This window comes from Balaenoptera musculus, chromosome 15, assembly GCF_009873245.2.
Source record: "Balaenoptera musculus isolate JJ_BM4_2016_0621 chromosome 15, mBalMus1.pri.v3, whole genome shotgun sequence".
NCBI lineage: Eukaryota > Metazoa > Chordata > Mammalia > Artiodactyla > Balaenopteridae > Balaenoptera > Balaenoptera musculus.
In genome coordinates this window covers 21,549,297-21,836,933 of record NC_045799.1, presented here as the reverse complement: position 1 = coordinate 21,836,933, position 287,637 = coordinate 21,549,297, and the positions used below count along the sequence as shown (strand labels likewise).

General features: G+C 46.4%; 4 protein-coding genes across 11 annotated transcripts; 2 read left to right on the top strand and 2 right to left on the bottom strand.

Moving 5' to 3' along the window:
- The first annotated feature begins 14,112 nt into the window (after positions 1-14,112).
- Positions 14,113-51,156, top strand: VSTM2L (V-set and transmembrane domain containing 2 like). The gene is made up of 4 exons (XM_036826806.1): positions 14,113-14,475; positions 39,108-39,277; positions 40,857-40,907; positions 49,795-51,156. The coding sequence occupies exons 1-4, from the start codon at positions 14,355-14,357 to the stop codon at positions 50,065-50,067; spliced, it is 615 nt and encodes a 204-aa protein (XP_036682701.1). The 5' UTR covers positions 14,113-14,354; the 3' UTR covers positions 50,068-51,156.
- Positions 51,157-83,999: 32,843 nt separating this feature from the next.
- TTI1 (TELO2 interacting protein 1) lies at positions 84,000-126,654 on the bottom strand. Of its 2 annotated transcripts, XM_036827148.1 has the most exons (9): positions 126,597-126,654; positions 114,864-114,977; positions 110,086-112,428; positions 105,639-105,848; positions 102,545-102,693; positions 99,422-99,562; positions 96,914-97,118; positions 96,534-96,621; positions 84,000-84,791 (listed from the first exon to the last, which is right to left on the bottom strand). In XM_036827148.1, the coding sequence occupies exons 3-9, from the start codon at positions 112,385-112,387 to the stop codon at positions 84,608-84,610; spliced, it is 3,279 nt and encodes a 1,092-aa protein (XP_036683043.1). In that variant the 5' UTR covers positions 112,388-112,428; positions 114,864-114,977; positions 126,597-126,654; the 3' UTR covers positions 84,000-84,607. The 2 variants fall into 2 exon arrangements, with proteins under 2 accessions (XP_036683043.1, XP_036683044.1); XM_036827149.1 differs by lacking the exon at positions 114,864-114,977 and having other exon boundaries at positions 84,058-84,791; positions 126,597-126,643.
- Positions 126,655-126,743: 89 nt separating this feature from the next.
- Positions 126,744-206,945, top strand: RPRD1B (regulation of nuclear pre-mRNA domain containing 1B). 7 transcript variants are annotated; one of them, XR_005016414.1, is made up of 12 exons: positions 126,745-127,286; positions 132,866-132,995; positions 140,407-140,540; positions 149,354-149,466; positions 151,027-151,153; positions 157,347-157,522; positions 176,614-176,644; positions 177,480-177,569; positions 178,267-178,447; positions 178,540-178,869; positions 179,761-179,851; positions 180,357-180,443. XR_005016414.1 is itself a non-coding variant. In XM_036825082.1 (8 exons), exons 1-7 carry the CDS (start codon positions 127,136-127,138, stop codon positions 176,641-176,643), a joined length of 861 nt encoding a protein of 286 aa, XP_036680977.1. In that variant the 5' UTR covers positions 126,745-127,135; the 3' UTR covers position 176,644; positions 177,480-177,820. The 7 variants fall into 7 exon arrangements, 4 of the variants coding, with proteins under 4 accessions (XP_036680974.1, XP_036680976.1, XP_036680977.1 ...); XR_005016412.1 differs by having other exon boundaries at positions 178,267-178,869; XR_005016413.1 differs by lacking the exon at positions 179,761-179,851 and having other exon boundaries at positions 178,267-178,869; positions 180,357-180,438.
- A 10,216-nt stretch (positions 206,946-217,161) lies between these two features.
- Positions 217,162-249,479, bottom strand: TGM2 (transglutaminase 2). The gene is given in 15 exon segments (XM_036827137.1): positions 217,162-219,054; positions 219,762-219,898; positions 220,890-221,050; positions 225,354-225,470; positions 225,473-225,519; positions 225,521-225,623; positions 227,423-227,665; positions 229,617-229,720; positions 230,372-230,507; positions 232,815-232,992; positions 234,037-234,165; positions 236,871-236,989; positions 240,652-240,894; positions 245,697-245,876; positions 249,372-249,479. Coding segments are annotated over 15 exon segments (2,058 nt in total). The 5' UTR covers positions 249,382-249,479; the 3' UTR covers positions 217,162-218,903.
- Positions 249,480-287,637: the final 38,158 nt, after the last annotated feature.

The window sequence follows — 287,637 nt, the reverse complement described above, 5'->3', positions numbered from 1 at the left end:
ATGTTCCAGGCAGAGAGAACAGCGAGTGTGAACAGAATGAACCCGTGAGTGGGTGTACATGTGAATGAGGAGGAGGGGGTCTCCTGTGAGAAGACAGGCTGGGAGCCAGGGCCAAGCAGGTGTCCCCCCATCGGCCCCCGCATCCTCGACGGCTCACAGGCCCCTCCGAGAGTCCCACGTACTGGCCTGGTGCGCCGTCGGGGCGTCCTCCCTCCGCCCTCCATCTCCCGCAGCCCCCGTGAGAGGCCTCCTCCAAGGTGACTTGCTCGTTGGTTACTGTGAGTATTATTGGTGCAACATTAATAATCATCAACCCTCAACTGCCTCCCTGCTGTTCACTTTCTACCTGTTTTTTTTTTTTGGCTGTGCCATGTGGCTTGTGGGATCTTAGTTCCCGGATCAGGGATTGAACCCGGGCCCCAGCAGGGAAAGTGCTGAGTCCTAACCACTGGACCACCAGGGAATTCCCTACTTTCCACCTTAACGTAGGTCAAAGGGCCTAAGTCACTGGGCTGTCTGAGTCTCGGGTCCCCCATCCCAGGGTTCGGCCTCTTCCCGGCCAGGCTCTTCCAGGGCTCTGACTCTGGCCTTCATGTCGTGTGACCTAGAACAGGTTACCGGTCCCCCTTAGCCTCCCTTTCCGCCTTGAACACGGAGAGGGGGGCAGTACCCACAACCCCTCTACCACATTACTTCCGACCCATCATCCAGCGGCTCGTTGAATCCACACCCACAGCAACCCTGCAAGATAGAGATAAGATTGTTACCTTGACCGCCTGCTTTAGATGTGGAAGCGGGGCCTAGGAGGGGCCCTGTGGCTTGGCCGGAGTCACACAGCCAGCAAGTGGTGCAGTGGGCTTAAAACTCAGGCCCTGGCTGAGATTAGACAGCAGTGATGTTTCCACACAAATGTCCCTATCCCTGTGGTTATATTGTGGTTATGTGAGAATATGTCTTTGTTTTAGAAAATGCACACTGAAATTTGGAGGTAATGGCATATCACATACCATGCTTGCAACTTTTCTGTAAGTTGGACATTAGTTCAAATTTTTTAAAATTTAAAACATCCAAAATACAGAAACAAAACCCAAACAAACAAGGCCTGTGTTCCTTCCACCCTGAGCTCGGTGTCCAGGCACGGCTGGCCAGGCTGCCGCCAGCAAGTTGGGTGATGTGACTTTACCCCTCACTTTGCAAACCTGGAAACAGAAGCTCAGAGTTGTCCAGTCATTTTCTGAGGCCACGCAGCCAGTGAGGGGCAGGAGGCACGCCCATGGGGCGCTCCCCACCTAGTGAGGCAGAAAAACCAGAGAGAGGGGAACGCAAGGGTGGGGAGGGCAGGTGGCGGCTGGCGATTTGCGGCTGGCGATTTGCGGCTGGGGGCCCCAGCAGGAAAGCCCTCTGGGGGATGCGGGGCTGGTGCCGGATGCCAGGCTGCTGGGGGCCAGGGCACTGGGCCAAGTGGTACCCCTGCCCCTGCCCTGTAGACCCCTTACTGGGCTCCCACCCCGGTCAAGGGCTGATTGATCCTCCACCTCCCTGGAGCTGGTGCCACGTCCGCACCTTGAGCTGCTGCTTGTTTTCTTGTCTCTGATTGTAAACAGATTTGACTAAAGAGGTAAATTAGAAGTTAATTAGAGAGAACATGATTGATGAGGCAGTTTGCCGTGATTGGGAGGCGTGGAAAGGTTTGGCTTCCCTGCACGGAGGCGACGGGAGAAGGGGGTGGAGGAAAAAATTCACAGGCCCATGGATCTGGAGGGGGCACCCAGCGTGGTGAGGGGCCCACTCAAGGCTGCCCTTTCTCCTAGGCTCCAGGGTCAAGGCCGGGGCCCCCTGGGCACGAGGGCCCAGGTGAGCACTCCATGAGACCCTGTAAATGGGGCCCAGGCCCTTGCTGGGCTTGGAATGAAGCAGCTAGTTTGTCCTGTGAATGGCCAGAAGTTGCATCCTCGATGTGCAGGCTGGGCTGGGGAAGATGCTGGCACTTACCAAACACTTACATGGCTCCAGGCCCTGTGCAGCTTCTCAAAACCTTGCAAGGTCAAGGCTGTATCTCTGTTTTCTAGATTAGGTGCCCTTGGAGACTCAGAGAGCTAAACCAACTTGCCCAAGGTCACACAGCTAATAAGGATGGAGCTGAGACTGACCTCTAGAGTTGGTGTCTTTCCCAATTCCAAGCTGTGTGCCTGGTCATGTGTCCAACTGCCCAGGCAGTGCGGGGGTCTTTCCCCACAGCCCCCCTGCTTACATACCTCCAGCAATGGTGAGCTCACTTCCTCACGAGGCAGCCGGTCCAGCAGCAGGACAGCTCTGACTGTGGGAACATTTGTCCTTATGTGGAGCTGGTCGAACTCTCTCCAGTCCCACTTCCAGGCCCCAGCTCGGCCACTTGCCCGCTTCCTTCATACCCCTCTGCTACCCTCCACGTTAGAGGTCACCTCACCGAACTCCCTCATTCTTCTGGGGAAACTGAGGCGCAGAGAGGGAGCAAAACCCCAGAATGACACAGTGAGGGGGTGTCAGTGCAGGGCCCGGGCTCCCCTGTGGCTGCAATACCGCCCCGCACACCGTGCCCCACATCTTTTGCTCCCCGGGCTGAAGTCAGGTCTTCATTTCTTGATCCATTATTTCCCTCGCTCATTCAATCAGCGAGATTCACCGAGGCCCCCCTGTGCGCTAAGCTCAGAGAATATGAGTGGGGAGCGTCGGGCTGATCCCTTGGGGTGCTCAAGCCCAGCTGAGGGTGGCAGGGCTACAAAGGAGAGGGGAGAGGGGCTAAGGAGAGGCCGCCCGAGGGACAGCGGGCCCCTCCAGGAAGTCGCTGTAGAGCCGAGCTCTGCGAGAGGTGTGAGAGCGCTCCTGGCAGAGGGAACTGTGGTGGGAGGGGGCAGGGTACATTCTAGAAACCGCCAGAAGGCCAAGTGGCTGGAAGTGAGGGTGAGGGGGAGCCAGTGCGAGGCAAGGCCCCTGAAGGAAGCTGTTTGGATTTCATGCTAAGTGTGAGAAGCATTTAGAGTTTTAAGTAGGGGAGGTTGATCGGAAGATGTTCCCTCCGGGGCGGGGTGGGGCAGGGGGCTTGGGGATGGATCCCATCTCAGGGACAGGATAGGTGGATGGACGGGGGCCACTCCTGAGATGGGAAGCCCAGATGAGGGCCACACTGGAGGGGAAAGATAGAACTTTGGGTGGGGATGGGGTGTGTTGGGTTTGAAGAGCCATTCAAAAGGAGATGGGCTCTAGGCAGGGGGATACCGGCGTCAGGGCTGACCAGAACCAGAGCCAGACTTGCGTCCCCCAGAGGCTGATGAACTCACCCAGGTGAAAATATGTGGTCTGCAGGCCCGCCCGGTCCTGACACCCCCTTCCCTGCCAGTGAGTCAGTGTCCCTCTTAAAAGGGGTGGGAGGGTTGGGGGAGGGCCGGGGGAGACCAGGGCTGGACAGAGCAGGGCAGGCCATCCCTTCCCTTGTTCTAGGCTGTACCCTCCTGTCAACGCTACCGGTGGCCACGTGGCCTGGTCACTGGCCTCACCCTACTGGTGTCAGTGGAGCTGGAAGCCCCCCAAGGGCCTTGAGGCCTGACGGTCAGCTTTCCTCACTCCTCAAGACTCCTCCAGACCCGAGCTGAGCCCACCTGGAGAACGTCCACTGAACCAGACCAGCGACACGGGAAGTCGGGCCTCACAGCTACCTTTCCTGAGCCTGAGCCACCATCCACCAGGTGCTGCAGTGAGTGATGGGTGTTTGGCTAGACAACGATCCTTTGTGCTAAGCTCGGTTTTTATTCCCATTTTACAGATGAGGAAACAGAGGCTCAGAGAGGGAAAGGGCCCAAGGTCACACAGCCCAGAAGAGGCAGAGTCGGGATCCAAACCCAGAGCCAGCTGCCTCTTGAGAAGTCGACGGGGCCTTCCCAGCCTCATTGGGGTGGGGGTGGGGAGTGGGACGGAGCCCCTGCTTAGAGGCAGTGGGGCCTCGCACACCACATCTGGTTGAGGGGGCAGGAGCACGGGAGAAAAGAACAGTGATCCTTAGAAACTACCTTTCCAGGGACCAGGGAAGCAGGAACAGCAATTGATTATTGGACGCTGAGACCAAGGTGGAACGGGGGCCCAAAGGACACACACTTGACCCATGGCCAGAGGTGGCCTCCATGAGGACACAGGCCTTCCAGCCTGGTCAGTGCCGGGGCTTCTGCTTCCTCCGGGCATGAGTGGCCAGTGGGGCACAGGGTGGGGGATTGTGATGGAGGGGGGTGGCGCCCCGGATGCAGGCCTCTTTCTCCCTATTCATGGGATGTGTGGTCTCAGAAGTCTCTGCCCTTCCCTGGGCCTCAGTTTCCCCACCTGTACAATGAACTAGGGCAATAAGATGACATCCAGAGACCCTGACAGCTATAGATTATCCTAGAGAGAGTGAGGACAGACAAATCAAGAGCTAACATTCATTGCGCCTCTACTGTGTGCTGAAGAAGGGTTTTTCATGCTTATCTCACTTAATTTTTATGAAACCCAGTAAGATAGGGATCACTATCTCCACTCTAGAGATGAGGAAACTGAGGCTCAGAGAGGTTGAGTAGTTTTCTCAGGATCACACAGCTGGGATGGGGTGAGACCAACTTCAAGCCTGCCTCTGTCTGGCTTCAGACGAGGCCAGTGTTTGTTCTGCTGCACACAGCCCTGCACGTGGGTTGTGAGCGTGTGTCCCATCGGAACTGCACCCTCAAGGGTGTTGAAACAGGTGGGGTTTGGGGGAAAGGGGTGGACGGGAGTATGGAAAGAAAAGTGTGGTGAACGTGGGTAGAAGTTAGCAAGAATAAGTCAGTGTGTGACTCTGGGCAAGTTTCTTTACCCCCTCCAGTCTCGGTTTCTCCATCGTGAAATGGGGATAATCCTGGCCTCCCTCCCTGGGTGGTTTAAATGCGATGATATATTTAAAGCCATAGGCACAGTGCCTGTTGGTAAAATGGATGCTGAGATTCTGTCTCATCTGCTCTTGCAACATCCCTACGGTTGGGGGAGGGGAGGTACACAGACGAGGAAACTGAGGCTCAGAGAGGTGAAGAGACCCTCCCAAGGTCACACAGGGTAGGATTTGAAGCCAGTGGGTGACCTTTCACCACTGCACACACCGCACTAGCAAAGAGGAGATATTGGATGGATGATCAAAATTGGATGGATGGATTGATGGACAGAAAAATGAAAACATGCACATAGTCCTGGGAACCCTCTTCCCTCTGAACCTCTGAAGCTGCCTTGTGGTTCTTAACCAGGTTTCTCCTGGGGGGTAGGAGGGCTGCACCTCCAGGATCATGGGCTTCTGCTCAGCCTGCTGTGTCCCTCGCCTACTTCTGCTCCTGGAAGGCTGCCTTCCCCTGGGGGTGGGGAGGCTCTGAAAGCCACACACACACCTCCCCCGCCCCCTCCCCAAGGTGCTGTGCTGCATTCAAGATCACAGCTGGAGGTGTTCCTGAATTAGAGGGGAATTTATCCCCTCCCTGAGCTGCTATGGCATGATTTACAGGCCTTGGCAAGTGGCATGAAACTCTGGAGCAGGTTCCAGCCGTTTAAATATAATTACCCGGCACCTCCATCCGGATTCTCCCAATAGATCATTAATATGAGAGACCCAGGATGCCCGATGATGTGTCCACTTCAGCAGGGACCCCTGGGGAAACCCCTCTCCCCCCACCCAGGCCCAGCAGCCTGGGTCAAGTTGGTCAAGACTTGTCCCTACCCCCATCCTTGCCTGAAATTTCACCATTAGAATGTCATTCCTTTGGTTTAACACTACAGCTCTGGCTTTAAAAGGCATTTTCTTCAGTGCGGAGAACAATGGCCCAGGTGTCTAAAGATATATGTTGGAAACCTTGTATATCTTGGTCAAGTCATTATCCCTCATTTCCTTCTACGGTATTGAGCTGGAAGGGCTCTGCAGTGATGATCAAGCTATACCCTCCCATTTTCGAGATGGGAAAAGCTGTAGTGCAGAGAGAGGATGGCTACTAGGGGTGACTTAGAATGCAGGGGAAGAGGGCCTGATTAGGGCCTGGCGTGCCTGACTCCCAGGTCCACCTGACGGGGGACAAAATCCCAACATCATCAGGAGTGGGCCAGGCTGACCCTCTCCCCTCTAGTCAGCAGAGATTTTGGCCCCAAACAACACCCTTCTTGTGATTAAGAGCTCAGGCCCTAGAGACAGGTCACCCGGCGGCCACAAGCTGTGTCATCTTCAGCACACATCTGATCCCTCTAAGTCATAGGCTGCTCATCATTAAACAAGGATGTCAGTGGTGGGACCTCATGGGGTCACTGTGGCTGTGAGGAGGACAGTGGACATCGCACTCAGCTCAGTGCCCAGAGGGGCCAACGCAGGGAGTGTTATTTCCTATTTGGAGTCAGGAAGAGCCAAGCTGGATCCCGGATCTGCACTTGCCAGCTAGAAGACCTTGGATACCTCTCGGGACTCAGTTTCCTCATCTGTAAAATGGGCATGAAATATCTACCTTTCAGTGTTGTGAGGATTTAATGAAAAAACTGGTAAGCACTTGACATATGACCTGGCACATTCTAGACCCTCAGCAAACGACGGCTGCGAGTCATGGTAACACAGAAGTCATAACCCTTCCCGGAGTGTGGTGTGTCCAGTTCCACACGGCCAGTAGCAGCTGAGGGCCCACTGTGTGCTTGGCCCCGCAGGAGCAAAGTGATGAGCAAAACCAGCTCGGCCCCTCCCTCGAGGACATCCCAGTCCCTGGGGGAGACCGGCACAAACAAGTTTCAAAAACCACATTTGTGTGTTCATTCAATAATTAGTTCTTGAGCACCCACTCTGTGCCAGGATCCAAGCTGGAGAACAAGCCAGCCACTGCCCTTGTTCTCATGGGGTTTCCATTGTAGTGAGGGCAACAGAGAGTCAAGAAATAAACATGTAATGTGGCAGATAATGGTCAGAGTTCAGAAAAACAGAAATGTAAGGGGCTTCAGAGGGGCGGGGACCGCGGTTTTATATTAGATGGTCAGGACAACATTTGATCAGAGGCTGGGGGTCTGAAAGGACCGTGTTCCGCGGAACACGAACATCAAGTGCAAAGGTCCTGAGGCAGGAGTGTTCCTGCAATGTTTGAGGAGCAGCAAGGAGGCCAGTGTGACTGGAGCAGGGGAGGCGAGGGCACAGCAAGGAAGATAAGGGCAGAGAGGTGACGAGTGACAGGCCCAGATCACGGTGGGTCCTGTGAGGTGTGGTGAGCACCTGGTCTTGGCCCGAGTGACAAGATGAGCACTGTGAAGAGAGTCACCAGCCTCGGGACCCCTCGGATCTAGCTCTGATGCAGAGCACATGGCAGGCACTCCAGACACGCTTGAAAGGAAAGAAGGAAAGAAAACAAGCAAAGGCACTCAGGCGGTAGAGGGGGCTGGGGACACCTGGGCACAGACAAGAAAACATGGGGGCCCGGTCCCTGTCTTCAAACATCTGAGAGGCACAGAGCCCTCTTCTCTGGCCCAGAGGGTCCACCGAGGGCCCACTGTGGATGTGACGTAAGTCCCATGATATTAATAAAGGCACCAGTGGTAACTGACACAGACACAGCAGAGAACAAAGTGCGTCTCATGTGCCTTTCCCTCTGGTCCTAAAACAACCCCATGAAATGGGCTCTTTTATTCCCATTTTACAGGTGAGGAAATTGAGATTCAGGAGGCTTAAGTGACTTGTCCAAAGCCACATGTAAGTAAATGGCCGAGCAGGAGCTTGAGCTCAGACCGGGGACTGCCTTTTCAAACAGATCATGACCTTCAGAGGTGGAAGGACCCTCCTCTGGAGCTCCTTGTGATGGAGGAGGTTCCAGAAGAAGCGAACTCAGAGCCTACCAGGTGCAGCTGACTGGGGCAGGCTGTTTGGCCTTGAGGCTATAGTGGGGAATAAAGATCACGTTGTTTTTCCTTATAAGAGCTCACAGTCGAGGAGGGGAGACAGACACTAAACAGCTAGTTGTACAACGAATTAGTTAATTAAAATTGTGATACGGGTTCTGTCGTTGCTGCCACCCTGGTGCTGGTGCCCTGCTCCCTCTCCAAAGCTCAGGACGAGGCTGGGCAAACCCCTTCCACAGGCTGCCTTTGCTCGGCAGCCAGAAATCTCAAAAAGATGTTTGAGGGGGAAACGAGAGGGAAATAACTCCTGAGGATTCAGGTTCATGTAAGGCCACCTCGCTGAGTCTGGGGCAGCAGACCTTGGTCCCAGACACTGTGTGACTTCAGCCCAGTCACTTCACCTCTCTGAGCCTCAGTTGTCCCAGCTATAAGATAGGGTGAACACCACCTACCTTCCAGACTCGTCGTGGGGATTTAGTGACATCTGTCCCAGTGCCTGGCGTATAGTATGTGCTCACTAGATTCCTGTCCACTCCCTCTGTGTGGGGTCTGTGGAGATACTGCAGCCTCCCCTTGGTGTGGTTCAGCTCTTCGTTGTCCGCTAGGGTAGTCAAGAACCACATGTGGGGGCTTCCCTGGTGGCACAGTGGTTAAGAATCCACCTGCCAATGCAGGGGACACGGGTTTGAGCCCTGGTCCAGGAAGATCCCACATGCCGCGGAGCAACTAAGCCTGTGCGCCACAACTACTGAGCCTGCGCTCTAGAGCCTGCAAGCCACAACTACTGAAGCCTGCACGCCTAGAGCCCATGCTCTGCAACAAGAGAAGCCACCACAATGAGAAGCCCGTGCACCGCAACGAAGAGTAGCCCCCCACTCACCGCAACTAGAGAAAGCCCGCGCGCAGCAACGAAGACCCGACGCAACCAAGAATAAAAAAAATTTTTTTAATGAAATAAAATAAATAAATTAAAAATAAAAAAAAAGAACCACATGTGGCTACTGAACACCAGAAATGCGGCCAGTCCGAATTGAGATGTGCCATCAGTGTGAGATATACACCAGATTCTGATGACTTACACATAAAAGGAATGTAAAATAGCTCATGAATAATGTTTTATATTGATTTTGTGTTGAAATGACAATATTTGGGGGTTACATCAAATATATTATTAAATTAACTTCACCCGTTTCTTTTTACTTTTCTTTATTGTGGCTACTAGAAGCTATTTTTATTTATTTATTTTTTTGGCTGTGCCACGCGGCTTACAGGATCTTAGTTCCCCAACCAGGGATTGAACCGGGCCCTCGGCAGTGAAAACGAGGAGTCCTAACCACTGGGCCACCAGGGAATTCCCCCCAAATTTAAATTACACATGCAGGCTCGCATTTGATTTCTACTGGACAGCGTTGGTCTAGCTAATTACTCACAGCCATGGAATATTTAGACTGGCATTAACCACACCATTAACGTCATTTCAGGATTTTAAAAACACTCCCACAAGCAGAGCCTCAAAATTGGCAGAGACCCTGCTGACCTGTCGTGTTTAATAAGCACCCAGTTGGCAGGGTGAAGGGCCCTAGGAACCCCGTCTTTCTGATGCAATTAATTGCCCTTGATGGGGATTATCATTAGGCTCCTTGCTGGGACAACACAAATACACAGCTCATGCACGTTTCACTGGCCTTGGTAGAGCGCAATTTATGGGCTTGGGTTCAAACCTGAGAACCAAGGCCTAGAGGGGTTCTCTGGACCTCAGAGAGGTGCCCACTTTGGGAAACCCCAGAGTGAGATGCCTCTGGAGTAGCTGCCTGGCCGCGAAGTTGATGATGGGCTCTGTCTGCTCTCCCCATGACATGTGGAGGAAAGACTCCAGCTGGAGTCAGGAGACCTGGGTCCTTGGCCTGGCTCTGCCATTTCCTCCCTGTGAGACCCTAGGCTTGTCCTCACCCCTCTCTGGGCCTCAGTTCCCCCATCTATACAATGGGGCAACCGTGGTTGATCCTTGATGACCCTTCTCTGTTAAAAAACAGAGTTATTTTAAATTCTAGGTTTTAGATGATGTCTTCACTCTACGTGGTCCACCCAGGGTGCAATCCAGAAAGAAAACCTCAGAGTGGCCCCACAGGTCTTCATGGGGTTACTCAGCCTAGAAGGGACAGGGGCCAGCCTGGACGACCACCCCTTGTCCCTGGCCTCTGGCCCAGGCATGGCCCTCAGCCTAGCTAGGGGCTTCCTCATTGGCCCATGAGTTCTGAGGGAGGCAGAGTGCAGACGATGGTTCAGAATCCACGAAGATGGGAGGATCTGGGTCTGTATCATGGGTGAGCCACCTGGGCAGAAGGAAACCTGGAGGCTCACGTGACAGAGACATGGCCTGACTGTAGAAGCCACTCACGGCTCCTGCCCAGCTTGTGGGAGAACGGATAAAGAAATCAGTCACCAGAGGAGAAGAGCATCCCAGACCTTGGTGGGAGGGGGTCACAGCTCGGCCCCCTGTGCTACCCTGCACATGAGAGCTGGGGCAGGTGGCCTCCTCGCCCCAAGAGGCTGGCTGGGCCCAATTCAAAGACCAGAAGAGGAGGAGCCCCTGTCCTCCCATCCTGTCGGGGTCCTCACTGTGGCCCACCGGATCCCTGCACGAGGTACACCTGAAAGCTTGGTAAGCCGGCAGATTCCCAGATATCTCCCCCAGCCATACTGGAAGAGAACCCCCAGGAGTGGGACGTGGGACTCTGCAGACACAACCAGCCTCCCCAGAGAGTCTGAAGTCCACTAACATCTCATAACTCTGTGTCTAGGCCAGCGGTGCTCAACCCCAGCTGTGCACTGGGATCACCTGGGAAATTTCGAAAAAGCCTGATACCAGGCCTAGCCTCACCCAAAGCAGTTGGGTCAAATCTCTGGGGTGTGGTCTGAACATTATTATTTTTTTAAAGCTCCCTAAGTCATCCCAGTGTGCATTCAAAGGGGAACCCCAGACCCCAATCAATTCTAAAAGCCTCCAGATGAATGTTTGGAGAAAAAGGGAACTCATCGAGCTCAAAGAGGGGAAGTAACTTGCCCAAGGTCACACAGCAAGATGATGGCAAAGCCAGTCCCAGAACCCAGGCCTCTTTTCTGAGCCTGGGCCAATTTTTCTCCTGAGGCTGCATCTCCTTTTACAAACCAGAGCCCAGGCAGGCAATGCCCACAGTATTTCACTTTAATAATATTGGATCCTGGTACAGTCAGGGCCACCACAATGATGGGATGGGAGCCGTGATGGAGATTAGGAGAGCTGTAAGTCTTTTGCTTTATCCAAATTTTGGGCAGTAATTTAGGAAATTTAATTAAAGGGGGAGAAATGGGGACACCTCAAGCTCCTTGCCTCCTGTTATAATGAGTGAAATACACCAGGCTGTAAAAGGAAATGCTGTCTGAGACACAGCTCCGATGTTTTATTGCCAAGTTTTATTCACTGATGTAAACATAATCGCTGGAAACCAGAGCTCTATTAACGCACATATTTTTACCCATCCAGGGCCCCGCCTGCCCCCTCTTCCCCTCTGGGTTTGCTCACCCACCTCCCAGGGTCAGCCCTAGTCCTTTCTGGGCATGTCTCTGCTAAGTCTGGATTTCCCAGCAGGTTTCATACCCTCCCATGGCAGATAAGAGTTTAATAGAATTCCATTGCTCCTCTGAGCTCAGTAATGCATTCTGGAAATTAGGCGGCTACATACTGAAGCCATTGTTCCCCCTTATAAATGGGCTCCCTCCAAGCCAGCGACCGTGGGGTCTCCGATAAGCTCTCATGAAGCCGCGCTCCACATGTTATTGGTGTGTTAAAAGGGGCAACTCGGGGCTCAATTGCTCATTGTTAGGAGATGATACATTCAGGTAGTTTCTCCATGAATCAGGCAGCTTAGGTATTTCCCCCCTCTTGGCATTGATAGATGAGCAGAGGGAAGCCATTTAGATGGCGCTATACAGCGCCCTGGCCCACATGGTGAATGATTTCCAACGCCTGGTTTAATTTATTTTTAAATGAAATTTGTTATTGATTCTGGATTAAAAGGACAAATCTTATGGCTGTTACCACAGAGCCATGGTGCTCAAGTGACACCTCTCAAGGAGGAAAGGGAGGCTGGCCTCCCTGAGTTCAGGGGAGGCTGGGGACTCTCCAGGGAGCTTGGGTCAGAGGCAGGGGACAGTGGGAGATCCCCCGCTTGAGGGGAACTTTTAAAAGATCGTCTTTCCTGACTGAAATCCTTAACATGATGTTCACCTTCTGAGCCTCATTTGGGTCATGGAAATAACAGTGATATTTGCCTCTTGGCATCCACGTGACCACTAGATGCTTGTTTAATTGCCTCCAGGGATGGGAAGCTCACTGTCTCCTAGAGGATTCCCAGAGTGAAATGAGTGACAACAGCCACCCGCCCTGGTGAATTCCTAGAGACTATTTCCTGGAATAGTTTTCGTTTACCTTGTGCCTCCACTAAGCTCTTAGTTTCCACAGTGTCTGCTATTTGCACTTGGATCGCAAAGCAGAAGAGAAGCAGAATTACACAGAGGAGAAATATGGGCTGAGGATTCGTCCTTTCACATCCAGCTTTTGCCCTGCTTCCCTGTGCCATGTTGAACAGGTTAGTTCATCTCTCTGAGCTTCAGTTTCCTTATGTGTAAAAGAAGGAAGGTAATAATAGCAGCCTTGGGCTTCCCTGGTGGCTCAGTGGTTAAGAATCCGCCTGTCAATGCAGGGGACACAGGTTCGAGCCCCGGTCCGGGAAGATTCCACATGCCGTGGAGCAACTAAGCCCGTGCACCACAACTACTGAGCCTGTGCTCTAGAGCCCGTAAGCCACAACTACTGAGCCCGCGGGCCACAACTACTGAAGCCCGCGCGCCTAGAGCCCGTGCTCCACAACGAGAGAAGCCACCGCAATGAGAAACCCGCGCACTGCAACAAAGAGTAGCCCCCGCTCGCCACAACTCGAGAAAGCCTGTGTGCAGCAACGAAGACCCAACACAGCCAAAAACAAATAAATAAATTTATTAAAAAAAAAAAAAATGGGTGCCGGTGTTAACGCTGTCCTCCTCCGTGGTGCTGAAGCAGCGGCGGACAGGGCCGTCGGGAATGATGCCTGGCAAAGCACAAGGGATGAGAGCAGGAGGGACCCTGCCCGGGAATCAGCGACTTAGCCCCAGACTCGCTGTGGGGCCTCAGAGAAGCTACTTCTCTGATTTAATGTGCTTAATCTTCTTTTAAATGGGGCCACAGTAGGTCCGCCTTGTGTCTGTACTGGAGGTCTGTCCCAGCAGCCCCAGTTAAGCAGTCGGAGAAGGAATCGGAGGATCTCGTTGGATTCCTGCTCTTGGGAATGAAAATGGCTTCATTCACCACCACCTCCTTCCCCCTCACCACCCGCCCAACATTCCACTATGCCCATCTGTCCGAGGAAGGGAGCCCTACAGTCCAGAAGGGGGCGATCCAATCCACTGTGCAGGGCCCAGCATCTCTAACCTAGAAGGAGACCCAGCAACTAGTCTGCCTTACGCCCACTATTACAGACACGAAAACTGAGTCCCAGAGAGGGGAACAACAACAGTAATAACTATTGAGCTCCTACCACGAGGGCGGCATTATGCTTAGCGCTTTACACACACGATTTTGTAAATCCTCACCAGGATCCCTGAAGGCAGCTATTATTCCCACTTCTCAGTTGAAGACCTTGAAGCTCAGACAGGGGTAGACACCCGGACACGATCACACTGGGAGCCAAAGGCTGAGGCAGGCAGGTCTAACCAGGTCTAACCAGGTCTCCTGTGCCTCAGCCCAGGTTCCCATCCTACCTCAACCTCACCTCCACCCCACCCCCAGGTGCCTCCCTGACCCCGGCACCGCCCTGCTAGCAAAGTTGAGGAGTCCCTCCTGAGCGCGCTGGGTCTGGCGGCTGGTCGACTGGTTTTTCTCCTTTTCCCGATGGAGAGCATTTCTGTTTCTGAAGCCAGCAGTGTTATGCTTTGCAGGAACCGGGTCCCTGGGGTGGCTTCCTCCACCCCATCTCGCCCCCGCCTTCTCTCTCCAGCGGGGGAAGTTGCGGGTACCGCTTTAAAAATCCCAGCCTGGGCAAAACTTTGATGATAAATCAAGCGACAGATCCCTCCGCCGCCGCCTCCTCTGGGCGGGCGGGAGGGAGTGGGAGGGAGTGGGAGGGAGGGGGTGCGGCGGCAGCGGCACCGAGCGGAGTGGCCTTCCGCGGAAGGGAAGAGTCCCGCAGTCGGAGGCGGCCGGCAGGGCGTGCGCTCGCTACCCGCAGCCGGGGCTGGGCCGGAGCCGGGCGAGGACTGGAGCCGGGGCCAGACCGGGTTCAGCGGGCGAGGGGCAGCAGCCGCAGCGGGGCAACCAGGCCGCACCAGGCAGGGGACGGCGGGCGTGGTGTCTGCGGTCTCCTGAGCCCCGATGTGAGGCGGCGGCGCCCCCGGCCCGAGCGCGCACCATGGGGGCCCCCCTCGGCGTGGCGCTGGGCGCCCTCCACTACCTGGCACTTTTCCTGCAACTCGGCGGCGCCTCGCGGCCCGCCGGCCACGCGCCCTGGGACAACCACATCTCCGGCCACGGTGAGTTGGGTCGCCGCCCCCGCGGACTTCCACGCCAAACCCCACCCTGGGCCGCGCGGCTCCAACTTGGCCGTCCCCGGGCTCGAACCCGTGCTGGCGGTGGCGGGAGTCCCGGGGCGCCCCCTGCCGGGTCTATGGACCGACCCTGGCTCCCTGGCCACCCCTGCGGAGGAGGGGGCACCCCGAGGGCACCCCCTATGCCCCTCTCGCGGAGGGCTCTCTCCTCCCACCCCCCCCCCCGACTCGCTGCGATACACACACCTCCACGACCACACAGATATTCACAGCCACGGACACACAGCCACACTCACTGCTTTCTCACACTCACAACTCCTACCCTCACACATCTCCAGACACCGTCTCAGATCCCCCTTCTCACTCATGTGCTCACTACACACACAGCAGGCACTAGGGCTGGAGGACTCACACCCTGCCAGCTGGCACCCAGGCGCACAACTCTTGCCTGCCCGCCTGCCTGCAGACACACTGGCATATACAAACACTTTGTGAACACACTTTGCTCACCCACCCCTCTCCGCCCATCTGCCTTTCCCCTTTGTGGGTTTAACCCCACAACTGTCCTTGTCCCCTCCCTCTCCACACCTCCCCCACTGGGAAAGGTCCTGGGGGGCAGAAGACCCCACGTCTTGAGAACTGGTAGCCTGGGCTGCAGCCACCCCTGTCAGGTGGGTGGCATCTTGGGGACGAAAGCTTGGTGGGAGCCCCTCGAAGACATTGGAATAGTTGGCATTGTCGCTTCCAGCCAGAGGCATGGAAGGGGAAGAGGGAAGCCAGGAGCTTTTGTCTGCCTCTGGGGAGGCGGGGTGGTGGGGGACAGGAAGCCCCTGCCATCCTTCTATAGGGTACCCACCCATCCTCATCTTTGACCCTGGAGGACTGAAAGGTGGGAAATCTCAACTCAGCCACTGTGAGAGCCGGGGAGCAAGAGAACATTCCCAGCACTGGTTGCCTGAGTGTCAGAAGCTCCTTCTAGCCCCAGAGGAGCCCAAGTTGGCAGTAGAGTTGTATTGTCTGAAGCTGGCAGCTCTGGGGGCTCCCCCTGCCCCCATGAGCCGGGCTCCTTCTGGTATGGGGACCAGGGCATAGATGAAAATGGAGACCCTTTGTCCGTCCACCTCTTCCCTACAAAGGCTTCCAATCTGGTAGGAGAGGCTGCAGCACCAATGCTGGGCACTGTATGCCCAGGGCTGGGGAGAGGTTTGCACAAACGGCAGAGAACTGGGTGATTTATTCTGATGGAAAAGAGTGAGGGCCATGGTGGTAGGTAATCAGAGAAGGCTGCTGGGGCATGACGCATGAGTGGAATTGCTTCGGAAAGTAGGGGGCGCTTCCAAAGCCCTTCTCAGGGTCTCTGCTTTTGGGAACCATGCCTCCCTGCACCCTTCTTCCTTACCATGTTAAATAGAAACCGCTCTGTGTACCATTTACACACCCTTCTTATCCCTCATCTAATTTCTACCGACCTGGCTGCAGTGGTGGTAAATAGGGGAAGGGTTATTTTGATCCTTAGTTTACAGATGGAAAAATCAAGGCTCAGAGAGGTAAAGGGACTCGCCCAAGGTCACACAGTGAGTGAGTGGTTGAGCTGAGACTGGCCCCAGGGTCTGTCGGGCAGACACTGCTCTTTCCAGGACATTCATCTCCCTGTCAGATTCCCTCCCATTCAAGGGAGACTGGGAATTCCTCCTTCCGCTCCCCTCCTGGCTCCGCTCAGTTCGCTCAGTTCCTTGGCACAGTTGGAACTTACACTAGGAGGGTTTTCCAAGGAAGGGCTTTCCTGAGTTTGCGGTCCCGAGACATACAAGGACTGGGGCTCTGAGGTTTACCATCATCCGGTCCCTGGAGCACCAGACCCCTAGGATCTGGGTGCCACTCTGTCATTCCTGAGGCCCCAAGGTGACCCCCCCCCACAGGAAAGCAGGGTTTGCCCTTTGTGTGGCAGTCTCCGCCTGCCCCCTGGTGCCAGGCGTGCTTAGGGCACAGCTCTGCCCCACTAGCTGTAACGTCCCTGCTGAACCCTGGGCGGGGGGCCAGCGAAGGCCCAGAGGAGGGGTTGGATGTCAAGGACACAGCACTGGCTGCGGGGGGACCTGGCTTCTCTTATTGACCCACCATGCAGTTCTGGGCCAGTGAGTCACCCCTCTAGGGCTCATTCTGTCCCTCAAGAAGCGAGGAGGCCAGGCTGCTCTGCAGGGGCCGGACTGCCATCTCCCAACACTGCCAGGTTCAAAGTCACCAAGTAGTGGATGCCGAGGAGCCCCCAGTGCTGCCCCTCTGCCAGGCCAAACGCCCGAAACCACGGGAAGGGTTTGGAGCCACTCACTTAATCACAAAAAGAAACTGTTATTAATGATAGTGAGACACGGCGGATAAGTGGGTCATGTCTAATAGCCGTTTGTGTTCAGGAGGAGAATACCAATTTGATAAAAGCTATGTGTGCTGAAAAAGCCCAGAAATTGCTGTTTAGCAGATCGGAGCCTGATCATTTCATTATTCCTGGGCGCCGCGTGTCCTCAGCTGATTCAGGAAACGTGGCTGGGTTAGGCAGGTGTCTCTGCGTCTTGGGTGGGGGTAGGAGGCTGGAAGCGGGGGCTCCCGGGGAGGATTCCGTTGACCCCAGCCGCCTGATGGCTGCCCACCTCTCCAGCTCGGTCCCAGCCCAGCCCAGCCGCCAGGCTAACGCCTTCCGCCCGCCCGCCCCGGGGCTTGTCACAGGGAAAGCCCGCGGTCAGATGGGTCCGCAAGGACATCTGTCTGCTTCCCCTCTCCCCGCTACCTCCCCTCAGCCCGCTTCGCAGAGGGCTTTTTAAAGGCATGAGGAGTGAATGGGGAGTGAGTGGTGCCTGCCTCTTAGGGAGACGTCAGGGAAGTGGGAGGCAGGGGTGGTGATGGTCAGTGTCTATGCCCAGTAGGTATTCAATTAATGGCAGCTATTTTGAGTTTTCCTCATCAGACAGGGTTAGCTCATTGCCATGAGCACAGCGGGTGGGAGGAACAGGAGCTGACATTTATGAACTGCCTACTGTGTGCCAGGTGCTACCAAACCCCTTGCCAGTGTTAACTCACTAAGGCTGACATTATTCGTGCCAGGCTGGTGCTGGACATATGAGGAAACAGGTTAGAGAGGGCCAGTGACTTGCCCAAGGTCACTGAGTCTGTACAGAGAGCTGGAGAGCTGTGCTTACATTGAAGGTGTGTCTGGGGGTTCTGCTTTGGGCCTGCCTCCTCCGGGACAGCCTTGAGGCAGACTTGGCCAGTCGTGTGATGGGACTCCTTCCTCTGCCCAGCTCTGCCCAAGGGACTGCCTTCCACTTCCCCAGAGAACTGGTAAGGCAGTGGGTTCCACTGGGAGGAACCAGTAGCTCAGAAAGGTGATGGGATCTTGCTGAGGCCACATGCAAGTTAGAAGCAGGAAGCTGGATTAGCCTCCTTCTCCAGGACGCTTTCTAGATCTTGTCCACGGCAGGCAGGATCTTGTCTTTTTTTTTTTGGCCGCATTGCACGGCATGTGAGGTCTTACTTTCCCCAGACCAGGGATCAAACCCGTGCCCCCCTGTGGTGGAGGCTCCGAGTCTTAACCACTGGACTGCCAGGGAAGTCCCCGGAAGGCAGGATCTTTATGAAGATCTTTGTGGACCTCCTGCATTGCAATCACCCAGGGAGTTTGTTAATATGCAGATCCTGGGGTCCTCCCCAGATCCATTGGCCAAAATGATTGTTGACGGGACCCTGGAATTTGCATTTTAATAAGCTCCCCAGATGATTACCAAGCAGCCTGTAGTCTGGGAGCCACTGCCTTAAGTATTCACTCAAACCTGATGAGACACGTAGGGATGGAAAATCGTCTGGTGCCAGGGGCTGCTGGATTGGTCTGGTTTTGCAAGGGAGGAAGAAGTCCAGGCTGGAACAGGTATGTGGACCCTCAGAGGAGCCCCAGGAAGCCTTACACTGCAGCAAACATCCATCCTCCCGCCCCTGCCCTGACACACACACACACACACGCACACGCACACACACACACACACACACACACACACAAACCCTAGGCCAGCACCTTCAAATATTAATACACCCTGCTGCAGACAAAGATCCTGGCTTGGCCTGGCTCTTTGTCCACTGAGTGATTCACTGTCCTGAGGTTTTCTCTGTTGCCAGGAGGGAGCAGCGGGGCGCTGGGGGAGGGGGCGGGGGCCACCGGGCCATTTGGCAAACAGCCTGTGCACTGAAAAATGACTCTGGCTTTCTCGCGTTCCTTACCGAACTGTTGGTATCTCCCCATCAGTAAGCTGGCTAGTTTGGTGGCTGGGAGATGGAGAAAACTGAGTGCTGTCTCCTGAAGGTTATGATGTTAAAAATGTGTTCGCCGTTGTCTCGGGTGTTGGTGATTATTCTATCAATTACGCCCGTAAACACTCCGCCTTGGGCTGAGGGTTTCCCGGCCTCCGGTAGGGAATTTACCCTCGCAAGCGGTTTTCCCCAAGTCCTTCACACCAATTGCTTTTGACACTTTGCCTATCAGCGGCTCCCTCAGCCTTTTCCCCAAGCAAGGGGAGCCACAGGCGGCGGCAGGACGGGGGAATTTGGCTCACTGCCACCCTGACAGCAGGGGTGTTGGGGAAAGTCTCCTGTTGACAAACAAGTGGGCAGGGTTGGGGGTGCCAGGAGAGTGGTCCCTTCCCACCCGCCAGCCACCGAGGCAGGAGATAGAGCGCTTGGAATGAATCACTAAGGCTCAGGCCAAGCCAGCAGGACCTCTGGGACCATCTCCTTCTACCCATCTAACAGAGGGGAAGACCAAGGCCACGGGCAAGGGAGCGTGTGCCCAAATTGCCTGGGAGGTTAGTGCTTGGCTTTTGGGATCACCTGACCCAACTCGATACAAAGAGAGTGAAAATTATACGCAAGCAAATGTTTATTGTCATGCCAGGGCTGTAAATGGCATTGTCTCATTTGATCATCATAAGAACCCTAAGGGGAGGGGACTTTCCCTGGCCCGATGTTTTCATGAGGAAACTGAGGCGTGGTGAGGTTAAAGGCTTGCCCAAGGTCACGCACCTAGCAAGTGTTGGAGCCCAGAGTGGAGCCCAGAAGGTGGCTCCAGGGCCCACGCTCACAGTGCTGTTGTATCCCAGAGAGGACAAGGGAGAGGCCCAAGGTCACGAGACTTCCTGTGGTGGAAGGAGTGAGCATGGTGACCTCCACATTCCATGCCCCAGCTGTGCAGCAGCAGACATGGCAACCCCCAGACCAGCACCCTGCCTCAGTGACCTTCCAGCTTCTGTTGGAGGTTGAGAAAATCATATGCATAAGGAGAGGAAGTACGTGGTGTGAACAGTGATGTTGGCACCCACGTGAGGGGTAGGTGTCAGAAAGAGGGGAAAGGGGGCATGAAGCAACCCCACCTCCTGGTGCTTGGCCATGACCTTGGACTTTAGGGACTGAACCAGCTGTTGAGGGGGTTATGGGAAGAGTCTCTCAGCCCCGAAGGGAATTTGGGGCCAGCTGGCTATACAGTGGCCGGCATCCGGCCACTCTCACCACTCCCATTGTAATGACTGGGGGTACGGGTCAGATTCCCTTGTATCCTGGTACCCTCCACAATGCCCAGCCTAGGGAGGTGGCAGGGAAAGACTGAATGGGTGGCAAGGAGGATAAGGCAGAGGTCTAAGGTCTGAATTCTTCAACTTTTGCTCATTCCAAGTCAATATTGTTTTAAACATTCACATAATTTTAATTTCATGAGAAATCCATGTTATTAGTAGAAAAATCACAAAACTGGAACCCCTCCTCATCCTTACTGACCACAACAAGGATATCTGGGGTGGGTAAGGCTGATTTCACCTTGCAGTGGGTGAACTCAGACCCAGTCCCTTGGGGTGTATATGAGATGCTGCAGCCTTGAGGATAATGGGGTCCCAGGATGTATCTTCTTCTCCCAGACCCCAGTGAGATTCTTCCAACAGAAAAAGGGGCAGTGGTCTCACTGGGGGAATAAATCCACTCCTTTCCCAGCTGGTCACCCTGGGATCCCTCTGGTACCTGCTGCTGTGGAGAAGGGAAGTGGGGATGGGGGGGGGGCGGAGGGGCTGCTGCTCCTCCGGGTCCCCCTGCCCACCGCTGTGTCCCCTCCCCTTTCTCGAAGCCAGCAGAGGACTCAGCTCCACCATACCCAGTTGAAACCCTTCTTTAAGAAGCCCCCGGGCCCTCAGCAAGATTGGGTCCTACCTGAGAGATGGTTTTAGGAAGAACGCAGACAAACCTCTTACATTTTAACAGTTATGCATTTATTTTAATGTGGATTGGAAAAATATAACCAGCACATCAAAACTGTGATTTCACAGATATGATTGCTTAGGATGAGCCTAACGGGGATGTTAAAACATAGTGGGTTAGTTTATAGAAAAACACAAACGACATACTAGTACGGGTGGTACCCAGGCCCATCTGTGTGCGGGGATGACTGGACTTGGGGGCTGCTGGCCTGCAGGCCACCCCTTCCCATCTCATACTCCGTACTCCTCATACTGGGAACTGCTGGCCTAACAGGGGCTGCTGCCATTTATTGGAAGCTTGATCATTCCTTCCTTCCTTCATTCCTTCAACAAATATCAGTTGAGAACCTGCCACGGACCAAGCTCTTTTAGCCACTGGGGACATATCAGTGAAGAAGACAGATAAGGCTCTTGCTCAGACAACTAAACTTATAAGATACATATAAGTATAAATTGTGATGAGTTAAGAAGCAGGGATGATGTTCAGGCTGGAGAAGGGCGCTCACTCCTGGAGCAGTTAAGGTACCCAATGGTGAGCTCCCCATCACAGAAGGTATGTAAGCTGGACCAGTTATTAGCTGGGGATGTCACGGGGGGATTCCTGCCTTCTTTTCCAAAGGAGCAAAGACTGGTGAAGTGGGCAGAGAAGCCAGAACACAGTGGGCGGTTAATTAGGATGTGTCACCCAGCAGTTTAGTGGTGGGCCTGGGACAAGGGCTTAGGTGGGCGGAGCTCTGGACTCCGATGATGCCTGGTCCCACACAGGGGACGTGGTGGGAGTGGGGCCTTCGCTGCTCCCATGTTGAGGGGTGGGGATAGTGACCCCTTTGTCATTTCAGCCCCCAGTTAAAAGTGCCAGAATTGGGGCGGGGAATGGGACCAGGGTTTTTATCCACCCTCCCACTGCCTCCACCTTCTGGGTGGCTTGGCAGGTTCCTGCCCCTCTCAATTTCCCCACCTGAACAGTGCCGAGTTCTCCTAAGCTCTAAGCGTCTAGAATACCTCCGTCTGTATCCTCCCAAGCGCTATTCTTTGTCCTCCAATCAACAGGTGAGGATGGAGTCGATGGCGGCGTGGGATTCCGTCCAGCACATGGTGCTTAGCTCTCAGTGGCCTTTCGGGCTATGAACCAAAACACCAGCCAGCACTCATGGGGGATATTCTCCGTGCCTGCCACTTCCCCCACCTCCTCTCATCTAATCCTCGCCCGCCCTGTGAGGAGGGCACTCCCATTTTACAGATGAGGACACTGAGGCTTGGGGGATGATGCGATTTGCCTGAGGACACACAGATGTTGGATGGCAGAGCCAGGCCTGAGCCCAGCTTGTGGCTCTTAACCCGCTCCTCTGTCCTCTCCCGGCTGCCAAACCGCCTGGGCTTGTGGGCAGGTGCTTTGTTCCGCAGCGGCGCCCTGGATTCGTCAGATTCTCTCAGGGTCCGTGATGCCAAAATGCCGAGAAGGCCTGGGTCTGGCTGAAAGAGCCCGGGGCTGAGAGTCTAGGCTCCTGGATCCAAGTCCAGCATTGTCAGTGGGGAGCAGTGGGAGTGTGGGCGCGCCTGCCTGAGTTTCTACTGGGGGGCTGCTGTTCTTGTCTGAGCCTGAGTCTAGAGTGAGTGTTCGGGTAGGGTATTTGCTCGCGTGCAGTTGGAGGAGCTGTGGCAGTGGGGGCAGGGGCCTGGGAGGTCCTTTAGCGGACTGGCCTAAGGGGCCAGGCGGGTGCCCTCTGCCTTTGCGTCAGTACCAGCCTCCCCAGTCCCCTCCAAGCTGGTGCCCTTAGGATGCGAGGCGTGGAGGCTCTGGGAGCATCTGGAAGGTTAGAGCCGGAGCCAGGAGGGGGGCCTCGCTCAGAGCCATCAATTAGGGGGGCTGGCATTGCCCATCGGTGGCACATGCTCGCCTGCCCCTCTTCCTCCAGACCTCTCTCCGTGGGTTTGTCTCTCTCTCTCTCTTTCGATCTCTATCTCTGTTCAATCTCTCTCCATCTTTCTTTGTCCCTTTCCCTGTGTCTGCTCTATCCCTCTCCCTCCCTCTTCTCATCTCTCCCACCTTGGTCCTCCCTTTCCCTCTGTCTCTCTGTAGACACACACACACACACACACACACACGCACACACACACACACGTACGCTCCTCTCTTCAGGTGACATCTCAGGATTACACGTACACAGATTCTGTGCATGACGATGACACCCACACCGAGCAAGCACCCAAGAAATGTTAGTTGAATGAATGAAGCGAATAAACGAGTGAGTGACCACGTGGGGAAGCTACAAGGGACGCTGGACATTGTCTAGACGAGTGCTTCCTAATTTTTTTGGAGATCGTGATCCTCTTGAGAGCTGGAATGTTGATGAAAACTGGATTGTTTCCTCAGAAAAATGCCACATGGTTTTGTCCAGCGTCAGAGGGTTTGTTGAGGCCCCCAAAGCCCACCTGTGGTCCTCCAGGGAAGCAGCCTTCATTTCACCGGGGAGGTAACTGAGGTCCAGACAGGAGCCAGGGCTGGCCCTAAGACACAGGGCCGGTGTGCAGCAGAGCCAGGCTCTGGAGTCCTTCCCCCCACTCCCCCACACAGTGCTCTCTTGTGACCTGGAAGAAGCTTCATTCACTTTCCTGGCAAGTCCTTAGTGAGTGTCTTCAGGGGGTGAGTATTGGGAGAGATAATGGAGGACAGTCAACCAGAGGTGGGAGCCCAGGAAACAGGGCAGGTGAGCCATTGGAGGAAGGTCTCTGGAGGTTTCCAGCGAGAGTGGTTGCTGTGTCCTGGTGCAGTCAGGGACGACTTCCTGGGGGAGGTGGACTCCTTTTCTGCCTGTATCCGGGGACCATCAGGGCTGAGAGGAGACTCTGCTGGTCAGTAGGGAGCCTTGCCTGACTGCCTGGGTCTGGGAGGGGCTTCATTTGGAGAGTCATGTGTGCATATCCAGAAAAGCAGGCTGTAGCTGGAGGCACTGAGAACAGGCTGGGAAGCTTGGTTTTGATCCCCGGGGCAGAGGCAGCCCTGGAGGGTTTCTGAGTGGGGAAGGCACAGGGTGTGGCTGGCGTTTGGGTGGGGATGGCCCTGTGAGTTGAAATGGGGGCTCAAACAGGACTTGGAGGCTGGCGGGGCTAACGGAGGAGGAGAGGCTGTTTGCCGGGGGCTGGGGGGCTGAGTTTCTGGGCTCATAGGATGATGGGGCTGGTCCAGGTGTCCAGGGAATGATGGGAATGTGGGCTCGAAAGGAGATGGGAGCCCGTGTGTGTGTGTGTGTGTGTGTGTGTGTGTGTGTGTGTGTGTGTGTGTGTGAGAGAGAGAGAGAGAGAAAGTACACTCGCTTCCTTTCTTGAACACCCAAGCTCCTCCCTCCTCAGAATCTTTTCCCCAGCGATTTTCTCCCCTTGGCAGGCTCTCTTCCTGCCTCCTGGTTCTCTGCTTCATGTACGTCCTCAGAGAGGCCCGTGACCTCCTTTCAGAAGCTCATCGTGGTCACCCCAGCAGGCACCCCAGGCAACCATCAACATGCCCATCTTGACCAGGAGGAAACTGGGGCTTAGAGAGGTGTCTGGGGCCCCCCACCTAGTTCAAAGCAAGGGAGCAGAGCCCAAACTTTGTTTTCCCCCAGCCTGGCATGCTAAGGGTGTCTCTGGGGTTGGGGGGGGTCTTAACTGAACCCCCCTGTCTCGGAAACCTCAGGCTTGGTTCCGGGCTGAGGGCGGGGAAGGCGAGAGCAGACGGCAGGGTGTCTGTTTTGCTTTGTGAGGTTTTAAAAAAATCATTCCCGACCTTCAAGGCGGCAGCAGTTACGGCTGGGGAGCTGGGGAGCTGTTGGCTGCCTGTCATCGGCCCCAGGAAAGGGTCTCTGATGGAGGCCCGGCGGCCAGAGCACGTGGTAGTGGAAATAGTGCTCAAAACAAAGCCACACTAATGGCCTCGGGCAGGCAGAGGAGAGGGAGGGGGAGGGGAGGCTGGCTGACAGCTGACGGGGGGCCTCGGGGGGCAGGGGCCCTGAGACTCACCAGCTGGTCTCCTTATGTCCCCCAGAGACCCCCCAGCAGTGGTCACTGAACTCCAGCTAGGTGCTGGGTGCCCCAAGCTCCATCCCAGCTCTGCTGCTTTCTATCAAGTCCCCTTCCAGGCAGAGGGAACAGTAAGTGCAAAGGCCCTGGGGTAGGGCAGAACCCCTTCAGCTAGGGCTTGTTCGGTTCTAGAATAGTCCTTGTGTTTAAAAGGCCAGGTCAGGCTAGTCTTCTAGGTGAGGAAAAGGGAGGTGGGAGCCTTGGGGAGGCAGGAGGTGGACCAAGACCCCCTGAGAGAGGCAGTGTGAATAGCAGCCTGAACGTTGCCGCCATGACAATGCTCCATGGAGCCCACCATGTGCCAGACATTTACAGGTATGTACGGTCCTGTTGAGTGCCCACAATACCCATTTTACAGATGAGGAAACTGGTGCTCAGAGATTTGCCTACCTCGAGGAAGTGTAGTTGGGGTTCAAACCCAGGTCAGCTTGACTCCAGAGCCCACATGTTTACAGCTGCATTCTTGGATTTCTCAAACACAGTTGGGCAGAAGTAGGAGGGGCTGGGACGGGGGCAGGAACTAGGTCCCAAGTGGGGCCAGGTTTAAGCCAGGCCAGGCCCTGGCAGGGAGGGTGTGGAGGAGGGGGCAGCATGGCCACTCTGCTCTCTGCCCCTGCCTGATGGGCACCCCGAGAAGCTCTGCTCTGGAGCGTCCCTGGGGGCTGCCTCAGTTTCACCTCTCCGGTTGGTCTCTGCACCTGGCTTTCAGATGCCCTTGTCTCTGCCTCTCCTCTTCTGCCCTGTTCTGCATGGCCCCGGCCTCCCTGGCTCCACACTTGGTGCCTCCAGACATTGCTCGCTTTTCTCTCCTCTTCTCAGTGGATCTGGGGATGCTCCTTTCTGGGGTTCTGGGGTAACCACTCATACTATGGCTGATGCAATCTCCCTATGCTTCCTCCATTCGCCCCCTCTCTGCCTGTGACAGGCATTAGGGATGGGTACACGCCTGGGCTTTGAGATCAGACACTGTTGGGCTCAAATTCTGGCCCCCACTCAACCTCTCGGAGCCTCACTAGCCATCGGTGCAATGGGCTTACCCCACCGGCTTTGCAGGATGTACAGGTGAGGATGAAAAGAAATGGTACCTGCACAGACATCAGGATGCCTATTTGCCTTCTCCTCCACTGGGGAAACCTGCTCAACTCGCACAATCCTGCAAGTGCCAGAATGTTTTCACTCTCCTTAAATCTCCCTAGATTTGTAATTCCACTGCTGTCTCCTTCAATATGCGCTGGTGGCCTTGGGAGGCACTCTGCCCCCGGCCTTAGGTGCCAGCACTGCCCACCTGGCTGTGTTGGGGCCACCTGGCAGGGGACCTGGGCAAGTCCCCACCTTCTCTGTGCCTCAGTTTCCTCATCTGTAAGAAGACGAGGGTGATAGTGGCTACTTCCCAGGTCGTGTTGGGGATTCAGTGAGATATTTTATTAAAGAAACACCTCTACAAAACAGAGTGAAATTTGATATACGCTACAATGTGGATGAACCTCGAAAACATTATGCTAAGTGAAAAAAGCCAGTCCCCAAAGACCACATATTCTGTTATTCCATTTATGTGAAATATCCAGAATAGGCAAATCTATAGAAACAGAATGCAGATTGGTGGTTGCCAGAGGCTGGGGGAAGGGGGAGTGACTGCTTAGTGGGTAAAGAGTTTCCTTTTGGGGAGATGAAAATGTTTTGGGACTAAGTAGAGGTGGTGGTCGCACAACATTGTGACTGCACTAAATGCCACTGACTTGCACACTTTAAAATGGTTAATTTTATGTTATGTGAATTTCACTTCAATTACAACTAAATGAATAAATAAATAAAAAGGAAACATCTTTATAAGCACATACTTGGTGTCAGGCAGTCACTTTATAAATGTTAACGCATTTAATCCTTACAACAGCCTTATGAGGTGGTGGTTATTATTACCCCCATTTTAGAGATGAGGAAACTGAGGCACAGCATCTCCAGGCACTTACCACATAGTCAGTGCTCAAAAGTGTTAGCTATTTTAATTGTTATTGGGCGGGTCATCAGCCAGGGCTGGGCAGGGGCCCCACCTGGGTGAATGTGCTTGTGTGTCCCTAAAACTCAGCAGTGAGTGGGCGTCGAGGCCCTCTTGTGTCCCGAACACTGAAACAGCCTCTTCACCTGCGTGAGTTCATTTAATCCTCAAAATAAGCCTTTAAGCAGTGACACATGTGGGAACCGAAGCCCAGAGAAGTGCAGCAACTTACGCGAAGCCACACAGCAAGTCGGGGTGGAGCCGCAACTTGCATCTGCATGTGTAAATCCTGGGCTTCACCCTCCCCCAGCCCCTCTCTTTCCTCTCGGTCCCCTGCCCCTTTTGCTGACACATCAACACTCCAGTGTGCAGAGCATGGTCTGAGGAGCCTGAGGCTGCAGAGGTGAAGGCAGCTTCTGATTGGATCGGATGGAGGCCCTTGAGGAGGGGTTCTCCCCATGCAGGAGAGTAAACAGCTCCCAACCAAGGACAATATTTCTTTGATGTCTCCTATTTCATTCAAAATGCATGAATTCTGTATTCTATGCCATAATATATTCATGTTTGTTTTAATGCAAAAACAATGCTCTTTCCCCATTTGGGGGGAGGGAAGCCAATGCCTCAGGAAGTCACTTCCCTGGTTTGAGCAGCACAGCCCAGAAGGGAGCCCTCCATTCATTTCTTTGGTCATTCATTCTACTAGCACGCATTCGGGCCTCCTCATTCTTGAAATGGGCGTTAGTCCTCCCCATGCGCAAGGCACAGGGAAACTTACAGCGAATCAGACAGGATGCTGCCCCGTATAGGTGAGTGGCAGGAAAGGCTTCCAGGTCTGTGGGCCAGAGTGAGCAAGGTCTTGGAGGTGCCAGCTAAAGGTGAATCATGGGACTGGGCCAGCGGCCAAGGAAGCCAGAGCCGGTGACAGTGGTGGCGGTGGTTGCCCACTGATGCCCACTGGCGTCAGCTGGACCTGCATCCCAGGCCCTTCTGACCAAGAAGAAAGTTTCTGCTCGGTGTTGCTCTGAATTTAATGCCTGACTCTCGCCAATCTCTGCTGTTAATGTGAGGAACGGGGACTGAGGCTCGTAGCCTTCAGCAGGCAACGTCCCCTGGCTAGAATTTACGAACGCTGTTTGGTTTTCGTCGTGTTTATTTTCACTGTTACCCTCTCTTTATGGCAAGTGATGCTGATTTTCCATTTATGGCAGTAATAAAAGTCTCCTTTTAAGCTGAATTTATTTAGTAAAAAGGGAAAGATGCTTTCGAAAATAAATATTAAGTAAATGATAGTGCAGATGGTACCGGGATCCTGCAGAAATGGTAAAGGTGGTCCCCCAAAGGTTGGACTTGGGAAACTCTATTTCTGGTATGCCCTTTCCTGTCCTGAGCACCCCCAGCTGTGCAAACCCCATCAGTGTTTAAGTCCAATCATGTCCCCACTTCCCAGAAGCCTGACTCTCCAGGCAGACATGGGCCTGCCCTTTCCTCTCTTAGCACGTGCACCTCCATCCAGAGCTTCTGCATGCGGTTGTGCCCTGCACATCTCTGTGCACTATGATTCTTGGCTCTGTGAATGGTGCACACTCTGAACAACTGTACGTCCCGATCCAGGCTCAGTCCCAGCTGTTGTCCAGACTGTTCTGTGTGTTTGTCACTCCTGCAGAGTGTGGGCCCCTTGGGAGTCAGGGCCTGGCCTAAGCATCTTAGGAAGCCCAGCACAGGGCCTAGCTCAGGGTAGGAGTCCATGAAATTTGATCTCTTTCATTCCTTCTGCGGGGAGCACTTGAGCCCCTACTGCGTGCCCAGCCCCCCATTTTCCCAATAAGGCACACTGCAGTTCCTCAAGCTTTGGTACAAAATGCATTCCCTGTCACTTCTTGAGAAGAGGAAACCTGTCCACTCCAAGATGAAACAGCCTTCATTGACTCACACCTCGATCCCTGTTGCTGCAGGCCGCCTGCCAGAAGCTGGGGGCTGCCCAGGAGGAAACAAAGAGAACCCTCAGGTGTCTCCCCTGGGTCCATCCCAGGGCGGATGCCCTGCCCCAGCCCTGCCAGCTTCTCATTCCTGGAGGCTTTTTCATCCCACTTATTTAGGTTTTCCTCTTATGGACATTTTACATCCCCTGATTTCAGAAGCTCTGTGAGACTCGCCTGTGAGCTGGGGCTTCCTTGTAAACACTCCCTCAGCAGCCCTTTTCCCTATTCTGCCTCCCAGCTGGGAGTTCCGGGGGCTGCAGGCCTTCCTGACCCTGTGTCACACACCCTTTTGGCCCCGGCACCCTGCTGAGCTGGGCACAGAGCAACCTTTCTGGAAATGGCCCTCAGAGAGTCACACTTTTTACTTTTTAATTTAATTTAATTTTTAAAATAAATTTATTTATTTTATTTTTGGCTGCGTTGGGTCTTCGTTGCTGTGTGTGGGCTTTCTCTAGTTGCGGCGAGCAGGGGCTACTCTTCGTTGAAGGCTTCTCATTGCGGTGGCTTCTCTTGTTGTGGAGCACGGGCTCTAGGCGTGTGGGCTCAGCAGTTGTGGCTCACGGGCTCTAGAGCACAGGCTCAGTAGTTGTGGCTCACGGGCTTAGCTGCTCCGTGGCATGTGGGATCTTCCCAGACCAGGGCTCGAACCCATGTCCCTGCATTGGTAGGCGGATTCTTAACCACTGGGCCACTGGGGAAGCCCCAGTCACACTTGTTAGAGCTGAATGGGGAGAGGGAGCTTAGAGAGGACTTGGGTTTGGGTTGGGAAATTCTGCAGTCAGCGTTGGGATTGAAATCTGACTTTGTCTCTGTAGGCACTGAGCCTGGGTACCTCCCTCTGTGAAATGGGGCTGATGATAAATAGCACCACCTCATCAAGTCTCTGGGAGGATGAAGTGGGGTCTTGTGTACAGTGCCTGCCACACAGAGGGGTTCCCTTCAACACCGGGGCAGGGGGCTGGCCCCAATGGCCCCCAGGTTCTCTGAGCCTCGGTTTCCCCACCTATAATAAAGGGACCAAAAAAAAATAAATAAATAAAAAATAAAGGGACCGTGACCCCTGCCCTGCAGGGTCACTGTGAAGATTATTGGGAGCAGGCACATCGACTTTCTGGCTCCTTGTGGGCCTCCAGTCGGAAAGATGACTCCACAGGGTAGATGGCGCTGGTCCTTGGGCCTCAAGGGCGGGGGAGCTGCCAGTGAAGCGGCCACAGCCCTTCCTGGCATTGTCGGCCTTTCTTTATTGCCCTATTCACTCTTGGTCACATTTCACATGACAACTTTATGGGTCATCTCGGGGAGCCTCCAGGTTGCCTGTCAGTTTGCAGGGAAGCCCCTCGGCTGGGCCCAGTGGGCCAGGCAGGGCTTGGGCACCAGCGGTGGTTGTGAGGGCCAAAGGGAGGGAGGATGCGGAGAGGGCCGGCCTGCTGGGGCCCGACTCAGGACCTCCTGGTTGCCTGTGTCCATACAACTGCCCTCATGGGTGCCGTCCCCCCAAAACACTAATCTGGCACATAGTAGGTGCTCAATAAATGTTGCATGAATGAATGAATGATGTCTACATCTTTTGTTTTCTTCTTACAGTTTCTAAAGTTCTTTGAGTTTTTGTCTAACCTTCGTTTCTCACTTCATTCATTCATTCATTCATTCATTCAGCACATGTTCAGCAGCACTGCCTGTCTGCCTGCTCCATCCTGGGCAATGCAGGAGCCCTGCCCTGGGGGAGCTTCCAGGCTGGGGGAGACACAGACACCCTAATTAATACCTGCCATCTAACACACTCCAGTGGGGCAGTGCGGGGAGGACTTGGAGACCATCGGGGGCACCAAGGGGGGGCTTCTACCCTAGCCTGGGGAGGGAGGGCATCTCCAGGCAGAGGGCTACTTATGAGCTGGGATTCCAGGAACCATGCAGAGGCTGTGCCCCCGGGAGACACACGCATATGGCCCAGAGGGGCAGGAGGGGCTGCAGTTGGGGTCCGGGCAGGGCCAGAGCTGGAGGCTTTGGATGCCCAGCCCTGGGAGCCTGACTTTGACCATGAAGGCTGGCAGTTTCCCAATGGGGCATCCCAAGCATGGGGACTTCCTGGAGCTCCCAAGTGGCCCAGGGCAGGGAGGATGGGATCCTTTCTCTGCTTTCCACCAGAGCTGCTGCATATGTCTTGCATAATAACAGCAGAGTGTTCGTTGTACACCTACTATGTGCCTGGCATTGTTCTAGCTGCCAGGATGTGGCAGTAAGCAAAACAGAGCAAAATCTCCTGCCTTTGAGGGGCTTACACTCTGGGTGGAAGATGGACAGTACATGAGAAAAATCAGTGAGAATATAATATGTTAGTAAGAAGTAAGGAGAGGAGGGCAGGGAAGACACGGGAGGTGACATTAGAACAAAGACTTGAAAGAAGCGAGGGGCCCTGTAGAATGTGGGGCTGTGGGGAGCATTCCAGCCACCAGTCCAGGGAAATTTTTGTTGCATGAAAACCACCGCTGCAGGGCTGGGAAGCCATGGGAGCTGTTTTTTAAAAAATTGTGGTAAAATATGCATAATGTATATTTCACTATTTTAACGGTTTTTCAGCGTACAGTTCAGTGGCATCAAATATAATCAGGTTGCTGTGCTGCCATCACCACTATCCACATCTGGGAATGTTTCATCATCCCAAAGTGTAACTCTGTACCCATTGAACAATGACTCCCCCATCCTCCCTCTTCCAGCCCCGACATTCTGCTTTCTGTCTCTGTGAGTCTGACCACTTTAGGAACCTCATGGAATCATACAGTATTTATCCTTTTGTGCCTGGATTATTTCACTTAGCCTAATGTCCTCAGGGTCCATGCATGTTGGAGCGTGTGTCAGAATCTCCTTGCTTTTTTTTAAGACTGAATAATATTCCACTGTATGGAGGGACCACATTTTGCTTATCCATTCATCATTGGAGGTTTTGAGCAAGCAGTGACTCAGTATGTCCTGGCAAGAGATGGGGCCTGAGATAGGGATGACCAAGGGGCCCTTGGGGCCGCACTGGTTCTCTCTGCTCTGCCCCCTTTGTCTCTCTCTAGCTCCAGTTCTGCCTTGGTTCCCCTGACTAGGGGATGCCCCTACCACCAGTCCCCAAGGGGAATCTTGCTGTTGCTCTGGCAAAGACTTATGGGTGGGCTAGGATCCAGTCTCTGCAGGCTTCCTGGACGAGAGGGTCTGGGATGGGGAACCTGAGCTCAGAGATGGAGGGAGGTGGGGGCTGAGCTGGGGTCACCTTGGTTGACAAGCCCCCCAGGACCTGTGTGAATCCCCCTGGCTTGGCGGGGGGGACGGCTGTTGGGAGCAAATGAGGAAGGAGAGGAGGTACAGAACTGATGGATGAGAGGTCTCGTGGTCCAGGTGTGAATGAAATACAGATGTTGCATCCACCGTATAATCTGATGAGGCTACACAGAAGCATCTTTAAAAATCTTTCTGGTGGGCTTCCCTGGTGGCGCAGTGGTTGAGAATCTGCCTGCCAATGCAGGGGACACGGGTTCGAGCCCTGGTCTGGGAAGATCCCGCATGCCGCGGAGCAACCGGGCCCGTGAGCCACAATTGCTGAGCCTGCGCGTCTGGAGCCTGTGCTCCGCAACAAGAGAGGCCGCGATAGTGAGAGGCCCGCGCACCGCGATGAAGAGTGGCCCCCGCTTGCCACAACTAGAGAGAGCCCTCGCACAGAAACGAAGACCCAACACAGCCATAAATAAATAAATAAATAAATAATAAAGTAAAAATTAAAAAAAAAAAATCTTTCTGGTGATGGTAGAATTTTGAGCTAGAAGGTGAGAGAAGGGAGTGCTGTTTGGTGAGCATCTACTATATGCTGGGCATGCGGCATATGTTGCCTTGTATAACCCTCTCCCTGTCCTCTCATTCACCCCTTTTTTCAGCTAAAGAAACTGAGGTTCAGAGAGGTAAAGGGGCTTGTCCAGCTCGCACAGCTAGGGACTAGAGGAAACAGGTTTCGAAGCCAGACCTGAGGCCAAGCCCTGAGCGTGTGTGTGCTGAACCCGGGCCTGAAAGGTTAGGAAGAAGGTTAGGGTCCTGCTCCTGAAGGGCAGGTGAGATCTTCCAGGTCATCCCCTGCCTTTCCCAGAAGCCAAACTCAGTGACTCAGGCCAGGTCCACGAGCTGTTTCCTGCAGATGACGCCCTGATAACCAGGCCTGGGGTTAATTAATACAATTAAAAGCAGAAAGGAAGGAGATGTTGCATTCAATGAAGCCCCTTTCTCATTCTCCTGTAGAATCCTAATTTGTGGACAGTGGTTTTTTTTTTTAAATAGAGGATATCATGGCCAGCTGATTCTTTTTTTTTTTTTTAATTAATTACTTAATTTATTTATGGCTGTGTTGGGTCTTCGTTTCTGTGCGAGGGCTTTCTCTAGGTGCGGCAAGTGGGGGCCACTCTTCATCGCGGCGTGCGGGCCTCTCATTATCGCTGCCTCTCTTGTTGCGGAGCACAGGCTCCAGGCGCGCAGGCTCAGTAATTGTGGCTCACGGGCCTAGTCGCTCCGCGGCATGTGGGATCTTCCCAGACCAGGGCTCGAACCCGTGTCCCCTGCATTGGCAGGCAGATTCTCAACCACTGCGCCACCAGGGAAGCCCCAGAACAAATTCTGATGGGAGCTGATGGACCCCTGGGTCTTGGTCATACCTGCTGGTCAGACCCAGGTTCAAATTCCACCTCTGTGTGTGTCTTGGGCAAATGATGTCACCTTTCTGAGCCTCAGTTTCCTCACCTGTCAAATGGGAGTGAGTGGGTTAGAGACTGTTAGAGACGATGTCTGCACCATGCTAGGCGTGCAGTAGGTGCTCCATAAATGGTGGACGATGTTGATGATGATTTGTGGCTGTGCCGCGCGGCACGTGGGATCTTAGTTCCCCGACCAGGGGTCGAACCCGTGCCCTCTGAGTGGAAGCTGAGTCTTAACCACTGGACCACCAGGGAAGTCCCTATTATTATCATTTTTCAACAAAGCTCCCTGGGTTTCCTTCCTTTCCTCCTTGGTTCACACCATCCCTTTTTTCCTCCTCTGCTTGTCAGTATCCACGCCTCCTTCGGGGCCTGGCTGAAGGGCCAGGCCACCTCCTCCTCCCTCCAGAGTCCCCTTCTCCCCCAAGTAGGAGGGACCCCTCCCCTTCCAATGCCCAAACCATGGCTCTTAGGACATACATCACTTTCTCCCTCAGGCTGTCTGAGCTGGTGGGGGTCTCAGACCATGAGATACAACCCCCATTGTATAGCGGAGCAATCTGAGGCTCAGAGAGGGGGAGAAATTCTCCCAAGGTCACACAGCAAGTCTGTTGGCAGAAACAGGCTCAGTCCCTCCTCCCCAGCTCAGTCCTGTGCTCCTGGCAGTTATCTGCACACAGCTTCTCCCTGGGGGGAAGGGGCTTCCTTGGGGTGGAGCCCAGGCAAACTTTCATGTTGCTGCCTCTGGAACAGGAAGACTCAGATACGCCGTCAAATATCTAGAGCCTCGGTTTCCCCACTTGTCCTGAGGATGCATTGCCCCCATCACCACTGAGGTTGGAGTCAATGGGATCCTGAGGGCGTCTCCCCCAACCCATTCCACCAAGTGCCTCCAGGCAGGGTCTGAGGGGATCAGAGCCCACTGTGGCGAGGAAGAGCTGGTGGCTACACCTGCAGACAACTCTCCTGGCTCCCAGGAGTTCTTGGAACTGGGTTCTCCCTCCATTCTCCCAGCCAGTGCCCCTCCTCACTCCAGCTCAGGACATCTGGCCCACCTGGGGATGGGGGGAGCAACACCCCCTCTGGAAAGCCTCCCTTGATTGCCTCAGCCTGGGTGAAATGCCTCCTCTGTACCCACCCAGGCCTTTACACTCAGAATAAAACAGACTGCCCACCTCGTCCCAGAGGAAGGGTCTTCTCCAGGACCTTCCAAGGCAGGGTTGACCATTTGGGACTGTTCCTTTTTAAGAAAGAGCCCTACCACCAAAAAGACTTTGAATTCTCTGGGAATAGCATGGCCTTGGGAGTCAGACAGTCCTGGATTCAAATCCAAGCTCTGCCGCATGGCCTTGGAAGGGTTACTGCCCTATGCTGGGTCTGGGCCGCCTCCTCTGAGCAATGGGGACATGTGAGGGGGAGGGGAGCTGAGGCTGGCACAGCGTCACCACCTGCCAGGACACCCGCCGTAGGTGGCAACTGAGCAGTGGGAATGTGGCTAGTCTAAATTGAGATGTGTTGTAACCATGTAAAATACATGCTGGATATCCAAGACTTAGCACAAAAAAGAATGTAAAATATCTCATGAATAATTTTATACCTGTTGAAATAATTTTTGATATCTTGGGTTAAATAAAATAAATGATTAAAATTAATTTCACCTGTTTAAAAAACTGTCTTGTTACTTTTTAAAATACGGCTATAGAAAATTTTAAATGCCGTATGTGTCTTGCCTGCGTGGCTTGCATTTGGTGTCTGTTGGACAGCGCCCTCTAGAGGACAGTTACTGGGACCCGGGTTGGGGGATAGGGGCTGTGTGTTGGGGGTGAGCGGACCTGAAGCCTGACCTTGCTGACCCCTGGCTGCTGAGTAGCCCCAGGCCAGATACTGCCCTCTCTGAACCTCATTTTCTGCATCAGTAAGAAGAGCTGGTGGGCCAGGGTCAGGGTTTTCAGTCAGCTGGGGGAGCTTGTGGGCAGGGGGAGGCTGAGTGAGGGTGGATGGAGGCTGGCCCTTCCCCGGGTCACCCTCATGGAAAGCCCACCCAAGGACAGCCCGTCTCTGCCCTTCCTTCCACCCATGAGACCCAGATGTACCATTTCCCATCCTCCTGTCGGACAGATGTGCTTCCCCCACTCAGTCATCTCTGGGAGGAGAAGGGCCATGGCCGAGTCACGCAGGCCCAGGCTCCAGGGCTGGCTCTGCCCTTCCTAGCTCTGTGATCCTGGGATGAGCAAACCCCCCACTCCCCGGTAGCTCTGGACCCCCTTTCTCCATTTGCAGGAGGGAAAAGTGTGGGTACTCTCTGATTCCCGTGGCTCAGGCAGTGGCACCTGGCGAGGGTCACAGCTGTGTCCCTCCCACTGTCTCTTGGTCAGCAGGGTCACACCGCCGGTTACCTCGGATCCAACTAGGGGGCCTCACCACTCTCCTCCTTCCCCTGTTTGCAAAGGGTGCTGGGTGGGCAGGGGCCTGGATCAAAGCCGAATCCGGCTGTCCCAGGACCGGGGGCCAATGGCTCGCTCTGATCACCTCCCAGCCCTCCCGGTGGCTCGGTCCTCGGCGACCCCCTTCAGTCCTGCTCGAGTTGGCAAGTCAGCATCAGAGCAGGCATGGAGGGCTGGGCCTGGCCTGGGACTCTCGGACGGGGGCCCTCCTGCCTGTGGACGCTGCTCCACCACTGACCAGCCGGGTCTGCGCATTCATTTATTCAAAACGTATTTATTGAGCACCTACTATGTGCCAGGCTGGGGATATATCAGTAGACAAGACAGGCACCGCCCCTGCCTCCTGGAAGGGAAAGCAGACCATAAACATAAATAAAATAAGTGTATTAGCTGTGCTGTCCGATACAGTAGCCGTTACGTACAAGTGGCCATTTACACTTAAGTTTAAATGAATTTAAATGGAATAAAACTTAAAATTCAGTTCCTCATTCACACTGGTCATATTTCAGGTGCTCAATAGATACATGTGGCTGGTGGCTACTGTATTAGCTCAGATATAGAACATTTTCCTTGTCACAGAAAGTTCTAGTGGACAGCACTGTTAGTATGTGGGAAGGGAAGAGGGATTTGAAGCACTGGGTTGAGGCAAGGGATGCAGTTTTTTTTGTTTGTTTGTTTTCTTTTAATACAAATTTAATTTTGCAATTTTCTTTTCATTTTTAAAATTTTTATTTATTTGTTTATTTTGGCCGTGCGGCTTGTGGGATCTTATTTCCCCGACCAGGGATCGAACCCCGGCCCTGGCAGTGAACACGCCCGAGTCCTAACCACTGGACTGCCAGGGAATTCCCAGGGACGCAGTTTTAAGTGAGGTGGTCAGGGTAGGCCTTGCTGAGGAGGTGACATTTGAGCAGAGTCCTGAAGCAGGGGAAGGAGGGAGCCATGTGAGAATCTGGGGGAAGAGCCTTCTAGGCAGAGGGAACAGCATGTGCAAAGGCCCTGAGGTAGGATCTCAGCTGGAATGTTGGAGAGGCAGCAAGGAGGCCATCGTGTCAGGAATGGAATGAGCAAGTGGAAAAGTAGCTTGAGGACAGAAGAGACAGGGATTGATTTGTGTTTTGTCAAATTACCTCTGGCTGCTGTGTTGAAAATAAATTGTCAGGGAGGGGGCAGGGAGGTCAGTGAGGAGGCTCCCCCACTGTTACGGGTGAGAGGTGGTGACGGCTGGCCCAGCGTGGGGCAGTTGAAGTGGGCAGAAGGGACCAGATTCAGGAGATGTTCTGGAGGCAGAACCCATGGGATTCCCCAGAGACCGAAAGGGGGTGTAAGAGGAAGAACGAGGGAGGCAAGGGCAACTCTACAGTTTGGGGCCTGGGCACCTGGAAGGCAGAGGCGGGTGGGCGGGTACCTTCCTCCAGGAGCCTGCTGCCCATTGGGAATAAGGACAGGCCCAGCTCTCAGCTGACCGCACACCACGCCTGGCTTGTGTTCAGTAACTCCAACAACACCCATTCTCATCAAACGGGCTTTGTTATGCAACAGCATAACAAGGTCCCTCCCGAACCTCAGAGGATGTGGGCAGCCCGAACCCATGACCGTGGAGGTCAGGGATGTCACAGACTTTCTCTTAGCCCAGAGACTCGTTGCTGGAGTCAGGCTCCACTTGGAAACCCTGTGTGCAGAGCAGAAAAAGCAACTTATCAATCCCGATCCTCCCAAAACCCTCGGGATCATGGGGAGGGGGTGGAGGGAGGTGGCCCCAGAGCAGGACCCCCGCCCCCAGTCAGACTCTGTCCTCCTCCTGCCCTGAGCTGAGCGGTGCCTTGAGGGACCACCGGGGCTGCAAGGTGGGCTTGTCTGCCCGCTGGGTGGGGGGTGTCTGGCGGGCTGCAGCAGCAAGGTGGGCACGGGATGGGGGCACTGATGGATGCAGCATTCCCTGGGTGACCTGCCTGTTGCCAGGCGTCTTTCCAGGGCGAGAAAATCTCTCCTGAGAAGAGGAAAGGATTCTAATTACATCTCAGGACAGTATTTATTTGGAGAGACGAGAGTCAGAACATATGGTGGGGAACGGTGCTGGGCTGCACTGAATGGGGATTTGTTTTCTGTTTACCTGCCAGCGTGGTGGGCATGGCAGTGGGTGGGGCTCCTGCTGGGTCCCAGGAACCGCCTGCTCTGGGATTTGGTGGGCGAGCTGGACCCTGCTGGAGGGATGGGAGGCACATGTGTCTCCCACCGCCTCCTGGGGCTCTTGAGAGGATGGAGGATGTATCACCCGTTTGGGGCACCTGCGAGGTGCCGGGAGATGTGTAGCCACAGGAGAGCTGGCCCCTGTTCTCATGCAGCTTGCACAGGCAGTGCAGACAGTGAACCGATGCAAGACCGTGGCCATTCCCCGGGCAGGTGGGAGGTGGGCAGGTGGGAGGTGGGCGGTTGAGAGGAACCTACCCAGGCGGCCAGGGAGGGCCTCTCTGAGGGGACCAAGTTTCAGCTGAGCTTTGAGTGACTTGCTGGACGAAGAGGGACCAAGGGAAGAACATTCCAGGCGTTGGGAACTGCGAGGGCAAAAGTGAGGTGAGAAAGTGAGGCATGTTTACAGGACAGAATGGAGACCAGGGAGAGGTGGGCAGGGCTTGCCCCCCAACCTGGTGCAGAGGGGACCCGACGAAGGATTCCGAGGGGGCCGGTGGGTAGGTCCGATTTGGTTTTGCAAAGACGGTGCTGAACGCTGTGCCCTGGGGTGGGGAATAACCCAGGATGGGGGCAACTGGAGAAATCGGGGAAGAACTGATGAAAACGGCAGCTTCCTCCCTGGCCTCCTTGCTCACACCTTCCAACCAAGGCCTCCTCAGATCCATCGCTCCCTTCTCGAGAATCTGGTGCCCGCGGGCTCCGCGATCAAGGCCCAGCTGTGTGGGGCCTTCGGGGCCCCGGGCCTACTCCGTCATCCCCAGGTCTGGCCAGCTGCCGCCGCACAGGCCTCTGCGCAGCCTCGCGGAGCTCGTCCAGGTGCCGCACCTGCAGCCAGGCCACCCCCGCCCGCAGGCCCGGCCGCTCCCTCTCTCTCCGCTCCAGCCCCCGCACCGGCCCCGGGCCGCCGGCCCCGCTGTTTCCTGAGCCCCGGCCCCCCCTCCCCCGGTTTCTCCGCACAGCCCTGTTCACAGAGACGCCCCACGACATGACGGCGCGGACGGGCGAGGACGTGGAGATGGCCTGCTCCTTCCGCGGCAGCGGCTCCCCCTCCTACTCGCTGGAGATCCAGTGGTGGTACGTGCGGAGCCACAGAGACTGGACGGACAAGCAGGGATGGGCCTCGAACCAGGTACCGCCCCTGGGGAGACTTCCGAGTGCGGCTGGGCGAGCCCTGGTCTCTGCCCCTCACCTCCTCGGAGGGGCGTGGCCCCAGCTCTGTTCGTCCTCTGAAGCCCCCGCTGTCTCCTTCCCTTTTTCCCCGGAACGGAGGCCTGCTTGCGGGGAGGGGCAGGGGGCGGAGCCAGGCTGAGCACTTGGGATGGGCCCACTAAGAAGGGCTTCCAAGGAGTAGAGCCCCTCCCTTCGTGTACAGGTGGGGAAGCAGGCCAGAGGGACAGAAGCTGTCACACACACGTGTACATGCATGCCTTTCCACATACGTGCAGGCACACGAGGCAGCCCAGTCACGGCACACACATTCACCTCTGCACTCGTACACGCTCCCACGCACACACTGTGCCCGCCTGCGGCGGGGTAGGGGGAGGGGGGGAGGGGATGGCGGGGTGCAGACGCTATTGGTGTCCCCGCCCACGTGCCGGGTAAGCACCATCCCCTGCCACCAGCCCCGCTGCCAAGCCCTGCAACACTTCCTGAGGGTCTTCTCTGGACAACAGAGCCTGCTGGCCAGCAAGGCAGGCTGGAGGAGCGCTCCGTCAATGACTGACGGGAGTTGGAGGGTAAATACCCCAGCTCCCTTGCTCCTCAGTTGGGATAACTGAAAGGCATCCTACTCCCTTTCCCCCAGGTGCCCAGTGGGAGTAAGTTTCAGTTGCCCAGGGTGGTAACTGGCTTGATGACATACCCATTATTGACTTCCTTCCCTCTTTTGTCTCACTCACTCATTCCTCTCCTGATGTTTCCTGGGATCACCTACTAAATAAACCACTTGCACTTGAATCTTTGTCTCAGGGTCTGCTTCTGGGGGAACAAACTAAGACACTCTCATTCTTACGGTTGTGTACATGTAAATATTATGCAAACACATATGTATCTGCCCACCTGTTCACTTATGAACACTTACATGACACACCTTCATATGCACACACGGGCATGCTCACACATTCTTGCATGTTTCATGAAATGGCCTCTAACATATTCACACATATATATTAAACTCATCTAGCTCCTGGAGGTGTCAACCCCCCAGCACACAGGCTCAAAGGACTCCAGTGGTCAGAGAAAGCCCTTAGGCAAAGAGTTGCAGGCTTTGCAGTTGGACGCCTCTGGGGTCAGCTTGCAGGGAGATGGTATGTGGGCAGGGCTCCGACAGCATCTGCTGCAAACACTCCTGAAAACACAACACATTCACAGATAGAGAGATGCAAGTGTACAGACAGACACTCCTACAGACACACCAAGCCCGAATCACATTTTTGCCTGTTCACACGTACCCTCCCTGTATATCTCCAAATACCTTACATATCAGAATGCGTAGCACATGCACAGTTTTATAGGCACCTCCTTTATCTTCCTTTGCTCTGACTCACCTCCATCCCCTGAGTGGACACAGAGCTGAAGGACCCCAACCTCTAGACCCGTAGTCCCCAGAGCATCACTTGCGGTCACGAGCATCTTAGCCATTGCTTGTATCCCCACCCCGTGATCCTAACACATTGTCTCTGTTTTCTCCACCCTCCCGCTCCCAACAGCTAAAAGCATCTCAGCAGGAAGACGCAGGGAAGGACGCAACCAAAATAAGTGTGAGTTTTGGTAATGACTTCTCACAAGGGCTCTAATGGAGGACACAGCTGTAATTTAAAAAAAAAAAAAAAAATCCAGTTCAGCAGGGAGCTAGGGCAAGAAGATGGAGGAGAAGGAAAAAAGAAGGGGGAAAAATTGGCCTGTCTCTGTTTTTTAAAAGCCAGAGATTTTTCAAGTTCATTGAATGACAGGCACAAACAAATGACGAGGAGAGAAGACGCATTCTCTCCTCTCGGGGCCAAGGCTGTGTGCATCCCTGATGCTTCATGTCTGTCTCAGCAGCATTTTTTATTTGGGGAACCAACAGGGTATAATGAGACTGAGCCAGCTTTTTTTGGCCCATCACGAATGACTGCTATGGCATCTCATGGTCACTTGGGTCATCTGGCTCCGGACGTGAGGCGGGACAGGGGAACTACAGCTGAAGGATTTCAAGACTGGCCGGGCCTTCTAATGCATTGACTCATTTTATCGTTGCTCCATCTCTATGGGGAAGGGCAAGCTTTCACCCATTTTACAGGTGGGGCAACTGAGGCTTAGAGGGGTCAAAGCCTTGCTGGAGGTCGTGACTTGGCTGAGCTGCCTCCAGCTTTTTGTCTCCAGGCTATGCTGGAGCCCAGTGAGGTGGGGCACCCAGGGGACTCAGGGATTGACAGTTTTTGTAGAGGAGGGCACCCAAAGCAGGGCCTGGAAGAGGCAGGCAGGATCGAGAAAAGAGACTGTGTAGAGGGGACCGGCCTGGTGACACGTGTGGCCATGGGACCAGATTGGGTTTGTGCACAGGGCATGCGGTCAGCCTGGCAGGAGGTTAGAAGTCCACTGGACACATACTTAGAAGATGCAGGTGCCCACCAGGGTATGAATGTGCATGTGTGGGAGTGACCTCCAAAATCACTCTTTTGTGCTGCTCCTTCTGAAGCCCTTCAAGGACCTGTGGGGGAGCTCGGGACCCCAAGGCCAGTTAGATGCAGAGGAGCTCCCTGAGCAGAAGTCACAGTGTAAAGAGTGGGCATTGGGAGGCATGAGGTGCTGTGCCAGGCACTGGAGGTGGCAGAACGGAGGCAGGGAGGCCAGGAGGGAGGCTCCCACAGAAGCTCAAGCAGGAGGTAGGCAGATGACAGACAAGGGCCTTCAAAGCATCATTTGTGCAGTCTGCCCCGGGGCCTTTCTGAGTTGCGATCTGGAAATTTGAGCCATTTCCAGCTCAGGGCGGCTGCTGGTCCACCCTCTCTAAATCCCTAGCCCCTCACCCTAACCCTCACCCTCTGCCAAGAGCACACCCATACGTAATACCCCATTTCTTGCCCAAACACCCATCAGTTAAGCCCAGGAAGGTAGAAATCTGTGTGTGTATTAATATACCCCGTTCATGGCAACTCTCTCGCCGATGATTTTGTTTGGGGTTTAAGGAGCGTCTCAGGCAAAGGAGAGAATAATCTAATTGACTTAGAGGATTAGAATTCAAGGCTGTTGGGCCCCACGTGAGGGGAATGTGAAGGTGCTAACTGGTTAAATAAAATAAATGTGCTCAGCATGATTGTGCAATCCCCCCCACCCCATCCTAGCCCCGGCGATTCTTGCACCAGCTGGGGCTCTGGGGCTCTGGTTAGGAAACTCACAGACAAGCACAGACCCAGTTCCTTGTGCAGACAGCGTCTTGCACGTGACCGTTCTTAAATACACAGACGCGCAGTTAGTGGAAACCTGTAAGCAGAGGCACACCCCGGTTTCCCGCAGCTTAGGAGAAGGCTCAGACTTTTCTCTGCGGGCTTCGAGGTTCTGTGCAACTTGCTCTGCTCACCCTCTGGGCTATCTCTGTCTTGCTTGACCCGGCTCACACCGCCCCCTTCCACCCGCTGCCTTCCAGCCTCCCATTCCTTCCACCTCTGGGCCTTTGCACAGGCCAGTCCCTCTGCCTAGAAAACTGTTCCTCTCTCTTCCTTCAGAGCTCAGCTCAGCAAGCCTCCCTGGACCCTGGAACTCAGCCGGCACCCCTTCCTTCTCCCTGCTGGCTGCATTTCTGTCTGCACTTATCCATGCCTGTGAGCATTTGTTTCAGGCCTGTCTTCCCCGGAGACAGTGGGGCTGGGACTGTGCTTGCCTGATTGACTGTTACATTTCCAAAGCCTGGCACAGTGCCTGGCAGGTAGTTAGCGCTCAATAAATATTTATCAAGTGACTGTCACACATACCCGCACACCCCCAGGCCAATGGCAGTGTAAAGCCAGACACAGATTTTGATAAACGGACGTGCCAACACGATGTGCATCATGCCTGTGCATGGATGTGTACAGGGGACGTGCAGCTGTGAAGGGGCTTGTGTGAAACTATGGGACCTGGGGACCACAGGCCCTGTATCTGTAGGAGCTAGATGAGCCAGGCAGGAATTCCGGCCCCATAGTCCCATGTCACCTAAAAATCCCGAGTTCCATGGAATAATCTCCCAATTTTTAACTGTTGGGACCTAATTTGATTTTTGAAAAACTGTGAAAGCCAAACGGCTCAGTCTCCCCGCTGGTAGCGTCGGCACCTGGGGGGCCTCAGGTTCGGAGGAGGAAGTACAGTGAGTTTCTGGGAGTTTGGTGGCGGCAGGGCTCCATGATGGGCTCTGTAACCCGTTGGGGCCGCCATGGTGGCCCTGGGAAGGTTGAGATATGGCAGTGCTGAGTGCGGGGGTGGGACAGTGTGGACACAGTGGAGCCAGCCCTGAATGTCACAGGACCTGAGTCCTGGTCCAGCTCTGCCAGCTCCCTGGGCCTCTCTTTCCCCCCTCGCTGCTGTCTAATGAATATATGAAAACACTTCGGCAACTGTAAAGTCCTCTGGATTTGGCCGTGTGAATGACGGTGGGTACTAGAGTGGAAACTTAATATGAGTATTCGAATCACGTGACTCCTGTTCCTAGCATGTGTGGAGCAGGGAAAGGAGGCCCAGCTTCTCTACAGGAAATGGGAGGGAATGAAAAGAGCTCAGAATCGCATTGGGAGATCATTTATATGGGAGGACAGGCATCTGTGATGATGATGATGATAATCATAATAGTAATAATAAAGCAGCTAACATTTATTGAGTGCCCGCCATATGTCGGGAACCATGATGAGTACTTTACATGAATTATCTCATTTAACTTGGGGCCTGGGAAAGGACCCCCTGGCCTTAAAAATATCTCCCTTGGGAGCTTGTATATGCTGAGGATTCTACCATCAGGGCCTTATTCCTGTGGCTCAGGTAAATTCTGCTATGTCCATTTTCAAGTTCTGGAAACTTTTCTTTTGACCTAACTGAAGTTCTGTCTTTTGGAATTTAGGTTAATTTCCCCTTAACCAGTTTTGCAAGTTGAGATGGCCCCCGACTTCCTAATTGTAAAATAAGGTGAAATTCTCCACACACCTTCTTTTCCAGGGGGCTTACCTGCCTTCATTACTGTTAGTTCCTCCTTCGGCCTAACCAAAGTTGTTTGTGCTGTAGATTCAGTTCATGTAACCTGTTTCAGTCCAAAATTGCCGTGGGCAGCCTGGGTCCCCATATACGTGTGGCCTCGTGCTCCAGCCCACTTATCCTAAGCCTCCTCTCCAGCTAAGCCCTAAAAGCTAGGTACATCCAAAGTGGCCTCAGGAAGCATACTGCAGCCCCCTGTCCCCAAATCTCCATAAATGGTTAAAAGGCAGCTTCATTGGTCAGATCAACCAAGTGGCCCTATAGGTCAAACCCCTGTTTACCCCGCTTGGCTGCCCCACAGGTATGATACACATATGGATACCGCATCTTTTCTGGTGTGGGGGATGGGGACTGGGACCACCGGAGCAGCACACGAGGTCTGCATCCTTCACTAAGGATTAACAGGCCAAGCGGCGGGTCATGGTGTATTATGACTTTATTTTCTGCAGTAGACGTTTCTATATTTTCTTGAAATTCCTGCCGTGATCCACAATATACAAAGGGCATGGAACTCTGAAGTCTGAAAGGGAGGCAAGATTCATGTGGAGTCAAAAATCACTCCATCCATCTTGGAAATCCCTTGAGACATCCATAGAGCAGCCGGCCTTTGGCTGGGACTGCAAAGATTACTCTGTGAAGGCCATGGTCACACACTCCCAGTCCCTGCTCTCACGGTACTCCCAGTCAGTGTGGGGGATGGATGTTAATCCAATAATCCCTCATGATAAAAAGTAAAATTACAACTGTGACCATCAAAATGAGAAGGAACGCAGCCAGTAACAGAGGACCTGACCTAGTTTGGTGGGTCTGGAGGGCTTCCTGGAGGAGGTAGAATGAGGTGAAGTGAGCACTGAAGTGTAGAGAGGTTGACTAGGAGTAGGGGGAACTTCTCTGGGTGTGTGTGTTGGAGGAACTGCAGGAGGCTGTTGTGGCTGAGGGGAAGGTGGGGATGAGACCCCAAAGGTCCCCCCAGCAGCCACTGCTGGGAGCCATCAAAGGAAGTGTTCTAAGTTGGGGGCGTTTTGGGAAGATCTGTCTGGCTGTCACGGGAGGACGGATTGGAAGGAGCCAGAGTGGCTTTGGGGAGACGCTGGAGGAGGCTGTGGTGTTGTCCTGGCCAGTGCCTGGGGATCTGGATTCTGGAGAGAAGGGAAGGGGGCCCAGTGATGTTTAGAGGGAAGATCAGTGGGATTCAGAGATGGATTGTGCCAGAGTGTGAAAGGAGCAGTGGGGATGATGACTTGGGAAGGTCTAGCTGGAATGGGTGAAGCCTTCTGGGGCCCAGATTTGGGGAGACTCTGGGTTGGGTTCTGGACATGCCAAGGGGCTGGTGAGGTGGCTGGGTGCTACTGATGGAGGCACGGGAGTGGCGGAGCTCAGAGCGAGCCCTGGCCTGGGGCAGGGACCCTCTGACCCCTCTTCCCCACCCAGCACCTTCCCAGGGCCACCACGTCACTCTTAGGCTGAGGCCACGTGGAGGAAAGGTCTGGCACCATGGACGCAAATTAGCATCACCCAGTCTTCCTGGTTCGGCTCGGGAGAAAGATCCCAGCCTGCCCACCTGATGGTCTGTGGGCTCCTGCCGTGTCCAGAAAGGCCTGGGCCGTGGACAAGCAGGGAGGAGGCTGAGCTTGGTGCTGGTGTGGACTGGCCTTGTCTCTTTCAGCATAATTAGGTACTTAATTGCACTGCTAAGGCCTGTCGATGCCTGTGCTGAGGTGATTATGATTTACAGCCAGCTGCCGCCTGGGGGTCTCTTCCCGTCATAACCTCTCCGGCTGTGTTGGAGGCCGGGGCCATAGGATTTTTCTGCCCAGTCTGTGAATGTTGAAATCCAACAGGCTGCTCCACCACCCACAAGAAGCCTGGGTAGGATGATGGGCCCCCTCCCACAGGAGGTGCTTCTGAGGAAGGCCTGGGCTCCCCCAAGGCATGGAGGGCTGGGGGCCTATGGAATGACGGGGGAGAGGGTAGAAAGACCTGTGGTTTACTGGTTCCGGGAGGCTCCCCAGAGATGTGGTTAAGGCCTGGTCTCTGTCACCAGCTGGGTGGCCTTGGGCAAATCACTTCCCCTCTCCGAGCCTCCGTTTTCTGACCCATACAGTGGGTATCCCAGCAGTGCCTACATCACGGGGTTATTATGAGGTTTAAATAAGGTGTAGACTATTTAGCACATCATTTCACAGGGATCAAGCGCTCCATAAACACTAGCTACCAGCAATACCGTTACTGTTGTGACTGTTTTTCTTATTTGCCTTCTCCGGATGGTTCTTAAAGGCGCAGACCCCTGGGGTTGGGAGGGAGCAGCCTCTGATGTGTGTCCCCTCCCTTCGTCCTGTTGGAAACCAGCTCCCCGGGGTGCTTGGTTACGGGTGTGAGGTCTGGGTTTTCCGTTAGACCTGGAGCCCGCGTGTGGATGTTGCTGGGGCCTGGCTGATTCACAGCTGTATCCCCATCGCCCAGCTCGGAGTGGGCGCTCGCTAATCGTCAGCTGGATGGATGGATGGATGAATCTAGCCCAAGAAAACCAAGGCCAGTGTGCTGTTGACTTGTCAGGGTCAGAATCAGCCTCCCAGCACCGTCTGCCGTGCTCCCTGTCTCCCTCCTCCTCCCTGAGGGGGGCGGCCGCACAGAGGGGCGACAGGGCAGGAGGGAGCTGGTGCCCAGGCCTTGGTCTCTGGGCCGGAGCTGGGCGGAGGGGTGGGCTGGGCTCGGTGCTCCCTCCCTAGCGCTGCTCCCAGCCTTCACATTATTACTCCATTAGCGCCTTGTAGGTTTGACAAATGAAGGATAATTAATATCCGTGAGGGAAACAGATGTTGAGTAATTCGCTCCCCGCTGCGCACTTGCAGCAGCATCTCCTAACTCTCCTGAGAGCTTGGCGGGGCCGCAGGACCTCTCCGTGCCCTTGGCCAGAGGCGATGGAATCAGCAGGGCTGATGGCCTCCAGCTGGGAGAGGAGGGGTCCTCTGCCCAGGGGGGCAGCTGGAAGAGTCTCCCGCTGCTTGCTGTGGTGGGAAGGTGGGAAGTTCTGCCTCCGTCCCACCTCCTGCCTCCTGCTGTGCCATAAGCCCATGCTTTCCTGCTTCGTGCGGGGATGATGACCAGCCAGGAAGGCTCAGAATAAGGGAGGACGGGCCAGGCTCCTTATGGCTGCCCACCGCTCTCTTCCCTTCTGGAGCCTGGGAAACCGCCCTTGGCCCTGCCAGCTCCGCGTGGCCCTCTGTGGGCCTCTTGTCACGCCTTTGGAGGGTTTGAGTGCATGGACTCAGGCCTGGGGTCAGTTCCCCGCTCTGCCGTTCACTGACTCAGTGCCCATGGGAAAGTCGCTTCTTTCAGAGCCGTAGCTTCGCCATCTGTAAAGTGGGTAGGATCATATATACATGACCTGAAATCAAAAAGCGTAGTATCTGGGTACCACTTCATTTGGAGAAAGAAGGAGCTAGAGTGAGGCCATTGATTTAACAAATGTTTTTATCGTTATTATTTGCAGGGTACCAGGCTCTGCGATGGTCACTAAGATGAACAAAATGGGTATCATCCCTGCCCTCATGGAGTTTATAGTTTAGCCAGAGAGAGAAACAAAAATCAAGTAAACAAAATGGTTCTCAAATTGTGATGGCTGTTAGGAAAGAAATAGACAGGGAGATGTGATCGAAGGCTTTTTGGAGGAGGTGATGTTTGAGAATGAATGGGAGTCAAGGGGACAGCACCCAGGCAGAGAGACCAGAAGGCTGTGAGGCCAGAAGGAGCTTGGCATCTGAGAGGAAGGGGCCAGGGAAGCCAGAGCAGATTAGTGGGGTGATTAGAAGTCATGTGTGTGAGTGCCCGCTGCACAGTGAATGCACCCCCTCAGAGACCGTCCTCTTCCTCATCCTGGCCTCCTCACTGCAAGGGTGATCGGCAGGGGTGTCCTCCTCCAGAATGTGGGCTGTGGCAAGAATAGGCAGGCTGGTTGTCTGTCCCCATTGCCCCACCCCCCGCCCAAGGGGAGAGGGACCAGATGGGCTCAGAACTGGAGCCACAGGTCTGAATCCCACTCAGCTCCATCCTGGCCCTGGCGAGCCTGCAATGCCAACTGGTGGTGAGATCATTGGGCAGGGGGTCCGTGGCTGGCGGTTGGGGACTGTTCTCCCCTGTTCTGTGTAGATGGGGCAGGGGCTACAGGAGGTGGGGCAAGGCTCCTTTTGGTTGTAAGAAATAAGGGGACAAGGAAGGATGGAAGCCCCCTCCCGTTACCACCCCCCCACTCTATAGGCCCAACTCCTCTCTTTTTTTCCAGCTTTTTATTTTGAATTGCAGACTCATAGAAAGTTGCAAAAAGAGATCACAGAGTCCCCTGTCCCCTTCACCCAGCTTCCCCAATGATTTATCTTATATGACTGTCCAACTGCCTTTTCTTTCTTAATTGAAAAAAACCCACAGTAGCTTTATGTTTGTGGCAGATTTATTCGTAAGAGCTGTAATCTGAAAACTACCCAAATGTCCATCAACAGGTGGCTGGATAAACAGATTGTGGTATATCCATATGATGGAATACTACACTGCAATAAAAAAGAACAAACTGAGCCGTGCAACATGAAGGGATCTCACTGATATTATGTTGTGTGAAAGAAGCCACACACGGAGGAGTTCAAGAACAGGGAAAACTAATCTATGGTGATAGAGATCAGACTAGTGGGTAACCCCTCGGGGGTGAGTATTGACAAGGAGCGGCCACAAGGGTGCGCTCCAGAGGGTTGTAAGCGTCCCATGCCTTGCTCTGGATGGTGGTCACACCGGTGTACATGCGAGTAAAATTTCATTAAGCTGTGTGTGCCTTACTCTATATAAATTATATTTTAATTTTAAGTAAAAATTTTAAAACCACATCAAATAAATAAACGAGCAAAAAGCCAAAGTACAAAGACAGATGTCACACTCTTGCTCCCCCCCAACTGAACAGTTGTTAGCATTCTGATATATTTGTGATCAGCATTTATTTGTTTGTTTGTTTGTTTGAGAAGCAAAGCTAAGGATTCACTTTGCAGTCTACCCCAGGTCCTCGGCCCTTCCCTGGGCTCCACTCCAGAGACAACCATGGCTGTGAGGCCACTGTGTTCCCTCCCATCTGTTTTCAAACTTGCACACACACAAGTCACCAAAACCAGTGTAGAGTATTTTCCCGTGTTTCTTTCCAGAAATGGCATCACACTGTACGTAGGAGTTTTGCAATGAGATCTTTTCACTTCCTGCATGTCCCTGAGCTCTAAACACGCCTAGTTCTAGCTCATTCTTTTTAACTGCTGTGCAATAGTCCACTGAATGAACTGACTACTGCCTATTTATCTGATCTGTTGATGCCCATTGAAGTTGCTTCTACTCTTTTGCTGTTGAACTCCACGTGCCCTCGTGGGAGTGTCTCTGGGGCCCCCCATGGCCAGGTCACCGTCTCTCTGTCGCCCCCAGGTGGTCAAGGTGGTGGGCAGCAACATCTCCCACAAGCTGCGCCTGTCGCGGGTGAAGCCCACGGACGAAGGCACCTACGAGTGCCGTGTCATCGACTTCAGCGACGGCAAGGCCCGGCACCACAAGGTCAAGGCCTACCTGCGGGTGCAGCCGGGAGAAAACTCCGTCCTGCACCTGCCCGAGGCCCCGCCCGCAGCGCCCGCCCCGCCGCCCCCCAAGCCCGGCAAGGAGCTGCGGAAGCGCTCGGTGGATGAGGAGGCCTGCAGCCTCTAGACTGATGCCCAGCCCGCCGCCGGCCCGCCCTGCGCCCCTACGTCTGTACCGAGTGCATGAGGAGCCGCTGGACCGCTGGGGACGGGACTGTCCGGGTCCAGCTGCCTCCCCATCCCGAGACCGCCCATGACCCCCACGTCGGCCGTCCTCCCACCACCCCTTGGCTCAGCATGTAAGGCCCGCCCAACCCTTCCCCTTCAGACCCTCCCCGTGACCTGGTGGCCCGGGGCACCGAGGGGACAAGCGCCCCGGAACGCTGGGGTGGGGCACCAGGCCGGGGCCGGGCTGCCGCCTTCTGTCACCAGCTTCAGTAGAGTCCAGTGTTTCGCTTTGCTTGCTTGTCCCCCATCCCGTCCCAAGCCGGGGCCTCCCAGCCTCACTCCCCCTCCTTCCGACCATCCCCTGCTTGGACCTGGAGGTGTGGACAGTGACCCCTCCCCAAATTTGGACTTGAATCTTCTGAGCAGAACTGGGGCCTCTCCTCCGGCAAAGAACTGGGAGCAGAGCCCCCAGGAGACCTGTGACCGGTTGGCAGGGTGGCTCACAGGGGCCCTGGGAAGAGAGGGAGACCCCACTGCCTCCAGGTGGGTCCTTCATGTTCAGCCTCCTTATACTAAGAAACAGCTCTCTGCCCGCCCCGGGGCAGGAATCTGCCCCTTCACATGGCAAGTCGGAAGGAGGGCCTTTCCTCTCTGACCCCATGGCCCCATGCAGAGTTCTGCACCAGCAGGACCCCTTCGAGGGGCTTCGAGGCTCTCCAGGAGCCCCCCTCTGCCAGCTCCTAATGTCCCAGCCGCCTCCCAGGACCCATGCCGAACCCACCCAAGGGCCTGGGGCTGTTGGGAGCCGAGGGCCCCCCAATACCAATCCCCTCACAATTCCTGATCAGGGGGGCACCCACCCCCTGGTGATTTGTAAATATTTCTATTGGGCCCAACACCCCTTCAGAACTGGCTCAAACCTCTGGCCGCACCTCAACGATGGAGTCGGGGGATGTGGGAGAGGCTTTGCCTAGGGGTGGGTGGGTTACCCTGTACACATGATCCAGTCCGTGACTACCAGGCAACCTGAATAAAGCGGTTTAAAATAGCCTCTGGGCAGTGTCTTTCTGGGGCATTTGTATCCGGGAGCAGTGCCACCGGAGAAGGGCAGGTGGGAAGGGCTTGGCCAGCCCACACCTCACTCAGCGTCTTCTCGCTCCTGCTTTCTGCCCCCCAAGCACAGAAAAAGCACTGGAGGGGGGGCACAAGAAGTCAAAGGGAAAGCAGCCTTTGTCCAGCGCCAATCCAATTACCAGGCACTTGAATTATTCTCAGATTTTGAGATAACTACACATACAGAAGAGAGCATAAAATATGTTTACACTGCTCTGTGAATAAATAAATTATAAAGCAAGTAGGGGTGAGCTACCAGCTTATCAAGCAGCACCCCATAACTGAACCCTCTGCCCAGCCCATGCCTTCCAGATCACCCCCCTCCTCCCTCTTAGAGGTCACCACCACCCTGATTTTTAAGGTAATCCCATTCTCAATGTTCTTTTTACACTTTTACTACCTATATGTATATCATCTTAATATAGTTGAGTTTTGTCTACATTTTTTGAACTTTATATGCATGGAGTCATACCATATCTATTCCTTAACGCACTGCTGTGTTTGTGAGATTCATCCATGTTGTTTCATCTGTCTGTAATTTGTCCATTTTTATTACTGCATGACTGTCTACAACTTATCAACTTATTTATCCATTATACTGTTGACAAAAATTTGTGGTCGCATCTGGGTGCACGATAATTAACAGCACTGCCCCGAGCATGTGAGCACGAGGGTGGACTGGCTAGGTTGGAGGTTTAGGCACTGCACTTTAGGGGTCTCATTTTCTCCCCAGGTATCACCATCCCCACACTACAGTTGAAGAAATGGGCTCAGAGAGGTTAAGTGGCTCGCCCAAGGTCACACAGCTATCGAACCCTGCTCTGCCAAGCTGAGCCCCTGCTCTCATCATGCCCTGGGCTCTGAACTCCCCCTGGCTCATCCCAGCCTAGAGTCCCACCCGCCGTGGTCCTGCTGAGAATCTGCCTGAGGGCTTGTCAGTCAAGCCTTGGTAGCCACTATGGCTAGCTGGCGCCTCCTTTGTGCATCTACAGAAATCACGAGCATCACCCACACTGAGCCTGGGGCATCTGCCTGTCCCTGAGCTCCCCTGCCAGCCAGACTGAGCGAGCCTCCCTCAAGGGCAGGGACCGGGAACTGTTGACATGATGACTGACATTGGCTGAGCACTAAGTGTGCCCCAGGCACTGTGCCGACTGCCACAGCAGCCCCGAAGGGAGGCATGTATCCTCAGTTTTGAGATGAGGAAACTGAAGTTCAGAGAAGAGTGGGTTGGAGGCTGGCTGGCTGGCTGGATGAGGACATGGATAAACCAGGCTATGAAGCAGGCAGGGCTCTGGACCGGTTGCAGAATCCTTGGGCTGGATGGTCTATGACCTGTGGTCCTTTCAGGCCAGCAGCCAGTCTTTATTCCATGAACACGGTCCCTTCTAGAAATGCCCAAGTGCAAGGCAGACCCTGAAAAGCCCAGGTCCCTCTGGGAAGGTCTGGAGGGTACAGGCTCATGCTAGAGTGATAATAATACTTACAGGTCTTGAGCACTTCCTATGAACTAGTGAAAGACTTTCCACAGGAAATCCTGAGGCTCCACAGGATCTCATCTCACCCTCCCAAGGGCTTGTGTCTCATCTCCGGTCCCCTCCCCCTTTAGAGGGGTCCCCGCCTCCTTGGAGGGATTTTTCTTGCTCTATTGGGAATGCAGCTCAGGGGAAAGAACAGTGCCTGGGTTAGAATCCTGCCTCTGCCCACCCTTGTTTCAGGACCCTGGGCAAAGCTCTTCATCTCTCTGAGCCTCAGTTTCCTTTTCTGTAAAATGGGAATGCTCCCAGGGAAATGCAAATCAAAATCATAAAGAAATACTACTTGCACACACTGAGATGGCAAGAGTCAAAAAGACAGAGAATAACAAGTGTTGGCAAAGATGTGGAGAAATTGGAACCCTCATACACTGCTGGTAGGATTATAAAATGATGCAGCCTCTTGGGAAAACAGTCTGGCAATTCCTCAGAATGTTAAACATAGAGTTACCATATGACCCAGCAATTCCGCTCCTAGGTATATACTCAAGAGAACTGAAAACATATGTCCACACAAAAACTTGTACATGAATACTCACTCATAGCAGTGTTATTCATAAATAACAACCCCAAAGTGGAAACAACCCAAATACCCATCAACTGATGAATGGATGAATAAAATGTGGTGTGTCCAGACAATGGAATATTATTTGGCAATAAAAAAGAATGAAGTACTGATAACATGCTATACTGTGGATTATTCTAAGTGATAATCAAAACATTATTCTAAGTGAAAGAAGCCAGATGCAAAAGGTTATGTATTGTAGGATTCCATTTATATGAAAGGTCTAGAATAGAAAAAAATCTATAGAAACAGAAAGCACAGGATTTCCCTGGTGGCACAGTGGTTAAGAATCTGCCTGCCAATGCAGGGGACATGGGTTCGAGCCCTGGTCCGGGAAGATCCCACATGCCACGGAGCAACTAAGCCCGTGCACCACAACTACTGAGCCTGTGCTCTAGAGCCCATGAACCATAGCTACTGAGCCCGCGTGCCACAACTACTGAAGCCCACATGCCTAGAGCCTGTGCTCCGTGACAAGAGAAGCCACCGCAATGAGAAGACCGCGCACCACAACGAAGAGTAGCAGCCAAAAATAAATAAATTTTTTTAAAAAGACCCCTCCCCCTTTAAAAAAAAAAAAAAGAAAAAATGAAAGCAGACTGGTGGTTGCCAGGGCTGGGGGAAAGGAAAATGGGGAGTGACTACTAGCGGGTGTGGGGTTCTTTTTGGGGTGATGGAAATGTTCTAAAATTGATCGGGCGTGTTCTAAAATTGATTTACACAACCTGTAAGTAAACAAAAAACCAATGAAATGTTAATATAGTACATTTTACATGGGTGAATTGAATGGGATGTGAATTATATCTCAGTAAACTGTTGAGGGAAATGGGACCCTCTTAACGACAGCCCAGTGCCCACGTGCCCACAGCAGGCACATGGGAGGCACTTAGAAAATTCTGGCCGCTATTAATATTGCTGTGATTTTTATGTGGAAGCCAAAGCCAAGGTGTGCTGACCTCAGAGCAGAGCTGGAGGTGGCAGCCTGGGCGCTGGGGCCAGGGGGCAGCAGAGAAACAGGAGACCTGAGAGAGGGAAGTTGTTAAAGGGGGTCCCCAGGCCCTGCCCTGAAGGCTCAGAAAACCCCCTCACACCCCAAGGTTAGTTGTCCCCCAGCATAAGAATAACCCAGGGGAGGTGTTTGTTCTAAATTCAGATGTCCAGGCCTCCTCTTGGCCTTCATACCCACATGCAACCACATCTACATCTAGTGCCCCTGGCTGTTCTCATGCTTCTGAGTGACTCCAGCCCCCCAGCTCCCTTGGTCTCCAAGGCCCTGAATTCTGGCCCAAACCCTATCCACGCTGCCTGCCCAGCTGCCCTCAGGTGTGGACCCTCACAGGGCTCCCCTTTCAACTCTACCCCAGAACCTCCCTTTCCATCCCCTGCTGGGTGAGGATGGGGGAACTGACAGCAAGGGTCAGGCCTCTGCCCCCTCATTCTTTTTTTAATTAATACTTATTTATTTATTTATTTAATTGGCTGCACCGGGTCTCACACGGGATCTTCGTTGTGACATGTGGGATCTTTAGTTGCGGCATGCAGGATCTTTTAGTTGAGACATGTGGGATATTTAGTTGCGGCATGTGGGATCTAGTTCCCTGATCAGGGATTGAACCCAGGCCCCCCACACTGGGAGCACGGAGTCTTAACCACTGGACCACCAGGGAAGTCCCGTCTGCCCCGCCCCCTATTCTTGATCCTTCATCCTAGGATTCAGAGTGTGAGGCAGGGACGCCCCATTTCATAAGGTGAGAGAGGGTCCAGTAAGTTTCAATCCAGGGGCTGGACCCTCCCAGCACAGGGCAGGACTGACTGCGCTCCGAGTCGCTAGTAAGCGCTAGCTGTATGACTAGCTAACCAGAAGGGCAGGGACCGTGCAGAATCACCCCAGCAGTTCAGTAAGAAGCCAGCTTGGGGCAGGGGATAACGGAGGCCTGGTCCAGGGAGAGAGGGGAGGAACTCAGGAGCCCCATCAGGATCCCTGGAAATGGGTGAGGCCCGCTGCCTTCTTGGGGCCCACACATCACCTAATCCCGGGGTCATCCGAGTCATGGCAGCTTGTGAGCAACCCAGGTTTGGGGCTCTATCCCCAAAGATTCTGACCCAGTAATTCTAAAGGGGAGCCCAGGAATCTATATGTCCAACTGGATTCTGATGGAAGTGGCCAGTGCAGTATAGTTGGAGAAATATTGTACTATATGATTCTTTAAAGAAACAGACACAGATAACTTTAAAAAAAATAATACTTTTTATAAAAGTGGGTGTTTGTTTCACTTCACCACTTGCCACATATAGACTTATCTCATTTTTGCTGCTAACTGGAGAGCATTTCAGCAGAGGATGCACCACAATTACCCTCCCCACTTGCCTCCTGATGGACATCTAAGTTATTTCTAATGATTTGCTATTACAGGTAATGATTATCTGAGTATGGCTCTATGAACAGCTTGGCACTCTTGGGGTATTTCAGAGTGTGTGGGAAATCCTTAAACATGGAATTGCTAGCACCAGATATTCTATCAAATTGCTCTCCTCAAGCAACCTTGACTATCTTAAAAAAATTTTTTTTTCGAATAAGTTAATGTTAAAAGTTCAAAAGAGTATTTATAGTGAATTACATTCTGTTCCCACCCATCCACCATTTCCCTGTTCTTCCAGGAGGCAATTACCATTAGGAAGTTCTTAACTCTGCTTCCCGTTATAGGGTGGGTGTGTGTGTGTGTGTGTGTGTGTGTGTGTGTTTGTATGTGTTTAAATACCCAGATGATAGTGTGATATACATAGTTCTGCATCTTGCTTTTTCCACCTAACAATCTACCTTGGCGATGGTTCCACATTTTTATTGGCTGTAGAATAGCCCGTTATATGGATGAACCATGATTTATGCAGCCAGTCCCCTAGTGATGAACACTGAGGTTGTTTTCAATCTTGTGCTATCATAAACAATGTTTATTGTGAATTTCCTAGAGTATAAATCTGTGCGTACATATGCAAATATGTCTGTAGGATAAATATTTAGAAGTTAGAATTGCTGAGTCAAAGAGTTTGTGCATTTTTTTTTTAAAGATTTATTTATTGATTGATTGATTGCTATGTTGGGTCTTCGTTTCTGTGCCAGGGCTTTCTCTAGTTGTGGCACGTGGGGGCCACTCTTCATCGCGGTGCGCGGGCCTCTCACTATCGTGGCCTCTCTTGTTGCGGAGCGCAGGCTCAGTAATTGTGGCTCACGGGCCCAGCTGCTCCGTGGCATGTGGGATCTTCCCAGACCAGGGCTCGAACCCGTGTCCCCTGCATTGGCAGGCAGATTCTCAACCACCGCGCCACCAGGGAAGCCCTGTGCATTTTTAATTTTGGTAAATATTGCGAAATTGATCTCCACAGAAGTTGGACCAACTTACACTCCTGCAAGCTGTGTTTGTGAGAGAGCGACCTGTTTCCTGATTCCCCCACTCTCATGTTTTGATCCTGGTCAATCTGTTGGCTAAAATGGGATCTCATGGTGGTTTCAATTTGCACTTTTCTTATGAGTGAAACTGAGCATCGTTTTGCTTATTTAAGAACTATTTGGGGACTTCCCTGGTGGCGCAGTGGTCGAGCATCTGCCTGCCAATGCAGGGGACACGGGTTCGAACCCTGATCCAGGAAGATCCCACATGCCACGGAGCAACTAAGCCCGTGCGCCACAACTACTGAGCCTGTGCTCTAGAGCCCACGAGCCACAACTACTGAAGCCTGCGTGCCACAACTACTGAAGCCCATGTGCCTAGAGCCCGAGCTCCGCAACAAGAGAAGCCACCACAGTGAGAAGCCCGTGCACCGCAAAATGAAGAGTAGTCCCCGCTCGCTGCCACTAGAGAAAGCCCACGTGCAGCAACAAAGACCCAACGCAGCCTAAATAAATAAACAAACAAAACAAAACAAGAAAAAGAACTATTTGTACTCCCTTTTCTGTGAACTGACAGCTCATAATCTTTGCCCATTTTTCTATTGGTTTGTTGGTTGCCATCTTATTGATTTGTAGGAGCTCTTTGTGAGATGAAATATTTTTCTCAGTCTTTTGTTTGTCATTTGGCTTTGTTTTTGGTGTTTTTTTTTTCTCCCAAGTAAATTAAAAAAAATTGTTAAGTACTTTATATCTATTAATCTTTTATTTTATCATTTCCATACTATGTTTCATTTCTATAAATGTAAATTTTACACTTCAGGGATTTAAATTGCTTCAAAGTATGAGATAAGGTTCCCATTTTATTTTTTTCTAGATGGCTATTGCTTATCTCAACACTGTTTTTCCTCCACTGATTTGAAATGTCATCATTATCATATTGCAAACTCCCACATATATATGGACCACTTCTCAACTTTGTTTTCTACCCCCCCCATTCATGGGTCAGTACTATACTGTTTCAATTGTTATGGCTTTATAACATATTTTAGCATATTCTAAGGCTGTTTTCTACTTCCCTTTCTGTTTAATTTTTGTTTCTAGAACTTGTCTGGATTCTTCTTTGCTTTTCCATGTGAACTTTAGAATCAACTTCTCTAGTTAAAAAGAATTTGATTGTTATTGGGCCTGGGACTCTGCATTGCTAACACAAGAAAGTTTGTAAGCTGGTGGGATATCACATGTGCATAGCAAGTAGTCTGAAAAGACATCCATTAAGCTGAGAGCTGTGGTCACTTCTAAGGAGTGGGATAGAAGGGATATATTCCAGTAGGCTGAATATTTGTAAAGGGCAAGTTTTATATCTGTACCTTGAAATACATACCAATGTTTAAAGAAAACCAACCAAGAAACAAAAGTAAATAAAACGGGGGTGGGGGGCGGTATGTAAGATGCCAAGGTTGGCAGGAATCCTAGTATGTCTGAGTCCCCTTGACGAGGTCTCTTCCTCCAGTGATGAGAAGTGTTCTCCCTCTGAAGGAAGCCCTTGCTGACCCTACACGGAGCAGACCCTGGAGTCAAGTTCACCCCACTCCTCCTCTACCCTACTCTCCCACCCTCTTCACACTCTTCTTTTTTGCTTGAGTTAGTCCTGATTTAGTTTAGATATCCACACTCCTTTGAAGCCACTTGTCTCAGTAAAGACCTGCCCACTCCCAGACTCAGTATGTGAATCTTAATTCATCTAAGCTAGGGGCTTTTAATGTAGTCCACAGACCACCCCTACCAAGGGTCTGTGGATGATGGAATGCATGGGATTCACAATCTTGCATTGGGAAAAAAGAAAAAAAAAAAACTATGTCTTTCTTTTCATTAAACTCCAACTGAAATTTATCATTTCCTTCTATTATGAACGTAAGCAACAAAACACAGTATCATTAGCAGTAACTTGTGACTTTGTCACCAATGGAAATCACAAATATTTTCATATCACAAAACAGTTATTACAGGTATCTCAGAACATTACTTACCTTCATCACTATTTAAAAATTATGGTTGTTATTAGATCTGCCGCTAGATTTTGTTATTTAGTGCACTAATAAAGAAGCAAGTTTATCCCTGTATCGCTTAAAAATATATTTTTTGATATAGTTGGTTTCTTTTGTAATCCGGTCATTTTATTCTATGCAATTAAATAGAGTATTCTGGGAAGGGGTCCCTAGGTTTCACCAGACTGCCAAAGGGGCCCATGGCACAGAAAAGGTGAATAAACCCTGGTCTAAGCCAATGCTAGCAATTCCATTATCCGAGCTGGAGACTACTTAGGAAGTGTCATGTGACCTAGTGTGTCACATTCACAATGAGATGCAACGGGACATCTGTTGGAGGGAGAGTGGAGTCCCTCTTGGGAAAGGTTTCTTAAGAGGACACACAAGGAAGTCATACTTTCTTCCTCTGCTTCTTAGTGTCTGAGCGTGTGAGCTGGGAATTTCTTCCACCATTGGGCAGCCGTGTGAAGAGCAGCCAATCCACTTGAGATGCAGAAAAGACTGATGGGAGAAGCCTGGGTTTTTGAGGATGTGGTTGATCTGGTGAATTAGCCAGATAGGAACCTCCCTACTTCTAGACTCCTGTTATCAATAAATTCCCTAAGATTTAGGCCGTTGGGTCAGTTTTCTTTTACTTGCAGACAAGAGCACTTTCTCTAATCCACCATGCTATTTTTGTTCCCGCATGTTTTCCACACTTGGTCCTAACAATCAGTGGGATGACATGGAAAAGAAGTCAGCTCCTTGTTCCATCTGAGTCTTATGATTGGTCAGATCTTCTTTCCTCGAGGCTGAACATCTTCAGGTCCTTCAACTGGACTCATGTGAGATGGTTTTGAGACCTTTTTCTACCACTAACACATATGTCTATCCAGATCACTGGTTCTCAAACTTTAGCATGCATCAGAATCATGCTAATGTTTGTTAGCATAGGTTGTTTTTTTTTTTATAAATTTATTTATTTTATTTTTTATTTTATTTTTGGCTGCGTTGGGTCTTTGTTGCTACACGCGGTCTTTCTCTAGTTGCGGCGAGCGGGTGCTACTCTTCGTTGCAGTGTGTGGGCTTCTCATTGCGGTGGCTTCTCTTGTTGCGGAGCACGGGCTCTAGGCACACGAGCTTCAGTAGTTGTGGCAGGTGGGCTCAGTAGTTGTGGCTCGCGGGCTTAGTTGCTCCATGGCATGTGGGATCTTCCCGGACCAGGGCTTGAACCCGTGTCCCCTGCATTGGCAGGCAGATTCTTAACCACTGCGCCACCAGGGAAGCCCCAGCATTAGGTTGTTAAAACACAAATTTCTAGGTCCCACTCCCGGAGTTTCAGATTCAGTGGGGCTGGAGTGGATCCCAATAATTTGCATTTTCTAACAAATCCCCAGATGCTGCTGCTGCTGCTGCACTTGGGGACCACAGTTTGAGAACCACTGGTCTCGGTCCGTATAAAACATGGCTGTCAAAGAGGAAACCACTACTCAAGGCGGGGGTCTGGCTAGTGCTAAGCAGAGCAGAACTGTTACCTCCCTCAATACCAATAGCATACTCTTATTATTGCAGCCCAAATTACAAACTGCTTTTTCATACTGTTGAACTCTATGTCACCAAAACTCTGAAACCTGTATCATACATCTGGCTCCCAAACTCTCTCCCTGTTCTTTGTTGAGTGCCTATTGTGTGCCAAGTGCTTTAAGGAATTATCACATTTAATTCTCACGACAACCCTTGAAATGGGCAGCTATTTCTTTGGGGGAGGCTGATGCCCAGAGAAATAAAGAAAAACAATTCCCAGGTAAATAAGTGAGGGCCCCAGGATTTGAGCCTGGGTTATAGAGCTCTGCAATTAAGAACTCTCCTCCGTCCTAACAGCATCAATTAATCAGCTGCCCTTTGGGGCCCAAGACAAATTTACCTAATTGTGCCTCATCTAGCTCATTTCTCTTTCTTGTCTACAAGGTCATCTAATGTGATTTTTGTCAAATGCCCCAGGTTTCTTGAGTATCTCCTTCACCCACAACTCAGCCCTTTCACTGCCCTCACTGCTGCCCAAAAGAGAAGGAGGTTAAGTTTGCTGAGTTGCATTTAGAGCCATATGAGTTTAGTCTCTGAAAGTGTTAATTGTGGGCACTTTTTTTTTTAACATCTTTATTGGACTATAATTGCTTTACAATGGTGTGTTAGTTTCTGCTTTATAACAAAGTGAATCAGTTATACATATACATATGTTCCCATATCTCTTCCCTCTTGCATCTCCTTCCCTCCCACCCTCCCTATCCCACCCCTCTAGGTGGTCACAAAGCACCGAGCTGATCTCCCTGTGCTATGCGGCTGCTTCCCACTAGCTATCTATTTTACGTTTGGTAGTGTATATATGTCCATGCCACTCTCTCACTTTGTCACAGCTTACCCTCCCCCCTCCCCATATCCTCAAGTCCATTCTCTAGTAGGTCTGTGTCTTTATTCCCGTCTTACTGTGGGCACATTTTAATAAAGGCCATTTTCTAGGCTACAGCTACATAGATGTTCCAATTTAATACGCAAATGTACCACAAGTTATTTAGTATGTGCTGGGCCTTTATTGTTCTAGTTGCCATTATGTTGATTTAGCCCAGAGCTTTATAGTTAATAATTTAGTAGACAACCTTATTTTTTAATCTCCCTTTGTCCTCATGCCTCACTCTTTTTTACATTAAGGGACTTAGGCCTGTATGAAGATTCAGTTTAATGAACGATCAATCCTTGAATAAGTGTAGTGGCAAAAGGACTCCCTTGAAATCTGGGAAAAGCTTTAGGTTCATGAGTTTTCACCTTCTTGATGGGATTCTTGGTTTCATCATAAATATCATGACTCAGTTTATCCCTAGTAGTCCTTTTTGTATTATATTCTGCTTTGCCCAATATTAACATCGTTAGATGAGTTTTCTTTGGTTAGTATTTGCCTGGTATATCTTTTTCTATTTTCATCATTTCTGTGTCATTGTCTTAGGTATATCTCTTATACACAGCTTATGCTGAATTTTGATTTTTAAAATATCTTATCTTATAGTCTCTGCCTTTAATAGGTAGGTTTAATCCACTTACATTTCTTGTGATCACTGATTTATTTGGACTTATTTTCTACCATCTTATTTTGAGTGTATGTTTGTGTGTGTTTTCAATTATCATGAGATTCTTTTTTTGGGGGGGGGAGCACATATGGTTACTTTAATTTTTTTCTTCTTTTTTGACTTTTGATGGATAGCATTCTTTAGCACCCCATCCTTTTTCCTCCCCACTGATTTAAAAGCTGTGTATCACATTTCTTATAGTGTTTTCATTTTAATTTTTAACATACTTAAGTATATATTTTCCTAACAGTATAAAGTTTTTCAGTATCTATTTTCCTCTTAACAAGACAATCCCTCTAACACCATGTAACTGCCAACTGAATTGCCCCCCTCCTCATCATTCTTGTTATTGTCTAGAATCTTAGTTCCACTGTTTATCACAGAAATGAATGTTTATATTATCAGAAATTATTTAGATTCACCAATATATTTGACTAATTTCTGTACTTAATGTCTTCCTTCTTTCACTTTCCCTTTTGCTGAAGTACTTGCTTTAGCAATCCTTTCAGTGAGGGTATAGGTGGTAAACTCTCTTAATCTATGAAAGTCTGAAAATACCTGTAATTTGATTTCCTTTTTCAGTGTCCATCTAGCTGTGTATTGAGGTAGGCTAATCATGTTTTACCCTCTACATGATCTAGATATTATTTCTCTGTCTCTGTCATCCATTGCTATTGATGAGAAATCTGCTGTCAGCTCAACTGGATTTCCTTTCCTTTGTAGGCAATTTGTCTTTATTCTCTGTAAATCTTTAGATTTTTTTCTTTATCTTTGATATTCTACTCTATCATTACAATGTTTCTGGTTGGGATTTTATTTATTTATTTATTTATTTTAAATTTTATTTTTTTGGCCACAATGCGTGGCTTGCGGGATCTTAGTTCCCCAACCAGGGATCTATCCCAGGCCTCAGGAGTGAAAGCCCTAACCCACTGGACCACCAGGGAATTCCCGAGATTTATTTTTAACCATTCTATCAATATTTTGCACACGGTATGTGTTTTTCATCTGAGGACTTTCATTTTGATTCTGAAATATTCTGAATATTCTGAAATATATTCAGAATATATATATTCTGAAATATTCTCAGTCACCATCTCTTAAATATTGTAGCTCCATTACATCCTTTAGTCTATCCTTCTGGAATTCCTATTACACATATGTTGGACTCTTTGCATATCTCACTATGTCTTAACTGCTCTTTCATATTTTCCATTTCTTTATCTCTCTGTGCTGGGTGAGTTACTCAGAAATATCTTTCAATTCATTAACTGTCTCTTCAACTGTGTTTTATTTAGAATTTATTCCATTTGAATTCTCTTCAATATGATACTTTTCATTTTTAGGCTTTCTAATTGTTTCTTTTTCACAGCAACAGTCAAATCTGTTTGTCTTTGTTTCATAAATTTTCTTTTTCTTTTTACAAGTTATTCATTCCTTTACCTTTGTTAGGATCCTAAACCTGTAACGGAATTTTCAGATTGCTCTATTATTTGCACTTATCATGAGCAAATTCATCTGTTAAGAGTTGAGTTTGTTGGCCATCTCTCTGTCAGTTTACTTCAAGTGCTTTAGAATTTTGGTTTGCAAGCTTATTTTGAAGAGGAATCTTTCTGTCCATTTTCTTTCTCTGCACTTGTCTAAATCCTCAGGACCCTAGTCCCAAACTGGGCTTCCTATTGGCAGTTCAGGATTCCCAGTTTTGGGTGCTATCAGAGATGTCACAGATGCAGTTAATGAGTCAAGGTGGCATGGCTCAGGTCCCAATTGCCAGCCCTGCATCTGCTCCCCCCTGTTACCTAAGATATGGTTTCAAGCAAGAGGCTGATGCTAGACCTCCACTTCTTGAAGAACCCTTTTGGTCTTGAATTCCTGGTCACTTCTTCCTGTTTCCAGACCCAGAGCTTGGCAGGTCTGAGGCTTCAGCCTCCATTTATGTCTGTGTTTCTATTCCCTTAAGCTAGCATATTTGTGAGTGTGGCTATGTAGTTTTATTTATTTAAAAATATAGGGAGGTGGAGTCAAGATGGCGGTGTGGGAAGACGTGGAGTTAGCATCTCCCCACAACTAGGGCGCCTACCAGCTGCTGGCGGGGAACTCTAACACCCTAGGAGAGGGGAGGAACCCCAAAGTGAACCAGTAGGATGAAGGGGGACTGAGGGGGGTGGAGAAGTGGAGGCCACACAGGATCAGCACCCCTGAGGCCACGGACATCAGGAGAGGCAGGCAGGAGGGGCTCTCCGGGATTGCCCCGCCCACTAGTGCCTGGGGAGCCTGCTGAGCTCCCAGGCCGATCCCCTGCCCTCGAAAGCCTCCTGCAGGTCTCCTGGGTCCTTGGGGGCATAGGAAGGAGGCCGAGGGGAGAACAGGAGGGGCAGGTTGAGGGGCCCTCCCAGACTGGAGGAGTGGGAGAGGAGCGGAGGGTGATTGCCCCGCCCACTCGGGCACGGGGAGCATGCTGAGCTGCCAGGCCAATCCCCTGCCCTCCAAAGCCCCCTCCAGGCTACAAGGGTCCATGGGGGCATAGGAGGGAGCCCGGGGAGGTCATTAGAGGCAGGTGGGAGGAGCCCTCCCAGACCGGAGCAGCAGGAGAGGAGAGGAGGGCGTTTGCCCCGCCCACTCGAGCCCAGGAAGTCTGCTCGGCTCCCAGATGAGGTCCCCTGCCCTCTGAGATCAGGGGTGGGGGGCACGCCTGGGCCCCTTCTGTTCCTTGAGCCTAAGCCCCACCCCCCACAGCCCTCAGGGCCCTTTCCAGCCCTGCAGGTCCTGAGCATTGGCCCTGCCCACTGTCCAAACCTCGCCCTTGCTTAGACACCGCCCTCCACAGCCAAGGCCTTCCCCCCCCCTTTTTTTCCCCCTCCTCCTCTTTTTTACTATTGTGGTACTGTTGTACTTTCCAGTTGTTGATTCATCAATATTTTTATTTTTATTTTTTTATTTTTTATTTTTATTTATTTTTTAAAAAATATTTTTATTTTTATAACCTTCCTAACATATCTGTTAGTTTCCTAGTCTAATTTTATTTTTTCCTTGTTATTTTTATTTTATTTTATTTTTTTGCTGCCCTGGGTGGCTTGCAGGATCTTGGTTCATGAGCCTGGGGTCAGGCTGAAGCTCCTGTGGTGGGAGCTCTGAGTCCAAACCACTGGACTAACAGAGAACCTCAGACCCCAGGGAATATTCATCGGAGTGAGGTCTCACGGAGTTCCTCATCTCAGCACCAAGACCCAGCTCTACCCAATAGCCTACAAACCCCAGAGTTGGAAACCTCAGGCCAAACAACCAGTAAGACAGGAACACAATCCCACCCATTAAAAAAAAAAAAAATGAGACAGCAAAAAAATATGTCACAGATGAAAGAGCAAGGTAAAAACCTGCATGACCAAATAAATGAAGAGGAAATAGGCAATCTACCTGAAAAAGAACTCAGAGTAATGATAGTAAAGATGATCCAGAATCTCAGAAATAGAATGGAGACATGGATTGAGAAAATACAAGAAATGTTTAACAAAGATCTAGAAGAACTAAAGAACAAACAGAGATGAGCAACATAATAACTGAAATGAAAAATACACTAGAAGGAATCAATAACTGAGGCAGAAGAACGAATAAGTGAGCTGGAAGACAAAATGGTGGAAATAACTGCTGAGGAGCAGCATAAAGAGAAAGGAATGAAAAGAATTGAAGACAATCTCAGAGACCTCCAGGACAACAATAAATGCACCAACATTTGAATTATAGGGGTCCCAGAAGAAGAAGAGAAAAAGAAAGGGTCTGAGAAATTATTTGAAGAGATTATAGTTGAAAACTTCCCTAACATGGGAAAGGAAATAGTCACCCAATTCCAGTAAGCACAGAGAGTCCCATAAAGTATAAACCCTAGGAAAAACACACCAAGACACATATTAATCAAACTAACAAAAATTAAATTCAAAGAAAAAATATTAAAAGCAGCAAGGGAAAAACAAAAAATAACATACAAAGGAATCCCCATAAGGTTATCAGCTGATTTTTCAGTGGAAACTCTGCAGGCCAGAAGGGAGTGGCAGGATATAATTAAAGTGATGAAAGAGAAAAACCTACAACCAAGATTACTCTACCCAGCAAGGATCTCATTCAGATTCGATGGAGAAGTCAAAAGCTTTTCAGACAAGCAAAAGCTAAGAGAATTCAGCACCACCAAACCAGCTTTACAACAAATGTTAAAGAAACTTCTCTAAGCGGGAAACACAAGAGAAGAAAAAAGACCCACAAAAACAAACCCAAAACAATTAAGAAAATAGTAATAGGAACATACATATCGATGATAACCTTGAATGTAAATGGATTAAATGCCCCAACCAAAAGACACAGACTGGCTGAATGGATACAAAAACAAGACCCATATATATGCTGGCTACAAGAGACCCACTTCAGACCTAGGGACACATACAGACTGAAAGTGAGGGGATGGAAAAAGATATTCCATGCAAATGGAAATCAAAAGAAAGCTGGAGTAGCAGTACTCGTATCAGATAAAATAGACTTTAAAATAAAGACTGTTACAAGAGAAGGAGGGACACTACATAATGATCAAAGGATCAATCCAAGAAGAAGATATAACAATTATAAATGTTTATGTACCCCACATAGGAGCATCTCAATACATAAGGTAAATGCTAACAACCATGAAAGGAGAAATCAACAGTAACACAATAATAGTAGGGGACTTTAACACCCCACTTACACCAATGGATAGATCATCCAAACAGAAAATAAATAAGGAAACACAAACTTTAAATGACACAACAGACCAGATAGATCTAATTGATATTTATAGAACATTCCACCCAAAAGTGGCAGAATACACTTTCTTCTCAAGTGCGCAAGGAACGTCCTCCAGGACAGATCATACCTTGGGTCACAAATCAAGCCTCGGAAAATTTAAGAAAATTGAAATCGTATCAAGCACCTTTTCTGACCACAACACTATGAGACTGGAAATCAATTACAGGAAAAAAACTGTAAAAAACACAAATATATGGAGGCTAAACAGTGCACTACTAAATAACCAAGAGATCACTGAAGAAATCAAAGAAGAAATAAAAAAATACATAGAAAAAGATGACAATGAAAACATGATGACCCAAAACCTATGGGACACAGCAAAAGCAGTTCTAAGAGGGAAGTTTATAGCAATACAATCTCACCTCAAGAAACAACAAATCTCAAATAAACACTCTAACCCTACACTTAAAACAACTAGGGAAAGAAGAACAAAGAAAACCCAAAGTCAGTAGAAGGAAAGAAATCATAAAGATCAGAGCAGAAATAAATGAAATAGAAATGAAGAAAACAATAGCAAAGACCAATAAAACTAAAAGCTGGTTCTTTGAGAAGATGAACAAAAATGATAAACCCTTAGCCAGACTCATCAAGAAAAAAAGGACACAAATCAATAAAATTAGAAATGAAAAAGGAGAAATCACAACTGACACTGCAGAAATACAAAGGATTATAAGAGACTACTACAAACAACTATATGGCAATAAAATGGACAACCATGAAGAAATGGACAAATTCTTGGAAAGGTACTATTTTCCAAGACTGAACCAGGAAGAATTAGAAAATATAAACAGACCTATCACAAGTAATGAAATTGAAACTGTAATTAAAAATCTCCCAACAAACAAAAGTCCAGGACCAGATGGTTTCACAGGCAAATTCTATCAAACATTTAGAGAAGAGCTAACCCCAATCCTTCTCAAACTCTTCCAAAAAATTGCAGAGGGAGAAACATTCCTAAATTCATTCTACGAAGTCACCATCACCCTGATACCAAAACCAGAAAAAGGTCACAAAAAAGGAAAATTATAGACCAGTATCACCGATGAACATAGATGTAAAAATCCTGAACAAAATACTAGCAAACAGAATCCAACAGCACCTTAAAAGGATCACACACCATGATCAGGTGGGATTTATCCCAAGGATGCAAGGATTCTTCAATATATGCGAATCAATCAATGTGATACACCACATTAACAAATTAAGGAATAAAAACCATATGATCGTCTCAATAGATGCAGAAAAAGCTTTTGACAAAATTCAACACCCATTTATGATAAAAACTCTCCAGAAAATGGGCATAGAGGGAACCTACCTCAACATAATAACGGCCATATATGACAAACCCACAGCAAGCATCATACTCAATGGTGAAAAACTGAAAGCATTTCCACTAAGATCAGGAACAAGACAAGGATGTCCACTCTCGCCACTCTTATTCAACACAGTTTTGGAAGTCCTAGCCACAGCAATCAGAGAAGAAAAAGAAATAAGAGGAATAAAAATTGGAAAAGAAGAAGTAAAACTGTCACTGTTTGCCGATGACATGATACTATACATAGAAAATCCTGAAGATGCTACCAGAAAACTACTAGAATTGATCAATGAATTTGGTAAGGTTGCAGGATACAAAATTAATGCACAGAAATCTCTGGCATTCCTATACACCAACAACGAAAAATCAGAAAAAGAAATTAAGGAAACACTCCCATTTACCATTGCAACAAAAAGAATAAAATACCTAGGAATAAACCTGCCTAAGGAGGCGAAAGACTTGTACTCAGAAAACTATAAAACACTGAAGAAAGAAATCAAAGATGACACAAACAGATGGAGAAATATGCCATGTTCTTGGATTGGAAGAATCAATATTGTGAAAAATGACTATACTACTCAAAGCAATCTATAGATTCAATGCAATCCCTATCAAACTACCAATGGCATTCTTCACAGAATTAGAACAAAAAATTTTATAATTCGTATGGAAACGCAAAAGACCCCAAATAGCCAAAGCAATCTTGAGAAAGAAAAATGGAGTTGGAGGAATCAGGCTCTCCAACTTCAAACTATAACACAAAGCTGCAGTAATCAAGACAGTATGGTACTGGCACAAAAACAGAAATATAGATCAATGGTATGAGAAAGAATGCCCAGAGATAAACCCACGCACATATGGGCACCTAATTTATGACAAAGGGGGCAAGACCATACAATGGAGAAAAGACAGCCTCTTCAATAAGTGGTGCTGGGAAAACTGGACAGCTACATGTAAAAGAATGAAATTAGAACACTATCTAACACCATACACAAAAATAAACTCCAAATGGATTAAAAACTTAAATGTAAGACCAGACACTATAAAACTCTTAGAGGAAAACATAGGAAAAACACTCTTTGACATAAACCACAGCAAGAACTTTTTTGACCCACCTCCTAGAGTAATGGAAATAAAAAGAAAAATAAACAAATGGGACTTAATTAAATTTAAAAGCTTTTGCACAGCAAAAACCATAAACAAGACAAAAAGACAACCCTCAGAATGGGAGAAAATAACTGCAAATGAAACAACAGACAAAGGATTAATCTCTAAAATATACAAGCAGCTCATGCAGATCGATATCAAAAAACCAAACAACCCAATCCAAAAATGGGCAGACGACCTAAATAGAAATTTCACCAAGGAAGACATACAGATAGCCAAGAGGCACATGAAAAGATGGTCAACATCACTAATTATTAGAGAAATGCAAATCAAAACTACAATGAGGTATCACCTCACACCAGTTAGAATGGGCATCATCAGAAAATCCACAAACAACAAATGCTCAAGAGGATGTGGAGAAAAGGGAACCCTCTTGCACTGTTGGTGAGAATGTAAATTGATACAACCACTCTGGAAAACAGTATGGAGGTTCCTTAAAAAACTAAAAATAGAACTACCATATGACCCAGCAATCCCACTACTGGGCATATACCCTGAGAAATCCATAATTCAAAAATGGACATGTACCACAATGTTCATTGCAGCACTATTTACAATAGCCAGGACATGGAACCAACCTAAATGTCCATCAACAGATGAATGGATAAAGAAGATGTGGCACATATATACAATGGAGTATTACTCAGCCATAAAAAGAAACGAAATTGAGTTATTTGTAGTGAGGTGGATGGACTTAGAGTCTGTCATACAGAGTGAAGTAAGTCAGAAAGAAAAACAAATACTGTATGCTAACACATATATATGGAATCTAAAAAAAAAAAAAATGGTACTGATGAACTTAGTTGCAGGGCAGGAATAAAGAGATAGACATAAATTTTAAAAAATACTTGAAAAATTATTGAATAAAAATATTTCAAGCTAAAAAAAAAGAGAGACAGAAAATGGACTTGAGGACCTGGGGTGGGAGGGCGAAGCTGGGGCGAAGGGAGAGTAGCATCGACATACATACACTACCGAATGTAAAATAGTTGGCTGGTGGGAAGCAGCAGCATAGCAGGGAGATCGGCTCGGTGCTTTGCGATGACCTAGAGGGGTGGGATAGGGAGGGTGGGAGGGAGGCTCAAGAGGGAGGGGATATGGGGACATATGTATGCATATGGCTGATTTGCCTTCTTGTCCAACAGAAACTAACACAGTATTGTGAAGCAATTATACTCCAGTAAAGATGTATTAAAAATTTTTTTTGATGGAAAATAATAATTTATCTATTGTTGCAGTGTATAAATGGAGGTTATTTTTCCTCACTAATTCATGGATGGTGTGGTTAAATTTTCTTACATCATTTTTATTGAGGTATATATGATTAATACACAATAAAAGCATCCATTTAAAGTGTATAACTTGATATAGTCATACAATCACCATTATGTGATAAACATATACAGTCATATAATCACAGTACAATCAAGAAAAGAACACTTTCATCAACCCCCAAACTTCCTCTGTACCCCTTTGCTATCAATCCCCTTCCCCAAACCCCAGCCCCAGGTAACCAGTGATCTACTTTTATAGATTAGTTTTGCCTTTCCTAGAATTTCGTATAAATTGAATCAGACAGTATATACTCTTTTGTGGTTGGCTTCTCTCACCAAGTGTAGTGATTTTGATATTTATCCATGTTGTGTATACCAGTACTTCATTCATTTTTACTGTTGAGTAGTATTCTGTTGTATGGATATATCATAATTTGTTTATCCATCCTTCTATTGATGGACATTTGGGTTGTTTCTAGTTGGGGCTATTATGTATAACTCTGCCATGAACATTCATACACAAATCTTTGTGTGGACATGTTTTCATTTCTCTTGGGTAAATATCTAAGAGTGGGATTTCTGGGCAGTATGGTAAATGTATGTTTAACTTTATAAGAAACTTCCAAACTGTTTTTCAAAGTGGCTACACCATTTTGCGTTCCCATCTGCAATGTATGAGAGTTCTGGTTGAGGAGCAGGTTATTTTTAAAGTATGAGCTCAAGGCCATATTCACTGAAGGTGACTGTAAAAACACTTTAGAAGGTACACTGAGCGATAAAATGTCAGGAATGGTAATGAAGGCTCTGTGAGGGCACAAACTTCTAGTGTCCTGTGTACTGCTGAGTCCCCAATGCCTCGCACAGGTCTTGGCTCATGGCATGCACTCAATAAATGAATCAATGAATAAAGATTTGTTCCTGACAGACATTAACAGCTTTTAAAGGTTGGGTCAAAGTTGGGACCTACTGCATCCTATTTGAGAAAAGGAAGTTTTTTGGAGCCCTGTTTTCTCCTTCCCTAAATTTCACAAGACCCTTGTTTTGAACTAGTTGGCATTTCTACCCCATTTCTATGAGATCTACCATCCCTTTAGCCAGACTTCTCTTCAAAGCCCAAGATGATCACTCTACCCCCCAGCACTGCGTCTGCATTGCAGCCAGGAGGAAGGAGGAAAAGGGAGAGAAGGGCACACACCCTCTCTTTAAGGATACTTGCTTGAAGTTGAAGATCATTTCTGCTTATCTGTCATGGGCCAGAACTTAAGCCACATGGCCACATGGCAAGGGAGATGGGAAAGTGTGACCTTTATTCTGACCAGCTGCGTGCCTAGATAAATAGCGGTTCTTTTACTTAGGAGAAGAGGAGGTTACATACTGATGACTTCTAGCAGGGCCTACCCTGAGCCTGCCTTTGTCCTGAACGCTAGGCACTAGTTCCATATACTGTATTAGTCGAAAAATATGTTTATTCCTCAACTCCAGGGAGAACTTTTTTATTCACTACACAAAAGGATGCCACGCTGGTGGGTAAGGAGGTGTCTCAGTCAGCACTTCCAGGCCTCACCCCCTGCCACCAGACCAGCCACCGTGGCTTCTCCCTCAAGGTTTTCTGATCCAGCTACAGGGGGTAGGGAGCAGTTGAAGGATGGTGCATTCAGAGAAGGGGGAGTTAATAATGGAATCTGTAGGGACTTCCCTGGTGGTGCAGTGGTTGAGAATCCGCCTGCCAATGCAGGGGACACGGGTTCTAGCCCTGGTCCAGGAAAATCCCACATGCCGCAGAGCAACTGGGTCTGTGCGCCACAACTACTGAGCCTGCGCTCTAGAGCCCGTGAGCCACAACTACTGAGCCCACGTGCCACAACTACTGAAACCCACGTGCCTAGAGCCTGTGCTCCACAAGAGAGGCCACAACGAGAAGCCCACGCACAGCAGCGAAGACCCAACACAGCCAAAAATAAATAAATAAATAAATAAATAAATAAATAAAATAAAATAATGGAATCTGTAGACAGGCCCACATTGTTGACCACCCTGGGACCCAAGTGTCTGCCTTCTGGTGACCTACCTGAGGAAGTTCTGATGGGCCCAATGGCTGAGCTGGGTACAGAGAGCTGGGTCCACTCAGCTGCCCTTCCCACGGTCCATCAGACTTGGTGTCCAGGAAACTTAGCAGCCTACAGAGGGTAGGGTATATCCCAGAGCTGTGTGTCCAATACAGTAGCCATTAGCCCCATGTATTTATTTCAATCTAAACTAATAAAATAAAATATTCAGTTCCCCAGTTGTACCAGCCACATTTCAAGTGCTTAGTAGACACTTGTGGCTAGGGGCCACCATAATGGATAGCACAGACATAAAACACTTCCATTCCTGAAGAAAGTTCTATTGGACAGTGCTGCCCCAGAGGAGAGACATCTCAGGTTGAATTATAGAGGAAGAGTACTAAGAAAGAGGCAGGTGATGGGTCTGATCTACACTGTGCCATGCGGACCCAAGCTGGGCCACCATGGTCCATGGGCCCCACACTCTGTGAGGGAAGCAAATGAGAGAGAGGAAGGTGTCCAGGCAAGGGTGCAGAGGGGGCTGGAAACGTACCTGTGTCTTGTTTAAAGGATGTTTTAGTATGCGTTCCTCCAGAAGCAGAGGCTGGGACAAAGGTTTAATGGCAAGTAGTTTTCTGGGGAGGTGATTCCAGAAAGTACCAGAAAAGGAGTGGGGAAATGAGACAGGGAAAGTGTGAGTGGTCAGGCAAGCAGCCACTGTGAGCAAGTGGGGCTCCATCCTACCAGGGAGCTCTGGGAGCCAGTGTAGAGCATGTACCTCAAAGTCATCCCAAGGGCTTGGGGAGCTGTGGTTTTTATACATTAACTTCTACTAGTCATTGGCTGAAGGCTGCTCCCAGGGTGTTAATTTGCTAAGACTTCTGGGCTGCTAAGTATGGAGACAGAAGGCCTTCCTTACCTGTGGAAAGTCCTCAGGCAAAGAGATGCAAACATGGGGCAGCTGGAAGTTGGCTGGAGCAGACTGAGGCGGTAAGACCTGAAGGATATGGGCTGGGCACCCGGAGAAGACCAACATCCTTAACCCCCAGCCTCATATCTCTCTCTCTCTCTCTCTCTCTCTCTCTCTCACACATACACACACACACACACACACACTCTTTGCATATCTCTCATCATGCTGGCCTCTTCCTTTTCCTCAGACTCACCCTGCTCCCTCCCACCACAGGACCTTTGCATATGCTGTTCTGGGAATGTCTGAAGCACTCTGCTACTCTTTCCCATCCCTTTTCATCTAGTCAAGGGCTATTTATTCTTCAGATCTTGGCTCAAATGTCCCTTTCTCTAGGTAGCCTTCTCTGAGGGACACCCCACCCCCACCCCAGGACAAGAACAAGTCCTGTTGCACACCATCCCAGCTCCCTGTCCTATAAGTGCATCATTATATATTCGCAAGGTTAGTTGATTACCACTGTCTTCCAATCAGACTGTAACAAAGGGATCTTGCTTGTCTTATTCACAGTGACACATAGTAGGTCCTCAAGAAATATATGTGGGGGGAATGAATGAAAAATGAGTGAATGAATGATTGAATTCCAGTCCGATTGACTAGGACTCCCAGTATCCAGAGAGAGAATTCACCAGTTTAAGACCCCAGGAAGAGGAAGAGGCTAATTAGCAATTCATTAGGATCCGTTCTCACTTCTGTAGTCAATGCTAATCACTTGTTTGTTTAAAACAGGAAGTTCTACACTCATTAAATCCATTAGTAAATGAAAACGTTTCTCAGGGAAGTCTGGCCTCCCACACTGGAGTGTAAATTCTAAGGCCGCACCCCACCCCCGACTTTGTATAGACTTCCCAGAAGTCAGGAAAGCAGGTGCTCGCAAGCTGTAATTACCCTGGGAGAGGACTTGAGTCCTCCTTCACAGTGGGACCTTAGGAACCTGCTTCTTCAGCCCTCTGAGCTCAGTTTCTGCCCCTGTACAATGGGCACATTGTATCTCATGGCTAATTGTGAAGATTAGAGGGAGCTGTGGCGCCAGGAGTGTCTGCTCACACCTTGGTGTCATCCTCCCTGATGGCCGGTAGAGGGTCTATTTTGAGAACATAGCTACCCAACTGTCCTGAACTCTTTCCTTCTAGTTAACAACGAGGCTCCTCTCTCCTCCTAAGCAGCCCAGCTTAGAGGCTCACAGGCCATGATGTGCTCACCCTGGCCTTGCATTAGCTCATTTAGTTCGCACAGCAAATCCATTACTAGCTGCATTTGCAGATGTGAAAACTGAGGCTTGCAGAGCAGAAGCGCTGGCACACGGCCTTTTCTCCTCCCCACGCTGGGCTGTCTCCTCCAGGAAGCCGCCTCTGCCTCGAGGCAGACTGGGCTCTCCCCAGTCTGTTCTTCATCAGGTGTGTCTGCTGGTCCTGGGTCTTACTCATCCTCCTGTTCCCAAGGACCTGATGCTCTGCAGAAATGGAACATCTCCCTGGGTCCGGGCATCAACTACATACTAGCCTCAGTGCTCAGTAGTGCTTTTCCTGCATTAAATCACTGAATCCTCACCAAAATTCTACAGGCTGAGCTACTATTATTACCCCCATCTTACAGATGAGGAAACTGACGTGTCAGAGGTCACAGGGCTGGAAAGTGCATAAATGGCCAAGGCAGGCTGCCTTCAGAGCCCGTGCACTTCACCCCACAGAGGACTGTTCTGCCCTCACAACAGGCCTCAGGAACGGTGGAGAGGAGGGCTTGGGGGTAGCCTGGCAAGGGCGAGCTCAGCCCTCCATCCTGTCAGAGCCCCGCAGAAAAGCCACAGAGAACAACTTCCCTGGTGCAATGTTACCAACCCATTCCTTAGGCGCCTACTGAGTGCCCACTGGCAGTAGAGTTGTGTCTGCCTTTGGGTATCGAACAGATCAGCCTCCCTTCCCGAAGTTTCATCCTTTTGTTCAGCCTTATTGTTTACCGTTCCCACCTCCCATTCACATGAGCCAAACACCATACGTGCTGTTCCCTCTTCCCAGAGGGGATCCTTCCCTTGGCGTCTGAGGGGCAAATACAGCAAAGCCAGTTTGGACAGCCTCTCTTCCATGAAGCCTCCCAGTTTCCTTTCAGTTCTAACTCTGGGCTGCCACTCATACCTCTAAGGTATCATCATCATCATGATGACCAACTCCTACAGAGCACTGCCCAGGGGCTAGGCCCTGAGTCTAGCACTGTATTCTCACCACGCTCTCAGGGAGGTATTATTTTTATTCCCATTTTGTCAACGCTCGGAGCAATGAAGAGACTTGCCCAAGGCAACAGGGTCAGAAGTCAAACCCAGGCTGTCTGTGTCCAGAGGCCATGCTCTTAACTGCTGCTCCCAACCTCCTCCCAATCCAAACTTTATTGCTGCCTTCTCATGATGATTGTTTTCTTTAGCTCTCCTCGGAAGCTGGCTCCTAGGAGACAGAATTTATGTCTTTTTGTCTCTGGGCCTGGCACATAAAAAGCCTCGGAAAATGCTTGTTGAACTGCATTGAAGTTTACAACCTGAAGATTTTGAATTCTGTTGCATAAACCTGATGTAACTGATCATGCAACTCATCATTTGATGTTGGCAGCCTCAGGTTTGAATCCTACCTTTGTCCTTTATTTGGTGCCTTTGGGCCCGTCACTGGGCAGCTGTCATCCTAACAATGAGAGGAAGGCACGAGCCGCAGCCCTGTCCAAGGTGCTGAAGATGCAGTCATGAATGCAACCCCTCCACGAGGGACAAGGCTGCAAGCTGGACAGAGCCTCACTGGGGGCTGGGGCAGAGGGCACTGTGCAATGCCCTGAGAGCACTGAGTGTGAGCCCTAAGTTCTGTCTGGGCAGTCAGGAGAGCCTCTGAGGCTCGACCTGCTTCTCTTGGGGTTCTGAGGGCTCAGATGAGCTGGGGCACGGATGGGAGATGGTGTTTCTGCATGCACACAGGGGCTGTGGGGTGGCTATCTGTACAGCACACAACCCATCCCCTGAAGGGATCCTGTCTAAGATCGCTTTTCTTATTTGGCTTAAGCAATACCTCCTCTCCCCCCAGCCTGTTTCCCCTTGAGAAATGCACAGCACAGGAGAGGGAGCCCAGATGATGTTAGACTCCTATCACCAAAATGTGAGTTTACCATAGAATTATAGACTCACAGATGTCTTATATTTTAATAATAACTTTTTTGTGAGTGAATAAGTTACACATGTATATGATTTAAAGATGTGAAGAGTAGGGGCTTCCCTGGTGGCGCAGTGGTTGAAAGTCTGCCTGCTAATGCAGGGGACGCGGGTTTGCGCCCTGGTCTGGGAAGATCCCACATGCCGCGGAGCAACTAGGCCCGTGAGCCACAACTACTGAGCCTGCACGTCTGGAGCCTGTGCTCCGCAACAAGACAGGCCGCGAGAGTGAGAGGCCCGCGCACCGCGATGAAGAGTGGCCCCCGCTTGCCGCAACTGGAGAAAGCCCTAGCACAGAAACAAAGACCCAACATAGCAATCAATCAATAAAAAATAAATAAATAAATAAACTTTACTTGTTTCACTACTTTCAAAAAAAAAAAAAATGTGAAGAGTAAAGGGAATTCCCTGGTGGTCCAGTGGCTGGGACTCGGCACTTTCACTGCTGAGGGCCCGGGTTTGATCCCTGGTTGGGGAACTAAGATCCCACAAGCCATGTGGCATGGCCAAAAAAAAAAAGTGAAGAGTATAAAGGGTGCAATGTGAAAAGATTTCTCATCACTAATCCTGCTACCCTTCCTAGAGGCTGCCCCTTGAGTGTTCTTTAAGAAAATTCCACACATAAAGTACCCCTGTCCCTCATAAATAGTAGCATTGTTCTGCTTGCCTTCTTCTTTAATAATATATCTTGGAGATATACACAGAGAACCAGCTCTTTCTTTTTAAAGGCTACTTGGCACATTGCACGTTAGTAAGACACTTATTTAGCCAAGACTCTCTGGATGGACTTCTAGGTTGTTTCCAAACTTTGATTAATGCAAACACTGCTTCGATGAACTCTTTGTTCATCATCTTTGCATGTGGACAAGGAAATTCCTAAAAGCGGGACTGCCGAGTCAAAGAGTATGTGCATTTAAAATTCTGCTAGCCATTGTTGTTTTATTCGTTTTATTATATGGATGGACCATAGTTCATTTACCCAGTCCATCCCTCCCTTCCTTCCTCCCTCCCCAACCCGTTCTCCTGCTTTCTTTTTAATTCCATATTAACTTTTAGGAAATAGCTAACATTTCATGACTTTTGATGTACCATTTGTTCAGTATTGTTCACTAGAATTTCTGTTTTGGGGGGGAGCAAGGGGGTGTTTCAGTCTCTTCTGGATGGATGTTTAAGTCCTATGATTAGGTTACTTCCTATCTTTTGCTTCCAATCTCTTGAGATATTCATGTAAAGCATTAGGCATAATGCCTGATACATACTGGACATTTACTATTTGTGAGTTTCTGTAAATCAGGAACAACCTCGCAGTGACTTGCCTGTGCATGTACTCCTTTGTGCACGTGTGAGTATTAAATTCTTAGAGGCAGAATTGCTGGTCAAAAGGTGTGTACATTTAAATTTAGGAGATATGGCCAAACTGACCTCCAGGGAGCTTGTACCAACTTACATACCCGTTTCCCCCAATACTTGCCAACACTTTATTATCCAACCACAGTTTAGGAGGTGGAGCAATTTTGGAGACCAACAGTTTCAAACCCTAGCAGACAGGGAAACTGAGACCCTGGGGAGGAGGAGGGACTGCCCAAGGTCACCTGTGAACTGTGACACAGTTAGATTCCCACTTCTGGCCTCTCCGTCCTCTTCTAGGGGACTGGGCAGTGTCCAGGATGGAATGTGTGAGAGCACCAGGTGGGGTCCATGAGGTAAGAAAGGATGTGAAAATGGGGTGGAGGGGAGGTGGGGTGCACCAAGGTCTGGGTCCACTGCACACCTCTGCCTTGGGGAATGTAACATGTTTTATTTCTTGTTATTTTATTACTACTATTCTTTGGCTGCACCGTGAGGCATGCGGGATCTTAGTTCCCTGACCCCGGATCGAACCCGTGCCCCCTGAGGTGGAAGTGTGGAGTCTTAACCACTGGACCGCCGGGGAAGTCCCATGTTTTATTTCTTGAAGGAACTTCTGACTCTTCTCCGTTACTTCTCCCTATCTCCACCCCCACCCCACCCCCCAGCGTCTTTTCCCTTGGAAACGGCCTCAGAGATTCTGAAAGGAGCTCTCCTTACTTCAGAGCCTGCCTGTGTGGGAGGAAGCTGAGGACGTGAGGGTACTGACTGAGAGAGCAGGTTGAGACCCAGGAGCCACTGTGCGAAAAGAATGGAAAATTATATAAGGAGGGAAAACGGAAGGGGGTGGTGGAGGCAGCCATTCATCAGTGCTTTTTAACCCTTTCCTGCTGCAAAAGCGGGCGGCGCCAGATGCTGGGAGATGACTGCAGTGAGAGACGGTTTCATAAGTGGCTGGTGCCTAAGGCTTTGAAGGGTGGTGGGCACCACTCCCTCCTTGCCCTTTGCAGGCGGGCTTTGTACTCTGGGTAGAAGTGTCAGAAAAGGTAGAGCAGCTCCTAATCTAGGAGATGACTCCTCTGGGAAATCAGGCTGCTTTTCAAGTGTAATTTGAAAAGTCGCTGCCTCCAGACTTCAGTGGGCTGTGGGCGGGGAGGCAGGGGGGCAGAGGGAAGAATGCCATTTATAAAGCAATCAATGCTTCGACAGAGGCAGCCATCGCTCAATTATTTTCTGAAATTTGGCCTCTCTTCCTTACTCTGGAGGAAAGGCAACATGGGCACTTTGCTTCCAATCAAGCCCGACACAGAGGCTGGGGTAAGTCACACAAAGGGAGAGGAACCCTGCCCTGCTCATCACAGCTGGAGCTGCGGAAAATCATTTCTAGGGCTTCTCAACTCTTGCGAATGAGCTGGAGGAAGCCTCATCAGAGGTTCCATTCATCTCACTTCTTACTTTTAAACTTTAAAGCACATATTTATGTGCCTCAAGTTGCCCATGAACCATGGCGTGTCAAACAGTTTGGGGTTGATGGAAGAGGTACATTTTCTCGTCTTGGGACTTTCAGAAACACAATTTCATCACCAGGCTCTCTCCCTTCCAATTTCTCCTGTATGCTGCCACGAGATGCATATTCCTAAAACGCTTTCAGTGCATTACTCACGCGTTCAAGAACCGTCCAAGACCTCCTCTCTTGATCTCCTAAGTCTGGGGACCCCAGGTTGACAGTCAAGGCCCTTCGTACATGTGGCCTCAGCGACCACAACCTTCTCACACCCACCATCCCTAGACCACCAAGCCACCCTTGTCACCCGCCACAAATATGGGGTGGTGAATGCCTGTCATTTTGGTCCCTCTCCACCCTACAACTCTTCTCCTGGTAACCGGATGCAGGGTTTCCTTTTGGGGGAAACCACCCCACCCCAGTTCCCTCTCCATATGGTTTGGGTGAGCTGACCTGACACCTGCCTCCAGGCCTGCTCGTGAGAATGTAGATCCAGCCTTGGCAAACTAAGGTCCCAGGGCAAAAAAAAAAAAATGGCCCCTAGCCTATTTTGAAAGACTCCTGAGCTAGTAATTTTTACATTTGTAAAAGGTTGTAAAAAAAAAATCAAAGAAGATGCCATAGAGAACCTATGCCCACGAAACCTAAAATATTTGCCATCTGGCCCTTTACAGAGAAAGTTTGCCAACACCTGCTTGAATGCACAATGCTTGGTTTGGGGCGGGGCGACGGAGGGGCTGAGCTGAGGAGAGCAAGTCCTAGGACTTGAGCTGGAGCCGTCAGAGGGACGTGCACACTCTCCTAACTTTGTTCAGCAGAAAGAACATAAGCCTGGAACTACTGGTGGCCGTCTTTGACACTTTACAGAAAGAGGCTGCTGGAGAAGGAAGGCAACACTGGGGGAAGCAGAATCAAAAGACAGACTGGCTGTGGGACTTGGAGCCAGCTGGGCCGGTTGGTCGTGCGAGCCCAGACATTTCTTTCAACTCAAGCCAGTTTGACTTGGGTCTGCTGTCAGCTGCAAGGGAAGGAGTTATGATGAGTACAGATACTGGCAGGTATGGCCGATGCATTTGGGCATGTTATTACCTTGTCTGGAATGCCCTTTATCCTCTCTGCCTGCCAAAAAGTCTGCTTGTCTTGCCAGGATCTTTTTTGTTTTTTAGTTTATTTATTTTATTTTATTTTTGGCTGCGTTGAGTCTTTGTTGCTGCGCGCAGGCTTTTCTCTGGTTGCAGTGAGCGCGGGCTACTCTTCGTTGCGGTGCATGGGTTTCTCATTGCGGTGGGTTCTCTTGTTGTGGAGCACGGACTCTAGGCGTGCGGGTTTCAGTAGTTGTGGCACGTGGGCTCAGTAATTGTGGCTCACAGGTTCTAGAGCGCAGGCTCAGTAGCTGTGGCACATGGGCTTAGTTGCTCCGGGGCATGTGGGATCTTCCTGGACCAGGGCTTGAACCCGTGTCCCCTGCATTGGCAGGCGGATTCTTAACCACTGTGCCACCAGGGAAGCCCTCTTGCCAGGATCTTATCCCCCGCCCCGCCCTCCCCTCCCCCCCGCTGTGGTCCTCTGTAGTTCCTGGGTAGTTCGTTCTGAGACATAACCATCTACTTCCTCAGCTATAATTGACTTGGAAGAGTAGGTATTGCATCCCTAACAAAGCCACGAGCAATGGGGTGGGGACAGGGGGAAGGAAAGCATGTTGTCGAGCCCCGGGCACTAGCTAAACACCGTAAACACTGCAGCACTTATTCCCCCTGAAGCAGCCGTCAAAAGAGGGGGAGGCAGCAGCTCCATTTTAGAGATGGGAAAATGAAGTGAAGTGACTCACCGAGGTCATGCAGTTACTAAGAGGCAGAGTCAGAAATCAACCCCAGCTCTGATGAACTCTACATCCATGTTCTCTCCACAGTATGGTGCCCCCTGAGGGCCACATCCAGCTCTTCTCGGGATCCCCTGGATCCAGCTCTACACTTCCCTGAATCCTCCAGGAGCCTCCACTGCCTGCAGATCAGACCTCAAACATCTCAACCCGAAATGCAAGGCCTTTCAGTATCTGCCGGTTAATCCCTCCGCTACCCGTCTCCAGCCACACTGATACTCAGAGTACTCAGGGTGCACCCCGAATGAGAGAAGAAACCCTCACTGCACCACCAAGTTTTAACAGGGGAAACGATCACTTTGCAAAGCCTACGTTAACAAAGACTGGATTGAGTCAGCTGGACAGCTTCAGAATTAAAGTTGCCTGAATATAATAATAACCAGAGAGGCACTCTAATTAGTTTTTTTTTTTTTTTAATCAAGTGCAACAATCTGCCTGCAGGAATCTGAGAGTGACTCGGGATGTCTTAACTCTTTGAGGAAGAGGTGGGTTTTTGGAACATCACAGCAAGTCCTCCCACGCGGATGATCTCCTGGAGGGCTTCCCCAGAGCGTGAGTTTTGTTACAGCACAGGGTGGGTGTGCATGTTCCCCCCCCCCCCCCCCCCCCAATTCTCAGCACACCATCACGGCCTGCCACACCCAGGCACCTGGGGAAGAAAGGCAGGCTGCTTTAATCTCCCTGGAAGCTAGGTCATGCTCGACAAGTCACGCCACCTTTCTGACCTGTTTTTTCATTTGTCAGGACCTAGAGATTGAATTAGTCTATCACTCTGTGTCCCCAGTGGAATTAGGAAAAATGCTCTGTGAATCCTTCTACAAACCCCTCAGTTAGAGGGCATTTCCTCCCTTTTCCAAAGGAAATCATCCCAGGATTTTAAAACTGGAAGAGAGTTAAGTGACTATCTCTCTCAGGACTTCTTAACTTGGAGTTCCTCTGGGGTCATAGGTGAAGTCTCTGAAATTGTACCCAGAATTTTGGGAGGTCAGCTAAGCAGCCCCAGCGGGAGGTGGAGATGGTGCGTGACTGTAGGCTTGGAGGATGCAGCGCCCTCCTGGGAGTGACAGGGGAGGAGGAATGTTTCGGGGGAGTGGGTCCTCAGATCTCATCTGATTCCTGGAAGAGCGCAGGATCCTCAAAGCTTAAGAACTCTCTCTCTGGCCCATTCCCTCCACTTTACAGGTGGGAGAACTGAAGGCCGAAGCAGGGTGGTGATGACTCACTGACAGCCAGACCAGAAGCCAGCTGGACATCCCATTGCCCTTGCAGGGAAGGTCCTAAAAGGAAAGGAGGGGGGCCTCTCTGGAGCTGGCTGGGGACCCTTGCTCCAATAAGTCCCCATGCCAACCATCTTGTTTTGCTGTGTTTTTTTTTGGAGCTTGGGGATTATCTATGTCAGTGGAGGAGTTATGTAGATAGTGCCTCACCATGCATCTGGGGAGGAAGCATTCATCATTCTCGAATGCGCATCTTTCAGCATGGGTGAGTGAGTGTGTGCATGTGGCTGAGTACCTGAATTTACATAATCTGTGGGGTTTAAGTCTCCCAGCTAGAAAAATCAAGTGTTTATCCTGCCTTTTCTACACAAACTCCCTCAAGGTTACCACATGGTTGATGAAGGGACCAAGGCTCTAGCTACAAGCAAGCCGGCATGGCGGGGCTGGAACAGCGCTGCTCTGCAATCCCTAATGAACGAGAGGGTCCAGGTGAGGCTCACCAATGGCTGCCAACTTCACAAGAAGAGTTCAGACATCATGTACCTCCTGATGGAAGAAAATAATACCACCCATGGAGGAGTGCAGCCAAAAAGCAAAAACAAAAAAATCAAACCCGATCAAGCCTCTTGTTCTGCCTCCTCATTTATAGGAAACACAGGTGACAGGAGCAGCCCATGAAATGACCCCCCACGGGGATGCAATCAGTAAACAGACTGTGGGAAATGCTGTAGAATAAATGACCTTGTTTCCTCAACAAAAAACTTCCCGGGAAAAGAAAAGAGAGGAGGAGGGAGAATCTATAAACTAAAAGAGATTTAGTAAGGGACATATCGATAATGGCAATGTACATACCTTATTTGCATCCTGATTCAAACACACAGGACCATTGTTAAATTTTTTAGGTGTGATAATGCTATTCTGGCTGTACATTTATTTAAAAAAAAAGAAGTTTGGATATGACATCTGGAGTTTGCTTAAAAATAATCCAGGGGCTGGCTGTGGTGTGGAGGTAATTGGGAAGGGGCGGGATGAAGCAGGGCTGGCTACGTGCTGGTGACGGGGTGCAGCTGGGTTATGGGCACATGGGCCTTCAGAGTACCGTTATCCCTGATGGAAAGTTAAAAAATACTTAAAAGGTATCCAAAAAAACTGTCATGAGTGTTTGCCTTTGGAGAGGGAAACTAGATGTCTAGGGAATGAGGATGGGGAGACTGACTTTTCATTATTTTGTACTGCTTGGATTTTATACCATGACTTTGTATTACCCATTCATGAACATAAACTCAGTTTTTTCTTTTTTCTTTTTTTTGGCCTTCCCTTGCAGCACGCGGGATCTTAGTTCCCTGACCAGGGATCAAACCCAGGCTCTCAGCAGTGACAACGCAGAGTCTTAACCACTGGACCACCAGGGAATTCCCCATAAATTCATTTTAAAAAAATCACCCAATTTAAATAACAAACTTCAAAGTGAGTTCTTGATCATACTTTTCATCCAAGAAGTGCCTTTATTTCATTTTCTTCCAAAGAACAGGTTAGGTTCTTATCTCCTTACTTGAGGAGGGGGAGGTGTGTGAGTCCATGCTGCAGGCCAGTGATCTGAAAACTCTCCGATGTGTGATACTTCCACGTGGTCCTCAGGCGCCGCGGTCACACACGATGGGTAGTACAGGCCTCCGCCCCATGTGTCCTCAAGCTCTTGGGTGTGGGTGGGTGCGTGGGGTGGCCTGTGAGGCAGCTAGGGCCGCAGAGATGGTAAGCTAAGGAGTTAAGCCCTTAGAGCTGCCAGACAATGTCATTTGAAAATACCAGGTATGAAATATAAGTAACAGTCAGCTGCTTTCCTTCAATCCAATTTCTAAGCAGTTGTGTGATCGATCAATTTATAAATCGATTGGCTGTCTAATCCACCTTGGCAGTCTTCTCTGAGGCCGACACCGGCGCCCTCGGCCAGGGTGGGGTGGGCCCCACGTCCTCGGCAAGGGAGGCAGGGAACCTCCTCTGGCGCCTGCCTGACTAGGGGGGAGGGGCGGGGTCACTGCAGCTCCTGGAGCAGGCGGAGCACGTTGGCTGCGTATGGGTTCTGCTGCCCAGTGGGCCCCCGCAGCTGCACCGGGTGGAGGCTGGGGTGGGGAGGTGTGAACTCCTGCGGGCAGTAAAGTTCGTTCAGGAGCAGCCAGGTGGAGTCCGGGTCTACCTTCATCAGGTGGAGGAAAAGGCTGTGGAGAGACGGAGAAAGAGAGTGAGGGCACGAGGGAGGGCTGCTGGTGCTCCACCCCAGAGGCTGCTTAGCAGGCTCTTGGAGAAAAAAATGATCATTGCATCACTCTGCACAGCAGAACAAAGCCCACTTTCATTCCTAATACAGGGCCATTAGGACGGTCCCAAAGCCTAACAGAAAGAGAGGTAAAGAGCTTCATATCCGTTGACATAGAGGAAAGGAAAGTAGTTAGTCTGAGCAGAACAATATTGACATCAAACAAGCTCTTGGCAAAGAAACCGGTTAAATTCTGGGCTATAAAACAGCTCTCAGAAGGAAGAAAATGGATAGGGCCCACCCCTTATTACAGAGTCCACTTCGCTCACAGGACCAGCCCCGGTGCAGGGACTCCCTCTCCTGCTTGGGGAGCCTGGGCAAACCCTCAACTCCTGAGTCTCAGACCCTTATCTCTGACCCTCCAGCACGCTGCTGAACTCAGCAGTTGGCCCATTTCTGGCCCCTGAGAGCCATGGATTCTCGGTGGTCTGGATCCCATAGAGGGATCAGATGCAGTTATTCTCCCACGGCAGGATCGGCTGAGCCTGGCTCTGGGACCTTTAGCAGAGGCAGAGCACTGGTGCCCTATACACGACATGAACAAAGCTGAAGGGCTGGGGCCACCCAGCACCAGACACCCACCACGGGTGAGGTTCTTTATCTTGGTCTGAACCGTGGGGTCACAACCCTTTGCCTCGTATCTGCTCACATCCCATTTCTGAACGATGCCCAGGCCACTGTGCCAGGTAATCCAAGTGTAGACTTCCTATACCTGGCTGACTCAGCGATTCGGATTGGGCTTTTCAATCTTGGGAAGGATAAGGCCCTCCCCTAGCTGGGCGGCTCTCTCTCAGCCACCCTGCCCATCTCAGCTCACGTATCACCTGTGCGGAGAGGGTGGCCTTCCTGACCATGTCGCCTAAGTGGTTGCCCCTTATTTTTCTCTCTCAGGACACCCTCCCCAGCATTTATCAATTGCCTGTTTATTGACCATCTCCCATCTCCCTTCCTCACAGCACAAGCCCCTGAGGGCAGGGACCATGTCTGTTTGGTTCACTCCTGTATCTCGGGCACTTAGCACGGCACATGGTTAGCACTCAACCAATACTTGATCGAACAGGTTTCATGTTTAATAAGGGACTTATTATGCTGCACACTAATGACTTCAGATGGCATCCCTCTTTGAAATAGTTATATTCTGTAAAATGATCTAAAGGAGAGGTCAACTGCTCACTACCAAGGAAGGACCAAGGATGTTACTAACAGGAGTCACGTTACCGCAGATGTCACTAGCTGTATGGCTTGCCTCCGTCTCAGTTTCCTCATTTCTAAAACTGGGGATATACTTCACCCAGGGTTCTGCTGGGGTTTAAATGAGAAAACACAGATCCAGCCCTACACAGGGGCTCCCACATGTGATCCCCGTCTACCAACTAACAGCGGATAGAATCTATTTGATGGATCACATTTTATTTTTGATGACCATTCCTAGGAGCCTCTCCTGGACTGCTGGGCATCAGATAGGAATGTAAATGCTTGCTAAACAGAGCTAAATTCTGGTTTTTAATTTCGTTAATCTAAAAAGCCTGTGCCGTCAGGGGATTTGGGTTTTACTTCGGTGAAGCCAGTTTTGCTTTCTTCCTTGGGTTTAACAGACATATGCTAAGGAGGCAAGGGAGACAGGTGGAGGGGGCACTTTGACACATTTTCTGGCCTGTTTTGTGCCCGAACAATTTAAGTTTTCTTTACTTAGGATAATCTTGAGTTTATAACCTCAGCGGTGGTTGCTGGAGAAGTGATTAGAATATTCTAATTCATCGTTTCCACTTCACCGCAGAAAGGAGATGGGGCCTGCGTGGGAGACAAGTTTTGTTTAAAAACAAAAATATCTTTGATAATTAGAGTGGCAAGGGAAATTATGAAAAAAATGCACCAAAAATGGGAAGCAGATTTCTATTTACACGTGACACAGTTGACAGTTTTCTCTGGTGCCAAAGACTGTTAGAATGCAAATGGTTTCATTTGATTTTTTTTTTTCCCCTTCAAGAACTGGAACAAGCTACAGCATGGGCGCACTCTCAGCTTCAAGGAGTATCTTGATCTGGGCGACACCAAGCAAAGTGGTGCTGTGGCCCAGTTCAGTCACAGCTCTGCTCTGATTTACACGGCATGGAAACGTTGCAGTGTTCATTTTTGGTCTCCTTTTTAACTTACTAAATGCGGGTGTTGTACTCAGTTGGCAGGAAAGGAAAAGGAAGGAAGCCACTCTCTTTGCCCTTCGAGATCCCTAAATAAAATGCTAACAGGGAGGCAAAGGAAAAATCGTGTGCAAAGTTCATCTTCTTTTAGTAAGCTAGAGCCATACTCTTGGAAGAATTATTTTGGGTCTCACTTCTGAGCTCTTAAAGAGGTAGAATCCCCAGAATGGCAGGTGGCAATGCAAGTTTCTTCCCCACCTCTGAGGCTGGGAGCAAATTATTTTGCCTTTGTGAACCTGTTTCCTCCTTCTCCAAAGGAAAATAATCACACCTGCCCCACCCTCCTCACAGGTTTGTTCTGAGGCTCTAAGGAGATGAGGTGCAGGAAAACACTTTGAAGTGTATAATGAATACACTGTTCCTTCCAGAAAGAGTGTGTGTGTGTCTAAGGAATAATTATCACTACCAACCCTGGCAGCACTGCCATACCATGGAAAATTCTCAGATGCTCTGAAAAGGGCAGAACATTTGTCTTTTGTTTCAGTCATAATTTCCTTCATACTGACTTGGTAGGGGTCCCAATTCTCAGCCACTGGGGTTGTAATTTTGTCCATTACTTTCAGGAAGAAATGAATGTAATATTCTTTGCCCTCTGCATGCCTGAGGTCTGGAGCAAATGCCGTGCCATGCAACCAGGTGGCTGGCAGGCATAGCTGTGCTCTTGCTTGGCAAAAGACATGCAACCCGCTGAACTCTAAACACCGACAAATTCTGAACCTGGACCCCTGTTCACTTTGAGGCCCTGGGAGCTGAGCCTGAGACCCAGGAGGTCTTGTCTGAGTACTCAGCGGCCCAGCTTTTCCCCAAACTCCAGTATTGCTTTGTCCTGGGACCAGTTCCTGCCCTTCCTGAGCTGGGGCGAGGGGCTCCCAGACAATGAAGGGCAGAAGGCTGAAGACCTCGAAAGCATCCTTTTGCATAATCAAAAGACAAAAGACAAAGGGGAGACCTCTGCTTTGAAGCGATAGGAGTAACTGCCTGGAAAATGTCCCTAATACATCTTGAGACGTGGCCGAGATGGCTGCTGAACATGTCAAGTGGCTGACTCCATCTTTTTTCAAACCCAAAGAGAAACACTTTAAAAAAATATATGTACACCATTTAACTCCTGAACAAAAATTTCTTTCTCTTTCCCCCAGGCCCGAATCAGTGGCTCCAGGGAGCACAGTTATCAAGAGATTATCTGGTCCCCAGAGTTTCGGCAGGCACTCAGCTGTGCCTCCTGCCTCCGAGTGTCCTGAGGCGAGTGATTATCTCTCAATAACCGGTAGGGCCGTGTAGCTTAAATGATAACTTGACTTTAAAAAATTTAGAACTCGCCGTTAGGCAGTTTCTAAGCAACCTCTGTTTCCATGGCAAAGAAGCCTGGTGTTTATACTGATTTTTCACTTAAAATGCGGCTTTATTGAATTTCACTTCATGCAGGCAGCCATTTCCCTGCACTTCAGCCCTATCTACAATTGACGGGTATCAGTAAGTACCTAATAAACTCCAGACACCAAACCAATAGAAGCAACTCATTCCTTTATGATCAACATCAGGTGCTCCGAGTGACAAAGCTGGGGGCGAGGTCGCCTGAGGAGCTGGGAAATGTGCTGCTAGAATCTGGCTGGCCGGGTCTGGTTCCCTCTCTGCGTGGTTCACCAAATGTTTACTAGCGCCTGGTCCAGCCCAGGCACTGCGTCAGGTGCGTGGGACACAAAGACGGATGGACAAAGGCTCTGGCCTCAGGGCTCCCTGTCTGGTGGGGAGGACAGACTGACCACAGAAGCCCATGATGCAATGTGAAGAGGGCCAGGCTCAAGTCATGGGTGGGCCGGAGCCGGGGAAGGATTCCTGAGGTGGGGACATGTCAAGTCACTTCTCTGTACATCAATCAGATCGGTTCTAACCCCCTTCCAGCTCCAACACTCCCAGCAGTTCTCAAGCATGGGGGCTGGATCATGGGCCCTTCCACCCCAAATGCAGCAAAAAGACACCCTTCTGTTGAAGATGCAAATATTACAGAGTATGTCCTCACCATCTTGGGTTAGACAACACCTGCTCAAGGGGAGCTCTAGAAAACCACCAGCCAATCGAGACCCAGCAAAGCTAAATAAACTTAACTGAAATTCAGAGCTCCCAGCTCTCCTGGGTGACAGGCTATTCTTTCTCTGTCAATTACTTGCTTGAGGGATCTGCTGCTCCTTGTCTCTTTCTGGATTTATAAAATGCTCTCGTGAGCCGTCTGCGTAAACGCCGGTGGTAAAGAACTTGCGGCTTTGTGATGTTTATTTATTTATTTATTTATTTATTTATTTGGGGCATCTAAAGAAGTTATTCAAGGTGTCTCCTTAGGGACACGATACAGGCTACCTCTACTTGGGCACAACTAAATGCAAGCAGAGGGTAAACTCACTTGTTGGAAAGCAGGCACACCTGCAGAGTTCCTTTGGCTTCCCTGTCATTCCCCTCTGGCAGAACAGCCTCCACGCTCTTCCTTCCTCTGGCCATCTCTTCTCCCATGACTCCGTACATGATGATGCTACAAGTGAGGCTGTGTGTTTCCTTTTAAATAAACGGATGCTCAGGGTGTCGACGTGTCCGAGCCAGCAAGCAATGGGGCGATGCTTCCATACTCAGTAATTTACTCTAATGGGTCTCGGTTCATCGGTTAACCAGTATTTCAAGCCTGTCCTTTCTTGCTATTCAATTTAGCTATCTTCCCCTGCACGCGGGCCGTTTTTTGTTTCTAAATGTTGGAAATGGAGGATTATGACTTGAAGCAACAATTTACTCTCCAAATAAATACTACCAATTACCTCTGCAGCTATACATACTCATTTGACTTAACTCTATTTACCTGTTCACAGTCATTCATCTATCCATCGCCAACCTACACACTCACACAGAGGCCGATATTAAAAATATTTAAATGCAACGGGGACAGGATTTAAAACCATAAACACCAGTGGAAGCTTACGATGATAATCGAGTCCCTAAAGTACCACAAGACAAAGTACCATAGACGCTGTGGAATGACTCCATTGCTTTGCGCATATTTAAAAAGATATGGCACTGAGAGGCCCAATCTGTTACTGACAATTCAAAAATAAGCCAGAACCAAGAAGGGTTTAAATCCCACTGGGGCAGGATCTAAAAGCAGCCCTTTCCATCTGGCCAGCTCTCCCCGCTCCAGGCCTCCCCCCGTCGGCCTAGAGCCCATGGTGACAACGCTGCTGGGCGCAGATTTCAAAGTGGCCCCGGCCGTCTGCACTCTCAGGCCGCAGGCCGTGTTTCTTGGTCCTCCCTGGAAGATGCACACCCTTGCAGATAAAGACATCTTCGTGGCAGCCCACCTGTTTTGCGCCCCCCTGCCCGCCACCCCCGAACTGTTTTCCTGTAACCCACGCTCTGGCACTAAGCCAGCAGCCTCCACTGATGGAGCCATCAGAAACAGCTCTAGGAAATGTACTTCTGCATTTACTGCAAGGACATTAGGAATAATCAGTCACAATGGTACCTAGTGTTCTTCTAAGATGACCCACGGGGAAATTTTCTCAGGGTTCAGCGCCACGGGAATTCCAGAGCTGTGCTTCCTTCTAAAAGCTTTCCTTTCTTATTGCAGTAATGACTGGAATTTGCGCAGCAGATGCGTTTCCCTCTTTGCCTTGTCTGTTAGGAGGCCCAGAGCCACGCTGCAGGCTCATCTCTAGCGGAGGTGAAGAGTTCAAAGCCTGCATTTTATATATTAACCTCAACCCTGGCTTCACCTTGTTTTCCCTCTTACTATTTTTCCCTTAAAAAATGTCTTCACTTCTTATTTACCTTGCTGCATACACTTAAGTTTATAAGATGCTTTAGGTCTTTTTTGGAATAAGGAGGAAGTTTAAATACTGATAACAACGACTATTGATTGACTTTTTAACTCTGGGCTGACATTTTGTGCTAAAGACTAATATACATGACTTTACTGAATCTTTGTGATAATTTTATTAGGTGGAAAAAATAGATATGCTTATTCTAGTCTTGTAGATGAGGATACTGAGACTTCGAGAAGGAAATGAATTTGCCCAAGGGTATACCACTACTGAACAGCGATGTGAAGCCAACTCTACCTTGGTCTTCACCTTAGAACTCTCAACACAGTACGTGGCTAGTAAGAGACTCTAAAGCATCTTTTTTTTTTTTTTTTTTTTTTTTTTTAAAGCATCTTTTAAATAAATACACATATAATAAGACAATTGAGGCCATGTCCTTGGCTACTTTACTTGGTACTGAGATCATCAACATTCACTCCTGCCTCCCCTGCAAAGGGATGAAATGACCACCCTGTGGTCGGCCAAGGCTTCCGATATTTGAAATCTACTTTGTGCACGTGGTCCACCTACCAGGCTCAATCTCCCGTCAAGAGCATCGTGGTTCCTGACCCAGTATGGCATATACAAGTGCGTGTACGCCCCACACGCGGCTTTCCAACTGGGTGGGGAAATGGATGGCCCTGGCAGATTATCAATCACATGACAACACCAAGGAAGCAGGGGAAGGACTGGCTGCATTTGATTTAAGTAGCACAGAGGTCCCTGCCTTCAGATCTGAAACCCAGCAACCCACTTTGTTTGTAATCTGCATGGCAGATGTCTCTTATCTTTGACACCAGGAAATCATGCCTATATATGCACAGTGAACAGCTTCAGATCTAAGTGTATTTTTAGAACAATGAGCCTTGAAAAGAAAAGCAGCAATGCCTGTCAAAAGATGGATAATGGGAAAGCTAACTACTTGGGTCTGGATTTGTCAACTATTAATCGAATGTCAAAAGGGAAAACATTAGGAGTGCCCTCATTTCCATAGGAAACAGCTTTGCAGCCCAAGCTCAGACAAACTACCCACACCATTTAAGGGGATGAGCTACTAATTTCAAGCTCAGCTGAACTACTGGATCACCTCTGCGGCTCCTGATCCATTCAAATATAATAGGCCCATGTGTGGGTAAAGCGAGGAGTTGGGGCTCTGACGGAGATGAAATGAAAGAGCCTCTGCCAGTCTGAGTTCCTCCAGGGTTTGAAGGCAGCGGCTGCATTTTTGATGGGCTGGGATCCTACTGCTAGAAAGAAAGTGGGGAAGTCAGTCAGTAAATGAACCTTCAAACTCTTGGTCCTGGCTTCTCATGCAAAAGGCGGTAGGGGGAGGTAGAACAATTAACATGAAAAAGATCCTTCTGAGATGAAAACCCCAGTTTAGATTTCAGTCAAGATGAAGCAGGCTTCCAACAAGAAATACCATGCCCAAGTGTATATGTGTACATGTAACATATACACATTATATATTTGGCAAATTTATATATCTCCCATAAGGGTGTGTATACACACATAAATAAAACTCCAGAACGTAAGCACTACGAGGGCAGAGGCCTCCTCTCTCCTGCTCCCCTCTATTTTCAGTGCCTAGAACAGTGCCGGGCACACAGCAGCTTCTCAGCCAATCGGCAGAATGGATGAACGCCGAGTGTACTCTCTTACATATTAATGTTATTCATCCGCATGATGGTTCTGGAGGAAGGTGTTATCACCAAACCCAGTTTACAGAGGAAGGAAATGAGGTGCAAGGAAATTAAGTCATTTGCTCAAGGTCACAGAGCCAGTAAGATGTGAACCTAGGTTTGTCCACCTCCAAGACTGGTGCCCTTTGCCCGTACATACAATGGCTAAGAGAGGAAGATGGGAGGGCCCCCTCCCTTCCCCACCACACATATCAAGAACCACAGCATTCAGCACCTGTACAACCAGAAGGTGCAGCAGGCTGGTCACTACCTGCTGGCACCCTGCGTCCCCACCTGGGTTTTGGGGTTAACAGGTGGAGGTAGGACTGGGGGGTGGAAACCACGTGGCCTAAGAGCATTGTTGGGCATGGACTTCAACTTTAAAAAAATAGATATTGCCTAGTTTTGTTCCGTTTAGCCCCAGGGTGGAAGACTGACTGATTTATGCACAAGAGAGGGAGCCTCAGAGGCTGCTCAAGAGAGGCCCAAGGAGTGTGGTTTTAATGGAGTTGAGTTGAACCAGGCTGAGCATGTACAGGTTGGAAGGAAAAACACAGAAATTTGGGGAATGTGCTCTCATCTCAAATTCCTTTCATATGCAGGAAGGAAGAGCTCCGTGGCCAGGAAGGCACAGAACTGTGGAGGCCCACTGCATGCTGGGAGGTATCTCAGAGGCTTCCAGGGCCACTGGAGAATTTATATCAGCTAAGTCTGCCAAGGCTGAGATGCGGGCGTGGCGGATATAACCTGTTATTTTGTAATCCAGTGCTTATTCTCAGGGACTCGGCCTTATTTACAGCTCACGATATGCTGACCCCTCTTCCCATACCCCAAATATGGTTTTCTCATTTGTTATCCACTGAAGTCATTTAACTAGGTGGACTCTGGGGGAGTCGGTATTTTTTCTTGCATGGCCAGTTCACAGTGACACCTGGTGGTAACAAATGGCAAGATTATACCTCGCTCTTACCCGCCGCCCCCCCCCCCCCCGCCCCGCCCCCCGCCCCCAACCAAGTTGCAAGATTCATGTCCCTCCTTACAAGGCACATTTGCTAGATAAAAGCATTAAACTGGAATGGCATCTCCGTTCTTAGCATTTACAGCCTTGGTTATATCAACCACCCCCTGATCAATTTCCATTTCTAGAGTTTACAGCCTGGATGTAAAAGCCTGCCACAAAGGCTCTATTTAATATGACAAATTAAAAAAGCAAACACAGGCTTGGTCATTCTTTGGAGCCAGGAGAAACAAACAGGAGGAAGGAAAAATCTGTAATGCACACAAAGAGGAACTTTCACGGCGCTGCCGAGTTTGCCTCCATTCCAACGTGAGGGAGGCTGCCTGCAGAGGTCCCCACCGCCACCTGCCAGACCTACAGACACAGCTGCTCATCCACCTCTCGGAGACTGCAGGAGGCCTCAGAGCAGCCACCTGCCCTCACAGGTTTCCTCACCAGCCCCGCCCGATCCAAAGCCAGCCGGTCATCCTCCCAGTGTCGGAAAGTCACTACTTCTGAGGGAGCTGGGGCGTCTCTGGGCGGCTCTGGCTTTCACTAGTTCTTTTGAATACGGAGCTGAAGCTTGAGTTTTTGTAACCCTCTGGCTACAGATCTCCCCCTTGGGCCCTGGCAAAGAACACACAGCCTTCTCTTCTCCCCTGAGTGGGTGGAGCTGTCACTGACAGCTGCGTGGGGAACACTGAAGGGCACGTGTGGAAGCGGGGGGCTGGGGTGGAGGCTCCTGCAGGGGATCAGGTAAGAGATGAGGGTGACCTGGCCTGCCCTGGCAGCTTGGAGGTGAAGAGAAGCAGTTTGAAGAGAGATTTCGCAAGTTAGGTAGACAGGCTTCACTTCTGGAATGGATGTGGGGTGTGATGGAAAGAGAAGAATTCAGGACAAACAACCGGATGGATGTGCGGCCATTTGCTGAGCTGGGAACTCTGTCTCACTCAGGGGACCTCATTCATTAGTTCCCGGAGGTCTGACTGTTTTCATACTAATCGGCCCACCCATCTCCCTCTCTTTGCTCTGTAATGAGACTCAGAAAGAGACCAGATTTCCTATTGTCTCAGACGGCTTCTCCCATTTAGAGAGCTTATTAATTTCTGAATCAAGATGCCGAATCAGCTCCTGATCAAGGACAACACAGATATTTTTTTCCCTGACTTCAAAATAAGTTTGCAGATGATGTGTACGTAAAGCAGTCAACCTTGCACTTCCTCCCCGCCCAGCCCGTCAGAGGGAGGTCATCTGACTCAACCTCAAGTGGAACAAAGAGGCGCCGCAGTCAGGCCGTCTGGCTGCAATCTCCTCCCCGCAAGGCACCTGGAATTCCAACTCAAGAGTCAGTAAGGTCCAATTCAGGTTTAACTGCTTTCAGTAGCAAATAAAGAAAATTAGAAATGAAAAGATAATGAATTGTGAATATTAGCTTGTTTGATGGGTCTAAACTTGAAGGATGGGTATGGGGCGGGTGTAGGAAGAGTAGAATGGGACAGGGAATGAGAAAACCAGATCTTTGGGACTCTTGGCTGTAACAGGCACCCAGAAGAATTCGCTTCAAGATGGATTCATCATGTCTGTGAGTTGTCTTTTAAATCATAGCACAATTAGCTTCAGGAACACTGCCTGGAGGAGGACTATTTTCATCCTAAGTTGGTTCTTTAAGGAATAAGAATGTCCGGGGACAAGAAGCTCTTTGGCATGCACCCCTGTGCTTGAGAAACCATGATGGATTCTGGGCCTAGGGGATGTGACAGGAAAGGGACAGAAAGAAAAAACGGAACTGGGGAAATCAAGAGCAGAAAACTGCAAAGGATAATAAATCAATTCAAAGAGATATTTCCATCGCTCCAAGAGAGTGCAAGGTTTATAAGGGAGCAAGTTGGCTTTCCTCATTTCACAGACAGAGCAGCCTTTCAGCCCTTCAGGGAGTAAGATGACGCCTACCCCACCAAGGAAGATCAGGGACACGTTTCCAGAAGCTGATGAAGTGGGAAGGACTGTTTCTTTGCCCGGGGAGGTGGAGCTGCAGTGCCCAGAGCGGCAGGCAGTGCCAGGCCAGACCGGCCGGCTTTCGCCCCAGCTGCAGATGTCCAGGGATGGCAGTTGCAGGGCACAGGCTGATCCTGGCTAGAAGGAGAGCTGGGGAAAGGGGGTCAGGGTACGTTTTGGGTCTCAAGTCTGGGGAATGCTCCTGTGCTCAGAGTTTTAGCTTTTGATAAATAGCCTTTAGGACTCTAGGAACCAGACATAGCTTCTCCTGTTAGAGGTGGTACAGCTACTCTCTAATAAGCAAAACTCTTAGAAATTAGAATCACATAATTTCAGAGTTGAAAAGGCCCTTTAAATCATTAGTCCAGTGGTTTTGAACGTTTCTTGGTTCACAGACTCCTATTATAAGCGGATGAATGATGTGGAATCTGTCTAGAAACAGATACGCACATGTCTGCTTGCACACACACAATTCTGCATACAATTTGTGAGGGTTCACGGCACCTGACACCCATTAAGACGCTCTGTGGAGCCAAGGTTTGCTAGATCAATAACCCAATGCTTTCACCTTGTGGATGAGGAAGCTGAGAGAGAGGTGCCAGGGTCACCTGGTCACCAGAAGAGTAGGGCCTAGAAGCCGATCACCCTCTGAGCAGGAGAGTGCTTTGTCCCCTACAAGACACCACCTTTCTGCTTTTTGCCCCTTTGGAATTGTTGCTGATGCTGCAGCAGCGGAAAAGGTTACTTTCAAAGAGAAATGTGTCCAGTAAAAATACCATCTCTAGATGTTGGCACAGTTAAAGAAATCATCTTAACCTGGCAAGAAGAGAGAGAAGAGAAAAGAACAGAGATGCCTCAACTCTGCTCCCCATTAGCAAATCATCTATAATTTAGGACAAACGTAAAGAGATGCGGGTGATCAAGCAGACGTACCTCCTGGCAGCCTCTTGTAATTTCACGGGCTGTTTGGCACTGAGGTAAATCAAGCAGGCATCAGCCACTTTATTCAGGTCACCCTCACCTGCAGAGAGGAAAAACAAAACAAGCGTTGGCCCTCAGGCTTCAGTGGGGATGAGCAGGAACCAACTGCTGTCTGATGAAACTGGAACAGCTAGGCAAGATGCTGTGGGCTCTGTGCTCCATCCCTAAGTCACAAAACACAGCAAGGTAAATGGATAAATGAGGCCAAAGTGAGATGGAAGGATGTGCACAGGACAGGAGATGACAGGAGCACGGCTAAGTGAGGAGGGCAAGGGTGGGGGTGAGACAGAGTGTACAGTGTGTGTGCCCAGGCGAGACTGGCTGGTACCTACCTAGGTCTAGTCTCTCACAGAGGGGGCCCAGGCCCTGCAAGACGGCCAGCTGCAACTTGAAGGCCAGCGTGTGGAAGTAAACTGGTCCAGCCCTGGCACTGATGGGAGCCTGGCTGACTAAAGAGCCAGCCACCTTTGGCAGGACATCTTTGCAGAACCGGCTCCTTAGAAAATCGCCACACTTGCCTCCCAGGGTACGCAAAACCTGTGGAAACAGACCCCAACCCGGTGACTGAACGTTGCCAAGGCAGCGAGAGCGCTAAAAGAATGTTTGCTAATTCAATTTCATCTAGGTCTCTGCTTGAAAAAGAAAAATAGAATTATCGCTGTTAATTCCTTGCCCACGGTTTGTGGTTCTGACAGTTATGAATTTGGAGGTCTCTGCTCCCGAGGCGTGGCTGCTTCTCTCCATAAATACAGATTACATGGAGAATAAGTCAAAGGAATCTTGGGTTGGATGAATAGTATGGTTAATACCTGGATTTCCCTCCCTTTTTTGTTAAAAAAAAAAAAGAGCTTAAAGCAGTTCACATAGCTCATCTCTTGAATCTTCCTAACCTCCCTTGGGGAAAGACTTGTGCTTTTAACTCCAGCTAGCTGAACAAACATAAACAGGCCCAGTAGCTGAGGCCCAGCTCAGCTGCTGCCACGTGCAGGCATCGACAAGGGCAGTGGCTGGCTGAGGTCCTTGGCTGGGTCAGGGCAGGGTCCCCAGTGGGCAGAGCCGAGTCAGAGTTCCTTCTGTTCCACGGCACAATCTCTTATGTACATCACCCTCATTCCATCTTTCACGACAGGCAGTCTCTTTGCATGTCTTGTTTTAAACCTTCTCAAGCAGAACATATTGAAACGTTTGGCTCCATTGCACAAGACTGAGTATACAGGATAATAAGAATTTCTTTAAAAATTGGTAAGCAAGGGACTTCCCTGGTGGCGCGGTGGTTATGAATCCGCCTGCCAATGCAGGGGACACGGGTTCGATCCCTGGTCCGGGAAGATCCCACATGCCACGGAGTGACTAAGCCCGTGTGCCACAACTACCGAGCCTGCGCTCTAGAGCCTGTGAGCCACAACTACTGAGCCCATGTGCCACAACTACTGAAGCCTGCGTGCCTAGAGCCTGTGCTCAACAAGAGAAGCCACAGCAATGAGTAGCTCCCACTCGCTGCAACTAGAGAAAGCCTGCACACAGCAATGAAGACCCAACACAGCCAAAAATAAATAAGTTAAATAAATTAATTAACAAAAAAAATTGGTAAGCAAGGCATATCCAGGACAGAGAACAGTTACCGACTTTGCAGAGATCAAGGCACTTATTTCAGGGCCCTCAGCAGGACTGCACAAGGCCTTACGGACCTCAAGGGTCACTAATGGGTCTGGGAGTGGAAAAGCAGCCTCAGTTACAGTGCACGTATCTTTATATTTTTTCATTTTTCTATACTTGCTGTCATTTCAGATAACCTATTAATTTTCATAAAGGAAAACGGCACATCTGAGTGATTTAGCAAGACCTCCCTCCTTCCCTCTCCCCCCACCGCCCACATGTGCGTGCACATGTGTGTGTCATTTTGTGTATTTTGCTTTGGAAAAAAATATTAACGATTTTATATGTTTTAGATGTAAGCTTGCATTTTGGTCCAGTATATGCTGAAGAATCTTACAGAAACAAAATACTTTAGCCAAGTATATTAGTTGCATTCCTGGCTTCATTCTATATCCTACGCATCTTTTTTCTTTGTCTCATCTTGCTCACCCACTTCTAATTTATGTTAGCTTGCTATGGTAAATGTATCTCTGTAACTTGCCTTAAGTGCTTTTTAGAACAAGGAAGGATATAAACAAATAAGCCAAAATATGTGTGCTAATATAAGCCAAACTAAATCAGGGAGAATAATACCTTACATACACAGAGGGCTTTTAACTTTTCAAAGCATTTCACCAAATAGTCCCACTTTATCCTTGACAACAACTATGAGAAAGGTGGGATAGGTGGTCATGGGCTTTGCCCAGAGTCGCTCAGCTGCACAGAGGATGCCCATTGCTAGAACCTAGTCAGTCTTCATCTTGACTCTTGTGCCGTGCACAGAACATGGGCATGAACTCAGATTCAGGTACTATCACTTCCTAGCTGTGTGATCTTGAGAAAGTTCCTTAACTTTCTGGGCTTGTTTCCTCCTCTGTCAAAAATGGGGATACTAGTATCTTCCTTATAAGGTTGTTGTACGGAGATGAGCTCATGTGTGAAGTGCCAAGCATGCTGCCTGGCACAGAGGAGGTGCTCAATGAATACTGGTGGCCCTTTTCATCTACTAGTTCTCTCTGCTTCAAATTCAAAAGGAAACTGACTTTATTTTCTTCTTTGTGCTTTTATTTGCCTATATACTTTCTTCAAGGTATAGTAGGGCACAATTGGATAAAAAGAGAACTACCCCCAAAAGACACCACTGAGCTCCGTGCTCACTTCCTTCCATCCCCATGACTGATGGCGGTGGGGCATCAGTGCAGTACCTTGAAGGCTCTGAGCACTGCCAGGGGGTCATCATTTGTGAGTCGGTGCACGAGTGAGGGCCACGCCCGATGAGCCAAGGGAAGGAGCTGGTTCTTGTGGGACTGCAGAACAACCACACATAGATCCAGCACATCCAAAACCTGCAAGAAAAGAGGACAGTATCTCAGCAGATAGTAAAGGCTTGAAACCAAATACCTGGGATCAAGTCACCATTTTAAAAGAGTGAAACTTAGAAACTCATGAGCCAAGGAAATATTTACGAGTCCTGACTACATGCCAAGCACTGGCTAGGTACTGGGTGGGGGGCACACAGGGACAAAATACTTATGTTTCCTTTCCTTGGCTTATGGTCAAGTGGGGAAAGACTTCAGATAACACCGAAATAACGGGATGAATGATTACCAATTGTGACAAGTACAAGGAAGGAAAGTCAAGGGGGAAATGCAAAGGCACTAAAGGGAGGGATCTACACCATACAAACTGTTGGGAGGGCTTCTCTGAGGAAATGACTTCTATAAGGAGGCATAAAGGATGAGGAGGAGCTAGTCACATCAAGAGTGGAAGAGTGTTCCTAGAACTGCAAACAGTAACGAGGAAGACCCAGAGGAGGGAGAGCTTGCAGTGCTTAGAAAACTAAAGCAGGGCAGTGTGAAGCATGACAGAGGAGGGGTAAGATGCGGCTGGACCTCGAAGACGTCACATCAAGACTTTTTAATTTTGTACTAAATGCGGTGGGGAGCCATGGAAATGTTCAGGCACGTGCTATGATACAATTCATGTTTTTAGAAGGTCACTCTGGCTGCTGAGTGGAGAAGGGACTTGAAGTGGGAGTGAGAAGAAGTGAGGAGGCCCTTGAGGGAGCCACGGCACACGTCCACATGGGAGGCGGGGAGTTACGCGGCTACGTGGTCGTGGCCGAGGCAGAGAAGTGAAGGGTTTGAGATCTGTTTTGGAGACGAAATGGCTTAAATTGCTGAAGGACTCGCTCCTGGGGAGATGAAGAGAGGTATCAAAAAGAGCTGCTTGGGTTCAGGCTTAGCAACTGAATAGATGCAGGTGCAGCTTAATGAGACAGGAGCAAAGGAGGAGGAGGAAACCAGGAGGGTGGGTGAGATCAAGTTCTGTACCTCTAAATGGAGAGGTCAAGTAGGCAGCTGGGACACAGGTCAATCTCAGAAGAAAGGTCTGGGGTAGACTAGATGTAAATTGGGGTTTTTACCTTCCCTGAGAATATGTTTCCTGATCTCTCATGTCTCAAAGCTCACTGAAGACAGACAACCTGCTCAGTGTCACAGGCAGTGGTCACCATGATAACCAAGTGCAGGTTTCCCTCCCGCACAGATGGGCCAGCCTTCCCAGAGCAGGGGAAGGTACACGTCTGAGTCAGGAAGACAGAGTGAGGTCTGCAGTAAACCCTTATTTGATGACTACTGTGTGCTGGTCACATGGAGACTGGAACAGAAACAAAGAACAAAACAGGCCCTGCCCTTGAGGGCTGAACAGTGAGGCAGGGGAATAAGAGAAACCTCAGGAGAGCAGAGTAGTACGGTGGAAATGGCTTTGGTATCGCTGACTGGCTTTGGATTTGAGTTCTGTCACTAACTGGGTAAGTTACATCATACTTTAGTGAATCATTCCCCTTCTGCCTGGAATGTTCTTCCCCCTCCGTTTGCCCCTGCAGGGCTGGCTCCTTCTCAGCCTTTAAGTCTCGACTTAAACATTATCACCCGACAACTGGTCTAAATCAGAATGTAGCTCCCTCTTATTCAACAGGGTTTGGTAGAGTAGGTTCCCAAAATGTGTTTACTACATGGGTGAATTTTCTATCATAGAACCTTCTTATTACCTTCATAGCATTTCCTCCACGTATATGTATTTGTGTATCACCCCTTTCCCCTCGAGAGACAGGAAGTTACATGAAGACAGGGATCATGTCTGCTTCGTTTCTTTCTATATACCCTCTGCCTGACCTATAGCAGTCCTCAATAAGCATTTAGTGAATAAGCGAATAAGTGAATGAGTGTATATGCCATGCCTGATGCTAACTGTTTTATATTTATAGTCAATGACCCAGTGAGGTAGGTACCATCATTTTCATTTTACGGAGAAAGAAGCTGATGCTCAAAAAGGTGAACTGACTTACTCCAGGTGGCATGGCTAGCGAGGGGCAGAGCCAGGAATGGAACTCGGGTGTGCAGTGCTGGTGCTCTCAATAGCTACAGTGTACATACGCTGCTACAAAGCCTCCAGAAGAGGGAAGACACTTTACTGATGTATCAGCCAGACACCACCAACAAAAGCCTCCTGAAGAGTGCCTCCTGAGTGGAAAAACCGACAATGCTAAGAAGTATCTCTGGGAAGACTAAACAAATTCTGCAAAACCCAGGTGCTGAGTGAGGTAATCTGTGGGTCAGGGTTTCCCAGCCCAGCACCCATGACCAGGGCAAAGTGCTCTCATCACTATCAGTAATGCACGGAGGCGGCTGTTTCTCACTCCTGTTTGGGGGTAGGGAGGAATGGGTCAGGCTGTGCTTTCCTTTGGGTGTAAGATCTGCCCCCAGGTGATTCTGAAAGCTGTGTCCCCCATGCCCACCCCGTCCCACTGTCCTGTTATCGGAGTCACTACTGTATAGTTTAAGTCTTTGCTGATGGGGAGGCTGCTTGGGAAACTGCTAGCAAACAAGGATGTAAGATTAAGAAAAGTGTTGGTGCCAGGCCTAGGATGAAAATGGAAACAGAAACAGAGACAAGGGCTAGCGTCAGGCTTGGACGAATGACCACCTCAAAATATTAAAACCTGTGTCCCACATTAAGTCAGCTCAGAAAGTGATATCCTTTCCAAATCATATGACTTTTTCCCCCTTGGAGATGCAATAACGCTCCAAAACTTTGTGGTTTTTAATGCTACCAAGGGGACTCAGATCCCTTTTGGCCTCTGGGCTGATACAGAAAGACGTAAGACTGGCATCCCACAGATAAATTCCTCCTGATGCCTTCTCTCGGCCACTGCACATGCACTGGGAGATAAGGGGGGGCTCCTTGCTCATCCACGTAGTCACTGCCAACAGACCAAACCTCAGTCCCGCAGCTCTGTGAATGCAGGGAAAGGGCCGCACACTGACCTTCAAGCGGATTTTCAGACTTTTGTCTGACATCAAGTGGATGCAGCGCTCCATCACGTCCGTGGCTATTTGGATCTGCACTGGCAGTGGTGCCTGCACACCGGGATCACTGCCGTTCTCATCCACTTCGGGAGGGTCTGACTGCTCCTCTGGAAAAAGAGCGTAACTGGGGGCAGTGTTTTACGAGAGATGCCCCACCCCAACTTGATCTCCCACCTTCAGATCAGGAGTAAGACTTACAAGGGAAAATGTCTAGGAACCGATCCCAAGGAAACCGTGTACATTTGGGTCAAGCTATGAGTCAAGATATTCACCAAAGCATTACCTGTAACAGCTAAAAACTGGGGGAAAACCTTCCATGTCCACTCAAGGGGGTACGGTTATATAAACTATGGTATATCCATACAATGAATGGCACATTATGAGGGCCTGAAAATTTGCGTTTACCAAGGGCTTTAATGACAAGGGAAAATGCTTATGAAATAACATTGTGTTAAAAAGAGAAAGGCAGGATACGAAATTGCATACACAGTGTGAGCACTATTATATAAAGTTTTATACAAAGACAGGAGGAAGTTCAAAATATTAACAGAGACGGGGTCATGAGTTAATGGATGATTTTTATTTTTTCCCTATATCTTTAGTCTTTTCTAAGTTGCCATTAATAAATATTTAAAATAAAAACATAAGAGGGCAAAGTTCTAATTTGGAGCCCCAAGGCTGGCAGTTTCCTGGCTGGCCTCTGGCCCTTTACTCTCTTTCCTTTCCTTTTGGTTTATCTTTTGACTAAAGGGGGTACATATCTGTCTTCTCTACCAGCCTGTAAGATCTTCTGAGGGCCAAGATGAAGCCTTACACATCTTGGTATGAGGGACAACACCAGGGCAGCCTGGTGCAATATACAGGGATGGGGTTTGGTCAGAGGACCAAAGTCTTGCCTCCACATCTATTAGCAACTCCTCTCATCCCACGTCACCTCATTTGAAAAAAAGGGATAAAGCATGTATACCTCATCTGCTTGTTGAGAGAGTTAAATGAGATGAATGTCACCAGCTATTATCATTTTTTTCATTGCCTGGAGTGCTGCATTGCATGAGATAGGTGTAAGTTTGTAAATTAACAAAAAAAATGTTACAACTTTTTGTTGTAAAACAACAAAAAGACTTGAGAGTTGCATGAAACCCTGGCCAAAATTCCTCCCCTGAAGGTTTTCCTCTATCTGCTTATAGCCTCCAGTCTCCCCACACCCTCAATACCAGCTGTGCTCATTTACACTGAGCTAAGCATTGCTCCCCTAACTTTCTGCCATTTCAGTTTCCTCTGCTGGTAAAACAGAACCTTACAGTAGAGTCCACACCTGTCTCTAACAGACGCTGAAAAGATAAATGAAAATGCGTTTGTAGAATGCTTGGATTTCTTGGAGGAAGGGACCTCAGATATACAAGGTGCTCTTACTGTGGTTAAAACAAAAACCCATGTCAAACCAACATCAATCCAAACATTCCTTATAATGCCAAGTGTGTGGTGTGTACTTGATGAATGATAATTATAAGAATGATAAGGCTGTGCTTTTCTTTCTAGAGGAGGATTTGTTGTTTGAAATTCACCTACTGCGAAATGTTATCTGAGGGATGTGGATTTTTGCTATTGGAAGAAAGATTTGATTCATTCAGTCTGCTCCTAGCGAACATCAACTAGAACCAGAAGATCCTAATCGTGAAAGAATGGATTCAGTGACAATGCTAGAATTTCAAACAAGAATGGCAAATCTGGATTACGAGGGATCAAGATGCCTCTTCTTCACGGTTTCTAGGCTTGAGCAAGGGCTGCAGTTTACGAGAAGGATTGGGTTGGCTCAAGAAACAAAACTGAGAAGAAAAGGCCTGATAGATTTCTGATTAGAAAATTCTGTTCTTGGGGAGAATAACAACTCAACCCTGCATAAATCATTATTTGGGCCTTGTGATGCTTCCCTGCTATTTAGAAGGAATTTGTTGCAGTTAGTTGCATTGAACTACTATTTCCTGTTATCCTGGAGGTACTGGCTTCAGTTCACCAGAGTCTCAGAGTAGAGTGCCAAAAAAAAAAGAAAAAAAAGAAAGAAATCTGCTCTATTCCAACCTAACAAACTAATTTGGGACTCAGTTTGATTTAGGATAGTTCTGAGACCACCAAGCTCATTATGACTTGGCATTTTATATTTGCAGAGGAGATTCTAATAATTTATTAATCCTTCCGTGACCTGAAGCTCCAGATTGAGCTTGTGAATAAAACAATAGGCCAGAGCTTCAACTAGCCTGAACTCCCTTCTCCTTTATCATATAAATTGGTAAGAAAAACAGTGGAATCTACTCCTACCAATAAATAAAATAAATGGACAAAGCATATGAAAAGATAATGGGCATAAGAAAAAATTGTTAGGAAAGATGCATATAGAAAGATGTTCAACCTTTCTAGCAATCAAAGAAATGCAAAGTAAAATAACGAGAACCATTTTAATTTAGCAAGAAGTAAAACTGGTAATAGTCAATGTTGGCAAGCTTGTGGTGAAACCAGTATTAATCCTGAACTGCAGAAGAGAAGGTGTAAATTGCCACAACCTTTCTGAAAGACAATTTGGCAAGCATAACATGATGTTCATATCCTTGACCTAGAAATCCCACTTCTGAGATTTATACAGAAATATGCAAAAAGAAGGGAAAGGTCACGTGCATAGAATCATGCACTGCAGCACTGTTTATTAGAGTGAAAAGCTAGAAGCAACCTAAACTTCCCAAGGGGAATGTATACTTAGTGGCAGCTATTAAAACATTAATTATGAAAACCCCATAGCAACGTGAAGAGTTCCTTATTATATAACTAAATGCAAAAAGGGTATAATGCATTTAAACTGTGGCTGCAACCAAACAAAAACAGGTTTGCAATAGAAAAGGATGGAAAAAGACTACAAACAAAGTGAGAATGCTTACGTTAGCATGGTGGGGTTATTTGACCTTTCTTATTTCCAAACTTTCTATCATGATGTTTCATTGTTTTTATAATAATCTGCTTCCAAAAGTAAAAAACAGCTGAGGCCAAAATAAATAATAATTACCTTCTTCATTATCAAAATCCGAGACATTTCCATCTGCTACATCCTTTTCCTTGAGGTAGTTCAGCACAAACTGTTCAATGTCTTCGGCTGTTGTGGTATTCTCAAGTCCTTTCTCAAGACTTGCTGGTCTTTGGCTCAAATGACTTCCCTCTTCCCCTACACTTTGCTCTTGGAGTTGCCCGAGATGACCTGTGTCTGGGAACCACTGGGCTATAAATAAAGTGTTATAATGATCACCTTGGTCATTGACAACAGGCATTAGTACTTTCTAAGTAGAATAAGCTCTCTGCCATGGCCTGCATGGTGCCCACAGGATCCAGTCCCTACCTGTCTCTCCAACCTCCTCTGCTAACCACTCCCGGCTGCCTGTTCACCGACCATCTTCTGGTTCCTCCAATGCGCCAGGTATCCTCCTGCCTTAGAACCTTTGCACATGCTGTTCTTACTATCTGGAATACTTTAACCTCCTATGTAACATCTGGTTAATTCCAAATCACTTTTCATGTTTCAATACAAATATACGTTGCCTAGTAAAGCCATCCCTTGACCCCCCCCCGCCCCGCCAATCTAACTTAGGTCTTTTATACAGCACCATGTTCTTTTCTTTCAACTCATCAGTAATTTGTAATTACTGTATTTACTTTGTATGTATTGTTTAGTGTCTGAATCTCCCATTAGACACTGTGTTCCATTGATCACCACTGGAAAGCCAATATGCCCAGCATGGAGTGGGTGCTCAAAATATATGCTGAATGAATAAATATGCTAGACTGGAGAAAAGCTACCAGTGACAAAATTCTGAGTGCAGGATACACTGCTCATTAGCGGAAGAGAGGCTCTGCAGAGCCTTGAGAACGGACACAGTCTCACAAAGGTATTTGATATAAAATGCTTCAGAAGGCTGGCATTTTCTCTCCAAAGCTTTTCCTTTTTTAGTGATGCTCCAATACTTCTGACATGTCACTGCAGAATAAGCCTTACATTACAGAACCAGTGGTTTTCAAACTGTGTCTTGAGGAGCCCTAGGGCTCTGCAGAAATGTCTCAGGGTCACAACAGGGAGGGCACCCAGAGACAGCAGTTTAAAGGGTGGGAACAGGGTTTCTATGCCTTCTTTCACCAGTCCTGCTCTAATTTGAACTCTTTTTGTATACTGGGGTCCCCCAGGGCTTCATTTCAAAAAAGGCTCTTAATACTTAAAGAATGAATCAACAAGAAAACCCTATGGCCTGAATTTTTGCCCTCCTTTTGCAGACAGCAGGGGAGAAGTCTCTGATGACCTTTAGCACCTGCTAATCTCTTTTCTATCAAGGAGCATCTGCACAGAGCCACAGCAACAGCAGATGGGCTACGCCAGGGCCAGGCAACTGGGAGCAGCAGAGAGCAAATGCTGGACATGAGAGCCTTCGGTCCAGTACCTGGAGGTTCCTACATGAAGGGATCGATTATGCCATTTCTTCAGTGCCCAGACATAAAACTGTCCTTAATGTACTCTGAGGGACTGCATTCCCAATGGGTTAAAGCCAGGGCCCAGCATTTACACTGCTAAAAGTAGACATGCTGCAAAGATTATTTTCTAGATTTAAGGCTAGTGCCAGACATTAAGAAGTCTTTGCTCACAAATGGCTTTTAAACATATGAAAAGCAGCTCGACCTCACTCTTAATGCAAATTAAACTATAATAAGGTGCACTTTTTCTCCTACTGGATTAGCAAAGATCAAAAAGCTAGGTAATATACAGCGTGGGTGAGGGGGTGGCAAAATTGGCGCTCTCTTACATTGCTGATGGGAGTTTAAATTGGTGCAACCTCCTTACGGAGCAATTTGAAACTCTTTCTCTATCACAGATTTAAAAGTAATACCCTCTAAGCCAGCAACTGTCTTAGGAATATACTCTACTGGTATACTCAGACATGTCCAAAATGACCTACAGAGAGTACACTGCAGCATTTTGGGGGTGGAGGGGGCAAAAGACTGGAAACAACCAAAATGTCCACCAAGAAAGGACTGCTTAAATTATGGTACAGCCACACAATAGAACATTATGTGGCCAGCAAAACACGGCCTTGTATGTGTGGATGTGGCACGATCTCCGAGTGCTGAGGTATGTGGTATGGATGCTTTCTCATTTTCAAAGCTACCCAATTTTTTTGTTGTTATGAATAATCAGTGAATCAGTAGTTGGTGCTAAGCAGTAATTTAACTGATGGTTCTTGCCTTCACTGCGGAACCTAATGCTTTTTTAAGTCAATGCCTGTGAAACACTGTGTATGTGGTAACTCAATTTCCTAAAAGACATACTGGGTTCTTTTAAAACCTTTTGGAAGTTCTCTGAGACCATACTTCCACTCCCATCTTAAAAGAGTGACCATCAGTTAGACAATTCAAATGACAAGAGGAAACGCCAGCAGACAGTGCTACTTTGATTTGTGTGGGACTGATCCACTCTCCACAGTACTGCTTACCATTCAAAATGCAAGTGTAGTCTGGGTTATTTCAAAACTTTCAGAAAAGCTATCCCCACTTTTGCTGCTTTTCCTAGGATGCTCTCAAGTCAAGCTTCACCATCCTCATTTTCCTCTCTGCAATTTAGAGAAAAGGTGCTACACAGGATTCCTCTTTAGAGATGACCAAAGACACTGGCAATCCAAGGCAATTCAATTTTCATGGCCCAAATGGAGATATCTCCTGAAAGGATATATTTAATAGGCCTTTTGTTAATATATTTTTTAAAACTCAAACTGACATGTAGTAGAGTTCCTCAAAACACTAAGGGTGGAAGCCTGGGGTATATTTGGGCCATGGAAGCCACTCGTAGTCTAAAACCTATAAGCAGTAAGCCAGTCTTAGGAGTGTTTCCATGTTCTCCTTGGTCACCATTGCCATCCCAGTGACTAGTCCAGCACACAGGCTTCCGAGTGGTTGCAAAATACAACCCCCACTCCTTCCCTTGGTCTACAAGGCCCCGTGGGATTCATCCTCACCCATCCTTCCAATTTCATCTTGTGTCACTGTCTCCACAATGATCTCTTCTCCATTCTCCAAAGACCCCAAGCCCTTTCTTCCCTCCAGACCTTTGCATCTGCTGTTCCCTTTGCCTGAATGTTCTTAAAAACCATAAAAAGGATGTGACAGCTCCATATGTACTGATGGGCCCTTCTCAGCCTTCAGGTCTCAGCTCTAATGCCGTTTCCTCAGGGAGGAAGTGCCATGATCAAGTCCCCTGACCACTCTGCTACTGTCCTGTTACTCTCTTGCAGTAGCAGGAAAGCTCCTTGAGTTTATTCATCTTGTTCACTGCTGAATCCTGATTACTTAGCAGTGTCTAACATATGGCAGGTAATCTTTACTGAACGAATGAATAAAAGAACATGTACACTGCATGTGAACGTTCATGAATGAATGAATGAACACTGGAAGTGGTATCAGCTACAGGGCAGAGGACCGTCCCTGTTCAGTCACCTTCCTTGAGAAACTTTCTTACATGGTCTTAGCTTTTTCAGCTGACAAAATGAGGTCAGCGACCTTTCCACCTACTTTGGTGGCTATTAGAAGTACTGAAATAAATACTGGAGGTATGCTCTTTGGATAAAAGGAACTCATGTATATAGCTCATATATATATATATATATATATATATATATATTTTTTTTTTTTTTTTCATTCGAAGATTGACTATCCAGTGGAGGGATTCTCTTTCTTATAGTCCAAAACTTTGCCATTTTAATGGTGGGTAACACCTCCAACAGACACCCAACAGGGTGAAAGGGAAGTAGAGAAATTCAAACCACCTCATACAATTAAAAGGTTACAAGAAAGTTTCTAGACCTGCTCTGTCCAACATGGCAGTCACTAGCTAGCTACATGTGGCTATTTAAATAAAAATAAAAAATTCAGTTCCTCAGCTGCACTAGCCACATGTAGTTATTGTATTGGACAGAACAGATAGAGAACAGTTCCATCATTACAGAAAGTTCTATTGGACAGTACTGTTCTAGATTATCTGTGGACTAAATAATTGATGTTAGTCCTGTTCTCCATTAGCACAGATACTGCTAACTCTAAATACTGTCAGAAGCAGTCTGGTATATTGAAAAGAACAAAATTGTCATAAATCCTGACTTTCCTCCTTATTAATTGTGTAACCTTGGCTAAGTAAGAGCTCACTGAGCCTTAGTTTTCCTTACCTGCAAAATAAAAATAATGTTTACATTTAGTCTGCAGGGTTTATGTCCCTGGGACAGAGCAGGGGTTCAACAGATGGTAGAGATTATTAAAAGTATAAAAACATAAGCAATGGAACTCTACCGTAACATGTGGGACCAGACAGACACCTATTCAAATAACGTCCTTCACAGCATAACCCCAAACAAAGAAAAAAACAGTTAGGCGAACAAGGATACTAGTCCTTCCCTCCAATCAGCATTTAAAAAGGGCTCTCAATGTACCTAATGCTGCCAGCAGGGCATGCAGTACACTGACAAAGGAAGTTGTTCTCTTATCATAAAATTGGTCCAGGGTAGTCAAGACGTCTTGAACCACATCTGCCACCAAAGGGAGCAGGCTAGCATCTGAGTTCTGTAGCATGACTTCCAAGACCTTCGGGGTATGCGGGTGGAGAGACAGATGACGCAGATTTAAAGAGATCCCATTTACCAAATAGTCTGAATTCTGATTGATCAGCTGCTGCAGGGAGTCGTAGCCACAAGCCTGGCAAATGTCCATCATGGCACTGATGGCGGCCTGACTGATAAGCAGGGTTTGGTCTCCAGCTTTCTCCAGGACTGGATAGAGGGCTGACATCAAGAGCAAACGGAAGTCTTTCCCTAGTGCGTGTGCAAAGTGGCCAATCCCTTCCAACTGGATGCATATTTGCCAGATGTTGCTGTTCATGGAGCAGATCGTGGGACTTGGCTTTGAGAAGGTGGGAGGAGAGGTAGCCTGGCAGGCGTGTGCACCAGATGCGAGGGCCTGAAGGCCTGACCGCATCATCGTCAGCTCCTCTCCCACTTCTTCAGCTTCCAGGCAAGTGACCAAATACCAGTTTTCTTGGCTTGTGTATTCTTCAAGTATTGATGTCACGATCTCCCTCAGTTCCTCTGGGTTTGTTTTAATGTGTTTTTCATGAAGATTCTCTACCCCTAACCCAGCAGCCCCTACAACCAGTTCATTAAGGATCATGGCGGCCTGCTTCCGGTAAACCACAGATTCGTGGTACAGTTCCATAAAGTGATCCACGAGCAAGTAGAGGTTCCCATAGAAACCAAGAAGCTGACAAACCTGCCTCAAGAGCAGGAAAACCCTCTCGTCAGTGAAGAAGCGGAAATATCTCCTCTGCATTTGAGCCCATGGCCGCAAGGCTGAAGTCTCTGGAGAAGTGCTCAGATGCTCAGAGTTCCAATGCCGCTCTTCAACGATTTTGATGTCAGTCACGTCTAATTCTAGAACTTGGATAAGCGCTTTGGAAAGGCGCTGGAGATGGGCCACAGAGTTGAGGACAAAGTTCACTTTGGGGCCCAAGAGTTTCAGGTACCCGAGTAACAAGGAGAGGGTAGAGAATCTGCCCTGATCGTCTTGGGAGTTCATCAGGCGGGGAAGGGACGTGGCAAGGGAGTGCAGGTTTTCTGACAAGATGTCAGCAAAGGCTCTGCTGCCCACCACTACTTTCTCATCTGCAAAACGTCTCAGAATTTTATTGCATTGGGCTTGGACGTCAGGACTCTCATCATTTACCAGACTCACCAGAGCCTTCAGAAGGGGACCAGCCGATTCGACCAGTGACTGACTGCACTTCAAGAGAAGGGCCTCGACAAAGTCTATCAGTTCCAGCCTCACCTTCCAGTGTGGGTAAACTGAAACGCTCTCAATTATCTTTTTAATAAGGACAGTCAACCTGTCGCCGGTAGTTTTTACCCAATTGGCTTCCCTGTGAACCAACAGCTCCGCTACTCTGTGCTCCACGGCAGGCTTTGCTCGGACCTCTGAGACTCTTCTGAGCTGTTCATCAGCCATAATGAAGCTCACTGTCTTGTAAAAGACCTTTAGGGAAGACACGACAATGCTGTGCCCTTGTTTGAAGTCTCCTGTGATGACCCTGGTCAGTGTAGTTGAGAGGCCAGGTAAAAAAGAAGCAAACAAATCCCCCAGCTGCTTTTGCTCAAGTTCATCCAAGGACCTTGGATGGTCTTGACACTCACATTGAAAGAGTAAAACCTGTAAACATTTTAAGGCAGCCATTTTAATTTGTTTTGATTTCTCCTGTTCTGCTAGGCCTAACAGTAAAGATACAGCAAATCCTAAACGAGGCAGAATGGAGGGCTCATAAATAGTCAGAATGATGTCCCCATAAGCCGAGTGCATTAATGCACTGAGGCCCTGGATCACAGCCAATTTCAACTCCTCTGACACAGCGGCAGGTTTCTGGGAGTTGGGTGAATACAGGCAAGCAGAGAGTTCCGAAAAGAGTTCCTGGAGAAGTTCTTGTTCCTTCACACACGTTGAAGAGAGGACGAGGGTGATGCATTCCACCACACTCTGGATCAAGTGCTCTCTTTTGGGGCCCGGGGTCTTCAGGGTAAATCGCAAAGGGAAGAGGATGTACTGCTGAAGTTCCTGAAGGGCAGAGTCACTCACGACTTGTAACTGTGCCTGCAGACACTCCACATTCTCCACTGTCTGGGTCTTTGTGAGCTGAACACAGATGGGCCGCAAGACGCCAAAGGCCTCCTCTGGAGTATCAAAAACCGCCATTGTGCAACAGGCTTCCTCTCTCTGAGGAAACACCCTGCAGGCTGGAGGGAGGAGACTTTTCAGTAAAGAAGACCAAGCTCAAAGCAAATACAAAGTGAACTTGCACTCATTCATTCAACAGACATTCAGTGGGGGCTTATGTACCAGTCACTCCACGCGGTGCTAGGGGAGCGATGGAACGGAAAAGAGCCGGTTCCTAGTCTTAGGGAGCTCCCAGTCCAGGGAGGGAAGCAGATGTACAGTTACAACACAGTCTCTTAAGAATTAGGCTAGGCCTGTGCTTATGGTCCTACATGAGTGTAGAAGACGTATGCGTCATAACACTCAGAAAACCAGGGTGGGTTTCACAGGAGGAAGATGCTTGAGCCAAGACTCAAGGGAGGAGTGAATTGGAACCTGTGGGCTATTCTAAGGAGTATGGATTTTAACCTGTGGTAGTGATGGAGAGCCACTGAAGGTTTTGTCTTTTTTAACTTGAGGTATAATATACATAGAGCGAAAGGCACTAGTCTTAACATAACAGCTCAGTGAATTTTAATGTATGCAGAGACCCATAGAACCACTACCCCAAATAAGATATATAATATTTCCAGCACCCTGGAAGGCTCCCTCATGCCCCTTTGCAATCAATTCCTATTTCCCCTGCCCAGAGGTAACCATTACTCTGACTTTTATCAGCCTGAACTAATTTTGCCTGTTCTTGTCATGGAGAGATTTCAAGCAGAGGGTGATAGGAACAACTTTATGCACTGGAAAGACCCCCTGGCAGCCAGCAATACAGGAGAAGACTCAGAGCTGGGTGAGACTGAAAGCAAAACAAAATGAAAGGGAGTGGGCAGAGAAATGGGAAAACCAGGAGCGCACACTACCACAGAGACCACGGGAGAAGAGAGATTTGAGCAGGATGGAGAGGTGGATGGCAGGCAGGCAGTGAAAGGAGACAGGTTTATAGGTAAGTGAAGGAGCTGAGCGACTTTACACATGGGCTATCAGCCCATGACTTTGCATTTCCCCTCACAGAGAAGAGGCTCTTTTCTCTGTGAGGGGAAATGCAAAGTCATGGACTGATAGCGAATAAGAGGTGGGTAAACAGAGGGCTTGAGGAGAGAAATAAAATTCTCAAATATTCCTTTGGGGAAGCAGAGCATGCTGGGAAGACACAAAAGTGTGGCCCAAGGGTACTGAGGACTGAGTTGAAGCTGGAGACCATTAAACGTGCACAACTGTAAAATGCTGGCACTGGATGGAGGCTTAGAGATCACCTAGTCTGGTGGTGTCTCCCTCTCTCTCTCTCTCTTTCTCTCTCTCTGTCTCAGCTCTGTTTGCTGGGGGCTTCTGAACAGATGATGACAAGAAAGTGTCCGCTGCTTCTCGCTGTCCCCAGTAGTGCTGGCAGGCAAGTGGTGCCTGGTGGGTGTGGGCAAGACCTGCTCAGCCCAGAGAGAGAGCTGGTGCTGGATCTCCTCCGTGGGTCAGGAGAGGGCTCCAGGGCAACAATCATGCTCTCAGACCCTGGACAGAGTCTGGTCCACAGAACTCCATGAGAGGAAAGGCAGTGCTGGTTTGTGAGGGTCCTTGGGGGGATATCTCCTGGTCTCTGTGACCCTCAAGAAGCCAGGGAAGGGAAGAAGCTCAAATCTTCCCTATTCCAGACTAGCAAAATGCCAGGTGTGGAGGCCAGAAAGCTGGGCCAGGGACTACTGACACCCTATCAGCACCAGCTCACACACTGATGACCCAGAGGCTACTACTGTGCCACCCCTTGCCCAAGGTACTAGTAGTTACAACAGAAGCAAAGGAAGTAACCACTTAATGGGACCCAACAGTCAGGAGCAGGAAATGCAAATAGAGCACCTTTGAGGGGGTGAACCTTAGTTTAACAGAAATGCTAAAGGAGACAGACAAGAATATGAAAAATAATAAGACCAATAAGGAAATTCAATTACAAGACAAAAGATATTTCTTAGAATTTAAAAACATGTCTTTCCACACTAAAAAAGCTCAACTGATTAAAAAAAAAAAAAAGGCGGTTAATTGCTGAGATCCAATTAGTGGCTGGGAAGATCAAGTAGAGCTATCTTAAAACTCTCAGCAAAAATACAAAGAGATGGAAAATGTGAGACTTGGAGGACAGATCTGGGAGAACCCACATATAAATAGCTGAGAATTCTGGAAGGAAAAAAAGGAACAGATGGAGGAGCTAAAACAAATAGATAACTGAAACATTTCCCTGAGCTGCAAAAGGATTTATCTGGAGACTGAAAAGACTGAAGGATACACACCTAGTCAAATTGTGGTAAAATTCCTGTACACTAAAAGATAAAGGGAAAAAAAATCACATATGCCTTCAGGAAGAAACAACAAATAACTTATAAAGGAAAAAGACCGGCTTTGGACTTCTCATTTGCAATAGAAGACAGTGGAAGAGCATCTACTGACTGCAAATAAAGGATTGTGGCCCCCAAACCCTACTTACAGTGAAGATATTCAGCTGTCAGGGTGAAAGAGCCGTATGCAAGGATTCAGAGACGGTAGTACCACATGCCCTATCAGAGGACTCCATTCAAACAAGAAGTGACTCGAAACAGACCTAAAATGGGAAGATGAATGAAGAAGGAAACATTGCTGAGTAACTTTTTTTTCTTTTAGCATGGAAAACTTTCTTCAAATAAAATGTTTAAGTGGAAGCCCAGCATGTACAACAGATAAAATCAGAGGGTCTGGTTAAAGCTGGGGTGAAGGCGATGGCCGGGGGCTCTGCATCTCTCTTATTTATCTCAGGAGTTTCAAGACAATAACCTGGGGTCCCCTGAACTATGTTCTCAGATAATATGACAAAAACTGTAATACAGCAAGTGAAGTGAGAACATACAACCTGTCCCAACCTGAACTTACCTGCTTTCTTCTGTATTCCCTTTGTGATTTATGGTCCTCACCTGGACTAGACGCCTTAGCCTCTCTGCTTTCTTTCACCTCCCTCTTAATTCCACTGTTCCCTTAAATTTCATCAGTTCTACCCCTTCAACATCTTTCAAAGCTGTTGATGATGATAATCATCTATTTGATATTGGACTGACCGTAATGGTTTCTTCTCCAGCCACCCTTGCCTTGTGTGCTTGCCCTTCTTGAATCCATATTTCACACTGACATGTAAGTAATTTTTTTAAAACAAAAATCTGGATCACTCTTTTCCATGTTTAAAATCCTTCACCTGCTCTTTGTAGCCTGCCTAAAGTACAAACACCTTTTTACCATGGCATACAGGGCCCTGCACCATCAGGCCCCTGTCTGTCTCATCAACCTCATTTCGCACTGCTTCACCCCTTGAACTTGAAACTGCAACCATGTGAAATTATAAAACTTGCAATTTCCTAAACAGGTAGTGCTATTTCATATTCTCCTCCTTTCTCCTACCACTGTACATACTGCTATTACAGTATTTAGCATGCTGAATTATTTTGTATATGCCTGGTTTATCTACTTTAGACTGGGCAATCCTACACCTAGAACCTACAAGGGCATCTGGCATATGATAAGCACTCAGAAACATCTATATAGATTCTCCTTTCAAGTAGGATATAGGAGGGTATGGCAGGCCAATACTCCTGGTGACTACTAGAGAAACCAGATAAATTATAAAAATCGTTTCTTAAAGCATCAAATAGTTGCAGAAGCAACAAAGACCAGATGAACTAATACTCTAGTGAAGGATGAAAGTTCACAGTTGAGTCAACAATCAATAGTTGGGTTTTTTGTTTGTTTGTTTGTTTTCCATTTGCTGATCCTGGACATGGCTCAGGATTACGAAGAGGCCCAGGCCGAGGGCTGTCACTGAGGAAAAAGAAACCACGATGTTTTTAATGTGGTCATATAGGACTGGAGTCCTATATGCAAAACCACAGTCTTCAGGGATCTCAAAATACATGACTTCTGAGAGAAGGCTGCTGCTGGGGGACAAATGGCTGAGAAATGTCCAAACAAATGAAAGAGATCAACCCACAGATTCAAGAAGCTCAGCAAAGCCCAAGTTGACAATACAAAGAGAAACACACACAGACACATCATAGTCAAACTGCTGAAAAACCAAAAGTATGGAGAAAAATCTTAAAAGTTAATGCAGCAACAGAAGTGACAGGCAACTTCTCTAAAGAAATGATGAAATCCAGAAAACAACAGAATGACATCTTTAAAGTGTGAAAAGAAAGTAACTGCCAACCTTGAATTTTACACCCTATAAAAATCTTTCACAGCTGAAGGTAAAATGCAAGACAATAATGCACAAAAGGTGCATGGATAGTGTAAAAGGAGTTAAGTGTATTAAGAGTCTAGCAGCATCAGGAAGTGATAAAAAAATCCATATTAGACTGTCAAGAATGCATGTTGAAATCTATAGGGAAAACTCCAAAAGAGCTATAAAAGTTCAGACAGTAGTAAAAATGGGATAATAAGTACTTTTGATTGATCCAAAAGGTGAAAAATGAGAAAAAGGGAAGCAAAACTGGTGGGTCAAACAGAAAACAAATACTTAATAAGATGGTGGACAGAAGCCCAACTGAAACACTGATTACATGAATCCAGAGTTTCTCAACAGTGGCACTACTGACATTCTGGGCTGGATAAGTTGTTGGTGGAGAGCTGTTCTGTGCATTGTCAGATATTTAGCAGCATCTTTGGCCTCTGTCCCCAACATGCCAGTAGCACTCCCCCAAGAGTACCAACCAAAAATGTCTCCAGATACTAACAAATGTCCTGTGTAGGGCAAAAATCGCCCTGGATAAGAACCGCTGGTACAGAATCAACATAATCCCAATCAAAACCCCAGCAGCACTTTTATAGAAAGTTATAAGACGACTCTAAAATTGATATAGGAATGCAAACAACCTAGAATAGCAAAGACAATCTTGAAGAAGAGGAATTAAATTGGTAAATTTTGGTGGTGTAAGTTTTACACTATCTGATTTCAAGATTTACTGTAAAGATACAATAATTAAAGGGCAAAAAGAAAGACAAACAGATTAGTGGAACTGAACAGAGTCCAGAAATAGCCCCCACATATACAACAGAGACTCCATATATAGACTCACATACCTGACAAAGTTGACACTGAAATCAACTGGGAAAGAATGGTCTTTTCAATTAAAGGTACTGTGCCACCTGGCTATCCATACGAAAAAATATATAGGTCTTGATTACATCTCATACTAGATTTAAACATGAAATGTCAAATAATAAAGCTTTCTGAAGAAAACAAAGAATGTCTTTGTAATCTTGGAGTAGCCAAAGATTTCTTAAACAGGACACAGAAAAGAGCTAACCATAAAAAAATGATAAATTGGACTACACTGAAATATAAAAGATTTTCTATAAATCATAAGAAAAAGACAATCCAACAGAAACATGGAAAAGAACTTGAACAAGCATACCACAATAGAGGATATCCAAATGGCCAATAAACACATGAAAAGACATTAACATCACTGCTCCGGAAAATGCAATATAAAACCACAACAAAATACCATTACACACCCACCAGAAGGGCTAAGCTGAAAAAAAGGGGAAAAAAAGAAAAAGGAAAAGAAAATACTAGGCGTTGGCAAGGATATAAAACAACCAAAACTCTCATTCAATGCTGGTAAGAGTGTAATTGATACAACTACTTTGGAAAATCCTTAGGCAGTATCTATTATGCTAAAGGTAAACATACATACGCTCTATGATCTAGTAATCACATTCTTTGATATATACTTAACAGAAATGCATACATAAATTTACCAATAGATGTGTTCTGGAATACACTATCCACAATTGTCCCCACAAAGAAACTACCCAAATGCACATCTATAGTAGAATGGATAAACTGTGGTATATTCTCCCAATGGGATACTATACAGATGAAGACTTACCACAATTGGAGATCTTCAAAAGAATGGGTTACAGGCTCAGAAATACATAAACCAGCTTTCTGTAAGGAAGACAGTATAACAAACTGCTACTATGGCATGACTATAAAAGGCAATCATATACCTTTATGGGATGGTCATGAAATCACACCCGTGTGACAATATGTCGATTACAGAAGGAACTGCTCACAGATTTAGAAGCTTAGGAGTCCTAGATTCTATTCCGATAAAATGCAACACTGATTAAAGTGGCACTGCAAAGTTTGATGTTTATATAACTGACAGCAACTGGGGTATTCTGGCCCAGAAAGTGATACTGGGATGAGGCATTCAGAACAAGCTGATTCTCGGGGTGAGCAGAGAAAACAACCCAGAGTTCAACTGTGGCAGACAGTGACTATATAAACCAGTTCTTGACTCTAACCCTTTCTGAGTTCAGTGTACCCCTTCCGCGGTCATAGAAAGCAGTCACTGGGGAGGTGGGGGAAGAGATCTGCAATCGGAGTGCTTGAGTGAACCCATTCCCCCGGCAGCTTCTTCCCCTCCTTCCCATCTCTTTCTGCCTTTTCACAGGGATGGGCTGTGTAAGATCCCTGGGCCATGGTGTCCAGGTGGTGCAGACAAACGGGACAATCTGTAGGTGCTATACTTTACAGACACTTAAAAGATAAGACGATAGACCACAAGGTACTTATTGTATCATATAGTTAAAAAGTGAAAAAGGGAGGAAAAAACCCCAGAGAAGTACAAAAGGAACTCAGAAAAAGAATGAACACCAAAAGGGAAGGGTTCATGGAGGGAGGAGGATTTATGTTGGGGTGGGGGGACTACACACTTGGGGCTGCATGGGAAGGCTGTTCAAGGAACAATACCTCACCAGCAAAGGCCAGAAAGCAGAAAAGTTATAGCCCCTAATAAAGGCAGAGACGAGAGGGAGTCACCATCATGGCAAGTGAGCCATGCCTCACACAGGAGTGATGTTCTGATGAGACCACCTGCTCGCGGCCTTTGTAACTTGCTGTTCCACGATATATCCTCACGGCTTGCTCTCTCACCTTTCAGGGCTTTACTCAAACGTGAATTCTGAGGGAGGCCTTCTCTGATCACCCTAATTTAAAACTGCAACCCATCCTCACTCCTCCCCTGCCTTGCACTCCCAATCTCCTTCCCCTGCCTTTGAAATTTTCCTACATAGCATTTAGTACCATTTGTCAAACTAAGTTATCCACCTATTTATTTGTTTATTGTCTCTCTCTTCCCACTAAAATATAAGCTCTATGAGGGCAGTAATAGTTGACAGTTTTGTTTATTGCTTCCGGCAAAGAGCAGGCATTCAATAAATGCTTGTTGAATCAATCGCCATAGACCAAGGTCTGGCTCTCTCTTTGGTGGATCTTTGATATCAGATATGTGTGAACTGGAGTCTGGGTAAAAACCACCATACTCTTCTTCTCCTGGGGTGAGTTATTCCTACAGGTAGTCAATCTCATCCATTACAGGAGGATCTTACTAGAGTCACTCTCAGGCGGCAATCATAGTTCTAGATTTTGACTGCATGCCAGCCCATTTTTAGGGTGTTTCCAGACAGAATGAGTATGAGAACAGGAATCTGACAATCTGGGTGATAGTCCTGGCTCTGACAGTACCTGGTTGTGTGGTTTCCATGAATTTTAGTTTCTTCAACATAAAATAAACTTGGTGGATAAGATGATCTCTAAAACTTCTAACTTTGAATTAACTAGCACATGGTAGAAAGACTGGGTTTAGATCCCAGAAATATGAGTTTAAATAAAAGAACTGCCAACACAAGTTCTTGACTAGAAAGAAGAGAATTAATATTTGTTGAAAAAACCCACCATATGCTAGGCAATGTACATAAATTGCTCGTCTACAAGCTGAGTAACACAAGGTTCAGAGAGATTAAGTGATGCCCAAGGTTACACAGCAAGCAGTGGGATTCACCTCAAGCCTGTGGGACTCCAAAGGCTGTACGCACTCTTTTCACTACACCAGAGGTTTCCAACCCAACTGTTTATCAGAACCAAGGGGAAACAATGTAAGTACAGATGCCTGGGCCTCACACCAGATCTACTGCATCAGAATCTATGTTGGGGGTGGGGTGGAACAGGTATGCTTTGAGAATCTATTTTAAAAGTTTGCAAGGTCAGTCTGATGATCCATGAAATTGCTAAGAGAGTAGAGTAGATCTCAAATGATCTTACCACACACACAAAAGGGTAATTTTGTGAGGTGATGGAGGTGTTAACTAACCTTATTGTGGTAATCATTCTCAATATATATACACTGATATGTGTATCAAATCATTACATTGTACATCTTAAACTTTTACAATGTTGTATGTCAATTCTATCTCAATAAAGATGGGGGGAAAAAAGAAAGAGAAGGCTAAGTAGGAGTGGGGAGACAGGACTCCCACTTCTACCTAACAGTAATTAGGAGCCCTCCCTCATGGGTGTCAAAGGAGGCTGAGTGAGGAATCTGGACTTCTACCTACACTTGGAAGTAACAAGGTTGGTCCCCCCACCCCTGCCTTATCCTGCCAGAGTGGTTTCAGAGGAAGCCAGCTAAAAAGAAGACTTCTGTAAGGTCCAGAGTCTTAGAACATAATACAGAAATGTCCAGTCAAAAATCATTCACCATACCCAAGAACCAGGAAGATCTCCAAATGAATAAAAAAAGAAAAATCAATCAATATACGTTAACACTAAGATGACAGAGACATTAGAATTATCTGACAAAGTTATTAAAGCAGCTGTGATGAAAATGCTTCAATAAGCGATTATGAACTTGTTTAAAACAAAAGAACAGAAAACCTCTGCAAAGAAATAGAAGATACAAAGAAGAAACAAACAGAAATTTTAGAACTGAAAAATTCAATAACAAATAAAAAGCTCAGCAGATGGGCTCAACAGGAGAATGGAGGGGACAAAGGAAAGATCTGTAACATGGAAGACAGAATAAGAGAAATTACCCAATCTGAACAACAAAGAGAAAACAGACTGAAAAGAGGCTCAGGGACCTATGGGACTATAACAAATGATTTAAGCATCCCAGAATGAGAGAAGAAAAAGGGCAGGGTTGAAAAAGTACTCAAAGTACTGAAAGCTTCCCAAATTTGGCAAGAGACATAAATCTATATACTCAAGAAGCTGAGTGAACCCTAAACAGGATTACCCCAAAGAAATCTGCACCAATTATAATTATAATTAAAATTAAAATTTATGAAAACAAATGACAAAAAATCTTGAAAGCAGCCAGAGAAAAATGATACCTTGCCTATATGGGAAAAACTATTTGAATGACACTGGATTTTTCCTCAGAAACCATGTAGGCCAGAAGGAAGCAACACAATAATTTTCAGGTGCTGAAAAAAAAAAAAAGAAGAACTGTCAACACAGAATCCTATACCCAGCAAAAATGTCCATCAGAAAAAAAAAAAAAAAAAGAGGAATGAACTGGAGAGATATCCTCAGATGAAGGAAAACTAAGAGAATTTGTCACCAGCAGGCCTACTCTAAAAGAATGGCTAAAGGAAATTCTCTAAACGGAAAGGAAACGTTAAAAATAAATAAATAAATAAAGAATCTTGGAACATCAAGGAGGAAGAAAGAACATGGTAAATAAAAATACGTATAAATACAATAGGTTTTTCTTATTCTTTTAAATTTTATAAATTGTGTTTGACAGTTAAAGCAAAAATTATAACACTGACTGATGTGGTTCTAAATGTATCTAGAGGATATATTTAAGACAAATATAAACAGGAAAGGGTAAAGAGATATAAAGGAAGTAAGGTACATATACTTCACTAGACCTGTCAAAAATAAGTTATATACACATAATATGATACCTAGAAGAACCACTAAAATGGTTATACAAAGAGATACACTCAGAAACACTACAGATAAATTGAATGGAATTCTAAAAAATGTTCAAGTAAAGGAAGTCTGGAGAAAAAAAGATAACGGAGAAACAAAAAACAGAAAAAACAGAAAACAAAAGAATTAAATTTCAGACTTAACCTCTAACATATCAATAATTATATTAAATGTAAAATGTCTAAATACACCAATAAAAAAAGACTGTCAGAGTTGCTTAAAAAATATGACTTAACTATATGCTGTTTACAAGAAATTCACTTCAAACATAATGATATAGTCAGGTTGAAAGTAAAAAGATGGAAAAAGATATTATCATGTAAACATTAATCAAAGGAAAGCAAGACTAGCTATATTAATATCAGATAAAGTAGACTTCAGAGCAAAAAAATTACCAGAGACAAAGAAGGACATTATATAATGATTAAAGGGTAAATCTGTGAAGAAGACATAGTAATCTTAAGTGTGTATGCACAAAACAGAGATGCAAAATGTGTGAAGCAAAAATGGATAAAACTGAAAGGAAAAGTACAGGTGGTCATCACAAGTATAGGTGGTGACTTCAACATTCCTCTCTCAACAACTGATAGAACAATATCAATTGTAACACAAGAGCTCAACCACACCAACCAACATTTACATAACTGACATTTACAGAATACTACGACAGTAGGATATACATTCTTTTCAAGTGTCCACAGAACACACACCAAGATAGACCATATCCTGGACCACAAAATAAACCTCAACAAACTTAAAAGAACTAAAATCATACAGTGTGTTCCCCAACCACGATGGAATCAAACTAGAAACTACTAACAGAGAACAGGAAAATCTTCACACACCTGGAAATTAAGCAACACATTTCTAAATAATTCACGGATCAAGGAGGAAATGTCAAGGGAAATTTTTAAAAAATACATGGAAATGAGTGAAAATAAAAGTTCAACATATCAAAATTTGTAAGACACAGGTACAGCCATGCTGAAAGGGAAATTTATAGTACTAAATATATATATTAGAAAAGAGGAAAGCTCTTAAATGAATATCAATAATCTAAACTCCCACAGTAAACACCTAGAAAAAGACAAATAAAATAAAGCAAAATAAATCCAAAGCAGGCAGAAGGAAGAAATAATAAAAATCAGAGCAGGAATTGAAGTTTAAAACAAAAAACAATAGAGAAAATCAATGAACCAAAGAAATGGTTCTTTAGAGAGATCAATAAAATTGACTTCTAACTAGACTGATGGGGGTGGGGGGAGGGAGAGGTAGAGGGAGAGAGAGAGGGAGAGAAGGAGAGAGGGAAGGAGGGAAGGAGGGAGGGAGGGAAGGAGGGATGGAGGGAGGGAGGGAAGGAGGGAGACAGAGAGAGGAATTACCAATACCAGTACTACAGACTACAGATATCAAAGGATAATACAGGAATACCACAAATAATTTTATACACATAAATTTGACAGATGAAATGGCAAATTTCTCAAAAAACACAAACTACCACAATTCACACATTCTGAAATAGATTACTGAACAGCCTTATAAGGAAACTGAATTTATTGTTTAAAGACTCCCAAAATCAAAGAAAAAAGAAAGAAGAACTCTTCAGGCCCAGATGGTTTCACTGCAAACTTCTACCAAGCATTTAAAGAAAATTAACACCAATTCTACACAATCTTCTAGAAATGGAAGAAGAAGAAACACTTTCCAATCCATTTTATGAAGCTAGTATTACCCTGATACCAAAACTCAATAAATATAAAAAAATTTTAAAACTGCAGACCAATTTCCCTCATGAATATAGATGCCAAAATCCCAAACAAAATATGAGGAAATATAATTTAGCAGTATGTAAAAAGAATTACACACCATGACAAAGTAGGACTAAATTCCAGGGATGTAAGGCTGGCTCAGTATTTGAAAATCAATCACTGTTATTAATATTAACAGGCTAAAGAAGATAAATCACATGATTATATCCTCCTCATCTTTCTGACCTCCAAATGTTGACGTGTCCTAGGACTTAATCACTGGGCCCCTTTTCTTTCTATACCTATTCCCCCTTATGACTCCCACATTTATATCTCTACCCCAGATCTCTCCCTTGAACTCCAGACCCATAAACCCAGTTGCCTATGAGATACCTCTACTTGCACAGGCATTTCCAATTAGACACATACACATCTAAACTGCTCTTACTACCCAAACCAGCTCTTCCCACAATTCAGTACATACATGCAAACTCCATTCTTATGGTTGCTTAGGCTAAAACCCTTAGGGCCATATAAGCTCTTGCTTCTTTTATACCTCATATCTATGCTGTCAGTAAATCCTGTGATCTCTTCCTCTAAAACATCCCCAGAATCTGACCCTTTCTCACTACCTCCACCCTGGTCTGAGTCTTCCTTTCACCTGGGTTATCACAACAGCAGCTGAACTGGTCCTCCTGCTCCTACCCTTGCACCTTTACTGTCTATTTTCTACTTAATAACCACATGCTCCTCTTTTGCTCAAAATGGTCCAATGGACTCTTGTTTCATTCCGAGTAATGTCCAAAGTCCTTACTATTGCCTATAGTTCCCCACATGATACGGTCCCTGGCAACTTTTCTAAGCTCATTTCTAGCCTTCTGGTTCACATCACTTGAGCTGTCCTCCTTGCTGGTCCTTGAAAATGCCAACAATGGTCTGACCTCAGGACTCTGCACTTGGTTTTCCCTCTGCCTGCAACATTCACCACATAGCATAGGGCTTGTTCTCTCATTTTTTTGAAGGCTCTGATCAAATGTCACCGTATCAGTGAGGCCTTCTCTGACCAGTATATATAATACACACCAATCCGCCCATACGTGCATTCCTCATACCTCTTACCCTCCTTTATTTTTATTCAAGGCATTTATAACTTTCGGGCTCATTTTACACACATGTTTATCTTCCCCTGCAGAAGGTAAGCTTCCAAGGACATAGATTCTGTCTGTTTGCCTAGAATAGTGCTTCAGACATAGGTTCTCAAAAATTATCGGCTGAATGAATAAATCAACCACTGGCTCGGGAGTGAAGAACTTGGGATAAGATAACCTTGATTTGATTCCTGGTTCTGTCATTTCTTGTGTCCAAGTGACACTGATGACTCACCCATGTTTAATGTTTTCTCATCTGTCAAATAGTGATAATAACCCGTACCCCACAGGACTGTTGTAAAGATTAAATAAAAGAATGTACGTAATGCGCTTAATACACAGTGACTCGGTATAAAAGTGCTCAGTATATGACACTGTTACTTAATACAGAAAGATGGCCTAGATTTGGACTCAAAGGCCCTAGGTTGTAATTATGACTAGATATTGACCGTGATTTTAGGCTATTCACCTCAGCTACGAATAAGGTGCTGGGGTAAAAAAGATAGATAGAGTCCCTTCTCTCTAATCTTAGTTACGTGATCTTGGGCAGGTCACCCAAGCTCCCTCAGCCTCAGTTTCCTCATTTGCCAAATGGGAATAACATAATACCTATTGCATAGCTTTGTTGTATTAAATGAGTCACTATGTGAAAACACAGTGTCTAGCCCATAGCAGCAGCTCATTATGTTGGCTATGATTATGATGATTCCATTCTGAAGGAGGAGTAAAAGCACCTAAGCAAAGAACAGCGCAGTATGAGCAAAAACAGGCATCAACTAGCACAGTGCCTCCTAACTGGAACCTGCCCACAACTGGTCTGTTCCACTATGATCAGGACATTTAAAAATTCTACTATGTCTACAATAACCTAACTCCCTACCACCACCCCACAGCAGTTAGAAGAACAAATTTCTCTGCTGATGTGATAACTGGAATTTAAAACTTTTAAAAAATAGTTAAAGGATAGAGTCTCAAATAGTGTTTCTTAAAGGAGGCCAACGAACCCATTGACTTCTTTACCCCACCCCCCCACAAAGTTAACATGTATTACTTAAATTTGAGCAATAGTCAAATGAACCCCCAGAAGGCAGCCTGTAATTCCCTGAATACAACAACCAACCAAGAGCTGGGGGCACAAGGGTGTGTTTGACGGCGGTGCTGTCACAGACTAAACATCGGAACTGGCCACTAAAGGTGGTCCCGGAGGCCTAGTAGGAGCCCACCGCGTGAGAAGGGGGGCGTCACCTTTGGAAAAAGAACAGCAAGAGCCAAGGCGTGGAGGCGTGAAAAGTGCACGTGGGTGGCTTGGCAGAACCAAAAAAAGCTTTTTGTGGGGGGCGGCCAGAGAGCAGGACATGTACGGAGGAAGAGTGCTGCTGGGGCCTGCCAGGTGAGGGAGAAAGGTCCCGTTCCATCCCCAGGTCATGATCTCTCAGCCTCAGCATCCCCTCAGGATCCCCCTCTAAGGGCTCGCGGTTGCTGTCTCCCTCTCGTTCGCGCCACTCTTCCCTTACCTCGTCTTCCAGCCTTTCCCTCACTCTCGCAACTCCTCCGCCGCGCCGGAAGTGACGCGTAACTCGCGCGCCGCACCGCGCCAGAAAGGTTCTGCGGGAGCGGGAGAAAGGGTTCCGGTGACACTGACTGCGCCGGCGTGCGGGCGCGAGCGGTCAAAGCGCCTTCCGGAGGCCTCCGAAGTGCGCCCTTTTCCCTGTCTGTCGCTTTCGGAGTGCTCCGAGCGAGATTCAAAGAGGCCTTCGCCATCGGAGGGGTGTTTTTCTACACTCTGAGTCCCCCCGGTGCCCCGCCACTTCGGCCCTTGCCCTTTGACCCTGCTCTCGCGGCGGGGTGAGAGGTAGGTGGCCATCTTGTGGCGGCGGCGCGGGCGGCTGATACTGCGGAGACCCATCCCCTCCCCCTCCTGGCCCCCCCCGGCCATCTGTCAGTCATAAAGAGTCCCGCAGGCCGCCAGGTGAGGTCCCGGCCTCGTGCCGTCGCTCTCCCCGCCGCACTGGGCGGCCCAGGCCGATCCCTGCCGGGCCTCACCGCCGCCACCATGTCCTCCTTCTCCGAGTCGGCGCTGGAGAAGAAGCTCTCAGAGCTGAGCAACTCTCAGCAGAGCGTGCAGACCCTCTCCCTGTGGCTCATCCACCACCGCAAGCACGCGGGACCCATCGTCTCGGTGTGGCACCGCGAGCTCCGCAAAGGTAAACACTCCCTCTACCCCCATGGGTCCTCCTCCCGGGTAGCCCTCTCCCGCACCCACTCCCGAGGCCCCTCTAGCTTCTTAGCTGAGCCTGGCTTTCCAGGCCTGGGCCTCTGATTGATTGCGCTTCTGAGGTTGGAGACAGTGTTATCCCCATTTCTCGGAGAAGGAAACCGAGGCCTGGGAGGGTTTAAGGTACTTGTCTGAGGTTCCACCGACCGGGGCTCAGGACTCCCAGTTAACCCAGCCGCTTTCCTCTCTGGCTCCTCCTGACACTTGTGACCATTATTCTCTCGGCAGCGTTGAGCGCCTGGTGGAGGGTACAGGCCTTAGCCTGTTGTGTGCCAGGCGGTTGCTGGGCATTCGGAGTAAGATTACCTAGATCGAGCCCTGGCTTAGCCACTTGCTAGCTGAGTGATACCGGGCAAGTTTCTTCTCTCTAAGCCTCTGTTTTCGCATCTGTCAAAAGAGGACAAGGGTAACTGCCACTTACAGAGCCTTTATTCTGTGCCGGTCACTGTGCTAGGACCTTATGTATATCCTCGCACTTAGTCCTCAGCACTGCCCTGGAAGTGGGTACAGTCACTGCCATTGCAGAGAAGTCAAGGGGCCACACCACCTAGACCTTGCCTCTCAGTTTCCTCTTCTCATGCAGCTCTCCTTGGTTCTAGACCCTGCTCAGCATCTGGCAGCCATTGATTGAGCTCAGCCTGTTGTTGTGTGCCAGGCACTGGGTTGGGAGCTTGATAGCATGTTGGCTCCAGAGGCCAAGTGCCTCTGGAGCCTGACTTTGCCATTTACTGAGCCCCCGCAGCTTCACCTCTCTTTCCCTCAGTTTCCTGATCTGTAAAATAGAGATAATGATAACTGATACTTACTGTGCCTTTGTTCTGTGCCAAGTGCAGTACTGATATCATTACATACATTGTCATTTTTTACAGTCTCAGAGTTCTGGGAAGTAGGAACTCAGCAGATGAGAATAAAACGGAGGCTCAAACAACTTGGGGTGAAGAGTAAACAGGATAATCCACATGAACATCTAGCATGGTGTCAGGCAGAGTGTAGGCACTGGATGAATAATGGTGAGGTGGGATACTGATTACTCAGTGTGGGGCATGTTCTTTGCCTCAAATTGCTTACAGTCTGCTGGGGAAAGATGGGCATCTACACAACTATTTGATACCCCAGTGAGCTTCATAGCAGAAAGCTGAGCAAATGAAGCTTAGCGCTGTTTTGGACAGCCTGTATGTGGTAGGCCCTTTATAGCATAGGAAGTAACTCTACATGTGTTCTCTGCTATCTGTGAGGTCAGGATGTCATTCTGTTTTACAGATGAGGAAACTGAAGTGGCTAAGTGGTATTTTCAAGGCCTTAGAACCAGTGAGGCTAGGACTACATCAGACTGGCAGACACCAAAATCCAGGATTCTTTCAGGAGACCCAGTTCTAGTCCTCTGGCAGAGACCCCCTGCCCCCCAAATATCATGTGCTGTACTGAGATGGGGGTCCCCTCAGCCCTCAGGGTAGTTGGGGGATAGAGCCTGGGCCTCCCAGAGCCCCATTCATGTACCCCACTGTGCCATTCAGATATTATTTCTGTTGTCTGAGATATGGCGGAAAAATTCGAATTGCTTTCTACAGGATCCTATCTGGTAGGATCTCAGAGGCGCGTCAAAATCCACCTCAGATGTCACTTTTGTGAAGCCATCTTGATTCCCCACCTCACCCTATTGGAGATACAGAAAATAAAGAGTACTTTTGTTTATGAATCTCCTTTAACCCTAATTTCATATGATGAAACCTTAAGTTGTAAGTAGGTCAGCATTATTATCCCCATTTTATAGATGAGAAGATAAAGATATGAAGAGATGAAGTGCTGTGTTAATGAGTGTACAGCTGGGACATTAGCCCAGTGCTCCGAGACGCCGAAACTTGTTTTCAGGTACCTGGTGCATCAGTGCACTTAATAAGTGAAGGTGATCATCTTACTCCAACCAAACCCGTAGTGCTTTTGTTTATTAGAATTAATCTGCATTTATTTCATTCTTACTAGTTATGTCTCTTTCACTGGATTATGTTTTGAGGGAGAAACTAGCTCTTCTGGTTGTCCGTAATGTACACAACATTTAGCATGGTGCCTGTTAACACAGGTAAAAAATAGTTTAGGAGTTAAATTGTCGTCTCTTGACATCATTTTCATGGCTGAGTAAAGGATCCAAGCGGCACTGCCTGATAGAGCGTTCTGTGATGAGAGAAATGCTTCATATTTGTGCTGTGCAACAAGGTAGCCTCTTGCCATGAGCACTTGAAATGTGTGACTAAGGAAGTAAACTTTCAAATAAATACAATTGAAAATTCAGTCCCTGAGTTTTGTTAGCTACAAATCAAGTGTTCAGTAGCCACATGTGGCTAATGGCTATCATACTGGACAGTGCAGAACTAGAGGATGCTCTTCCAAGCATCAGTGTACAGTTTCCTAATACGCAGCCTTCATGAATTGAAAATGCCCCTGCACTAAAGTGGAAAAAGATTTTGTGCCCTAATGTTGGAATTGACTAACCTTTTAGGTTCTAGCCCACCCTGAATCTTTAAAAACGGACATTTCTATCTGTAGTCAAGTCATTTCCTTAAGACATTCACAAACCATCTCTGTTTTGCCTCCAAATATTTATGAGACTTTAAAAGTTTTCTTTTTCCTGCTTAAGTACTACTTCTATTCATGATGTGTTATTTTCTTTCCATTCCCTAGGAATAATTCTTAATTTATCCCTTTGGGCTCTGTTCTAGGTAGAACTTCTCCCTTTCTTTTTGGAGCAGTTTGGTGTAAAATACCCTAAGATGAACATTTTTTAGTAGTACATTTGTACCTTACGTTTGTACTACTACTACCTTTAGTAGTGCAGGTAAATAGGCCTTTTTTTTAAAAAAAAATTACTTCCTCTAGATGTCAAAACTATCCAGACAAGTGAAAAATTTTGGTCAGCCAGTTATTTAAACTTTGCTCAATAACTATCTCAACCAATTTGGAATGGGCCTCAGTAGGGAGTGAAAGAATCCATACTGACATATTGGAAAGACATCTGCACAAGTGAGTTACCACCCAGGGCTGGAGTAGAGGGTGTGTGTGTCGTGTGTATTATGACCGTGTGTGTTCAAGTGCTCTAGGGCTTTGTGGGTTTTTGTTGTTGTTTGCTTGTTTTGGCCGCACTGCGCGGCTTGTGGGATCTTAGTTCCCTGACCAGGGATCGAACCCCGGCCCCTCGGAAGTGAGAGCGAGGAGTCCTAACCACTGGACCTCCAGGGAATTCCCTCTAGGGCTTTGTTATATTACCTTTACACACATGGTGCTCATGTTGATTATTCAGGATGCTGGATGTGGAGGGATAAAGTTTTATCCTAAATTCTCATTGCTAAGTTTGAGGGTGATGAGAATTAATTGGCATTGTAGATAGTGAAAACCTTGGCTCTCTATCTTAGCTATCATATTTGTAATACTGCAAAATGTATCAGGTCTTGAATGGCCAAATTGACATTTTACAATATGGATTCTGGGTTTTTTAACATAAAGTATATTAGTCCGATTTGCTTTGTAGAAGTTCTGTTTTACTTTTTTTTTTTTAATATTTATTTATTTATCTTTGGCTGCGTTGGGTCTTTGTTGCTGTGTGCGGGCTTTTCTCTAGTTGTGGTGAGCGGGGACTACTCTTCGTTGTGATGCGCGTGCTTCTTACTGTGGTTCCCTTGTTGCGGAGCACAGGCTCTAGGTGCGTGGGCTTCAGTAGTTGTGGCTCGCGGGCTCAGTGGTTGTGGCTCGCATGCTCAGTAGTTGTGGTGCACGGGCTTAGTTGCTCCGCGGCATGTGGAATCTTCCTGGACCAGGCTTCCAACCTGTGTCCCCTGCATTGGCAGGCGGATTCTTAACCACTGCGTCACCAGGGAAGCCCTCTTTTAACTTTTAAATCTTAACTTTCATGGCATTATAGACTTGGTAGTTTAACTTGCTGCAACATCCTAGAACAAGGTTTGCTTTAAAAAAAAAAAAAAAAAAAGCTTTTTGCCGTAATCATACCTTTGTAGCAACAGTGGGATATTGAAACTATTGACACTTTTGTTCTGTTTTTGAATAATAATTAGAACAGTTAAAGATAGCTCCAGGTTTTCAATATTCTCATCAATTGGCCATCTAAACTAGGTTATTATCAGAAGGTTAGTACATTTCAGGATATCCATATTTAATTTTATGAGCACTTTAAGTCATCAGTTTCAACTATAACATGCTTTAAAAATCTTGTTTTTAACTTGAGTGAGTTATTCTCCTGTAGCTACATTTTAAAATGTCAGATCTTGAGCCTGCTGTGTCAGAATTTATACTTGCTGTGTGCATTTCAAAAGAAACAGAAATGGTTTCTGAGAGCAGTGGAGTAAGGACTAGTAATTCAGGTGTAAAGGTTGACATAGGGCTTGCTTGAGTCTTTTGGGCACTTCGGCATTGGAGTAAACTTAATGTTTTGAACTATCTGATTGTGTTATTATTTATTTCTTTTAAAAGAAAACTGGGACCAAAAATGGTAGTGATGTAACTTTACGGTTGAAAAGTTATGTGCATAGAAGCCAGGAAATTCAGTAATGTTCCCCCAAGCAACTGTAACTCAGACATATTGCGTGAGGTTTTTATGGTTTAATGCATGCTACCATATAGAGTAATAGGAAATACTACATTTAGTAGGTATAAGAGAGAATAATTATATTTTTTGTGGGAGCCATAATTTTGCATATCCAGATTTCAGACATGTGTAAATTTTCAGTGATCATGTAACATTAATGTATATTTGTATTTTGAGATAAATATCCATTGGTGCATCTAGAGATTCCTCTGGATTGTAGAGTTGATATCATTGACTGATTATGGTTATTGGAATGTTCAAAGAGAAATTCTTGGTCTAGGAGCATAAATTACAAGTATCTTTTAAAATTGAGACTTAACCCAGTCTTTCATTCTGTGGTATTTGATAATTAACAGTGAGTAAGAAATGCTCATCTTTGCAATATAATAAATGAAAACCTTGGTTTTAACATGTCTTCTGGAGATGTATTGACAGCTTATCCTTTAGGAATTCACGGGAGAATATTGACTGCTTAAAGGTTTAGGAATTTTCTTTGGATTATCTTAATTTTTACTGCCAATTAATTACCCTGACTAAAATAACACAGAAGTTAAGATGGCGTATTCTCTTTTTTTTTAAAAACAATTATATTGAACTATAATTCACATTCCACACAAGTCACTCTTTTAGAATATACAATTCAATGGTTTTTAGTATGTTCGCAGTTATGCAGCTATCACCACAATCAATTAAGATGGCATATTCTTGTTTTTTATTTTTTTCAAAATTGTATTCTCAATCCTGTTTCACTAGACACCTCCAGGAGTCCCTTAAATTGTTTTTTCAAACATAGCAGTCTTGACCTCAAGTAGGTAATGCTTGTCTTTGTGTTCTTTAGGAGTAGCTTAGGGCAAAAGAATTGTGAATTGAGAATTTCCTTGGTGTAAGCTAAATTATCTTCTTTTCTTTTTTTCCAGCCAAATCAAATAGAAAGCTTACTTTTCTGTACTTAGCCAATGATGTCATTCAAAACAGTAAAAGGAAAGGACCTGAATTCACTAGAGAATTTGAATCTGTCCTTGTGGATGCTTTTTCTCACGTTGCCAGGTATGTTTTCTGGTTTTTTGTTCTGTTTTGTTTTTGAATGCATTACCTTTTCCTTTTTGTTCTTTGTTTTTTGTGTGTGATAGCCTTTGTAATTTGACAGCTTCATACTTTAAAGAGAGGTACTTTATAGAGAGTTGCAGAGGCCAAATTGTGGTTTTATATTTTGCCTGACTCCTTGAGAAACTCAGACAAGTAAATATTTTGATGCATTGAAGGGACTCAGTCTAGCACTTGAAGCACATCTTTTCTCCTAGATGTATTCACTATTGAATTCACTTCTTGAATATGGTACTTTCCTTGGTTTGGCTGAGTTGTCTTATTAGCTTATGGTTAAAAAACAAAGCTAAATAGTACAAGGGAACTTTCCAGTAACAAAACCTTAATAGCAAGAAATTAGTTGCTGTGCCTTTGTTTTTACTTACTTCTGGATGTCTACATGTCTAACTTACTAAAAATAGTAGTCATTACTGTACCTGCAAAGATAGTAATTATTAGTGTGGAAAGTAGATATTTGCTCTGGCTCTGTCATATTAAGTGTGTGCCACTATTGTGTTTTGTGACAGAGGACGGGGGTGGGTAGAGCATACTTATAGCTGATATCACGGAAACTATACATTTAATTAAAAGTTTTACAAATCACTTTTATTTATTTAAAAACAAACTGTTTTTTGTAGATATAAGTTAGTTGTCTAGGAGGAACAAAGAAAAACTATTTTTCACTAGAATATTAATAAGTAAGCAAATCAAACAAAACATCTTTGCCAAAGGAAACTGGGAAGGGTGAGAAGGAGACTAGTGGGTTAAACGAAAATTGTTCTAAGGCCTAGAGTGTAAGTGAAAGACCTTAAGTGTGAAAGTAAGTCTGGCATTCCGTGAAAGATTTGGAAAGTTTGAAGGAGTGAAATGAGAACTCCAAAGGATTTTTAAGAAATGACATCTAGCTTTGTAGAGATGGATAAAAGATTTTTGTTAGTCAACTGGCTTTTTTTTTTTTGAACATGGATACTGAAAAAGCAGAATGTTTGGGAACTTGAAAAAATATTGAGTCGTCATAACAGAGAATAAGCTTAGAACGGACTACTCGAGTAGCCCTCTGAAATTGGAGACAGGCATTTTCTTGTTTTGAGGAGATTCAGTTCAGTTTCTTAGACGTTGGCTGTAGCTCTGCCTCCAACACTGAGTGGCCTTGGATGTGTTATGTAGCTTTTTGAGCCCACGTTTGCAGGTTAGTTAAAAGGGAATGTCACCACCTGTCTCATTCGAGTTGTGAGGATAAAGTAAAACAACAGTGCTCAATCCACAGTCTTTGCCCATTCATGGAAGTGTACTATATTATAAACTATGTGAAGAGAAGGACTGTTTCTTTTTTGTTCTTTCCTGTATTCCAGACACCTAATAGAGTATCTGGCACAGAGCTACTGGGTTTTGTACCTTCGAGAACACCATTTAGATAGTCTTGATGTGAATGGTGTCCCAGGAGCTGAGCAACACTGTGGTCTGCCCTGGCACAGAGTAGGGATTCAGTAAGTAGTTGTTGAATAAGTTAATAAATTTAGGGTATAAGAAATTGACTAAAGAAATTTCCTATAGGGATAGTAAACATAACATTTTTCCTTAAAAATTGAACAGTAATCATAAGCTGCTCCCAAATCAGAAAAGTGTAAGTAGAAAAGCGGGTGGGAGAGGGGGGGATGAGCAATACCAGGATTAAAAATTTTTCTACTTGGTATCATCTTAAAACCTATCTAGGAGGCACTGTAAGAATGTCTTGGCAAATTCTGTGGCATTGTGGGGAAAATAGACCTGATCCTTTTAAATAAAAAAAGATAGCTCTGTTACCTTTCTTTTTTGCATTCTTCTAGTTCTTTTAAGGTCCCGTTCAGGTATTATATTCAAGATCCCCATGTCTCTAAGCTCCCTCCCCACCCCCACCCCCATTATTAGAATAGGAAGTCCAGCCACACCACTTCAGTCCTGATGCACCTTATCAACAGTAAGAAGTGCTCTCTGTACAGTTTTTCTGTGGCCAATTGATGAACAAAGATAGTGGACCCATTAATATTGACTAAAATTGATTAGGAATCTCTTTATGATAATTTCCTGCCTCCTCCCTCAAACCCCCTACCCCCTAGGAAAGAAACAACAAACCTCTCAAGTCAGAGAAAGCTGCCAAGCTCATAGGGTAGATTTAATTTGAATAGCAGTTTAAGTAACCAGACTTTAAACTTATTTTCCACACAAATGCCTTCTTGTTTTCTTCTCAGTTTGGAGATAGTTGCGCACTTAATCTTTCCTTCAAGATGTATTTAAGTGCCTTCTTTGTGCAAAGTACTGATCCAGATACTAGGGGGGCAAGCAGTGAACAAGGCAGGCAAGGACAAAATGAATAAGATACTTTCAGAGAGTGATAATATGGACATAATAAAATAGAATGACGTTCTTGAGTGGGATCTCTTCTAGTGTGGTGAAGGAAGGCCTCTCTAAGGAAGTGACATTTGAGGTAATCATGCGAAATAGGAACAGCTATTAAAAAGAACCTAAGGTACAAATAATCTTGGCATGTTAAGAGGATCAGAATGAAGGCCATTGTGGTTAGAACACAAGGAACAGAGGGAAAGTCGCATCCAGGTGAGATCAGAGAGGCAGGCAGGTGATAGTCACATATGCCTTGTAAGTCTTGGGAGAGAGTTAGGATTTTGTTCCGATAGGATGTCAGGAGTTTTAAGCAGGGGAGTGATATATTCCAAATGCCTTATTCAAAGATCCCTCCAGCTTGGGGTGGAGAATAGATTATAAAGGCCAAGGGAGAGGCAGGGACCTGAGGTCGAGGGTGTTGCTCTAGTGTAGGCTAGAGATGACATTGGCTAGGACTCAGGAGCATTGAGGAGATAATAGCTTCCACTTGTTGAATGTTTACTTTATGGGTAGATTTGTGCCCCCCCCCATGTAAAACTGATAGGATTAGTGGGAGCTTGGTAGTGAGGGAAAAGAGAAATCAAAGATTATTTCTAGGTTTTTGACATGAGTATGTGGATGGCTGATGGTGCTGTTTACCGAGGTGGAGATTGAGGTAAAGATATGGTAGAGGAAATCAAGAGTTTTGTTTTGGCCATGTTAAGTTTGAGATGGCTAATAGATATTCCAAAGGGTGATGCCATATAGGCGGATGGATGAAACAGTCTTGAAGCTCAGTAGGAAATTGATTTCTGGAGACATAAATTTGGAATTATCACCATATACATATTTATTTCCTGTTATAACAGTCATGGGTCCCCAAGACCACTTCCAGGTTTGGTGACTTGCTAGGAGGACTCACAGGACTTGGGTATAATTGTGTTCCTGGCTATGATTTATTACAGTGAAAGGATATAAAGCAAAATTAGCAAAGGGAAAAGGTGCAAGGGATGAAGTCCTGAGGAGACAAGGCATAAGCTTCCAAGAGTCCTTTCATAGTGGAGTCACACAAGACATACTTAATTCCTCCCCCTTTGAACTGTGGCAATACATGTGAAGTGTTTTCTACCTGAGAAGCCCGTTAGAGATGTAGTACCTAGGGATTTTGTTAGGGTTGGTCACAGACACTCTGCCAAAATTCTAGGCTCCCAGAAGGAAAGCAGGTGTTCAGCATAAACCATACTGTTTGTATAAACAGTTTAAGCACAGTAAACCACCCTTATCAGTTAGGAAATGATGGGAACACTTCTGAAATCCAGGTTCCGAGATGCCAGTCAAGGGCCAACCTCGTGAGCAGGCCTTTCTAAGGGCAGCAGTCTCAGGCCTGCTGTGTTAACTCTTTTCTATACAATTGCAAAGGACTGTTTCTGCTTTACCTTTACATGAGGCGCTGTTGGAAGTGCTGAGGATACTTAGAAATAATTTATGCCCTGAGTAGGCCTGCTATAGTCCTACTGTGCATGGGATAAGAGAGAAGTACACAAATTATAGTGGGTGTACCAAGGCAGTGCCATTAGAGCTGCAGAGGAAGAAAAGGCCCCCACGCTGGCTTGGCAAGCCCTCTGGTATCCAGCTGACACTTCAAGCAGTAGTCCTACGTGTGTATAACACATACTTTTCACTTTTTAGATCAAATTTTCAGTGGTTGAATTTATAAATATTTAGAATTAAGATACTAAGTTGTGTTCTGCAAAATAAGTTACATATGTACTTATTTATCATCTTTCAGTTTATTCATTGATAAGTGGCAAAGATTTTTTGTGTTTTTTCACTTAAAGATTTCTCAAGTTAGAATGGAGTTAGTACAACTTGAAAAGATAGCTCCTTCTGTCATAAAATGACTTTTTTGCTTTGGTTGTATCCAATTTCAGGTGCTAAAGTGACTTCCACTTCATTGGAGCTACTTAGGGCAAAACCTCATCAGTAAAAAGATTTCTTGACTGTTGTGTCTATATCTTTAGACCTTAGCTGGCAAAACTTTGATTTACTGTAGTGCTCAAAGAATTAGCCTATCATGGTTAATTATGTTCACTAATTAAAGTCGAGCACCCTTTTGGCTGTAGCCTTCAGTGGTGAAAGCCTTTTGAAAATCTTTTGGTTACAACAGGTTTGAGCATCAGTATCCGCTATATAGTAGTGTGACTGCAGCTGTACTCACTATCAGTCTTAATCAAGCCCCAAATAGCCCCGGGAATGGTGGATGGTGGTTGGATGGGTGTTGTGCCCCTCCCAACCCTTTTAACTAAATCCTTGATAAGAATTTGTTTTCATGATTGGTTTCTCTTTTAAGAGAATTTGCAGAGAACAGATTTTATGTTAAAAGTACCAACCAGTTAAGTTCTGATTAGCTGTGATTTTGTTACAGTAGTTATAATGACTTTATTTTTCTAAAGCCTGCATTTGATCACATTAGGGACTTCCCATTGCCTTCAGGATAAAGGCCACATGTTTAGTATGGCATTTAGGGTCCTCTGTAATCTAATTCCACTGTATCCCTCCAGATTCTTCTGCTGTTTCCACACCCCCCCATATAGTACTTCAGCCACCGGAATTACTCAGAACCTTTTGCTCTTCACCTTGTTCTGTTTTGGGGATTCCATTGAAGCGAGAGGAGAAAGCACGAGCATAGGCACACGTACCAGTGGCAGCAAGCGCTGAGTAGAAAATACTTACTGTTGAGTGTTGCTAGAACATGAAGCCTCAGGTAGGGTGTGGAGAGGTGAGGGGCTGCTGGGTCAAGAACCTAGAGGTCAGGACCTACGCCTTGTTCTTTGTATTTCAAGCACAGTATTTCATAAACCTTAATGCGCAGATGAATGCTTAATTGATGTCTGACATGAATGACCTTGATGTGGTAAAATGGTCATTGAAAGTTAACTAATTGTATGGCCTACTGAAACCTTTCTAACATTTTTCAAAAAAAACATTGCAATTAAATATTTATTGTGCTTGTTCTAGGGCATATAGCAGTGGGGGAAAAAGACAAATCCCTGCCCTTGTGGAAATCACATTCAAATGGAAAGAGTATAAACAACAGGGAAACCGTATATATAGCACACCAGAAGATAAATTGTGTGGAGAAAAATTAAGTAGGAGTAGGGAGTGTAATTTTAAGTAGGGAGATTAGGAAAGGATTCACTGAAAAGGTGCTGTGTGAATATACGCACCTGAAGGAGGAGAGCAAAGGATCCTTGCCTGGCCTGAGCCTTGGTTCCAAGCTAAGTGCAGAGGTCCTACACTTTATGGCAGGAGGGCCAGGGAGCTGTTGAGGAGGGAGGGGAGAGTGAGGATAGGTGAGGTCAGAGAAATAATGGGCTGGGCTGAGAAAGGCTTTGTAGGCTTCATTAGGACTTTCACTTTTATTCTGAGGGAGACCAGGAAGAACCATTGGAAGTTTTGAGCAAAGGAGCGACATGCTCTACCTTAACACAACAGTTAGGATTGGATTTTTAAAACTTGAGAATAGATGGTTGGAGGACAGGGTGGAAGCAGGGAGACTAGTAATGAGGCTGTTGCAGTAATCAGACAAGAGATGATAGTGGCTTGGATCAGGGTGAGAGCAGAGAAAGAGGTGAGAAGTAATTTGTTTCTAGATATATTTTGAAGATGGAGTAGAGATGTTTTTATTATAAATATCAAGGTCATATCTTTAAGTTTTATAAATATCAGTGGAAATTTTTTCCCCCTTCTCCCCCTCACCCTGACCTCTGACTTAAAAAAAAAAAACAGCTTTACCAATAGAATAATTAATTTGTATGTATCCTGATTTAGTTAGTACTTTAACCCCCAATTTAGTGAAATTTGCCACTAATAATTCATAAGTAATACAATCTGACCAGATTAGGCCGGAAACTCAGCTCATCTTGAGTGTTAACATAAGTTTTAGAAAAGTGCTGTTAGGGCTGGGGGTGAGTGAAATTCCCATCTGAGTTGAATTTTATATGGTTTCTTCTTGAGGTTCCTACTAAAGATATTGACTTAGATACTAAGATGTCAGGGTAACCCTTCTTGTTTATAGTTCCTCAGTGTAAGGTCATTGACATCCGCACAGCCTCACAGAACAGAACAATTCATAGTAACACAGTACATGGTGAGGGAATTTGTTTTCGTTTCGGAAAGTCTTCCCCCATGCTTCCACTTGCCGTCTGACACTTTATGGTAAACAACTGTTTCACCCTGAGTGCGAGTTATGGTCATCTCATTGAAAAATAAGAGAGTGATATGTTTTAAGAGAGTAGTATGTCAGGAAAATAACTAGCTTCTTTCATTCAGATATAAATTACAAAGGACTGTATTGTGCTCGGTGTGTTCTGAGATTATCTGCTAGACACCTTTGTGTGAATCTGGAATACAGACCTAGACTGGAATTAAAATAATTATGAAGTAGTGAGTTTAAAGTTGAGATCAGTCTTGACATATATGTGTGTACGATTGTATTTATACATATTAGAGGTGTTGGTGTGTTAGCATTGATGAGTTATTATGAATTTCTTCCCCACTTTAAACATTTGGTTTTAATCATTTTTTTCCTGTCCTTAAAAATTTTGGCCTGCTTTAATTTCCAGCAGTATATCTGGCACTAGATTTCAGTTAATGCTTTGTAAAAAGCAAGCTGTCACAATTGATATGATTGATTTTTGATAATTCTCTGTCAGTAAAAATCAGCCTTTGGCTTTTTGCCCTATTTACCCCATCTTTCAAAGAGGATAAAAGAGACAGATTAATTCTGTAACATAATCCCTCTCTCTTCCCTGCACACCACAGGAAGAATGTAGTTTCTGGTCAAGTTTTGAATATCCATTAACTACAGTATGTACCTTACTCTTCCTTCTGTTTTTAAATATGTAAATCATTTAGTCAGTTGTTGGTTTTTTGTTTTTTTTTTTAAAGTAAATCTGTCCTAATTAAAAGCAAAAAATCTTAAGCTTATATATATCTTTTCGTCTTTTCTGGGCAGAGAGGCAGATGAAGGCTGTAAAAAACCTTTAGAAAGATTGCTGAACATCTGGCAAGAAAGAAGTGTGTATGGCGGCGAGTTCATACAGCAGCTGAAGCTGTCTATGGAGGACTCCAAGAGCCCTCCCCCCAAAGGTAGAAACATCACCACATGTTTACAGCTCTTGGTCTTTGCCTACTTTCGAATCACATATGAAAAGCTGCAGTGGGGGTTGCTGTGAACCACCAGCGATTATATGATTCTTCAGAGAGAGATGATCATAAACGATGGTGAGAATTTATATAGTGCTTGCAGTGTGTAAGCCTGGTTTTAGTATTCATGCTATTCATCATCTCATATCCTACCTTTTGATCTGTATTCTCCTTGGCACGCTTATGCCTTTCAGAGACTTTCCTTGCACAAGGGAAAGGAACAACAAAATTGTTCAGAGTTATGGTGAACTAGGAAGTACCCTGGGCTAAGATTTTGTCTGAGCCTTGCTGCTAACTACTATAGGATCTTGGATAAGTCCTTCAGCCCTTTTGGAACTTGCTTTCATTAAATATTGATGTGGTTTGGGGACATACTTTTGATGGTTGTCAGCTGCTGTCTAAAATTGGTTTTGGTCCTTATTGAACCCAGAATATCCTGAGATAGTGTGTTCATGTATGTGTGTGAATTTTACCAAGTCCTTCTTAAAAGCTATGTTATTTTTTCTTTTAAAGAGGAGTAAGATCAAACATTATTTGGTTCTTTGGCTTCCAGTTAGTTGTGGCTTAATTCTAGCTGGCATGACATGTTTCTAAGCTGCAGATCTGATCTAACTGTACACATGCTCATTGCCTGGAGGATTAAGTCCAAATACTAACATTGTATTTAGGACCCTTTATAATGTGAACTAGTCTACTTTTCCAGGTTCTTCTCCCATTTTCTCACATATACCATATTCTTTGGCCATACCTAGCAATTTCCCCTCTGGATGCTCTGTTGGTACCCCTTCCTTTGCATCTGCTGTTACCTCTGCCCAAAATGTCCTTATGCCCCTTTTGTGTGGTGAACTTATTCTTTAAGAAGGCTGCTCACATTCTGACATATTTGCTAGCTTGTCTGGGCACATGTAACCAATTCCCTCCATCTTCCTCTGGGACTCTGTACATGCCTCTGCAATAGAACTTAACCACAATTAGCATATGTGATAATATCATTCATTCAGCAACTCTTTTTATTGTATACCTTTCACAATCTCTTCCAGGTCTGAGTTTATATGCGTTTTAAGGTGGAGTAACTTTCCTGTGAAACTGGAGGTTAGAGGCTTTCTAAGAATGACATAAGTGCTTTCAGTCTGCAGGTCATTGTTGTTTTACTTGGAATTGATAGAAAACAATTTTGGGATTGGATTGGATTCTGGCAGTGTTTGTGTTGTATCCTTTGGAAGTATTCTACACAGTGTTGGGGAATTATCCAGCATTCTTTTCTCTCCTCTGACTTGAAGTCCATTGGTAAACAGTGCTGATTTTTTAAAAACACCTTTGGGCAAGTAGGAGAGCTCTGAAAGATGATGTTTGAAGCTAAGTGTTGAATTTCAGTTAAACAAGCATTTGCCAAACATGTGCTTTGAGTAAACAACTATGCTAGACAGTATAGGAAAGAGCAAGAGAGGAGTGAGAAATAGTTTTGCACTCAGGAAGCAGTCAGACAAATTGGGGAATCTGTGGCAGTGGCAGATTTGAAAATAGCTCCATTGGGTTTCTGATTTTTTTTTTTGAGTGTCTAGACATTAACAGCAATAGAGGCAGTATTCCTTTAATGTAGAGGGTAATGCTGTTCTAAAGATCATTTCTCTTTCTCTAGTTTGTAAAGATGAAAACACATATCAAAAGGTTCCAATGTGTTTGTCTCAGCTAACTCACTCTGTCTTCTCACTGTCTTCTTTGGACCTGAGTTATCAGAATATTTTACACAATCCTTTCAAAATATTGATGAGTTTTCCAGAAGCTTATTTCCAAATTTAAATAGTCCTTTTATATTTCAACCTTAATTCAAGGCTAATTCTTTGTCTTCAGACAACTTTACAGAGTTTACTTTTGGAATAAAAATTTTCCTGTGGAACTGACATTTCTAATGTTGGAGAATGTGTGAGCTTAGGAATTTTGTTTTAGAACTGGAGTTTTCTTGAGTTTGTGTACCTGTAATATAAAATCTGTGGGGTTTTTTTCTTCCTTTTTTCAATCCCAGGTATAAGACCCAGTGATTCTAAAGTTGTCTCTGTATTCTTGGGAATACTCATGCTGTTGCTTGACTGAGTGGAACTTCATTACTTACTTCAGTCCCACGTAAATCACACGGTATCCTATAGTTGTAGGCTTTAGAAAGGAAAGGTAGATACAAAGGAAATAGCATTTATTGAGCACCTATTCAGCACCAGCCCTTCTGCTGGCTGCTTTTCATGTTAACTTATTTTAGATCCTTACAACTACTCTATGTACTAGGTATTATTTTCATATTTCAGTTGAAGATATTAAGACTCGTAAGGGTACAGTAATTTTGTCCAAGTAGATATAATAGATAAGTAGAGAATTCAAACCCAGGTCTGTATAACTTAAAAGCCTATGTTCTTCACACCATAATTTTTCCCTGAAAGCGCAGGGATTCAGTAGACTTGAATGAGGGTATGATTTCATGAGTAGGTCACACAACTTTCCTGGACCTTAGTATATAGTTAGTTTAGCTATTCAGAGCAAGGGTTTGAAATCAGACTTCCATAGTATGAATCCCAGCTCTGTCACTTCCAAGCTGTGTGACCTTGGGCATGGCATTTGACCTCTCTGAGCCTCAGGTTCTCACTGTACAGTATGGCTATTAATAGTAATAATACCTCATAGGGTTGTGTGAGGATTACTTGAGATAGTGAAGGTAAGATGTTATTAATGTGATCATATGACTTCTATTTGGTACCCCCTCCCAGTTCTAATATCTAATATTCTGAATTTCTAAATACAAACCAATAGCAAAAGTAGGAGGAGTCATGTTAGTATGTTCAGCCCCCCAGATTTTGTGCAAGGCTGGAGAGCATGGTGGTTAAGAGCACAAGCTCTAGGCCCAGCTTCCCAGGTTCAGGTCTGGACCTGGCCATTCATTTCAGTGAGATGATATGGGTAGAGTGCTTTCAGAACTGTGCCTCAAGTGTCAGCCCTTTATTGCACATCTTTTTCTCTCTACAAGTAAAGGTAAATGTACTTTTTTAAAAAAACTCCCTTATTTTGCAGGGAGGGGACAAAGAATGAGGGAGCTGTTGGAAACAGTATTTCCTGATTCTTTTTTCATTATAAAAGTAATATAGAAGTGGAAATAAAAACAAAAGTAAACAAATGGGACCTAATGAAACTTAAAAGCTTTTTGCACAGCAAAGGAAAACATAAACGAGACGAAAAGACAACCCTCAGAATGGGAGAAAATATTTGCAAATGAAGCAACTGATAAAGGATTAATCTCCAGAATTTACAAGCAGCTCATGCAGCTCATGCAGCTCAATATCAAAAAAACAAACAACCCAATCCAAAAATGGGCAGAAGACCTAAACAGACATTTCTCCAAAGAAGATATACAGATTGCCAACAAACACATGAAAAGATGCTCAACATCACTAATCATTAGAGAAATGTAAATCAAAACTGTAATGAGGTATCACCTCACACCAGTCAGAATGGCCATCATCAAAAAATCTACAAACAGTAAATGCTGGAGAGGGTGTGGAGAATAGGGAACCCTCTTGCACTGTTGGTGGGAATGTAAATTGATACAGCCACTATGGAGAACAGTATGGAGGTTCCTTAAAAAACTTAAAATAGAACTACCATACGACCCAGCAATCCCACTACTGGGCATATACCCTGAGAAAACCATAATTCAAAAAGAGTCATGTACCACAGTGTTCCTTGCAGCTCTGTTGACAATAGCCAGGACATGGAAGCACCTAAGTGTCCATCGACAGATGAATGGATAAAGAAGATGTGGCACATATATACAATGGAATATTACTCAGCCATAAAAAGAAACGAAACTGAGTTATTTGTAGTGAGGTGGATGGACCTAGAGGCTGTCACACAGAGTGAAGTAAGTCAGAAGGAGAAAAACAAATACTGTATGCTAACACATATGTATGGAATCTTAAAAAAAAAAAGGTTCTGAAGAACCTAGGGGCAGGACAGGAATAAAGACGCAGACATAGAGAATGGACTTGAGGACACAGGGAAAGGGGAGGGTAAGCTAGGACGAAGTGAGAGAGTGGCATGGATATATATACACTACCAAATGTAAAATAGATAGCTCGTGGGAAGCAGCTGCACAGCACAGGGTTATCAGCTCGGTGCTTTGTGACCACCTAGAGGGGTGGGATAGGGAGGATGGGAGGGAGACGCAAGAGGGAGGAGATATGGAGATACATGTATATGTATAGCTGATTCACTTTGTTATAAAGCAGAAACTAACACACCATTGTAAAGCAATTATACTCCAATAAAGATGTTATTTTTAAAAAGTAATATAAAATCTGTGGGGGGGGGTTTCCTTTTTTTCTTTTTTCAATCCTAGAAATTTCAAGTGGATTATTTAGAAGATCCAGCTTTACGGGTAGATGACTGCATTTTGTCATGTGATTTGGGATCCTTCAGGCTAACTTTTTGCCTTAAAATTAGTTTCACAGGAGGGTGGGAGGGAGGGAGATGCAAGAGGGAAGAGAAATGGGAACATATTGTATATGTATAACTGATTCACTTTGTTATAAAGCAGAAACTAACACACCATTGTAAGGCAATTATACTTCAATAAAGATGTTTAAAAAAAAAAAATTTGTTTCACAGTCTGCCATAGTGTCTGAAATTCTATCACAGGTCTCTAAGAGGCATACCATAAACCCTTAGGTAACCAGATTACTTGAAGGTTAGCTGAGTATAAGGCCCCGTGAAGACACAGGGATGTGGTGAAGCATAGAACAGAAGGTGTGCAATAAGGACAGAAGGATTTCGGCCCCTGTAGTGTTTGCCCTGCCTATAAACAGAGTGCTTGAGGAAGTGAAAAAAGGAGTGAGTGTAACACCTGTGGTTAGAGCCGAATTGATAGCGGAAGGTGCCTGATCTGAAGTTCAGACACAGGAACAGGACTGGCAGATTTCCCGGGTCATTTTAATGGTTGTCCGACTCGATTGAGAATTCTGGGCCTTCTCGCTGCTAATTCTGTACACATGAGCAGGGGAGAGTCTGGTTTGTGTAAAGCGAAGCAGGGATAGTCATTTCTGGCACAACACTAGGGCTTTGCAGTCGCTATGCTTCCTCTGCCTTCAAGAAGTTTCAGACTCAGGTGTGTTGACACTTTCCTGGGTATTATAGCGATGTAAAGGAATAAGACACTTGCTGTTGCGATTGGAGAGGTAAGGCCTGTGCCTGCCAGTTGCCATGCAAAGTGGCAAGGGCCCAGCGCTTTCAAAGAGAGGCCCCGGTGCTGTGGGGGCTGGAGGGAGAGGATGACAGTCGGAAGGGAGTGCTCAAGGTGGTTCTGCCGTTACCATCACCAAGGAGACTTTGAACTTAGGTGGCCTTTTCAGGGTTTTGAGTAGAGGCATGATGGGGTGAGAGCTCAGCTCTAGGAAGATGGTGTAGTCTAAGTTGCAAGAGTGACTAGAAGAGGCAGAGAGCCCAGCTGGGACAGCGGTCTGGACAAGGCATGCGAAAGGACAGGTGGCTGATAAGAGGCTTTGGGAAGGAGCAGAAAGAGGATGTAAGGAAGAATTCCTCACAATTGTGGAATCTGCTAGAAGTTGGGACTTTGGGAAAGATTCCACTGTTCTCCAAGGCATTGTACCTGGAAGATGGGGCCAGTGGCAGTGTTCATAATGGTAATAGGTAGCTCAGGAAAGGAGGAGCCCTGTGGAGGAAATGATGAATAATTTATTTCCAGTAGGTCCTCTAGTGGAGATACGAGAGAACTGGAAAAGTAGGATGATAAAGGTTACCTCCTGTTATACCCTCTTCCATCAGGATGGCGAAGGACTGAAATGGCCCTAAAATTGTCATCAGTTTGGTTTCGGTTTTGCATTGCTAGAAGTGAGTGGCAGCATGAAGTGGTAAAAAGAACTCCAGATTAGGAGACACAAGACTTTTGCTGTAGGACCCAGACTTAGACTAATGAGCTCTCTGGCTCTGGACACACCACAGCCGGTGGGCCTTGACATTCTCATGAAAAATGAGGTGGGGGCAGTGGGGAAAGCAAATACATAGGTCTGCCTAAGGCCTTCCAGTGCCAAAATTCAGGGATTCTGAGTGTCCTGAGATGTTCAGTGATGTGTGGTTTTTATACATAATAATTTCTGTATGAGAGTTGGAAAACTGAAGGATTCAAATTTTATATTTTTTTCTACCTTCTTTAGTGTTTAACAATTATTTATTGAGCATTCTTCTAGGTGTTTGGAAGTGAACAGAACAATACTGTAAATTTTTTTTTTTGCTCTTATGCTTACATTCTCTAGTGGCTACTCATCAAACATGGCCACTTTGATGCTGTAATGGCTAAATGTTTACACGGGTCATACCACACACTACACATTAATTAGGCAGCCACTGTGTGCAAAGTACTGTTAGATATTTCATATGCAGATTATATCCTTATAGATTTTCTGTTTGAAAAATACAGACGTCCTTGCTTTGCATAGGAGTGCAGGACTGTAAAAATGACCATTCAAGCTGAAACCGTACAGAGTGATCTTAATAATCAATGGGAAAAATTACAATTATTCTGTGACTTAAAATTTTTTATCAAAGAATTAAAAACTCACTGTTGATTGCAATTGTATAGGAAAACAAAAAATATAGTAAAATTAAGACTTATTTAGCATGCTGTAACATAAATTAGAAACATTGTGAGTTAAAGTGTTTATTTCTCTGTAACAAACTTATCAAGAGCGGTTTGAACAAAGCTTGTTGCATCTTTTCCATCTTTGTCATACTTCTTCCTAAATTTGGATCAGCTTTCAACATTTTATCCTTTGTGCTTTCAGTGTTGTGAAGTATCTCAGAATTCCTTTAAAGTGAAGTTTTTTGTCAGCATCACTTCCTCTGGGACATTGTCATCCTTTTCATCACAACCACATTCTTCATTTATGTTGATGAGTTGGCCTTCAAATTCCTCTGGCTGCGAATCCAGCGCCTCTAGAAGAGCATGGCAGTGCCGGCATCCCCACAGCCAGCTGTTTCTTCTACAGCCCCATTTGTGTTCCATGTGAACTTCATTTCCAGCGTTCATTTTAGTTTTAGTTTCTTTGCTGCTCTTTCATCTTTGTCAGTCAGTTCCCTGTTTTTGATTATTTATTTTTATAAAATGTCACGTGGATTTTGTCACTGGGAGACTAACAACACAACTAAACACTTTGTTGTCTGTGTGTGAACTGAATAACGGAGGTGCAGTAACCAATTACTGACCTTGGGAGAAGTGATGCAGTCAGTAATCATGATGCACTTCTATTATTTATGTAGTGATTTGTGGACTAAAGTTAGCAGCGAGGTTTTGTTGTTTATGCAATTACACAGAGTAAATATGCCGTGGTAACTGAAATTTGAACTCTGTTGTTGGGGGAATAGTGTCATTTAACCAAACTGTAGTAATAAATCTGTGCATAATTGAATAGTGCAAAGACAGGACTGCCGGTAATGCAAATGCTGCTGTTTCTCTTCTTTAGTAGAACAAACAAAAACATTAAGAAAAAATAAAATCCACGATATTGACTTGGCTTTCACATCAAACATAGCCTGGTCAGTTAATATGTAAGGTAGAGAACAGGAACTACATCCTGGGTTCCAGAAGAAAATGTTGAATCAAGCAGGAAGTGTACATGATTCTGTTTATATCTCACAGAGTTCTGAGGCAGGTGCATGGCGACCCTCATTTGACAGATGAGATGGAAATTGTGTGATGCTAAGTAAGTTGAATTCAGTGGAAAGAGCACAGATTTTGAAATCATACCATTACATGAGTTGTTTAGCCTCTCTGGGTCTTCATTTTCTCACCTCTAAAGTGGAGATACTATTGTACATCTTAGAATTGTTGGAAGGATCAAATGTAAAGAAGCTATTGCAGTGCCTGGCACATGTTAGGCATCCAATGGTTTCTTTACTTTCCAAACCTGAATTTCTCATTTAGATTTATGTCCCTCAGTTGTTTGGCATTTATTTTGTATTGTCCAATTTAATGCAAAAGGAATGATTTTGGAATTAACACATCTTTCATAACAATTTAAAAGCATGTGGTATGGATCATAAAAAAATGTAACCTGTTAGCCTCAGAAGTGGTTAATTTTAAAATGGTGACTTATGTAATTTCTCTCAGTAATATGTCATAATGCTCAGTAATGGTTATTTTAAATTTTAAGGTAAAACTAGGTTTGTTTTGTTCTTAAAGGGATAGTTTAAAGGATGTTTGTTTTTAGAGCTTTTGACACAATTTTATTGATGGGTCTCTCTCTACTACTTATTTTCTGAAATGACCCTGGAAAGCGTAAAGTATCTCATTTTGTACACGGTATATTCCCTACAAACCCTTGCACACAACAGCTTGCTTCATTACACATTACATTTTCTGATGAGGTTTCTTACCTTTTTTTTTTTTTTTTTTTTTTTTTAAGATAATGACGTTTTTAACAAAATGTGTTAGTTTGGTAAATTTCACTTTTAGATGCTTTTTTTCAGTAGTATTTTTCCAGTGAGTCAATCTGAGATGACAGACTGAGGCCATTTTGACTCTTCAGTAACGTAGGGAATGACCACCAATTGAAAATAAGTGGCTTAAAGGTTAATATTAAGCCATCTCTGGAAATGTACACCCCTTCTACCCTTTCTTACTTGCGACCCATTGTGCATAGCATTTGACTCTTACCTGTACAGGCTGTGGTGATGCAAATTTGTCACTTTTTTCTTTCCTCTAGCAACAGAGGAGAAGAAATCTCTAAAGCGAACTTTTCAGCAAATACAAGAGGAGGAGGATGACGACTACCCTGGAAGCTACTCTCCCCAAGATCCTTCTGCAGGACCCCTCTTGGTATGTCTTGACCCCCAGAGAGTAGGGCAGAGTGGCTTGGAGTGACCTCTAGTTGAAGGTTCTGGCCACAGGGTGGCGCCAGTGACCAATAGTATGGAATCACCAGCGGGCAGCTCTTGGCACTGGGTGCAAGATCCACCTAGTGAAGCTTGCCGGACAGCAGGCTTGATTTTGCCTTTGCATGCCCTGAATCTGGGATGGATTTGTAAGAGTACTTGGATTTGGGTTTTTTCACTCCTAGAAATTGAAACTATTCTTTAAAAAAGTAGACTTTTGTAAAGGGATAGATAATGTTACAAAGGCATTCAAAAGTCCTCTACCATGGCTTGTCTCCAATAGCATGGTTGTTTCTTATAAGTAGACAACATAGTAGTTTTTAAGGACAGTCTGTGTAGCAGTAGCAAATTTACTACACTATAACCTATTTAAATATTAAAACAGGGAGCTAGCATTTATTGAGTTTTTAGCTATGTATCTGCATTGTTTGACCCTTTGTGTAAGTTAGTTCATGACCTCTGTGTGGTTGGTTTTAGCTGTTTGTTTATGTATTTATTCATTTACAGTCAAAGAAAGTGAGGCTCAAGGAGACAGATTAAGTAACCTGCCCAGTGTTTTAACTGAATCTGAGTCTGACTGACTTCAGAGCCCATGCTCTTTTCACTGAGTTGCACTGCCTCTCATTTTGCCGAAAACAGCTTTATTTTATTACACATGGGTGTGTTTAAGGCTTGTGTAAATAAGAAGCATGTCCGATTTGTGTTATGTTAAAATGTTGAATTAGTCCAGGGGTCAAATGAAAGCAGTGTTAGGCCATATATCTTTGCATTTAAAAACTTTCAAGAGAACAGCCTGAATTACCAACTTTCAGGATAACCTGACTACCGTCTACATGGTAGCCTTAGGGTCATTATGGACTAGCTAACCTGTCAGCGTTGTGTGTCTCCTGACAATTAAAAAAGCCCCTTTCTGGCATACACAAAAGATGCATTCTTGGTTTGCTCTTCTTGGTTTTCTTCCCTCTTTGTTTGTAACTAATGAGCTTGACACATTTAATTTTGGGAGTGACTGCCAAAATCAAAAATGTCATCTTTGTGATATTCATTTTGTAGAGCAAATTCAAGAAAGAATTGAAGTAGGTAGTGTCATTTCATTTAGTCAGTCAACACACAAATTGCTAAGCATTTGACATGTATACTTTTATTCTAAACTGGAGGCCATTCTGTACTAGCGATCATGCATCCTTTGAAACTAAACAGTATGAACCAGACTCCATTTTCTTAAGTTGCCAAAAACATGTTCTTTAAAAAAATTCTCTTTCACAGTTATGTAGAATTTCATTTGTGTTCTACCATGGACTTAGAAAAATTATGTACATTCTCTTAGAATTTGTATCATTGACTTCAGCATATACTCTGGGATAAGAACAATGATTTTTTTAAATGTCAGGGATGATCATTTTTAGAATTTGCCTCCACCTCTTTTAACTCCAGCTAAGTTTCTTTAAACCCCATATCCCCATATGTCTTAATGGATAGTGTTGTTTGTGTTTTCATTGTACAGACTGAGGAACTAATCAAAGCTTTGCAGGACCTGGAAAATGCTGCATCAGGGGATGCTACTGTCCGACAGAAAATTGCTTCTTTACCCCAGGAAGTGCAAGATGTTTCTCTTTTGGAAAAAATAACAGGTGAGAAGGTAGTTTGGGTGAAAGATGAGGGGAGGGAGACATATCTCCAATGCATCAAACCCCAGGACATGCTTATGTCTGCAAATACAGACCTTCCACATGGTGTTGGGTTCTCTGTCATCTTGGGATTTGCAAACATAACTCACATGCTGAACAAAGAAGCTGCTGGAATAGTCCGAGCTTGAATAGTGACTCTAGGAATTACTGCAGAAATGCTAGCATGCCATAACCTGTGGTACTCAATACAAGTAAGGTCTTTTGAAACCACAGTGCAAATTATGTGTGCGGGGGCAGACTGGGTGAAGGCATTAAACTCATGACCCTTTCCAAAAAAAAAAATTGTGATTCAGTGCTGTGACTTCTGCATTGTACACTGACATACCCCATAGATGATAGTGCCTTCAGTGCCAAGAACTCCAGGTTTGTATTGTTAGTCATGTCATTTTGCCCTCTTGATGATCACCCCCAATTAAACAGGGAGGAGCAGTTGTCATTCTTCCCGCTTTATGCGTGGGCAGTTGAGAGGAAGGAGTGAGGTGCCAACTCATGTAGAGTATGCTCTGCGCCAGGTGCTTCTTCCAGCCTAGGCTGCAGAGCCTGTGTTCTTTCCGTTACAAAAGCTCGGACCTGTTGTTCCACTCTCGTCCGAGGGCCACCATTTTCTCCTTCCAGTCCCTTACCTTGGCTGCTTCACTCACTTCCTCCATATCCATTTAAAGGAAATCAAGGTTACTCATGAAATACTTCCTTCACTGAACAGACGTTTGAGGCACCCCGTGTGGCATCTGCTCTAGGGGCCGCACCCACATCCCGTCACAGGTTAAGTGCCCCAAAGGAAAGGAAAGCAGAGGTGTGGGGGTGGAGACGCTGTTCTAAAAGTGCCCAGGGAGGTCTTCCTGATGAGATGGGCTTTGATCAGAGGCCCCCCGATGAAGAAGCAAGCTGTGAGGAGACCTAAGGGAAGGCAGTGCCCCCCAGGTGGAGGGAGCGGTACCCGGGAAGACCTTCAGGCAGGAGTGTGCTTAGTTGGAGAAGACAACACGGAGGCCTCTTGGGCTCGCTCTCTCTACTGCCACCATCCCTCACCCCAGCAATTAAACCCACTGGATTTAACAGCCTGTTGATCCCACAGTCTGTCGATCCTTCCACCTTTTCCCAGCCTTTATTCCCCTTACGGCCTCGTTTTCTTCATTACTCAGCTTGGAGTCATTACACTTACAGTCTTTATAATCACTCTCTCACACACACCCTCAGCCCCTTTTGCTCTTTTTTCCCTTCACTCTAGTCTCGTGGCAAAACCCCAACTTTTCTCCTGGTTAAATCCAACTTTTGTTGTTGTTATAAGGACCACATCATTTATTCTTACTGTCAGAATCGCAATCTGCAAAATTGGAAGCAAATTAATATAAAACTAGCAGTGTATATAATTTCATTTGTTTTCACTGACTTAAAGGATTTATATGGCTTTTAAAAATTATTTATTTATTTTGATTTTTAATTATGGTGAAATACACCTAACAAAATTTACCATCTTAACCATTCTTAAGTGTGCCACTCAGAAGTGTTAAGTACATTCACGTCGTGCAACCAATTTCAAGAACTCTCTTCATCTTGCAGCACTGAAGCTCTATACCATTAAGTAACAACTCATTTTCCCCACCCCCAGCTCCTGGCGGTCACCATTCACAACTGAATGTGTCTGGGCAGAACAAATAAACACTGGCTGACTTTTCTTCCTACTTCTGTGGATGAGCATGCTGTTTTCTAAAGCAGCCCCTCTGCCTGTTAGACCTATTCCTTCTCACCTACTCAAGAACACTGCTCCAACAATTCTCCCCTGTTCTCCTGCATCTCCAGTTTTTTTTTCCCCTTTACTGGATCATTCTCCATAGCATAAAAACAGGTATTCTTTTTCCCATTTGGGAAAAATTTTTTTCTTGACCCATATCTTCCTCCAGCTACCATCTCATTTCTCTGTTCTTTATAGCAAAACATTCTAATATAGATCGCCAATGCTCATCTGTCTCCATCCGTGTCCCACCCCCCCACCCGCCTGCCCCGTTCTCTTTTGGTTCCACTTCACTGACTCTGCTCTTATTAGTGTTGCTGATGACTTCCATATTGCTAAAATTCAGTGGTGAATATTTTGCCCAATCTTAACTTGATCTCAGTAACATTTGGCCCAGTTGATCATTTCTTCTTCCTGAAAATACTTTCTCACTTGGTGTGGTAGACAGAATAATGATCTGCCAAAATGTCCATGTCCTAATTCTCAGAACCTGTGAATATATTATCTTATATAGGAAAAGGGACTTTGTGGATGTGATTGAGTTAAGGATCTTGAGGTGGGGAGATTATCCTGGGTTAGCCAAGTGGGCCCGGTCCTTATAAGAGGGAGGTAGGAGGGCAAGAGTCAGAGGAGATGTGACTGTGGAAGCAGAAGTTTGAGAGATGCATTTTGAAGATGGAGGAAGGGGCCATGATAATGAATATTAAGACAATCCATTTATGTTGTTTTAAGCCACCAGGTTTGTGGTGATCTGTTAGAGCAGCAGAAGGAAGCTGGGACCGCATATTCTCCTAGCATTCCTCCTCTCTCTGATTGTGTCTTTTCAGTCTCCTTTGCTGGTTTCTTCCCTCCTCCTTCACCTCTTAATTTTGAGTAATTAGCCCTCTTTCCTAGTTAGTTTCACGGACAGTTCCTCTCATTCTGTTCGATGACTTTAAATAATAATTTTTATGCTAATGATCCCCTAATTTACATCTCTAGTGTTGACCTCTCCCTTGAACTTGAGACCCACGTATCCAGCCTCGTGCTCAGTGTTACTATTTGGGTAGCTCGAAAGACATTTCAGATTTGACCTGTCCGAAAGCAAAGTTCTCATCTTCCCTCCAAAATTTCTCTCACGGTCTTTTCCATCTCAGTAGATGACCCCCTCATAATTCCTGTTGATCTGGGCTACAACTTGTATCTGACACCTTGTTACCACCTCCGCTGCTGCCACCTGGTGCGAGTCACCACCACCTTCACTTGAATTATCACAGTAGCCTCCCATCTGCTCTCCCTGCTGCCTGCTTGTCCTCCAGTCATCTTTCTGTCGTCAACATAGTAACCAGAGTGATCTGCTAAAATGGAAGTTGGATCATGTCCCCCCTCTGCTCAGAACACTCTAGTCATATGGGTTCCTTGCTAGGCACTTTCCCCTCCAAAGGCCTTTGTACTTGGCTGTTTCCTCTGCCTGGAATGATCTTCCCCGGATAGTCACGTGACTTGTTCTCTCACTACCTCCAGCCCTTGGTTTCTGTATCACCTCAGTGAAGCCTACCCTGGCTACCTTTTTTTTTTTTTTTTTTTCCTTTGACTGCATTGGGTCTTTGTTGCTGTGCACAGGCTTTCTCTAGTTGCAGCGAGCGGGGGCTACTCTTCGTTGTGGTGTGTGGGCTTCCGTTGCGGTGGCTTCTCTTGTTGCGGGGCTCAGGCTCTAGGCACGCGGGCTTCAGTAGTTGCAGCATGCGGGCTCAGTAGTTGTGGCACGTGGGCCCTAGAGCACACGGGCTTCAGTAGTTGCAGTGGGTGGGCTCAGTAGTTGCAGTGCACGGGCTTCGGTAGTTGTGGCGTGCAGGCTCAGTAGTTGTGGCTCGCAGGCTCTAGAGCTCAGGCTCAGTAGTTGCGGTGCCCGGGCTTAGTTGCTCCGTGGCATGTGGGATCGTCCCGGACCAGGGATCGAACCCGTGTCCCCTGCATTGGCAGGCGGATTCTTAACCACTGCACCACCAGGGAAGTCCCTGGCTACCTTACTTAAAATTGCCTCCCTCCCTCTGAATGCCCCATTTTTCCTCCTTTGCCTTATTTTTCTGTAGAGTTCTTATCTTCAGCTGGTAAATAACTAAAATATAGTGTATTACTTATTTCTCTTCCTCCCTGAGATTGTAAACTTGCGGGCAGAGAGTTTTTGTCCTTTGTGTTACCTGTTGGCTCAGAGCCTAGGACAGTGTTGGACACACAATAGGAGCCCACGTATTCGTCAGGCTAATTGGAAGATTTGGAGTATAAAATTTGATTGGAGTGAGTTTAGTGACAGCAGTAGGGGAGGAGGTGGGTACCAGGAGGATAGACAGCTTTCTTGAGAAGTTCTGCTTTAAGAGGAGCAGGGATGTGGAGCAATAGCTAGAGAGTGACACACAGTCAGAAGATAGAGCAACGTGTGTGTGTGCTGGTGCGTGCTTCCGGAGGGAGAGAAGTTGATGAGGCATGGGGAAACGCAGGGGACAGACCCAGAAACTTGAGTCTTGGAGTAAGCAGGAGGGGGTGGGATGCCCATGCGCAAGTGAAGGGCTGGCCAAAAGAGGCACACAGCCGTCGTCTGTGTGGCTGGGAGGGCAGAGCATGTGAGGACAGCCACAGGTAAGTTCTTCGAAGTGAGCATCTCGCTGCTACGTTTTGGCTGCATATTCTTCTATAGCTCATAAAACTATTACAGGTTCTTTTTCTGGTTTGTAATTATTTGTGTGAATGAATTATTTTCTTTGTACACTCCTTGGAGTGTAAAAGAATTGTTTTTATTTATTTATTTATTTTAATCTCAAAAATTAGTGTTTTCCTTGCCTTTTTCTGCCACAGGCACTTAAACATTTTAATGAATTAACCATTACAAAAAATAGCTAAGCAGTGACAAAGCTAAAGCAGCCTAACCACCCCAGCAGCTTACTCCCAGACCGCACCACCAATCTAGAAGAATAAGTGTCACTGTCTGCTTCACCCTCAGCGACTGAGAATGTCTCTTTCCTTTGTGTTCTCTTTGGCTCAGTCCTCCTCCACCAAGAACATCCTGTTGTTTCCCTGTCCCCGAGGAGCATAGAGGTACCTGATCTTTGACATCAGGTCTAATTTGGAATCCCTCAACAGTCCATCTTCCAGTATTCACGTAGAGAAGGCATCTAAAAGTCAGGCGGACTGTTTGCCAGAGAAACTGTGTTGGAATTCTTAAATCCCGGTTAGCGTATGGCAATGCTGAGGTCTCTCACCTTGACGACCTGTATTCATAGGAAGCAACGGATCTGTATCACTGTGTAACTCACTTTGAGTTTGTCCCATGGAACTACTGGAGTCTCTAGTGCTTTGTTTCAAAGCACCGATCTCTATCGATCCTTTAAGGCCCTTTTAAAATGAGGTATACCTACTTAAAAATTTTAATCTCACCATACCCACACGTAATTAATTACATCACTTCTTTGAAATACAAATAGTCCTTTGTCTTTTCTTATTTCGTAATGTTGAGCCTTGTTCACCCCTTCTTTCCAAGGATACCCTTTCTTATACTTTGATTCTTCCGCACAGTTTTTTCCTCAAACAATGAGTTGCAGCCCATTAATTGGACCTGAAATCAGTCTGGTAGATAATGACCAACATTTTTTTTTTTTTTAATGGGTTAGAAGATAGAACACCCTGCACACACTAAGGAAAGTATTGTTTTATGAAACTTTCTTTTATTTTTGTATATTTATATGAAGTGTATTTCTTAGCGTGGGTCACATTCAAAAGCATTTGAAAGCTTCTTATCAGACCCTATATTTTGTTGACTAGAAGAAGAGGTTTAAGGCTTACATAGTTTAAGAAGTAGAATCCTATAGGTCCATTTTATAGATGTGGTTTTGAGTCCCAGCTCCTCAGCAAAGAACCTGCTACTGAACCTGTCACTTTTATTAAGTCTTAGTTTCCACACCCAGGAAATGAGTGCTTGCTTTTGTATTTCAGAGGGATATGCAAAGAATATTTAATGAAATAATATGAATGAAAGCACCTTTGAAATTCTCAGAGGCAGGGAAATATTATTTCACAAATGACCTTAAATATCTCTTTCTGTTTATTTGTAGAGCTTTTGTCGCTATAGATATTTATTTATTTATTTATTTACGTTTATTCGTTTTTTGGTAGAGGCATTTAGAAATCATTTACCAGATTCCCCTCTTTGTACAATTGCCTCACTTCAGGTAATTCAGAAATGTCCCGTCTTGTTGACAGGAGTGAGTACCTTTGGATTTCTCTGTCAGCCAGTCCATTGTTTGTCTACAGGTTCTGACCTGTTCTTGGACTTGAATGTTAGAGGAGAAACTAACCTCCCCCAGAAATGTTTGCAATTATGCCTGTGTCGTTGTATATTGTCTCTCTTTTTTTAATCTCATTTGTACTTAGACAAAGAGGCAGCTGAACGTCTTTCAAAAACAGTAGATGAAGCATGTCTGTTACTAGCCGAATATAACGGGCGCCTGGCGGCAGAACTGGAAGACCGACGCCAGCTGGCTCGGATGTTGGTGGAGTACACCCAGAACCAGAAAGATGTTTTGTCAGAAAAGGAGAAAAAACTAGAAGTGAGTACATTGCAAGGCAGACCCAAACTTCCCAAGTTTCCCTTCCTGCAGCCCACATTAGGAGGTTTTTATTATGCCTTAAATAACACGTTATTTTTTCCTTTTAAAAAAATTCATGAGATGAGAACATCCATCAGATTTTTTTAAAAATAATTAATTAATTTATTTTTAGCTGCTTTGCATCTTCGTTTCTGCACGTGGGCTTTCTCCAGTTGCGGCGAGCGGGGGCTACTCTTCATTGTAGTGCGCAGACTTCTCATTGCGGTGGCTTCTCTTGTTGTGGAGCACGGGCTGTAGGCACGCGGGCCTCAGTAGTTGTGGCTCGCGGGCTCTAGAGCGCAGGCTCAGTAGTTGTGGCGCACGGGCTTAGCTGCTCCGCGGCATGTGGGATCTTCCCGGACCAGGGCTCGATCCCGTGTCCCCTGCATTGGCAGGCGGATTCTTAACCACTGCACCACCAGGGAAGTCCCTATCAGATATTGTAATTATCTGAACCTAGTTAAAAATCAAAGTCATGTTTTTATGCGTCCAGAAAAGAACAAATGGGAATGCAGAAAACAAACAATGAAGCCTTAAATAACAGCATTTAGGGTACTACTGTTGCTTTAGTGTGAACTCATATTAAAAAAACAAAATTGTAGGGCTTCACCGGTGGTGCAGTGGTTAAGAATCTGCCTGCCAGTGCAGGGGACACGGGTTCGAGTCCTGGTCCGGAAAGATCCCACATGCTGCAGAGCAACTAAACCTGTGCTCCAAAACTACTGAGCCTGTGCTCTAGAGCCCGCAAGCCACAACTACTGAAGCCCGCGTGCCTAGAGCCCGTGCTCCGCAACAAGGGAAGCCACCATAGTGAGAAGCCCACGCACCACAATGAAGAGTAGCCCCCGCTTGCCGCAACTAGACAAAGCCCACACTCAGCAACAAAGATCCAACGCAGCCAAAAACAAAAAACAAAAAAAACAAACGTATATTGAGGTACAGGAAGAATAGGCATTCAGCAAAACCAAAGAATGTTTACTTGGTAATATTTGGGAAATGCTTGAAACTTTCTTTCTTTTGGGTTATACTGAGATTTATTTCCAACTTGTATCCTTGCTAAGGCCAATAAGTAGTGTGCCTCTAAGCTCTGTCTGCAGTCTGTTCTAAAATTCCATGTAAACATAATAATGTTTATGGAGCCCAGTTCTCATACTGTTAAGAAGGAACTAATTTCCACCCTGAGCTGACACTGTCTGAGTGCCCTTGGAGAGGGCCTTCAGAACTAGTTTCTCTAGTTTGCATTTGTCTGGCTTCTTAATTAAATACATGGTGGCTTATCCTCAGTCCTTTGAGATAACTGAACCGGCAGTGTGGACATTTGGGAACTTTTGCTTGCTTCCAGCTGCTAGGCTTTCTTTTCAGGAGTGTCTACCCTTCTTTTTCTCAAAGAGACGTGGAGAAGAGTTGCAGCCAGTGGTTTGGGAAGGGAAGACAGTTTTGACTTGGAGAATCAGTCACTTACTACAAGAAACAGAGTAGATTGGGGAGGGAGGGGATAGTCCCCCTCCCCCAGCCCTGTACTCAAGAAAGACATTCTCTGGCACAGAGGGAGGGAAAGGTCAGCTAGCCCTGTGGCTGACATGATTGTGTTTGCCTTTCAACACAGTCACCTGACTTGTGCGGGGAAACGAAGGATGGGCGCTCTTTACCATGTTGTTACCTGCAATGACTACAGGAGCTGTGATGGGTAGTAGTGGTGGAAGTTTCATATTCCTAGCCAGCTTGAAAGTGGAAGATGGGAAACGGCTATAAAAAATAGTATGGCTTAGATTTAGAAATCAACACTGACCAGAAATCCTAAAGGGAGTTTCACAGGCAGTACCAGACGGTCATTTATCTGAAATGCTCATCTTTCACTGAGGAAGCGTTTTCAGCACTGTGCCCTGGGACTAATAAGAGAGTGTAATTAATGATTCTGGTTGTAAGTCACCATGCCATCTGTTGAACTGCCCCTTGGCAACACATTAAGGGCTTTCTCTGATCTGTCAGACATTGATTATCATGAGCAGCTGCTGTCGGGTGGAACGTGGCACGCTACCATAGAGGACAGAGTCTTTGAGAAGGAGATTGGGTTGGTAGCGTGAATTAACTCTTTGTACGTCTCCCTTCCTCGTAGTTGCACTTTCCTCCCTATATTTCTTGGGGGATCATTCTGGTTTCTGTAGAACCAGTGGTTTGCTAGATGCCACAAGAGGTCATTAAGGCAGAGAGATGGATCAGAGATTTGAGTGTGTTTTGTTGCTTTCCAGCCCAAATTTCTTTACTCATCTGGGCATTGGAATTCCATTGCTTTAAGAATCAGAACAGGTATGTCCCACCACTGGAAAGTACAGATTCTGAACTGCCAGTTCTTATTCCAAACCATGTCTCTCAGCCACGTGAACAAAACTATTCATCGTAAAAGTGGAGCTAAATTTGCTACATTTAAAAAAACAAACTACTAGATATAACATAAGATGTTGAAAGATGGTTTTAGTTCTTTCTTTATCCATGTTTGCTAAAAATATGAACGGTTTGCTCCCTAGAATCTGAGGTTTTTCTCTCATATCCCATAGTAGACTGGTCTTAATTCCATTATATCCTTACAGTGATGATAAAACTTGCTAAGTATGTGCCACTTGAAAGGTGCATTATTATTATGAATTCTTATAAATCTTCCAAAAGTCTCTTATTGATGAGGACAGTAAATAAAGTTACCTACCTTTTTAACATTTATTTTTTTTTAATACTGCCAATCCTTGTTTTAAAACTGCCACATCATGAAGTCTGCTTTTATTTTTTAATCTTTTCATTGCTGTCGGTGTAGAATATGGAATTCTTACAACTCTGGAAATGTAATTATTTGCTTGAGAGTCTCTTTTCTTCCCAAAGTTCTAATTTGTTAACACGTAAGGTTTTTTTCTTCAAGTTTATATCTTCCTTACATAATAATCATACCTTTTTATTCTTTCACTTGAGAATTTTATGTTATATTTCTCAGTGGCTTCTAAAGTTTGGGATAGGGAATATAATGATTCAGTACCTAGGATGATTCAGACCCTGGGATGTAGAAGACAGAGTTACGGCTCACAGAGAGATTGTGTTTCTGCCCTCAAGGAAATCATATTCTTGCGTAAACAGCATGGGTGAACATAAAACCAAACTGAGGGATTATACATAATATAGATCAAGGAGACAATTGGCAATTGTGATTGTGGTTTAAGGTTAAGTCCAAACTTCCTGGCAGGCACTAAAGCCTTTTCTTAAAAGGAAATAGCAATTGAAGAAGGGAAATATACTTATAAATGGAGAACAGCCAGACTGGAGCACACAGATTTATGAAAGGAGACAAAGACAGAAGGTATGGGAGCGGGGTGCCAGAGCCCTCCTGTGGGAATTAGGCTCCATACTCTTTCAAGGGCTGCTTATTCAGCCATGAAGTCAACAAAGCCCATGCCAGGCAGGAGATAATCGGAGAGGAGCATGATGTACGCCCCTCAATGAGCTTCCACTCTAGTGTGGGAAAAACAGCGAAAAAGGAGTTAAAGGAGAATGTGAGACATGTTCTAAGTAAGGGGACTATCCTAACTCACTGTGTCTAAGTTAAAATAGACCAAGGAAAAATGAATATGTTAATTGTTTAACATTAATTTGATCTGAAGTTTATTTAAAATATAAGAGAATCATAAAATGCACGGGCAGTTTTTGAGCAACATACTGCCTTCAGCAGGTCTTCCAAAGTTCATTAGAATATGTGCTCTTTGGCTGCTCTTGCAGTGTCAGGAACATAATTGTTCCTCAGTAAATATTTGTTCTGTGAGTTAAATTCATCACCTGATGAAACCTTATTTCATAAAGAAGAGGATTTTCTAGGTTGCATTAAAAAATTAATTCTTGGTTGTAAAGAATATATCAGTAAAGAAAGGTGAGTATTTGATGGAAACTGTGGGTTTCCTCCTTTGTGTTGCTTTTCTTTTTTTTTCCTTGAAGTAGAATCATGATTCATTTTGAGGTGATTATTTTTTTTACCTTTTCTTTTTTTTCTGCTTTTCCTTTTGGGTCTTATGGTAGACATTGGCCTTAAACTCCAGGCAGGGTTAGAAGGAGAGCTGCTTAATATTTGTCATGCTTTTTGTCATGAACATGAGGAAACACAGAAATGGGAAAGAAGGCATGTAGAAGGAAGCACAAACAGCAGCCCCAAAGTGAGGATAAGGAATGTGGAGGATACAGAAGAAGGTGAATTCAAAAAGGAAAAGGCCAAAGGTACCAGAAAAGCCTCTAAACTTCAGTTCTTGGAGCAAAAGGAAGGTTTGTTTCTGGGTGACAGAGGTGACCATTACCCCAAGTGACTGCTAGAAGCTTACAAGCCATAGAGTAGGACAGACAAAGTCCCCGTCTTGTCAGTTTGGAGAAAGTATGATGTGGTATGTTCCGTCTGACTGATCAGGGCATGTGAAAAGCAGAGAGAGAGAAGAAAATTTATTTGTACAAGCATTGAAGAAAAAAAATCAAAAGGAGGAAGGTACCCAAAATTTTACCACCTTAACACATCAGTTGGTTTCTTTTACATCATGGTGTTTGACTAGCAGTGCTCTAGAACTGAAAGGAGACAGTTCTGTGATACACATGCCACTTGGTACACACACAGACTATATGCCACACAGGGAAGAGCTCTGGGGAGATGTGTTCCTATCTGCAGATTTTTTTTTTTTTTAATTCTTTATTTTAATGCAGGCATCTAATGCTACTTTTTTTTAAAATAAATTTATTTATTTTTATTTTTGGCTGCATTGTGTCTTTGGTGCTGTGCGCAGGCTTTCTCTAGTTGCGGCGATTGGGGGCTACTCTTCGTTGCGGTGCGCGGGCTTCTCATTGCGGTGGCTTCTCTTGTTGCGGAGCACGGGCTCTAGGCGCGCGGGCTTCAGTAGTTGTGGCTCACAGGCTCTAGAGCGCAGGCTCAGTAGTTGTGGCTCACGGGCTTAGTTGCTCCGCGGCATGTGGGATCTTCCCAGACCAGGGCTTGAACCCGTGTCCCCTGCATTGGCAGGCGGATTCTTAACCACTGCGCCACCAAGGAAGCCCCCAGATTTTTTTTAATTGAGGTGAAATGTATAGAACATAAAAGTAATAACCATTTTAAAATGTATGCATTTCAGTGGCGTTTAGTACATTCATAGTATTATGCAACCATCACCTATATCAAGTTCCAAAACATTTCACATTCCGTCATACCAAAAGAAAACCCTGTACCCATGAACGAGTCATTCCCTATGCGCCCCCTCCTCCCAGCCCCTGGCAACCGCCAGCCTGCTTTCTATCCCCATGGATTTGCCAATGCTGGATATTTCATATAATTGTGTCTGGCTTCTTTCACTTAGCATGTTTTTTAGGTTCATCCACGTTGTAGCATGTATCAGTACTTCATTTCTTTTTATGGCTGAATTGTCCATTGTATAGGTATGAAAAAATGTCTACCCATTAATTTATTGATGGACAGTTGGATTGTTTCTGCATTTTGGCCATTATGAATAATGGTGCTGTAAACAGTTGTGTACAAGTTTTTGTGGGGACATATGTTTTATTTCTCTTGGGTATATGTATAACTAGGAATAGAATTGCTGGGTCATAAAGTGAATTCTATGTTTAACTTTTTGAGGAACCACCAAAACTGTTTCCCATAGCAGCTGTACCATTTTACATTCCCATTAGCAGTGTATGAGGGTTCCAGTTTCTCCACATCCTCATCAGCACTTGATAACTGTCTGTCCTTTTTAAATTCTAGCCATCCTAGTGGATGTGAAGCGATATCTTGTGGTTTTGATTTGCATTTCCATGACAACTAACGGGGATGAGCGTCTTAGCATGTGCTTGTTGGCCATTTGTGTATCTTTTTTTTGAGCAGTGTTTATTCAAGGCCTGTGCCCATTTTTGAATTGGGTTGTTTGTTCTTGAATTGTAAGAGTTCTTTGTATGTTCTGGATATTAAACTCTTAGCAGATAAATGCTTTGCAGATATTTTCTCCCATTTTATAAGTTGTCTTTTCACTTTCTTCATAATGCCCTTTGAAGTAGTAAGTTTTTAATTTTGGTGAGTTCTACTGTGTTTTTTCTTGTGTTGCCTGTGTTTTGGTGTCACATTTAAGAATCCATTGGCAAATCCCAGATCATGAAGATTTACTCCTGTGTTTTCTTCTAGGAGTTTTGTAGTTTTAGCTTTTACATTTGGGTTGTTGAGTTAATTTTGGTATATGACGTGAGGTGGGGCAGGGGGACGTGAGTGCAACTTCATTATCTGCATATAGATATCTAGTTGCCCCAGCACCATTTGTTGTCCCCCACTGAATACTTGGCACTTTTGTAAAAAAATCGGTTGGCCATAGATGTATGGGTTTATTTCTGGACTGTCTGTTCTATTCCACTGATCTGTGTGTCTGTCCTATGCAGGTATCACAACTCTTTTGATCTCTGTAGCTTCATAGTAAGTTTTAAGATCAGAAAATGTGAGTTCTCAACTTTGTTGTTGTTTTTCATTATTGTTTGGCTATTTGGGGCCTGTTGCAATTCTGTGTGAATTTGAGGATCAGCTTTTCCATTTCTGCAAGAAAGGCTGTTGGAGTTTTAATAGGAATTGTATTGAATCTGGAGATTGCTTTGGGCACTATTGCCATTTTAACAATCTTAAGCATTCTAATCCATGAACATGAGATGTCGTCCCAATTATTTAGGTATGCTTTAATTTCTGCTGCAGGATTTTAAAAGAGATGCTAGAGTATCACTTACTGATGCACTTGATATTATAAAGGCCCTGTTTAGGTGCCCTGGGTATCAGGGACCACAGTAGAAGACAGTATGCGCCTCCTTTCAGTAGGCAGTGTCTTACGCACCTCTAGAAGGCATGCATATGTATGCGTGTGCACTCAACAAAGTCACCAGGGCATGGTCAGTGACAGCCAGCTTCACTCTGCAAAGTAAAGGCCTGGATGTCTAGGTAAGGTCGTTAACAGGATTACTGAGCTGGACAGAACCTTAGAGATTGTATAGTCCAGCTTCTGAATTGGTAAAGAAACTCAGACCCAGAGTTAGCCCAGACCAGGAATACAATTCAAAGCAGACATCTTGTAATTTTTATTGGGTTTGTGTTTTTGTTTGTTTATTGTGGGTTTTTTAAATTAATTAATTTATTTCATAAGGTCAGGTCACAGCAGAAAGACACTACACAGAAGAGTAGCCAGAGTTGATCATTTCAGCAATCCCAAGAATCTTGTTTCAGAGACATGACATCTTATGGAGGGGGATTAAAATGGTTGCATGAAAGCATTCTAAAGTGGCCCTCGAGAAAACCTTTCTGAGTTTGAGAGAGCCCATTTTGCCACCAAGGTTCTGAGTACCCTCCTGCTATAACTGTGCATGCTCTTGCTCTGAGAGGAAGGGAGAAATTGGTTCATGGAACTTGGGCCTGCTGCTCTTTCCCCAGCTTGGCTCCTCCCCCTCAGCTGTAATGAATTCAGGAGCACAGCTTTCTACTTCAGGCAACACAGCTGGGAAGGGGGAAACAGCCCGGAATCCAGCATTGTCTTGTGATTCTTCATGTATCTGTTTGTAATTTGGTTATAACAGACTTCAGAAAGTCTTTGACTGTAGCTGAGGGGCGCTAAACCAAACTGCTGGCTGTCTGTTGTTTTTGGCAGCATCCTCCACCTCCCTGCAGGGAGCACGTGGTTAGAAGTGTTCATTCCTGTAATGGGATAGGCAGTAGGTGGAGATAGAGAGCTCCTTTTTTGTCAGCTTTGGAGTAAATTCTCCCCTTTCCCCATGGTGATGGAAGCCAGTATCTCATCATCCATTATAGTGAGGGCAGATGGGAGCAGGTGATCTAATCCTCATTTTATAATCGGAGGGGGTTTTTGTTTGTTTTTTTGGTTTTTAAAAAATTTTTGGCCACACTGCGTGGCATGCGGAATCTTAGTTCCCTGACCAGGGATTGAACCTGTGTCCCCTGCAGTGGAAGCTCTCAGTCCTAACCACTGGCCCACCAGGGAATTCCCTAATCCTCACTTTAGATAAGAAGACAAAGCTCAGCATTTATATGAGCAATTCAAGGTCACAGAGGAAGTCAGTGAGGACCAGAACCCCAGTCTCCTGAAACCTGACTCCAGTGATCATCTACTGTGTTCCCCTGGGAACTGAGAGGCCCTGCCTGGTCCCCCACTAAGCAGTCTTCTACACTCACTGCCCTTCCTCAGCATGTCATTCTTTCCTCCCTAGACTAGCAGTGCTGTCAGCACCACGGGCTGTAGAATAGTTGTTGAGGCAGGTCAGTCTGCTCACATGGGTCAAGTGATCAGGGGGGTTGTACTCATGTCCTTCCCTACACAGCAGGCCTTGGCTTGCTTACTGCTTTTTCATCCCTTTGATGTGGGACACTTTTTTTTTTTTTTTTTTTTTAAATAGGTTTCCCTCCAATAGTTGGGGACTTTTCTTGAGTTGTGTGGTTCTGTGAGTAATTTGGAGTTTGGAGGCAGTGTTTAGTCCTTGGATTCCTTCCATTCATTTTAGGTGCTGATTATAGCTCAGGCCAGATTTGCAGCTGGAACTTTTATCTATCGGTGTGTGCGCTTAGGTGTGTGTGTGTGTTCTTTCTATATTAATCTCTTGTCACTCCAGGGGGGAAAATGCCCCATATAATGTACTTCACTTACTTGGTGACCTAAGGGCATGGTTCACTGACATTTGAGACTTTACACTGAAAAAAGTGATGTGATTTCAAAGCTCTCCCAGCTGGAATTCCATACTTTTTTTTTTTTTAAGATTTTTTTTGGTGTGGACCAATTTTAAAGTCTTTATTGAATTTGTTACAATATTGCTTCTGTTTTATGTTTTCGGTTTTTTTGCCGCAAGGCATGTGGGAGCTTAGCTCCCTGACCAGGGATCAAACCCACACCCCCTGCATTGGAAGGCAAAGTTTTAACCACTGGACCACCAGGGAAGTCCCTGGAATTCCATACTTTTAGCCGCAGTGTTGTTTTTGTATTTATAGTTCAACTTTTGATGAATCCTCCTCCTTCCTGAAACAGCTCCACTGAGTTTTAGCTGGTGTATGTAGCACTAATTTTTCGTATTTATTTATAAAGTGCATATACATATTGAGTCAAAACAGCATCCGGGCCCCATGTCACTGCTTGTCTTTGAAAACATTCATTCTTATTCAACTAATATTCAGTTCTTTCTCTTTTCTTTTTTTCTGATTATAAAAGAAGCACATCATAGGAAACGTAGAAAAATTAAGTATAAAGAAAAAAATCGTAATCTCACGACCCAGAGATAACTACTTTTAGTTTTGGTATATTTCTTTTATTTTTTTCCTCCTATTTTAAAATTAAAATAATCATAATGTCATGCCTTTTAAAACTTTACGTGATCATTTTCCCTTATTGACAAAAACTTTATAAACATTTTAAATGGCTGCTTGAATATCTGTGGTTGATATTCAATGATTATTTTTATTGTACTGTTTCTTTTTTCTCCCCCCCCCCCCCCGCCCCTCCCCACTTTGGGCTAACTTTTAGTCTGGATTATTTCCTTCCTATAAATTTCTAAAAATTGATTCTGTATGTGTGCAGATGTCTGCTTGTCTCTAAGTACCCTGCAGGTCATATGCATTTTAAGGTCTTTGCCACCAGTAGGCATTTCTGTCTTAAGGGTTCTTGATCTTTTTCAAAGCATCTTAGGCAGTCTAGAACTTTATTGAGCTTTATAGACAGACAGAAGATATATATGTATAATATGTGTATATATATCCACAGGTTAAGGATTAATCTTCGTTTTATGAAGGAATGAACATTGAATAGTTTAATTAGACAAATAGGGCTCTCTTCTAGGTTTTATCTGTTTACATTTGGAACAGCTGTGGGAAAATAGCAATTACTTCTTATTATAGTATTGACGTGAGTGAGCATAACTTTGAGAGCAGAGTTCAGATTACAGAAATTTGAGCTCTTGTGTCTAGGTGTCTATTTGACCCAATGGGTACATGTTATTTCGAGCAAAGATCTATTTTAGTCTTTATGAATGTTCCTACTCCTGTTAAGGTGGGTCTTCTGCTCCCACTTCAAGTTGTGATTTTTGAAGAAAGTAAAATTGGATTGTGGCATACTCTGCAATCTTCTAAGTTATATCTCTGACTTGTTTTTCCTTATAAAATGTAGGACTTGAAATAAGGTCAGAAAGAGTCTTTTTCCATGATTAGGGCAAAAATGTGCATGCTTATAAGAGCCAACCTGAAACCTTTACAAAGTCCCTGAGGTACATACAGCATGCTTCACGTAAAGAAGTTATGGTACCAGCCAAATGTCATTATGACTCTGCCAGCCTCCTTATTTGTTCTCTGCCTTATTCAGGTTCTTCAGCATCTTTAGGAAAAAGTGTGGACCACTCTCTTGCTTCTTCCAGTCATTAGGTACTTTGAGAATTTTAAGCAGAGTAGCTTTGCAAATTTCAACTCAGCAAAAATTTGCCAGCAGCCTTCTAAGCATTCTTGGGGTTTGGATAGTGATTATGTATAGACACATCCCACTTTTTCTTTATGATGTCTGTTATGATGTATTTGGTGCTTTTCCGAGTCCTTTTATTTTGCCCATAGTGTTTCTGCTCCGTGGGACATAAACTCACTAGGAGTTATTCCCAGAAAGATACCGTTTGCCCCAGTTAGGATTTAGTGATGAGGACCTAAAGTGCCCATTCCAGGCTCTTTCTGACTTTCTCTACTGAGGCCAGTGGTCTTTGCAGCCTCTTGTCTTTGGCATGGTTTTTCATTTATAAAATAACAGTTTTACCCTCACCTGGGGCAAACAGGTTCCAGTACTTGTCTAACTTAAGTTGTTAGTGTTTGCCTTTCTTTATCCCACAGGATCTTTAGGGCCAGGTTATTTTCCTTTCTGTGGAAGAAGTCTCCAGTAGGCTGGCTGAAGGGGTCCTTCTCAGCACGTGTAGCATGCTTTGCCTCTCTAATATTTTTTTTAAATCACATTCACACAAGCACACCCCTGCACCACTACCACTATCCCTTTGTAACTTCGTGTCTCTCCTTGCTGCCTCTGCTTACCCCATTGCAGCTTAGCAGGCGTATCTCCATTACTGTCTTTAGAATCTTCCACCAGTAGTCTAATCTCAAAAGCCAAAAGATACTTTTCAGTCTCTGTCTCTCATCTCCTTTTCTCTTTTTGGCCCTCTCTATAGCATTTTATACTATTTAATAATTTTTATGTGTTTTCCTTCTCTGGCTTCTGTATCCCACCTTCTGCTGGTTCTAGGACTTTTGTCCTTTAATCAGCTTTTCTCCATCCTTGCCCTTTATTTTATTTTATTATTATTATTTTTAATAAATTTATTTATTTATTTATTTTTGGCTGTGTTGGGTCTTCGTTTCTGTGCGAGGGCTTTCTCTAGTTGCGGCAAGCGGGGGCCACTGTTCATCGCGGTGCGCGGGCCTCTCACCGTTGCGGCACTCTCCTGTTGCGGAGCACAGGCTCCAGACACGCAGGGTCAGTAGCTGTGGCGCACGGGCCTAGTTGCTCTGCGGCATGTGGCATCTTCCCAGACCAGGGCTCGAACCCGTGTCCCCTGCATTGGCAGGCAGGCTCTCAACCACCGCGCCACCAAGGAAGCCCCCATCCTTGCCCTTTAAATGTGGGTTTTCCTTTAGCTTTTTTCTTATTCCAGACCTTTTCCTTGAGTGACATAAAGTGGCTTCAGCTACCACCTTTGTGCTGATGGCTTAAATCTAAATCTTTACCTAGACCCTTCCTTGTACTTAAGACCCATTTATCTTATTTCCACAGACACTTCTTACTTAATATGGTCAAACCACACCATCTCTTCCCTTCCAACCTTTCCTTTCCTCCTCTTCCCCTCTCTTGGAGAAGAGCATTGCCGTTCATCAAAACCAGACCCTGGACCTCATCCAGTGTTTCTCCCCCTATTTTTCCCACCTCCCACACCAGTCATTTCACCCTCCTCATGTCCCAGTCTCTCCCTCAGCTCCTCTGCTGCACCTCTGCCAGACAAGCTCCCGTCGCCTGTCTTCCACATTGGAGTAGTCACCAAGCCATTGTGATCTTTGTCTCCTCAAGTTTTCTTGAATTTGTCCCCCTTCTCTTCATCTCTGTCTCCACCTCCACCACCTTAGTTCAGGCTGTCACCATGTCTCACCTGGTCGCCTGCAGTAGCCTCGTTACTGGTCCATCTGCATTTGTTCTTATGCCCTGTGATCCATTCTTTGCGTGGCACCCTGTGATGTTTTCAGCATGCAGCTCTGGGCATGTCATTCTCTGCTCAAACATTTAAATGGCTTCCCATTGCTCCTAGAATATAGGCCCAAATCCTCACATGTGGCCGTCCCCCCACCCCACCCCAGGACTTGGCCCCTGCTGACCTCATCAGCCATATCTCTTGCCGTGTTCCATTGCATTTTGTCTGTGCTGGCCTTCTTTTGTCTCTGGCTTCATATGTGCTGCTCCCTCTGCCTAGAACACTCTCTCCCTCCTTTACTTCCCACTGGTTACCCTTACCTGGTTGATCCCCATTCATCATTTATATCCCAAGTCAAACAGTATTTCCCGGAAACTCCATCTCCACCCCATAAAGCCAGGTCTCTCCCCGCTGCCACCCCCCATATATACTGTCGTAGCTCCCTATCATTTTCCTTTAGAGCACCACATAGTTTGTCATTCTGTTTAGGGATTATTTGGTGATTCTCTGACCAGATCATAAAATCCTGGCTGTATTGTCATTCTTTCATCCCCAACCCTATCCTGATGCTTGGCTCAGCGTCTCACCTCAGGTGGCACATATGGTTGCAGTTCGGTTCATCTCCAGGTGCGGTCAGAGGATGTCTTCAACTGGGGCTCCTTCTGGTTGAGGACATTCCTACGAGATCTAGGCTTTACTCCTGAGACACATTCTTTTTCTCGCTCAGCTTTTAGATTGATAGGGTTGGACTATGGTGCCACCTGATTAAAAATTCTGTGACTTTTTTCCCCTCGTCTTGGAGGTCATGGGCCTTTTCATTTTCTCAAGCCAGCTTCTAGTAATTGTGCTAAATTTTCAGGTCATACACAAATGGTTTGTGGGAGGAAGGACTTTGTATCCCATTAATAATTCTCTTTTTCTTCAATTCTGTACATCTTTAACATATAAATCAGGAAGATTAAATATTACTTATAAAATAATAAACATGGGAGGGGTGATTGTTCTTTTCCCCTCTCAGATCTGTTCATTGACACTGAACAGTTTTGTAGGACTGCTTTTGAGACCAAGTGCTTGGTCTCATTCAGAACTCACCATCACCCCAGGATATAGGCATTATTTCCATTCCCATCTTAGGAGGACGCTAAGCCCAGCAAGGTAAAGTCACATGTCATACCACAGACAAGAGGTAGAGTAGGATCTGAACCTTGGATTTTATGACTCTGAGTTTTTTCTGTTCGACCACAGAGACCTCCCTCCAGTGGGAGTGTGATATACCCTCAGTCTTTTGGAGGAGCTAGGAAATGCATTTTCTTCCTTTTTTTGCTAATGGGAAGGAATTGATGTTTTTTTTATTGCTTATAGAGAGAGCTGTATCCAAATACTGTGCAGTAACCTACAGGCTAGCCTGCTTCAGGCAGACCGTATAGCACTTAAAATTATAATAAACATTGCTTAAAATTATTTTGTGTGAAAAATGTGCATTTCCTTTCTACCCTTTGCTTCTCATTTGCCTTCTAGGAATGCTTGACTCCACCAGTATTAGGCTCAAAAGGAGAAACAGGTGAAAAGTTGGCACCTTTGATGCTTGCACAGCATCAATAACCTGGTTCTTTATTAAAATAGTCATTAAGGAAGTCAGTTTGTGGGGGCTTTATTTGCGTAAAACTTGCATATTTGAAGGTTAACTTTTTTAAAAAGAACTAATTATAAATAATTCTTCCTATACATTAGTATTTTGGTTTTATCTGGTTTTGTATGAGGGATCCATTGCATAAATGGTGTAAGCATTTTTGAAGGACCCAGGTCATTTTTTTTTTTTTTTTTTTTTTTTTTTTTACGGTGATGCCCTTTTTTTTATTTTTATTTTTTAATTATTATTATTTTTAAAATTTATTTTTTTTATTTATTTTTGGCTGTGTTGGGGCTTTGTTGTGGTGCACGGGCTTCTCATCGCAGTGACTTCTCTTGTTGCGGAGCACGGGCTCTAGGCGCGTGGGCTTCAGTAGTTGTGGCACGCAGGCTCAGTAGTTGTGGCTCGTAGGCTCTAGAGCACAGGCTCAGTAGTTGGGGCACACGGGCTTAGTTGCTCCGTGGCATGTGGGATCTTCCCGGACCAGGGATCGAACCCGTGTCCCCTGCATTGGCAGGTGGATTCTTAACCCCTGGGCCACCAGGGAAGTCCCCCAGGTCATTTTTAATAAGTCTCTTTTTAAAGCACTTTTATAGGCATCCGTTAAATTGTAAATTTTAGCTTTATGATTACGTTAAGGTTTGAAAATTTGCCCAGTCCTAAAACTGATTTTATTTTTGTTAGTTTCTTTTTTTTCTTTTTTCACACACACACACTGTATTTTATTTTTACAAGAGATAAATAGACTGACACCAAGCATTGTACATGGAAGTTTCATTTTTATTAGTTTAGTTATGTATATACAATGACTTTTCATTCTTCTTCCCTTGCTTTTGCAATTCCCTATCAGAAGGGGGTTTTTGTTGTGATAGTAGAAGCTCCCTTAAACCTTTTGTGTAGAGGGTCCTCTGGGGAGAAGGAAATACCCTGAAAACACTTTGTGGTATGATTTCAAGTTTAAGAAGCCTGTTCCCACTTGATTCCTCCAATGGATGGTTGGATCGCTCTGAGAATACTCCTAATTGTAGTCATTTTGTCATTTTCCCTTCTGGGAAGTACCTTGGTGTGTTCTGTTGGAAGGGGGTGGGGGTGAGGGATTTCCTCCTCTGCCCCTCTTGAGCTTTTGTGGCTGGACTAAGAATAAAACTGACAGAAGGCAGATTAAGAGGAGAAAAAGAAACAAATTTTAATCATGTGCATGGAAATCTCATAAAAATGGGACCTAAGAAGTAGCCAGAGAAGGCAGCTTTTATACTTTTTAGACAAACAATAAATTTGTGAGGAATTGACAGCACAAAAAAACTTAGGCTTTGGGTGCTTAATTAGAAAAGAATCTAAACAGAATTTAAGCTTGGGGTAGTAAATTAAAGAAGTAAAGTAACAAGGTTTGTTTATACAGGCTTCTCGGCTCTGAATTCCTTGTCTCTGACAGTAAGTGTGTCCTTCTACCTCCAGATGCAGAGAGAACCTTTCACGTGAGAGATTTATTTCTTGCTTTTCAGGGAGACAGGAGGGTCAGAGTCTTTTTTTTTTCCTTATAGCAGCGGCTTCTTAAGCAGCTTCAATTCAAAATAATCAATATGCCATGGTGGCACATTTTGGGGCAGCCCACTCTGAGCCCCAACAATACTTTTATTACTGATTTTAGTAATGGAGCCGCGAGGCCCTGAATACTGGGATCGGAGCCACGACTTCCTCTTTTCCCTGTATCTTGCATCTTACTCAGCAGCTCCAGCCCTGCTGTGACACCCCAGAATGTATCATTTTGAGATGTCTCCGCTGCCACTAAGTCATATGGAGCATGGAGCTGGGTGAGAGAGAGGTGCAAGTCAGTGATGGCTTTTCAGCGTTCCCGTGTAGATCCTTGAAGAAAAATTTAAAACAGCATTCTTATTTTCAGTCCAAAGATCTATAGGTTGTACTTTCCCTTAAAAAAAGTGAATGAAAGAAAGAGAAATTAATTAACTAATTGGGGTTTAAGTAGAAGCTGTGACTTCTACATGTAGATCCTGTGAGCCTTAGTGGCAAGAGGTGAGCCTCCTGGCAGGACGAGGGGGCTGAGTGGGCACGTTAAGTAATCTTAGGGCGAGGATCAGCTTCCCCTTTCTGCCTGGCTCTCTTTACCCTTCATACGATGAAGCCGTTCTTTGACTTTGAAGCCGTCCTCTGAACAGGGCCCTTCATAAACTTCTTCATGCATAATAACCCTTTATGATTCTTAATTGGGAGTAGCCAAGCAGTGGGTGATTTTTATATACCGTATGTCCTATAGCACAGCAGAGCAAGATAAAGGAACACATGAGTCTTGTTACTGGAAATCTTATCAAATCAAGCCCCTGCCTGTGGTGTTATTTCTAACATAATATTTCTTATGTAAATAATTCTTAGCAAGAAAAAAGTAGGTTTGACAGTGTTTACATTTTGATCGGTATTTCTTACATGAGTTGCTAGAGGAGATGCTTCTAATTTTGTTGTTTTGAAAATGAAATTCCTGTCGAAAGGTCACTGTGATGTCGGACCCTGTCATTTCTAACCATCTTATCCCCAAGCTCATCTGCAGCGTGTCAGATTTGGCTTCCCGCTCTAACCAAAAAAGGCAAAGAATGTGTCAGCCTTGCTTCTTCAGCCAGTTGTCTTGGTACTCCATGCTGGACTGTGTTCCCACAGAGTCAGCTGGATCCATAGGAAGCAGGGGGACGTTGGACACATTTTCTCCCTCTGGTTTGAAGAGTCTGTGAGGCAAGATTCCAGCGCTTTGTCAGGACCATAAATCCTCGGCATTATCTTAGAACTACGCATTGGGCCTTTACCTTCTATGTTTTAAACATTTCTTGGCAGTCAGATAAACCCAGGCAATTCCTCACAGGTGCCTGCTTTCCCCTCCACCTCCTCTCCTCAAGGATCCTGAAACAGGGCAGCCGTAGCAGCAAATCTGTTGGAACTCCTGCCTGTTTCATGGCTCCCCATGGCCTCTCTAGGGTGGCGTGGGGTTTGCTGCAGTAGGTGCCTGTAGCAGAATGGAGGGTTCAGCTCAACCCATCACCTCTGCCACCACCCAGTATAAATTATGCATGAGCAGGGAAGGAAAAGCAGCAGCTGCCTGGGTTTGCCTTGTCTTTTCTTGCTTAAGGTAGGTAGTGGAGGAAGAGGCAAGTGTCTGAAGACAAGAGTACGAAAAAGAGCCGTGTGAAGTGTGGGTGAGGTGAATTAGCTGCTAGGGAGAGAAGACTGATGAGCAGGAGCGGTGCAGCGGCGTCATCTGCTGGTGTAAATGGTACAGGGCTTGATCTCTCAAATTCCTGTACCAGGCAAGGCAAGGGGGCATGAGCCTTAGATTAAAGGCTAAGTCCTCTATTACAAGTGTAAGGTATTTTAAACAAGGAGCATGTGACCACCTTGCCACATCATTTGTCTGAATGGTACTTGGTGATTGTGGGATGCAGCACACTTAAATGAGTCAAAAGAACTTGAATGGGTCTCATCACTTTGAAGTTGGTTTTCATGGTGTCATGAAAGGAAGCCTGGATTTCTGCTGAGCACAGGAGTTGCTGAGGGCATGGTTTGGAACCTTGTAGCAGCAGAGCTTGTGGACCACAGTTGTCAGAAGGCAGGCTAGTAGGTTGAGATAAAAGATTCTTGGATTCTCCTGAGGTCTGTTTCCTTTGCCCGTCCAGAACCTAAGAGAATAACTGGAAAGGCAGCTATCAAGGGAGTGCCGTGACCCGACCGGCAGATTCTTCACAGGGACCACCGGGGAAGTCCCTGTTTTAACAGTTTTAAAAGCAGTCTTTACCTGTATTTAGATATTTAGAGTATATATCTAGTCACTCTTGCTGATACATTTTAACCTCTTGTCCCATTGGTCATTTTTTTTTAAGTCTATTTTTTAGAACAATTTTAGGTTCACAGCAAAATTAAGAGGAAGGTACAAAGATTTCCCATATACTCCCTATCCTCAGATATGTATAGTCTCCCAACTATCAACATTCTCCAGGTGTGGTACATTTGTTACTGTTGATGAACCTACACTGACACACTATAATCACCTAAAGTCAGTAGTTTACATTAGGGTTCACATTGGTGTTGTACATTCTGTGGGTTTGGACAAATGTATAATTTATCATTACAGTATTTTCACTACCCTAAAAATCATCTCTGCTCCACCTGTTCATCCCTCACTACTTCCCTCCAACCTTTGTCTCCATGATTTTGCCTTTTCCAAAATGTCATATAGTTGGATTCATACAGTAGTTAGCCTTTTCAGATTGGCTTCTTTCACTAAATGATATGCATTTAAGGTTTCTCCATGTCTTTTCATGGCTTTGATAGCTCATTTCTTTTTAGTGCTGAATAATATGCTGTTGTTTGGATGTACCAAAGTTTATTTATCCATTCACCTACTTAAGGACATCTTGGTTGATTCCAACTTTTGGAAGTTAGGAATAAGGCTGTTATGAACATTCGCGTGCAGGTATTTGTGTGGGCATAGATATTCATCTCCTTTGGGTAAATACCAACAAGCATGATTGCTGGATCATATGGTAAGAGTATGTTTAGTTTTGTAAGAAGCCACCAAATTGTCTTCCAAAGTGGCTGTACCATTTTGCATTCCCACCATCAATGTATTTGACAGTTCCTCTTGCTCCACATCCTAACCAACATGTGGTGGTGTTGGTGTTCTGTGCTTTGGCTATTCTAATAGGTGTGGGGTGGTATCTCAACAGTGTTTTAATTTGCATGTCCCTGATGACATGTGATGTCTTTCACAAACATTTTCTCCCAGTCTCTGGCTTGTCTTTTCATTCTCTTGACAGTCTTTTGCAGAGTTGAAATTTTTCATTTTAATGAAGTCCAGCTTGTCAGTTCTTTCATGGATCATGCCATTGGTGTCCTATGTAAAAAGTCATCACCAAACCAAAGACCATTTAGATTTTCTTCTGTGTTATCTTCTAGGAGTTTTATAGTTTTGTGTTTTACCTTTAGGTCTCTGATTCATTTTGAGTTAATTTTTGTAAAGGATGTAAGATTTGTGTCTAGATCTGGTTTTTTGCATGTGGATGTCCAGTTGTTGAAAATACTATCTTTTCTCCGCTGTATTGCCTTTGCTCCTTTGTCAAAGATCAGTTGATTATATGGGTCTATTTCTGGGCTCTCTATCCTGTTGCATTGATCTATTTGTTTATTCTTTTGCCAGTATTGCATTGTCTGGATTACCACAGCTTAAAGTAAGTCTTTTTTTTTTTTTTTTAAAGTGATCAGTTGTTTTTTTTCAAATTAATTAATTAATTAATTTATTTATTTTTGGCTGTGTTGGGTCTTCGTTTCTATACGAGGACTTTCTCTAGTTGGGGCGAGCGGGGGCCACTCTTCATTGCGGTGCGCGGGCCTCTCACTGTCGCGGCCTCTCTTGTTGCGGAGCACAGGCTCCAGACGCACAGGCTCAGTAGTTGTGGCTCACGGGCCTAGTTGCTCCACGGCATGTGGGGTCTTCCCAGACCAGGGCTCGAACCCATGTCCCCTGCATCGGCAGGCAGATTCTCAACCACTGCGCCACCAGGGAAGCCCTAAAGTAAGTCTTAGAGTCAGGTAGTTTCTAACTTTGTTCTTCTTTTTTAACATTGTGTTGGCTATTCAGAATCTTTTGCCTTGCCATATAAACTTTAGAATTAGTTTGTCTGTATCTACAGAATAACTTGCTGTGGTTTTGTTGGGATTGCCTTGGATCTGTAGATCAAGTTGGGAAGAACAGACATCCTAATAGTATTGAATATTCCTATCCATGAACATGGAATATCTCTCCATTTATTTACTTCTGTGTTCAGTCATCAGAATTTTGTAATTTTCCTCCTATAGATCTTATACATATTTTGTTAGATTTATACTTAAGTATTTCATTGTTTTGGGGCTAATGTAAAGGTATTTGGGTTTTAATTTCAAATTCCACTAGTTCATCACTGGTATATATAGGAAAGCAATTGACTTTTATATATTAACCTTGTATCTTGCAACTCTATGTTTTTTAATCCTTTTCAGTGAATCCCACTTTCATCCTTTCTCTAGTGATGCCCTCCTCCTAGGCTCATGCAACTGCTCTTAAAATAGAAATCCCTATGGGAAAAGAACGAGAAGAAATGCCCATGGCACAAGTAGGTATGGGCATGATCCATCCACTTTCATAGTGGCCTGAAGAGAGGACTTTAATATGGAACATATTTCCTTTTATTAAAATGAAGTTTCTGTGGTGATATCTAGAATATAATAGCAGCCTAAGCATGAGATACCTCTCCACTCTCCTAAACAGAAATAAATGGGATTTTTTTTTTTTAAGATTGCCTTTGAAGAGAGTTATTTGAACTTAAGGTAGTGTGGGGGTGTTATCAGATCAATCACTTTTCCTTTTTTAAAAACTATTTATTTATTTATTTAGGCTGCACCAGGTCTTAGTTGCAGCATGTGGACTTCTTAGTTGCGGCATGCATGCGGGATCTAGTTCCCTGACCAGGGATCAAACCCAGGCCCCCTGCGTTGGGAGCACAAGAGTCTTCCCACTGGACTGCCAAGGAAGTCCCAGCCACCTTTCCTTTTGACTTCAGGTGGACTTGCTAAATTAGTCTAAGGATTACCCAAGAGTGAGGACCCTTGGATTCTGATCTCAGGGCAGCTCACTAGAGACTCAGTGATTTTCAAACTGTTCTTGAGGAATTCCTTCAACTGAAGTGCTCTGTAGCTACCCAGACTGGATGACTCTGAGTTGAGGTGGCTTTTCATTTGTCAGCTTTGGTCAGAGGATTTGGGCAGGGAGCAAGGGGTAACTATTCAGTAACTATTTTACCTTTTTTGTACCTAGAATTCAGGAGAAGTTAAATAAATGAATCCATGTCCAGTAATAAGAGAATTGGTCTTCTCTATTAATTTCCTGTGAAGTCTGTGAAACCAAAGAAGAAAACTATTTGTGGAGGGAAGGGCAGAGAACCTTCACATTTTAGGTCCTCAAATATGAAAGTAGTTTTCAGTTTCAAGAATGAAAGGTGATTACTTTATGTGGTGTGCTTGTGCGTGATATTATCTTTTATATATTGTTAATTCATTGGGCAGCTGTGTAGACACCTACTGCTTACAGGGCACTGCTGGGCATGGTGGATGCTGGGTGAAGCATATAGGTCTGGTCCTAGCCTCCCGATGCTTGCTAGTTTGATGGAGGAGTCACTATCAATAATTAACGCAAGTCATTTTTTTAGTTGTATTAAGTCTACGAAGGTAAAAAATGGGGTGCCAGGAGAGCTTACTTTCTTAACCTGTCCCTTGTCTGTTCGTTTGATGGCTTGTGTGAGCAGCTCTCATTTCAGGTGGAAGGCTGACCGCCACCAGTCATGTAGGGGTGGAGCCTCCCTGCCCATTTCCCCATTCCCCTCTTCCACTCCTTGCTTGGAATTTGTCTTTACAACTCAAAGTAAGTGTTCTTCATTTAACCTTTTTCCTGTCTTATCACTCTTCCTAGGAGTGCTTAAGCTTATGCCCTCAAACCCTTTGCCTCTCTAAGTGTGCATAGGTGTCTGGCATGAAGGAATCTGGAACTTGAAGAAAAACCTTACGGGTGGTCCAGTTCCTTCAGTTTTCAGATAAAGAAGGATGAAGGAAAGGAGGGAACACGTCCACAGTCACACAGAAACTAAAAGAGCCAGAACTAAACCCAGGGCTTTGAGTCTCAGCCCTGTGCTTTCTGTTACCTTCCTGCAGGAGACGCTTTAGTCACCAAGGGCCCAGCCTCAGGAACCTCCTTATCCTTGCAGAAACACCAAGGAGGGTGACACAGTTAGAGGGAAAAAGTCAAGCCCCAAAGGGGTTGTAAACCACAGATCTCACATGGCCCAGAGTTGTTACTCCATACAGATTTACCAAGAAGACCTTTTAGCTGGGAGCTGAGGAAAGAAAATAGTATGTTCAGTTCCTGTCATCAGGGGAGTCATATTTTAGGGAAACAGAGAAGTCTTGTATGTATGGAGAGAGTACCTAAGAGCAGTCTGTTAGGAGCGCAGTGCACAGGAAAGCCAGTGGAGATGGGGACCAATGTCTTGGATAAGGAGGAAAGATTTTTCTAGAGCAGTGGGACTCAGCAAGTAGGCGAAGGAGTGGAGTCAGGACTTTGCCAGGACCAGGAGAAGAAAAGAGATCCCTTCAGGCTTGAGGGGAATCCTGAACAAACGGCCTATGCAAGCTCTGGCATGTGTATGGGGGGTTGGGAAGTTGTAAGAAGTAACATTTGGGCAGGAGCTAATTTTAGAAGATCTTGCTGCTGGGAGCAGTCATGGAGATAGTGCCGTGCCATGCTTCCCTTTCTCAGAGGAGTGACTTGAAAGCCGGGCTTCTGGAAGATAAGTCTGTTCAGGGGAGTCTACTAGAAGGCGTCAGCTGGGCCTTGCTGCAGTTCTCAGGTGTGGAACAAGGAAGTCCTGGACACAGGCGGTGGCGGTGGGAATTTTGAGCTTCTATAGTCCTTGTCTACGAAGATAATAACTCTGGGTTAATCTAAGTTTAACACACAAAATATAGCTTTATAGTGGTTTTCCTAGCCATGTCTAGGTGGAGTTTTCAAAATGATTGTAAAGCTTAGGCTTTATTTTATTTTATCAAGTATTCTGAAATAGATAAGAACCAAAGACACTGCAAATACAAAACATCACTTTTTACTTCCAAATCTCAAGTGCTTAGTTGAATACCATTTCATTCACTGTTGCCACTATTGAACTCTTGAGCTTTCCTTTTTTTATTTAAAGTTTTGCCTTTTGAGAGTTTGAATGAATGTTTAGCTGAATGGGGGAGGGGCTGTCTGGTGAGGAGCACACAGAGCAAGAAGGTGAGAGTACCTGTATCTGCTCTTTAAACCTGGCCATCAGCACACACAGACTTAACTGCACTGTGTTCTCTTTGTCTCCTTAGGAATATAAACAGAAGCTTGCTCGGGTAACCCAGGTCCGCAAGGAACTCAAGTCCCATATTCAGAGCTTGCCAGACCTCTCGTTGCTGCCCAACGTCACAGGGGGCTTGGCCCCCCTGCCCTCTGCTGGTGACCTGTTTTCAACTGACTAAGGCAGGTGTCATGCCCCAGACTCCCATCTGTACCAGCAGAAAGAAGAGGGCAAGTCATGGTTGGAAATAACCTAGTAGCCCCTGGTTCTATCCCTCTTTCTGCTCGGCCCCCCCAGCCTCAAGAAAGAACCGCAGGGTCTGATTCTCCTCTCCAGCCTCTCCTGTTGAGCACAATTGAGGACAGTGGCGAATGGAATCCAGTTTAGATTTATATTTGGAAAGAATACAAACTCACTTCATGTTTCCATGCCCCTGTTGGTTTTCCGTTCTTAGCTCTCTCTTTACACCCAAGAAGTTATGAAAATCATGTGTAGAAGAATCTTGTCTCTCACGACAGCATTGTGTCATGAAAGCAGCTTCTCTTTTCTGAGTTGGGCTTGTTCAAGTCCACTTGAACTTCCACTGAGGGACTCACTTCTGGAGTCGTTGGCTTTCCTGGCTGCCATCCACCCCAGAGATTGGACGCCCAACTGTTGAGCAGCTTTGCCATAAAGAGTTTGCCAAATCTCGGATCCTCCCTTACTGTGACTTATAGCAATGCGTAGTCAAAGGTGTGACTTATAGCAATGCATAGTCAAAGGTTGGGTGCATTTGTGAGCAGACTAGAGGATCTAGCAATAAGATTCAAAGCTGATCTGGGACATCAAGTCATAGGTCAGAGAACGACTAACAGGGATCACAAGCATGAATTAAAAATAAGTTATTTGCTTTAGGTTCCTATCCAACAACCTCCCCAGGCTGCACTTATCAAGGGTGCCACCCACGGTCAGAGAGCACGTTCCTAGAAACATGATCTTTGCCCCAGTTGGTTGTGAAGGCGGTTGTTAGAAATGGCACTGTGGGCCCCCAAAGCTAAAGGCATTCTGGGAGTCCGGGCTCTGCGTGGGTGTTGCTTTGACCCTTTCTTCTGGGGAGTCGGGCACACACTAACATTTAATTCACTGCGTGGGCACATGTCCACAGCATGGTGACTAAACTTGAAAATCTCCCCTGCAAATATGACACTCTGTGCATGCTTGTCTGTCTTTTAGTTCACACCACTGCACGTGTCCTTGTGCCCCTAGGAGGAGGAGTACTTTGTGTCAGATGTTACTGAATAGCTCATCTCGGGAAGGGGGAAAGTGAGGGATATTAATTGGGGGTCTTAATTCCATTATCATGCCAGCTGACATTATGACTATATAATGTAGTTAGAAAGGATTATTACCTTGCTTTTAGTAAAGGTTAGGCCTGCTGACTGTAAGTCATTCTAATTTGGCAGGCTTATTTTTGACATTGGAAAGGGCAGAAAACAATTTGCCCCAATAGTGTAATAGGAATTATAGCCCAGAGGCTGAAATCCAAAAGCTATAAAAAGGAATTCAGTGGAGGGGGCTTCAGAATCTCCATTATTTTGAGTTGCTCTTTTCAGGATTACCAAAAAGCCAATTACATGTAATTTTACATGTTCAGCGTGTTAGAATATAACGTCTGTTTTTAAAAGTGTAACAGGCTTCCCTTCAAGAAGCTCTCTTGCCTGCCATGAAGTGAAAATGATAAAAAGTCATAGCAGGTACGCAGTTTAACTCTGTGTAGAACCTAGTAGCATTTAAGCTATTTTTCAGATTGAATACGGTCTGTGTGTTGTTTGCATATTGACACTGCCTGTTGTCCTGTCATTACTAAATTAATGAGTCTATATATAAAGTTTTTCTCCCAGAGGCCACAGGGCAGTAAATGACTTTTACTAAAATTGCAAAATAAATTCCAGTCTTTGCTGTTTCTGTATATAAGACCCCTGCCCACGTGGTGTGCTGCTTCAGCCCCGCAGAGGAGCTTGCTTCTGAACAGACCCATCTTGCACAGACTCTGTGCTTTCTTTCACCAGGGAAGCAAAGTCTTACCAGCCACAAACCAGCCAAAAAGGTGTAGTGGATATCTGCTCTCATCAGCTAGGTGAAAATGTTACAACATAATGGATTTTGCCCACTGCTCTGTTTTATCTGATTGAGTCTTTGACTAGAAATTGGTGCATAATCATTACAGCAAGAGCAAGAAATGAAACTGTAGCAATTATGTAAATGAATGTGTTGGCCTCTTAACACCTGTTATTAGTGGACTTCCTGTAAGGAAGTTAGTTCTGTTTTTTTGTTCAACAAAATGTGCTTTTGTTTTTTAACTCTTAATTCTCCCACATCCTCCCCAGGAGTGCTTTTTACTTCATTTGTTTAATTTAAATGAACCTTTCTCCTTGTATGTGTGAGGTGATCTGGCAGGGCGGGGTGGGTGGGTTTTGTTCTGTGTTCTCCTATACTTAGGGCATCCGTCGGTCTCCAGGACCTTTCCTTTAGGTCTTCTTCCTCAGAAAGTCTTCAATCTTCCTTTGTTTTTTGTTCTGTTTTTTTTCTTAAAGAGTATTTTTAAAGCTTAAATTTGTATATTAATTTAGGACTTTATTTAGAAGTATAGGCTGCCATTGGCGGTAGCAGTATATTCTGAAATGTCTCATAGATATATATTTTTGAATAAAGATGGTGTTGTTGAATGACATTGTGTAATGTTTCTTTTCCCTCTCCTGTTAGGGAACACCCAAAGCTTTGTTTGTAATCAGTGGGTAATTAGTAATCAACAATAGAGATTGTGCTGTCTCTGCAGAGTCTTGTCTCTTAGGAGTTTTTGTGACTGTTTAGTAGCCCATAAATACTCAGCACTTAGATAGTATTTTTTTTTTTTTTTTTTCCTAAAGTCTTTTTTTTTTAAATTTATTTTATTTATTTTTGGCTGTGTTGGGTCTTCGTTTCCGTGCAAGGGCTTTCTCCAGTTGTGGCGAGCGGGGGCCACTCTTCATCGCGGTGCGTGGGCCTCTCACTGTCACGGCCTCTCCCGTTGCGGAGCACAGGCTCCAGACACGCAGGCTCAGTAGTTGTGGCTCACGGGCCTAGCCGCTCCACGGCATGTGGGATCTTCCCAGACCAGGGCTCGAACCCGTGTCCCCTGCATTGGCAGGCAGACTCTCAACCACTGCGCCACCAGGGAAGCCCTAGATAGTATTTTTTGGTTCTTTCCAGGGGGTTAATTAGCTTTAATTAGCCAATTCACACAGTACACAGGAGAGGTACCTTCATAGTTTTATCTTCATTGTACAGAAGTGGGATTGATGGAGAGAGGTTAAATGACTCTTTCCCTAGTACCACACGGTCTCCGACAGATTAAAACTTGGAAGTTCTTTGATTTCAGCACTTGTGTTCGTACCACTAGGCCTCCTAAGAGAGATTTGATTTTGGCAGTACAGTGAAAACCACTCTGAACAGTAAAATAAACATGTGAGATAATTGCAAACCCAAGTGGTATGTCTTTTAAAAACATTTTTTGTGGGTTTCTTTTCACTTTTAAATTCAGTGAGAGCATATTGACTATTATTGGTTAAAACTCAAAATAACAAAAAATGGTTTGCAATACTTTCCTTTGAAGCAATTGATATGTTTAGAAGGATGATTTTAACCTTTCTTACTGGGTGAGGGCAGCATTTACCAAAAGAAGTACAGTTACCAGTTTATCCCGTTTATCTCACGACGCAAAAAAACTGCCGTAGCCCTGGTCCTTCAAGGCTAAATGCAGCCCAAGATGAAGATCAGATTTGGAAAGTTGAGACTATGCATTAACCAAGTTCTGTCTTAAAATATAAAGGTTGAATGTAATATGTGAATCTCAGGAGACAAGATCTCCTTCTGTGTCCCCAGGTTTCATGGCCTAGTTAATGTCTTCACTCCTGCCTATAAATAGTAAGTCCATAATTCCTCTGGTTTAATTAGCACTTCAGGCTACAAAATGTGACTCTGAGGTCCTCAGAGCTGAGGATGGAACTAACTACCCAAGAGTTCATGAATCTGTCAAAATGCTTAACCTCTGTGATTAGAGCCATTAACAGTGTGACCTTCCTAGGCAAGGTCCTTTCCTCTCTGGGCCTCAGTTTTCTTATCTTTGAAGTGTGTTGGACTAAATTGTTTCTGGACACCCGCCAGCCCTAAAGCATATGATTGTTGTCTTGCAGGAGAAGAATGCAGGACTGAAGTCTGAGAATGCTGGATGGCATTTGCTGGGTTCTCAATAGTATTTGATAGATAGAGTAATAATATCATCATTGTGCTGTATACGCTTATTTTTTAAAAAGTTTACATGAAATCCTGGAGACTGTGAGGACAGAACACGAGACAGTGCCAAGACTAGGAAGATGAGAGTAAACACAGTAGCTCACTGTCTGGGGACAAACAGTCTGTGTTTGGTTTATTTGAGATCTTTAAGAAAAAGCCACCCTCCAACCTGGTTTGCTGTCTTGCTTTCTCTTAAGATCATTCATCTAGCTAAACTCATTTCTCATTGCCACCTCTGTGGGATTTTCCATTTAAAAATCATTTTTCCACTCGGAGGCACAGATTCAATTAAGAATCCTTTATTCTCCTGTACAGTATATTAGGATTCGCACAGCTTTATCTAGTGTTGAAAGCCCAGTTTGTTCAGTTTTTTAAGACTCTTGAGACAGTTATTTTACATTAAGAATTCACTTCTACCCCTGGTTTGATAAATCTTAAAATTAGCAGTATGCATTAGAATTTACCTAATACTTTTTACAAATAAGAGGCAGCTGTAGCAAATGATAACCCCCATCTTCTGATCTCCTCTCACTGTGATGACCTTGGGCAAGTCCCTCAGCCTTTCAGGACCTCAGCTGCTGCTTAAAGGAAATGAGTGAGGTTGACTAACCTATGAAGTCCTTTCCAGATCTAAAGTTCTGTGACTAGGCTTTCAGAATATTTCTTCCTATTGAGAATCTTATTAATAATACCTCACTCTGTAGATTTTTAAATGCCAGTTATCTGTATGAACTCATGAAATCGATAAGGTAGTTATAAGCATACCTATTAATAACTTTAAATGAGATGTTTGTAAAAAGGACCTAGTACCATGTCTGGGACAAAGTAGGGGCTCAATAGTAGCTGTTACTATATTCAAATGATTGTAGTTATTTAAATGCACATGTAACAAGAGGTTAAAATAGATGTTTTTTGCAAGGCAGCAATAGATACCACATAAGTATACCATATGCTGTATTTATAATGGAGATGGTCGAAAACCTGTAGCCATCTTAAACTCCCTCACCCACATCAAGGATATAAAAGAAGAGCTAAGAGTTGAAGAAGGAGAATTTTTGGTGGGGATTTCTTTGAAGAGAGCCATTTGTGTGTTTGGAGTCTCAGCAAGAGTAATGGGTGCCAGTTGCCCCTCACCTCAAGGCTAGGGAAAAGGGCCTCACTGGAGCTTAATGTGCATCCCCTGTAGGGCGACAATCTGATAAACTATACAGACCCCGGCCTGGAAAAATCTAAAGGATGAGATACCAGTGGCTGGCTGGGTGCTTTGATGATGGAGCAAAGGAGAGGTGGCAGAGGTGGGCGCAGCCTCCACTCCCAGAGCTTGTTGGGCCGGGGATGTGTCTCTGCGTCCTGAGGACCAGATGTGGGCTGTGTGCAAGAGAACTGGCACGGGGTCAGCTCAGAGCCTGAGCAAGAGGCGAGGGTTTCCTCCAGGAGATGAACTTCCAATTCGCGGTGCTGATGAAGGATCAAAAAGCAGAGTCATGGGGGAAGTCGTCACCCCTGAGGGCTCCCTGGGGCATGAAGATGGCATGACAGGGAGAGAAGAGAGGACGGATGAGCCACCCTGAGGAGCGTTGGAGGAGGCCACATGAGAAAGACAGTTAAACTCTTGCCAAGTCAGTGCCCAGTCACCACAAAGCCTCAACTAAGGATGTTTTCTTGCTTTGCCTTCATTTCCTTACTCCCACGGCCCTACCCCTGGAGGGTCAGAAACCTTAATACACAAAGAAGGCCTCACTTCCCTGATGCTGGCTTCTGGCCTGCAGCAGGCCCAGAGAAGGCCTCAACTTCAAATGATAAGCCATTTTGATTTTTATGGAATTGGACGTTTAAATTTCTGAACTGAGACTGTTTTGCATCTTAAGTGTGACGACAGGATGATATGATGATGATGTAAGATTGACTAGAGAAGTTGTAGAGGCCTGATTTTCTTCTAGAACTAACGGATACGCTAGTCCCACAAGTTGGATTTCAGGAGACGGTAGGAGACAAAAAGTTGCTTTGTGATTGTAATTCCACAAGCCTACTTGTTTATCGCAATGGTTACACATATTTATTTTATGACCTTTAATTCTTTTAATTTTTAAATTTTATTTATTTTATTTTTGGCTGCTTTGGGTCTTCGTTGCTGCGTGTGGGCTTTCTCTAGTTGCGGCGAGCGGGCGCTACTCTTCGTTGCGGTGCTCAGACTTCTTATTGCGATGGCTTCTCTTTTTGTGGAGCACGGGCTCTAGGCGCGCAGGCTTCCGTAGTTGTGGCACACAGGTTCAGTAGTTGTGGCTCGCGGGCTCTAGAGCACAGGCTCAGTAGTTGTGGTGCACAGGCCTAGTTGCTCTGCGGCATGTGGGATCTTCCCAGACTAGGGCTCGAACCCATGTCCCCTGCATTGGCTGGCAGATTCCTAACCACTGCGCCACCAGGAAAGCCCAACCTTTAATTCTTGATTCATTGTTTTATTTTTGTTAACTTAAAAAGTTCCATTTCCACATCTTCAATTTGTTTCTTAATTAGTAAGTTCAAGAATTATCCTTCTCTGTGTATTTGAACACTTTTTTAAATTGTAGTAAAATGCGCAATATAAATTAACCATTTTAGCCATTTTAAAAGTGTACGATTCATTGGTATTTAATACATTCATGATGTTGTGCAACCATCACAACCTAGTTTTAGAATATCTTCATCCCCTCAAAAGGAAACCCCATAGTCATTAAGCAGTCACTCCTACTCCCAACCCCCTGGCAACCACTAATTTGCTTTTTGTCTTTATGAAATTGCCTATTCTCGATATTTAATATAAATGGAATTTTACAACATGTGATCTTTGCGTCTGGCTTTGTCCATTCACCATAGTGTTTTCAACATTCATTCATGTTATAGCATTTATCAGAATTTTATTTTTTTAATGGTTTAACAATATTCCATTGTATGGCTATCCATCAATATTTATCAGTCAGTTTATGGACATTTGAGGTTTTTTTATCTTCTATTGTCAATAGTGTTGCTATGAATATTCTTCTACAAATTTTTGTTTGAACACCTGTTTTCAATTCTTTTAGATACATACCTTGGAGTGGAAATCCTGGGTCATATGATAACTCTGTGTTTAACTAATTGAGGAACCACCAAATGATTTTCCACAATGGCTGCACCATTTACATTTCCATCAGCAATGGATGAGGGTTCCAATTTCTCCACATCCTTGCTGTGTTAGGGTTTTCCAGAGAAATAGAATCAATAGGATATTGATATATGTAGGTAGGTAGGTAGCTAGCTAGCTAGCTAGCTAGATAGATAGGGATTTATTTTAAGGAATTTGCTCACAGTTGTGGAGGCTTAGTAAGTCCAAAATCTGCAGGGTAGGCCAGCACCTGGAGACCCAAGAAAGAGGTGCAGTTTGAGTCCAAAGACAGTCTGCTGGCATAATTCCTTCTTGCTCAAGGGGAGATGTCAGTCTTTGTTTTATTAAGACCTTTGGTGAGTTACCCACATTGTGGAAGGTAATCTGATTTTCTCAAAAGTCCATCCATTTAAATGTTAATCTCATCCTAAAAACACCACAGAAGCATCCAAAATAATGTTCAACCAAATATATGGGCACCGTGGCCCAGCCACATAAAATTAACCATCACATTTGCCAACACTTGTTATTTTCCATTTCTAAAATTATAGCTGTGTTGGTGTCCTAGGGCTCCATAAGAAAGTACCACAAACTGGGTAGCTTAAAACAGAAAATTCATTGTCTCACAGTTCTGGAGGCTAGAAATCCAAAATCAAGGTGTTCACAGGGCCATGCTCCCTCCAAGTCACTACGGGAGGATCCTTCCTTGCCTGCTCCAGTTTCTGGTAGCCCCAGGCATTCCTTGGCTTGTGGTAGCATGACTCTAATCTCTGACTCCCATCTTCACATGACCATCTTCCCTCTGTGCCTTTGTCCGAATTTCCCCCTTTTATAAGTAAACCAGTCATATTAGATTGAGGCCCACCTTAATCACCTCATCTTAACTTGATTACATCTATGAAGTCCTTATTTCCCAATAAGGTCAAAGTCTCAGATACCAGGGGTTAGTACTTCAACATATTTTGCAGGGGAGGGGACACAATTCAACCCATAACAATAGCTATCCTAGTGGGTATGAAGTACTCTCTCATTGTGGATTTGATTTGCATTTTCCTAATGACTAATGACATTGTGCTTCTTTTCATGTGCTTAATATTCTTTGTATATCTTTGGAGAAATGTCTATTCAGGTCCTTTGCCCATTTTTGAATTGGGTTGTCTCTGTTGTTGAGTTGTAAGAGTTCTTTATATATTTTGGATACTAGACTGTTATCAGATACATTGTTTGCAGATATTTTCTCCTATGCTGTAGGTGTCTTTTCACTCTCTTGATAGTGTCGTTTGATGTATATAAGTTTTAAATTTTGATGAAGTCTATGATCTATTTTTTCTTGTGCTGTTTGTGCTTTTGGTGTTATATTTAAGTAAACACTGCAGATCCAAGGTCATGAAAGTTTACTCCTATGTTTTCTTCTAGGATTTTACACTTTTAGCTCTTATATTTAGGTCATTGGTGCATTTTTTAGTTAGTTTTTGTGTACGGTGTGAGGTAAGAGTTCAACTTCATTCTTGCTTATGGATATTCAGTTATCTCACCCTGTACCATTTGTTGACGAGATTATTTTTTCCCCTTGAGTGGTCTTGACACCCTTGTCAAAATTTTGAACACTTTAAAAAGTGAATTTAAAGGTTAAGTAATCGGTTGTGTCTTGATCAATTCGAGTTAACCTTGAAGATCTTTTCCTAGTTCAACTTTTCATAAAATCTTGACAGAGCCTAACTTCCTGGTAGAATTGTGAAACTCAAAAATATTCATGAACTAACTCCCAACACAATTTTCTTAAACTGTCTCTAACAACTTTTAATGAAGTCACCATCTATTAGTTAAATGATATTTTAAAGTGTAAACCAATGGTGAAAACAACTAGGATAGAGATTTTCAGTTCCACCCATGAAGGATTAAGTGCTGTGGGAATTGCCTTCCGCCATAAACAACTAGAAAAGCAGACAAAATATATGAGACAAACGTTTTCAGACATTGGACATCAGGAAGCATTGGGACATCTCAGGGCTGTGACTCCCTGAGAGAAGGAAAACACACAGGAAGAGGTGGATCGCCCATCTTACTCATTTAGGGTTTTTCCAGTCTTCACAGAGGTGGGGAACCAGACGCCCACTGTATCACTGAACTGGGAGACAGGGGTCAGAGTTCAGGAAAGCTGAGGCAGCTAAAATTTACATGGAGAGATAACAGAGAGAAGGTAGCTTCATAGAGGCAGAGCTCAGAAGATCTGCAGAGGGCTCCCTTGACCCTTAGGTAAGTTCTGATCAGGACATGTGTGGGATGAAACTCCATGCCACCAGAGAAAGAAAAAACAGAAAGCAGTAATTCGAAGGGCCAAGTAATTCCCAGGGCTCACATAGATCTGGGAATAGTTGAAGTTTCTGCTAGCCAGAGAAGAGACATTGTAATACGCAGTGTTGGATAGAATCCTGGAAAGGTCATGCCTTTGTGGTGGGGCTAAAGTAGTCATAGAGTAAAGGTTGCTTTTAGCCTGCCATAAAACAAGCTCAGTATTAATCCTCAAACTGATCTGCAAGTAACTGCTTGGCAGAACAAAGTCCAGCACTGTTTAAAGAAATACAACAGCACTCAACAATGTAAAGTTTATTATGTTTGGCACAAAAAAAAATCACCAAAGTAGCAGAAAAATATGATCAGAACCAGGAGAAAAATAATTCAACGGATCCAAAATGACACAGATGATAGAATTAGCTGACAAAGATTTTAAACATATTATTAACATTATAAATACTCAAGGATATATAAAGGAAAACATGAACATAATGAGGAAAGACATAGAATGTATTTTTTAAAAATCCAAATCAAATTTTTGGAGATGATACACAGACTATCTGAAATAAAAATAAACTGAATGGGATTAACAGCAGAAGAAATTAGACCCTGCAGAAGAAAAGATCAGTGAAATTAAAGGCACGGAAATAGATATTATTCAAAATGAAGCACAAAGAGAAAATACTGGAAAAGGAATGAAAAGAGTAGCCTGTGAAACAATACCAACTGTCAAAAGTACATACCAGAAGGAGTGGAAAGAGAGAAAGAGACAGAAAACATATTTGAAGAAATAATGGCCATTCCCCAAATATGATAAAAATGATAAAGGGGGGCTTCCCTGGTGGCGCAGTGGTTGAGAATCTGCCTGCCAATGCAGGGGACACGGGTTCGAGCCCTGGTCTGGGAAGATCCCACATGCCGCGGAGCAACTAGGCCCCTGAGCCACAATTGCTGAGCCTGCGCGTCTGGAGCCTGTGCTCCGCAACAAGAGAGGCCGCGATGGTGAGAGGCCCACGCACCGCGATGAAGAGTGGCCTCCACTTGCCACAGCTGGAGAAAGCCCTCGCACAGAAACGAAGACCCAACACAGCCATAAAATAAATAAATAAATAAATTTAAAAAAAAATGATAAAGGGGCATAGGTCCAAGAAACTCAGTAGTCCTCAAGAAGAACAAACGTGAAAAAGACTTACATCCTAAGACACATCATAGTGAAATTGCTAAACCACTGATAATGAGTAAGAAGAAACATACACCAAGGAACAAAGATCAGAGTAGCAGCAGACTTCTCATCATAAACTATGCAAACCAGAAAGGAATGGCATGACACCTTTAAAGTGTTGAAAGGGGGGAAAAATGTAGAATTCTGTATTTAGCAAAAATGTCCTTAAAAAATGGGTGGGGGTGTGGCCAAGATGGCAGAGTAGGAAGACCCTGAACTCACCTCCTCCCACAGGCATGCCAAAATTATAACTGTTTAGAGAGCAACTATCTATGAGAACAACTTGAAGGCTAGCAGAAAAGATTTTCCACAACTAACGACATAAAGAACTACAACAAGATGGGTAGGAGGGGTGAAGATACAGTAAAGCCAGGACCCACACACCCAGGTAGGTGACCCACAGTTGAGAGCATGATCACAATTGCAGAGGTTCTTCCCAAGGAGCGAGAGATCTGAGCCCACATCAGGCTACCCAGCCTAGGGGTCCTGCACCGAGAAGATAAGCCCTAGAACATTGACTTTGAAGGCCAGCAGGCTTGCATACAGGAGAGCTGGAGAGCTTTGGGAAATAGTTCGCTCTTAAATGGTGCTCACAAAATCTGACATGTTCCAGGTCCCAGTGCAGAGGCAGTAATTTGAAAGGAGCCTGGATCAGACCCTCATGTTGACTTTAGAGAGCCTCCTGGAAAGGCAGGAGGCAATTGGGATTCACCTTGGGGACACAGACACTGGAGGCAGCCATCTGGGGAAGCTTGTTCTACCACGAGGACACTGGTGGTGGCAAGCATCACTTTGCAATCTTCTCTCTAACCCATTAGTGCCAGGGTTTTACCCACCCACCAGCAGGCCAGCACCAGTCCCAGGACCCCCCAAACCAAGCAGTCAGCTGCCCCAGAACCCAACCCTGCCCACCAGTGGACCAGCAGCCACTGCACAAGGCAAGGCCTGGCAGCCAACCAGACCAGGGCCCAGCACCCACCTACTAGCACACCCATAGTAGTAGGCCCTGTTACAACAAAAGGGCCCATGCTGCCCACATAGGGGACACCCCTAGAGCATACAGCTCTTGTGACCAGAAGGGAGTGTGATGCTGGGCCCCATAGGACATCTCCTACATAAGGCCGCTTCTTCAAGATAAGGAAACATAACCAACCTATCTAATATACAGAAATAAACACAGGCAAAATGAGAAGACATAGGAATATGTTCCAGACGAAGGAACAAGACAAAACTCCAGAAGATCTAAGTGAAGTGGAGATAATCAGTCTAGGCCCTAAAGAGTTCAAAGTAATGATCATAACGACACTCAACAAACTCAGGAGAAGAATGAATGAACATGTGAGAAGATTAATGAAGAGTGCGAAAATATAAAGAACTAAATAGGGCTGAAGAATACAATAACTGAAATTTAAAAATACACTAGAAGGAAGCAACAGTAGATTAGATGATACAGAGGAACAGCAGCGAACTGGAGGACACAGTGAAATTACCCAAGCTGAACAGAACAAAGAAAAAAATAATTTAAAACAATGAAGATAGTTTAAGAGACCTCTGGGTCAAAGTCAAGCATATTAACATTTCCGTTACAGGGGACCCAGAAAGAGAAGGGGGGTTGCTATTTGAAGAGATAATAGCTGAAAAATTTTTTAACCTAGGAAAGGTAACAGACATCTAGGTCCAGGAAGCACAGAAAGTCCCAACTAGATGAACCCAAAAAGGTCCACACCAAGACACATTATAATTAAACTGGCAAAAAAAAAAGAGAGAATCTTAAAAGCAGCAAGAGAAAAGCAACCAGTTACATAGAAGGGAACTCCCATTAGACTATCAGCTGACTTTTCAGCAGAAACTTTGCAGGTCAAAAGGGAATAGCATGATATATTTAAAGTGATGAAAGGAAAAAACCTACAACCAAGAATACTCTACCCAGCAAGACTATTATTTAGATTTGAAAGAGAGATCAGGAGTTTCACAGGGACTTCCCTGGTGGTCCAGTGGTAAAGAATATGCCTTCCAATGCAGGGGACGTGGGTTTGATCCTTGGTCGGGGAACTAAGATCCCACATGTCACAGGGCAACTAAGCCCTCACACCACAACTGTTGAGCTCGCGCACCTCAATGAGAGAGCCCACGTGCTGCAAACTACAGAGCCCACACATTCTGGAGCCCATGCGCTACAACTACAGAGCCCATGTGCCCTGGAGCCTGCATGCCACAACTAGAGAGAGAAAACCACACACCACAACTAGAGAGAAGCCCGCGCGCCACAATTAGAGAGAAGCCTGAGCGCCGCAACGAAGAGACTGCATGCCAAAATGAAAGATCCCGCATGCCTCAACAAAGATCCTGCGTGCAGCAACTAAGACCTGACACAGCCAAAAAAATAAAGAAAATAAATAAATATTTTTAAAAAGTTTCACAGTTAAGGAAAAGCTAAAATAGTTCAGCACTAGCTTTACAAGAAATGTTAAAGGGACTTCTCTAAGCAGAAAATATTACAACTAGATATATGAAAATTATAAAAGGAAAAATCTTATTGGAAAAGGCAAACATATAGTAAAGGTAGTAGATCAATCACTTATAAAGCTAACAGGAAGATTAAAAGTCAAAAGTAGTAAAATCATCTATATCCACAATAAGTAAGGGATAAACAAAACATAAAGATGTAAAATATGATGTCAAAAACATTAAATATGGATAGGAGGAATAAAAATGCTTGGTTGTTAGAATGTGTTGAACTTAAGAGATCATCAGCTTAAAATAATCATATTTACATAGTTATCTATGAATCTCATGGTAACCACAAACCAAAAATCTATAATATACACACCAAAAAAAGAGAAAGGAATTCAAACACAACACTAAAGATAGTCATCAAATCACAAGGGAAGACAACAAAAGAAGAAAAAAGGAACAAAAAGGAACTACAAAAACAACCATAAAACAATAAACAAAATGGCAATAAGTACATACCTATCAATAGTTAAATGTAAATGGACTAAATGCTCTATGAAAGACAGTGGCTGAATGGATAAAAAAACATGACCCATGTATATGCTGCCTACAAAGACTCACTTTAAATCTAAAGACACACACAGACTGAAAGTGAGGGGATAGTAAAATGAATTCCATTCAAATGGAAACTAAAAGAAAGCTGGGGTAGCAATGATTAGATAAAATAGACTTCAAAACAAAGACTGTAACAAGAGACAAGGAAGGACATTACATAATGATAAAGGGATCAATCCAACAAAAAGATATAACAATTTAAAATATATATTCACCCAACAGAGGAGCACCTAAATACATATGGCAAATAGTAACTATAAAGGGAGAAATTTATAGTAACACAATAATAGTAGGGGACTTTAACACCCCACTTACATCAATGGACAGATCACCCAGATAGAAAATCAGTAAGAAAACCCTGGCCTTGACCAACACATTAGACCAGATTAACTTAGTAGATACCTTATAGAACATTTTTTTTAAAATTTATTTTTGGCTGTGTTAGGTCTTCGTTTCTGTGCGAGGGCTTTCTCCAGCTGTGGCAAGCAGGGGCCACTCCCCATCGCGGTGCGCGGGCCTCTCACCGCCGTGGTCCCTCCCGTTGAGGAGCACAGGCTCCAGACGTGCAGGCTCAGTAGTTGGTGGCTCACGGGCTCAGTTGCTCCATGGCATGTGGGATCCTCCCAGACCAGGGCTCGAACCCGTGTTCCCTGCATTGGCAGGCAGACTCCCAACCACTGCGCCACCAGGGAAGCCCTCTTATAGAACATTTTATCCAAAAGCAGCAAAGTACACATTCTTTTCAAGTGCACATAGAACATTCTTCAGGATAGATCACATGCTGGACCACAAAACAAGTCTCAATAAATTTAAGAAGATTGAAATCATATCAAGCATCTTTGTTGACCATGATGGTATGAGATGAGAAATAAAATACAAGGAAAAAGAAAACTGCATAAAACACAAACACATGGAGGCTAAACAGTATGCTACTAAACAAGCAATGGATTTTTAAAGAAATCAAAGAGGAAATTTTTCAAAAACCTGAGTGGGAGAAGGTGTGTGTGAACAATTTGGCGAAAAGAGGTTAATACCCAAAATATATAACTCATATCAAAAAAATACCCTATTTTTTTTTAAATGGGCAGAGGGGAAAAAAAGGGCAGAGAACCTGAATAGACCTTTTTTTCCAAAGAAGACACACAAATGGCCAACAGACACATGAAAAGATGCTCAACATCACTAATCATCAGGAGAATGCAAATCAAACCACGATGAGATATTACCTCATACCTGTCAGAATGGCTATCAGCAAAAATACAAGAAATAACAAGCACTGGTGAGGATGTGGAGAAAAAGGGAACCCTCGTGCACTGTTGGTGGGAATGTAAATTGGTACAGCTACTATGGAAAACAGTATGGAGAGTCTTCAAAAAATTAAAAATAGAACTGCCATATGATCCAGCAGTTCCACTTCTGGGTATTTTTCTGAAGAAAACAAAAACACTAATTCTAAAAGAAACATGTGCCCCTATGTTCATTGCAGCATTATTTACAATAGCCAAGCTATGGAAGCAACCTAAGTGCCCATCAACAGATGAATGGAAGAAGATGTGGTGTATATACACAATGGAATATTACTCAGCTATAAAAAAGAATGAAATCTTGCCATTTGTGACAACATGGGTGGACCTAGAGTGTATTATGCTAAGTGAAATAAGTCAGAGAAAGACAAATACCATATGATTTCACTATACGTGGAATCTAAAAAACAAACTGGAGAAACAAAACAGAAACAGACTCATAGATACAGAGGTCAAACTGGTGGTTGCCAGAGGGGATAGTGTGGAATGAAATAGGTGAGGGAGATTAAGAGGTATAAACTTCCAATTATAAAATAAATAAGTCATGGGATGTAATGTTTAGCATAGGGAATATAGCCAATAATATTGGAATAACTTTGTATGGTGACAGATGTTAACTAGACTTCTCGTGATCACTTTGTAATGTATAAAAATATTGAATCACTATATTGTACCCCTGAAACTAATATTGTAAGTCAATTTTACTTTAATTTTTAAAAAGAGAGAAAAAAATGAAGATGAAAGAAAAATGTTTTCAAAGCAACAAAAGCTGAAATAATTCATCACCAGTAGACCTGAACAATAAGAAATGGTAAAGGAAGTTTTTCAGACTGAAGAAGAATGATACCAAGATAGAAATCTGTATCTACATAAAGGAATGGAGATCACTGAAAATAACTCCATGGGGAAGTATATAATTTTTTTCTTATAATTTAAATGTCTTTAAAAGATAATTGAGGGACTTCCCTGGTGGTCCAGTGGTTAAGACTTCGCCTTCCCATGCATGGGTGTGGGTTCAATCCCTGGTCAGGGAGCTAAGATCCCACATGCCTTGCGGCCAAAAAACCAAAACATAAAACAGAAGCAATATTGTAACAATTTCAATAAAGTCTTTAAAAATGGTCCACATCAAAAAGAAAATCTTAAAAAAAAGATAATTGCTTAAACAAAAATAATAATGTACTTAGAGTTTTATAACATACAAGAAAGCAAAATATATGACAACAAAAGCATAAAGTCAGAAGGGGGAGAAATGGGAGTATTATTATAAGGATCTTATAGTATTTGTGACGTGTTATAATGTCACTCGAGAGTAGAATGTGATAAGGTAAAAATATACACTAAAAAGTCTAAAACAACCATGAAAATAACAAACAGCTATAGCTAATAAGTGAACAGAGGAGATGCAATGAAATCATAAAAATCATTCAATTATTCCAAAAGAAGGCAGAAAAAGGAAAAAATGGAGCAAAGAATAGATGAGACATGTAGAAAACAAATAGCAAGATGATATGCTAAAATCTGATCATATCAGTAATCACATTAAATGTCTAAATACCTCAGTTAAAAGGCAGAGATAGTAAGAAATTTAAGGTGCATGGTTTCAGGTGTCGGAGTCACCAAGTAAGACATAGCTCCCATAGGCACTAGATGGAATGATGCTCTACTCACAGAAGAAAGCAAGACCTGCTTTAATAGTGAGCACTGGTTCCCCATGGTCAGCGGGTCCTGTCCTGCAGCTGACACAGGAAGATGGTCTGCATGCGCCCCTCTTGTGCTGCAGGAGGAAGACCCTGTTCCCTCTCCCCAGGAACAGATATAAGCAGTGGGGTTGGCCAGATGCCACTTAAGCAGAACAAAGACATATACATCAAACCTGTTAGCAGGGGAAAGATATTTGCAAACAAGGTGATATGCCCAGCACTAGCTGTGAGGGCTCCTTACCTTCCTGTAAGGAAATGTTTCAGGCCCCAGGAACGCGTTCATGCAACTGTGCAAGAGTCAACAAGCTGTGTATGACCACCTTTCCCAACGTATTTACTATCTGACCCTTTACAAAAGTCTGCCCATCTCTGGATTAATGTAATATGTACTTCAGCCCAACAAGAGACCATGATGACTGCTGAATTATTGGGGTATGAATTAATGAGGTCTCCATGTATTTCCTAACATGTGCACTTTCAAAATATCAGTTGATTAGGTTAATTAGTTTTCATCTCCCTGGACCAGGAACCCACTGGGTAATTGTGGACTGTTAGATATGCATGTGAGCTCGAAGCCAGGTTAGAATGCATTTCACTTCCCTGGGTAGGATCTTTGTGATGTTGCTCCCCTGGAGGATTCCCCTTCAATTAAATCTGATGAGTCCACTCGGCACGCTCTAGGCTAGAGCAAAGAGCCCTGAACTTGGAACCCAGGTGAAGTCCCAACTCCATCACTGCAGAATGGAGTGACTTAAGACAAGTCACTTCACATCTCAGGTTGAGGCTGACTTATCAGGGAGACATAGTATTTCCAGATCTCCCTGGAGATCTTCATCCCCGTGCTTAACATGAACAGCTGCACGGAGAGGCAGCACAGGGAGGTTACGGGCACCAGCTCCAGACTCCAGTGATCTGAGTTTGAGTCCCAGTCTCCCCACTTTTTAAATTTTATTTTATTTTATTTTATTTATTTATTTATGGCTGCGTTGGGTCTTCATTGCTGCGCGAGAGCTTTCTCTAGTTGCGGCGAGCGGGGGCCACTCTTCGTTGCGGTGCACGGGCTTCTCATTGCGGTGGCTTCTCTTGTTGTGGAGCACGGGCTTGAGGCGTGCGGGCTCAGTAGCTGTGGCTCGCGGGCTCTAGAGCGCAGGCTCAGTAGTTGTGGCGCGCACCGGCTTAGTTGCTCCTTGGCATGTGGGATCTTCCTGGACCAGGGCTCGAACCCGTGTTCCCTGCATTGGCAGGTGGATTCTTAACCACTGCGCCACCAGGGAAGCCCCCCAGTCTCCCCACTTAACTGGTACTTTGGCTGAGTGACTTTACTTCCCTGTGTCTTGGTTTCATCATCTGTACACCAGGGATGACAATAATAGACTTGTAACTCCGAGGGTTATGGGGATTTAATGAATATTGCTAAAGTAAGCTGAGCTACATGAGTATTTGTTAAATAAATAAAAGCTGTTTACTGATGTGGAACAATCCGTGCAAACTCTGGGCATGTGAGCCTGGGATGTGGTACAGCTGGACTCAGCCGTTCTTCTCTGGAGGTCATTGAGCAAGAACTGTGTCCTCTTAAAGTCACAGCTGTTGTGAAAAGATGCTGAAAAGGGGCACTGGCCAATTGCAGGACAGTAGCTAGGCCTCAAAATCAAGGCCTCCCAGGAAGGATGACTTGGAACAGTTTAGCCTGCAGATGAGAGGGCAAATATGGTGGTGCTCAATGTACATAGATAAAGGCAGGCATAAAAATGGTTCTTATCTTGAGGATAAAAGTGGGGACAGGAGTTGGACGTTTCAGTGGGGACAGCTTCTGACCCATTATCAGGAAGACATTGCCCCACCAAGGCTGGCTGACCCTTCTTGTCCGGGGTGCTGTAGGGAACTTCTCAATTAAGGTAGAGAGTTAGACGAGATGAAATATACAGGGGCTCTCCCATATCGAATAGTCCTGGACTCTAATATTTCTGTTGGCTTTGAGATTTGACTGCTGATACGTGTGGTAGGAACGAAGCCATTGCTTTTAAAGTTCCAAAATTTGAAGCTTGCCAAGAGCTCTCCAAGAGTGTCTGCCCAGATTCCCTGGGCCACCTCCTGATGGAGTGCTCAGCGACCTGACTTTACTCTAAACCTCCCCCACCTCCATGGATTATGAAACACGGGTTGGTGGTGACAGCTCCTGGCAAGGTCATAGAAAGGCAGTTTATCTGAGTGCTGTCATTGCTCAAGAACCTGAAGACAGACCTCCAAACCCTCTTTTGATATCGGCACTGGTTGCCTTCAAAACTTCCAAAGGGCCATCCAGACTTGACCCCTAGTTTGCCCAGAATGCAGTGGCATCTGGATTTCATTTCGATGGCTTGACAGTCTATGAAGTCATTTCCAAGAGGGGCCTTCTTATCTGCCTCAGCCAAAACAAGCAGGTTCAGTCCTGGTTCTGAGGTAATTAAAGTTCATTAGGCTTTGGAAGTACATTACAACGTGACCTGTTATACATGAATTCAGATCGGCCATGGTTCAAATCAAGCTCTCCCTCCCCACCACCATCTACGTGGCCAACCACGGAACAGACTGGAAGCAAACTCCCTGGAGGCAACAAACAGTGCCTATGTGACCCCTTATCTGGGGAATAGTTACAGAGGGGATTCGCAAATCTCAATAGAACAGGGGCTGCAAACTCAAATGCCTTCAGGACCTGGGGAGGCAATAGGAAGGAGGCAATTTGGCCAGCTGTGGACAGGCGAATGTGTGACAACCGCTCTGTAGTTCAGCCAAGTGTCGCACGCCGGAAGGGAAGATCAGTATTACCAGATTGTCTGATTTTTCTAAGAGAATGTGGAATCCTGGATTTGCAGGTAAAAATACTTTAGTTTTTTAATGTTGGCAACTAATTTGAATACCAGTTTGGAATTTTGTTTTTTTGGAATATCAGTTTGTTCTTGGAATGCCATATTGTCATTTCTGCACGTAGAAAGTTACTCTGTGCTGAGGACCTGTGACAGGAATTTGCACAGCTGACCACAGTCTGAAGAAAACCACACCCCTGTTCGAAGAAGAATCTGTTAGCCTCAGATCAGAGCCTGCAAGTACCTTCAAGTTAATCCAGTCCGGCTACTTACAGCCTGCTGTAGAGACAGGAGAACTGGTCAGAGAGTGGAGAGCCCGGGTTCTGGTCCCAGCCCTGTCACTGATTCCCTGTGTGACCTTGGGAAAGTCTCTGTCCTTCTCTGGCCTCGGTTTCCCCTTCTGGAATTGGCCCAGAATATCTCAGGTCCCTGCCAACTCATATGGTCTAGAGCTCCGCTTGAGAGGAACCCCAAATTGAGAATCCTCAAAAACAGGGCTTGTTTTTAATTTGGGGTGAAATGGCTATTTTCAGGACCAGTTGTGCATCTTTGGAACCAGCAGTTCCAGAGCTAAGAAAAGAATTTACTGGAAAGGAGGCTTTGCCAGCAGCTTCTGGAGTTTTTGTGCCAAGATCTTAGGGCTGATGGAGGTGATCTGTTAGCATTCGTCAAGTGCCAATGGTGAAGGCAAGTGGGGCTTATGACAGATGGGAAATGGCAGGTGAGGGGGTCACACAGAGGCCTGGCTTGTTGTCCTGTTCTCACTCACTCTGCATCCCGGGAAGTCCTTCTCTGTCTCTGGGTTTCAGTTTCCTCTGAGGAAATAGGCTGGCTGGTTTCTGAGCCCCCTTTGAGCCCTGGAGTTCTGTGATTCTAACAAATTATGTTTCAGAGTTATAGTTTCGTCATCTTCCCAAGGACTTTAATTTTCTTTTAATTCAACAGGTGTTTCTTAAGCACCCCCTGGTGATAGGCACTATGGATGCAGCTAGCAAAACCAGATACAATCCCTGTCCTCATGGCACTTAGAGTCTTGGGGGGAGACAGACAGCGCCCAATCAGATAAAGGCACAGTGGGCCCGGGAAAGTGCTATGACCAGAGGATGAGTTTTCAACAGGTGACGTGAACCTGGGTTGCAGCATCTTCCAGAGCTCATGGCCCCTGGTTTGCCGTGTTGAGAGTCCAGAGGGAGGTGCCGAGGGGCTACCCCAATCCCCAGAGACCACCAATAATCACAGACAACATGTATGCAGCACCTTCTGGGTGATGAGCCCTTACATTCACCATCTCGTTTAATCCTCACAATAACCCTGCGAAAGTAGGAAGGCCTATTAGCCCCATTTTGCAGGTGAGAAAACCAAGGCTCAAGGTCAGGTAGCTAGAGAGCACAGGACTGACCCAGGTCTGCATGCTTATGTGCTCTACCTCCTGGGCCCCTCTGGTGAGGATTATGGATTTGGTGGCTGAGTGGTATGGGGGAGCTGCTTTGGGGGATAAGGTGGCAAAGCTGAGAAGTCCAGGCCCTCCATCCCTGCTCCAGTGAAAGCAGCTCTGCTGTTCCGTGTTGTGCCTTTGTGTTGTGCCTTTAAGGGACTATGTTAAATTTCACTTGAAAAACAGTTACAAAAACCAAACCAAACCAAACCACATGGCATGGTGTTTCAGAGTGTGTGGCCTGAACTGATAAAGTCCCAGTCCCAAGTCCCCACTTAGTGACCTGGGGAGCTAATAATAGGTCCTACCTCATGGGGACTCATGGGGGATTCCATGAATCAAGCCCGTAAAGCCTTAGCACGGTGCTGGGCACCGAGTAAATACTCAGTGGGGTGCTATTTGCAAGGAAAGATTTGCCTTTATCAAAGGGGTCTGTGGTGTTGGAAAAAAAACATGACTCTAGGCAGCGGGGAGACTTTGAAGGCTTTGAACAGGGTGAACCCACTCAAGTTTGTGCTTGTGGAGAAGCCCCTAGGCCAGCACCTACAGCCCTCGGGGGAGCTGTTCCGTTTGCCGCAGAACTTGAACTTTGTAGATAAGTGTGGTGGGGCAGGGGGCGGGGGCAGGAGGCAGGGCAAGAGAAATGCCGTTGTGGGTTTTCTCTGAAAGGAAAGCCTAGGAGAGGGAGGTGGGAAGCGATAAGATTAGGGATTGTTACAACATGTTCTGGAGCCGTAAATCCTGGTTTATTTTACCCACTTTACCAGAAGGATTAAGTTGATTCTGAGAGGAACCAGAAGAAAGGAGAGAGGCTGCCTCCCAGGGACAAGTGTGGGAAGAGCTGAGGTCCAGCCTGGGGAGAACCAGCCTCTCACTCTGAGCCCAGTTTCTTTCTCCAGCACCCCTGGCCGCAGCCCATCCTGTCCCTGCTTGAACCCTTCCAGTGACGGGAAGCTCACTCACACACAGGGTAACCTGTTCCGACAGGTTTATCTCTGAACGTTCAGAAGACCTTATTGTCCCCCAAGTGCAAATCTTCCCCCCAGTACCTTTTTTCAATAATTCAGTGGGTGATTATATGGAAACATATTTTTAATATGTTTATTTTGAATCCAGTAAAAATGGTAAATTTTCTTGTTAATTTAGATAACATAGTTGTAGATCATTTGGGGTTCCTCTATACATACTAATTATAGCACCTTTGAAAGATGACTTTTATTTCTTTTCCAAATCTTACATCTTTTATTTCTTTTTCTCGCCTCACTGCACTGGATAAGACTGCCAGTAAAATGCTGAATAAAATGGGTGCAGTGGGCATCCTTGACGTCCTGATCTCAAAAGGAAAAGCTTGCAATATTTTACCATTAATTATGGTAGCCACAGACATAATCTTTATCAAATTATGTCAATTCCCTTCTGTTCCTAATGTTGTAGACTATCATTTTTTTGGTTTTAAAATCATGACTAAATATTAATTTTTTATCACATGGTTCTCTGCGTGTAGTTTTTGTCCTTTTATCAGTTTATGTGCTGAATTGTATGAATAGATTTTCTATTGTTAAATCAACCTTGTGTTCCTGGGATTAGCCCACTTTTGTGGTATCCTTTTATATAGTGATTTTTGTGGCTAACACTTTATTAAGGATTTTTCATCTATATTTACGAGTAAAACTGGCCCGTAACTTTCTTTTCTTGCTGTATCCTTTTGCTGTTTTTGGTAGGCAGGTTATGTTAATCTCATAAAATGAATTGGGGATTGTTTACTGTTTTTCTATTCTCTGGAAGACTAAAATTGTTTCTTCTTTGGATGTTGGATAGAACTGGCCAGTGAAACCATCTAGACTTAAAGTTTTCTTAATGAAAGGGATTTTCAGTGTTCTTAATTATTAGAGGATTCTCTAGATTTTCTATTTTGTCTTGAGTCAAAATTGGTATATTACACCTTTCCAGGTTTAAACTTTCAAATGTATTGACTCAAAGTTGTTCAGAATACCCTCTTTTTTCTTTAATGCTGGCAGCCTCTGTAGTGATGTCCCACTTTTTATTCCTAATATTGTTTTTTTTGGTGCCAGTTCTGTTTTTCTCTAGACCAGTTTCCTTCAGGGGTCTATCAATTTTACTACCTTTTCAAAGAACCGTCTTTTGGCTCTGTTTTAATCTTTGCTTTCTTATTTTATTATTTTCTGTTCATGCCTTTATTATTTACTTCTTCCTACTTTTATTGGATTTGTCTTGACATTCCTTTTTTTTTTTTTTTTGGCTGCGTTCCGTCTTCATTGCTGCACGCAGGCTTTTCTCTAGTTGCAGCAAGCGGGGGGCTACTCTTCATTGCAGCTCGTGGGCTTCTCATTATGGTGGCTTTGCCCGTTGTGGAGCACGGGCTGTAGCCGTGGGGGCTTCAGTAGTTGTGGCTCGTGGGCTCTAGAGCGCAGGCTTAGTAGTTGTGGCGCATGGGCTTAGTTGCTCCGTGGCATGTGGGATCTTCCCGGACCAGGGATCGAACCCGTGTCCCCTGCATTGGCAGGCAGATTCCCAACCATTGCACCACCAGGGAAGTCCCATGCCTTGACATTCTTTTTACAACTTCTTGGAGTTGATGTTTATTTTATCAATTTTCAGCTTCTTTTCTTCTCTGACATATGTATCTAAGACTATAAATTTCCCTCTATGTACTGATTTACCTACACTCACAAATTTTTATATGAATTAATTTGCTATCAGTTCATTCAAAATATTTTCTGTCTTCCTTTATCAGTTCTTCTTTAACCCATAGGTTATTTAGAAGTGTATTTAAAATTTTCCTAGCATATGGAAATTTCTAATTATCTCTTATTATTGATTTATACCTTAGTTATAAGAAATAGCTGGTTAGCTAATATGCTCTATATGATTTTGGTTCTTTGAAATTTGGTGAGACTGGCTTTATAGCCCAGGTTATAGTCAAATTTTGTAAATTGTCTTATGTGTCTGAAGATAAGGTGTTGGACACAGAGTTATCTATATATTTCTATTAGGTCAAGTTTTTTCACTGTTTTGTTCAAATCCTCTGAGTAGAGACTATAGATTCTCACTTCTGCCTGGTTTTCCTCTCTTCTGGAGACATAGGCAGACTACACTTCTCAGTATACTTAGAGATGGGAGAGAACATGTGACCAGTTCTAGCTAAAGAGATGTGAATGAAAATGATATGTGTAACTTCTGGGCCAAGGCAATTAAGAGCCAGTGTGCTTCCTCCACACTTTCTCTTCTTTAGAAGCATCTGTGGCAACCACAGAGTGAGATGGCAGAGGCATGTGATGAGAGCAGACTGGATCTCTGGGTCACTCCTTGGAGGAGAACTGTCCTGAGAACTGCCTGACTCCACTGGACTTTGTGTGACTGACAAATAAACCTTTGTTGTACCAAGCCACTGAGACTTCGGATTTTTTTGTTACTGAGGCATAACCTATCCCTATCTGATAAATACATCTTTTATATCCATACTGACTTGTCTCCATATTCTGTCAAATACTGAGAGAGATGTATTGAATTATCATTCTATCAATTTTTGTTTTGTATGTTTTGAAACTATGTCATTAGGTGTATATAAAATTAAAATAGTTATATATTCTTATAAATTAAAGCATTTACCATTATACAGCAGCCTTCTTATCTCTAGTAATACTTTTAATGATAAAGTCTCTTTTATTTTATGTTAATATAGTCACACCACCATTCTTTTGTAAGTTATATTTTATTACATCCTTTTACTCTCAATCTTTATATATCCTTATGTTTCCTGTATGCTGCTTGTAAACCACATATAGTTGGATTTTTCAAATCCAAGCTATACAACGATCTTTATATTTTAACTGGAGCATTTAGTCTTTTGATATTTTATATAATTATTCATGTATATGGGTGTATATCCACTTGCTTATTTTGTGTTTTCTCTTCATCTCACCCTTTCTATGTTATTTTTCTATTCTTTTTGGCTATTCTGAATTGATTATTTTTTAATTCTATTTCCCTTCTCCACCAGCTTGGAGATTATACATTTTTTCTATTTTTTAAATGTTGTCCTTGAAATTACAACATGAATATTTAAATTTATATAATCAGTACCTTTTATCTTTTCCCAGCCACTGCAATGCTACTTTGACATATATGCCATAGTTTTCATGTATTATAATTCTATCAAATACTAAAGAGAGAAAGAAATTCTACCAGACATTAATATTATTGTTTATATATAGTTAATGTTCAAATAGACCTGCAGATGTATTTATCAGTTTCTTTGCTCTTCATTTCTACTTTTATCTCAAGCCTTCCATCAGGGTTAATATTCCTTTTACACAAAGTATATCCTTTAGAATTTTCTTTAATGAGGTTCTATGAGTAGAAAGTTCTGATTTTGTTTGTCTGAAAATGTCTTTATTTAAACTTTGTTCTTGAAGTACATTTTGGTGGGTATAGAATTTTATTTGGGTAGCTATTTTCTTTTGGCCCATCAAAGATAACATTTCACCATTACCTGGCTTCCACTGTTGCTATTTAGAAGTCAGCATAACCTGTCACTCTTTTGAAGGTAATTTATTTTATTCTCTAGATGCTCCTTAGATTTTTCTCTTTGTCTTTGATGTTCTTCAGCTTTACTATTATGTATTTAGACATGGATTTATTCTTATTATTTAGCTTGGGGTTTGTTGGGATTCTTGAATTTGTGGATTATTAGCTCTCATCAGTTTTGGAAAGTTCTCAGTCATTATCTCTTCAGTTATTGTGTCTGCCTCTTTTTCTCTCTTACATCCTTCTGAAACTCTTAATAAACGTATTTTGGACTTTCTCACCCTGTCTTCAATGCCTTCCCAATTCTCTTTCATGTTTTACATCTATCTATTTCTCTGTGCTATATTCTGGATCATTTATCTTCTGCTTCACTAATTCTCTCTTCAGTTCTGTCTAATCTTCTGTCAAGCTCAATCATTGAGTATTAAGTTTCAGTTATTAATAGTTTTCATTTCTAGAAGTTCTGTTTGGTTCTCTTTTAATTCTTCTAGGCACCATTTATGGTTTCCTGTACCATGCAGATATTTGAAAGATCGTGCTCCTTCCTTCTTGCTGTTCCCTATCTGGATTGCAAATCCTCACTTATCCCTACCCATCCTCCACACCTGGAGGTAAGTCTCACCTCCTTTCAAAAACTTGGGCCGACAGTTATGATGGAAATTAAAGCCACATTCATCATTTAATCATTTTGTGTTTACTCAACAAAAAAACCTACTAAGTGCTAGGCAATTTCTATGTGGGATACAATGATGCATCAGGCCTGGAACCTGCCATTGCGAAGCTGTGTCCTGGGAGGAAGCTGATATGAGAAAAAGGAAATGTAGAATGAAATCCACATACCTTCCTTGAATGCCTTTTGTGTGCCAGTCACTTGGCGGGTTCTGAGTACACAGAAGGGAACAAGATACAATCTCCTCCCTCCAAAAGGTTACAGTGTAGTAGCAGAGATGAAATGAGGTCTTAAATAATCATGTGAAATGTAATAAGTGCCAGACACATGATGGATGCCTTGTAAATTATCTCTGAGTGAATGATGTGAGTTAATGTGGCAATTCAGAGGAGAGAGAAATTACTTCTGATGGGAATGGATCAAGGAAATCTTTGTAATGACATTTGAGTTGGGCCTTAGCAATCAGCTATTTTGGGGGCATTCAGATAGCAAGGAGAAGGTAGGGGCAATCCAGGTATTGCATGAAAAAAGGCATGGAGTATCTTTTTATTTTTAAACAGCTTTATTGAGATATAATTTACATACCATAAAGTTCATCTGTTTAAAGTGTACAAGTCAGTAGTTTTAAGTATATTTGAGTTGTGCAACCAACATCATAATATAATTTTATAACAATTTTCATCATCCCCAGAAGAAAATACTCATTAGCAGTCACTCCCTATCCTCTTGACCCCACCCCTCCCCATCCCCTGACTCTAGGCAACCACTCATCTATTTTCTGTCTATTTGTCTATTCTGGACGTGTCATATAGAATGGAATCATAGAATATACGGTCTTTTCATTTAAGATAGTGTTTTCAGGTTTCACATGTTGTAGCATGTGTCAGTACTCTATTCCTTTTTACTGCTGGATAATATTCCATTGTATGAATATACCACATTTTATTTACCCACTCATGAGTTGGTGGACATTTAGGTTGTTTCTACTTTGCGAGGGGGGGGGGGTTGTTTCTACTTTTAAGCTACTATGAATAATGCTGCTATGAGTATTCATGTTCAACTTTTTGGGTGGACATATGGTTTTTTTCTCTAATTCTACTAGGAATGGAATTGATGAATCAAATGGTAACTCTATGTTTAACCTTTTGAGGAACCATCAAACAGCTTTCCAAAGCAGCTGCACTATTTTATGTTTCCAGCAGCAGTGTATGAGTGTTCCAACTTCTCCACATCCTCGCCTACACTTATTATCTGTTTACTGATTATAGCCAGCGGGTTGCTCTGAAGTGGCATCTCTTTGTGGTTTTAACCTTCATTTCTTAATGTCTAATAATGTTGAACATCTTTTCATTTGTTTATTAGCATCTGTATATCTTTTTTGGAGAAATGTCTCTTCAAGTCCTTTGCCTATTTTAAAATGTGATTATTTGACTTTTTATTAATGAGTTGTAAGAGTTCTTTATATATTCTGGGTACTAGACTCTTATCAGATAGATGATTTCAAATATATTCCCCATCCTGTGTTTTGCCTTTTCACTTCTGGATGGTATCCTTTGAAACACAAAAGTTTTAAATGTTTATAAAGTTCAATTTATCAATCTTCTCTTTTATCACTTGTGCTTTTGGTAGTGTGTCAATTGTTCTATTTTTTAACCTGGATGCTGGTTTCATGGCTGGGTTCAGTTTATGATTTGTGGACTTTTCTGCACATGTACTTAAGGCTTCAATAAACAGTTTTGTTAAGGGGTGATAATAATTGCAGCTTCTTCCCCTGGGTCGTCGTGGGGACCGAATGGGCAAATGCCTGCACAGTGCTCGGCACAGCATCTGGCTCCCCTCAGTGCTAATACACGGTAACTGTTACTGTTCTTGTATTGTTAAAATCTAGCTCTGCCCCTGATTGAGTGGGTGATCTTGGCCCCAAGTCACTTCACCTCATCAGACCTCACTTTCCTCATCTGTAAAATGGGTTAGTACTACCCACTTCACCAGGGCCACCAGGTGCCTCAATGATACAAGATACAACATCATCGAGCTTTAAATCTGCCCCAAGGACGCTCTCACGAAGGTTTGAGTCAATAAAACAAGGAAGAGGGGAAATAAAACCAGTCATGACTGAGGAGAGACAAATTGTCAGCTCTGAGAGCATCTGGGTGGCTGCCAAGAGCTGGCTGTGGGCCCCTCAGAGTTTCCATGAGCAGAGCTGGCGAGGCCTAGGAAGGAATGAAGGGGGAGTTGGCTGACAGAGATTTGGCTTCCATGTGGAGCTGGGTGTACCAGGCTTGGGCAGGGCTGGAGCTTGAGCCTGGCCGGGCAGGGGGCAAGAAATCTCATTCTGGAATGATCAGAGACCAGCCCTCCCTCTCCTCCTCAGCCCCCTACACTGGCTGCCCCTGTTCTATTTCAGTCTCCCTGTCTTTGCCCAAAATATCCTCCCCAGCCACCTCCACCTCCTCCACCCCTGTCTTGCCTTTGAGGTCCCGCCCAGGAAGAATTCTCTGCCCTTCCCCCATCACTGGGCATCTCTGCAGCCCCTCCCAAGCCTCCCCTCTGCCACCCTGGCGTTATCACTCCCTCCCTGGGGTGGCTGGAGGGAGCTTCCTAAAGCATCAAGGAGATCATATCACCTGCTGCTCACAACCGTCCAGTGGGAACCACCGCATGGTAATAAATTCCAAACCCTTCTCTGGTCTCAAGGTCAAGTCAAGGTTTCAAGGGGCTTGAAGCTTATACCATTGGAGAGGGAAGCATTCATTAAAGTACAACATGCATATAGAAAAACATACGTCATAAGCGTATGGCTGGATGAATTCCCCCAAATTGAACACACCCATGTAAACCGGCCCCCAGCTCAACAATCAGCCCAGCACCAGCACCCCAGAGGCCTCCCTGGTGCCCCTTTCCAGTTACTAACCATTCCCTAAAGGCAACCACTATCTGACTTCTCACATCATAGATGAGTTTTGCCTGGGGTTGAACTTCATATGAATAAAATCATTCAGTGTACCGTGCATCTGGCATCTTTCCTTAACATGCTTGTGAGATTCAACTAAGTTGTTGCATGTAGGTGTCATTTATTTTTTTCTCATTCTTTCTTGTAGTGTTACTTTGAACGACTATACCAATTTATATATCCATTCTGCTAGTGTAGGACTTTTAGGCTATTTTCAGCTTTGGGATATTATGAAGAAAAAAAAAAAAAAAGACTGCTAGGAACATTCTTGCACATGTCTTTCAGAGAATATATGGATTCATTTCTGTTGGGTAAACATCCATGAGTGGAATTGCTGCCTCATAAAGATAAATGATTGTACATTTAGAAGATATGGCAAATAGTTTTCCAAAGTGGTCATAACTATTTACAGTCCCCTCACAGTCACATAGGAAAGTTCTTATTGTTCCATATCTTCACCAACAATTCGAATTTTTTTTCTTTTGCTTTGCATTTTAACCATTCTAGTGAGAAGGCTGTGTTATCACATCATGGATTTAGTTTTAATTTGGGGTGGGGGGACCATCTTTAATAAAATGAATATAAGATAAAATTACAAATATAAAATTGAGTACAAAAGTGATTATATATGAAGAATGTGAAAAGAAATCATCATAAATTGCTGGAGACTTGCTAGTTTCAGATTCCCTTCTTCTGGGCGTTTTTCAAGCTATTTCCCAGAAATGTTTACATTGAAATGCTTCCTGATAGCAATCTGGCTCCCCTCCCTGCCTGCAATACTCCACAGCTGCCTGTGATCTTTGTGTGAACAAGGCCCCACACAAGTGAGGGTCCCGGAACCTAGAGCATCAGCTTTCTGGGAAATGGCCTCTGCACCCACCCCCCACCCCCGAACCTGCCCCCAACCCTTCCCTGGGCTGGCTCCTCCTCCCTAGGGTTTCGGCTTCCACATCAGCTTCTCAGAAGGCTTTCCCTGACCTCCTTGTCGAAGAAGACCCTCTTGTTTTGTAAGTCCACATCACAAGACAGATGACAACAGAGCAGGAGGCTAGGAGCAGTTGCTGTGAACCCAGCCTTCCTGGTTGGCGTCCTAGCTTCCTTGTTTTCTAGCTGTGTGACCTTGGACATGTCACGTAACCTCTCTGGGCCTCAGTTTCCTCGCCCACAGAGTGGAGAAGGTAATACTAGCTCCCGCCTCACAGGGTGTTGTGAGGACCCAGCAAGTTCATGCATGTGATGCATTTAAAAGGGTGCTTGGCACCCTTGCTCTTATGATTGTGCTGACGGCCCCATTATCCTGAGGCTTAGTCTTTTTTTCTGACACATCTCACTTCACACTGGTGATCTGCTTGAATGCTCTGTAGGACAGGCCTGCCATGGTGACCACTGTATCCCCAGGGCCTAACGCAGCACCTGGCCCACAGTCGGGGCAAAAAAAGATGTTGTTGAGTGAATGAATCTCATCTGTGTATCTCAAATCCATTCCGATGACTCCAAGACAGCCACACCCTGGTCCAGGCCACCTCATCCTTCCCCTTCAGGCAACAGCCACCTCTGCTGACCCCATAGCTGCCCCTGGTTAAGTAAATGAGCCTCAGTCACTCGCCTTCATCTTGCCTTTCTCAGACATGGCTGGAGTTCCTGTTGGCTTCCATCTCTACAGCCCTTTACATGTAGTTTGTAAGACCTGTTCCCATCATAATCACAACCCTGGGTTGGGTGACAGGGCAGTAATTGGGAACTCCAGTGCGACAAAGGCCTGGAGAGGGAAAGTGGCTTCCTCAAAGTCACACAGCAAGAGAGAGAAGGGGAGATGGGACACAGGCCCAGGACTCCTGGGGAGGGGCTGCCCACACTTGGTTGGAGGCCCTCTCTCATCCCTTCTGGAGAGCACCTCAGGCTGAGCACATAGTAGGCTCTTAGGCTTGCTCAAGGCAAGTGGAAAGAGAAAAGTCCTTGGTTTCAGCCTTGGATCTGGGACCATGGACCTGCCCCTGCCCCATCTGTGCATGTTTCCCCATCTGTAAATGGGCTTCACTTACCAACTGAAGGCAGAGCCCTGTCTCACCTGGTCTGGCTGGCATTTCTCCTTGGTCTCTCTGTATGTTTACTCCAGATGACTTTGGAATGAGCTGACGTGGAGTTGGGAACTGACTAAGGGCCTAGAGAGAAACTGGGATTTCCACTGCTCCTCTGGTATCCTTGACATGGAGCAGTGGCTGAAAGCAACGTTTGGAAAAGCATCTCTTCTCCCATTTTTAAAGGCTGTTGAGGGAACATTGCACTTGTGACCAGAGTGCAAAGATCTCATGAACGATTAGGGGTTTACTAGCCCTGGGGGACCCCCAGACTCCACAGGCTGGGCCAGGAGCCTCTGTGGTCATGGGTATCATGCCCACATCAGTGGCGTTTCAGCACTCCTCTGCTGCTACTCTCTCCTCTCCCCCTGTGACAGCAGGGCCAACTAAGGCCCAGAGAAGGGAAGAGCTTTACCCAAGGTCACCAGCACACCCAGGCAGACCTCCTGAATCTGAATCAAGTCAGATTCTGGGGCTCAGCCTTCTTCTTTTGCCCCTTGTTCATTATTAATTATTTTTAAACAGCTTTACTGAGATATAGTACATATACCTTGCAACTTACCCTTTTAAAGTGTATGATTCAATGGCTTTTAGTATAAAATTGTGCATCTATCATTACAATCAATTTTAGAACAGTTTCATTGCCCCAGAAAGTAACCCCATGCTTTTTAGCTGTCACCCCCTCCCAATCCCTCCAGCTCCCCAGCCCCAAACAGTCACTAATCTACTTTCAATCTCCATACATTTGCCTCTTCCGGACATTTCATATAAATGAACTCATACAAATGTGGTCTTTTGTGACTGGCTTCTTTTCACTGATTATAATGTTTTCAAGGTCCATCTATGGTGGAGCATGTATCAGTACATCGTTCCTTTTTCTTGCCAAATAATATTCCATTGTATGGATATGCCACATTTTATTTATCCATTCGTTGACTGATGGACATTTGGTTTGTTTCCACTTTTTGGCTATTATGAATAATGCTGCTATGAACATTTACATACAACTTTTTGTGTGGTTATATGTTCTCAGTTCTCTTGGGTTTATACTTAGGAATGGAAATGCTGGGTCATATGGTAACTATGTTTATGAGCCCAGCCTTTTAGCTCTGGCTTTCTCAGACCTTGGGGGGTGCTGATGGGAGACTTGCTACTCCCAGTGGCCAGGGTCTGTGGATCCAGTCTCCACCCCACTTTGGACTTAATTTTAGAAACTTCAAGTACTATATTTTTTGAACTTGACACATTTTCAGAGGCTGAATGTACTTGTTTACCTAGCACCCAGATGTAAAAAATCAAAGCCATCCCAGTGCCCCCTCGTGCTTCTGTCCAGTCTTTCCCCTGCCACGGAAAACACGACCCCAACTTCTAACACCACAGATGAGTTCATGAACTTTGTCCGAGTGGAATCATGTGGATCATGGTCTTTCATGTCTGCTTCTCTTGCTCAACTTCAGGTCGTTAGAGATCCTGCATTCTCAAGGCTGTATGCACCACCTTTTTTGTCATTCCTTCTGCTTTTAATGGAACCCTTTGGACTTTGCCTCTTGAAACAAGACACAGGGCTTCACGGTCTCGTGGGCACGCATCTCTGTGTGTGTGCTCAGGCCTGTCGGGGAGGGAAGTGGGGAGGCTGGGAAAGTGTGATGACCTTGTCCTGGCCCCAAGGCACATGTGCCTCTAGGAGGCCCCTGCCTGGCCCTCCCACTTAAGCCTCTCCTCTTGGACTCTGTCTAAGTTCTGTTATTCTGGGTTTGACTTGAGGCCAAGGGGCGGAGCTGGCAGGCATCCCAGGTAAACGAGAGCAGCTGGAAAGGAGAGGGACTTTTAGGGGTGGAAAGATAGACCTGATCAGACCTCCACTCCACGAGGGCTTTTGTGGAGGCCTCTGCCCCGTGCACCCTAGCACTTGGTGGGAAGGGAGGGTTCCAGTAGAAATCGGGCCTCCTCTAGGCTAGGCCGTGCCCTGGGGAGGGCAGGCTGCCTGGCTTCAAGTCTCCCCACTCTGCACCTTACCAGCTGTAAAATGGGGGGAAAAACTGGATAGGATTGTTTCAGGAGTGAATAACTCAGTGCATATAAATGTTGCTGACCTGGAGGAAAGTTGGCTGATGTGGTTAGAATGTGCCAGGAGCCAGCTGAATATTTTATGGGCACTGTTACATTGAACTTACACACCAGTCATGAAAGTAGACACCAAATCATCCCCATTCGACAGATGAGGAAGCAGAGGCACAGAGAGTTTGAGAACCTGCCTGAAGCCACACTGTGAACCCGTGGCAGAGCCAGGATTTGATCCCAGGTCTGTTTGGCTCCAGAATCCAGGCCCCTGACACCCAGGCTATGAGCCGAGCTTTGGTCTGGGCCCAGTAGCTCTGAGCTGCCGCGGAACTGTGCCCAGCACTGTTGTGTAGGGCCGCAGACTCAACCCTTGCCTCTGGTTTGTGGAGAAGGAGCTCAGGCTCTTTTCCCCTGTCTCTAATGGGCCCACGTGACCAGCAAAGCCTTCCTCCTTCCTGGGTTCCTGGCTAGTGAGCTCTCAGGGGTGGGGCAGGCCTAGGGGGTGGTCAGGAGGGACCTCCAAATCTGTCCAGCATTGGCAGACCTGGCTGGGGCAGCCCTGTCTCTCTTCAGGAGGCAAGGCAGTCAGGCCTGAGAGCTAGAGTTGGTAGTACCGCGTCCACTTGGTGACCCCCTTGTGTGAGGTGTGCCCTGACTCTGCTCTTGGGGTGCTCCAGAGCATGGGCCAGGCACATCAGCAGCTGGTCCTAATCCAGTCTAACCTGAGTGTTGTAAAGGGCTCTCTACCATATGCCAAGGGGAACAGAGCTTGAAGCAGTTGGCTGCAGTCCAGGAAGGCTTCACAGAGGAGGTCTCTCTGGAGCAGGGTTTTGAAAGCTGAGTTCCTTAGGTGGAGATGATTGGAAGGGTGTTCTTACAAAGGGAGCAGCCATAGGTATCGGCCACTCAGCTCCATGACCCCCAACCCTTGCCTTGCCATCTCTGTTTTTCAGGGCCTGGAAGCCTGAAAATGATATTTGCCAGAGCCCCTCACCAGCTATTTCTGGTGAGGATCTGCCAGTGGGGAGAAGCCAGGAGGATGAGAGATGCCAGCCTGCCTCTGGCTCCTAGCAGGGCTGACTTCAGCAGGATTTGTAGATTCGGCTGCTCTGTTGGTTCCAGAGCTGGAGTGACAGTGCCTCCAGCAGCTGGGGGGTGGGGACCGGCTCCTGGGCCCCTGAGCATCCTGGGTGGCAGCTGCTTCCCGATATCTGGGTACCACTCCTTCTCCCTCTGCTCTTCCAGCACCTCAGATGTTTTTGGAGTCAGTTTCCCTTGTAAACTCCCTCTCCACCTGAAATAGCCGAGTGTTTTCTATTTTCTTGCTGGTCACTAATTGATAAAATGCTCAGGCCATCAAGGCCAGACCCAGGTGTAGTTTTTAAGGAACAGAAGGATTTAGCACCCCGAAAATGTGATGTCACGCTTTGAGTTTGATTTATTTTTTGCATGCATGTCAGATGTTTCAACATGGGTTCCCTGAAGGCAGAGACTGTCTTCCATCATCTATTCAATCAATAAACATTGATTAGTGCTTCATTGGTGGGGAATGACATGAATGACCAAATCCCCACACTCCTGGAATCAGTCTAGACCTGGAACCATTCAATTGAAACTGAGTCCCCTGAAACTGAGTTCCCCTGCTGAGTTTATGATTCATCTCTCTCTGTCCAAAACTTTATTCACTTTCTTGTCCCACCCCTGTTCCCCTAAGGATTGAAGAGTATCAACGAAAAGAGGGGATTGAAACCAAGCAGGACCTTGTGGGGACTTCCCAGGTACAAAAGTCCCTCTGTGTCCCCTGTTTCTTGTTTGAAAAAAAAAGGCTTTAGTCTCCTAGGCCTTCCCTGAGTTCCAAAGAGCAGATTCAAGCAGTTACTGATGAGGACCATAGAGTCACAGGGCTCCCAGTTCCTCCTGAAAGGATATAGATAACGATCTGATGCATATCTTTGAGTTGTTCTGTAGAAACTAAGACCCACCCCCCGCCCAGGTGGAGGATGGCGCCTACATGCTGACCACAAGCACGTACCCCGGACTGGCTGGAACCAGAAGGTTGAGATTCCTGAAACATCACCTGTTACCTCACCACCAACCAATCAGAAGAAGGTCCACAAGCTGATCACGCATCCTGCGACCATATCCCCTCACACTGTCTTTCCCCTGAAAGCCAGACCATATCCCCTCACACTGTCTTTCCCCTGAAAGCCATCGGGGAGTTCAGGTCTTTTGAGCATGAGCTACCCATTCTCCTTGCTTGGCGCCCTGCAAATAAAACCTTACTTTGCTGCAAACACCCAATGTCAGAGTTTGGCTTTCTGTGTGGCAGGCACATGAGCCCTTGCTCGGTAACACAATGTAGTAGCCAGTAGCCACCTGCAGCCATGGAGCACTTGAAAGGCAGCTAGTTCGAATTGAAACAGGCTGTCAGTGTAAAATGCACACCACATTAAAAGACTTTGTATGAAAATTAAGAATGTAAAATATCTCACTCATAATTTTTATGTTGATTATGTGTTGCAATAACAATATCTCAGACATATTAGTTTAAATAAAATGCATTATTAAAATGTATTTTACCTGTTTCTTTTTCTCTTTTTAATATGGCCACTAGAAAATTTAAATTACATATATGGCTTGCATTTGTGGCTCATGTTATATTTCTACTGTACAGCACTGGTCTTATGTGAGCTGAGTTGAAACACATTGATCCAGCATTTATTAGTGTATGTTTAAGAGATTCTTGGTCTCTGCCCTTGGGGACTTCAGACAGGATGGGGAGGGGGACAGGTATATCAACATGGAACTAAAAGTCACTGTGATAAATGTTTGAGTTGTCCATGTTCCAGGGTTCTGAGAAGAAATCTGGGTAGGCGTCACAGAAGAGGTGACTTTAGTGTTAAGCATTATAAGATGAATAGGAGTTCACAAGCTGGCTAAGGAAAAAGAGGGGCACTCCAAGCTAAGAGGTTGACAAGTACACAGGATGTTAGAAGAGATACAGGCAGTTCATTCTGGTCTGAACATGGTTTGTTTGGAGAAGGGGCTGGAGGTGGAGCTGGACAGTTGTAGAGCATTGAATGCCAGTAAAGTTTAGATCTGAGGGAGGCACTGAGGCTAGGGAAAGGCTCTTAGGCAGGAAGTGGCTGGTCCAGATGTTAAGTGAGCTCACCCACCCACCCTCCTCAAAAGCATGCAGCGAACAGACCAGACCTGGTTTGAATGTGAAAAATAAACTCTTTTATTTCAGTACTTGCTCTTTGTGGCTCAAAAGCACATCTACTGCTTGCTTGGAACCCAGAAGTATTTATAAAACCATAGAGAAATCGAGCAATATTTATATAGAACATATATATTTCGGCTCAAGTGCTTCTTCCTGTGCAAAGCAGAAAGTTCTAAGTGCATCAGCGTGACTTTCCCCAAATCCCTCTCTGGGATTTGGGGGACTCTGGAGGCTTTGACCCCACTCCAGATACAGAATTCTCCCTGCTTCCCTCTTCCAGGCTGAGGGAGGCCCAGTCACATGGAGAGAGCGAGGGGTAAAGTCAGAGATGGCAACTTGTGGGGTCCCCGAGCTTAGTCAGGGGCAAGGGCTGTGTTCCAGGGCCCTGGCTCTTCAAAGAGGGGGTGGCTGAGATGCCAGCTTTGTTGGTGAGTGACCAGCACAGGCAACTTAAGGCTCCTGTGAAGTCTACGCATTGTGGTGGGTGGGGTCACGGGTAGGACAGGGGCCTCCGGGGCTCTTTTCCCCTACAACTGGGCTCTGAAGGAAGATGCCTGGGCACAGGTGGGGGACTCAGACAGGGCTGGGGGCAGGAAGGTGGTCATGGTCATGGTCTCACTCTCCGAAACATCCTGGCCTGTGACCTAAGGCTCTGTGAAGCCAGGGAGTAAGACTCAATGTCATTGGCAAGGCTGAGTCATATGAGGCACCAGCAGTGCAGAGCTGAAGGGGCCTTGGAGACGAGCTGGTTCCACCACTCTGTGACCGAGAAGCAGACTGAGGCCCAGAGAGGGGAAGGCAGTGGCTGGCCAGACTTGGGGCTCAAACCCAGGGCTCTAACCCCTCCAGTTTCCTCCCCACCTCCTCATCCTAACTGGATCCTTTTTGATCAGGCCCCAAATGGCCTCTCTGACAGTCAGCTCAGGGCTGGTGTGGTGAACGGGGCCCTGGACTCAGAGCCAGAAGGCCTGGCTCCGTTCCTGCACCTTCATATTAAGCAGCCTTGCAAATATCCAGCGGTGCAGGGAGGGCCACCTCCCTTCTCCAAGCTGCAGTCTCCTCATCGAGAAAGCGGCTCCCACTCTGCAGTTTCCCATGGCAATTAAATGGGTTGGTGGCCGTGTGAGCCCAGGAAGCACTTAGTAGGTGCCTCACAATTGCGGGGTGCGGGGGTACTATTGGGCCGGGGCTGCTGGGATGTGGGGGGAGCTTGGGTCTGGACTGTTCCTGGGACCCTCCCGATCTGCACCTGCTCAGGCTCTGCCAACAGCCCCTGGGGCCTGGGCACAATCTGGGGAAGGGGTTCAGGACACCCTAGGGAGCTCAGTTCCTTGATCTGGTCACTGGGCACACTTTTTCTCACCTGCTCCCAGGGAAGGGGCTCTGGAATTGATCAAACAATATGGCGGGTGGTCAGTGGCTTTCCAAATGGCATCTGGGCTGGGAAGGGAGGCGGGAGTCCCTCCTCCCCGGCCCACCCCCCGGCCCCAGTCAGCCAAGATCAGGGCTCCTACTGTGGAGGCACAAAACATTCCTCACAGGTGAGGGAGGTGGGGAGCCAGGCTCAGGGGGACCAGATGGGCCGGAAGTACATTCAATTCCAAAGAGCGCCCATAGGCAGCCCACCCTGCCCTGGGGTCCGGGGCCCAAGAAGGGGCAAATTTTGCTCATTAGCTTGGGATAAAGATTGGGGTCAAGTTGGGGGCCCTCGGCTGGCTCAGGTGGGGCTGGCACGGGGGCCCTTAGGAGGTGTTAATAATGACGTTCCTGAAGCCCTTCACGGCCTTCAGCCTGTCGCTCTCGAAGTTCACCACCAGCTTGTGGCGGCCCGCGTTCCGGGGCAGCAGGTCCACCCTCACCTTGACTTCCGCCCCCGCCTCCACGGGGTCCGGGCTGGGAGAAAGAGAGAGAAAGAGGGTGAGATCAGGGCCCTGGCCTGGTCCCCACGATGGGGACAGGCCAGGATGACACATGACTACTGAGATCTTAGCCCAGAAACTCCATGGATGTATAGCTTTGTGCCGACAGAATAAAATGGGTCCCGCTCACCACTCTCTGAAGGTCTGGGCCATCTGCCCTCCTATGTGTAGAGGGGCTGGTGTGTTTGTGTGTGTGTACATGAAAGTGGATGGCGTGCTTGGGGGTAAGAGTGTGGATGCTCATGTGACCACATGCATGAAAATGCATTGAGCTGTACATACGTGACTTGTATGCTTTATGCAAATTACATTACAATGAAAAAGTGAAAAAGAAGAAGTGTGTATGCTCGTAAGTGTACGTATATATAAATATGTATCCATGAGGGTACACCACGCAGCCACGCATGTACACCTGTGTGTATGTGAGGACTCGGGTGTCCCGAGGTGGGTGCTTAGTGAATGTGTACCTGTTTAGGTTTGTGAACACATGTGCACACAACGCAGCTAACGTGTGGGTATTTGGGCGTAGACACGGGAGAATATTAGGCAGGTGTGTGGGTGGGTGTGTGGGAAGGGAGAAGAGGGGGTTACGGGCCTGGGTTCAGTGCTGGAGGGCGCCCTTCCCCCCGCAGCATCTGCCCTCTGCTCCCAGGCCCCCAGGCTGGAGGGACCAGCACTTACATTTCCACGGTCTTCTGCTCGTCGGTCAGGCCCGCCCCCTCCACGGTGAAGGTGCAGCCTGACAGCGGCACGGTGAGCGGGTTCCACAGGGACACCTCAGCCACCAGCTTGCGATTCTGCTTGGGCTCTCCCAGGATCTAGAGGAGGCATGGGGCAGATGTCAGGGGCAGCACGGAGGGAGAGCAGCCCACAGCCCCTCAAGGGCATGCAGGGTCCCAACTGGGCCATCTCCATCTTTGCTGCAATTTGGCCCAATGTCTGCCCAGCTCCGCCGCTAACATTCCTCGCCTCATCTGGAAAACACAGATGATGACACCTGCCCAGGCCTCCTTCATGGAGCTGAAGTGAGGCTCCACGCAACCCACAGGATGTGTAAAATGCCTCCCTCATTCTAGGGTCTAGGGTGGAAAGATCAGAGTCTTTGGAGCCAGGCTGATCTCTGCCCCTTTCTCACTGTGTGACCTCGGCAAAGTTACTACCCTCTCTGAGCCTTGGTTTCTTCATAGGAGAGACATGCCTGACCGCAGGGTTCTCATGAGGATTAACTGAGCTAATATGTGCAAGCTCCTAGCAGACTGTCTGGCACACAGTGCCCACTCCCTCCTGCTCTGCTCTTTACCATTTATTTGTAACTGCAGCGTTTGGGGATCTGGGGCTGTGACTCCTCCAAGTGAATCACTATGATGACCATGAAGTTGGTGATAAGAATAGTCAGTTTTTATTGAGCCCTCATAATGTGCTGGATACGGTTCTATGTGCTTCCTGTAGATGCACACTTAATCCTTACAACACCCATTTTATAGATGAATAAATAGACTCCAGAGTCTGTGCCCTTAACAACACATCCCTTCCTGCCCCACCAGGGCCCCAGGACCTGGGAATCTAGCATTAGTAGTTTAGCTTTTAAGGGTCCATGAGTCTGAGATCCCTAAGTGCCATGATCCTACTACTCTGGGATTTTTGGATTCATTACTAGAGGCTGTGAGTCCCAAATTCTTTCTGCTTCATGATGCTTTTCTTTGATGAACCTAGGATCTGAGGAACCTGGGGCATCAGAGATCTTGAGGTTGCAGGGAGGGAGGTGCATGCACGTGTGGGGACCTGTCCGGGGACCCAGCCAGCCCTTACCTGGATCTTGATTTCTGGATTCTCCAGATAGATGTCCCTCTCAGCCAGCAGGTAGCTGTTGGCAGCTGGCTCAACGAAGAGGCCCCGCACCTTGATGAGGTTCGATTCGGTCAGGCAGTCACAATACTTTTCGTAGAGGATTCGAAGGGGAATGCTCTTCTCTGCAGGAGGGGAGAGGGGAGAGCACTCATGACATCTGAATCGTGGCCCCCACCTCTCCTATGGCATCTCCACAAGGCACAGAGAGGGCAGGTAATGAACTCGAGGTCACACAGCTGGTGAATGGATGTGCATGTCCCAGCACTTTCCCTCACCTGCCCTGGCTCCAAGGCTCCCAGGGAGGAAGTGGGGAGGGGAGGCTTGGGCTTTAATCCTGCCTCTGCCCTTTGCTAACTGGGGATGCTGGGCAAGTCACTCCACCTCTCAGGACCTCCATTTCCCCCCATGAGGTCGGTAGAATTGTACCCATTTACAGATGAAGAAACACTTCTGCCAGTAAGTGTTCAGATCAGGAGAGCTGGCCCTGCTTGGCCACTGACTGACTGTGTGAGCCTGGGAAGATGACCTCCCCTCTCTGTTTCTCCTCTGTTCCCTGGGACATCTGGCACCCGCTGGGCAGAGCTAAGATCAGAGGTCATTTCAGAGCAAGAGCCACACAAGTGATAGGGGTGAGAAAGAAGCCGGCAGGGCCAACCCCTCCCACTGCAGAGAAGCAAAGTGTGGATTGCAGCCCCATTTCTCTGACAAGAACACTGAAGCCTTAGGGCACCAGGGGTCAGCTTATAGGAGGCAGGAAGGAGCAGTGAAAAGGGCACAGGACTGATTCTCCACAGGCCCTGCTTGTTCACTCGGTCGCAGGGAACCTTGGGAAAAATCCCTTCTGCTCCTCGGGCTTCCCCCCATCAAACAACAATGTTGGAGGGACGGTCCTGGGGCTCCATGGAGCCCAGCCAACCTCTCCTCACTGTCCCAGTGCCATGATGGGAGATGCTGTTTCTTCTTTTTCTGCCATCTGTCCCCTCCGTCCCTGCACTAGACCAGCGTTTCCCAAACTCCAGCCATTCATGTGATTTTCCACACGTCTGAGTAACTCCTCATTAAATAATTTTTCTTTCAGTCCCCTCACTTTTTAACCTTTTTTGCTTAGGGAACCTTTTCATCATTATTTGCAGAAAACCTGTCTCATTTACCATAAGTAGAAGGAAGCTGGTAAAAACAAACACCAGCAAACAAAGTCATGTTTATTCATTTCAGGCCGATATTCTCATTTGCTGAGGGCTCTGAGTTTGAGACCTGAGCTTACTGTTGAAGAGGGAGATTAGCAAGGATCTGGGGTGCCCGGGCCAGTGAGCACCCGCTGGGAGGTCATCTCTAGGGCCGTGAAGGCCCGAGCAGACGGTCACCTTCTCTCTGCATGAGTCAAGGTCCAGGTCCTGGCTGGGCACATTGGTGTTCCCCGTCCCACTCTCTGGAAAATGTGTGCCCAGCCCTCTAGTCACTCATTACTGGGGTGGATCTGCCCCAACCTCTGCTCAGATGACGTGGGGGGAAAAAAAAACCAAAACTTCTGCCAAAAAGGACAAAAAGGAGTGAAAATTCCTGGGTCAGGACCTGGTGGAGCAGAGTGGAAACTCTGACCAGCTCCACAGGAAAGAAGGAAACCATTGTCCTCCAGGAGCCTGGAGGAGGTGGCCCCAGCTGTTAACTTTTCCAGGAGGCTTAGGTCAGCGTGGGGCTGGACCTTTGAGAATTGCCGTCTACAGGCCAGGGGCCTTGGCCTTGGCTTCGGGCCAGATGCTGGCTGAAAGAGGTAAACGTTTGCGGTTAGTGTCTATTCATTCCTTAGATGATTCCTTTGATCATCACAGAGATCACGCTGCCTGCATTCCTCATGACCCACCTGGAGGGGTGAGGGTATCCAGAGAGAGAGAAGGGGTGGGTGGCAGGAAGGGAGAGAGCAAGGAGGCGGGGTGGGGGACAGCTGGATTCAGTTCAGCTGTCCTAGGCCTGGCTTCCTGTCCGCTAGCACATGGAAATCCCCCAGATCTTATCATCAGAGAATAACGAGCAACTCAGCCAAAGTTCAGGGTCTCACAGGGTGGGAGAATCACTCTCAGGTTGACTTTGGCCTTGGAAGCCTCAATAGGGCATCCTGGCCTAGCCCCACCTGAGGGCAACACGCAGGACCACTGCTCTCCTCTGCCCTCTCCCGACAGGCTGTGCCCCTCAGAGGTCTCCGTAGCAGGAGGGACCCCTCCGCTGTGACACCATCCCAGAGAAGAAGACACTGGGGCTGTGGCTGAAGCAGAAGATGCTGCGAATGGCCTGAGGGTATCTGGGAGGCAAAGGGTGACTCAACAGCAGCCTGGGTGGAAGTTATTCTGGCATCCCTGGTTCAGATTGGAGTTCACCTTATGATACACATTCCAGGAAAGACACTTCCTCCCTTTGAAGCAGTTCTGAGCGTGAGGAAGAACTGACACGTGTGCATTCACACAAAGGGGCTAGAAGGGCTCTTCAAAGATGAACCAGACTTTGTATAAATGGGGAACCCGGGGCCTGGAATGGAGAAGAGAAGTAGCCAGGAGCCCACAGTCTGTGGGCTGTTCCTGCAGGAACTAGGACCTCGGTATCCCGACCACCCCACACACCTGTAGGGATGGAGCCCTGCCCCTGACTCGGGGCCTGGATGTGGAGATGAGAGCCGAGTCCTCTGCACACCAGCAAGGTTGGCAGTGACTCAGGAAGCACTGAGCCCGGCCCTGAGACCATTGCCTGGCACAGCAGGGTTCAGGAAAGATGCTTTTCGGCCTCTGCACACCTGTCGGCACTTGCTCAGCGAACAGTGAAGAGCCCTGCCGTGTCCAGGCACCATTATACACTTTCCAGATCTTTCCTGAGCACACAGCTCCTTCGCAGCCCATGAGGGGCATGGTAATGCCCCATTTGATGGATGAGTGATTCAAGGCCCAAGGTTATACATCTAGAAGGTGGGAGAGGTTCTTCCCTGGTGGTCCAGTGGTTAAGACTCTGAGCTCCCAATGCAGGGGGCACAGGTTGGATCCCTGGTCGGGGAACTAAGATCCCACACGCCACATGGCGCGGCCAAAATTAATAATAATAATAATAACAGAAGGTGGGAGAGGCCAGATTCAAAGCCAAGTCTGGCCTCCGAACACGCCTTTTAGCAGCATAAGTGATGGGGCCCCAGCCCTGGTGCCACGTGGCTCTGCCCCTAGAGCTTTGCCGCTGCTCAGGGACCCTGACAGAGGGTCTGCTCTGTCCTGGCGTGTGGCTCCAGGGTGCCTGAGGTCGGCCTGAGATAGAGGCCCCAGGGTTGACTGATGTTCTACTCAGATCATGCTGACCACAGGTCCTCTCCCAACTCGAAGACCCCCCTGCCCTCCCCATGCCCACAGGCTCCAAGTGCAGGAACGGAGAATGGGCTGCTGGGGGGGATAGGAGACTGGGCTCCGTGCTGCCTCCCTAAGTGACCTCGGCAGCTGCAACCCCTCTCAGGGCCTCCAGCTTAATTTTAGGGAGATAACCAGGCGTGGTGACAAAGCCAGCAGAGAAAGGGATCAAGGGGACGATGACTGTGCAGGCATCCGACCAAGAAGCCAGAGCGACAGAGGCTCTGCCCAGGGTTGAGGGCTGGGTGAGCTACTGACATTATTTCAGCCCCAAAAGGGGAAGGGGACCTGCTCCCAGGGAGGCCGGACCAGGCACTGGAGCCATGGAAGAGGAGAAGATCAGGACTTTTCCTTTCCTATCACTGTTAGAGCCACACTGTCCAGTATGGTAGCTTCCGGCCACATGCGGCTGTTTAAGTGAAATTAAAACTTTAGTCCCATAATTAACACCAGCCACACTGCAAGCCCACACTAGCCACATGGAGCTAGTGGCCACCGCACTGGACAACGCAGATACAGGGTATCCTTATATCACAGAAAGTTCTCTGGGTAGTGCTCGTCTTGAATCTCTTCTCTCTAAGCCTGAGAACCTCCAGAGAAATAGGAGAGGTTCTCAAAGGGGCTCTGGGGAGAGGCACCTGTAGTGTGAGTTGCTGGAGACGGAGGAAAGGAATTTGCTGGAAGGGGCAGCAGAGAGTCTGGAAAGCAGTCAGGGGTCCTGCGAGATGAGATGGAATGAAATAGAATAGTTGCTGCGAGTACAGGTTCAAGTCTCCGTCCTGTCACTTCCTGTGTGGCCTTGGGAAAGTTACTAAACCTCTCTGTGCTCAGTCTTCTCATCCTGGAAAACGGGGCCATATAAAGAATCCACCTCCTACTTTTGTTATAATGAGGAACTGGGTTGCTATTTATAAAGTGCCGAGGACAGGGCCTGACGCACAGTGAGGGCGATGGAGTGTCTGTGAGGTAGATGGCACACGATCAGCTCTCAGGGCACGACCTAGCATGTCGTCAGGTGGTCAACAGCTGCTCCAGGAACACAGGGCCTTACCAGAGAAGGGCTCCAGGGAAAGTTGAGCAGGGTCCTTGGTGCCACACTCGGGTCCCAGGATCCCGTTGTAGCTGGCGGTGCGGGCACAGAGCAGGAGGCAGCCAGTGTGGTCCTCGCAGTGTTGTTGGTGATGTGGGCAAAGACGTCAAAGTCACTGCCCCTGTTCCTGCCTGCCCGCACGGATCCGCATGGCCACCCCTGTCTCCTCTTTATCAGCCAGTTTGTTCTGGTGGTTGGCCCTTGCGAAGGCTTCCCTCTCCTCTGCGGACCCTGTGGGGACAGGGAAGAGAGCTTCATCACAGCTGGAAGGGGGATCAATGAGAAGGAGGCTGGGAGCAGGGCAAGCTGGCTTCTCAGAGTCCTGGTGACTCAGAGCACCCCTGAGGGAGCCCCTTCTTTACATTACTGTGCCAGGAGGAGGAAAGAGTATTTTATTTACTTTCCACAAGTGAACTCCTATACATCCCTCAAGACCCATCCCCAAATGACCCCTCTTCCAGGATGCCTTCTCTGACTCCTCCTTTCCCAGGATGAAAGAGTCACAATGTCTTTTGGAGTTTCATAGCTGCCTATTGCCTGTCATGGTGTTCTGGCCCACCAGGTTTTTTTCTGTTCATATGCTTACACTCTCAAGCCTCTTGAGGACTAAGACTGTGTTACTTAATCTTAAGTCATACCCAATGCCTACAACAGTGTTTGGTGCCTAGTAGGCACTGATACAATGAGAACTTTCTCACCTCTAAGCATTTGCACAGGGACCACTTCTACCTGAAATCCTTTCCCTCCCTTCTCTATCTGTTGAGCTTTCCAGCAGGAATGACTGCCCCCTGCTTTATATTCCATTTACTTCTCCCCATGTGCCTTTTATTTTTGTCCCCAGTGTTGTTGGGTACATATTTATTTCTTCTATCAAATCATCAGCTCTAGACCTTTCAGAGGCCAGGGAAATCATCTTTTCCTTCTGTTTTAGCCCTTCCCACTAGAGCACGGCCACTTAATACCCAATCCCCAGTCAGCCCTGGAGAGTCAACGGGGGTCAGATAAAGGCTGTGGTTTCTTAGTCACTTCTGTGAACCCTACTGTGCTTGGCACATCGTAGATGCTTAGAAAATATCTGTCTATTGAATTGGCCATTGGATGTGCTCAAATCCAATTTTTAAAATAAACCACATCTTTTTCCCACTACTGATTTAATATTCGTAGCAGAAAGAAGCTTCATCTTTGTGTCTGATTGAGCCCATCTTATTATCTTTAAGTTTCTTTTGGTCCATTTCTCTTTAAACCTTTCCAATCTACCTTCATGCCCACTTCCCCACCTGTGTGTGAAATGCTAAAACAATTAACACTACAGAGTTCCAGGAACTTCTCTTCCGTGGCCCCTCCGGACTTCCAAGCCTCTTCAGCACAAATACGTTGCAATAAAAAAGCATGGAGGGACCTCCCTGGTGGTCCAGTGGTTAAGATTCCGTGCTCCCAATGCAAGGGGCCTGGCTTCGATCCCTGGTCGGGGAACTAGATCCCTCATGCTGCAACTAAAGATCCCGCATGCCACAACTAAAGATCACGCATGCCGCAGCTAAGACCCAGTGCAGCCAAATAAATAAATAAAGATTAAAAAAAAAAAAGCATGAAATTGACCATCTATTGTTGGAGCTCCCACCACTAATAAGCTCTGTTAAACAACATGGACATCATGATTTTTCTGTTAAGATGAAAGCCTCTCTTGTATAACAGCCATCCCTTTCAGTTTTATTGAGTCAAACCAACAAAGAAAGTGAGGCTTAAAAACCAAATGAAATATTTTTGTGGAATATAGAATTCTTTTCCTAAATGAATAATCCTTTACCACTGTCCCCATGCCCCCAGTGTGTTTGTCAAGTTTGCACCTGATTCTAAGGAATTTCTTGAAATGGAGAGTAACCTACAGATCATTGTTTTTTGCAAGCTGCCAGAAAACACACACACACACACACACACACACACACACACACACACACACACACATATGCCCTCTGGGCTGGTAAACAAGCTGCTTATCTGCAAGGCAGTGATGAGCTGAGGACCCCTACCCTCCGGGTACTTGTAGGTGTAGGTAATGTCCTCCCGCTGATCTCTGCCCACGCTCTTTGTGCTGATCTTCTGCCCCACGACCAGGGAGTGGTTGATGGACTTGTGCATGGACCCATCATCCTGCCGGATCCAGTCCACCACGTCGGCGTTGACCTCGGCAAAGACGAAAGGGGCGTCGTACTTGGTGCTCAGGTCGCCCACCTTGATGGCACGAACGGGAACCGGGCCACAGCAGTATGTCCCTGGTTGGGAGTAGGAGGAGGGTAAGATGAGCCTGGGCTGAGGGGAGGGTGGTACCTCCAAAATCTTCCACAATTTAACCACACATAGCCAAAAACCTACAGACCATATAGCCTTTGACTCAGGGATTCCATTTCTAAGAAGGCAGCATCAGGTAAGAATTAAGAATTGCAGGGGAGGGCTTCCCTGATGGCGCAGTGGTTAAGAATCCACCTGCCAATGCAGGGAACTCGGGTTCGAGCCCTGGTCTGGGAAGATCCCACATGCCGCAGAGCAACTAAGCCCGTGCGCCACAACTACTGAGCCTGCGCTCTAGAGCCCGTGAGCCACAACTACTGAGCCCACGTGCCACAACTACTGAAGCCCGCGTGCCTAGAGCCCGTGCTCCGCAACAAGAGAAGCCACTGCAATGAGAAGCCCGCGCACCACAACGAAGAGTAGCCCCTGCTTGCCGCAACTAGAGAAAGCCTGCACGCAGCAACGAAGACCCAACACAGCCAAAAACAAATAAATAAATTAAAAAAAAAAAAAAAAAGAATTACAGGGAAGGGAGTTCCTTGGTGGTCTAGTGGTTAGGACTCTGTGCTTTCACTGCCAGGGCCCTGGGGTTCAACCCCTGGTTGGGAAACTGAGATCTTACAAGGCATGCAACAAGACAAAAAAAAAAAAAAAAGAATTCCAGGGGACCCTGGAACCCAGCTTCTGGAGTTCAAATCTCAGCTCAGTCTCTTATTAGCTGTGTGACCTTGGAGAAGTCACTTAACTTCTCTGAGTCCTGGCTTCACGTGGGGATATTTGTACCTACCTAATGAGGATTGGCAAACACTTATCGCTATGTGTTTGATAAACAGAAATGTATCCCAAGGCACTTAAGGAAATGAGGGAGCCAACTGTAGGCAATACTTTACAAGGGTGTGTGTCTGTCTGGTTTCCTGCCCAGACTGAGAGTAGCAGTCAGTGTCGGACACTGACTCAGGGAGTGTGTGCTAACGAAATGAACAAGAGAGCTAGGTGTTTATCTGGGTGTGGTTTACAACTGCCTCAAACTGGTCACAAATTTAAATGCTGAGGACTAGAGGCTTGGTAGCTATATTACAGTGCGTCCATTTGATGGAATGTGGTAACATTAAATTAAAATTAAAATCACAGAAAACTATCTGATAGAGAAATGCTAATGATATATGGAGAAGTGACAGGGCCAGGATGAAAGGCCATGTGCAGGAAGAGTTCTTAACCTGGGGTCCATGGAACCCCCAAGGCGCAGCAAATAGAATTCAGGAGTTCATAAACTTGGATGGGAAAAAATTACATCATTATTTTCACTTCCTTCGAATGTGAAAGAAGACCAAAAACCACAGTCTTAGATGCACTTATGACTTGTCACTCATAAGAACCACAGATATTTTTATATCTCTTTATAGTTGTTACAGATAACTGGAAATATAGATTATGTTCATCTCTACCACGAAATTATGGAACTTATTTACTTTACTAATAAATCTTGTTATATAAAGCATATATTACTATATCACAAATTTATTTTAAAAATTTTGATAACTATATTGCAATGTAATTGAACCCTAGGTTTATATTGTGTGTATTTAAAATATTATTCTGAGGAAGGCTTCATTTGAAATTATTGGAAGCTGTGTGTGAATGTTAATGAAATTTCTTGGGGGGAAGAGGACAAAGATGCTATTTGACTTTTTTTCTTTGTGCTTCTCCATATTTTCTGTTTTCCACCATGTGCATGAATTACTTTTCAAATTATAAAAGAGGTGTTTTATAAAATATCAATGAGGTCCCCCAACACTCCATGCTCTTTGGAGTCAGCCAGACCTGGGTTAGCACCCCAGCTCTGCCCCTCTCCAGCTGAGGAGCCCCTCTGTTGGGTGGGTCCCCTCCAGCCTCTGTTTCTTCATCTCGGTAATGGGGCCACACCTGCCTACCCACCTTCGCTCTTCTCCTGGGGCGTGGGGTCCAGGGCCTGCCACCCCTCGTATCCAGGCTGCAGGTCAGGCCTGGTCATCCACGACTCCACCCAGCAGTGGAAGTTCCTGTTGGGGAAACAAAACAAAACGTGGACCAGGACTCTCACGCAGACGTTCACGGTCACCTCCTGCGGGCTGTCCACACTCGCCTTGTCCTAAGCTGACCCCAGAACATCCCCCTCGACACTTTGCTCTTCCTCTGGGGGCCCCAGTCGGGTGCTCCCTCCTACACTGGGAGTCCTCAACCCCTCTCCCCTCCTCCTTGCCCCTCTCAGTGGCTCTGCAAGCCCAGCTGACCTGACCTCCTAATTTCTCGACTCTTCCTTCTTTTTCAGCTCACAGGCTCTGCCCGGATTCAGACCCCACCACCACCCGCCTGGACCACAGCCCCGCCCCCTGCTTCCGATCTGTCCCCACGGTCATCAGCACACCCCTCTCCAGTCTGAAGCCTTTGGAATCAAGACCAGACCCCCAGGCTGGCAGTGCAGACCGCAAGACGGTGTGTTCTCCCTGATGCCCTTTCATGCTCCCTGCATTGACTTTCCTTCCTCTTGGCCTTTGCTCCTGCTGTTCCCCCTCCTGGAGCCTCTCCAAGGCCCGCTTCCTTTTGTCCAAACACTGTTCAACTTTTAAACCCAGTTCAAATGTGACCTCCTCTGAGAAATCGCCCCAAGTTTCCTCTCCAGGGGATCCTTCCCACTGAGCGCCCCCCCTCACCAGATCATCTCGCTCTTGTCGCTCTGGATCTCCCCAGACTCGTTGCGGAAGTACTCAATGAGCAGGTTGCTGTTCTGGTCGTGGGCCGAGTTATAGTTGGTCACGACGCGGGTGGGGACGCCGAGGCACCGCAGCACTGGGTCGGGGGACACAGTGGAGAGAGCTTAGGGGGTGAGCTGAGGCCCTGGAGACATCTGCTCCGCTTGGGCCTCCACGTGCCCATCTGTACCCCAGGGAGCACTGCACACTGGTAAGGGTGTGCCATCCCCTTGCCCGGACAATGGCACCCACCTCGCTGGTTGCCCCATGTCCACTCTTTCCCTTTCACATCACAGCTAACAAAAGACTCTAAATGCAAATCTGACATTAACAGTCCTCTGCTAAACCCTCAATGGCTCCCCACAGCCCTCGAGGTCAAGGCCAGACCTCCACCGTGGCCCTTGCCCTGCAGGGCCTGGCCCCTAACCACCTCCTGCACACTTTGCTCCAGCCACACCAGCCTCGCGGCTCCTCCAGCACTCCATGCTGCCAACAGCCCCAGGACACTGGCATATGCTGTTCCCTGGGCCAGGAAGGCCACCCGGCCGGGTTTAGATTACCCCATCATTTGCATTCATAGCAAAACTGGGGATTCATCATCGTTCCCTATATACAGGTGTGTGAGGGATTCTTTAATTTGTCCTCTGAGGGCAGTGAGCGAGCTGTCTTATTTTATATCCCCAGAGCCCAGCACAGGCCTGGCACAGACTAATTTGTCAAATGGGATGAAGGAGTGGGTGAAGTAGAAAGAAAAGGAGGAAGGGAAGGAAAGAAGGAATGACAGAGATTCAGTGAGGAGTGAACAGTGGGGCAAGCAGAAGAGGGAAAGGTCAGGAGCCCTTCCGTTCCAGCCCCAGCTGCTTCGGGCTGTGTGGCCTGAGGCCAGTCCCTTTGCCTCTCTGGGCCTTGTTTCCGCCTCTCTAGCCCGGGGTTCAGGTGCACTGGGACTCCATCGTGGGCCAGGAGGGCCTGCATTTGTGCCTCAGCACAGTTTACAGAGAGCCCGGAGTAACTGGGAAAGGGACTGGTGTTGGAATGATAGGTGACAAACAGGCAGGATGTCAAGTGGCATCTATAGACCACAGAGGAGGGACGAAGACCCCGGGCACGAATCCTGCCCGAATGGTGATGCTAGGTGCTCCTGACAGAGGGAATTATGGGTGTTTTTCCTCCTTCATTTTTTTATGTTACTTTTTATGTAAAATGTAAAAGTAACATATTCTCAGGGTAAGGTAAAGAAAGTAACATCTAAAAAACGAAGTGAAACAGAAGGGCCTACTAAATATAATCTGTAGGACCTCTGTTCTACTTTTAGTTTTGATTGAGGTTGAGTCTCTGAGACGGGGGAGGGGCAGGGATGTGACCTTTGCCCTGTGCCCACCATCAACCAGGGCAAGAGCTTCCCCGATGGCCCTGGATTCTGGCTGGGAGACGTGAGGGCACTGGGAGGAGGAAGGAAGGAGCAGCTGTGACCCTTCACCTCTTGCCTGGTTCCTGTGCCTTTCAACTTGGGTAGAGTCTGGACGCTCTGCTGCCCGTGGCGAGGGCTGATGTCCCAACCCCAGGCCTTGCCCCACCATGTGACAGGCTTCAGAGCACAGACCTGAGGCTTGGGGAGGCCTGTCCCCGCTGCCCAGGGGGCCAGGCTCCACTCCTGTCCCAGGGATGGTGTCCCGGGAGGCCTCATCATCACAGTCTAAGGCCAGGAGGCTGTGGCAGAGCCGGGCCCACCTCGTTCCAAGCCTGGCTGTGCCGCTCACCAGCTGTGCGACCTTGGCCAAGCCACTTCTCTTCCTGTGCCTCCATTTCCTCCTCTAAGAGGAGCTAATAATAGCAGCTTGTCGGGATCTCGCAATGATTCAGAGAGGAATGGGTACGGGCAGTCTGGCCGAACAGAGGAGTGTGTCACTGTGCCCGCCCCTGCAAACGTCCATCCAATCACTGTGAGCCGACTTACGGACACAGAGAAAATGCCCCAGGATCCAGCTGAGGAATCCCAGCTGCCCCGGAAACCCACAAACCCCACCTAACTTGAACCAGAGACTGTGCTAAGTGACATCTCCCCGGGTCCTAAGAGCTCCCTGGGACTTGGGTCAGTTACTGCTGTCTCCATTTTACATGTGAGGAAACTGAGGCTTGGAGACACCAGTTCTCTCGCCCAAGTCCTCCCAGGGGTCAGAGGCAGAGCTGTGATTCAACCCGGCCAGTCCGTCTCGAGTCCCTGGGCCGATCCACCATTCGGCTCCCTGCAGAAACCCCGTGACCACAGGGATCAGACGCCCCCTTATTTGACCAAATCTCCCTGGCTCCGTTACACATCAGGCCTGGGAGAAGGCTGCAGGGACCCCGGCTCACAGAAGCCAAGGGCGGTTCCAGGCCCTCTCACATCCCGCGTGCCGCTCACCAGTGCAGGCCACAGCAGCAAAGACCCAGCACTGGCCATACTTGACGCGCTGGCAGCCGCCATTCTTCCAGCGACGCAGGATGTCCACGCTGCCGATCCAGAACATGGGGCTGACGCCATCCCTGTAGTTGTTGTCCCAGCGTCCCAGCAGCACGCCCTGGTCATCGTTGCAGTTGACCTGCAACCAGCGAGAGCGTCAGAGGGACCAAGCCTGGGGAAAGGGTGACGGCTGCACTAGGGTGGGCCTGAGTGCCGCACATGGTGAAAAGGCAGGGAAGGGCATTCCAGGTTGAAGGAACAGCAGGTGCAAAGATCCCAAGGTGTGACAGACTGGGAGGTTAGAGATGGCTGGCACCGGAGAGAGAAGAGGGAGGGAGGAGGTAGAGAGGGGTCAAGGTAGCGAGGGCGATGCTGGAGATGTGAATTTGTCCATGGGGTGGCAGGGGAGTGACACGGCGTGATCTGAGTTTTACAAAGACCCCCTCTGGCCCCTGCCCAGATTGTGTCATTTGCCCCCAGACTCCCAGAACCTCGAGAATAAAATGCAGCCTCCTGACCGTGGCCCTGAGGCCTGCACCGTCTGGCCCTGCCCCCTCTGCAGCCCACCTGCACCCGCCCCTCCCGCTTGTGCTCTGCTCCAGCCATACTGGCTCCCCTTTTGCTCCTCAAACCTGCCACAGCCGTCCCTCCTCAGGGAGCCTTTGCACAAGCTGTCCCCTCTGCCTGGGATGCTCTTCTCCTCCCAGTTACTACGTCACCTCGGGACTCATCACTTAGGGAGGTCCCCCAGCCCCTTGCTGGGGTTAGGCCCTGTATTCAGACACTGTCACACATCTGGCCCCTTTGGCGAGTGCATCGTAACTTATGACTGTGCACTCATGTGATACTGTGGTTCCGCCTGTCTCCTCCCACACACACCCTAGAACGGAAGCTCTATGAAGTTAGAGACCATTCATGTCTTACACCTGCTTTTCCCTGGTGCCTAGGATGTGGGTGGCACTTGATGAATACTTCCTGGATGAGTGAGTGAATGAATGAATGAATGGATTGCTTTGAGGGACCACATGGCATTACCCGCATTTGTACCTTGTCTCTCCAAATACAAGGTCTCCTAGCTGGGACTCACCCATCTCCTGGGTCCCCCCACCATGCCCAGCGTGGGGCCTGGCCTCCATCATCACAGGAAGGGAGGGCCCCTGGGGCGGGCCGGCTACTCACTCACCATGCTGCTCACCACCCGGCCCACGTAGACTGGACTGCTGCGGCGGGAGCAGTCGCGGCCAGCATCCCTCAGGAACTTGGGGTTGACGTCCAAGAGCATCAGGCAGATGTCCAGAATCCCGTCTTCAAACTGTGTCAGAGGAAACAAGGGGAGGATGAGGGAGCTGAGAAGTCACCTCCTCTGGGAAGCCTGCCTTGAAGTCCAGCAGCTGTGGGACCCCTCTGCTCTGTCTCACACACCAGATCGGAGGCTCGGAGGCTCGGGCTGGGTCTGTCACATCTCTGTGGTGCCAGCTTTTCCTGGCCCAGGAAAGGGGGGGTGAGGTGGGACAATGACTGAGTGTGTGAGAAAGGGGGAGGGGGTGTGACTGCATCCAGGCTGGGGGGTCCTGGGAACTTGGAGTAGAGCCCAGCGTCCCTGGAGTTTCCCTGCCCTCCGAGTCACCTCAGGCCCAGCCACTGCACTCCCCCACTGCCAAGTCTTCACTTCCCTAAAGCCTGACTCACCCTGCAGAGCTGATGAGCCTCCCCTCCTTCCCCATCCCCTCCCCACACACCGTTCGGATTGGAACCAAAGTATAGGCTGAAAAGATGTAAATCTAACCTCATCACTCCTGTTTCCACTGCACCCAGAGTAAAATCTAGACTTTTCCCTGTGGCCTGCAAGGCCCATTAAGATCTGTGTCCCATAGAGAACAAACGTATGGACACCAAGGTGGGGAAAGTGGCAGGGGGGGCGGAGGAAGGGAGGTGGTGGTGGGATGATTTGGGAGATTGGGATTGACATATATACACTAATGTGTATAAAACTGATAACTAATAAGAACCTGCTGTATAAAAAATAAATAAAATAAAATTCAAAAAAAAAAGATCTGTGTCCCACCCCATCTTTGACTTCATCTCTCACTGCTCTCACCCATACTCATCCTGCTCCAGGCTCACTGCCTCAGGACCTTTGTACTTGCTATTTCCTTTGCTTGGAATGCTCTTCCTGCCTCTCTCTGTGTGACGCACACTTTCTCATCATTGCAACTCAGATGTTATCTTTATCAAAATCTCTCCTTGTCACCTTCCATCGGACCACCCATCTGTCACGTTCAAGGGCTCTCCTGTCTGCCCCCTGCTCCCCATCTCTGTGGTCTGGTCCCAAACCAGGCCTTATCGCAGGTCTCCCTCCATGACACAGAATAGCCCTCCCTGGCTTGAACCATTCATTTTGTGGCTCCCTATTGCCATCAGCCTGACATTCAGGGCTGTTCACAACCTGAACACTGCTGACTTCTCCCACGTCATCTCCTGGGGCCCCTTCTCATATAAGTGCTCCCCAAACTGTAACATACTTCTTAGGTACAACATAAACTTTCCCACCTCTGAGCTTCGGCTCATGCTGTTCCTTTTGCTTGGAATACCAGGCACCCGCCTCTTCCAAAGCTCAGCTCAAATGCTGCCTACTTCAGGAACTGCCTGATTCCCTTCCTTCCTTTAGGTCTTATCATCCTGGCTAGTGATGACTTCCGGAAGTTTGCAAGGCCATGTCCCACGGCCCCACACAACCTGGACACAGACCAGGAACTCAGAAAATGAAAGGGAGGAGTTGGCTTTGTTCTGTTTCTCAGGGGAGAATACAGAGCCCTGGGAAATAAGAGCCAATTCATTTTTTGATGTATTTTATGCATCACAGTCATATCACCATTTCATTTACATCCCACAGAGGGCTACAGGGTTTCTGCAGTTATTTGGAGGCAGATAGTTTTGCAATTATTATCCCCAATATTCAGAAGAGGAAACTGAGGCCAGAGCCCCAGATCTCAGGGATCATCCTATGATCCCAGGGCAGGACTCTCTAGTCCTGAACATGGACCCTGATCCAGGGGCTGCTAAGAGAAGTCTCAAGGTGAACCCTACCCCAGGAGGCCAACACTCACTAATACATCAGGAGGTTGAAGGGCGAGGGGTGTGATGGTTCTTGCTTCATGAGTTTTCTCAGCAATATCTCAAGAATTTTAATGGGGTGCTGGATAGTAGAGGAAATAAGAGCATTGATTTGGAGAACCAGCCCAGGCTGACCTGCTGAAAGAGGAGGAATCACATGGTACAGTGATGAGCCAACCAGCTGAGATCAGGCAAGCCCAGCCTAGACAGCCAGGTCCTGGTTGGCCCACAGATTTATGAGAAATAATGAATGATTGTTTTTTCAAGCCTCCAAGTTTTGGACTTGTTTGTTAGTCAGCAGTAGCTAGCTGATACAACAGTGATTCTCAAAGTATCACTGGATCAATACTATCAGCATCACCTGAGAACTTGTTAAAAATGCAAATTCTCAGCCCACACCCAGATCTACTGTATCAGAAACTAGGGATGGGACCCAGGAACCTGTGTTTTAACCCATTTTTTTAGGTGATTCTGACATATATTCGAGTTTGTGAACCACTGATCTAGATAATGGTTTAAAGCCCCTCTCAGCACATGCCTAGCATATCATAAGCTTTCTTGAATGCTGCCCATTATTTTGATATATGGCCTTGAATGTTCCCCTTCTCCCTCATGGAGCACCTGCCAGCCCCACAACTCTCAAAGGCCCTCCTATTCTTTCCCACCTTGAATCCAGAGCTGCTGCTCCCACAGTGGATAGGGCCACCCTTTGCTGTGTGACCTCAGGCTTGACCTGGGCCCTCTCTGAGCCTCCAGCCATTTCAGGGCTCTTGAATCTTTGACAGCATGGCGTGGGTGACTCAGACCTGCTCACACTTCTGACTTTGATTTTGATTGTCTCAGACTCAGGACCCAGCACACAGTGGGCCTAAGATGGTTGGGAGGGGCAGGGTGTAGCCTTACCTGCCCAAAATTCCAAGGTATGCTCTTGATGAACTTGGCTGAGCCCTGGTAGATGAAGCCCTGTTGGGTGAGGACATACTCCCGCCGCTCCTCATCTGAGTCCAGGTACACAGCGTCCGCTGTGGGTGAAAAGGAAAGGGCCTCAAATCTAGGTCTGGCAAGGCCCAGGTTCCCCACAGACATGGCAGCCGGGGTGCCAACTCCCCAGGGCCAGGTCAGTTTCTCAGAGGCCTTTCTCTCTTTTAATCAGAAAAACTAATCATTAATTAATAATCCCCCCCCAAAAAAAAGTAAAAAAAAAAAAAATTAATAATCCCACATCGGTGAGATAAGGTATTATCAGTGACAACAATGTCTGTCTTTTATCCTACACTTGCCACGTGCCAGGACCCATGATAAATGTATGACATATATTAACTTGTTTAATCTCTATAAAAGCCCCATGTGGAAGGGATCCTTGGAAACCCCATTTTACAGATGGCAAAACTGAGGCTCAAGAATATATTACAGATGGGAAAACTGATGCCAAAACAAGAGACAGAGGCACACTCGCTGGGCCACGAGTCAGGAACCCCCTAGCTCTGAGTCTCCTTTGCTGTGTGACCCTGGGCAGGTCAGTTCTTCTCCTGCCACCTGACTGTGTTCCCTAAGAGTAAAATGTGATCCCAGATCTGAAAGGTGCTTTGCAAGCTAAAGCCCTGAGCCAGTGTGAGGAAGAAGCATCATTCAGGTGGAGAGGAAGCCGAGAAAGGGTCACTGCAGCTCAGGGGAGGAGGGTCCTCGTCCAGCTTGGCGGTCAGCTGGCTTCTGAAGGTTGCCTGGATGACATTCTAAGCAGAGGACCAGAGAGAGCAGAGGTGCGCCTGCTGGAAAACGCAGGGCACTTAGTTCCCTGTGGCTAGCGACGACAGAAAAGGACCTGGGGCGGTGGGGCCAGATGACAGGAAGGCAAAGGTTAGCCTGGCCTTTCTAATCCTCACTTCACAAGTGAGGAAATTGAGGCTGGGAAGGGGAAATCCAGAGGTATGACTTTGGTCGGCTCTGGGCATTTTTGCCTCCGTGGGCTCCTTCCTCCACAAAAAAATAAAAAACCAAAAATATATTTTATGACTGCATTGGTATAATGATGAACATATTAATATTATATGTTAAAACACATTCTCTGGCCTGAACATTCATTTTGTTTCTTCTGATTTTAAAAGAAATTAACACATTTTCATGGGTCCCTAAAAGTATGGCGGGCCCAGGCAGCGTGCCTACTGAAATCAGCTTGGGGAAACATGTCCAGTGCCTGGGATGCAGCTGCCCGGCCCCTCAGACCCCTGGGCTCCTCTACAGTGACCAGCAACCTTACAGCTTGGAGGAAGCAAATGTGAAAGTGGCTGGGTGTCTTTTGCATCCTGCCCTGTGGCTCTAAAGATTGCGCAATAAACATCAGCCTTCAGATAAATGAACTATGTGGCTGTAAATCAGCGGGAAGCATGGGAGGAAGAATTTAAGAGAAGGAAAAGCCCACGGTACTTTCACATCCAGTGAAAGTGTCAGCACATGTTGAATTGTCCCCACCGCAGACCAGGAAGCCGGGACTATGTCCCCGCTCAGGTCTCTAGCTGGTAAAGGTGGAGGCCTTGGGGCATCCCGACCAGGTTGGAGCTCAGGGACGGGAGGCCCCCAGGTCACGGGCAGATCCCCCCTCCCCCCAGAGGGAGAGCAGTTTCCTCCCCTAGCGCGCCCACCCCCACTGAGCCCAACTTCCTGCCTCCGCATCACCAGTTCCTGGCCTGGGACGTGGGTCCCTTTAGTCACTGTGCTGCTTGGCTGACTGTCAGCCCAACCCTCCAGGCAGGGAGGAGCCAAGGCCACAGGAAGGGGACATCCCCCAGACCCTCACTCCCCATTTCTGAACTCTGAAATCCCATGGTGTTGGGGTCAGGGAGGGGCACTGCCACGTTCCTGCCCTGCGGGCAGGGTTGCCAACTAGCTGTAAGTTCACATTGACTAAAATCAAAATGAGTGGACAGTGGGTCCAGCAAGGCCACTTCTGTCCTGAGAAACCATTCCGTGTGGCCACAGGGCATGTGATCAAGGGTGCTCCTCCCTCTGATAAGCCACAGGGGACCAACTCATGCTTGTGGGTGGGAGCCAGACTAATGAACCATCCACCCGGCAAGACCCAGGGCACTCCCAGCTCTTAAAAAGGATGAGCAGATGTCTGCAGCCTGATGCGGAAAGAGCCTCAAGATGTACAGTTGAGGGAGAAGAAAACCAACCCAAGTTGTAGACTGATGTATATGGTAAGATTCTTTTATGTTTAAGAAAGACGGGGAAACCCATAATGCAGTGAGGTCTTGTACAACATGATGAATGTAATTAACACTGCTGTATGTTACATATGAAAGTTCTTAAGAGAATAAATCCTAAAAGTTCTCAACACAAGGAAAATTTTTTTCTATTTCTTTAATTTTGTATCTATATGAGATGATGGATGTTCATTAAACTTGTGATAATCATTTCACGATGTATGTAAGTCAGATCACTATGCTGCACACCTGAAGCTTATACAGTGCTGTATGTCAACTACATCTCAATAAAACTGGAAGAAAAAAAAAATACAGCCACATCTCCAGGCACATACATTGGAATCTAAGGAGATAAACCCCCCAAAGACATCTAATAATGGTGTTTCCCAAGGAAGAGAGTCAAGGGGGGGTTGTCTCTCTGTAGTGCTTGAAGCTTTCATAAAGAGGGTGTTCTCATGTCTTACTGTTATAATTAGAAATAAAAGCCAAAGTATGTAAAAGAGAAAAAAAAAAATCTTTCTGTTCAAATAAAATGCCCCAAAATGGAGAAAAAATAAAGAAAGAAAGAAAGCAGTGGCCTAGTAGGAAGCTGGTTGTCTTGATGCTGGAGAGGCCAGAATTTCTGCCCTGGGCCCGGGCTTTGAGGAGGGACAGCCCATTCCCAGACTGGGCCCGCCCACAGGGCACCTCTCTCTGCTGGGCTAGGTAGGAGCAGGAAGGAAAGAGAGCCCACTGTCTTGTAAGTCACATGCGGAAACTGAGGCCTGGGAAGGCCTGTGGCGCCCCCCTGTCTCCTCCCATCTGCTCAAGACAGACTCAGCCCTCTCCCTGACTCTCTAGTTTTGTCCAGCATCACGCACTTGCTTCTTGAAGGACCTGCCTAAAGCCACTTATCTCTGAGCCTCAGTTTACCGTCTGTAAAACGAGGATGCTAACCTCTCCCCCTGGGGATTGTTGAGAGACATCATTGAAAGAGCGTATAAGGAGGCACTTAGGTGACCAAACTGCTCCTGCCCACCTCTCCTGGGTACCCCGCCCCTCCACCTCCCTGTTTCCCTTCCCCAAGCCAGTCTGGTGGGATTTAAAACAGAGCCCCACGAAAGACAACCAGGCATAAAGCCACGGCCCTGGGCATCCACTGGGCAGCCCTTTCCTGAACGGGGCTTCTGAACCCGGGCCACCTCCAGGCCCAGCTCACAGTGCCAGGGCCTCAGACACGGGGTGAGATCCCTTGGTAGCTATGTAGGCTGGGGCAAGTCATTTTGCTTCCGCGAGCCTGTCTCCTCCTCTGTAAATGGGACTAATGAGCTCTGACATCACAAGGTCTTTGGGAGGCTGGAGCACGGAACTGTATAGAGTAGGCCTCACTCAATTCAATTGGATGTCTCTTCCGCCCCATCCCCCCACCCTCAGTGGTTCCCATGGGTGGGTCCAGCCCTGCCCATCTCCCCACCCCCGCCCGCGGATGAAGCGCAGCTCACCTGGGCACCAGGCATTGAAGAGCAGGGTGAAGTGACCCAGCACGAAGCTGGAGCCCTGGTAGCCAGTGGAGGCCTCCAGGCTGAGGCGGTACAGGCCGATGGGGGAGCTGGCTGGGCTGCTGAGCTGCAGCGAGAGGGCCCTGTCCTGCTGGTCCACCACCGTGGCCGCCCAGGCACCCTCCTCCACCGCATCGGACAGCCCGAAGCAGGCCTGGGTCCCGGCATCCTCGCTGGGGGCTGGGCCTGCAGAGGGAGAAAGCAGGGGCCGCGAGCCAGGGGTGGTGAGGGAGGGTGAGCGCCAGGGCTGGCAGGAGCAGAGCACATGTCTGGGGTCCCCTGGGCCTGGGTTTGAGGCCTAGTTCTGTCACTAACCATTGAGGGAACTTTGGCGACAGGTTTCATCTCTCTGAGCCTCAGCTTCTTCATCTGTAAAATGGGGATCGGACCCCAAAATGTGCAGGATGGTTTTGCGGGAATACATGAAAAGCTGCAGGCACACAGCACGTCCTCAATCTCCTGGGAGATTCCTCCTGGCAGAGGGGACAGTGTGGCCTGGGACAGGGTCACAGTCACACTGTTCTGGACTGGCGCGACTTTGGGGAAGACCATTCTCTTCTCTGGGCTCAGTCTGCCCATCTGTAACATGGACAGGAATTAGGTAAGATACTCCCCGAAGGTCCTCCTCTCCTGCCTAAATCCTTTAACTTTCAGAAAAAGAAGCTGAGACTTTGAGTAGAGCGGGACCTTGGTCCTCTGATGTCCCCAGTGGGGCCTGTCTGAAAGCCTGCTTGCTCTTGGCTAGCAGAGGGTGCTGGCCAATGCAGGTCTAGGTGTCTATCTCCCAAGGGCCCCTCCAACTTTTTGCCTCTGTATCTCCATAGGCAGCCACGAAGAGCCAGAACTATCCCTCACCTCCCTACAGCCTTTTACACTTTACAAAGCACCTTGGCACTTCCTGCTTCCCCCAAGACCCCTTGGTGAGGGAAACTGAGGCTCAGAGAGAAGGGCTCTCCCAAAAACATCCCAGGGGTCTGCGACAAAGCTAACAGCCGAGTCCACATCTCTAGGCCCTGGGTTGCCCCCCATGGTGCCTCTCATTCCCAAAAGGGATGCTCCCTAGTGGGGGGGTTTCAGGGCTCAGTGTGGTGAGAGCCTGCCTTGAACTGGCTCTTTTTCAGGTGGAGGGCAGGGCCTAGCCCATGCAGGCAGGTCTGAGTCATGGCGAGGGTGAGGGGGGCTGGTCACCCTTTCTGGACTTGGACGGCGGAGAGAAGAAACAAAACCTTCTCTGCCTGGTTGGGTGGCTGCTCAGGAGGGTTTCTGTTTATTCTTGCATCTCCCTCCCTGCAGCTCTGCCCTCCCACTACTGACAATATGGGGGCCTGCTCACTGAGGGGCTACCTGCCAGCCCCACCCACTCCCATGCCCAAATATAAATATGAACTAACAGGCATGACACAGGCCTCTGGGGCCCTGTCTGAGTGCCAGGAGCCAGCTGTAAGCCTTTAAATGCTCCCTGTCTTCCAGAGTCAGTATTTAGGGGAGAAGTTGGGCAGCACTGGGGCCCGAGAGCCAGCCTAGGTCTGGTTCCACCACTTAGACCCTGAGTGCTGTGTGACCTGGGCTAAGTCACCAGGCCTCTCTGATCTGCGATTTTCTCATCAAAGAAGAAAACAGGCTTAGACTTCATGCCTGGAAAGGTTCGACTCCAGGTCTGAAACTGGCTCTGTGACCTTGGACAAGCTATTCAGCTTCTCTGTGCCTCAGTTTCCTTATCTGTAAAATGAGGTCAATTGCAGTACCTCCTCATAAGGTCATTGTGAGGCTCAAAGAAGGTGACCCTTGTAAAGCACATTGCAAGATGCCTGGCACATAGTAAGTGTTCAATAAATAATAGTTATTATTTATTATTGTCACTACCACCTTCTAATGCTGTTTAGAGGAACCAGTGAGAGTTTAAAGCAGTGACTAGCACATGGTAATTATGCAGTAAATATGAGCTATCCCCAGTGTCATCCAAAGAGACCATTACAAATCAGAGTTCTCAGGCCAAATAACAGATTTTGAGACTGGAGTGGAATGCAGTAAGTGTCTGGTTCATTTGAATCACTTCATAGATACAGAAACTGAGACCGAAAGGGGTAAAGTTGGGGTGACTATACGTCCCAGTTTTCCCAGGATAGTCCCATTTTATGCCTGTGGTCCCAGCATAATTCTTTTTTTTTTTTAACATCTTTATTGGAGTATAATTGCTTTACAATGGTGTGTTAGTTTCTGCTTGATAACAAAGTGAATCAGCTATACATATACATAAATCCCCATATCTCCTCCCTCTCCCAGCATAATTTTTTTTTTTTTTTTTCAGCATAATTCTTAATGGCACCCCTTTCATTCTCAGAAAAGACTCTGTTTGGATGATCAATGATCTGGTCTCCATGGTAATGGTCTGCGCCAGGTACCATAGCCACCGTCACTATTGATACACCACCCTCGGGGACAGGCCAGGAAACACATTTCCCTTTCTCTCTGTCCCGCGGCAGCCGTGTACATAAACGCACTTACACACCCCTTTCTTCTGAGGGGTCCTGGTGGATGAGATGAGGACGGGCTGTCCCCTGGCCCCAGTGCTGCTCACATAAGCTGGCTTAGAAAACTCCTTGGCTGCGGTTCCACACGGTACTCTTTGTGGGGCTAGAGGCGCCGCAGAGACCCCTCTGGGTAAATGACCCTGGAGACCTGAGGGGTCCTGGCCACTACCCCGACCATGGCAGTGAGGGGCTGGGTGGGGTGGATGAGGGGAACCTTCCAGAGTCAAGCCTTCTATTAGCTGCATAAGGGTTCTTTTCACTGCTTCAGGCTGACCTCACTCTCACCCGACCCACCCTCCCAACCCTGGCCCGCCTTGCGGGGAAGCAGAGCTTTATTCCTTAACAAGGATGGTGCTTGTCCACTGTGGTCTGTACCCCACAGCAGAGCCTGTCCGGCCTCGAACTGTCAGGGTGAAATGCATGGCATCTGGGCATGGATGGGGTCAGGTCACACACCCCATTTGCTGAGCGACCTTGGCCAGCTCTCTCCCCTCTCTGGGCCTCAGTTTCCCTGAAGAGGTAGGACAGGCTGATCATAAGCTAGAATGTTCCAACACTAGGGCAGGGTGCCCAGGCCAGGCCCAGGGTCGGGGGCTGACCAAAGCCAGGCCTCAAGGCAGAAAGCCCCGCTTCCTGGTATTGTTTCCCAGCTTCCCCAGCCCACAGGAGGGTCTTGGTAGCCCAGACAGGGAGGCTGAGTGCACCCAGAGATACAGTGCCTTCTGTGGCTGCCCCGGGGGCTGTGGACGTTACCAGGGCAGGTTGGCTATGGTTTGAGATAAGTTGGCAGAGACTGGAGAACAGAGATTAGTTGCTGGGGTAAGAAGGTCAGCTGCCTGCCTCCCCCGTGGCCCCAACCCTGAACCTGGGGCCTCATGACCTAGTGTCAGGCTGCCTAGACAAATGGAGAAGGAGAAAGAAATTCGGACACCTTGAAAGTGAAAGAAGGAAAACAAGGTGGGAAATACCCAAGCTGGCAGTTCATCGACCATCCATTTCACAGAGGAACAAACTGAGGCTGGCAGGCACTTGTGGTGAACAAGTAAATGTCCCTGCTCTCAGATCACTCTGGGGTCAGGGTTTCAATCCTGCTGTGTCCCTAACTTACTGTGTGACCTGGGCAAGTAACTTGACCTTTCTGAGCCTCAGAGTTCTCATCTGTAAGATGGGTGCTAGTTACGCTTCCAGAACAGAAGGATTCAGGATGAGTATGCATACACCATAGATGTGATTTTCATCAAGCCAAGCCTGACACTTCTCAGGGCACCACACCCAGCCCTTAACTGCCATGGATTCAGGCTTCCACTTTACAGAGGGGGAAACTGAGGCTGGAAAGATCAGAGACTTGCAGGAGGCCCCTCAGATTTATTGGAAGAACCCCAAGGATGCTGGGTATGTGTGTGTGGGGGTGCCCTGGCTAGTAGGTGTGTTCCTGCCAGAAGGGAAGGGGGAGGGAGGAAAGGGATGAAGGGGATATCCGTGGCCGGTCTGCAGGCGCTGTGATAAGCTTTATCAAACGGCCTCCTAGGTAGTATGGGCCTCAGCCTGCTTGCTCTCTGGCCTCAGAGACCTCAGAAAGAGCTAGAGCTCACCTTTCCCACCCTTGGGCCAGAGTCCCAGCCAGGCGGCCCCTCTCTGACCTCAAGGGAGTGGTTCCCATCAGAAGCCAAACCCAGGGATTTGGCATTTAAGGCCACTTTCCTGGGAATAGCAAAGAAGACTGGACACTGGGCATCTGGGGATGGGGTGGTTGGGGCCTCAATGTCCCTTCATCCATCACTGGAGTCCCTGGAGCAAGACCAGCAAACAGCTGCTAACATCTGCAGAGCACTCCCTCATGTCACGCCCTTCTCACCTAACGACCTTCCACCAGGAGTGCTTTACCTCAGAGAGGCTAAGCAACTTGCCCAAGGTCGCACAGTGGGTAGGCAGTCTGGTCCACACCAGAACCCAGGTCTGTCTGTCCAGCCCCTGAGCCTGAGGCAGCTTCCCAAGGCTTAGAGATAGAACTAGGGGAACATAAAACTGCCCACTCAGAGGGCTGGAGCCAGCTGGGGTTCTCTCCACCAACCAGACCCCCTTTGGGCCTGATCCCAGAGGCTTCGTCAGGTTGCGTGGGTTTGCAGGGGCGGCTGTTGATAAGAATTGGGAAGTTGTTTTGATGTGGGAAGAGGCAGGCAGGACCTCGATGGACCTGTGTGGCGGCAAACCTCCTCCTCAACCCTGGTGACAACAGGTGGTCAGGAACCCAGGCATCCAGAAGCACAGACTTATCTACAAGACTGAGTGGCCTGTGGAGACATCTCTGCGCTCTCTGGCCTCAGTTCCCTCATCTGTAAAATGGGGTATGACTGCTGGGAATTTCTCAGGGGGCGAAGAGGAACGGCGTCACCTGTCCCATGGTCTGTCAGGGGACAACGAAATCACAGAACAGGGAGGTGCGGGCGTGGGACTCACCGGTCACGGCACAGAAGGTGAGGCTGTCCATGCCAGCCTCGTAGTTTCGGCCCTCGAAGTGCAGCGTCAGCCAGAAGGGCTGGCCCCGTCGCACCACCAGCTTCTCCCTGCACAGGTCAGCCGTGTGGTGGTCACGGCCATTGGCCTCCAGCTCCAGGTCACATCTCTCCAGAACAAGATCTGTGGAGGCAGTGAGGGGCTTGAGCCGTGGTTCCATCCCTCAGCCAGCTGTGAGCCCTGAGCTCCCTGGACGTGACGGGTTCAGGGCGCCCCCCGGGAGCCAGCCTTCCCAATCCCCACCCACGCTGTCACCCAGGGGCTAACTGGGCCTGAATCTCCCCAACTCTTTTTTTTTTTGGCCGTGCTGCGCAGCTTGCAGGATCTTAGTTCCCCGACCAGGGATCGAACCTGGGCCCACTGCAGTGGAAGCCCGGAGTCCTAACCACTGGACCGACGGGGAATTCCCTCCCCAGCTCTTAATCACAGGTTGCGCTCACTGTGGCAAGTGGGGAAGGCTTTGCACCTCCCAGCCGTGGGCCCTCAGGCAACTCAGCTTTTCTGGGCCTCGCTTTTCCCCGTGTGTCCACAGGTGGGGACAGCAGGACCCACCTAACAGGGCTGTGGTGAGCCACTTAGCCTGGTGCCTGGCACATAATAAATGCCTACTAAACACGAGCTAGTCTATTATGATTGGAGGGCTCTTTTGGTAAAAAGGGGGGTGGTATTCGGTATCGATTAATTACACAGGCTTTGCCTTTTAGGTTCAATTTCCAATTTCCAGAAAATACAGAGGACTGAGGAAGATGTAAACACAGAACCAGGAAGCAATCAACAAAATTCATACTCTGGGAAACTATAGGTAAAGTGTTCGGTTTCTTTAACCAAGAAATTGCCAAAAAAAAAAAGAAAAGACAAGAAAAAAAAGTTGAAGGGATAACCTATAGACTAAGAGAAACCTAAAACACATTACAACCCACTGTGCTGCATGACCCTGATTTGGATTTTGATTTTAAAAACTACTTATTACATGCATGAGGCAATTAGAAATTTGAATACTGATGTATAATGGTGATATTAAGGAATTTTTAATTTGTTTATGTCTAAAAAGAAGTCCTTATTCTTTGGAAAGATACATTGAAATATTTGCAGATGAAATGATGTGCTGCCTGGGATTTGTTTCCAAATAATGGGTTGGGGGGTGTGAGGGCAGGAGGCAACAGTAGCCATAAGTTGGTGGCAGTTGGGACCAGGTGACGAGAACATAGGCATTTATTCTACTGTTCTCTCTACTTTTATGTATGTTCAGTATTCTCCATAATAAAAATTTTTTTTCAATAACAGAGGTTTTGGAGTCTTCTGGACCTGAGTTTTAGTTCTGCTGTTCTGCTGTGTGATCCCGGGGAAGGTGTCTCTCCCTCTCTGTGCCTCCTTTTCTGAAGCGTCAAAGGGCTGCTGTGAGGTCTAGCAGAGGACACCCTTTCCCCAGGGCCGAGCCCAGGGCAAAAGTTTGATATGTGAAAGTTCTCTTTTCCCATATTTTCAGAGGGAGCTGAAGACCAGGGGAGGGATTGGGGTGATGGGAGAGTGAGGGTCAAATCTCATAAACCTTGGCAAGCTCAATCTGACCTAATCAAGGTCAAGATTAGGGGGACCGTAGGGTGAGAGGAGTGGGCAAGGGAGATGCTCAGAACTATTGGACCCTTAAGAATATGTGGTCCCACTGAGGCCCAGGGGCAGGGATTTGCCAAAGTCACCCAGCAAGTGGGTCCTTCCACAGGGACATACATGCAGGTCTCCTCCCTCCTGCCATGGAATATCCCCCAAATGAGGCGCAAACAAATTGCCCAGTAACTGCCGAGGGCTTTGACATGGATTATCTCCACTTAAACCTCACAACTACCCACCTACACAGCTACTATCACTCTCTTCACTTTGTAGACAGAGACATCACATGGCCCCAGGTCTCATGGCAAGCACAAGCTGAAGCTTTGGGGTTTGAATCCAGGGCTGTAGATTCGGGAGCCCACACTGGTAACCACCTCACTCACAGCTCAGGATTTGTTGTTCATCCCCCTGCCCCCCTCCACTCCTCCCATTCCCCGCCCACATCCTGTGTTGTTTCAAGCCTAGGAGGAGACCTGGGGGAAGTTGAGGCCCCTGCAATCACAGCAAGAGAGACCTCCGCTAGCCACAAGGAAGAACTTCCTGCTGGCCTGCTGGGGTGAAGAAACACTGTTTTGGGAAACTTCAACTCCAGAGAGCTTAAGCAAGAAAGAGGCCACTGTTGTCCCCCTAGGAGACCTTAGAGAGATGGTCAGTCCCTGGTCTGGGGCAGATGCAGCGCTTTCTCACTCTATTGTGTGAAGAAAGATTTCCAGAAATCATGCCCAGCTCTAGAGGTGCAGAAACACTGGGGTCTAGGATCTTAGGATTTCTGCACTGAGAAAGGACCCGAGGTCTTCCAGGCCACCGGGACCCCTGTAGGAAGTGGCCACTCTGGCAATGGGGCAGGGGGCTCATCATAATTGGCATCTCCAGAGTCCCCCAGGTCTACTGAGCCCCACTCTTGGGGACAGGGTGGGAAACTGCATGGGGCACAAGTGGCCACCTAGGTGACGCGTCACAGCCAGCCCTGAGCTGGCTTTCGATCGCATGTGTTGGGGAGCTGGGTCCCAGAGAGGGACAAAGATGGCCCGAGATCACACAGCAGGTCAGGCACGTCGGTGGTTCCTCCTGCTTGTTCCTGCCCCACGTGCTCCGAGTCCCTCTCCATGTTCCCTCTGCCCACCCTCCTTCCTGGGGGCTGCAGAGGTGGTACAGAGGCCACCTCCAAATGGACTTGACCCAAGAGTCAGCCAGGATGCTGAGTCCAGCAGCATTAGTACAGGCGCATCCCCCATCGTAGAAATCCCTCCTCTGAAATGGTAGCCCTGCCCGTGTGTGTGTGTGTGTGTGTGTGTGTGTGTGTGTGTGTGTGTGTGTGTGTGTGTGTGTGTGTGTAGGAAATGAACTGAGCCCCTTCTCCAGTCCCCTCACAGATGTACCGAGGACTGGCATTACTGTCCATGTTTTACAGGAGGGGAAACTGAGACTCAACCAGTGGCCAAGGACCAGGGTTGCAGAACTTGAGGGCAGGGAGGGACCTAGGAGAGCAAATCTGCTCTCAGGCCTCTCCCCCATAGGATGCTGGGAGCTCCTCTCTGGCCCCCGAGGCCAAGGAGACAGCCAGGCTTGGGTTACACATCACCATGGACTAACCAAAACTAAATACGTGAGTCCAGGCCAGCACCCTCTGTACAGCTTCACACCTGGCACGCAGCAGGGAGGCAGCTCCCACTAACTGAAGGAGGACAAGTGACAGTGGTCTGCTAACACAGTACTTTACCGTTCATAGCACGCCTTCGCGTTCCATTAGCCTCATCTGATCCAGGAAGGCAGAGGTTAATGACTATGCCCTGGGGATGGGGAAGCTGAGGCCCCAGGCAGAGCCAGGACTGGGAGCCAAGCACCTCTCACCCAGCCCAGCCCACATGTTGAGCTCCAAATCGGGGACTTAGGGATCGAGCCCAGCCCGGTCCTGACCCCCACTGCACCGGTGGGACCACAGAGACCAGGTAAGGATGGCTGGACCCGGGGCCCCTGAGCGGTCGCAGAGGCGCTGACCCTGATACTCACCCTCGGCCATGGTCGGGTGGTGGCTGTGCTCCTCAGACCGGTGGCAGGGCTTTGCAAGTGCAGACCACTAGCGACCGGCGATGCAGAGGCTGAGACCGACGGTGAACTTATAGCCCGCTTAGGGGCGGGCTAGGGGCGGGGCCTCGCGGGAAGGCGGGGACCTGGCGGGGCGGCGGTGCCCTGTCTGGGTCCACGCTCCTCTCCACCAGCCGGCTGGGGCGCACCCGGGGGTCAGGAGACGAGGGAGGAAGTGAAGGTTGGGCAAGGGCGCCCCCTGGGGAAACAACGCAGGCCTGGGACGGCAGCCACGGGGACACACAGACCAGGACACCCAGACACACCTGGATACACAGAGTCAGATCTTGGGTAACAGAGACACCTGGATACAGAAACACACACACAGATACAGACACACAATTGCACCAGGACACACAGGCATACTTGGATACACAGACATGGACCCCCAGTCAGGTCAGACCCGGGATCAAGAAGACACACACCGTCAGATAAAGATACATATGGAGCAGACACAGACACACAATCAGGGACGTAGGGTTGTGGACGCACAGAGACACAGACACACTGTGACAGATACGGCAAATAAACCTGGACACACAGACACGGTGACACGGACAGAAAATCAGATTAAAATCAGAGACATGCCTGTACATAGACACAGCCAGACACACACGGACAGGTACCCACCAAGAGCCACACACAAATAAGCAGGTGTCCGGATGCACCCAGCTCACAGACACACAGACCACACACCACCAGAGGTGGACACAAAATCAGATTGGGGCACTTACAGACACACAAAGGTGCAGATACTGGGAGACGGACACACAGACAGACATGGCCTCACGTACAGACATGCAGACACACCCACAAAGACAGACACAACACACCTGTCTCTGTCGCAAAATCCAGAGACATCCCTCTATCTCATCCATCCCTCTATCCATCTAATGGTCCATCCATCTAATCATTCATTCATCCATCTACTCACCCATCCATCCATCCATCCATCCATCCATCCATCCATCCATCCATCCACTTACCCCTCCCCGACTCCCTCCTTCTACTGATGATGTTCCTTTAGGTCCAGCCTGTGCCAGAAGGAAACAAAACCAACGTCCCAGGGACTCAACCTCTGACCTCTCACTCCTAGCACCCTAGTGGGTGGGGGGATCACCCATTCTTCTCCCTCTGGTTCCCCAGCCTCCTATGGTTCTTACCCACCACAAGTCCTGAACAGGGAGCGTCCTTGGAGAGGCAGGGGCCTGTGAGCCTCCTCCAGCCCTTTTTCCAGAATAAGTTCCATATCTATTGATGGATTTAGGCTACAAAATTGGCCCCAGTTTCCATTCCTGTGTGACACAGTGCAGGGAACAAACCTGTGTTGTTTTAGTAGATGTGTGTCCCTGAGTCAAATGGACCCTGCCTGAGGTCTTAGTGAACAAACTTACAACAGTTTTGGGCCCTGCTGACCCATAAAATAGCCCAATGGGTGAACCTTGTCATTGCCCCATCTTATAGATTGTTGTAGAAACTGTTCCCTACAGGTAGCGAGAGCTCAAAGGAAGGAGTGGGGTGCACGAACATCAGTCAAGAAGCCAGGGTTTGAGATCCCACTATGTAGCCATGGGCAGGTATTTTGGCTCTCCAGGCCTCAGTTTCCCCCTCTGCAAAATGAGGACAAGAATTCCTCCCTCACAGGCCTGAAGTAAGACTCAACCATAATGACTGAGTTTGGGCACCTAGTACATAGTGAGCACTCAATAACTGGGGCCTCTGAGTTTTGGAGCAAAAATGCCATGTGTCCCAGAACGTGGCCCTGAGAGTAGGGACCTCAAGGAGAAACAGGAGGCCCGGGGACAGCCAGGCTCTGCAGAAGGAAGGCTGCAGGCTCAGCGTTTTGACAAGAGTCAGACCTGCCCCACATGAAAGGATGGGTTTTGCCTTTGTCCATTCTTTTCCGTTTGGAAATGACATTTCTTCTCCACTTGGCACTAATCTCCCTTTATCACCCCCACCTGGGAGCTCCCTGGAGGGCAGGAATCCACTGGAAGCTTTTTACCCATCAGGTTGTTCCTGGTGCCCTGCATGGGGCTTGGTACAGAGCCCCAGACCCGTCCCTGACCACGCCAGCTGCTGCCTCTTCCTTCCTCTCCCTGTTTCTGTAGAACTATGACCACCTAAGTAATTAAGGCTCTTGAGCAATCAATCCCAGGGCAGTCTGAGTCAGAACTGGCTTCCAAGAAGTGACAGAAAAAGACCAGACCACAGGCTGGACCCAAAGACCAGGATTCCAGGCCTGGTGACCAGGGGGCCCTTGCCTCACTCTGGGCCACAGTTTTCCCATCTGCTCAGAGGGGTTAGGAAACCCTGCCTTGTCTTACCTCACTGTGCAAGTAAAAATTCAAAACCATTTTACTGAGGGGGAAACTGAGGCCCAGGGAGGGTGGTTGTGAGCTCAAGGTCCCCAGACAGTGCAGAAGGTGACCCTTCATCATCCCTTACAGGGGAAGTGCAGGGCAGGGCACAGCTGAGGTCATTCTTGACTGTGTGATCCTGGGTAAATTACTAGACCTGTCCAAACCTCAATCTCCTCATCTATAAAGCAGGTATGATAAGAATCACCACTTCTGGGAATTAGAGATAATGTCTGTGCAGTGGGGGGCACATAGTAAGTGCTCAGTAAATGTCACCTAGAACCTTTTTATGATGATGTCATCAAGAGTCAAGGCTCCCCTACACCCACAAAAGGGAGATTCTGACGTGCGTAGGTGAAGCAGGTTGCAAACAAGGTAGAATATTTGCATGTTCTACAATATTTGGGGGTTTCTTAGAAGAACTCCCTGCCTCGTAAGTAAGTCTTGGACCCAGGCTCACTGACTGATGCCTGAACTCCCCCATTCGAGGGGTCAGTCCTTCATTCCGTAAGGATTTCCAGGCCTTGAGGTGGAGACAAAGGTGAATTTTTACAACTTTGGAATAACCCATTACCAGTCAGATATTCTGTTTAAATCTCACAATATGATTTTAGTCATTTATTAAATGGGGAAACTGGGGCTCAGAGAGGTGAAGTGACTTGCCCGAGGTCACACAGTCAGTAAGTCGGGGCATGGAACTCGGGCTTGGTTCAAAAGCCTGGGCTGGCTCTTCCAGGGTTCAGAGGTCAGAGCAGTGGTCCATGCTTGTGACCCATGGTGTCTGGTGTACTGTAGACGTTCAATAAATGTCTATGGGGGCTTCCCTGGTGGCGCAGTGGTTGAGAATCTGCCTGCCAATGCAGGGGACACGGGTTCGAGCCCTGGTCTGGGAAGATCCCACATGCCGCGGAGCGACTGGGCCCGTGAGCCGCAATTGCTGAGCCTGCGCGTCTGGAGCCTGTGCTCCGCAACGGGAGAGGCCGCGATAGTGAGAGGCCCACACACCGCGATGAAGAGTGGCCCCCACTTGCCGCAACTGGAGAAAGCCCTCGCACGGAGGCGAAGACCCAACACAGCCATAAATAAATAAAAATTTAAAAAAAAAAAAAAAAAAAAGGAAAGATTTCCTTTTCTAAAAAAAAAAAAAAAAAAAAAATGAGAGAGGGAGGGATGAGTCAGAGTAAAAGGAAGGATGGAAAGAAGGAAGGAAGGGAAGAAAAGGAAAAGGATTAAGGTTCAGAGAGGTTGGGGAAACTGCCTGAGGTTACAGCACAGCTGGGCTCCCAAGCCCTGGCTGGGCTCAGCTATTCCCTAAGGACAAGGGACCTCCAGACCAGAGATGGCCCTGGATGGCTGAGCTGGGAGGGGAGGGAGGGCTAGGTGGTAGTGGGTGGGACCGTAATAAGGACATGGTCTCAGCTTTTCTACCCCCTGGTGACTAATGGCAAATGAGCAGCGTCTAGCATGAAGCCCAGGAAGGGCAGAGCCAGAATCCCCTGAGATGGGAGGGGCTGAGGTAAGGGGTGTTAGGACAGGGGACTTAGGGAAAATGTCAAGGGACAGGCATGACATTTTAGGCCCTTTGAGTATGGTGGGTGGCCTCTCCGAGGCAGGACCTGGGTGTCCCAGGCTGTGGGGAGCAGAGAGCAGTGCACCTGACTGGGGAGGGCCCTCCCAATGTGTCCATTTTGCAGATGGAAAAACTGACCTGGCCATGGTGTCCTCAGCTTCACCCTTACAATGTGCCCCCCTCCCAACTCCCTGCCCCCAGCATAGGGTCTCAGCCCCAACTCTGCCACTTAAGCTCTAGGGACCGTGAGTACTTTAGTTCATTTCTCTGAAACTTCAGTTTCTGTTTCTGTAAAAGCAGGAATCACAACCCAGCCCTCCTGGGGCTGATGTGAGAATGAGAGGAGGTATGGGGCCAAAGGGAGCCTTCTGAGAAGTAATCTGAGCTTGTCCCTCTCCTTCTGAAACCCCTGGGGGAAAGTATGAGCCCTTCAGCCTGGTATTCGAGGCCCTGCAGCTCTGACCCAGCTTACCCTCCAATTGCATCTCCCACATTTGTATCCTCCAGCCTCACCAGACACACTACCGGCCCCCAAATGTACCCTGCAATTATCTACCTCCAAGCCTTTGCTCAAGGTGTGCCGTCTGAGATGCCCTCCCCTCTTCACCTATCAAAATTTTACCCAGGCTTTACGCCCCTCCAAAGGCCACCTCCTCCTAGAGCAGGATTTCCCTTCCCTCATGCCCAGTCCCTGCAGGACACAGTCACAGTCTGCATTGTATAAGGACCAATGTGTGCATGTGTGTGTGTGTGTGTCTGTCTGTCTGTCTGTCTGTCTCCCCCTGCCCACCTGGCTCTTAGTGGCTGCTCAATAAATGTCTGTTGAATGAATAAGTGACCTGCAGCTGAGAGAGAGAAACAGAGAGACAGAGAGAGAGAGACTTGTTCAAGCTTGGGCCAGACTCAGGGGGTTACCCCAGAGCCTTGGTTGGCAGGATTTGTGGTGCCTGGGGCAGGACCAGGAGCCAGGGCATGGTGCTGAGTCATCTTTCAATTCTTGTTGCCTCCACCAGAGATGAGAGGTCTGGGCCCGACTTACTCTCCAGTCATATCTCCTACAATCCCAGGAGTAGGCAGACTCACTGCTGAGCCTCAGAGAGGGCAAATAGCTTTCTCCAGATCACACAGCAAGTTAGGGCAGAGTCAGGGTGGGACCTCCAAACATAATAGAAAAACAAGTTCTGGCCTGTACCTCTACTCTCAATTTTGAAAAGGTAGAAAGCTGCTTTTACTTAACTTGGCAACAGGGCATTGCGTTGCAACTGGGAATGGGGTGAAACGTGAGACTTGTACAACGGAACCAGGGTGAGTTGGTGTGGCAGGGGCTGACGTGGGGTCCGAGAGCACTGAGCTCCAGCCCTGCTCTCCCTCTTACTGGCTGTGTGGCCTCAAGTCTTAATCTCCTATAAAAAGGGACAACTCCCCTCCACCCCCAGCTCACTGGGCTCAGAGGAGGAGACCCAGAGACCTGAAAGCCCCTCCCAAGGAGAGTAACTTGATTCTATTATTGTTGTCACTGTTATGTGGTTACACTTCTTAACTCTCCAGACACCCCCGGGGAGTGGAGAGTTTTACGATTTTTGGAGAGTGGAGTCCTACCATTTCAGGCAGTAAGATTTGCTTTAATCATAGGAAAACCCACTTCAGACCCTTACTCACAACCAGTTATCACTTACTTGGCATACAATCCTAACAAAGATGTAACACTGTCAGGGAAGTAACAGCCCCTAAAGGTTAGACGTTAAGACAATAGGACCGGAGAGAAGAAACACTAGAGGTGGGAAGTGCCAAGAGAGAGGGGGACGGCAGAAAAGCTGCACAAGCAGGCGCAGGAGCTCTGACATTGGTAAGGTCTAAGGGCCATTTGGAGTTGGGTAAATAGTCCAGCCTCATGCGGCAATCATCAGCGGTCATGATAGTGACCCAGAGGCATCCTATGAGTAGAAGGGACTTTGTGCTCTGCCCACTGAGCCCCTGAGACACTTTTCACTCCACCCCCCCCCCCCGCTTCTTTTAGCAGCAGTGCAGTTCAGCTGCAAGGACACAGGTATGGGGGCTCAACACACCTGGGTTCAAAGCCATTTACTTTCCTGTGTGTGATCTTGGCTAAGTCACAGCACTTCCAAGCCCCAGTTTCCTCATCTGTAAAATGGGTATGATAATAATCGTGCCTACTTCTCAGGCTTTTTTGTGAGGATTAACACCATGCCTGGTAGAGAATAAACACTCAAAAAAGGGTTATTTGACAATTAAAAAAAATGAAGTAGTGATGCATCTACAACATCGAGGAACTTCCAAACCATTACGCTCAGGAAAAGAAGCCAATCTCAGAAGACCACATATTCTGTGATTCCATTTATATGAAATGCCCAGAATAGGCAACTCCACAGAGACAGAAAGTGGATGAGTGGTTGTCAGGGACTGAAAGGAGGTGGGGATGGAGAGTGACTGCTGATGGGCTTGGGGTTTCTTTGGGAGGGTGAGGAAAATGTTCTACCATTAGATTGCGGTGATGGTTGCACAAATATGTGAATATACTAAACACCATTGAATTGAACATTATAAATGGATGAATGTAAATTATATCTCAACAACATGGTTTTTTAAAATGAGAGTAGATTTAAAAAACAAAACACAAGAATAAAGCTCTGAAAGCCTTTGCAAATACTGTCCCATTTTCAAATTAAACCGAAGAGAAATACTTGCACGTGTGCCCAAAGGGTCTGTAAAGGGAGGGTCTTTACCTCATTATTCCTTCTGGCGAAAACTGGCCACAACCTAAGTGCCCAGCAAAGGGGGATGAATAAATAAGCCATGCCTGGGAATATTATATGGCAGTTAAAAGCCAGACGAAGTAGTCCTCTGTGTATGGACATGAAAACAATTCCAAGTCATGATGTTGAGCAAAGAAAGTAAATTGCAGGACATTACGTAGGTTATGATTCCACAAGACTGTTCATTTCCCATGAGAACAAATAAGTAAATATATGTAAAATATGTAAACAGAAGTATACCAAAGAAGGTTTGGAAAAATTCTCTCCAAATTGCTGCTGGTGATGGGAGGAGTACTGTGGCCATAATTAGGGGGTAGGTAGTGGTGATTAAAGGTGGTTTCAGTATTTCCTGGAAGGTGGAAAAGTTTTAAGCAGGGAAGTGTTTTTATGTATCCCTTTGGTAATTAAAGATTAATTTTTCAAGAGAAAAAGAATAACCTGTTTACATTTAGAATTGAGCTTTTATAAAAATGGAAATACTCCAAAATAAAGAAATTCTGGCAAAGAAGGTAGAAAAAATATAGACCGAGATAAAAAAAAAGAAAAGAAATCTGCCCACACCCCGCCCACCCCCCCCCAAAAAAAACCAAACAAAATCCACAATCAGCCCATAAAAAGAAACTTTTGTTAGTACTGGCACAATCTTACAAAACCAAACCCACAATCACAGCATATGAGTAAAGAAGAAATTCACAAGTGTTCCCACATCTGAAATTCGGAATTTTGAGAATGGTACACTGAGTTTCTGTTTACTTCACAATCCTGTTTATGTCTCTAAATGCTTCTGGAGCGCTTAATCCCAGTGAAATCCAAGAAAGTGCTTGAAAACTTTTTACTGTGTTAAAAGTAGGGTCAGAGAGGTGAAGTGACTAGCCCAAGGTCACACAGTTTAGAAGGGGCAGAGCAAGTGCTCTGAAGTCCATACCTGTAATCCATACTGCTGGAACTTCATGCCAGGGGAGTTAAGCCTTGGCATGGGGGCCTGGTTAAGCCCCCATGGCCGTTTGGGGCTTTGAAGACATGGGGGATGAACCACTGGATTCTGTAGCATTACCCTGCATCTCCCCCACTTAGGCTAGGTCATTGGTTGTATCTGCTTGACACACCACACTCAGTCAATAAGAATCAAACATGAATCTTTCATGGAAATAAATGACTGTCTAGGGCAGTGGCTGAGCTTGTCCAGCTAAATTGAATACTTGTGTGGCTGAACTAATCGTTGTTTCTCCCATCTGTTTGATGAGCCACTCAAGAGATTGTCCGAGCCCAGTGTTTGTAGGTCTGAAGCAGCACTCAGCTTGACCCCATTAGTCTGAAGCCCAACTTTCACATCTGAGGGGAGTCTGCCATCACCATGTCCCATCGTCACAGAAGATGCAAGTTTTTTAGTCTCATTCCTGCAAAGGCAGAGCTCAGTATCCAGGATAATAAACCCCAAGGCTACAGGCCTCTGCAGGTGATGGAGTCCTCTTTGTAGACACAGCTCATTTGCCTCTGGGTAAACTGCCCTTTTCTACAGGCTTGATGGGGCTGTCAATCAAATGGCTCTGCCCAACTCTAGTTAAGGTGGGCCTGGGAGCCAAACTCAGCCAATCAGATGCTCTCCTGGGACTTTGAATCTTCTGGCTCTGACACAAGTTCTAAATGATGGTTAAAGTTCGCTGGTTCATTCCTAAAATTACTTCACTTTTTGTCTTTTCTGAAACTAGGCTTTTTAGCTTTTGTTTGACTTTTTTTTAAGTCAGATTTATTGAGTTATAATTTACATGTAATCCATTTCACCTTTTTGAGTGTACAGTTCAATGAGCTGACAAACATATATTGTCCTGTTACTATATCACAATCGTGATATAGAACATTTCCATTACCCCCAAAATTTCCCTCCTGCCCTTTTCCTCACAATTCTCTCCCCACTTCCTCTGTCCCTGGCAACCTGTCCCTGGTAATCAGTCGATTACTGTTCCAACTGTTTTGTCTTTTCCAGAATGCTGGATGAATGGAATCATACAGTAGATACCCTTTTGAGTCTGGCTTCTCTCACTTAGCATAATGCATTTGAGATTCATCCAGCTGTTGCAAGTATTGGCCATACCTTCCTTTGTGTTGCTAAATAGTAAATATTCCATTGAATGAATACATCACAGTTTATTTCTACATTAACCAGCTGAAGGACATTTGGGTTGTTCTGGGTGATTATAGATAGAGCTGCTATAAACATAGAGGTACAGCTCTTTGTGTGGACATATATTTTCATTTCTTTTGTGTAAATACCTGTAAGCCATTCCCATGTCTTTCCAAGTGATTTTTTGGGAAATTGTTAAGCTGCCCTGAGTCTGTGCCTGTTCATGTAACCAAAGACTGGAACGGACATTTCTCTTATTTAATTCTCCCAACGACTCTATGGGGTTTAGGGATTGTTGTCCTCATTTTACGGAGGAAATCGAGGCTCAGAGAGCCTAAATAACCTGCCCTGGACCACGGAGCAGAGACTTGAATCCAAATCAAAGTCATGAAGGGAGCCACAGCTGCCCTTCTAAATCTCTGGTCACCTCGGTGGGAGGGGAACAGCTTCATAATGCAGGTTCTAACACCTGTTGATTGACTGATGGTTGGTAGAATAAATGCTTCACTCCTTTTCTCTGGTCTCAGTTTGCCCATTTGAGAAATGACAAGGTTGGACCAATAATGAATTTCTGATGCTCTAGATTCTGTGATTTTGACATGCTGTGACTAAGATGGGGTCATCTGATAAACGATTCCTGGGAAATGGAGCTGGTAGGGGAGCGGAGCCCAGCACTCACCCCACAACAGCCACCCCAGATGGCTTCCTGAGCTTGCACACCAGCTAGCTGATCCCCAGAAGAGCAATTTGCACTCTCTGCCTTTCTGGCCTGAGAAAAAAAATACCCCTGTCACATTGGATTAGCATCACCCCTCTCGCTGAGAATCTTCTCATGAATGCAGTCCCCTCTCTTCGTCAATATTTTCGGAACGTTCAGGTTTCTAAACAAGACCTGACAGGTTGAGTTCTTTTTTTTTTTTTTAAGCTTTTAAAAATAAAATGAATCACCTTGTGCATGGTCTGGAGGCTGAAATTAGATTAACCCTGTCCTTTCCTAAGCGACAGTCAGGCCGTTGGCTTTGCTGGGGGGATGGAGAGGTGGGAAGAGGGAAGTGGCTGATGCCTCATCTCAGATCAAAGTCCTGCATGAAGACCCATCTTCTTCCCAGGTCCCCATTCTACCTGGGTGGTACCCAGGCTTATCAGGAAGCCCAGAGGCAGAGTGATGGAGAGCTTCTGGGTGCGATAGCTGCCCAACCTCATGCAAGTAACTTCATGTCTCTGCACCTCAATTTTCTCACCCAGATAATGGGTATAATGACAGTTCCAGCCTCCCAGACTTGAGAATAAATGAACTATTGCATGGGATAGCATAGGTCACAGCGAGAGCTACACAAGTGTTGGCTGTTTTAATGACTCATTATTATTTTCAAGGGCTTCAGGTGCCTCAATTCCATCTGTTCCTGCAAGTCAGCTCTGGGGTGTGGGTGAGAGGGGATGCTAGCATCTTGTGCACCTACTGTGTGCCAGCTCTGTGTGGAGAAGACTTATGCATCTTCTTGCTTTTCGTTGATTTGTTTGCAGTCCCATCTGGCCCCGCAAAGACCTTAAGTTATCATTCTCTCCGCTAATTCTCTGTCTGCATGATGAATGGCTCCACCCGCCAATTTCCAATGAGAAGAGTGAGGTTGAGAGAGAGCAGCAAGGTTGCCTGCGGTCACTGGATGGAAATTCTGGAGCTGGGCTGGACCCTGGGGTCTGTCGGGTGGTTTCACACTTGGTCTGCCCATTCCCTGTGGATCCCAGGATCCCAGCCCCATGTTTTTGTTTTTTTTTTTGCCACGCCGCACAGCATGTGGGATCTTAGTTCCCTGACCAGGGATCAAATTTGTGCCCCCTGCATTAGGAGCGCGGAGCGCAGAGTCTTAACCACTGGGCCGCCAGGGAAGTCCCCCAGCCCTGCGTTCTGACACATCCTGCCAGCTGAACACAATGGACAACCTCCACGCGCCACCCCCCACTCCCACCCTTTCTCAGCTGCCATCTGGCAGCCCTGGAAAAAGTGCATCTTTCTAGACCAGCAGCTCCAAGACCCACTGGGACTGCCTTGCTGGAGCTCAGACAGGGCATTCACTGCGGTGCCCTGAGGAGTCAGAAGCCAGCAGGACTTTGGCCTTCATTAATCCTCCCTCCCAGGTTCACAGGGAGCCACCAACACCAGCTCAGCAGCTCAGCCACCTCCAATGGCTTTTGTTAAAGCCTTTCAGTGCCAGCCCCTCACCCCGCTGCGCCTTTTACCGATGGGGAAACTGATGCACTTGCCCAGGACCAGCTCTGCCCAGCTCTGAAACCCATGCTTTTTGCAAAATACCTTTCCCCTGTCAAGGGGCCAATTGCTCACTGGGGTGGGAGCAAGGATGTGGGGAGAGCAGAGAAGAGGCTGGTGTTACAGTCCAGGCAGGAGAGGATGGAGGCCCAGGATAGGGAGGTTGTGGGGCCCTGTTCACGCCTTGGTGCCTTTGCCCTCTGTTCTTTCTGCTTGTCTATCCTTCACATCTACCCCAGGGTCACATGTCCCAACAATGGCTGCCACATCAACATCTGCATGGCCATAATTTGCTAAGCGCTCGCTGTGTGTAGGGACCTGCACTTTCCATCCACCATCTCCATTCCCTTCCTGCTCACTCAGCTCCCATCATGCTGGCCTCCCTGCCACTCCTTCAACTTGCCAGGCATGCTCCCAGCTAAGAGCTTTTGCACTGGTTGTTCCCTCTGTCTGAGGTGCTCTTCCCTGGTGTGGTGACCTGGGCACGATGTGGGTGCCGAGAAGGGTGTGCTGTATCTGAATGGGGAGCGGTGATAAGCTTGGAGGAAATTCAATGAAAGAAGGGGTGAAGAGTTGGCCCTAACCGTAACCCTAACCCTAACCCTAACCGCAACCCATCATTAGATGCTGTAAGACCCTGGAGATTGCTTAACTCTCTTCTGTCTCAATTCCTCTTTAGTTCTTAAGTGAGCTGACAGCATCACTGGGGTCTCTGGCTCATCACAGCTTGTGGGGAGAGAGAGGTCGTGTCCTCAGAAGCCAACCGGTTCAGACTTGTCATTTTATAGCTAAGGACACTCAGGCCCAGAGAGGGCTCTCATTGTCTTGAGACCCATAAACCATTAGAGACGAAGCTGTGGGTTTTTTTAAAAGTGATTACTTTACTTATGGGATACTTTATTTATTGAACATTTTTTGAGCACCTACTATGGGGTGAATCATGAATAACACACAGTTCCTGCTGTCAAGGAACTCTCAGGTCAGTGGGGGAAACAGGTTAGAAGACACTCACTGCGTAAACATTAATTCCCATGTACTGCGTTCAGGGCTGTGGTGGAGGAAAGCTTGGGGCCTCAGGGAACCCAGATGGGAGAGAGAGTCTCTCCATGTGGCAGATCAGGGCAGGCTTCATGGAAGAGGTAACACTTAATCTGGGTTTTGCAGTATGAATAGGAGTTTGTCAGGCAGATACCGTAAAGAGGAGCATTTCATGCAAAGGTACCTATCTGTGCATACCGGGGCAAAGTCATAGGGGTGAGGAAGAGTGTGGAGAATTCATGGGAAGGGGATGTCAAATGGAGTGGCTGGAGTTTAGGGGTACTTGGAAGGAATGTTAAGGCTGGAAAGCATGGAAGAGCCCAGACCACATGGAAGGGCCTTGAATTCCAGGCTCAGTTTAGGCCAAAGGGAGCCATGGGAAAGCTTTTAAATGGGGGAGTGGTGTGGTTAGGGCTGAGTTTGGGGAAGATAATGAGGTAATCATTAATCATGGAATTTTAGAGCTTGAATTGAGTGATTATCATGATCCCTGGGCCCTATTTTATTTATTTTTATTTATTTATTTATTTTTTGGAATTTTGGATTTTTATTTTATTTTTTTATACAGCAGGTTCTTATTAGTTATCCATTTTATACATATTAGTGTGTATATGTCAATCCCAATCTCCCAATTCATCCCACAACCACCACCATCCCCCCACCACTTTCCCCCCTCGGTGTCCATACGTTTGTTCTCTATATCTGTGTCTCAATTTCTGCCCTGCATACCGGTTCATCTGTACCATTTCTCTAGGTTCCACATATACGCATTAATATACGATATTTGTTTTTCTCTTTCTGACTTACTTCACTCTGTATGACAGTCTCTAGATCCAACCACATCTCTATAAATGACCCAATTTCGTTCCTTTTCATGGCTGAGTAATATTCCATTGTAATATATGTACCACATCTTCTTTATCCATTCACCTGTCGATGGGCATTTAGGTTGCTTCCATGACCTGGCTATTGTAAATAGTGCTGCAATGAACATTGGGGTGCATGTGTCTTTTTGAATTATGGTTTTCTCTGGGTATATGCCCAATAGCGGGATTACTGGGTCATATGGTAATTCTATTTTTAGTTTTTTAAGGAACCTCCATACCGTTCTCCACAGTGGCTGTATCAATTTACATTCCCACCAACAGTGAAAGAGGGTTCCCTTTTTTCCACACCCTCTCCAGCATTTGTTGTTTGTAGATTTTCTGATGATGGCCATTCTAACAGGTGTGAAGTGATACCTCACTGTAGTTTTGATTTACACTTCTCTAATAATTAGTGAGGTTGAGCAGCTTTTCATGTGCTTCTTGGCCATCTGTATGTCTTCTTTGGAGAAAAGTCTATTTAGGTCTTCTGCCCATTTTTGGATTGGGTTGTTTGTTTTCTTAATACTGAGCTGCATGAGCTGTTTATATATTTTGGAGATTAATCCTTTATCAGTTGATTCATTTGCAAATATTTTCTCCCATTCTGAGGGCTATCTTTTCATCTTGTTTGTAGTTTCCTTTGCTTTGCAAAAGGTTTTAAGTTTCATTAGGTCCCATTTGTTTATTTTTGTTTTTATTTCCATTACTTTGGAGGTGGATCAAAAAAGATCTTGCTGTGATTTATGTCAAAGAGTGTTCTTCCAGTGTTTTCCTCTAAGAGTTTTATAGTTCTGGTCTTACATTTAGGTCTCTAATCCATTTTGAGTTTATTTTTGGGTATGGTGTTAGGGAGTGTTCTAATTTCATTCTTTCACATGTAGCTATCTGGTTTCCCCAGCACCACTTTTTGAAGAGACTGTCTTTTCTCCATTGTATATCCTTGCCTCCTTAGTCATAGATTAGTTCACCATAGGTGCGTGAGTTTATCTCTGGGCTTTCTATCCTGTTCCGTTGATCTGTATTTCTGTTTTTGTGCCAGTACCATACTGTCTTGATTACTGTAGCTTTGTAGTAGAGTCTGAAGTCAGGGAGTCTGATTCCTTCAGCTCCGTTTTTTTCCCTCAAGACTGCATTGGCTATTCGGGGTCTTTTGTGTCTCCATACAAATTTTAAGATTTTTTGTTCTAGTTCTGTAAAAAATGCCACTGGTAATTTGATAGGGATTGCATTGAATCTGTACATTGCTTTGGGTAGTATAGTCATTTTCACAATATTGATTCTTCCAATCCAAGAACATGGTATACCTCTCCATCTGTTGGTATCATCTTTAATTTCTTTCATCAGTGTCTTATAGTTTTCTGCATACAGGCCTTTTGTCTCCCTAGGCAAGTTTATTCCTAGGTATTTTATTCTTTTTGTTGTAATGGTAAATGGGAGTGTTTCCTTAATTCCTCTTTCAGATTTTTCATCATTAGTGTATAGGAATGCAAGAGATTTCTGTGCATTAATTTTGTATCCTGCAACGTTACCAAATTCATTGATTAGCTCTAGTTGTTTTCTGGTGGCATCTTTAGGATTCTCTATGTATAGTATCATGTCATCTGCAAACAGTGACAGTTTTACTTCTTCTTTTCCAATTTGTATTCCTTTTATTTCTTTTTCTTCTCTGATTGCCGTGGCTAGGACTTCCAAAACTATGTTGAGTAAGAGTGGCGAGAGTGGACATCCTTGTCTTGTTCCTGATCTTAGAGGAAATGCTTTCCATTTTTCACCATTGAGAATGATGTTTGCTGTGGGTTTGTCATATATGACCTTTATTATGTTGAGGTAGGTTCCCTCTATGCCCACTTTCTGGAGAGTTTTTATCATAAATGGGTGTTGAATTTTGTCAAAAGCTTTTTCTGCATCTATTGAGATGATCATATGGTTTTTCTTCTTCAATTTGTTAATATGGTGTATCACATTGATTGATTTGTGTATGTTGAAGAATGCTTGCATCCCTGGGATAAATCCCACTTGATCATGGTGTATGATCCTTTTAATGTGTTGTTGGATTCTGTTTGTTAGTATTTTGTTGAGGATTTTTGCATCTCTATTCATCAGTGATGTTGGTCTGTAATTTTGTTTTTTTGTAGTGTCTTTGTCTGGTTTTCTTATCAGGGTGATGGTGACCTCATAGAATGAGTTTGGGCATGTTCCTTCCTCTGCAAAGTTTTGTAAGAGTTTGAGAAGGATGGGTGTTAGCTCTTCTCTAAATGTTTGATAGAATTCACCTGTGAAGCCATCTGGTCCTGGACTTTTGTTTGTTGGAAGATTTTTAATCACAGTTTCAATTTCATTACTTGGTCTGTTCATATTTTCTGTTTCTTCCTGGTTCAGTCTTGGAAGGTTATACCTTTCTAAGAATGTGTCCATTTCTTCCAGGTTGTCCATTTTATTGGCATAGAGTTGCTTGTAGTAGTCTCTTAGGATGCTTTGTATTTCTGTGGTGTCTGTTGTAACTTCTCCTTTTTCATTTCTGATTTTCTTGATTTGAGTCCTCTCCCTCTTTTTCTTGATGAGTACTGGCTAATGGCTTATCAATTTTGTTTATCTTCTCAAAGAACCAGCTTTTAGTTTTATTGATCTTTGCTATTGTTTTCTTTGTTTCTATTTCATTTATTTCCGCTCTGATCTTTATGATTTCTTTCCTTCTGCTAACTTTGGGTTTTGTTTGTTCTTCTTTCTCTAGTTTCTTTAGGTGTAAGGTTAGATTGTTTACTTGAGATTTTTCTTGTTTCTTTAGGTAGGCTTGTATAGCTATAAACTTCCCTCTTAGAACTGCTTTTGCTGCATCCCATAGGTTTTGGGTCGTCGTGTTTTCATTGTCATTTGTCTCTAGGTATTTTTTGATTTCCTCTTTGATTTCTTCAGTGATCTCTTGGTTATTTAGTAACGTATTGTTTAGCCTCCATGTGTTTGTGTTTTTTACGTTTTTTCCCCTGTAATTCATTTCTAATCTCATAGCGTTGTGGTCAGAAAAGATGCTTGATATGATTTCAATTTTCTTAAATTTACTGAGGCTTGATTTGTGACCCAAGATGTGATCTGTTCTGGAGAATGTTCCGTGCGCACTTGAGAAGAAAGTGTAATCTGCTGTTTTTGGATGGAATGTCCTATAAATATCAATTAAATCTATCTGGTCTATTGTGTCATTTAAAGCTTCTGTTTCCTTTTTTTTTTTCATTTTGGATCATCTGTCCATTGGTGTAAGTGAGGTGTTAAAGTCCCCCACTATGATTGTGTTACTGTCGATTTCCTCTTTTATAGCTGTTAGCAGTTGTCTTATGTATTGAAGTGCTCCTATGTTGGGTGCATATATATTTATAATTGTTGTATCTTCTTCTTGGATTGATCCCTTCATCATTATGTAGTGTCCTTCCTTGTCTCTTGTAACATTCTTTATTTTAAAGTCTATTTTATCTGATATGAGTATAGCTACTCCAGCTTTCTTTTGATTTCCATTTGCATGGAATATCTTTTTCCATCCCCTCACTTTCAGTCTGTATGTGTCCCTAGGTCTAAAGTGGGTCTCTTGCAGATAGCATATATATGGGTCTTGTTTTTGTATCCATTCAGCAAGCCTGTGTCTTTTGGTTGGAGCATTTAATCCATTCACGTTTAAGGTAATTATCGATATGTATGTTCCTATGACCATTTTCTTAATTGTTTTGGGTTTGTTTTTGTAGGTCCTTTTCTTCTCTTGTGTTTCCCACTTAGAGAAGTTCTTTTAGCATTTGTTGTAGAGCTGGTTTGGTGGTGCTGAATTCTCTTAGCTTTTGCTTGTCTGTAAAGCTTTTGATTTCTCCATCAAATCTAAATGAGATGGCAGGCAGATTCTTAACCACTGTGCCATCAGGGAAGTCCCTATAGTTTTAACTCTTACATTCAGATGTATGATCCATTTTGAGTTGATTTTTTTGTATGGTGTGCATGTGGATATCCAGTTGTCCCAGCATCATTTGCTGAAAGGTTTCTTTCACTTATTGAGTAGTCTTGGCATCCTTGTTGAAAATCAATTGACCACAAATGTAAGGGTTTATTTCTAGACTCTCAATTCTATTCTCTTGATCTATATGTCTGTCTTTAATGATAGCAAACATTGTCTTGATTGGTGTAGATTTGTAGTTATTTTTGAAATTGGGAAGAGTGAATCCTCCAACTTAGTTCTTCTTTCTCAAGATTGTTTTTTAATATTTGGTGTCCCTTGCAATACCACATGAATTTTAGGATAATCTTGTCAATTTCTGAAAAAAAAAAAAAAAAAGCCAGCTAGAATTTTGATAGAGATTGCACTGAATCTTTAGATCAATTTGGAGAGTATTGCCATTTTAACAGTATTAAGTCTTCTGGTCCATAAACGTGGAATGTCTCTTCATTTATTTAGATCTTCCATTTCTTTCAACAATGTTTTGTAGTTTTCAGTATACAAGTCTTGCACATCTTCTGTTAAATGTACTCCAAAATATTTGATTCTTTTTGTTACTATTGTAAGTGGAATTGTTTTCCTAATTGCATTTCATTTGTTCATTGCTAGTGTATAAAAATACAATAGATTTTTGTATATCGATCTTGTATACTGGAACCTTGTTAAAATCATTTATTAATTCTAATAATTTTCCAGTTGGTTCCTTAGGATTTTCTCTATATAAGATTATGTCATCTACAAATAAACATAGTTTGACTTCTTTCCAATCTGGATGCCTTTTATTTTATTTTCTTAACTGACTGCTCTGGTTGGAACCTCCAGTACAATATTAAATAGAAATGGCAAGAGAAGACATCATTGTCTTGTTCCTTATCTTACAATGAAAACATCTAGTCTTTTGCCAGTAAATATCATGTTAGCTGTGGGTTTTTCATAGATACCCTTTATCAGATTGAGGACTCACCCATTTTTTAAGACTTCTGCTTTTTTATATGAATCATGCTCCATTGACATGCCAGTCATTTTTCATTGGCTACTCTCTTGGCCACAACATTCCAGTGAAAACCTGAGTAACTATCAAAGTGTAACCTCTAGAAATGACCAGAACTCTCCAGGTGATGACTAATCAGAAGAGAGAGAGAGAGAGAGAGAGACTGAATGAATCACTGCCCTTGATCTAGTTACAATACTCCTATTCATGGAACTTAATGTAGAACTGGCTTTATGATTGATGACTGTAATCATATTGTGGATTTCTTTATGAGCTTCAGGTAAATTAGTGGCTCTCAACCCTGTCAGTCCAAAGACACCGCTCCCAATAGCTTTTTATTGAAGTAAAACATTGTTATGTGTCAACTTGGTTGGGCCACAGTACCCAGGTATTTGGCCAAACATTATTCTAGACGTTTCTGTGAGGATATTTTTAGATGGGATTAACAGTTAAATCAGTAGACCTTGAGTAAAACAGATTATTCTCCATAATGTGGGTGGGTGTCGTTTAATCAGTTGAAGGCTTTAATAGAAAACAACTGCCCTTCCCTGAGGAAGAGAGAACTCTACCAGCAGATGGCCTTTGGACACAAACTGCAACACCAGCACATCTCTGAGTCTGCAGCCTCCTCTGCAGATGGAGGACTTGCCAGCCTCCACAATTGTATGAGTCAATGCCTTAAAATACCCCCCCCCAATATATGTAGACATTGTAGATGTAGAGATCTCTCTGTCTGTCTCTGTCTCTGTCTGTCTGTCTCTGTCTGTCTTTTTCTCTCTGTCTCTCTCTCTATATATATCCTATTAGTTCTCTTTCTCTGGAAAACTCTAATACAAGCATATATACAGAAAGTGGACATAAAGGTACAGCTTGATGAAATTTCACAAACTGAACATGACAGATCAAGAAATAGGACACGACCATCTTCCTGCCTGTCTTGCATCCAGTCACTAATCCCCCAGAGGTAACCGCTATCCTGACTTTTAATAGCATAGATTAGTCTATATTATATATATAGTATGTTGATTTCTAATAGCATCAATTAGTGCTGGTTTGAGGACTTTATAGAAACGGCATTGCTCAGGACAACCTCTTTTATGTCTGGCTTCTCTCACCCAACTGCATGTTCAGGTAAGATTCATCTGCAGTGTTGCGTGTACTTGTAAATAGCTCATTCTTTTTGCTCTGGAGGATTCCATTGTGTGGCTCACCTCAGTTTATGTATCCATCCAGCTTTGATGGATATTCTGTTGTTTCCAGTTAGGGATTATTAAGAATGTGCTATTGCCAACATTCTTGCACATGTCTTTTGGTGAAAACTTGTAATATTCTAGTAGGATATAAACCCAAAAGTATAATTGCCAAAGCCTCTTTTTCATAGCAAATATTTTATGCTTCCTTTCATTTTAGTTTTCTGAAATGAAATTCACAAGGGATAATCTACCGAAACACATGTATATCAATACGATGCCCAGTCTGTAATATAAAGGAGGTATAAAAGGTAAGTCATTTATAATAAAATCATGTGTATCTCCATATGTTCTTGGGCACAACTACCCAAAAAGACATAATAACCCATATCTATTCATAATGAGTAAGTTTGGATTCCAAAGATGTAAGCAGATCAGACACCCATAAACGCAAGAAGTGCAGAAAAATGACAGGGCAGGAGGTGCAGGTGGAAATTAAAATAAAAACGGTTGTTAGGGCAAGACACAACAGACCCAACTCATTTGTATACGATGAGAGAAAGAGAGAAATAACCTTAATTAAAGTAGGGAGAACACACCAAGACACATCGCAACCTGTCAGGTGGAGAGAAAAAGGAGGGTGAACATCTAAGTGTAGTGATAAATAATTCCCATTTTATGGCACACGACAGGTGAGTGGTGTGACCACGCAGAAAACACATCTTCCTTAGAATCTCACTCCTCAACAGAGGGGTGCTTTCTGCCTTCAGAACTTTAAAAAAAAAAAAAGCCTTTTACTACCACATCCCTCATTAAGGATTAGCAGATGGATCACAAGAGGAAGCTTTCCATTCAATGTTATCGAGAAACCATGTGGTGCATCCATGGGGACAGTTCCTGAGTAAGACTGAAAAACAACAGGTAACCCCCAAATAAAGCATCTCAATGTGTAGTTTTCACAACATAAATTCAAAGCAACTGTCCCTAAAGAAACTCAGATTTCTTGCATCTCTAATTTAGTAATATTTGGCTCTAAACCTGTAAAAAAAAAAAAAAAAAGAGCTACATATCTCTTCTATTCAATATTTACAGTTGGTTTCACTGTCTTTGCTGTAATTGCATCCATGCCCTGGAAACTTTTCCTCTCAATATGTGATAGTCTAATACATTGACTAGACAGACTGCCGAAAGAGAAGATTATTCAATAACTGAGTTGCTGTCCTTATTCCATTTATGCTTCCCTGTCAATAACAACCTTCTCCTAAGTTACTGAGTTTTTCACATGATGTCTCATGAAAACCTTTCAGTACTGTGATGCACTAAAGCCTGACCTATTTATATGTGTCTTGTGTTTTCATCGGGTGGACATTTGAAAGTTGTGAAGGATGCAGGGCAATTACCAACAGGATGAGACTATTCTGTGCGTTGTGAGATGCCCAGGATCCCTGGCCCTTGCCCCTAAATGTCACAAGGGCGCCCCAATTGTTAGTGACAGCCCAAAATGACCCCATGAATTTGTAAAATGCCCCCTAGAGAACTACTGGCTTAAATCTGCTTCATCTCAATCCTGTCCTCTTCATCCCAAACTCATTTGTTGGTGTTTGGGTTCAAGTACAGGGTTTGACATTCACCCTTATTATATTTCATCTTCTTATATTCAGCCCATTGGTCCTGCTTGTCAAGGTCTTTGGACACTCTGGTTCTGATACTCAATGTCCTATTGCCCTTCCCAGCCACACTGTAAAGGGCCATCTTTCCATCTTAAAATGATGGATAGATAGTTGAACAGGATGGGGCTGGGACAGAACCCTGTGACAATCTACTCTAGACCTCGGGCCAGAGGTGAGCTGATATTTAACATCTTCTGGCTGCTGGTTATTTGTGGTCTCACAGGATGCAACCCACATTGCATCAGTTTCTTCTTAGAATGTTTACATTTTACAACTTCCTAGGAATGGAAAGAGCACAACTCAGAACAGAGAATTGACTTGCCCAAGGTCACTTGGCAAATGAGGGTCAGAGACGGGGTACAGCTGGCTGCCCCAGGGCTGACACACTCCAGACTCCAGAAGATTTACATTCCTCTAATGGCTACTAAGCAGCCCAGGGTGGACCATGCACTGCTCTGATCTGGCCTAAAAAGGGGTGGAATCCAGGGGCCTCTCCCAGCCAAGGGCACCGTGTCCACAAGTCTATTTTGGCATCTGGCTTGTCTCTGGAGAATGGGCAGGGAGCCAGCGCTCCATGGAGAGTGTGGGGTGAGCACTCATCAGATTACAGACACCAGCAGCCGCCTGCTCAGGCATCCGGGACAGAGTGGTGGACAGAGTCCCAGGACAGGTGACCCAAGCTGAGTCTCCATCCTTCAGTCCTCTATTTCCCTATCTGTAAAGTGAGAGCAATCCCTCCTCCCTTGCTTACCTCCCAGGGGTATTATAAGGAGCCAACAAGGAGGACCAGACTGTTTAGGCCTTCTAGAACATTCCAAAGACACTGTCTTTTACTCGGGGTTTGATGGGAGCCATTGAAGGAATTTGAGCAGAGGAGACAAGAGATCTGACTTAGGTTTTAACAGGTGTTCTGGATTCTGCAGGGGTGAAAGCTTGAAGTCGATAGACGCTGAGGGGGCTACCGCAACATCTGGGTGAGAAATGATGGTGGTAGTCCGGGAGGTGGTGATATATCTGGATATATCTTGGATATATTCGGATATATCTTTTTTTTTTTTTGGCCGTAAGCACCATGCGGCTTACGGGATCTTAGTCCCCCGACCAGGGATTGAACCTGTGACCCCTGCAATGGAAGTGTGGCGTCCTAACCACTGGACCACCAGGGAAGTCCCTATCTGGATATAACTTGAAGTAGTGCCAGTAGGATTTGCTAACAGATTGTGAGAGACAGGCATCAAAGATGATTCCAAGGGGGACTTCCCTGGCGGTCCAGTGGTTAAGACGCTTCCACTGCAGGGCGCATGGGTTCAATCGCTGGTCGGAGGGAGCTAAAATCCTACATGCCACCTGGTGCAGCCAAAAAAAAAGAAAAGATGATTCCAAAGGTTCTGACCTAAGGAAGGAGGAAGTTTTCACTGTCTGCGATGGGACGGCTGTGGGAGGAGCTGGCCAGAAGTTTGATTTGGGACGTGGGAAGTTTGAGTTGCTTCGAGTGGGAATATCAAGTTGATCACCATTACATAAGTAAGCCCTGATGCTTCTCCCAGAGAGACACTTGACTCTGACAGTGTGCACTTGATTTTGTGATGGTAGCTTGGTCAAAAATCGGTGTCTGTATCTGGAACATCCACCCCTCCACCCCTGCTTGTTTGCTCTCTCTGCTTGCGCCTGGATATACTTGCCTCAATTCCCACCAGTCTCTTTTTGTGCCTCAGGTCCAGCTCTGCTAGATGGTAGCTGCTTTCTCCCTGAGATGCCCCGAGTAGACCTGGAAACCCCAACGTGAGTTCTGAATACTCTAGCGCGGCCTATATTTAACATCAGACTGTCCCAAACATACCCTCCCTGGCGTGTGAAAATCCACTCAGTTGTTTTCGTGTGATATGGTAACAGACAGTTTATGTAAGTGGGCTGTAGTGCATGCAGAAGGGCTCTGGAACCCATTCCTGCTGCTGAAAGGTGAGGAATTATTAGTGAGCTGCTGAGTCTCTGAGCCTGTTTCCTCATCTGTAAAATGGCCATAATGTCCTTTCCTGGGTGGAAGGGAAGAAATAATCCCAGTGAGGTTCAGAACCGTGTCTTCCTGTCACTAGCTCAGGGTTAGACAGCCTCCTGAGTTAGGATTCTGGGATTCAGCCCCAACCGTCAATTGCACTGGAAGCAACCCCTCAAGACCATATGGTTCTAGCTCCCAGCCTCTAAGAAATCTAGGACCTACAAATGGGCAGTGGCTGTCTTATGTCACCCAGCAGCACAGGCCTGAACTGGAGCTGGGACCCCGGCTCTCCTGACCCCAGTCCAGGGCATTGCCCTTACCCCAGCCTACCCGCCCCCCCAACATGCACACACCCTCAGGGTCTCTTAACCTAAAGTAAAGCAGTCCATCCTCCCAGTCAAAGAAAGATGGGTTCCACCTGCCACACGTTCTACCTTGCCCTGGAGCCTCCCTCTCTTCTCCTCCCTCCCTCCCTGGACACTCTCCCTGTCTGTCCTGCTGCCCATCTGTTTGGCCTTGCTCAGGTCTCCAGGGACTAGACTTTCAGGGAAGGGTCTGAACTTCGGGTCTCCCACAGGTCCCTGAATCTAAGTACAAACTTATTATGGTGTGTGCCAAGCGAATATAATGTCGCTTATCCAATCTTCTTAGCAACACCAAGAGATGGAAACTATTCTTAGTCCCATTTTACAGATGAGTAAACTGAGGCCTAGCAAAGTTAGAAGGCAGAGCTGGGATTTTAAAAAGCAGCCATCAGGCACTTAACCACCATGCTCTGCTTGTCCAGAAATCTCACCGTGGTCGAGCCCTATGGTCACTGCTACAGGCAGCCCCCTTGGCCCTCACTGCTGCTGGTCTCTGGTGTGGGAGAGCCAGGCCCCTGAGGGTGGCTTCCAGGGGAGATATGCCCAGGCTGAAAAGCAGGAAATGCCGACGTGGGGCCAGGCCAGCGTTGCCCCCTGGTACCTCCCTCCCCAGCTGAGGCCTGGCTGTGCCAGGGGCTGGGCTGAGCCCTGAGGCTAAGGACAGGCCACCCCCAGGAAAGGCCAGGCCCTGAAAAACAAGCCTCCTCCCTCTGCCAGCTCAGCCTTCCCAGCCCTGCTGGGGGCCTGGTGGCAAAGCTGCCCTCCCCTGGGCTGAGGCTGTGCTTGGTGGGACTTTCAGCCCCAAGAGTTTGAGGCTCCCAGCCCTGCCCTGAGCTCCGGCTTCCTCTTCTGAAAACAGACTCCTGTTCCCTCCCTGAGCACATGTTTTGGCCCTTCATTTTCCCCAGGGCCAAGAGACAGGGAGAGGAGCCCCAGAACTCCCACAAGGACTTCTACAACTGGGGAGATTGAGGCAGTGAGTGTGGAAGTGACTTCCCCAAGGTCAGTTAGCTAGCAAAGGAGCCAGACATCTGTCTGTCTGACTCTGCAGTCCAGCTCTCCACACACCGCAGGGCCTCCCAGAGGAGGTGGGAAGAGGCTGGGCGGGTACAGTGTGTGTGGGAACCCCCAAAGGGGAAGGCGTCAGTTGCTACCCCTGGACTTGCCAGATGCTCCCGTGATGCCAGGGCCCACGATTTTCTGGAAACGAGAGAGTTAAGACAGGGCCCCTCGGGACTGAAACCGTTTCCTTAGAAAAGGAAAAACCAAAAGTGAAATGAAATGAAATCCAAAACCAGACAAACCCACAATGAGCAGTTAGACCCACCCCCAGCCCTGACATTTGAGCTACAAACTTAGATGATAAATCTGGCGGTGGCTTGATGTCTTCATTCATTCATTCACCAAACATTTGTTTGACCTCCTACTGTATTCCAGGCCCTGTGCTGGGCGTTTGGGATTCAGTAATGAGCAAACCAGTCCCAATTCTCCTGGAGGCAGACAAGTCAAGAGGCAATTATAAAAAGGCACATATGTGGCCAGCTCTGTATTGGGTCAGGAACTGGAGATGTGGGTGCCCAGAGAAGGCGTTAAACCCCACCTGGGGAACAGCATGGTCAGGGAAGGCTTCCAGCAGGAGGTGACATCGGAGCTGGGCTTTAAAGGATGTTTAGGAGTTCACTGGACAGGCAAATGATAACAGTAGGTGCAAAGAGCTGGAGGAGCAGGAGAGTGCAGCTTTTTAAAGAACAGGTAGGAGGCCAGGAATCCTGAAGTGAGGCTTGGGGAACCCATGCAGATCCCTGATGCTTAGGTCTCTGAGTACTTCAAGACCTGCTCTGACCCAGACAAGGGGCAGGAGGATGCTGTGGGCGTGCTGGAGACTGGGCCAACGACACTCAGCAGGGACAGGAAGCTGCAGGCCAGGCAGTTTCTTTGGAAATTTATAGAACAGACCCCTGAGCTCCTGACACATGCACAGCTCAGGGCCAGGGTGGCTGCTTTTCTGAACTTGTATATCCCATTTGAGGCTTCAACAGGTGGTGGGATCCAGGATGTTTAGAGTTAGAACTTGCTGGTGACAGAGATGGACACTTACTGTCACTGAGACCCAACATGGACTTGTCCTGGGTCAGGCACCCCACAAACACCGTTTCTAATTCTTGCTGTTGCGTATTACAGAGGAGGCTGGGGAGGCGGATGAAGGTGCCCAGGGCTGCACAGTTGGTCAGAAGCAGAGTCGGGGCTGGACCCAGGAGTGTCTGACTCGAGCTTCTGCCAGGTGTGAACGGGGTCCTGAGTGAGAGGAAGCAGAGCCGGGGACAGGATTGCGTGCAGGTGGTTTATTAGGGAGTGTCTCCAGGAAACACCAGAGGCTGAGTGGGGAAGTGGGACAGGGCAAGGTAGGAGGTCAAGCAAAGGTGCACCAACCAGGTAAGTGCCCTGCCGGGCAGATGGGGCAGAGAGCTGGAGACTTTATTACCCTGTACGCAGGAGGCACACCCCAGGAGTGGGCAGGGGGCCTCAGTTCCCAGGTACTCCCAGCTCCCCCCCGGCATAGGAGATGGGGCTTCTGGCAGCCCGAGGCAGCCCAGGACAGAGACCCAGGTTCAGGCTGCGGAAATGAGCGCGCACCAGAAGCTGGTGTGAAGGAAACAGGAAAGAGATCCAAGGATGTGGGCAGAGCACAGCCCGAGAGCTTCTGAGGGAGCAGAGCCACGGTCCCAGTCCCCGGGCCAGCCCCTGTGGCCGCCTTGTCGTCTATAATATGCTCCTGCACTGTCTAAGCGTCTGCGCGTGTTGTGTGTGTTCAGTCAACCAATGGGCATTGAGTCCCTGTAACATACCCACCATGTGCTAGGCTCTGAAAATGGAGGTGACTGGAATAGCACCTCGTGGTCCCTGCCTGGTGGAGGTTAGAGCCTGGCTGGGGACACAGACACCAGACCATGACTGCAAATAGATGTGGGCTCTGAAGGGAGAGTGTGTGACTCTCTGAGAACAGAGGAACTTGACCTAAACTGAGGGTATCAGTGAGGGCTTTCTGGAGGAAGTGACATCTGAGGAGGATCTGGAGGAGGAAGGGGCAAAATACAGGCAGTGGGAACCGTGCCTGGCACTTCCCAGACCAGGGTCTTTCCACCCAGGAGCTCCTGTGGGAGATGGGCCCTGCTCAGGACACTTGGACAAGCCAATTCCCTAGGCTGAGCCTCAGTTTCCTCATCTATACAATGGTGCAGAGGAGGCTTGGATATCCAGCTCTGATCTTTGGCTCAAAACATCCACTGGGAAGTGGGAATAGCAGCCTTCTCAGGACTCTCAGTGACCTCTCTCCTTCCTCCCTGTGCCCTCAGCCTTCCTCCCTGTGCCCTCTATGGTTAGACCGTGACCTCTGGACTTATCAGTCTGACCGCTGAGTTCCGCCACATATGACGCCTGGAGTTGTGAAACAACTGCCCAGTTCTCTGGAAGGCTGCCAGTTCAGACTCACTCTGCCCAGACCCTAGACAGCTGTTCTTACTGCCCAGGAAATGTCAGCCCCCAGGGGAGGCTGACCTGGGGTCATTGCTTTAAGGGACCTTCCAGAAACAGCTCCATTTCTGGAGAAAGCCTGGGCTCAGTGCTAGCAAACCTGGGTCCTGGACTCAGAGCCGACAACGGCCTGGAAGCCTGTGACTGTACAGTCATCACATCTTATCCTTTTAGGGCTTTTAAACCTTCAGTGTAAGTTTCTTAATTTGACAAATATCTACTGCATACCTACTATGTGCCAGGCACTGTTCTAGGCACTTGGAGAGACAGCAGTAAACAAAAACCAAGCAGAAAAACAAAAACAAAACGCTTGCCCTGGGACTTCCCTGGCAGTCCAGTGGTTAAGATTCCATGCTTCCACTGCAGGGGGCATGGGTTCAATCTCTGGTCAGGGAACTAGGATCCCACATACCTCGCTGCAGGGCCAAAACAAACAAACAAATAAAACCCTTGCCCTTGTGAAGCTCACATTCTGTTAAAGGAGTTGACAAAAAATGGACCACAATGTTGAGTGGTGACAAGTGCTTTGCAGAAAAATGCAAAAAGGATAGAAGCTACTAAATAAGACAAGGAGGTCAAGGAAGTATTACCTGAAGCGGCAAGATGTGAATAAAGTGAGAGAGGGAACTGTGTGGATATCTGGAGAAAGGATATCTCCTCCAAGCAGCGGAGAAGGCAAGTGCAAAGGTCCTGAGGCTGGAATGTACTTAGTGTATGAGGAAGGGCAAGAGCCAGTGTGGCTGGAGTCCAGTGATGGAGATAAAGAGTGTTAAACATCAGGGTTGCATCTGGGAGTTCACTTTGTCTCTGTGTGTGTGTGTGTGTGTGTGTGTGTGTGTGTGTGAGAGAGAGAGAGACAGAGACAGAGACAGAGACAGAGATGCAGTCAGAGAAAGAGAAACCTAGAGACTCACAGTCTCCTGTCTTTCTTTCACCTCCCCCTCCTCATCTTAGCATCTCAAGATTAAGAGGGGGGAAAAGACAGATGATTAAATGATTTAAATGTGCAAGTAAAATAACACCTCAGTAAGCACATTATGCAAATCTCTGCAATTAACATCACAAATGAGGTGAAGCCACGGGGGCCAAGGAACTAATTTCTCTGGGAGCTCCAACTCCATTCTTGCCCCTCCCTGCAAGCCAGAAACTTCTCAGGGTGGAAGGGAAGAGGATGGGCAGCTGCTCACAGGACTGAGGGCCTGCCGAGCGCCGTGTGCTGGGCTTGTAGGCAAAGGGTCTTTACCCTCCCTTTTCCTCCATCCTCCCTGCACCTGTCAGGAGCAGGAACAGTTATTGCTCTATGTTGTAAAAGAAAAAAGTGAGGTCTGCAGAGAAGGAGGAGATTAGAACCTAGGTCTCCTGGGGTTAAACTTAGAGCTTTTTGCTGAAAATTTTCCGTTTCATCCCTTGGGGAGGTTTGAGCTTCTGGGAGGGGCTGCAGTTTCCTCAGGCCTTTAAGGAAGGCAAACATTCAGTAAAGGACCAGTTAGTAAATATTTCAGGTTTTTTGGGGGTTTTTTTGAATTTTTGAATCTTATTCTATTTATTTTTTTATACAGCAGGTTCTTATTTGTCATCCATTTTATACACATCAGTGTATACATGTCAATCCCAATCTCCCAATTCATCACACCACCACCCCCACCCCCCGCCGCTTTCCCCCCTTGGTGACCATAGGTTTGTTCTCTACATCTGTGTCTCAATTTCTGCCCTGCAAACCGGTTCATCTGTACCATTTTTCTAGGTTCCACATATATGCGTTAATATGCGATATTTCTTTTTCACTTTCTGACTTACTTCACTCTGTATGACAGTCTCTAGATTCATCCATGTCTCTACAAATGACCCAATTTCGTTCCTTTTTATGGCTGAGTAATATTCCATTGTAATATATGTACCACATCTTCTTTATCCATTCACCTGTCGATGGGCATTTAGGTTGCTTCCATGACCTGGTTATTGTAAATAGTGTTGCAATGAACACTGGGGTGCAAGTGTCTTTTTGAATTATGGTTTTCTCTGGGTATATGCCCAGTAGTGGGATTGCTGGGTTATATGGTAATTCTATTTTTAGTTTTTTAAGGAACCTCCATATTGTTCTCCATAGTGGCTGTATCAATTTACATTCCCACCAACAGTGAAAGAGGGTTCCCTTTTTTCCACACCCTCTCCAGCATTTGCTGTTTGTAGATTTTCTGATGATGGCCATTCTAACTGGTGTGAGGTGATACCTCATTGTACTTTTGATTTGCATTTCTCTAATAATTAGTGGTGTTGAGCAGCTTTTTATGTGTTTCTTGGCCAATGTATGTCCTCTTTGGAGAAATGTCTATTTAGGTCTTCTGCCCATTTTTGGATTGGGTTGTTTGTTTTTTTAATATTGAGCTGCATGAGCTGTTTATATATTTTGGAGATTAATCCTTTGTCCGTTGATTCGTTTGCAAATATTTTTTCCCATTCTGAGGGTTCTCTTTTCGTCTTGTTTGTAGTTACCTTTGCTTTGCAAAAGGTTTTAAGTTTCATTAGGTCCCATATGTTTATTTTTGTTTTTATTTCCATTACTCTAGGAGGTGGATCAAAAAAGATCTTGCTGTGATTTATGTCAAAGAGTGTTCTTCCAATGTTTTCCTCTAAGAGTTTTATAGTTCTGGTCTTACATTTAGGTCTCTAATCCATTTTGAGTTTATTTTTGTGTATGGTGTTAGGGAGTGCTCTAATTTCATTCTTTTACATGTAGCTGTCCAGTTTCCCCAGCACCACTTATTGAAGAGACTGTCTTTTCTCCATTGTATATCCTTGCCTCCTTTGTCATAGATTAGTTGACCATAGGTGCGTGGGTTTATCTCTGGGCTTTCTATCCTGTTCCATTGATCTATATTTCTGTTTTTGTGCCAGTACCATACTGTCTTGATTACTGTAGCTTTGTAGTATAGTCTGAAGTCAGGGAATCTGATTCCTCCAGCTCTGTTTTTCCCCTCAAGACTGCTTTGGCTATTCGGGGTCTTTTGTGACTCCATACAAATTTTAAGATTTTTTGTTCTAGTTCTGTAAAAAATGCCACTGGTAATTTGATAGGGATTGCATTGAATCTGTAGATTGCTTTGGGTAGTATAGTCATTTTCACAATATTGATTTTTCCAATCCAAGAGCATGGTATATCTCTCCATCTGTTGGTATCATCTTTAATTTCTTTCATCAGTGTCTTATAGTTTTCTGCATACAGGCCTTTTGTCTCCCTAGGCAGGTTTATTCCTAGGTATTTTATTCTTTTTGTTGTAATGGTAAATGGGAGTGTTTCCTTAATTCCTCTTTCAGATTTTTCATTGTTAGTGTATAGGAATGCAAGAGATTTCTGTGCATTAATTTTGTATCCTGCAACGTTACCAAATTCATTGATTAGCTCTAGTCGTTTTCTGGTGGCATCTTTAGGATTCTCTATGTATAGTATCATGTCATCTGCAAACAGTGACAGTTTTACTTCTTCTTTTCCAATTTGTATTCCTTTTATTTCTTTTTCTTCTCTGATTGCCGTGGCTAGGACTTCCAAAACTATGTTGAGTAAGAGTGGCGAGAGTGGACATCCTTGTCTTGTTCCTGATCTTAGAGGAAATGCTTTCCATTTTTCACCATTGAGAATGATGTTTGCTGTGGGTTTGTCATATATGACCTTTATTATGTTGAGGTAGGTTCCCTCTATGCCCACTTTCTGGAGAGTTTTTATCATAAATGGGTGTTGAATTTTGTCAAAAGCTTTTTCTGCATCTATTGAGATGATCATATGGTTTTTCTTCTTCAATTTGTTAATATGGTGTATCACATTGATTGATTTGTGTATGTTGAAGAATGCTTGCATCCCTGGGATAAATCCCACTTGATCATGGTGTATGATCCTTTTAATGCGTTGTTGGATTCTGTTTGTTAGTATTTTGTTGAGGATTTTTGCATCTCTATTCATCAGTGATGTTGGTCTGTAATTTTGTTTTTTTGTAGTGTCTTTGTCTGGTTTTCTTATCAGGGTGATGGTGACCTCATAGAATGAGTTTGGGCATGTTCCTTCCTCTGCAAAGTTTTGTAAGAGTTTGAGAAGGATGGGTGTTAGCTCTTCTCTAAATGTTTGATAGAATTCACCTGTGAAGCCATCTGGTCCTGGACTTTTGTTTGTTGGAAGATTTTTAATCACAGTTTCAATTTCATTACTTGGTCTGTTCATATTTTCTGTTTCTTCCTGGTTCAGTCTTGGAAGGTTATACCTTTCTAAGAATGTGTCCATTTCTTCCAGGTTGTCCATTTTATTTGCATAGAGTTGCTTGTAGTAGTCTCTTAGGATGCTTTGTATCTCTGTGGTGTCTGTTGTAACTTCTCCTTTTTCATTTCTGATTTTCTTGATTTGAGTCCTCTCCCTCTTTCTCTTGATGAGTTTGGCTAATGGTTTATCAATTTTGTTTATTTTCTCAAAGAACCAGCTTTTAGTTTTATTGATCTTTGCTATTGTTTTCTTTGTTTCTATTTCATTTATTTCTGCTCTGATCTTTATGATTTTTTTCCTTCTGCTAACTTTGGGTTTTGTTTGTTCTTCTTTCTCTAGTTCCTTTAGGTGTAAGGTTAGATTGTTTATTTGAGATTTTTCTTGTTTCTTGAGGTAGGCTTGTATAACTATAAACTTCCCTCTTAGAACTGCTTTTGCTGCATTCCATAAGTTTTGGATCGTCATGTTTTCGTTGTAATTTATCTCTAGGTATTTTTTGATTTCCTCTTTGATTTCTTCAGTGATCTCTTGGTTATTTAGTAATGGATTGTTCAGCCTCCATGTGTTTGTGTTTTTTACATTTTTTCCCCTGTAATTGATTTAGAAATCAATTACAGGGAAAAAATTCTCATAGCGTTGTGGTCAGAAAAGATGCTTGATATGACTTCAATTTTCTTAAATTTACTGAGGATTGATTTGTGACCCAAGATGTGATCTGTTCTGGAGAACGTTCCGTGCGCACTTGAGAAGAAAGTGTAATCTGCTGTTTTTTGGATGGAATGTCCTATAAATATCAATTAAATCTATCTGGCCTATTGTGTCATTTAAAGCTTGTGTTTCTTATTACTTTTCTGGTTGGATGATCTGTCTATTGGTGTAAGTGAGGTGTTAAAGTCCCCCACTATTATTGTGTTACTGTCGATTTCCTCTTTTATAGCTGTTAGTAGTTGCCTTATGTATTGAGGTGCTCCTATGTTGGGTGCATATATATTTATAATTGTTATATCTTCTTCTTGGATTGATCCCTTGATCATTATGTAGTGTCCTTCCTTGTCTCTTGTAACATTCTTTATTTTAAAGTCTATTTTATCTGAGAGTATTTCATAGCTACTCCAGCTTTCTTTTGATTTCCATTTGCATGGAATATCTTTTTCCATCCCCTCACTTTCAGTCTGTATGTGTCCCTAGGTCTGAAGTGGTTGTCTTGTAGCCAGCATATATATGGGTCTTGTTTTTGTATCCATTCAGCAAGCCTGTGTCTTTTGGTTGGAGTATTTAATCCATTCAGGTTTAAGGTAATTATCGATATGTATGTTCCTATGACCATTTTCTTAATTGTTTTGGGTTTGTTTTTGTAGGTCCTTTTCTTTTCTTGTGTTTCCCACTTAGAGAAGTTCCTTTAGCATTTGTTGTAGAGCTGGTTTGGTGGTGCTGAATTCTCTCAGCTTTTGCTTGTCTGTAAAGCTTTTGATTTCTCCATCAAATATGAATGAGATCCTTGCCGGATAGAGTACTCTTGGTTGTAGGTTCTTCCCTTTCATCACTTTAAGTATATCATGCCGCTCCCTTCTGGCTTGTAGAGATTCTTCTGAGAAATCAGCTGTTAATGTTATGGGAGTTCCCTTGTATGTTATTTGTCATTTTTCCCTTGTTGCTTTCAATAATTTTTCTTTGTCTTTAATTTTTGCCAATTTGATTACTATGTGTCTTGGCGTGTTTCTCCTTGGGTTTATCCTGTATGGGACTCTCTGCACTTCCTGGACTTGGGTGGCTATCTCCTTTCCCATGTCAGGGAAGTGTTTGACTATAATCTCTTCAAATATTTTCTTGGGTCCTTTCTCTCTCTCCTCTCTTTCTGGGACCCCTATAATGCGAATGTTGTTGTGTTTAATGTTGTCCCAGAGGTCTCTTAGGCAGTCTTCATTTTTTTTCATTCTTTTTTCTTTATTTTGTTCTGCAGCAGTGAATTCCACCGTTCTGTCTTCTAGGTCACTTATCCGTTCTTATGCCTCAGTTATTCTGCTATTGATTCCTTCTAGTGTATTTTTCATTTCAGTTATTTTGTTGTTCATCTCTGTTTGTTTGTTCTTTAATTCTTCTAGATCTTTGTTAAACATTTCTTGCATCTTCTCGATCTTTGCCTCCATTCTTTTTCTGAAGTCCTGGATCATCTTCCTATAATTATTCTGAATTCTTTTTCAAGAAGGTTGCCTATCCCCACTTCCTTTAGTTGTTTTTCTGGGGTTTTATCTTGTTCCTTCATCTGGTACATAGCCCTCTGCCTTTTCATCTTGTCCATCTTTCTGTGAATGTGGTTTTTGTTCCACAGGCTGCAGGATGGCAGTTCTTCTTGCTTCTGCTGTCTGCCCTCTGGTGGGTGAGGCTATCTATGTGGCTTGTGCAAGTTTCCTGATGGGAGGGACTGGTGGTGGGTTCAGCTGGCTGTTGCTTTGGTGGGCAGAGCTCAGTCAATATTTCAGGTTTTGTGGCCCATACTTGATTGTGCCCTTGTAGTGTTAAAGCAGCCACAGGAGATGTCTAAATAAATGCACATGGCTGTGTTAAAATAAAACTTTATTTATAAAAACAGGCAGTGGGCCAACCCCATGGCTGTCATTTGCAATTGCTCTAAGAGATCTTGTTTAATCAGAGCTTCCCCGCACCAGGGCAGCTAGCCACTGAAGTCTGTGGTACCCTAGGCAAGTCCCTGGTCCTCCTGAACCTGTTTCTTCACCTGAATAAGAGGGGATGTTCTGGGTGAGGTTCAGTAAGGAGAGAGAGATGAGACCCACACGGTGGGGGAGGGCTCAGGACTTTGGGTGGGCACCCTCTAGCAAGGCCACTGCTCTCGTACACTCTCAGCATTACAAACCACCCAAAACTTCATGGTCTAAGACAAGCATTTTATTTTATTATTTTTTTTTAATGAATGTTGATCTTTTTTTTTTTTTAAACGTTTCTTTAATTAATTAATTAATTAATATTTATTTTTGGCTGTGTTGGGTCTTCCTTTCTGTGCGAGGGCTTTCTCCAGTTGCAGCGAGCGGGGACCACTCTTCATCACGGTGCGCGGGCCTCTCTCTGTTGCCGCCTCTCCCATTGCGGAGCACAGGCTCCAGACGCGCAGGCTCAGCAGTTGTGGCTCACGGGCTCAGTTGCTCCGCGGCATGTGGGATCCTCCCAGACCAGGGCTCGAACCTGTGTCCCCTGCATTGGCAGGCAGACTCTCAACCACTGCACCGCCAGGGAAGCCCAAGACAAGCATTTTATAATGCTCCCTGGTTCTGTGGGCCAGGAATTTGGACATGGCACAATTAGGGACAGTTTTCCCTGATCCATGTTATCAGCTGGGAACACTCGAAGGGTGATTCAGTGGCTGGAGGCTGGAATCACACGGAAGCATCCTCACTTGCACGTCTGGAGATTGATGCTGGCTGTCAGCTAGGGGCTCAGCAGGGCTGTTGCCAAAACACCTACAAAAGGCCCCTCCTGGTGGTCCCTTCTATATGGACAATTTTGGACTGCATTACAGTCTGGTGGCTGAGTTCCAAGATGTTAGCAAGACAGTTATAAGGAAAGGATGGTGTTAAACCAGACTACATTGTATTTTGCGGAAGTAGAATACAAGGCAATAAGAGAAAGTGTAACATGCGCTGGACAAGCTTAAATTAAGAACCAGAGTGTGAATTTCAGAACCTCTCTGTGTTCTCTTTACTGATGATTGGGAGAAAGGTGACTATAGCCTCCTATAGGTCTTCACGTGGAAACAAAAATAGGTCTCAGTAATTAATGATTTTAAAAAGAACAAAGAATGCAGGAACAAATGACAGTGATCAGGCAAGAGAAGTAACTATAGCAAAGGTAATAAGTCAATCGTGAAGACTCCCAGTTCTGTTTCAAAGGTAGAGATCAGCTTGAAGCACATTTTTGAGTTGTTTTGCAGGATCCAACCTCCCTTGAGCACTCAACCACCAGACTAACTGGAGCCTAAGGAATGAAGATACTGACCTTTGCTGACCCTCGTGATTTCACTCAACTAAATGCCTGGATTTTGTCAACCTAGAGTAAACTTTGCATCACTGGTGGTGCAATGGCTAAGAATCCGCCTGCCAATGCAGGGGGCACGGGTTTGAGCCCTGGTCCGGGAAGATCCCACATGCTGTGGAACAACTAAGCCCGCGAGCCACAACTACTGAAGCCTGCCCACCTAGAGCCCATGCTCCACAACAAGAGAAGCCACCGCAATGAGAAGCCCATGCACCACAACGAAGAGTAGCCCCCGCTTGCCGCAACTAGAGAAAGCCCGCGCGCAGCAATGAAGACCCAACGCAGCCAAAAATAAATAAATTTATAAAAAAAAAAAAATTTCCATATCTAAAAAAAAAAAACAAGAAAAGAAAAGCATATGAGATGGTAGGGGCTCTCGCAGCCGCCTTTGGGAAATGCATCCCGCCCCACACACGTGGTCTGAGGGCCCCCGAGTGGGGTCTGGGCCCAAGATCTCCTGGTTCAAGGCAGCATCGGCGCTGTCATTGGGAGCCCATATGGCTCAGACCCCTCCCTCAGACCACATCATGCCTTTTCTGGTCAAACCCAGCTCATGCTCAGTCTTATATCTTCTTCCAGAGCTAATCCTGGGTCTCTTCCTCAGCGGGAACATATGAACAGCCAGAGCTGCTAAGCCTTTTTCTTACAAACAACGAAGGAAACAAGAGCAGCCACCTCCACGCACACAACAGCCCTGGTGACCCCAGCTTTGCAGGATGGCCGGCCAAGCAGGTAGGGAAATGTTGAGACAAAACCAGCTGGGAAATGCTTCCTTGAGCCACAGGACGTGGTTATGTGTTGAGGGCTGGAGGATGGAGCTGGGATCCTGGCCTGGACCCACAGAGCAGAGACCCTTGGAGAGCAGATGGTAGAAATAGGGCCCCTTTAAGAGGCCAAGTGCACCCCTGGGTTACATGGTCATGAACAGATTTCAGAGAAAGAATCACTGAGATCAGGGTTGCTGAGATTCAGGGGCAAGATGTGAGAACCAGGCCAGCCCCCAGGTAGATTAGCAACAGCTCCCTGATCCAGATGATTCCAGACTTCCACCTCCTCCACCATCTGATACTCTCCCCAGTAACCAGAGGAGAATCTGGGGCCTAGAGAAGGGGAGGGACTTGCCTGGGGTCTCACGGTAAACCAGTGGCCAAGCTGGGACTTGAACCTGGGGCCCCATCTCCTTCCACTGAGGTGGTCCAGCAGAGGTCTCTTAGGGTTCAGAGTCCCTTGCAAATGGATCGTCAATAATGATGCCACCTCCCATTTATAGCGCTCCAATGCTGAGCGTTACATCCATCTCTGGAACACTACTCAGCCATAAATAAAATGAAATTTTGCCATTTGCAACAACATGGATGGACTTGGAGGGTATTATGCAAGTGAAATAAGTCAGACAGAGGACAAATACTGTATGATATTACTTAAGTGGAATCTAAAAGATGTAATGAACTAGTGATATAACAAAAAAGAAACAGGCTCACAGATATAGAGAACAAGCAGTTACCAGTGGGAAGAGGGAAAGGGTGGGGGGCAAGATAGGCATAGAGGATTAAGAGGTACAAACTACTATGTATAAAATAAATAAGCTACAAGGATATATTGTACAGCACAGGGTATATAGCCAACATTTTATAACTATAAATGCAGTATAATCTTTAAAAATTGTGAACAGCTATGTTATACACCTGAAACATATAATATTGTAAATCAATGATACCTCAATAAAAAATTTTAAAAAAGAAAGAAAAAGTCATAGCTCCTGTTTCTAAAGAACTTAATGATGCCCCCTTTTCTCGGTATAAACACCAAAAAAGAAAGTTCATTTAAGTTCTGCTTTCTAGCTTCACAACAACTTCCATGCTCTTTTTGAGACGTCAAGTATCAAATTCTTTTCCCTCAGAAGTTCCTTTTGGGGGACTTCCCTGGTGGTCCAGTGGGTAAGACTCTGCGCTCTCAATGCAGGGGGTCCAGGTTCGATCCCTGGTCAGGAAACTAGATCCTGCACTCGGCAACTAAGAGTCCGCATGCCGCAACTAAGACCTGGCGCAGGCCAAATTAATAAATAAATAAACATTTTTAAAAAAACTTCCTTTTGGGATCCTTGAGCTCACATTTCATCTTCTATTGTTTCATCCCAGTTGCAAGGAACACAAGGCCCTAGGGCTTGCTGAAGCATGAAAAGAGACAGGGAGCAGAGGTGGTGAGTGCTGGAAGCAGTACTGAGCAGGGCAGCCAGGCCTCAGGGTTGGGGCTTGGGGATGGGGGCTAGGCCGCGAGCCAGGGCCTTTGCTACCTCTCGGTCTCTTGAGGCTGGCTCTGGGTGCATCAGTTTTGGTCCACCCCCAGGACTACTTTTCTGCTTTCTATGTACACAGCTGGACACAGTGGCCCTCTGAACTCAAGTTTACACATGCTCAGTTCAGAAACTGCCTAGCATCTCTGATTCCCAAATCCAAATCCTGGAAAAGGAATCTTATTGGTGAGCTTGGGTCACATGTCTATCTTTTCATCCAACCGGTTTATGACTGAGGGGCTGTGGCACGGTATAAGCAGAGAAGGAAAGGGGCGGATGTTGGACATTCACCCTGTAGGAAAGGGAGAAGGCTTTTCCAGGAGGAGGGCACAGCAAGGTCAAAGTCTTAGAGATGGGGAATTGGAGGCTTCATGGGGACAGTCCTGAGTGGCTAAGTTTGTGGCAGCCCTCCTGTGACTGCTTAAAGGGCAGCTCCCATAGGACCATCCCTGTCTCTGTGCCTAGTGGCACAGACATGGCCCAGAGAGGGAAATCACAAGTGAATCAGCAGCAGAACCAAAGCTCAAACCATTTCCTTCTCCCAGCCCAAGCTTGAGTGTCTGAGGCTTAGGAGGGAGTCAGGTTAGAGGAGCAGGGAGAATGAAATCAAGAAATAAGAGGCTTCACAGGAGTGATAATGACATTTTAACTTGAAAATTGCAAGGAGACAGAGCTGTGGAGGCGTATGCAAATTTCCATGCAGATGAAATGCAAATGAGCTTGCTTGCTCCTGCCTGGTGCACCTGGATGTTGCTCAGTGACAAATCCTAATGGCGCCGCATGGTTGTGTGATTGATTATCAAGGCCAGCTGGGATGACAACTGCACTCTCTTCCTGGGAGCTGGCAGAGATGAGACTGTTTGTAGAGCGCCCTCTGATGGGGGACCCTGAGGGATGGC

What these genes read in the sequence shown, in the direction of transcription:
- TTI1 (XM_036827148.1), bottom strand. Translation starts at nt 112,387, where the DNA reads ATGGCGGTTTTTGATACTCCAGAGGAGGCCTTTGGCGTCTTGCGGCCC. An exon ending in GGATTTTGATAATGAAGAAG is followed by an intron (nt 102,694 to 105,638) that starts GTAATTATTATT and finishes CTCTTTTTCCAG; the next exon opens with AGGAGCAGTCAGACCCTCCC. An exon ending in CAGTGCTCAGAGCCTTCAAG is followed by an intron (nt 97,119 to 99,421) that starts GTACTGCACTGA and finishes CTGTTTCCACAG; the next exon opens with GTTTTGCGTACCCTGGGAGG.
- RPRD1B (XM_036825079.1), top strand. Translation starts at nt 127,136, where the DNA reads ATGTCCTCCTTCTCCGAGTCGGCGCTGGAGAAGAAGCTCTCAGAGCTG. An exon ending in GCACCGCGAGCTCCGCAAAG is followed by an intron (nt 127,287 to 132,865) that starts GTAAACACTCCC and finishes CTTTTTTTCCAG; the next exon opens with CCAAATCAAATAGAAAGCTT. An exon ending in CAAGAGCCCTCCCCCCAAAG is followed by an intron (nt 140,541 to 149,353) that starts GTAGAAACATCA and finishes TCTTTCCTCTAG; the next exon opens with CAACAGAGGAGAAGAAATCT.
- VSTM2L (XM_036826806.1), top strand. Translation starts at nt 14,355, where the DNA reads ATGGGGGCCCCCCTCGGCGTGGCGCTGGGCGCCCTCCACTACCTGGCA. An exon ending in AGGGATGGGCCTCGAACCAG is followed by an intron (nt 39,278 to 40,856) that starts GTACCGCCCCTG and finishes CGCTCCCAACAG; the next exon opens with CTAAAAGCATCTCAGCAGGA. An exon ending in AGGACGCAACCAAAATAAGT is followed by an intron (nt 40,908 to 49,794) that starts GTGAGTTTTGGT and finishes TGTCGCCCCCAG; the next exon opens with GTGGTCAAGGTGGTGGGCAG.